The sequence below is a fragment of the Culex pipiens genome, chromosome 1 (assembly GCF_016801865.2).
Source record: "Culex pipiens pallens isolate TS chromosome 1, TS_CPP_V2, whole genome shotgun sequence".
Lineage (NCBI taxonomy): Eukaryota > Metazoa > Arthropoda > Insecta > Diptera > Culicidae > Culex > Culex pipiens.
In genome coordinates this window covers 6628340-6830630 of record NC_068937.1, presented here as the reverse complement: position 1 = coordinate 6830630, position 202291 = coordinate 6628340, and the positions used below count along the sequence as shown (strand labels likewise).

Genomic DNA, 202291 nt, shown 5'->3' with positions numbered 1-202291 from the left:
TCATTGGCCTTAGCAGGCATTAACCTTAGGCGCCATCCACAGATAACGTATTACTTTTTCGTTTATTTTTTCATTTTTTACCATATGTACACAGTAATTTTTTTGTAAAATTTGAAGCTGTAATTTCGGAAGGTTGGATATTACCTCTTTTTTGATGTAATTTTACCTCAATTCAGACTGAAAAGTGACATTAAACCAGAAAAGTGGTGAAATTACACATTTTCAGAGGTAAAATTACACATTTTTTCTGACATAAAAAATTTACCCCTTCCCAGATGTAATAGTACCATAATTTATTTTTTTTTTCTGTGTAATGTTAGGATTGATTTAAAAATATTGAAAATATTTTTTTCTGCAGATGCCGATCCGATTCTCAATTTTACGATAGCTTAATTTTTTTTAAATATTGAAAATCGGATGCATATTTCTAGCAAAACAATGTAATTGGGTCAATTTTGAAGTGTAAACAAATAGCCTATCCTGCTCGCTCCTAAGTTAAACATCAACTGACGGGAGAGGGATAGACTGGCCTAATTACATTGTTTTGCTTGATTTGCTGAGGTATCGTCACTTAAAACGCAATTCATTTTTAGTGGCTCTATCAAGAAAATGGTGCACGATATCCAATTTTATGTGAAGTACTTTTTGATTGAAATATTGATTTTACATCTTAAAAAAAAAACTAAATAAGTTTTTCGACGATTTTTTTTTCACTTTTTTTCACACTTTTTAATATAAATTTCAAAATTATGTTTTTTTTTCGAATAACTGGCATCACTGCTTATGTTTTTCTTCAAAATATGAAATTGATTTTATTTATATTTTTGATTTGGTTCGCACTTTGTGAGGTACTTCCAAAAGAAGCCATTTGGTGTTATAGGCTTATAGGTTTACTCATAAAAGGCTCCATACAATTTTGGAAGCAGTCCATACAAAAACGATAGGTAAATATTCAAAAATCTGTAACTTTTGAAGGAATTCTCTGATCGATTGGGTGTCTAGTATTTTAAAATTTTAGATTTTTTTATACCTGGAGTTTTTTTAAAAGGTCCAATAAACCAAATTTCCAGTTTTGCTTTTTGGGTGTTTTTGGAACCGCCTTGAGTCAGGAGTGTTAAAAAAAGCCCAAAAAGCAAAAAACTGAAAATTTGGTGTATTGGATCTTCTTAACCCTTTCGAGCCTGAATTTTCTAAAAACTATTTTTTAATCTAATGATGGGAAAATGATTCTTAAGACCATACGAAAATTATAGGCTAGTTTTGAAAATTTTCATTTTTGGGTCATATATGACCCATCAGGCTTGAAAGGGTTAAAAAAAACTCCAGATATTTTTAAGGGGCAAAAAACCACACCTTTTGAGTCATAGAGAAGTATGGACAAAAAAAACCTCCTAGCCAAACATTTAATATTAAGCCCATTTAAAATGTTAGTCTTGATTCCAAATTTTTCAAAATATTTTTTAAAATTTCACAAACGTTTAATTTTTCAGCATTGATAATTAGACTGAAAAACATCAATTTTATAATTTCTTTTTCTTGTATTTTTTTATGTCTTTTAAAACAATTTCACGTAAAATTTTCTGAACCTTTCCAAAAAAATATTTTCAGAAATGGACAGTTATGGTCATAATGGACATTCTACAAACAACACAAAGAAACCCGTTTTTTGATTGATACACTCTGAATAAAGATTTGAATGTTTTTTTTTTTTTCTAAAATAAAGATGGCTGCCAAATGGCCGGTTGGGAATGATGCCTTTCAGAGCCTTAAAAACTGAAGTAATTTTTTTACTAAAATGTCTATTTTCTCCTAAAAAAACCATTTTCCAAAAAAACAGAAGTCATATTTGCCATACTTCTCTATGGCTCGAATGTTGCGGCCATTTAAAATTAATATTTGGTGTGGAAAGTCGAATATAAAACGGGTAATTTTTGCTAGAGTGTAGTTACTTTTTCTGAGAAATCCTAACTTTGCCGAAGACACCAAATTGATCAGAAAATCCATTTTAATAGCCTTTTTATATGGACATCTGTCAAAATTGTATGGAGACTTGTATGGACGAACTAATGACTTCTTGAGTCATAGAAAAGGTTTCATCAAAATAAAAAAACACAAAAATTAAATTTTTGCAATTCCGTCGTGAAACTATCTACTTTTCCTGTCATTCTTGAACGACGAAATAGCCTACTTTTCTGTACCAAAAATAAAAGAATCGAATAGCAACACTTTTCAAAATAAATGCTGAAAAGTTCTACTTTTCAGTACTGAAATAGGTGCTGAAAAGTTGAACTTTTCAGCACTTGTTTCGAAAAGTAACACTTTTGAACATTTTTTTGAATCAAAATCAAAATTGATCAAATACAAGAAAATTTGACATAAAATTTCACTCAATGGGTGTTTTTGGGAATTGCAAAAAATGTTGTATGGAACTCGTTGCAAAACTTGATTTTTTCAGCACTCGACGTATTTATCCAACTCGGTGAACCTCGTTGGATAAATGTACGACTCGTGCTGAAAAAATCCTCTTTTTGCAACTTGTTGCATAAACTACTATTTCAGATTTTTTTTTTCTTTTTGAGTAGAATTGCTAATTTTTGGTTTCTATGTTTTTGGAATTGGTATAACTGTTGTTTTTAGTATTTTTGATATTTTCAGTATTTTAAGTTTTTTCAGTATTTTTTATATTTTTGGTATTTTTGTATTTTTGGAATTTTTGGTATTTTTGATTTTTTGGTATTTTTGACATTTTTGGTATTTTTGGTATTATCACTTGTTATCACTGACGCACGAAACAAGCAAAAATGCGAAATCAAACAATCGCGAGTATAAAATAACTGATTCATTGAGATTAATAAACATTTTTGGACCTTTTTTGTAAATATTGTTCGTTTGGATATTATCCAAAGTGACTTAAAAGTCAGATTCATAAAATATTTACATTTCGATAAAAAAAACCCATGAATCAAATAAAAACAAGTAGGCACTCAATACAACCTGCAACTCATATCGCGATTTTCTACTTCTCAAGATATCCCAGCAAATATCGAAGACAGACATTTAATTTGTAAAGTGTGCTGCTCCACAAGTGCTCCCATTCTATTTAGCGAAAAAAAAACCGAGAGGAACATGACACCACCCCGACGACGACGACGGCCGTGATTCAACCCGAAATCTTCAACCAACCAAAGTCCAACACTCCAGCATTAACTTGGTGCGCGCAAACAAACCATATAAACACAAACAGAAACCATTCGAATGTCTGCTCGTCGATGGATGAAAACTCCAAGAACAGACGGGCGCTTTATTCTCTCCACAATATGGTATTATGTTCGCTCTTAGTGTGTTGGGAGGGTGGGAGTGTGGGTGGTGGTGTTCCTCCCCAAGGGAGAAGCCAATATGACGATGGAGAAACGCACATTTGAGACCACTTCGTTTTGTTGAGTTAGGTTTTGAAAATGTCTATAACGAATATTTAAAACAAAATAAATGGAGAATAAAATTTAAAAAAAAAACATAAAAGTTAAAAAAATATCAAAACCACAAGACATTTCAATACATTAAACAAGACAAGTGGAAAATCGTTGCCACTGTCGCAGTGAAGTTTGTGTTTTCCGTTTTCTTGCCTCTGTCCCATCACAAGGGGCCAACCCAAAACCGAGTTCATAGGCCCGATGGCAATGCTGTTGACATTTTCACGGTGGCTCAACTTCTTCTTCGTCGTCGTCATCGTCTTTGTACACACAACCTTAAAAATCGTGTCTTTAGAAGCGGTAATTGTTACCTCATATTCGGTGTACCCTTCATGCTTTGGGGCTTGCAAGAAGAACATGGCGGCGAAGAAGAAGAAGAAGTTAGGGCAAAGTGTACACTTTTAGTCAAGGCGAAACCGTTGTTGTTGTTGGTGGTGGTGGTGTTGTAGGCTATGAGCTGAAAAGTGCAGTAGCTTAATGTTAGTAACTATGCTCAAGTCTGAAGAGCACAGCTGGAATGGTTGCAAAAATGGTTCAAGGTGTATGTGTGTGGAGAATGGGGCAAAATGAGACCTTGTTCTAATTTAGAAGCAATTTTTTTTTGATTTTTTAAAATTAATGGATTTTTTGGAATTTATTTTTTGTAATTTAAAAAATATGTTTTAAGCTCTAATCATTTTTTAAAATTTTAGAAATAAACGAATTTTTATAATTATGTTTAATTTGATATGAATTTCATAACATTCGAAAATTTGTAGAATTTAAAGAAATTTTAAAAAATTAAAGGTAATAATAATAATTTTGAGGACTTTTAATAATTTCAAAATTTTAAGAAATTTAAAAAGTTTGATTTTTTTTATAAATTTTAAAATTTTAAGAATTTTTAGAATTTCAAAATGAAAAAAAAATAAAGGTTTTAGGAATTTAATAAGCTTTATAAATTTTAGTAAAATTAATAACTTTTAAAAAATTTAAGAATTGCAAGAATTTAAAAAATTTAAGAATTTTAAAATTTTTAAGAATTTTAAGAATTTAAAGAATTTTAAAAATTTTAAGAATATTAAAAATTTTAAGAGTTTTAGAAATTTTGAGAATTTTAAAAATTTCAAGAATTTTAAGAATTTAAATTTTTTTAAAATATTTAAGAATTTTAAGAATTTTAAGAATTTTAAGAATTTTAAGAATTTTAAGAATTTTAAGAATTTTAAGAATTTTAAGAATTTTAAGAATTTTAAGAATTTTAAGAATTTTAAGAATTTTAAGAATTTTAAGAATTTTAAGAATTTTAAGAATTTTAAAAATTTTAAGAATTTTAAGAATTTTAAAAATTTTAAGAATTTTAAGAATTTTAGAAATTTAAAGAATTTTAAGAATTTTTAGAATTTTAAGAATTTTCAGAATTTTCAGAATTTTCAGAATTTTCAGAATTTTAAGAATTAAAATTTTTTTAAAATATTTAAGAATTTAAAGAATTTTAAGAATTTTAGAAATTTAAAGAATTTAAAGAATTTAAAGATTTTTTTAAAAAATTTAAAGAATTTTAAGAATTTTAAGAATTTTAAGAATTTTAAGAATTTTAAGAATTTTAAGAATTTTAAGAATTTTAAGAATTTTAAGAATTTTAAGAATTTTAAGAATTTTAAGAATTTTAAGAATTTTAAGAATTTTAAGAATTTTAAGAATTTTAAGAATTTTAAGAATTTTAAAAATTTTAAGAATTTTAAGAATTTTAAGAATTTTAAGAATTTTAAGAATTTTAAGAATTTTAAGAATTTTAAGAATTTTAAGAATTTTAAGAATTTTAAGAATTTTAAGAATTTTAAGAATTTTAAGAATTTTAAGAATTTTAAGAATTTTAAGAATTTTAAGAATTTTAAGAATTTCAAGAATTTTAAGAATTTTAAGAATTTTAAGAATTTTAAGAATTTTAAGAATTTTAAGAATTTTAAGAATTTTAAGAATTAAAAGAATTTTAAGAATTTCAAGGATTTAAAGAATTGAAAGAATTTAAAGAATTTAATGAATTTAAAGGATTTAAAGAATTTAAAGAATTTAATGAATTTAAAGAATTTAAAGAATTTGAAGAATTTAAAGAATTTAAAGAATTTAAAGAATTTAAAGAATTTAAAGAATTTAAAGAATTTAAAGAATTTAAAGAATTTTAAGAATTTAAAGAATTTAAAGAATTTAAAAATTTAAAGAATTTAAAGAATTTGAAGAATTTAAAGAATTCAAAGAATTTAAAGAATTTAAATAATTTAAAGAATTTAAAGAATTTAAAGAATTTAAAGAATTTAAAGAATTCAAAGAATTTAAAGAATTTCAAGAATTTAAAGAATTTAAAGAATTTAAAGAATTTAAAGAATTTAAAGAATTTAAAGAATTTAAAGAATTTAAAGAATTTAAAGAATTTAAAGAATTTAAAGAATTTAAAGAATTTAAAAAATTTAAAGAATTTAAAGAATTTTAAGAATTTTAAGAATTTTAAGAATTTTAAGAATTTTAAGAATTTTAAGAATTTTAAGAATTTTAAGCATTTTAAAAATTTTAAGAATTTTAAGAATTTTAAGAATGTTAAGAATTTTAAGAATGTTAAGAATTTTATAAATTTTATGAATTTTATGAATTTTATGAATTTTATAAATTTTATCAATTTTATTAATTTTATGAATTTTATGAATTTTATAAATTTTATGAATTTTAAGAATTTTATGAATTTTATAAATTTGAAAAATTTGAAGAATTTTAAGAATTTTAAGAATTTAAAAAAATTCTAGTCAATTTTGCCCTTTAACCCCCTTTCCAAGTAATTGCCTACTCCAGGAGTTGCACATTTTCGCAGTTTTCGTTGCCTTTTGCATTCAGACTCACACAATATCGCTTCGCACCCGTAAGAAGTTGTGAAACAACTTTCTATAATACGAACTAAGCCCGGCTGGCAGGCTATTATACTATAGTTACTCGAAGAGGAGACCCAGACACACTGACTGACTGTCTGAATGGCAAAATGGAGATCGTGTGGGCAGCAGCAGCTGAGCAAGAGCATGAGCATGTCGGTCTTGGACTGTTTACTAGGAAGTAAGGCAGTTGCGACGGATTGAGTAATAGTTCAGCACTCTGTTTTTGCTCAGTGTCATGTCGCTTTTTTTCCTCGTACTTGCATGCAAGTTGAAGGGTCGTAGAACCACCAGGAAGCCAATCCTCTTCGATTTTATCAGCCAATCGATCGTAATCCACTTCCGGTAGTAACTTTAAGATAAATATTTACCGCCAACAATCTACAACAAAGTACATAACCACCTCACTAAAGATAGCACCGCAAATCGCTCCACGAGGTGAGACGACCGCCATCGTCGTCATCATCGGCGTTACCGATCCAGAACAAAACAGGCAGAAATCTGTGCTACACGGGAACCGTTACGGGCGTAAGAAGCAACAAAAAAATAGAGGCAGCAAAGGAAGCCATAAAACCATAAAAACCTTTAATAGAGACGGCGATGATCCGAGCTTTACACGCAAAAAGTTGGAAGGGAAGCGTGCTTCTCTCTTTTTTCTACACGAGAAGGTTGGCTGTGCGAAATATGAACAGGTAATTTTTCCTTTAGTTTTTTTTTTGTGGAAAAGCAGATTGAATTATAAGTTTGATGCAAATTTTAAAAATATTCAAAAAAAGTAGAATATTAATTTATTTTCGTGTCAATGATCATCAGATAGGCAAATTGATTTGATTGAGTTTTTTCTTTATCTATTTCCCAGTGGATCTGCTGCGGAAATTCACTGTATGTCTTCCATCGCAGTTGGCACATTCAACGCGCGACCCTTGCTGCTAATCGGCATTTTGATTTTATACGGTTTGAATTTTTGTGATTTTTTGACATTTTTGTAAATTTTGTCTTTTTTGTCAATTTTAGTCATTTTGGTCATTTTGGTCATTTAGGTCATTTAGGTCATTTAGGTCATTTAGGTCATTCAGGTCATTTTTGTCATTTTTGTCATTTTGGTCATTTTAATCATTTTGGTCATTTTGGTCATTTTGGTCATTTTTGTCATTTTGGTCATTTTGGTCATTTTGGTCATTTTGGTCGTTTTGGTCATTTTGATCATTTTGATCATTTTGATCATTTTGGTCATTTTGGTCATTTTGGTCATTTTGATCATTTTGATCATTTTGATCATTTTGGTCATTTTGGTCATTTTGGTCATTTTGGTCATTTTGGTCATTTTGGTCATTTTGATTATTTTGGTCATTTTGGTCATTTTGTTCATTTTGGTCATTTTGTTCATTTTGGTCATTTTGTTCATTTTGGTCATTTGGGTCATTTTGGTCATTTTGGTCATTTTGGTCATTTTGGTCATTTTGGTCATTTTGGTCATTTTGGTCATTTTGGTCAATTTGACCATTTTGATCATTTTGGTCATTTTAGTCATTTTGGTTATTTTGGTCATTTTGGTCATTTTGGTCATTTTGGTCATTTTGGTCATTTTGGTCATTTTGGTCATTTTGGTCAATTTGACCATTTTGATCATTTTGGTCATTTTAGTCATTTTGGTTATTTTGGTCATTTTGATCATTTTGGTTATTTTGGTCATTTTGGTCATTTTGGTCATTTTGATCATTTTGATCATTTAGATCATTTTGGTCATTTTGATCATTTTGATCATTTTGGTCATTTTGGTCATTTTGGTCATTTTGGTCATTTTGGTCATTTTGGTAATTTTGGTAATTTTGGTCATTTTGGTCATTTTGGTCATTTTGAGCATTTTGATCATTTTGATCATTTTGGTCATTTTGATCATTTTGGTCATTTTGATCATTTTGATCATTTTGGTCATTTTGGTCATTTTGGTCATTTTGGTCATTTTGGTCATTTCGGTCATTTTGATCATTTTTTTCATTTTGATCATTTTGGTAATTTTGGTAATTTTGGTCATTTTGGTCATTTTGATCATTTTGGTCATTTTGATCATTTTTTTCATTGTGGTAATTTTGGTAATTTTGGTAATTTTGGTCATTTTGGTCATTTTGGTCATTTTTGTCATTTTTGTCATTTTGATCATTTTGATCATTTTGTCTTTTTTGTAATTTTTGTAATTTTTGTAATTTTTGTAATTTTTGTAATTTTTGTAATTTTTGTAATTTTTGTAATTTTTGTAATTTTTGTAATTTTTGTAATTTTTGTAATTTTTGTAATTTTTGTAATTTTTGTAATTTTTGTAATTTTTGTAATTTTTGTAATTTTTGTAATTTTTGTAATTTTTGTAATTTTTGTAATTTTTGTAATTTTTGTAATTTTTGTAGCTTTTGTAATTTTTGTAATTTTTGTAGTTTTTGTAATTTTTGTAATTTTTGTAATTTTTGTAATTTTTGTAATTTTTGTAATTTTTGTAATTTTTGTAATTTTTGTAATTTTTGTAATTTTTGTAATTTTTGTAATTTTTGTAATTTTTGTAATTTTTGTAATTTTTGTAATTTTTGTAATTTTTGTAATTTTTGTAATTTTTGTAATTTTTGTAATTTTTGTAATTTTTGTATTTTTTGTAATTTTTGTAATTTTTGTAATTTTTGTGAATTTTGTAATTTTTGTAATTTTTGTAATTTTTGTAATTTTTGTAATTTTTGTAATTTTTGTAATTTTTGTAATTTTTTGTTATTTTTGTAATTTTTGTAATTTTTACAATTTTTGTACAAATACAAATACAATGTTTTTTTCAATCTTGTCAATTTTGACAATTTTGACCATTTTGAAAATTTTGACAATTTTGACAATTTTGACAATTTTGACAATTTTGACAATTTTGACAATTTTGACAATTTTGACAATTTTGACAATTTTGACAATTCTCGATAATTTTTCAAAAGGCCCTATCTGCATAGGAAACCCATGAGGGATAGGTTGTTTTGAAAATTTAATCCAGAATTTTGACAATTTTGACAATTACCTTTTTGTATTTTTTGACATTTTACCTTTTTGTATTTTTTGTCATTTTGACATTTTTTTGTCTACATATATTCAAATATTACCCTAAAATATGAAAAAAATATTTTTTTTAAAGAGCCACAAAGAACCAATCCCAACTCTCCCTATTACCTGCCTCTGTCCCAGCAAAGGACCTGCTACAACATAAAAGAAGGTCAACAAAAAAGAGAACCGGGAGTCAGGGTACACCTGTAAAACTCTCATTCTCTTTTATCGCCGTATCCCTCAACACACGGCAGGTCGGTTCTGGACGTTTCCCAGTTAGTTGCACCCTTCCCGGGGGATTCTCCGCCCGACTATAAATAGCAACAACAACAACCAGCAACTCAACTTGAAAAGCAAAGCCGCAATAAATCCATAAGTATGTAACAGTCGGGGTACGGATTTGGTCCGGATCAAGGTCTTGCCATAACGGTAGTCAACCCCCCTGGTGCGATTATCGCGCGCCGTACGGACAGCAAGATTGGAGTTATCTCTAATTGGATACTCGGGTTCTTATCTGATTCCGGAGTCATTTGCGGGTAATTTTTTCGAGCACTCACCTCATCCACCGCTCCTCCGTCCTTCTCCTTGTCCTCGTCCTTGCCCATGACGGCCGCCGTCGTGTTGGCCTCGAACAGCGTCGACGGATCTCCGCCGGCATCGCGGTACTTTTCCACGTCGCCCAGCAGCCGCTCCAGGTACTCCACGTACAGCGTTTCCTGCTCGAGCTCCTTCGTCAGTTCGGTGATCTTTTGCTTGTGGCGGGCCAAACTAGCCCGCACGTCCTGCTCCCACGCGTCCGACAGCGAACTCTGCGGGAACCGCTGGACCCACATCCGCTGGAAATCACTGAACACACTCATCTTGCTTCCTTTTCAGACACAATTTTCCTTCGAAAAAACAGAACGAAAAACCTCTTCCCAACTCTTCGATTTTCGACTATCGAAGCATGTTTTCGTAAACAAATCGCACACACACACTTTCAGCACTTTCACCGACGCGGAACCGTTCCTGTCTGGGCCCCCGCCGTCAAACACAACCAGAACGGAACCGAAAATGCAAATTTCCAAACACCAATCTTCCGCTTCTTCGACTCAGCAATGGTTATTCGCTTGCGTGCGTGGTGTCACTTGCGTTTGAACTGGTCACGCCGCCCGCCAACTGCGATGACGTCGTTGTCGTCTTCGAACAGGAAACGTGTTCCAGGTCTCAAACAAACTTAGCTGCGGTTGCTTCGACTGGATTACTAATCGCGACGTTCACTCGGCGCACTATCTAAGCAATGATATCACTGACGACTGCTTCGATTGCGCTGCCTGGATTCCGAAAACAACTTGGTTCTAGTTTAAGTACGCTCGTTCGCGGTTTTTAAACCTGGAGGGAAGAAGGAGAAAATAGCAACAGTTAAAAAAGATGTAGAAAAATTCTCGGAAGCGAATACCGAAACTCTAGCCGGAAGGCCAATTTGGCCAAACCAGACATATGGAATCGATTTTACTACTCCGAGATACACCGACAAATGAGCTAAGAGGAGTGAAAAATGGGAGACAGAGATTCGTTTATGATGGTATTGGGGGACAAAATAGATTTTTTTTTTTTGCTAAAATATGGTCCAAAACCCTTCATTTAATTTTAAAAACTAGAAAAGTCATGTTAGTTTATTATCGCGTTTTTTTAATTGATAATTTGCCAAAAATATATGAGATTTAACAGCTGGAAATCATGTTTGAAGGTATGAACATTCAAATAAAAATAATACAACTTTTCTAGGTTGGATATTGAAAATTTCTATGAAAATGACTTCCGACTTTTTTCTTGAAAAATTAGTATGGGACCATCCATAAACCACGTGGACACTTTAGGGGGGGGGGGGGTATGGCGATTGTCCACGCTCCATACAAAAAAGTTTTTTTTTGTATGGACAATTGTCCACGAAGGGGGGGGGGGGAGGTTGAGATTTCCAAAAAAGTGTCCACGTGGTTTATGGATGGTCCCTAAAGCCATTCCATCTGAAAAGTCATTCCATCTGAAGTGTGCACAAAAAAATGCAAATTTGAAAAATACCTTCTCCGATCCTGCTCAAATTTGCCAGAGCTATTGATACTGCCAAAATATGTAAGAATCTCGAATTTCATCAAAATCCCTTCCATTTTTATACCTTCCCAAAAAATCGACTTTTTGGCGATTTTTGAGCGTTTCCTTCCCAAGTGACCACGCGTCCGACATCGACCTACACCAAATCTGCTCATATTTGGCATAGGGGTTGTTTTTGCTCCAAAAACAAAGAATCCCAAGCTTATTGACATTTGGTCCACCCCCGCGCACGTTTCACCCCCCCCCCCCCCTCTTTTTTTGAGATTTTTGAAAAACCTCATTTCTAGAATAAAATGCATTTTCCTTAGAGAAAACATAACAAAAAGTTAACTTTCATTTATGCAAATTTGAAGATTTTTTGACGTAAAATCCATTGGCATACCCACAATTTACGTCCCTGCAAATTCATCGATGGATGGAGCAGTATTGACAATCAGAGAGTTGACTGCAGTCAAATTTGAGTGGTTTTTGTCTGTTACATTGAAAAATGCATTTTCTCAAACATTCATTATCGCCATTTTAGCCGCCATCTTGAATTTGAAAATTCAAAATCTACACCCAAACTTAAAGACCGAGGGGATAGTCCTTCCGAAAAGAAACGTGACTATTTTGCGTGAGTAAAGACCTCTCGCGTATTCATTCGTTCATTGAAACAGTTCATCCTATTGAGTGGCTTACTTGGCCACTTAGTCACCGAACCATGGTGGCCCATACGGCAAAGGCACGGTTCAATAAGCCGAAGGTCTTGGGTTCGAGTCTCGGTACCGGTACTTTTTTTTATGGAGGATTTTTTTTGGAAAATGAACCCATGAGTAAAGTACTCTCGTTAATTTCGGGATTTATCCTCTCCGTCCGCACACAGTACCATTTTACTACCGAACCGTGCTTTTTATCCTCTCGTATGTCGATGCCCAGTTCTGGGTGTAGAGTTTTTTTTAAATGTCCTATAAGCTATTGTGTTTCATATGTTTATGGGACCTATTGAAAAAAAAACTAACTTAATCCATCTATGTGGTTGATGCCTAAATCACTTTTTATTATAAATTAACAATGGCTGATATGATGGGTTAGGGACATAAATTTCACCATTTTTTTTTTTTAGATTCGGAATGAAAAGGTACAAAAATATTACTTAAATGGTAATTTCTTTAGTCAGGGTTGCCAGATCTTCAAACTTTTAGACACATTGGAGAGGTTTTTCGATTATTTAACCCGCGATGGGTTGGATGATGAATCCGGACATGGCTTACATACATTTAAGTGAGATCTGGCCTCATAAAAGTACATAAATGTCACTTAAATGGTCATAACTTGAGACAGGGTTGCCAGATCTTCAATGTTTTGGATTTGTTGGGAAGGTTTTTTGATTACCCAACCAACGAAGTATAACATATTGCTATTTGAGTTGTTTATTGGCCACTTTTCTTACATCTGGTTATTTTCGAAAACACATTTTTCTACATAACCTTTGAACTTCTTATCGAAACAATTCAATAGCGCAGTATGGGACCATAAACCAAATCGAATGAGACTGGATTGATCTCAACGGGTTAAGCCAGTGCAGAGAAAACTGAGTAACAATTTTGGTCACACACATACACACACACATACAGACATTTGTTCAGTTTTCGATTCTGAGTCGATATGTTTACATGAATGTGGGTCTCCGAGCTTTTTATAAAAAGTTCATTTGAGTGAGGAAGGCAAAACTCTAGACATAACTTTAGAGCATTTGAGAAGTAACATTTTTCTGAGGTCTTCGAATAATCGAGTGTTGCCTCGTAGAGGTGGACAAAAAAAGAGCAAGATGAGAGATTGACTGCATTACGAAAGTCGCCATCAATACCATTTCACTTGCGCTAACGATTTCAAGCGCTTAAGCTATAAAATTGCTTCCAACTACCGGCAACATGTTCTTTTGCCCATTAGGTAGTCACTCACTTGAAAAATAATCCCGAAACATGTAAACAATTAGCAAGCGCCATCAAAAAAACAAACGCGCCAAGTCTTTTGACGTTTCAATTTTGACAACCCATTCCAATCGGAGGCTGAAGAAAACCGAGCGAGAAGCGAAGGCAAATAAAGAACAAAGGGTGGCCACCAACACCACCAGCAGCGACTGTTGGAGTGAGCAAGTGATGCCAGGAATCTTGCTACTTTTCGTGAGTGTTCGCTTAAAATTTCATCAATTTTGGCAGCACTAAGCAGACCCAAAAGAGCGCTGGAAGAAAAAAAAAACTATGCTGAAAATAGGAAAATGGGCGTGGCCCAATTCACTCGACTGATTAGAATGCATTTGGGAAATATTTTTTTCAAATGCTTGTAAAAGGAATAGCATAACTTTTAATGAAAATAAACAGAAATGTTCACAAAAAGTTGCTCTACTCGTTGGTGTACTTGGTTTTAGTGAATTTCAAGGAACACTCCAGATTATCCAGCATCATTCAATCACGAACGCTTATTAGGCTTAAAATGGGTATATTTCCCCTAAGTCTTTTACAAATACATTTGTTTTATATTTTTTTATATGACATGACTAGAAATGCTTGAAAAAAGAAATTTTAAATAAGTTTTTAATTAAAAAATACAACAGGTACTGAAAAAAACAAGTTTTACATCGAATTGCTTGCACCATTTTTTGCAATCCCAATTTATTTAAAATCCCGGGATTCGGGGATTCCCAGTTTTGGAAAAATCCCAAGGAATTCTTGGGATGAACGCACTAATCAAAATACAATGTAAAAAGTTTGCAGAATATTTTCTAAAAACCATCAGGATTTGTTTATTTTTAGCAAAAATCAAGGCATTTTTTTTAAAGTACAACAATTTTCTTTAAATTCATAGATTTCAGTTTGAGTGCTATCCCCATTTAACCTTCCCTTGGTATTAAAAAAAAATCACACATAAGGTATTGGGGTCCTTTTCGACCCCAAACTTTAAAAAATCGTCAAAAATCCAGTTTTTGACCGATTCCGGTTCTTTTGGTCACAAACGAAAGCTTAGAACGTCCCCTTTCCGAAACCGACCTGGAAAACCGGATTTGGTCAATGTGGCCACCGGGAATCGGCTACAACCGAAAAAGGACCTTTTTGAGACACCAACTTTGACGACCTGTATCTCCGGCAAATTTCAACCAATCAGGATGCTCCGGGTTGCATTCGACAGGTATTTACCTGTACTTTGACCACAAATATTAATATCAGGGCCAGGTGACCTACCGGTTCCGGAAATCCGGAACATCCGAAAAGTTCATGTTTTACTGTTTTTCACATATATGTGATACCAATACTCTCATGATAGTTGAAATTGATCCATTAAACTTACTTAAAACACAATACACGATTGCCAGAACCACTCTGGAGTGTTAGTGGCCACTTCCGGGTAACCTGGAACCGGTTCCCGGGTACCCGATGAACGGCCAACTTGACTTTTTTGGTGAAAACCTATCATGTTGCACATCAAACTCCATGAAATTGAAAGATATGTCCATATTTGGTAATGCCGTTCTTCGCTGAGCCATCCTGGCCAATCTGGAACCGGTTACCGGTGGCCCCTTGGGGACACTTCCGGAATATGAGAGAAACCCTATCATCCGACATATCAAACTTCATAAAATTGAAAGATGTGTCAATTTACGGTCATGCCGTTGTTCGCTGACCCATTCTGGCCAATCTGGAGCCGGTTACCGGTGGCCCCTTGGGGACACTTCCGGAAAATGAGAGAAACCCTATCATCCGACATATCAAACTTCATGAAATTGAAAGATATGTCAATTTACGGTCATGCCGTTGTTCGCTGATCCATTCTGGCCAATCTGGAGCCGGTTACCGGTGGCCCCTTGGGGACACTTCCGGAAAATGAGAGAAACCCTATCATCCGACATATCAAACTTCATGAAATTGAAAGATATGTCAATTTACGGTCATGCCGTTGTTCGCTGACCCATTCTGGCCAATCTGGAGCCGGTTACCGGTGGCCCCCTGGGGACACTTCCGGAATATGAGAGAAACCCTATCATCCGACATATCAAACTTCATGAAATTGAAAGATATGTCAATTTACGGTCATGCCGTTGTTCGCTGATCCATTCTGGCCAATCTGGAGCCGGTTACCGGTGGCCCCTTGGGGACACTTCCGGAAAATGAGAGAAACCCTATCATCCGGCATATCAAACTTCATGAAATTGAAAGATATGTCAATTTACGGTCATGCCGTTGTTCGCTGATCCATTCTGGCCAATCTGGAGCCGGTTACCGGTGGCCCCTTGGGGACACTTCCGGAAAATGAGAGAAACCCTATCATCCGACATATCAAACTTCATGAAATTGAAAGATATGTCAATCTACGCTCATGCTGTTGTTTGCTGACCCATCCTGGCCAATTTGGAACCGGTTACCGGTGGCCCTTTGCCCCTTGGGGACACTCTCGGAATATGAGAGAAACCCATCATCCGACATATCAAACTTCATGAAATTGAAAACTACGTCAATCTACGGTCATGCAATTGTTCGCTGACCTTTGGTTGAAAAAAAGCAAAGCAATCCACTTTAACGACCCCCGGGTCTTTTGTGGGCTCTGTTGCAAGTTTCTGCTCATTTCTAGGCGTCCGAAGGTTATGTGTGGTGAGTCACCCAAAACCTCTTTTACGCAAATGGACCGACGTTTTACTTCCCCATCCGATAGAAGGCCAGGAGGATAAGGCGGGAATCGAACCCGCGCCTCATAGCAACTTAGGGATCGGCAGCCGAAGCCGCTAACCACCGCGCCACGAGGCCCCGAGGTCCTTTGGTTGACATACACGCAGAAAAATAAGGCGTATTTGAATCAACAAAACGTTTTTTTGATTTGAAAATCATATTTTTTGTTGAATCAACGCTAAACGTCAAAGCAGCTTTTTCAAAACAACAAAAGACTTTTGTGGAATCGAAAAAATCATGGTTTGTTTCAACGCAAAATCGGCGTTGATTATATTCAACAAAAATTTTGTTGATTCAAACCTCGTACAGGCTGATTCTACAAAACTTTTTTCTGTGTGTATCCATGAATTTCATGAAGTTTGATTCGTCGAATAATAGGGTTTCTCTCATATTCCGGGAGTGTCCCCAAGGAGCCACCGGAAACCTGTTCCAGAATTGCCAGAATGCATAAGCAAAGAATGGCATGACCGTAACTTGACGAAACGAAAAAAAAACGAAACTATTGGCACTACGCCCCCCGGGGCATGGCCTTCCTCTAACGTGGGATTTCTGCTCCAGCGCCTCTGACGAGACAGGAGAAACCGGGACCGACGTTTTACTTCACCATCCGATAGAAGCTCAGTGGATAAGGCGGGAATCGAACCCGCGTCTCATAGCATCATCGGGATCGGCAGCCGAAGCCGCTACCCCTGCGCCACGAGACCGTAACTTGACATATCTATCAATTTCATAAAGTTTGATATGTCGGATGATTGGGTTTCTCTCATATTCCGGGATTGTCCCCAAGGGGCCACCGGGAACCATTTCCAAGTTTGATATGTCGGATGATAGGGTTTCTCTCATATTCCGAGAGTGTCCCTAAGGGGCCACTGGTAACCGGTTCCAGTTTGGCCAGAATGGGTCAGCGAACAACAGCATGACCGTAAATTGACATATCTTTCAATTTTATGAAGTTTGATATGTCGGATGATAGGGTTTCTCTCATATTCCGGAAGTGTCCCCAAGGGGCCACCGGTAACCGGCTCCAGATTGGCCAGAATGGGTCAGCGAACAACGGCATGACCGTAAATTGACATATCTTTCAATTTCATGAAGTTTGATATGTCGGATGATAGTGTTTCTCTCATATTCCGGAAGTGTCCCCAAGGGGCCACCGGTAACCGGTTCCAAATTGGCCAGGATGGGTCAGCAAACAACAGCATGAGCGTAGATTGACATATCTTTCAATTTCATGAAGTTTGATATGTCGGATGATAGGGTTTCTCTCATATTCCGGAAGTGTCCCCAAGGGGCCACCGGTAACCGGCTCCAGATTGGCCAGAATGGGTCAGCGAACAACGGCATGACCGTAAATTGACATATCTTTCAATTTCATGAAGTTTGATATGTCGGATGATAGGGTTTCTCTCATATTCCGGAAGTGTCCCCAAGGGGCCACCGGTAACCGGTTCCAAATTGGCCAGGATGGGTCAGCAAACAACAGCATGAGCGTAGATTGACATATCTTTCAATTTCATGAAGTTTGATATGTCGGATGATAGGGTTTCTCTCATTTTCCGGAAATGTCCCCAAGGGGCCACCGGTAACCGGCTCCAGATTGGCCAGAATGGGTCAGCGAACAACGGCATGACCGTTAATTGACATATCTTTCAATTTCATGAAGTTTGATATGTCGGATGATAGGGTTTCTCTCATATTCCGGAAGTGTCCCCGAGGGGCCACCGGTAACCGGTTCCAAATTGGCCAGGATGGCTCAGCGAACAACGGCATTACCAAATATGGACATACCTTTCAATTTCATGGAGTTTGATGTGCAACATGATGGGTTTTCACCAAAAAAGTCAAGTTGGCCGTTCATCGGGTACCCGGGAACCGGTTCCAGGTTACCCGGAAGTGGCCACTAACACTCCAGAGTGGTTCTGGCAATCGTGTATTGTGTTTTAAGTAAGTTTTATGGATCAATTTCAACTATCATGAGAGTATTGGTATCACATATATGTGAAAAACAGTAAAACATGAACTTTTCGGATGTTCCGGATTTCCGGAACCGGTAGGTCACCTGGCCCTGATATTAATATTTGTGGTCAAAGTACAGGTAAATACCTGTCGAATGCAACCCAGAGCATCCTGATTGGTTGAAATTTGCCGGAGATACAGATCGTCAAAGTTGATGTCTCAAAAAGGTCCTTTTTCGGTTGTAGCCGATTCCCGGTGGCCACAGTGACCAAATCCGGTTTTCCAGGTCGGTTTCGGAAAGGGGACGTTCTAAGCTTTCGTTTGTGACCAAAAGAACCGGAATCGGTCAAAAACTGGATTTTTGATGATTTTTTAAAGTTTGGGGTCGAAAAGGACCCCAATACCTTTAAAGTAACTTTTTTTATGGACGCTCCCCTAGGGGTCGTCCAAGGTTTGTTTGTTTTGTGAAATGTGTATTTATACTATAAATTTAATGTCAGAAAATTTCAAGGCTTTAGCATGTATATAGCAAAAGTTATGGCAAATTAAATTTTCAAAAAGGCCGAAAAGGACCCCAATACCGTAGGAAGGTTAATTATTCGAACGTTTAGATCAGAATTCTTGACATAGAGACCGCCAAAGCATGTGGTTTTCAAGCAAATTATCTCGTTTTTGTTTTCTTTATATTCTTTATAAAAGTCAAATTAAAAATCCTAAAAAATCATCATCATCATTTTTTCATATTTTTTTTTTAAAAAAAAGAGCAAAAGCACCGTTTGAAGGAGCGAATTTATTTTGATTAACTTTTATGGAACAAAACAAACATTTAACGACACAAAAGCTAATTTTTTTAACATTTGGGCCGGTGTAGCCATTATTTTGCCGACAGTGAAACCACACCGGTTCTGATGTCAATAAGGTAACAAATAAAAAAATATAAATATTGAAATAACAAGCTACAGTTTTAACATTTACATGGAAAAAGTGTTTTAAAATGCATTTTACACTAGTTCAGTTGTTTTGCTATCATTCGTTTTCAAAAAATGTACGATTTGACCAAAACAAAAAATTTTGCTCAGACAAAAACTGCAAATAAAATTTGTACTAGCCTTAAGAAAAAAACAAAAAATCTGGTACTTTGCTTATTTTGGATCATGTTTGAGTTCAAAACCACAAAATAGGATAACAAAAAACTATGTTTTTTTTTTGGGATTCGATTATTCGATTAGAAATTTGGCAGTGCGTTTCAACTAATCGAGTTAGGACTATATTATCAAAATTATTGTTATCTTCACTAATTTCTTATCAGCTCTACTTTGAAGAAAGAGCACTTCAGAATAAGTAGTGCACCATGTGCGATTATTGATTTTCACGATCATAAAAAAAAAACGCAATTGCCACCCTTATCGTTTAATCAAATTCACAAGAAGGGTCTTACAAACTGATAACACAGTCGACAACACTTTTTAATGCAACATTTTTTCCCCAAGAAGAGCTTGAAAAAATAAACTCGACAATCAAAATCGATGTTGCATCTGCAAGCAAGTGTGATAATTCATCTGTTAATGATACCACACACACACACACACACACACACACACACACACACACACACACACAGACCGACTGACTCAATTCACTGCCTGCCTGCCTGGCACCAATTAAATGCAAAGAGTTTACATAAGCTCTAGCGGTGAAAGAAGATCTCGGTCTTCCTCGTCGACGACACCCTGACTCTAGGCTGAGCTTCAGCGCGCTGTGAATAATAGCGAAATGCAAGCTCCGGAGAGCAAGCAAAAGATTCAGCAGCATCCAACATATTATATATAACACAGAGAGAGATGTGCATCATCAGTGCTGCTGCATCAGATTTATGTTTTTTAGCGCGGGGGAGGATTATTGCACAATGGAAACAAATGTGCGATATTGTGGTGTAAAGTTGGAGGAAAACATTTAAAAACCTTGGTCTGAAGAAGTTGATGTTTGATTTCATCCAAGGAGGCCAAACTTTAAAAATCAAACGCTAGAATCAACTTGATTCCTATGTTTTTCCCCTTTTCAGTGTGCTTTGCTCTGAACACAAAACCGGTTTTCTAAAAACGTTCTCATCGAAAGAGCAAGTGATGACGTTCGCCAACCTGAGCCTCATTCATTTTTGTTTCGTTTTTTTAAGTTAAACTTTGTTTAAAACAAAATAGTGATTATTTTTACAACTGAAATCCCAAAAAATCGCCACGTAGCGCACCCCAGTAGGCCTTGCCTTGCCCGCCCCGCACAACCCTCGAAAAAGGGCCGACTCCACCGAGTTCGTGGGGGCTTGTCTGGCCTGCTTCGTTTTGAGAAACCTCGTCGCAGCGGCTGCTGTCTGGATTGAATCGAATTGTTCCACTTACACGGCACACCGCGCGTTCCAGCTCCCCGCAGTGGGACCACTTTCACACCGACGTCGTCGTCGTCGTCGCCTTCATCTTCAGCAACTCCAACTTCTCAGCATCGGCAATCCAAGTTGGCCTTTTTTCCTCTGCCATGTTTTTCCTTCTTCCCTCAACACTCTGACTAATTTCGCTCACTTAGCAACTCGGACTAAAAACACTCGGGACTTGGCCTGCTCGGATTGATTTCCGCGACCTGGTCGGAGATTCGTCGAACGTTTTAGGGAGGCGATTTCTGGCAAATTGCTGACGAGACCAACTCTCGCGTAACTCTTCTTGTTATGGTTTTTGTGTATAATTATGGGAGGTCCCCCGTGCACCTTCTTCTGGTTTGGGGTGGGGGTCTTGTCCACCCCCGCGCACCACACCCACACACAATGGCCCCCGAACAACCCCGCGTCGTCTGACAGGAGCGGTTCGATTCTTCAACAACAAAACAACGCCCGGTCAGAAATAGTAGCACAATCCCCCGCGGTGACAAAGTCTAAAAACGGGAAAATTTGGGTCCAGAAATCGAACCTACTTTGACGGAATGACGGACACGCGCGCGGCGACAGGAGAAAAGTCGCGACCCCTCCTCGAACGGCAGTTGAAGAAGACTGAAGCGAAGTAGGCCTGGCCGTCGTCGCAGCTCGCAGCGGCCAAGACGAAAACAACAACACCTTCGCAAGTGAATGAATCGAGTGAACCGAATGAAGCACGGATGAATTGGGAGAGCGGGCGAAAAACAAAACGAGGGGTGTTTGGAGGTGAACTCAGGATTAGGGTGGAATATTCAATGTTGTTCGGAAAATCTCGAGATTTTTGTAAACGAAATACTGGGGACTTTCGTTCCTACCAAACTCCCTGAGTATGTGTGTGGTCTTATCCAGCGATTCTCAACCTTCTTCTAGGCCGGTACCCCCTGCCATGTAAATCAAGTAGGCCCGGTACCTCCGTTGAGAATCGCTGGTCAAATCTAATAACCGCTGGCCGACAGCGAAATTATGGGAAATTATATTCGGTGGTGGCAGCCCTGTCAAATGACCCCAGTGTTGCGATTTTGAGCGCTCATCCGCTCATGAGCGAGCATTTTTCACTCATTCGTGAGGAGAAGTGCGACGCGAGCTAGCTCACGTTTGCTCGTGCTCGTGTTTGCTCATTTATTTTATGAGCGAAAATGCTCATTGCTCGCGCTCGCGCTCATTTTTGCTCATTGAGCAAAATGAGCGGTATTTTTTTACCTGTAACGGGTAAACGATAATAACTTTTTTTTTTCAGCAGAGCTTCGAGGTTGTTTTTTTAAATGGAGGCTTGAATAGGCTAATCTTAATAATATTGGATGAAGTTATTTGTCATATTTTCTGTTTTGAAACTTGTTTTGGAGTCAGAGTTAAGGGGTTTAGGTGTTACATTAAGATCTGTACACAGTAAAAAACCATACAAATATTACATCTGGGAAGTACGTTTTTTATGTTATAAAAATGCGTAATTTTACTTCTGAAAATGTGTAATTTTACCTGTTTTCTGGTGTAATGCAACTTTTTCAGTCTTAATCGAGGTAAAATTATAACATTCAAGAGGTAATATTCAACCTTACCAAATTACACCATCCAAATGTACACTTTTTTTTACTGTGTAGAAATAATTCGATTAATAAAAAAAAGTTGATGATAGAGTGACACGTGAAAGTGAACTATTTAATAATATGTTTTCTTGGTAATACGTTTAGTAATGTTTTAATTCCTGGGCACCTCATCTTGTTTAGTCAATTATTTGTAAATAATTTAGCATGCAATAAATGTCAAATATGTGTCTTAGATAATTTTCACATCAATTATCTTATTTATACAGGCATGCCAGATTTTGAAGATTTTCGGGCACATCACAAAAACGCAAATGAGTTTAACTTGATGGCAAACAAATATTTTACAAATCTGTTTTTGGCAAAAGAAGCAAAACATTGTTATCTTTTTCGTGAGTAATTTATTTAATTAAAAATCATCGAATAACATGGCAAAACAATACGTTTGAGCATTGAGCCTGTGCTCGAAAATCTTCAAATGTGGCATCCCTGTATTTATATGCTGGAGTCGATCCAAATAAATAAATGAGTGCTCACAAGTAAAAACATGTTTTAATATAAAAAAAATCGATGACCATCCTATTTACAGCTTATTAAAGACCTAAAAATTCCGTTCCTTGACAGTTTACTCTAAATTTGAAAGTGAAATAAGCTAAAAAGAGTGTCTGGGATTCTTAGCAAATTAAGACACCTTAATTGCGAGGCAGCCATTTTTCATTTATCGGGAATTAAATCAAAACTAGTTTTCTAAATTATCAAACTCTGAAAAAAATATAGGCTGACAACATTAAAGTTGCATTACTAATTTGATTTTGGTTAACCGCGGTAAATGTTCTTGAAATATTTTGAATTAACAAAAATCCACCAAAGCATTTACCATTACCACATTGATCACACAAAAAAACTGTGGTAGAAAAGTATCCTCCGCAATCCACCGCGATCAATGTTTGATAGTTCGACGCCAACGTATGATTTCATGAAAATTTACCGCGGTTAACCAAAATTAAATTACCAATGCAACTTTGATGAGTTTGTGTTCCTTTTTCGCGATGAAATTATCTTCAAAAGTGGCAATCCAATTGGCCTGAGCCAGATTCATCAACAATACTAAAAATCTACCTGATTTGCTGATGAGCGCTCATCGAGCGCGAGCGCATGCGATGAGCATGAGCGAGCACGAGCTACCTGTTAAGTCCTCATGCTCATGAATGAGCGAGCACGGATTCTGGCTCGCTCGCTCATTCGCAACCCTGAATGACCCATACCAGAATAGACAAATCCAGCGAAAGCTCAACGCTGCTTTTTGATGGTGAGAGATTTGACAGCTCCCATACTAAATGTCTCGATGTTAATACTTTTTTGTTAATTTTCTTTTGAAATCAAACATTCAATATTACGACAATTTGAAATATTTGTCTTGATTCAAAAAAATTAAAAATATTGTTTACGAAAAGATCGGACAATTTTACGAATGTTTCATGTTTTAACATTGAAAATTGGACCATTGGTTGCTGAGATATCGACATTAGAAAATGGTGGGTTTTGTGAGACTTAGAAAACTTAAATTTTCCCAAAATTTTCCTGTTGCTTTTTCTTAAAGCCGCTGTATCTCAGCAACCAGAGGTCCAATCTTCAATGACTCTTAGACAATTTTATATCAAATTTTCTGAACCTTCAAAAAAAAATATGTTCAGAAATGGTCACTCATCATTACTATTTTTAAAAATCGAAAAACTGCAAATATTTCACTAAAATCAAACATACGGTGGCTATATCTTGAAAACGGAGCCTTTTATCAAAAAATCTGTGAAGTGTCGTGATCGGGGACTTTCTTTTATAATAAAAACAGATATTTTGCAATTAACAAACAAAACATTCTAGTCTTATTCCACACAAATTAACCACAAAACTGATTTGGATTTGACAATCTTCATTCTCTCTTTCGCCGGCCGCGCGCATCTCCTTGTTTTTTCTCGCTTGTTGTTCTCTCTCGCAGCTCGCTAGCGCGCTCTCGCACTCAATCCGCAATCAGCTAACAAGGCAATATTCATGAAGGTGCGCACTTTTTGCTGCGCTCTAAACTTTTATTAAATTTATGAATTATATCAATCTTATAATACATACTGATTTAATAATTTATTACATATTCAATCCTGCAACCCATAATCCCTACATGAAGTAGTTTTCGATTGCAAATTCAATTTTGCATTTAAAAAAATAGGTCAAAATTTGTTTATGAGTAAAATTTCGATTTTTTTTCCAAAAATAACTATTTTTTCAAAAAATCATAACTCGGCGGCTGATTTTTTGACCATACTTCTCTATGGCTCAAAAGTTGCGGGTTTTGGCCCCTAAAACATATAAAACAAATCTCGAAAATTAAAAAATACGTATTTTGAAAATTGAGTTTTAGTGAAAAAAAAGCCAATAAAAAAATCGGCAAAAAATCCGTGTACCTATTTTTTTCCTCAATAGTCCTCAACAATACCTACAACTTTGCCGAAGACACCAAATTGATCAGAAAATTCACTAAAAAGTTACAGCTGTTTGAATATTTACGTACCTTTTTTGTATGGACAGCTGCCAAAATTGTATGGAGACTTGTATGGGTGAACCAATGACACAAAATAACTAGGGAAGGCCCCCACAAATGTTAAACCAAATCAAAAAATACATTTTGCCGATTTTGAAGAGGAGTGAGCAGGGTACACTCTTAGTAAACCAACTCACATGGGTTATTTCTCGATATCGACCAATTGATAATTAGTAGTTAATCTATGGTTGTACGTCGTCGGTTGTACCCTTCTTGAAGGCGCTGAAGGGTTTTTTGTTCTAAATCAAATATGTCTCAAAATTTATAAAATATAGTAAACTCAAACCCCGTTGGTTTGACACCAACTGTTTTCAAACGAAAGGGGTCACTGTTTAGTTTGACACCACAATCACAGTTCGTCACTTTTTAGTTTGACTTTGTCAAACCAACGGGGTACAAACTAAAAAGTGTCACTCACTCTTGATCGGTAATCATTGATAAATGATGATTTTCATAACTTTACAAGAAATAAGATCGAGGTCTATATACATATATGGTACCACCGACATCTGCTGATACATTTAGGTCATGTTGGTGCATATATTTATTAAATTGATGTTAGTACCGAGCATTTTGGAGTCTGGATCAATTTTCCTAGAAATAGATTGATGTCTAGATTGTTGTCTTCCCCTTGAATAAGTTTTTGTATTTCTCCGATATATTCCTCTAAGCTTGAATTAATTATGAAAAGTCGCTCGAGACGTTCACATTGATACAGTCTAAGCAACTTTCTAAAAAACCGTTATATAAGAGCCAGAACGCGGCTTTCTGAGATAATAGAAATTTTTAAAACCTAGATCAAAATGGTTGAAAGCAGCGTTTCTTTAGCAACGCATCAGACTTTCAGGGCATCTTAAAGCTCGTCTTTTTATTTATTCGCTTACTTATTTTTATTGGGTCCAAGTGATTGTGATTGGGTCCTTTGTTACGCAAAGATCAAAATAGAAACTGATAGATCGGATAGAGAACATGAAGGTTTTTTTTTCTTATTTAACTTATTTTTTATTAGGTCACCTTAGGTGCTGGGACCCGGTTAGGACCGAAAATCGGCTTGGTCGAAGCGGAGTTTTGCAGGTCCTAAACCTGCCGATGTATGCGGAGAAAATACCCTACAGCTCAGCAGAACTGTAGAGCACCTCCCCGGCTTCCTCATCCGTGGCTCCACCGTCTCGGGAGGTTCCTTTGTTGCTGCCTACGGATCCTTCAATTTTTCGTCCGGAACTCCGCCCGGCAGCGGAGGGAACTCCGTCGGCGTGACGCCGGAACTGCTGGACGCCTGCTGTCGCCGCCGGATGAAATCTTGGACATTGCACTCGTCCGTCTTGTGGGTACCCTCACAGTTGGTACACCGCTTTGACTCTTTGGCGGTTCTTCAGATTAGTGTATCCCTTGGGAAGACCGCAATGTACGGAGTTTCGTCCACGGTGGACTTTACCTTCCGCTTGATGACATGCACCTTCAGCGCGTCCAGCTTGAGTTCGCTCTTCAGCCTGTCTATCTTTGCCAGAGAAGCAGGTCACCTTGGTTCCAAATCGGGTTAGTTTGTAAATCGGATCGAACTATCGCAGCTTGGTGTTCTTCCGTGGTGCTCTTCACCACCAAAGGAGGTTGCTTTTGTTTACCTGCCGACTGGCCGGATGTTGGAACCACCGGGGCGTCCCCTCCTCCTGCTGGGCTGGCATTGTTGTTGTTTTCCGCTAGCGGGCTGAACTTGTTGAGCAGATTCTGCTCCACCTTTTTTTCTTCTCCGACGGACTTCTTCCGCTTCCGATTCCCGGGGGTGCGATGGAAATCTTCAGCTTCGGAGGACTCCTCCACCTCCATCCGTCAAACACGTCAAGGCACGCAACGATGCCTTCAGACCGTACGCAAACACATCTGCTTCTGCCATTCTAAGGAACGAAACTCGCAAGCTGTTGTTTATTGTCGCCATTAAATTGATCCACTAAAAGTTAGACAAAATAGGACGACTGTTCAAAAATTCCCAAAAAGATTGGGTTTCTATGGCGTCAAACGGGGATCGAGACGCAGAACGAAATGGTTGTGAGGAGCGTTGCTCTATCAAAACATATCGAGAAATTAAACAGAGAGATGTGAGCCGGTAACATGGAGTGAAACTTTCACAGCTGTCATGGAATACTTCACAGCAGCTTGACAGAAAGTTGCACTTTTAATTTCTCGATAGTCGCAGATTTGACAGGTGCAATCCTCGCTGTCGTCTCCATGACTACACTAAACGACTATTTACGCATTATGCATCGAGAACGGAACATTACCTCTCTTTGTTATTTTGTTTGCAGCTCAAGAAAGCTGCATCTGATACCATCGTGTCTGTGTATTTTTTTAATCATAAAAAAATATTTTTATTAAGTCCTTTTCGGTACTGGGACCTGGTTAGGACCGTGTCGGCTTTCGTAATTACATTTGACTTATTAATTACAGAGGATATTGTGTGTAAATGTTAGTGGGAGGGGAGCCGATTACCCGCGGCCTACTCGGGGTTAGTAGGGAAGGGAATGATGCTAAAGACAAGGCGTGGGAAGGGAAGGGGGATTGTGTAGGGGTCTTGGTTGGCTCTGCTGGCCTTTGCGTTTTGTCCTCAGCCGCAACTCGGTGTCCAGCTGCTGGGGCGATCTTGCTTTGCTTCCGGTGCAAACCAGAAACGACGGCTTTGTGTGAAGGCGAGTTATACTAACTGAAGGAAAACTAACTGAGGGAAAACTAATTGGAAGAAAACTAAATGGATATTTTGGAATCTGAGAGGAACTGATGGATCGGATAGAGAACATCAAGGTCAAGTTGAGATAACGCGTCTCGCATCGGGATTTCTGGTGGTCTTCCTCGGGAACAGTGTCTGTAATGTTGCCATATCATCATTTTGACGTTCAAAGAGCTGTACTCTTAAAAAGCGTTTTTTCAACGGAAATCGAGTGATCGACATTACCTGAAAAAAACATTTGTAACTTTGGTGATATTCTATACGGCTTAAATGGAAAAGAAGCTCAAGTTCCAAATAAAACGGAATAAACTAAGCTTAACGTGTACTGTTTTTCAGTGTTTATTTTTTCTCTCTTGCTCTCCGCGCACGCGTTCTTCTCTCTGGAACCGAAAGAATCCTTACACATACAAGATTTTTAAGAGTAAACCCCACGCGCAGCAGCTTACGCCGTCTTCTGCGTCAGCTCGCGCGCCTTCGCCTTCTCGATCTTGGCGATGCGGGCCATACTCTTGGGGCCGAGGAGGCCACCGCCCCAGTGCTTGCGGATCTCCTCGTACCGGTCGTTGAAGTTGGTCTTGATCGTCTCGACCAGCTTGCCGAGGTTGGCGCGGTCCGAGTTGTCGACCTGGGTGAGCGCGACGCACGTGCACGTCTTGCGGTACACCAACGTTCCGAGCCGGGACTTGCCCTTGATGATGCAGTACGGGATGCCCATCTTGCGGCACAGGGCCGGCAGGTAGATGACCAGCTGTGAGAATTGGAAGGCGTTAGAATCGAATCTGGAGCAGGAACGTTTCTTGCGTGTCTTCGTTGGTTCCATCAGACAAATAAAGTCAACGTGAAGGGGGTATCTTCAGGAGCGAGCTAGCTCGCTTCAGTTGAAGAAATTCTTATCATCACTTGGAATCAATACGACAAGAGACTGAAGGACACTCACCTCAATGGGGTCGACGTCGTGCGAGATGACCACGAGCTGGGCCTTCTTCTGCTCGACTAGCTTGACCACGGTGTTGGCACCCTGGCGCAGCTGGTTCGTCTTCTTGGCCGGGGGGGCCTCCTTGCCGGCGGCCTTCGCCTCGGCCTTGGCCTTCAGGCGCTGGATCTTGGCGATCGGGTTCTCCGGGCGGTACTTCTCGAGCAGCTTGAACAGCTGCTGGGCGGTGTGCTTGTCCAGCGCCTGCGAGAACTGGTTGATTGGCGGCGGGATCTTGAGGCGCTTCTGCAGCACCGCCTTGTGGCGCTGGATGCGGATGTACTTGGGCCAGCGCACGAACCGGGACAGGTCGCGCTTGGGCTGCACATTCTGGCCTGGAAGGGGTAGAGAAAAATGAGTTTGTTAGACTCCATTGTTTTAAAACAGCAAGGAAATTTCAATTCTAACGAGAGTTCCATCAGACAAAAAAGTCAACGTGAAGGGATTTTCTTCAAGAGAGCAAGTTGCTCTTCAGTTGAAGAAATTCTTATCATCATTTGGAACTCATATTTTGAAAACTTGAAAAAGTTGTCGACTGTAACGATACACATAGCGGCTAACTTGACGCGGTTGGCCTGCCCGATTCAATGAATGACAAGAAGAACGGGGGCGTTCTTTAATTACGTAACAAAATTTTTGGTATTTTCAGCCTCTTTCGTCGTAAATAATTTGTTTTGAAAGTGTTTTATTGTGAAGCGTAGAATTTTTTCAGGATTTTTTTTTAATTCAAAAACTAAAAATTTGTCGAAGCTTCCGATTGCTTTTAGTATTTTGAAAACGAGAATAGTAGATGTTCAACTTTTTCAACAGGATAAGGGAAAGTCTCCACGGTACCCTCAGGTAAGTTTCGCTTGGAGTTGGTCGTTGTTTTTGAGAAGTTGGATGATCTAAGTCTATATCATCCTTCTAAACTCACAAGCACTAGCTTCAATAATCTAGTTGTAAAACATTTCGCTTACCAATCTAAAGGACGGGGGATCGAACCCCACCGTGTGAGCTCATGCTTTTGTACCATTTCAGAATTCAACGAGTGCAAAACTTTTTTTTTCGGGAGCAGGGTGGAATCTAATCAAGGACACTTTGCTTACGAAGCGAACATCGTAACCATTCGGCCACGTTTGCTCCTCTTCTTTAATCACGTTACGCAAAATTTGAGATGTTTAGGCCCCCTTTTTCTCTCTCTTCGAAAAAAAAAACAAGGTTGTTAGTCGATGATCTTATCGTCGATAATGGACGATAACTCATTTTTTAAATCTTTCTAAAATTTCAACTATATTATGTTGAATTCTCAATCCTTTCAATAAGAATATATTTTTAGAAAATGTTGTAAGTTTTAAAATATAAATTAGTGCTCAAAATTGTTCACAAAATACCGTATTTTTCGAAAATACTCAAATTTTCATAACTCGCAATGTGCGTATCAAACGAAGCGAAATGTTGAATGTTTTTTTCGCTTTATTAAAGTATTTTTTAAAAAATACTTAAATTTTCACAAAATACCGTACACAGTCCAGACTCGATTATCCGAAGGCCTCGGAAAAATTTCACTTCGCATAATCGAAACTTCGGATACCCGAATCACGAAAAAAAAAATGTTTTTACGTTGTCTTATTTTTTATTGTCTAGCTTAGGTATGACCCCTAAACTACGCTAAAATGATTTAGAATTTTCAAATCCAAGATGGCGGCCAAAATGGCGATGGTGCAATGTTGAAAAATGCATTTTTTTAAATAGGCAATAAACAACTCTTTTTTTTAATAAACAACTCTAATTTGACTAAAATGGGGTCGTAGAACTAAAATTTTATATAAAAAAAAAACAAAAAAGTGAAAAAAATGCGAAAACAACTTTTTTTTTTGTTCGGCATTCGATTATCCGAAGTCCCATACAAACCTTCGGATAATCGAACTTCGGATAATCAAAACTTCGGATAATCGAGTATTTTATAATTTGCAATATGGGTATTAAACGAAGCGAAATTTTGTATGCTTTGTTTTTTTATAAGTTTTTTTTTAAATTCCAGAATTTTCACAACAGTATTTTTTCGAAAATACTCAAATTTTCAAAATATGCAATATTTGGATCAAACGAAGCGAAATTGTACATGCTTCATACATACATTCAACTTGTCAAATATTATACAATATGTTGCGTCGTTCGATACCCATATTGCAAATGGAGAATTTACGAAAAAATACGGTTTTTTTGTGAAAATTTAAGTATTTTACAAAAAAAAAATCTGATAATGTGAAAAAGCAAAAAAAAATTCTTTCTCACCGAACAATTTTGAAACTTTGAGTATTTTCGAAAAATACGGTAATTTATGAAATTTATTATATTTTACAAAAAAAAGCTGAAATAAAGTGAAAAGCATTAAAAATTTCGCTTCGTTTGATACCCATATTGCAAATCAAGAAAATTTTAGTATTTTCGAAAAAAAATACGGTAATTTGTGAAAAGGTTAATATTATCCAAAAAAAAAACAAAATTTCGCTTCGTCTAATACCCATACTGCAGATTATGAAAATTTTGGTATTTTCGAAAAAATACGGTATTTTGTGAACAATTTTGAGTACATATTTTAACATGAAACGTACAAGATTTTCAAAAAAAATATTCTTGGTGAAAGCATTGAAAATTTAGCATGATATGGTTAAATTCATCGATTTTAGAAAGATTTTAAAAATGAGTTATCGTCCATTATCGACGATAGATTATCGTTATCGTTATACCCCGAGCCTCGATAATTTTATCGTTAACAACCCTGGCTAAAAAAGTTTTTTTTTCGAATGACGAAAAAAAAACTTCTTCGTTGGTTTTTTTTTATTGTCAAGCTTATATGACCCCTAAACTAAAGTTATTTAGAATTTTCAAATCCAAGATGGCGGCCAATATGGCGGGGACGAAACATTGAAAAAAATACATGTCTTATTTAATGGACATTCAACAATTCAAATTTGAATAAAATGGGGTTGCAGAACCTAAATTTGATGTAAAAACAAGTAAAAAAAATCTGATAAACGAGACTTCGGATAATCGAGTCTGGACTTTATATATTCTTTTTCCTGATTTATGTTTAATAGTTAGCACTTTTCCGAAGACAGCAAATTGATCAGGAAAAGCATTAGTTAGTGTATGAACAATAGGGTGACAATAAAAAAAATCGACATCAGGAATATCCCCTGACTCGATTCCTTAGGCAAAAATAAGTAACTGTGAAAATTTTGTGAGAAATTAGCAAAGGGTTAAGCTTTTTATCGTTGAAGTTGGTGAAAAAATCTTTTCATACAAAAACGTCATCTTTAAATCGTTAATACCTTGTCAGGGTTAACTCGGATCGTTTTGCGGTCTTCGACAAAGACCTTTTGGCGAAATTTCGGAATTTTTGCTTTTCCTCACTCATTTTTTCGAATTTTCCCATACAAACTTCAACGTAAAAAAGCGACTCTTAACGCTTAACCGATTCAGCTCAAAATTGGAACAGTTACTTATTTTTTTCCAATCTCTAAAGAATTTAAGAAAAAATCTTGTCACCCTAATGAAACATTGTTTTTCAAAGATTGCTAAAAAGTTTAAATTGACATAAGTGAATATGGTAAGAGAGTCGAATTAAAGAAAAAAAAATGGAATTGACAAAAGGACGAATGGAAAAAATTGTCGAATAGACAAAAGGTCGAATGGACGAAACTTAAAATGGCCTCATAACAATTTTTTTCAGATTGATCAAGAAACGATAGAAAAAACAGCTTTGTTTACAACTGGAGCTTGTGACCTTTTGAAAACTATCCCGAGAAAATATCCGATAAACAAAAGGTCGAATGTACAAAAGTTAAATATTGAGGTTGAAATAGTAAAAAAGTCGAATGAAAAAAAGGCGGAAATGAAAAAAATGCCTAAAGTTCGAATGTACTAAAGTTCAAATAAGACAAAAGATCGAACGGAAAAAGGTTGAACGGGAAAAATGGTTGAACAGGTCGAATGGACTTAACCTCAAATGAAAAAAAAAGTTGGAATGATGAAATAGAAAAAAAGTTTAAAGGTTAAAAAATTTAAAGGTCGAAATGAAAAAAAATCCTTGCCAAAGGTCGAATGAACCAATGTTTAAATTGACAAAAGCTAAAAAGAAAACGTTACTTAATCCACCCTTAGGTGGTTGGTGCCTTCCTCACATTTAGAGAGTAATGCTATCCAAAATAGATACAAAAGGACGGACCTTTCAGTGTTCTATCAACTTGATTCATACCATCAGATTGGGTAGTAAGATCATCATAATTCAGGGCTCTTATGTGCCTATAACTTTTGATAGGGTTGTCAGATCTGCAATCTATTGAACTCGTTGGAAAGGTCTTTCGATTACCTATCCAACGACAAGTCGCATGGTAGATCCGGACAACGTTTTCATCAAAACATATGAGATCCGGCCTCTAAAAGGTTCATAAATAACACTTAAATGCTTATAACTTTTGATAGGGTTGTCAGATCTTCAATGTCTTGAACGCGTTGGAAAGGTCTTTTAATTACCTATCCAACGATAGGTCGCATGAGAGATCCGGACAACGTTTTTATCAAAATATCTGAGATCCGACGTCCAAAAAGTGCATAAATAACACTTAAGTGCTTATAACTTTTGATAGGGTTGTCAGATCTTAGATGTTTTTGACGCGTTGGAAAGGTCTCTTTATTACCTTTCTAAAAATGTATAGCATGGCGGGTTTTCTTACAAAAACCACCCTTTTTACAATCTTCCAGACTTTTGTCAAAATCGTTTTTTTAGCATAACTTTTGAAGTACTTAACTAAACTTTATAATTTTCAATAGCGACTTATGGGACCCCAAGACGGATTGAATGAGACCAAAACGGTCCAAATCGGTTCAGCCAGCGCCGAGATAATCGAGTGCATATTTTTTGGTGCACAGACCCACATCCCTACACACACACACACACACACACACACACACACACACACACACACACACACACACACACACACACACACACACAGACATTTGCTCAGAATTTGATTCTGAGTCGATATGTATACGTGAAGGTGGGTCTAGGAGGTCAAATTAAGAAGTTCGTTTTTCGAGTGATTTTATAGCCTTTCCTCAGTTTCCAAGTGAGGAAGGCAAAAAGGATTCAAATTATCGAACAAACAAAAGATCGAACTGACGATTGGTCGAATTCACAATAATTGAAATTAGCAAAAGTTTTTATTAAATCGAAGGATCAAAAATGATAAAAGATCGAATTGACAAAAGGGCCAAGGGCCGAATAAGCAAAATAAAAATGGGAATGACAAAAAGTTAAATGGACCAACATTAATTTAACTTGACAAAAGGTCGAAAAAACTACAATTAAAATAAATAAAAAAAAGTTAAAATGAACAAATCATTTAATGATCGAACAAACAAAAGTTCAAATGTACATAAGTTAATTAAGCGGATATTAAGAAAAAAAATCGAACGAATAGTAATAGTAATAGTAATTTTATTTGGCAACGATATCCTGTTAGTTAGACTTTTTATAACGAACAAAACATTAAATTGCCAAAAGTTCGAATGAACAAAAGGTCGAATAGCTAAAAGGTGACACAAATTTTAATAAAAAGACGATGGAATGGAAAAAGGCAAAAAGACAAAAGATTGAATTAAAAGAGGTCGAACGGAAGGATGGTCGACAAAAGTTTGAATGGATCATAGTTTAAATTTACAAAAGACAAAAATCAAATGAACAAAAAGTTGTTGTTAATGATCGAATGAAAAAATATGGAATTTACATAAGTAGGTCGAATGAACAAAAAGATCGAAAGGGTGAAAGGTTTTTTTTTTCTCAAACAAACAACAATGTGGAAGACTCAATGTGAATTTAAAAACAAGCTGTTTTCACTTATTATGTTCATTGTAAACAATTGCTGGCGTGAGCTGGATAGACTGCTTTACAACTTTATGCTAATTTTTCGACCTGTTTCCTTCGACCTGTTGAACATTCGACTATTTGTCTTTAAATCTTTTGTCGCAGATGAACACCAAAAAATCATAATTGTTATCATGTCAATCTTCTGAAAATTTTTTTTTTTTTTTTTTTTTTTTTTTTTTTTTTTGGGAGGGTGGTCCAGCCGCACATCGTTGATGTTGAAACCTCTAAACTGGGCCCTCGTCCTGTCACGTCCGTCAGTAGTCTTGTCGTACATTACAACTAGAATCAGATCTGCCAATGAATTAGTACACTTCGACCAAATAAACACTGACGCTGTATGGATCTGACTCTAGAATAAATGCACAGTTGTGTGTTATTCATAAGTCCAACTTATTCAATTATTCATTTAAGTCCAAATATTCATTTGCTAACTACTTTGGATTGAAAATCTAAATTTTAATCTAAAATCCTCTAAACTTAATGTTCAAAACTAAACGTTCCTTTAACTGTTGTAGTACTACTTCTATCAAAAAACAATAAAAATTTGTTAACTGATATACAAATAGGATAGAAATCGCGATTTTAAAAAGAAATGATCATTTACGTCAAAAGATCCGTAGTTCCTCGATTCGCAACAATGGTCAATACAACCATAATCCGAAAACCGTTAGTTCAACAGATCAACGAATTTTGTCCGATATCATTACATTATTGATTGATCGAGACTCTATGGAAATTTTGACATAAAAGAATGCCTAGTATTCTACAACATCAATCAATGTTTATTGACAGCATTACTTTAACCTAACAATTGCAACTAACTTTAACATCAAATAGATTTGGAAAGGATACAGATTTATTTTAAATGCTAATGCTAAGCAACAAATCAATTGTACTATCCTGAAGTCCCAACCTAAATCCCACATTGTGATAGTGAAAAAGTCACAAGAGCAGCGGTGTCTTGTGCAATTGTGATATTTTCACTATCGGAGAACTACCTAGTTCACGAAGACAGCTTATCGGTCAACGCTTAAGCCCTGGGGCTGCGGCAAAGCGAGTTCTCGTAGCATGAAGTGGTGTCCATAGTGCTTATAAAAAAGAATGTATACCCAAATTTTAACTAATGCACTAGGATCAAATCATGCCCCTTGACTTTACAAGGCCCAGGGAAATCCGGCTGCGGAAGAGCTTAAATTTTAATATTTTATAATGTATTTAAATTGTACAAAAATAAATATATCAATGGCAAGCTTCAGGTGTACCATTAACGAAAACTGAAAAAGAGTCAGAACGAGGTTTATGGTTTTGAAACTGGCTTTGTCTGTGCGAATCGTTTCATAGTCCAGCAAATGATCATATCAAATCAAATTATTCGCTCTACAGCATTGCCTTGGCTATCTCGATTGCGGGATTCCTACTCGAAACTTGGCGTCCGATGGTTTGATTATTGAGGCAATTGCAAACCTCTTTTTACACCTAAGCTTCCATCCTCACCGGGATTTTAACTGACGATCTTTGGATCTTTGTAAGTCAGACTGCCTACCAGCGACTCCATCGAGACGATTCCTACCTAAACTCCTACACCTGGACTGAGCTAAAATCATCTAACTTCAAGGTTAGACCGGGGCCAACATTTACTTCCCCGTCCGACGGAAGGCGTGATCAGACAAATCTCGTCTCGAAATTTGTCACCGGGACCTTCTGCGATCGAACCCAGACCGACTGGTTAAGAGGCAACCACGCTTACCCCTACACCACGGGTTTCGGTCAAAATGATCTTATATCGACTTCAAATTTTAAATTTGGAGATTGCGATATAATTACATTGTGTTGAATATGTTGAAATATATGTAACCTTGTTAATCATTGGAACATTGCCATATATTGTAAAATCAGCCCTTTGATTCAAGTAAAATTTCAATATTCTTGTTATTTCTAATAAACACGAGTTTTTTCTTAAAATTTTATTGATATGGTATCGATGATGGTGATTTTGTTTTTTTTTTCTTGGCACGTGTTCCAGGCCCAGCAGCCGTATCGTGGACACGTTGTCAATGTGGAACCAGGAGCAGACTCCGAATTCGGCGCAGTTCCTCGGTGATTTTCCACTTGTACACGATCACGGGTTTGACGAAGGCTGAGATTTTCTCGCTTTTAAGGTCCTGCAGGCTTTTGTACTGCTTGATGCCGAACTCGACCATGTCCAGGATCTGTCCAGGGCTTTTCGGCCCCGCGGAACAGATCTGAAACCAGCTTTTGGTCATCACCGAGATATTTAGTAAAAGGGTGAGCTGGCTGGCAATACTAGAATTATTCCAGTGAATTAAAACTGGAAATTAATTTAATCTAAGCCAAACCAATAACTCAACACTGACAGGATTGACAAATTTTACAAACAAACATTTTAACACGGTTGCTAAGCTATGTTTTTTTTTATCTTGGCTTCATCGCTCAATCGGGCACCCTCGGGCACGTTTGGGCAATTTTCGGGCACAGCCTACCCGCGGGCAATGAGCAGAGTGGTTTTCCCCTTGGCTTCTTTTAAAAAACAAAAAAAAATGAATGACAGTAGATCCTCGATTCGCAACAATGGTCGATGCAATCATAATCCGACAACCGTTAGTTCAACAGATCAACGAATTTAGTCCGATATCATTTCACTATTGATTGATCGAGACTCTATGGAAATTTTGACAAATCAGAATGGTTTTTATGCTTCTTGAATTAAAATCACCGATTCTGATAGAATTACTAAATTCACTGTTACTAATTTTGTCCCTAAACAACTAAATGCAAAGTATAAAAAGTTGATATTTATAGTTAAAATCCTAAATTCTACAAAAACTAAATTTTTAAAAACCCGCATCCTAACCTGACACCCACATTAAGATAGGGAAAAAGCACATATGTAGCGGTTCATTGTACAAATGTGATATTTCCACTATCGGAGAACCTCCTTGTCTCGATGACAGCTTTCCGGCCATCGATTAAGCCCTGAGACTGCGCCAAAGTGGGTTCTCGCAGCATGAAGTGGTGTCCATGCGTAAAAATGGAAGCTTCAGCAATATACTGAACACTTCGATTTTAATTCCACATCGAATCAAATCATACTCTTTGCCAAACAAGCATCAAACCTATGACACTCATTATGACAAAGCCCAGGGCATGTCAATCTTCTGAAAATTAAAAAATAAATCCAAAGAGATTGTTTAAAAATACGTCAATATTTTTTTTTCTTTTTCTTTAAAAAAATAATCCATATAATAAACAAAAAAACCACTTCACCCCGATTGGCCCTCAACCTCAACCCATCCAAAACAACACAAACGTGACGTTCCCAAAGGGGGCACGGAGAAGCACGTTTGACTTGCAAACAAAACCCTCCTCACAGTTGCACTTCCGGGGCTCATTTCGCCGACCCCTCACACTTTACTCACCGATTCCGTAGTTCTTGGTGCGCTTCTCGAACAGCGGGTTGACCACCTTCTTAACCTCGACCTTCTTGACGGCGAGCGGGGCCGCGGCCACCTTCTTGCCGGCGACCTTCTTCTTGGTTGGCTAAAATTGAAACCAAGAAATGTTCCACATTAGAACTCCTTCTCAACGTCGAAAACATCGGCGCTTCGCCCCATAGCCTTCCGGAACCGGTTCCACCACTATTAAATCCAATTCTAAGGAACACCCCAGTCAAAACATCGTTGTTTGCAACTGTCACCGCCAGCAGCACCACACAGCCTACTGCTGCTGTCAAACACACAACACCCCACAAAATGTTTTTCCGCCGTTTTTGGCCACTTTCCCACAGGAAGCCCCCACAGCTCCCCACACCACCGGTTCCGCCGGGCGCGGGCGCTTCGTTCCGACTCGGTTTCGGCCCCCGCGGACCACTATTTACCTTCTTGTTGACCATTTTCGACGGCTGCCGATGCGGAGTTAGATCTTGTGTTTCGTGAAACCAAGATGGAAAAGAGCCCGTCGTGACGTCACGTCCTCCGAGGCCAGTTTTGCCAACCTGACGGCGTTGAAAAGCTGAAAGAGCGTTTGACAGGTGGCGGGCGAAATGCGACCGGGGGGTTTGCGCACAGGAAAGAAGTTGGAATTGGCCTGAAGGTATGCAATTGGGTACTAAAGCCCTATGTAAATTTTTATGTACAACGCTAAAAAACACGATTAAAAACCATTTCTGATCACTTTTTTTCATTTTAACGCAAAAAAAAAAAAATGACAAGACAACATTTTTTCGATGGATTAACTATGGTCCCCTTGGAACGAGCTGTCAAGTAGGAGCTTTTCTGTCAAGAAGGACCGCGAGGTTAATTTTACAAAATTGATTTAAAAATCCATTTTAAACTCTTTGTGGTCGTACAAAGGGTCAATGTACTCAGAAAATAAGCTTTATCGTTGTAAACAATAATATCAGCAATCTATGCTTCATTTTAGGACCCAATTCAGACACTTACCTTTACCAAAAGATATCTCCTATACAATATATTTACACAATTTAAAACTTAAAATTTCTTTATTTATTTAAATTTCTTTCTGAATATGTTGATAATTTCGAAAAATCCTTTTTTGATTTCTTCAAATTCTTGAAAAACTAAGAAAGTTCGTGGAATTAGAGGAAGTGAAACAATTCTTCAAATTGCTAAATAAATTAAAATCTGCAATTTTTGTAATCTCTTTAGGATTAATCATTGTCAAGACAGACATGACACTTGAAGAACTTGAGAAATAAAAAAAAATTTAAATGAATTTTATAACAGCTTTTACAGGCTTGTACGAGGGGCAAGACACAGTTAATCAATTATCTTTACCCTAATGAATTGGGTCCTAAAATGAAGCTTAGATTGCTGATATTATTATTTACAGCGATAATGCTTATTTTTCTGAGTACAATGACCCTTTGTACGACCACAAAGAGTTTAAAATGGATTTTTAAATCAATTTTGAAAAATTAACCTCGCGGTCCTTCTTGACAGAAAAGCTCCTACTTGACAGCTCGTTCCAAGGGGACCATAGTTGATCCATCGAAAAAATGTTGTCTTTTCAAAAAAAAAAATTGCTTTAAAATGGAAAAAAGTGATCAGAAATGGTTTTTAATCGTGTTTTTTACCGTTGTACATAATAATTGACATAGGACTTTAGTACCCAATTAGCGCTGATTTTTGTCAATTGGGTACTAAAGCCCTATGTCAATTTTTATGTGCAACGGTAAAAAACACGATTAAAAACCATTTCTGACGAGATTTCTGATCACTTTTTTTCATTTTAATGCAAACAATTTTTTTGACTAGACAATATTTTTTCGATGGATCAACTATGGTCCCCTTGGAACGAGCTGTCAAGTAGGAGCTTTTCTGTCAAGAAGGACCGCGAGGTTAATTTTTCAAAATTGATTTAAAAATCCATTTTAAACTCTTTGTGGTCGTGCAAAGGGTCATTGTACTCACAAAAATAAGCTTTATCGCTGTAAATAATAATATCAGCAATCTAAGCTTCATTTTAGGACCCAATTCAGACACTTACCTTTACCAAAAGATATCTCCTATACAATATATGTACACAATTTAAAACTTAAAATTTCTTTATTTATTTAAATTTCTTTCTGAATATGTTGATAATTTCTTCAAACTTCTTGAAAAACTAAGAAAGTTCGTGGAATTAGAGGAAGTGAAACAATTCTTCAAATTGCTAAATAAATTAAAATTTGCAATTTTTGTAATCTCTTTAGGATTAATCATTGTCAAGACAGACATGACACTTGAAGAACTTGAGAAATAAAAAAAAATTAAAAGAATTTTATAACAGCTTTTACAGGCTTGTACGAGGGGCAAGACACAGTTAATCAATTATCTTTACCCTAAATTATTAGCGCTGATTTTTGTCAATTAGCGCTGATTTGATATACCATTCCCATCTTACATTTAGTAATCTTGTCGTTGAGAAAAGTCATTTTGACAGTTTGTAAACCATTGAACCTCGCATTGAACAGTTTATTATTTTAACTCTTTTTAGACAGAAACAAAGAATTTAAATTTTTTTAATAGTTTTGCGAATTAAAAAAAAACAACTTAATTATTATTTTTTAAAACCTTTTTTTTATTTTGGAGAATAAAAAGTAGGATTTTCGGGAATTTTAAGATTTGATAAATTTTAAGAGTTTTAACCTTTTTTTTCTAGAATGTCAGAAATTAAAAAAATAACAATTTTAACATGCTAACAATATTTAAAATATCAGAGTTAAAAAAAAACAAGAACATTAAGTTTTTTTTAAATAAAAACGTCTTCCCCCCCTCCCCCCCCTTCCGACTGACCCGGAAATCAGGGGGCAAAAAATATATTTTTCTAAATATCATTGGAAATTCGAGTGCAATCAGCTGAAAAATGCATTCCTTTGCGTTTAGAACTAGGTTTAGAATCAATTTTAGCATGATTGGTCTTCAAAAATAAAAAATAAATTGAAAATTTTCAATGTTCTGTAACGCAAAAAGATTTATGTTCGCTGATTTTTTTCTGTTTTCGTAAAATCTTACATTTTTCGAAAATTAATGATTGCAACTCAACTAGAGTAAAATGGATGGTTGTTTTTATTCCATCCCCCCCCCCTCCTCCCGGGCCGGGCCGTGGGACAACATCTTTTAAAAATAATTACATAAGCCGAAAAATCAGATTTTTTAAAAGTATTCTCCACAAAATTGAAGAAAAAAATAAAGATAAAAAATCATTTTTAATTTTGTATGTTCCGTAAAATAATATGCTTTGAAATTTTACAAAAATATAATGTTAAAATTTTATTAATTATTTTTTTATGTCTAAAACTAAAATATAATAATAAACTAATCAATAACAGACAAGACAGACATGACATACTGCGCAGTTATTTAATGTTTTACAAACCTGTTAAAGCTGTTATAAAATTATTTTTTTTTATTCTTCAAGTTCTTTAAAAATTCTAAAGAGATTGAAATTTTTATTCGTTTTTTTAATCATACTAGTTTTTTTTTCAAATTCTTAAAATAAATTAACTCTGAAAATTTCATTAATTCTATTTTTATGTCTATAAACTCTAAAAAAATATTTTTTTTTTTTTTTTTTGGAGGGTGATCCAGCCGCACATCGTTGATGTTGAAACCTCTAAACTGGGCCCTCGTCCTGTCACGTCCGTCAGTAGTCTTGTCGTACATTACAACTAGAATCAGATCTGCCAATGAATTAGTACACTTCGACCAAATAAACACTGACGCTGTATGGATCTGACTCTAGAATAAATGCACAGTTGTGTGTTATTCATAAGTCCAAAATGTTCAATTATTCATTTAAGTCCAAATATTCATTTGCTAACTACTTTGGATTGAAAATCTAAACTTTAATCTAAAATCCTCTAAACTTAATGTTCAAAACTAAACATTCCTTTACCTGTTATAGCACTACTTCTATCAAAAAAATAAAAAATTATTAACTGATATACAAATAGGATAGAAACTTTGATTTAAAAAAGAAATGACCATTTACGTCAAAAAATCCGTAGTTCCTCGATTCGCAACAATGGTCGATACAATCATAATCCGAAAACCGTTAGTTCAACAGATCAACGAATTTTGTCCGATATCATTACATTGTTGATTGATCGAGACTCTATGGACAATTTGACATAAAAGAATGCCTAGTATTCTACATCAATCAAAGTTTATTGACAGCATTACTCTAACTTAACAATTGCAACTAAATCTATCATCAAATAGATTTGGAAAGCATACAGATTTATTTTAAATGCTAATGCTAAGCAACAAATCAATTGTACTATCGTAAAGTCCCACCTAAATCCCACATTGTGATAGTGAAAAAGTCACAGAAGCAGCGGTGTCTTGTGCAATTGTGATATTTTCACTATCGGAGAACTACCTAGTTCACGAAGACAGCTTATCGGTCAACGCTTAAGCCCTGGGGCTGCGGCAAAGCGAGTTCTCGTAGCATGAAGTGGTGTCCATAGTGCTTATAAAAAAGAATGTATACCCAAATTTTAACTAATGCACTAGGATCAAATCATGCCCCTTGACTTTACAAGGCCCAGGGAACTCTAAAAAAATAATTAAACATAAAATATTCAAAGTTATACAAACTTTAAACATTTAATGCTGATATAAAATCATATGCTGTATAAAATTCTCCCTTCCATTATATTTTTTAATTCTTCAAATTCTCAAAATTTCGAAATTTTTTGATGTATCGTAATATTGAATAATTTTTTTTATTTTGCTTGCATTGTAATTTTTAATGTTGGTTGAATTATTATTTTTTAATTTAAAATTTAAAAAAAATCAAGATAAAAAAGAATGCATTTCAGAGGCATCAGAGGAGGCATCTTGTTTTTTTCAATTCGAAAACTCTTTAGAAAATTTAAAAGTTTTAAAATTCTTTAGTTTTTGATTTAAATTCTTCAAAATTCTTTCTTCATAACAATTCTTGATTTTTCAAATGTAAATTCTTGATTTTATTAAAATTTGCATAAATTAAATTTTTATAATTGTTGTTGTAATTGGATACTAAAGCCCTGTGTAAATTTGTATGTACAACAGTAAAAAACACGAATTTAAATTTAAATGAAAAAAAAAATAATTTACAAGACAGCATTTTTTCCATGGATCAACTATGGTCCCCTTGGAATGAACTGTCAAGTCGGACTTTTTCTGACAAGAAGGACCGCGAGCTCTAAGCTTCATTTTAGGACCCAATTGATTGTTTATTTGAGACGAGAGCCTGTTCGACGACGCCTGTTAGTTTACAACTTTTTATCAGGTTAACGAAGTAACTTTAAGATAGAAAACGGAGATAAATAAACCTTTTAGATTGTGGTAGAGCTCGTAAAAGTAGAGCTCGTAAAAGTTAACTACTCAGCTCAGTGGTTTGAACAAGAATGATTATTTTATTTTCCGTCATCAATTAAGTCTACTACAATTGGGTCCTCAATCAGGACGCCTACTTGCACCGACAAAACCAACCAAATGATTGAAACTGGTATAGGCAAGTTTGGAGATCGGAAGGAAACAAGCTTAAACTTGGAATACAGTCGACTTTCTCTGTGGTATCGTCGAGAGCAAGAGGTATCTAATTATTTTTATGAACGTATTTTTTTTTTAATTTTCCGGATCATGATTTTTGTTTTTAAAAAGCTTTAGGACCCGATTATCTAAGCCTTTTATTTCGCCCGCTCGATCAAACAACAATTCGCTAAACGCACCCCTCGCAAAAATCGACCAAACACTGTCAGCGTGACAGTTCTCGGTCGACTCTTTTGCCAAAACAGCCAAAACAAGAGAGAAAAAAGTTGTTTACGGTTCTTTTCGTTTACTTCAATCACCGAAAAAAAATCCGCAATTCCTCACAAAATGTCCAACATTTCCGCGAGTTCCACATCTCCGGCGCAAGCCGCGCCCTCAAACAAAATCCCCAACCAGCCAGCCCCTCCCAACTCGATCGTTCTCGAGCAAAACGGCGAAAGGCGGATACTGAAAAAGATCAAACTGCTGAAGGGATCGCCCAAGTTCCGAACGAAACCACCGGAACCGGTGAAAAAAGTGGAACCACCCGCGGCACCTTTGGTAGCCAAGAAGATGTTCGTGTGCACCTTCTGCCAGAGCCGGTTCGACTGCCACGGGAAGCTGCGGGTGCACTTTCTCAAGCACGGCAGCTCGCCGGGCACGGGGAAGAATCCGGATCGGGAGGGAAGTGGGAAGCAACCGGAACGGTCCGCACTCGTGCTGATTGAGTGCGAGTGGTGCCCGGAGACGTTCACGACGATGTCGAAGGCGATCGAGCACAAATACCGGAAGCACAATTACGAGGCGAAAAACTACTTTTGCAAGCTCTGTGGCCGGTTGTTCCCGCTGAGGGTGGCCCTCGAGCAGCACCAGGCGCTGGAGCACAAGGGAGAGACGGTGGAGGAGGTGAGGGGTGGAATTTTGTAGGGATTTCAGTACGACTAACGACACTTCCCCGTTGTTCTTTCCAGGATCCCCGGCAGGACTTTAGCTGTGGCTTCTGCGGCACCGCCTTCAGCGCGCAGGACGCGCTCGAGCTCCACGTCCGAACCGCCCACAACCTGGAGAAGCGCATGATGGCCCATCCGTTCGTGCCGACGCCGTCGAAAAAGGTCCGCCTCAACCAGGCCGGCGAAATAATCTCCATTTACTATTGCCACCTGTGCGGGTCGGAATACATGCTTAAATTCAACCTCCTCAAACACATCGAAGACCACCACCCGTACGAGGAGCGGTGCGCCATCCCGGAAGATCTGCTCAAGTGCTCAACCTGCGACTCCATGTTCTGCACCAAAAAGGCCTTCGACGCGCACAACGTGCACCACAAGCCGGAAGACCTTTACGTCACCAGCGAGGAGCACCGCCTCAACATCGTGGCCCGCGTCGACCAGGACTTTGACTTCCGGCGCGTGCCCACCGCCATGGACAGGGCGCTCGGATCGACGACGGCAACGGCGGGTGGCGGGGCGGACTCGGCGGCGGCGCTGGCCAAAAAACACCGCGCCAAGGCGAAAAAGCGAAAGTCTGCGTCGGCGACGGCGACGGCAACGGCCACGACGGTGCTGGATTTGATGGCCGGAAGTGGCGCGGCCCAGGGCGAACCCAGTCCGGCACTGGAGGCGCTCAAGATGCTGCTCGGAGAGTGAGCCAGGATCGGGTTGTGTGAAGAAATGGACGATTAAAATCAAATAATAAATATTTCTACTCAAAATTTACATGATTTTTTTTTTGTGTTTAAAAAAAGCAATTTTTAAAAACTTCAGAAAAAAAACTGGGGGAAATATGCCCATTTTAAGCCTAATAAGCGGTCGTGTTTGAATGATGCTGGATAATCTAGATTGTTCCTTGAAATTCACTAAAACCAAGTACACCAACGAGTAGAGCAACTTCTTGTGAACATTTCTGTTTATTTTCATTTTTATTAAAAGTTATGCTATTCCTTTTACAAGCATTTAAGAAAAATATTTCAAAAATGCATTCTAATCAGTCGAGTGCATTGGGCCACGCCCATTTTCCTATTTTCAGCTTAATTTTTTTTTCTTCCAGCGCTCTTTTGGATCTGCTTAGGGCTGCCAAAATTGATGAAATTTTAAGCGAACACTCACGAAAAGTAGCATTTATAGCGAAAGTTTCCTGGCAGCACTTGCTCACTCCAACAGGCGCTGCACCAGCATGTTGGTGGTTTTGGTGGCCACCCTTTGTTCTTTATTTGCCTTCGCTCCTCGCTCGGTTTTCTTCAGCCTTCGATTGGAATGGGTCGTCAAAATTGAAACGTCAAAAGACTTAGCAAGTTTTTTTTTTTTTTATGGTGCTTGCTAATTATTTACATTTTTTTGGATTATTTTTCAAGTGAGTGACTAACTAATGTGCAAAAGAACATGTTGCCGGTAGTTGGAAGCAATTTTATATCTTAAGCGCTTTGAAATCATTAGCGCAAGTGAAAAGATATTGATGGCGACTTTCATTAAGCAGTTAACCTCTGATCTTGCGTGTGGATGTGTGTGCCACCAAAATGATGAGAAATGGTCTCGCAAAATAGAAATTATGATGAAAATTGCATTAAATTTGATCTTTTTGGCCAGTAAATGGCATAAATTTGCGTGCTTACACGAGGCGGTGCTGTTGCTGGTAAGTTTATAGCCTAATTAGTATTTTTGGAGCTTTAATCAAGCATCAAACTCTTCATATGACGAAGATAGGTGTTCGATTAGAAAGGGTATATTTCCCCTGGTTCAAAATTTATTTAAAAAAATCTTGGACGAAATTGTTTTAAACTTCACTGGTTTTTTTATGCTTTTTTAGACAATTTCACCTTCAAAAATTGAGATTTTTTAAATTAAAACAAATAATTAAAAATCACAAAAACTTCAACATTTTTAAAAAAGCACAACATTAAAAAAATAATGCATTGGAAATTTAAATAAAATTAGGATATTCTTACAAATTTTCAAAAATCTGCTTTTTAATTCCTGAAAAAAAACTATTAATTAATTTAAAAATTCTAAAGAAAATAACGCTAACGTTTTAGAATTTTGAGGTTCTTTTAAATTTAAGAGTTTTTTTTTTGTTCAATAATTTGAGTTTTTTAAATTTTCTGGTAAGTTCAACAAATTTCTACATTTTTATAACCAAAATGTTTTTTTTTTCGATATTTACAATTTTTTTGAATTTCGAGAATTAAAAAAAACAGAATTTAAAAAAAGAATAAATTTTTTTTACGGATTTCAGAGTTTACAAATAAAAAACATATGATTTACATTCTATTTTAAGAAGCCCTTTTTTACAGAAGTTTAATTTGAATAATTTGATTTGGTTTTGAATTTAAAATTTAAAAAAATACAGTCCAGTACATTTTTGTCAAAAATTGTCACTGTAGTTACAGGGGTGCTCAAAGTTTTTGGATGCCGGGCAAAATTTTATGCTCAAAAGAGCTTGCGGGCCAAACACACAAAAAAGTTTATTTAAAAAAATGAATTACATTATTTATATTTAAAATATAGACAAAAAGTATAAGTATTTTGAAATTTCTGTTATTTTTTTAACATTCTCGTTATTGTACGATCAGTTCCTAGCTGGACTCGGTCACTGGAAACGACCGACGAAATAGGCGGCGGGCCAGATGCGGGCATAAAAATGTCAAAATCTCTTCCCCCCTCACTTCGTCTCACCAACCAGCTGCAGCATTGTTGACAAACAAACGGAGCACGCGGAATTAGGGGTGATCATGTGACTAAAAATGAAAGTTTTTTCAACAAAAATAATATTTTTCCGACCGAATAGAAAAATTGCGAGCATGTTCAAACCTCGGTTCAAACAATTATTCCTGATGTCGGAGAAGTGATAAAAAAAGCAAAATTTTAATCCATAATGTGTCTATAAATTGATTTTTTTCACTCCAACTGGGAACCCCTAGGTCTATCCACGACCGTTTCCAATGACCGTGAGAAGATACCAGAAAATCCAGCTACGAGGTAAATTCACAATAGCAAAACAAATTGAATAAAAAAGTTTAAAATAAAATTTAATTTTGAAAAATAATAACTCACTACAAATAGTCAACGGGCCATTTTACAAAATGGGTCCACGGGCCACAAAAAATCCCGCGGGCCATACTTTGGTCATCCCTGCTGTAGTATGTGATGTTATTTATTCTTCTTTTCATGTTAAAATTAAACTACTTTAACTGATACAGCGGTTAAGAATTTTTTGATTATTTTAAATAAATTAGTTAAAAAAAATATGTTTATTGGTTTTATCTTTTCTAATTTTCAGGAAAGGTTAACAAATTTTTAGAGTTTTGTATATAAATTTGTGACAATTAAACAACTTTTGTATTTCTGGCGATTTTTATACGAGTTTTTGTTTTTTTTTCACTTCAAGAATTTTTAGAATTTTAGATTTTAAATAATTTTGGCTGTTAGAAGATTTACACTCAACCCCCTGTGGTTGGTAACTTTTTCGTTTGAAACTTTTTAGTTTGTATCCCGTAGCAACCATGGTTTGAAAAAGTCAAACTAACACGGGACTCACATTTACTATCAAACAAAACGAGGGTGTCAAACTAACAGTGACCCCGTTCGTTAGACAACAATTGGTGTCATACCAACGGGGTTTCAGTGTATTACTTGATGTATTATAAAGACTAGAAATTTATAAAAATGTGAGTTTTTATTTTTTAAAACCTTATTATTTTATTTTTTTCAGAAATTTTGAGAATTGAAAATTCATAGAATCATTAAGATTTATTTTCATTAAAAAAATAAGATTTAGAATTTTAAAGCATGTTTATAGTTTGTTTTTTTAAATTTTACCATCTTTTAATTAAGGATTTTTTTTTAAATGTTTGTTTGAATTTTTTCAGTTAAGGTAATCACATTTTTAGAGATTTTTATATGGATATAATTTGCAATAAAGAAACTTTTTTTTATTTTTTAGCGATTTTAATACGAGTTTCACATTTTAGCTATTTTAAGAATTTTATTACTTTGAATTTAATTAATTTTTGAAGTTTTTCAGATATATTATAATGTTTAAAATAAATTTAAGAAGTGTTTTTATCAAGGTTTTTATTTTATTTTTAGAAATCTTTTTTTTTCAGAAATTTTAGCATTTTGAGAATTTTTAGAATTTAAAAGATTGATTGTAATTTCTAGACTTATACTTTTATTTATAATTATTAAAACTTATATTTTTTTTAATTTAGCTGTTTTTTTTTTAAATAAACCGGTATATGCACTTCGGAAGGAACCGGTCAAGAAAAAAAATCAAATGGGCAGCAGCGGCAGCTAAAGCAAGCCAGAGAGGGTGAAGAAAAGCCCCAAGAAATCGCTCCCTCTCCTTTGTTCTGCTGTTCGTAAAGCTGTTTCTTGACCCCTTTCCTTCCGATCTGCATACTAGCCTTAAGTCTATCGAGAAATTAAATGTGCGAGTGTGTGCATCATGGAGTTAAACTTTCTGTGCAGTTGCTGTGAAGGTTCCCATGGCACACTCTCACTTTTAATTTATAAGGCTTTCTAGGCCCAGTGAAAAAAATATAATTTAACCCAAAAATGACGAACTTCTCGCCACAGTGTCCTGATGCAAACAATGATCGAGCTCGAGCTGTCACAGCCCTGCGAAGTATGTTGGCTGACATATCGGGCGGTCGGTCAAAAAAACTAGCTAGAAGTCGCATGACAAAATACTTTTGCTAGAAAGAGATAGGAAACCTGATGCAAATCCTTTTTTCAAGTTTACCGGTAGTAACCCTTTGCAAAAGGGTGGAAGTAACCCTCAAAAAGGGTTTTTTTTCTTTGGGATGACAGATAAAGGGTAGATAGAACCCTTTTTGCGGGGTACTTCTGATTTTGAGTGTAATGTAAACATACTTTGAATGTGTTGGTAAATTTCTGACTAGAAAGCCTTATATATAAACATATATAAAACACAATCGTGAACACAATAGTTTATGGGACCTTTTCAAAAACCAAAAAAAAAACTCAAGAAGTGTTCAGAAAGAGTTTTTAATCGTTTTTTTACCATTGTACATACAAAAATTTAGGAATAAAAAGAAGAAGTTTAAAAGATTTCTCATTCTATAATTTTTTTAAATGTTTTGAAATTCATTAAAACGTTCGTTAACCAGTTCGTTTAGCTTAATTTTTTTTATTGTTTTGTTGGAAATACTAGAAATTGAATTCTTCTTAAATTTTTCTTTAATATTTACCGATACATCCAAACCACGAGGTGCCACAGAAGTTGGTTTGTTTGCATGAAAAATTTGCTTTCTCGCAAAAGTTGTTTTTCATGCGGCTCATAGCCGTTTTTTTTTCGTTTTTTTTTAGACTGACTGCATGGACCTACTCTAAATTACGTTTTCCGACAATCGCCAAGTTTGGGTAAATTTCAGGATTTCAACACAAGTTGAACGTTTCTGAAGCGACTTTCCGGACTTTCCGCAGTTCTGACAGTTCTGCGTGTTTGTTTTGATTTCGCATTCGGCTCCGCCGGTCGTGTGCGGTTTTTGCGTAACAAAATCCAACTTCAAATCGCCGCCGATTCCGTGATTCCCGTGCCCTCGTCGAGAATGCTGTCCCTTGCCCGTAGTGGCGGCACGCTTCCGCGGCTATTTCACCATTGCCGTGCGGCGCTTACTTCAAACTTTCGTCCAAAATCAACCGTTCCGTCGCAGCAGCAGGACCAGGATTACGACGGGTCGTCGGATGAAATCCGGATCAACACGAAGCCGCAGCACCAGCGGCTGGAGAAGCGCGGACCGCTGATGAAGAACATGTTCGTGGGGGTGGTGGACACGGATCTGCTGGTGTATCCGGAATCGCTGAACCGGGACGAGCAGGCGCGGTGCGTGGCCGAGCGGGAACCGTTTGAGGACGGGGGGAGGGCGTTGGGAGGTTTGGGCGTGTTTGCGCTGCAGTCGCCGTTGAATTTCGGGGGGAGGGCGCTGATCGAGACGGAGTTGGCGTATTTTAACGAGGTTATTGGGGGGAGGGATTTGGGGTTGGGGTTGGTGGCCGGTCAGCATAATGCGATTGTCCAGCTGGTGACGCGGTTTGGGTCGGAGGGGGTTAAGGAGCGGTTGTTGGGGGAGTTGAGTGGAGGGGAGAGTACGGTTAGTGCGGCGTTGTTTGAGCGGGAAGCGCCGACGGGGGGGACCATGTTTGGGACGGTGGCCACGCTTGGGGCAACGAGTCAGGGTTGGTTGTTGAACGGGGAGAAGTCGTTTGTGCTGGACGGGGACCGGGCCCGGTGGTTGCTGGTGTTGGCCTCGACGAAGCCGGTCGAGCAGATGAACGAACTGGACACGACCATTACGGCGTTCCTGGTGGATGCCAATGCCAACGGGGTTAAGAGGAGCGAGGCGGACGAGACACTTGGATTGAACGGAGTTAAGCAGGTTTCGGTCAGCTTCAAGAACGTGGAGGTCTCGAACGCCAACATCATTGGTACCGAGGGCAACGGAAGCCAGGTGCTGGTCGAACTGCTCAAGTCAACCCGCGTTCAAACGTCCGTGCTGGGAGTTCAGCAGATGAAAAAGTTCCTCAACCAACTGACCAAGTACTGCATCGAAACCAAAACCGGCGGTGGCCACCTGATGGACATTGAAAACATCCGCGAAGAGTTGGCCAAGGCCAGTGCGGCCATTTACGCGGCCGAAAGCATGATCTACATGACGACCGGACTGCTGGACGACTTCGATGGGCAGGACGCCGAAATGGAGGCGGCCATCACGAAGATCTTCACCGGCGAACGACTCCTCCAGTTGGCGCTGCTCCCCCTCAAGTTCGTCGGACCACAAGCGCTCGTGCAAGGGTCAACATTCGAACAACTTCTCCGCGATTCCCTGCAGTTCTTCGGCAACGGAGAAACACTAGATTCCATCAAGTTCTACGTGGCCCTCGCCGGTCTACAGCACGCCGGCTCCTCAACCCACGAAACGATCCGCAAAGATCGCAACCCGGCCATGAACCCGTCCCACGTCATCTCCCGCCTCTTCGAGAAGAACACGATCGACACCCCGAAGCAGTTCTGCAACCTGGAGCACTTCCTCCATCCGTCCCTGGACGCTGCAGCCCACTGGATCGAGTTCTCCGTCGTGCGGCTCAAACTGGCCGTCGAGTGCGCCCTGTCCCGGCACGGCACCGAAATCATCCAGCGCCACATCGAGCTGGTGCGGGTGGCGGACGTGGCCGTCCTGCTGTACGCCATGGTGGCCACCGCCAGCCGGGCCTCGCGCTCGTACTGCATCGGCCTGAAGCACGCCGACCACGAGATTCAGCTGGCGAACACGTTCTGTCGGGAGGCCAGCGAACGCGTGCACCGGCTCGCCAAGGACCTCGAGCAGGGACAGTTTGTGACGAACGATGCGAACTACGACGGGATGGCGCGGTATCTGTTCCGGCAGAAGGGCTACTGCTTCGAGCATCCGATTGCGAAGAACTTTTAAGCTTTGTTGATTAAAAATAAGAACAAGTTGTAAGAATGATTTTGGTGTTTTACTTTAGAAATCCGAAATATTCAATATTGACGGAAAATCACGCTTTATAAACACAAACAGTAAAAATTGTAAAAGAATCTATCTTTATCCACGATAACTGACGATAACTCAAAGTTACTTTATAAAACTAACATATTCCAAAAAATCGGACCCGATTTTGGAAGTTTTTGATTAAAAAAAACTTATATTCGGCCATAAGAAAGTGTATCACAATACACCTAAGTGCTCATAACTTTTGATGGGTCTGTCAGATCTTCAATCTTTTGGGATCATCGGAAAGGTCTTTCAAATACTTTTTCTAAAAATACATAAAAACATGACTGTTTTCTTTCCCAGGGTGACCACTTAATTCCTTTTTTTTTTTAATTCCATGCTTTTTCAGAAACTTAAATAATAGCCATTTCTTATCTTAAAAATGATTTAAAAAAAAACTCTTTATTAAAAAGTAAATATCAACAATCAAAAACAAAAATCTGATTTAATTTAAATAAAGTCTGATGCCATTTTTTGAAAAAATACAGAAACTTAACAACAAATTTCCAAAAAAAAAATACTTCAATTTTGATTCAAAGTAGAAACATAAAAAAATAATCTTTGAAAAATCAAAGAATTCGTTTAATATTAATATTTAATATTTTGATATTGAATTTTTGAATCAATGTTTATTCGTCTTGTTGTCAGTATTTAACTGTTTAATTATTTATTTTTTTCAATGAAAAAATCAGTTTGATTAGGTTCCATTTTTACCACCACTTTACCAGAGACAAATTCTTCAAACATATTTGCAATAACTCAAATCAAAATGCCGATCCCGATGATGCTATGAGACGCGGGTTCGATTCCCGCCTTATCCACTGAGCTTCTATCGGATGGTGAAGTAAAACGTCGGTCCCGGTTTCTCCTGTCTCGTCAGAGGCGCTGGAGCAGAAATCCCACGTTAGAGGAAGGCCATGCCCCGGGGGGCGTAGTGCCAATAGTTTCGTTTTCAAATCAAAATTTCTTGGATTTACCTTACTGAGGAAAGGCTATAAAATCACTCGAAAAATTAACTTATTAATTTGACTTCGTAGACCCACCTTCACGTATACATATCGACTCAGAATCATGTTCTGAGCAAATGTCTGTGTGGATGTGTGTAGGTGGGTGGACAAAAAAAAAAATGTCACTCGATTATCTCCGGACTGGATGAACGGATTTTGACCGTATTAGTCTCATTCGATCCGTCTTGGGGTCCCATAGGTCTCTATTTAAACTCAGAAAGTTTAGTTAAGTACTTTAAAATTTATGCTAAAATAATGATTTTGGCATATGTCCGGAAGATTGCAAAAAGGGTAGTTTTTGTAAGAAAACAAATCATGTTATACATTTTCAGAAAGGTGACAAGACCTTTCCAATGAGCCCAAAACATCTGACAACCCTATCAAAAGTTATTAGCACTTAAGTGTTATTTATACACTTTTTGAAGGCCGGTTCTCAGATATTTTAATAAAAATGATGTCCGGGTCCATCATGCGACCCATCGTTAGTTAGATAATCGAAAGATCTTTCAAATGAGCCTAAAACATCAAGGATCTGACTACCCTATCAAAAGTTATTAGCACTTAAATGTTATTTATTATACACTTTTTGGAGGCCGGATTTCAGATATTGTGATAGAAATATTGTCTGAATCTTCCATGTGAACTATCGTTGGATAGGTTTTTTATCAGACCTTGCCGATAAGCCAGAAATATTGAAGGTCTGCGAATCCTATCAAAAGAAATAAGTAATAAAGTTGATTTTTTCAACAAGTTAAGAGGAAAATTGCTATTTTTACTGAATGTATTGACTTTATGAATATGAGGAAGGCACCAACCACCTAAAGGTGGATTAAGTAACGTTTTGCCTTCCTCACCTTACTGAGGAAAGGCTATAAAACTTGCTATAAAATCACTCGAAAAACGAAATTATTATTTAGACTTCCTAGACCTCAAATCAAATTCTGAGCAAATGTCTGTGTGTGTGGTGGGATGTTGATCAAAAAAATTTGCACTGGATTATCTCGGCACTGGCTGAACCGATTTGGACCGTTTTGGTCTCATTCGATCAGTCTTGGAGTCCAATAAGTCGCTATTGAAAATTATAAAGTTTAGTTAAGTACTTCAAAAGTTATGCTTAAAAAACGATTTTAACAAAAGTCCGGAAGATTTTAAAAAGGGTGGTTTTTGTAAGAAACCCCGTCATGTTATACATTTTTAGAAAGGTATTCGAAACCTTTCCAATGAGTTCAAGAAATTGCAGATCTGACAACCCTATCAAAAGTTATAAGCACTTAAGTGTTATTTATCCGGATCTATCATGCGACCTGTCGTTAGATAGGTAATCAAAAAACCTTTCCAACGAGTTCAAGAGATTGTAAATCTGGCAACCCTATCAAAAGTTATAAGCACCTAAGTGTTATTTATGAACTTTTTAGAGGCCGAATCTCATATATTTCGATGAAAACTTTGTCCGGATCTCTTGTGCGACTTGTCGTTGGATAGGTAATCAAAAGACCTTTCTAACGAGTTCAAGAGACTGCAGATCTGACAATCCTATCAAAAGTTATAAGCACTTAAGTGTTATTTATGAATCTCCGCCGGATCTCAGATAAAAACAAAAACGTTGTCCGGATCTATTTAGAACTTGTCGTTGGATAGGTAATTAAAAGACATTTTCAGCGAGTTCAAAAGATCGAAGATCTGATAACCCTATCAAAAGTTATAAGCACATAAGAGCCCTGAATTATGAAGATCTGACTACCCAATCTGATGGTATGAATAATGAACACTGAAAGGTCCGCCCTTTTGTATCTATTTTGGATAGCATTACGCTCTAAATGTGAGGAAGGCACCAACCACCTATAGGTGGATTAAGCAACGTTTTTTTTATTATTTTTAAGTGCTTAAATTGCCAGGGTTCGGTCCCAGTCGGTCTCGGTTGCATGTTTCGAGACGAGATTTTTTTGATCACGCCTTCCGCCGGATGGGGAAGTAAATGTTGGTCCCGGCCAAACCCTAAAATTAGATTATATTGATTCCAAAATTTTAAACATATTTGTTTTCGAATAGATCGCAAAATTTTACGAATGTTTAATTTTTTTTATATTGAAAATAGGACCACAGGCACTGTGGTACTGCAATCATTAATAATGACAAGAAAGAACTTGAGGCGTAATCTAACCATAAGTTCTTCCTGGATGCTTTCTTCGGACTGGCTGCGCTTGTGTTCGATTGGATTAGTCTAGATAATTGGTGAGAAATACCAGGTATTGGTATTCCGGGGAATGTTCATTCCGGATAACGTCCATTCTGGAAAACGTTCTTTCCGGGGAATGGGATTCCAGAAATTGTCATAGAATCAAGTTTCGGGCTGGGGATCTGGCTGAAATGAATTTACTAATAGGCAGCCTACTCAGAAATGTGTCAATTTTATTTACTCGTTTCTGAGTAGGTCTGCTGTTGACAAAAAAAATGAGTTTGAGTGCACTACACTACAACCATAAAAATGGTTATACACGCAAAACGGACTTTAGGTATAAATTCCTAATTTTTAGGTTTAATCGAACCTGACTGCAATAAGGTATTTTATTACTAATCGGCTATTAGTAATAAAATTACTAATAGCGTTTTAGTACGAGAATTCCTATATTTTAGGTATAATTGAAGAACCAAAATACCTAAATTTTAGGTATTTTCTGGAAAAGTGAGGGAACCAAAATTACTAATATTTAGGTATAATCCAAGATGGAGGACCATGATTATTCCTAATTTTTAGGTCTAAATACCTAAATTTGAGGTATTTTCAGAAAAATTTAGGGATCCAAAATTACTAATATTTAGGTATAATCCAAGATGGCGGACCATGATTATTCCTTATTTCTAGGCATAAATACCTAAATTTGAGGTATTTTCTGGAAAAGTGAGGGATCCAAAATTACTGATATTTAGGTATAATCCAAGATGGAGGACCATGATTATTCCTCATTTTTAGGTATAAATACCTAAATTTGAGGTATTTTCAGAAAAATTTAGGGATCCAAAATTACTGATATTTAGGTATAATCCAAGATGGCGGACCATGATTATTCCTCATTTTTAGGTATAAATACCTAAATTTGAGATATTTTCTAGAAAAGTGAGGGATCCAAAGTTACTGATATTCAGGTATAATCCAAGATGGCGGACCACGATTATTCCTAATTTTTAGGTATAAATACCTAAATTTGAGATATTTTCTGGAAAAGTGAGGGATCCAAAATTACTGATATTCAGGAATAATCCAAGATGGCGGACTACGATTATTCCTAATTTTTAGGTATTAATACCTAAATTTGAGATATTTTCTAGAAAAGTGAGGAATCCAAAATTACTGATATTCAGGTATAATCAAAGATGGCGGACCACGATTATTCCTTATTTCTAGGTATACATACCTAAATTTGAGATATTTTCTGGAAAAGTGAGGGATCCAAAATTACCGATATTCAGGAATAATCCAAGATGGCGGACTACGATTATTCCTAATTTTTAGGTATTAATACCTAAATTTGAGATATTTTCTAGAAAAGTGAGGAATCCAAAATTACTGATATTCAGGTATAATCAAAGATGGCGGACCACGATTATTCCTTATTTCTAGGTATACATACCTAAATTTGAGATATTTTCTGGAAAAGTGAGGGATCCAAAATTACCGATATTCAGGAATAATCCAAGATGGCGGACTACGATTATTCCTAATTTTTAGGCATTAATACCTAAATTTGAGATATTTTCTAGAAAAGTGAGGAATCCAAAATTACTGATATTCAGGTATAATCAAAGATGGCGGACCACGATTATTCCTTATTTCTAGGTATACATACCTAAATTTGAGATATTTTCTGGAAAAGTGAGGGATCCAAAATTACTGATATTCAGGTATAATCAAAGATGGCGGACTACGATTATTCCTAATTTTTAGGTATAAATACCTAAATTTGAGGTATTTTCAGGTTCAAAGATCAAATTAGGTTTTATCCAAGAGATATGCAGGCAGAAGAAAACAATGGTTCAATATCTTTATTTACAAAAAACACAACGATTTCATAAATTTTCTTACTTAAGGGTGCACAGCAACCAAAGAAGTTGTTGTCTTCTTATTCCAAATTTGTCAAACTTACGGACCCAATCCTGAAAGAATCTGATTGTCAAAATGGTCAAACTTTATTGTAAATAACTTTGAAGACTGTAATTTAGGGGATGAATAAAAAATCATATCGATAGTTCCCGTATTTTTGAAGATACTAAAATGTCTGTAACAGAAATCTGGGTGTAAAAGCGATGGTTGATGTGTACCGTTAAAAATAAATAGTTATATTTTCTTTCCTATGCAAATGCTTATTTTAATTTTTAGTGTTTTAATATATCTGATATTATTTTTTTTTTTTTAATTTTAGTTTTTTTTTATGTTTTAATTTGTTTATAGTTTTATATTTTAATATTTTAATATTTTAATATTTTAATATTTTAATATTTTAATATTTTAATATTTTTATATTTTTATATTTTTATATTTAAATATTTAAATATTTTAATATTTTAATATTTTAATATTTTAATATTTTAATATTTTAATATTTTAATATTTTATTATTTTAATATTTTAATATTTGAACTCTCTCTCCCTATCTCTCTCTTCTCTCCCCCTATATCTCTCTCTTCTCCCCCTCTCTCTCTCCTGCTTTATTTCTCTTCATCTCCCACTTTCTCTCTCCATCTCCTACTTTCTCTCTCCCTCTCCCACTTTCTCTATCTTCTCTTCTCTTCTCTCTTTCTCTCTCTCTCTCTTACACCTTCTCTCTACCTTTCCCACTTTCTCTCTCCCTCTCCCCCTTCCCTCCCTTTCCTACTTTCTTTCTCCCTCTCTCCCCCTCTCTATCCCACTTTCTCTCTTCACTCTCTCTTTCTCTCCCTCTACCCTCACTCTCTCACTCTCAGTCTCTCATACACACACGAGCACACACACACACACACGCACAGGCGCACACCCGCAAAGCCCAACCAAATCACAAAAACTCCAACTGGATACAATTTTTCATTCGCCTCCAGCATCTTTCCCGCAGGGTCGCACAACCCCTCCGGTGGGTCCGTTTATACTTACGAGCACTTCCGCAAACATCCGTCCTCCAGAGCACGAGAGGGAAGAGGCGGCCTTTTTAATCGCGCCGGGAGTTTGCCGGGAGTTGAAAGTTCCGTCCTCCTCCTCCTCTTCCTCAAGCACACGAGCCACACTTACTATAATTTAGAAGCTCCGGGTTCCGTTCACCTTGGCACGCAAAATCAGCTCCCGGCCGGTTCCCGGCACAAAACTTACCTTGCCACTTGCCACAATTCCGAAATTAACAGCAGCACCACGGAACACGACCTCACAACCGCGAAATTATTTTGACATTGACATTTCCAAACGCGAAACACAATTTTTGAACTAAAAAATTACTAAAATTTAGGAATTTTAAAGAAGTACTTCAGTGTTCTAAAAAAATACTAAATTTTAGGAAGAAAAAAATACTAATTTTTAGGTATAATTTGACAAGCTAGAACATAAGTTCAAAAAATACTAAAAATTAGGAATTTATACCTAATGTCCGTTTTGCGTGTATGGGTTGAACTGAAAAATTCGTATGAAAAGTGGGATTTGGAACTCAAAAAATCATGATTTTTGGTAAGGGTGTGTGCGTGAAAACCTGAAAATTTTCGAAACTTCAAACTTGACGAAAGTAATCGAAGCAATCGGTTCGATTGTGTGAGCTCCGTTCAACACGTGTTTTTATTTGCATAAATGTAAATTATTATAGAAAATCAGGAAAAAAAAACTTCCTAAACATAATTCGAAACAGAATCATATATTTTTTTACATTCCAGACGATTCCACATCAAAATGGAGGAAACCTTGTGCCGAACGATTGTCAAAACAAAAGACTACTACAACACGTGGATCATTGAGGATTTCCGTCGAGTTAAAAACGAGAAAATTCAATCATCCGAATTTTCCGGCACGACTGAAATTTCTGGCAAGCGGCTGACTTGGAGCTACGAGTACGCACCAGCATACGAGTCTGGCAATATATACTTGCTATCGAAGGAGCAAGGCATCAAGCAGAATTGTCAGATAATTATTGAGAATTTTCCAAGGCTTACGAGGGGAGCTGAATCCGGATTGCTTGGACAACCAAACAAATTGTTTGTTTGGGCGTTGCATTTCTGCGATATTGCTAAATCGCTATCGTCGGATGGCTCCCTCATGCTACGCTTCAAAGTGACATTTCTCACTCCTGTTTCGACACATTGTCTTGCCATGAAGCACACTCCACTGCCAGAACTTCCGCTGTCCAGTCTGGCGGATAACTTTGCCAAAATGCTTGTGACCAAACAGTTCACCGACCTGACCATCACCGTTGGTCAGCAACGCTTCCGTGCCCACAAGGCCATCCTGGTGGCCCGTAGCACGGTGTTCGCGGCCATGTTCCAGCACGACATGAAGGAGTCCCAGCGGAACGAGATCACCATTACGGATGTGGAGCCGAAGGTGTTCGAGGAGGTCCTGCGCTTCATCTACACGGACAAGGTCCAGGGACTGCCGCAGATGGCCCACGAACTGCTTGCGGCCGCCGACAAGTACGACCTGGCCAGGTTGAAGGTCATGTGCGAGATCCAGCTGTTTGAGGGCATCACGGCGGCAACAGCTACGAAGACGCTGCTCTTTGCTGACTTGCACCGAGCCAAGGAACTTAAGGCTAGGACGATCGAATTTCTTGCCCGCAATTTGAAGGCGGTTTCCAACTGGGAGGAGTTTCGCCGCGAAAACCCGGATTTGGTCGCGGAAATTATGAAGAAGGTGGCGAGCTGCAATTGACGGAATTCGTTCAACGTTGATTTATTTCTTCTTTTTCTGAATAAAAACAAAACTGTAATAAGCACTTCAGCAAAGCCATAAATAAATATAAATCTGTACACACACGCACGCACTTGTCAGTTCACTCCTAATCCACCAGTTCCCGCGTGCTCACGGTACTCTCGCGGCTGGTGCTCGGCTGGGGTTCGCCGGCGTCCGCCAGGGCGGAAGCCAACGCGACCGGAGCCGCCACGGTCGAGCCGGCCGCTCCGGACGCCTGCGCAACGGCCAACGCAATCGACAGCGTCTCGCCGGACTTGACGTACTTGGGATCCTGCGAGGGGCACTCGAAGTGGACGCAGTGGAAGATCTGTTGGGAGGAAGAGTTTTAGGGTTTGGATTTGTAAAAGTTCTAGAGTTGGGTCGTACCTCGTTGGCGGTGTTGTGCGTGCCGACGATCTTGATGTACACGACGACCTTCGGGTCGAAGGTAAAGTGCTGCCAGGACTTGAGCAGGTCGTTCCGCTTGTCCACGACCATGTCCCACTGTTTGAGGTTGGTCGACGTCTCGATGTAGAAGCTGTACGAGCGGTCGTCGCAGTCCCACAGCAGCAGCCGCAGCGAGTTGATCCAGTAGGGTTGGCCGAGCTGCACCAGGATGACTCCGCTGCCGAGCTGGTGGCACGTGTAGCCCGAGTCCCAGTCGTAGTTCTTGACGTCGCCGTTGAGCAGGACGTTCCGTGTGCGGCTGACGCCCTCGACGACGGTCGCGCTCTTGTCGACCGTGGCCACGTTGAAGTTGGGAGCCACGATTCCGTTGACGACGGGAACTACCTTTTCGGTGAACATGGCCTCGAGGGCGACCACGTGGAACACCTTGTTGACGGTGTTGTGCGTTCCGACCAGGCGAATGTAGCGAACGGCCCGCGAAGGGAAGTACAGATATTGCCACGACCGGCAGTAGTAATCCGAATGATCAACGACGCGTTCCCAGCTGGTTTGGTTGACGGAGACCTCCACGTAGTACGAGTAGGAACGCGTATCGCGGTCCCACAGCAACACCCGAACGTGGTTGATGATGAACATCTTGCCCAGCTCGACGATGATCCCTTGCGAGTCGCCGTTGTCGCTGATCGAGTGTCGCGTGTAGCCCTTCTCCATGTCGTAGGACAGCGTATCGCCGTCGAGCAAGGCCGACCGAAGTTCGCCCTGGATCGTCTTCGAGCTGAACTTGTTGCACGCGACGTTCTCCTCGGGCCACAGCGCTCCACGGTAGGGCAGCTGCGTCGAGGCCGTCTTTTCCGCGATCGCGTCCAGCAGATGGTCCGGATCGAGGATTCCCGACGGTCGAACCACGCCCAGCAGCTGCTCCAGTGTCATCAGCGAAAAGCGAACCTTGGATACGACGTTGTCGACGCTCCTCCCGTCTGCGTTGCACTTGCACCAGTCGTACACGGCCTGGAAGATCTGCACCTCAGGCGCGAAGAAGGAATCACGCAGCAGAAGGCTGCAGATCGAGTCCTCGGACAGCGTTCGGAACGTCTCGTGTTGCAGGATTTCACCAGCGTTACGGTCGAGAAACGAGTGACAAACGTTGGTCAGGCCTTCCAGTCCAAACAGCTTGGCCGCGTCCAAAATCGCACATACATTGTTCAGCGACAAAACCTGTCGCAGGTAGTCGGAAATGGCCATCTCCAGATCCGTAAACCCGTACTGGTTGGCCAACCCGAGCGTGTCCAAAATGTTCTCCTCCTTCATCTGCGAGAGCGACATGCTGCCGGAGTAGATGTACTTTAGCAAGGCTTTGAACGCCTTCAGCGGAATCTTCAGGTGAATCTCGTGCTGGGTCGACTCCGACAGGCCACCGTACAGCAGCGCCCGGAAGTACTCGCTGCGCGCGGCCAGAATAACCCGGTGCGCCGGCAGCTTCTCGTCCTCGACGATGAACGTCACGTCCGAGTAGTCGTACGACATGCACAGCTGGGCCATTTGCTCGCTGAACCGTCCGGTCAGTTCAATCTCCTCGCAGCCGGCGATTCCGGCCTTCGTCACCGATGATGCGTTACAGGCGGCGGTCAGGGCTGACAGGGGATGCGGTCCGGCCATCTTGTGACTCTGACTGCTCATGGTCGTCCTTCGGCCCCTCGTCGTCCTGCAGCACAGCGAACAGCACAACGCATCCAGCGGACGGTGCGACGAGGCAATCGCGGCGCCGGTCCTGGAACTTCACAGCTTTCTTTCCGGTTATGTCTACGGCAAAACTACTTTGACTTGTTTCCCCACCCTTGCTTTGTTGTTCTTCAGCTTCCCGATTTCCCTCTCCCAAAAATCTAGATTTCACGGAAAATTCCGTGTTCCAAATCTAAACAAATCGAGCTGTCACTTTACGCCCAAAACTCCCATCCAGAAACTACGCAACGCGTCCGTTCCAACCTAATCGAACAACACGCGTCACGCAACATCCGAACGCACCCCAAAGCGTCGTCATCTCCTTTCTCTTTTCGCAACCATCTGTGTGTGTGTATTTGTGTTTGTTTGCGAAAAGGTGGTGAAAAATCTCCCTTTCACCCGCACCTTTCTCCTCAAACTACCTCCCACACACACACACACAATGGCAGCAGGCGAAAAAGACGATGAGTCACTTTGGGGAGGAAGCGGTTTGGTCCGAAAGTGGCCACCTCCAACTTACCGAGCAGCGGGAACGGGACCTCGTGTGCCACCCGGAAGGCCGCTCTGGTTTTACGCGGTTTTCACCCCACGGTGCGGAAAAAGTTTGCGAAAAATAACCTGGCGGCCGCGGAGAAATTTTCGCAAACTGCGCGTTTCAAAACAAAAACGCAATTCTGAAGGGGCGAGCCCGCGGTGTGGTTTGACGTTTGTGGGCGCGCACTTGTTGTGAACGTGGATTGTTTTGATAATTTAATGTCGGAAGAACGGATTTAGGGGAAATATACCCATTCTAATCACTCTAAGCCGTTCGACCAATTCTCATCACTTTTCCGTTTTCCGCTTTTAAATCAACATTTTCAGATGTTTCAACAATGGAGAGTTGCTTGCTCACTTTTATTTGAGCTATATATTACTTTGGAACAGTCAAAAACACTTTATGAAAGCTGTAATTCATGATCAAAGTGCTGATAGGCCGATAATAGAAATGCAGGGTTGTTACGGACGGCGCGGATCGCGCGGATGGCGCGGATGGCGCGTATCGCGCGGATCTGGCGCGGATTTGCTGGCTAATTTTGTTCAGGCGCGGATTTCGCGCGGATAGCAATTTTCAGAAATAAAATAATTGAGAACGATAGAATTTCTTCAAGTTACAAAGGAAAATATTATAAGCAATTAAATAAATTCAATCTTTTTCTTTGAGTGCAAAAACATCAATTTCTATGAAGTTGTTAATGAAGAAAATTTTCTTCTGAAAATTATTCATTGTTTTTTTCTTAATACGAATCTTCAAAATAATCTTCAAGGAGCGTTAATTTTTCAAAATGTATTGAGATTTCTTATATAAATTTACATAACATTACAACTCATAATTTTTGTTAACATTTGCTTACCAGGTTTAAATATTTTTCTACAATTATTCACATGATACATTTAAATTTTATCTTCTGACTCATATTTTAAACTTTTTCCAAAGATTTAGACATAAGGATGTACTTAAATGATTCTTAGGGTATGTTCCGGATGGGATTTAACCCTTAGATTTTTTTTTTGATCGGTACAGGGTTCCAAAGTTTCCAAGGAATTTTTTAATATAGCATACAATAAATATTGAGTGAGCATATTAATTACAATTTCAAAATTACAAAATTCGAAAAATTACAGAATTTCAAAAAGCTTTAGATCTTTTTAGATTTTTTAAGTTTTTTCAATCTTAAATTTAAATTTTGAAATTTGTGGTATTAAAAATTGAAAGATTCTGTTGCCACTCTGATTTGGGTAGAATTGGTTCTACTCCCCCCGGGTGGCAGTGCGTGGCCGAATGGTTACGCTGTCCGCTTTGTAAGCGGATGATTCTGGGTTTGATTCCCATCTGCTGCAACCTTCCATCGGATGAGGAAGTAAAATGTCGGTTCCGGCCTTGGTTGTTAGGCCGTTAAGTCATTCCAGGTGTAGGAGTTGTCTCCATGCCATAAGTACAAACAACACACCAAACCAAGCCTACTCCGGTGGAATCACTGGCGGCGGTTGGACTCGCAATCCAAAGGTCGTCAGTTCAAACACTGGGGTGGAAGGTACCTTGGAGTAGAAAGAGGTTTGGGTGCTCTCCCCATTCAAGCCTTCGGAATCCTAGATTCGAGCAGAAACTTGCAATAGAGACCACAAAAGACCCGGGGTCGTTTTTTTGGTTCTACTCCCAATTATCAAAACATGACGAAATCCACTTAGCAATCTGCTAAAATCTCCGTCTAACATTGAAAATTTCAGAATTTACATATTCAATTAAACAAAAAAATAGAATTCATAAATTTAAATTGCCAAATCTTGCAGACTCAAAAACGCAAAAAGAAATATGAATTCTCACATTGAAAAATTACAAACATTAACATGGATTTTTTAAGTTCTTAATTTTTTAATTTTTTAAGAAAGTTCTTAAGTTATTAATTTATAAAATTATTTAATTATTTATTTATTTAAAAATTAAATTATTTAGTTATTAAATTAAAAAAATTATTAAATTATTAAATTATTAAATTATTAAATTATTAAATTATTAAATTATTAAATTATTAAATTATTAAATTATTAAATTATTAAATTATTAAATTATTAAATTATTAAATTATTAAATTATTAAATTATTAAATTATTAAATTATTAAATTATTAAATTATTAAATTATTAAATTATTAAATTATTAAATTATTAAATTATTAAATTATTAAATTATTAAATTATTAAATTATTAAATTATTAAATTATTAAATTATTAAATTATTAAATTATTAAATTATTAAATTATTAAATTATTAAATTATTAAATTATTAAATTATTAAATTATTAAATTATTAAATTATTAAATTATTAAATTATTAAATTATTAAATTATTAAATTATTAAATTATTAAATTATTAAATTATTAAATTATTAAATTATTAAATGATTAAATTATTAAATTATTAAATTATTAAATTATTAAATTATTAAATTATTAAATTATTAAATTATTAAATTATTAAATTATTAAATTATTAAATTATTAAATTATTAAATTATTAAATTATTAAATTATTTAATTATTAAATTATTAAATTATTAAATTATTAAATTATTAAATTATTAAATTATTAAATTATTAAATTATTAAATTATTAAATTATTAAATTATTAAATTATTAAATTATTAAATTATTAAATTATTAAATTAATAAATTATTAAATTATTAAATTATTAAATTATTAAATTATTAAATTATTAAATTATTAAATTATAAAATTATTAAATTATTAAATTATTAAATTATTAAATTATTAAATTATTAAATTATTAAATTATTAAATTATTAAATTATTAAATTATTAAATTATTTAATTATTAAATTATTAAATTATTAAATTATTAAATTATTAAATTATTAAATTATTAAATTATTAAATAATTAAATTATTAAATTATTAAATTATTAAATTATTAAATTATTAAATTATTAAATTATTAAATTATTAAATTATTAAATTATTAAATTATTAAATTATTAAATTATTAAATTATTAAATTATTAAATTATTAAATTATTAAATTATTAAATTATTAAATTATTAAATTATTAAATTATTAAATTATTTAATTATTAAATTATTTAATTATTTAATTATTAAATTATTAAATTATTAAATTATTGAATTATTAAATTATTAAATTATTAAATTATTAAATTATTAAATTATTAAATTATTAAATTATTAAATTATTAAATTATTAAATTATTTAATTATTTAGTTATTTAGTTATTAAATTATTAAGTTATTTTATTATTTGATTATTAAATTATTAAATTATTAAATAATTGTTTTTTTGCCATTTTCTTAGTTCGAATCATTTTCGGAGTCATATTTTAGTTCAGAGAAAGTTTAAGAAGAAAATTTGGTGAAAATTATCAAGTCCCTATATTTTATTATTTGGTAATTTATTTTAGGGTTTTAATTTTTTTTAATTTTTGTATTTAATTTTTTTCCTAAATTTGTTTTTAAAGCAACGATATTTAAAGTGTTACAAAAAATTGCTAATATTGTTTCAGAAATGGCAGAAAAGATTCCACTTGGTGCAGGTGGGATATGAATCCACAACTGATCAACGGATCAGTAATGCTTTCTGTATTATTCTTTTTTCGTTTAAAATTTTATTCATTATGTTACTCTCTTCTATGTTTGTCGCGATTTTTTTATATGGCGCGGATTTCGCGCGGATTGGGTTTTGGGGTCGGCGCGGATCTGGCGCGGATTTTTCTTTGACTTTTTCGTAACAACCCTGAATAGGCTGAGAAAGGGTGTAGTTCCCCTATGTGATTTAATTTTTGTTAGAAATGACTGCCCCATTTTTTCATTTTCTTGAATTGTCTGCTTACAGTGCTGCTTTTGTTTATTTTGGATACAAGCTTGTAAAAATATTCTTGAGTGGTAAGATTTAAGATAATATGCGATATTATGTCTATTCCGGTACTTGCAGAATCATTGTAGGATATCTGCAGCCTTTGTCTTAAAGTTCTTTCTGCGGTGTCATTCCAATATTTCCGTATGCCTTGGCGTGGCATCTTAGGTACTTGAATCTTTCGTCCCAAGCAGAGATGATGTCTGCAACGCAACAGTTTTCAGTTGCGTGGAAGCAGCAACATGCCGTGCAAAACTACCTAAGCTTACCGATAGCCCCTGGAGGATTTAGTGTCGATTAGACTTTTAGTCGATTAGTCGATTCCGTTGATAATTTTATTGCTAACTGAAGGAGTTCTTTCCTTGTGCAAATTGCCAGGACCAAGGCCAGGACGCTATCCGGAATACCGAAATGATTTGGGGCACTGGGGTTGGGACTAGGGTTGGGATCAATTTGGTAGGATATTGTAAATCTAGAGTTTTGCCTTCCTCACTGAGGTAAGGCTATAATCTTGCTCAAAAAATGAACTTTGTATAAAAACGTCGTAGACCCACTTTCATGTAAATATACATATCGACTCAGAATCGAAAATTGAACAAATGTCTGTGTGTATGTGTGACCAACAAACTAGCTCATGTTTCTCGGCACTGGCTGAACAGATTTGACCCGAACCTGTTGCATTCGACTTGGTTTAGGGTCCCATAGATCGAGTTTTATACACATTGAAGTTTCGCTAAGTAGTTCAAAAGTTATGTATAAAAATGTGTTTCCACATATATCCGGATCTCACTTTAATGTATGTAAACTATGTCCGGGTCCATCATCCGACCCATCGTTGGTTAGGTTATCAAAAGACCTTTCCAACGAGTCCAAAACATTGTCGATCTGGCAACCCTGTCTCGAGATATGGCTACTTAAGTGATATTGATGTACTTTTTCGAAGCCGGATCTCACATAAATGTATGTAAACTAAGTCTGGGTCCATCATCCGACCCATCGTTGGTTAGATTATCAAAAGACCTTTCCAACGAGTCCAAAACATCGCAGATCTGGCAACCCTTTCTCGAGATATGAACACTTAAGTGATATTGATGTACTTTTTGGAAGCCGGATCTCACTTAAATGTATGTAAACTATGTCCGGATCCATCATCCAACCCATCGTTGGTTAGGTTATCAAAAGACCTTTCCAACGAGTCCAAAACATCGCAGATCTGGCAACCCTTTCTCGAGATATGAACACTTAAGTGATATTGATGTACTTTTTGGAAGCCGGATCTCACTTAAATGTATGTAAACTATGTCCGGATCCATCATCCAACCCATCGTTGGTTGGATTATCAAAAGACCTTTCCAACGAGTCTATAACATTGATGATCTGATATTTATGTACTTTAATTATTCCGGATCTAAAAAATAGATGAAATTTGTGTACAACCCAATCATATCAGCCATTGTTGATAATGAGTGAGGAAGGCTCCAACCCCATAGGTGGATTAAGTTAGTTTTTTTTTAAAGGTCCTATAAGCTGTTGTCTAATGTTTATAGGACCTATTAAAAAAAAAATCTGGAAACGTCAACCCAAGGTTCTCCTGGGGGACATTTACCGAACCATACGATTTGGGGCAATATGGGTATCAATATTCATGGTTTTTGATACTGGTAATAAAAATGGCTGTTTTGACAGTATTGACCATAGACTGGACTAGTTGTATTGTTGAAATGATTTTTTTTTTGTCAAAAATCATTCGCGGTAAATACTTTTTTACCACAGCTTTTTGGGTGACCAAATGCTGAATTGGTAGATTTTTGACCAACGACGATGCCAACGAATTATTTCAAGAAAATCTATCACGGATCTACTACAATTAGTTTAAAGTCTGTGTCTTAGCCTTTAGTTCTGGATAACATTGTTTTTTTTTTTTTTTCAGATGAACAAACTTGCCGTACCGTTCAAAAATCAAAAACATACACAAATACATGGACAATCAGAAAATTTGACACAATTAGGGATAGCAGTTTGAAATCGGTTGTATTTTCCGGAACAACCTGCGATGGTGAATATGTGGCATGGAGTTACATGCTGAATCCGGGCTATAACAATGGACATTGGGCATCAATTAAAATACAATGCGAGTCTGAAAATAAAGCCCAAGACGTTGAGATTACGATTGACGGAAAAACAGAAAAGTTTTTCGGTGCCATCTCGAAGGGAACATTCCAGTTTCCACGCTCTAAACTTTTGGAGCTCTGTTCTTACTGGACCGGTTCACTGACGCTCCGTTTCAAGGTCACGTTTACCAAGAATGTTCTCGAAGGATGCTCGTACGAGAAGTCGATCTCCTTCAAGGAACCTCCACAGTCCACTTTGGCCAAGGACTACGCCGATCTACTGTCGAGCAACCAGTGCACTGACATCACGATAATTGTTGGCCAGCGCACATTCCACGCCCACAAAGTCGTGTTCATTGCCCGCAGCAAGGTGTTTGCGGCCATGTTCCAGCACGACATGCAGGAGGCCCAGCAGAACCAGATAACCATTCCCGACATGGACGCGGACGTGTTTGAAGAGGTGCTTCGCTACATTTACACGGACAGTGTTGAACGTCTGCCCGGGATGGCGTACGAGCTGCTGGAGGCCGCCGAAAAGTACGATCTGACCCGGTTGAAGGTCCTCTGCGAGATCGAACTGCTCGCCGGAATTACGGCGAAATCCGCCACCAAAACGTTGGAGTTTGCCGATTTGTACCGGGCGGACGAGCTGAAGGCGCGGACGCTTCAATTTATCGCTAGGAATCTGAGCGAGATTCCCAACTGGAAAGAGTTTTGCAGCGCCAAGCCGGACTTAGTGGCTGAAGTATTGGACGAAATTGCCAGAGGGAACCACCCTAAGGCACTTAAAGTGAACATAAAGGAAATTGACTGATGCACGAAGGAATTGGCGTTACTTTTCTACGAATAAAAGATAATTTCATTGCAATTTGAACCGAACAAATTAAAAAAATAGAAAGAAATCCGAGCTTGCAGCTCTATTTTTTGTTATTAAGTTTGGTTTGGTATCCCCTCTTGGTTGCCCAAACGAATGCGGCAACTGCACGAACGAACTATTTTGCAAATTCCACTATTTAACAAAACCCGCAGTGTTAAAAGGTAGCTGAGAAGGCCAGCTATTATTTTACATTTCGATTTTTGTGAAAAAGTAACGGAATTTGCCAAATAGTTTCAGCTGTCAAAATGCTTATCCACCCTTTTCTTGTGTTGCTCTACACGTACTTCAAAATCACTCAGTTCTAGTTAGAACCGAACCGAACCGAAAATCCAGCGAAAGCTCAACGCTGCTTTTTGATGGTGAGAGATTTGACAGCTCCCATACTAAATGTCTCGATTATCATACTTTTTGTTAATTTTCTTTTAAAATAAAATATTCAACTATGAAAGCTATATATTTTTGGTGCCCAAAATTCCTGCTGAATCGAATGGTGTATTTATCTCGACATTTTGTCAATCAATCAATACTTTTATCGTAAATTATCATTTTATTGCGTAAAAATTGAGTTTTCCTGAGCTCCATATTCAAATACATGGAAGCTGTCATTTCTAACACCATTGGCCACCTAGCGGCCATTTCAAACTGGATTCGTCTATACTCGGAATGACGTTTACGTATTCCGTTTCAAACGCAACAACCGGTACTTACACTGAATCGGTTGTTGGGTTTGAAAAAGAATACGATTCGAATTGAATTGGGTCCTAAAATGAAGCTTAGATTGCTGATATTATTGTTTACAGCGCTAAAGCTTATTTTTCTGAGTACAATGACCCTTTGTATGACTACATAGAGTTTAAAATGGATTTTTAAATCAATTTTGAAAAATTAACCTCGTGGTCCTTCTTGACAGAAAAGCTGCTACTTGACAGCTCATTCCAAGGGGACCATAGTTGATCCATCGAAAAAATGTTGTCTTGTCAAAAAAAAAATTGCATTAAAATGAAAAAAAGTGATAAGAAATGGTTTTTAATCGTGTTTTTTACCGTTGTACATAAAAATTGACTTAGGGCTTTAGTACCCAATTTGAAAAAAAAAAATCACCTATATTTTCATGCAACTTTGTGGTGAAAACTATTTTGAGTGTAAATCAAACGACGAAATGATTCTGAAGGGCGATGTTTCGATACGTGCACGTGTGTGGGTTTGTGTCTTTTTGGAGGTAGAATTTTGTGCGTTACGTTATTCATGCACGAATCCTGTTCTAGCTAACCTCGTTGAAACCGTTTAATCTTATACGTTGCACTTGTTATTGCTTTATTTTATTCGCGTAATACCAATGGGAAATTCTTACGGTTATGGTTATTCTACAAGATTGATGCTACCGTGGGAGCGACCAATCGTACATCCGTTAGTAAGCTCAAATGGATTCAGTTCATTTCGTACAATAAAGTGGACAGGTGGAGTGGCTTGCTGTGCCGGGATTTTGTTTATTTGCTACAAAATCATACGTCCAAGGTTCCTAAAGGGTAAGGTTGAAAGGATCAGTTCTAGGGGATGTATCCAGGTTTTTAAGCGAAGATGGCGTTCGAATGTTGAACGTCCGAAATGTCAAAATCGCGCAGTAGCACCAACATTAGAAAAAAAATGTGGCTTTCATGCCATGGCACACTTTTTTCGTAATTTTGGTACCACTGCGTGATTTTGACATTTCGGGCGTTCACAATTCGAACGCCATTTTCGCTTAAAAAGCTGGATAAATCCGAAAAACAATGATAATTTTGTAAAACATTATTTTGTTTCAATTCCTCATCACACTCTAGGTACTAACAATATTTTTTCTGAAATATTTTTTTCAGCTGAACCTGAGCAAGCTTGTCGCACCATTCAAAAATCGAAAACCTACATAAACAAATGGACAATCGAAAAATTCGTCACTATTCAAGATGCAAGCATTAAATCGATCGTATTTTCCGGCACAAACTGCGATGGCGACCTCGTGACTTGGAGCTACTTTGTAGAACCGGATAAGGAAAATTATGTTAAGGTGTGGTATCAAATCGAGACTGGAGAACGGGATATCGTTGCTGGAATTGAACTTATCGGGCCGATGATAGCTTTTAGATGGTGCATTAATGGTCAAGCCATATTCACGTTCGATCACTCCACCGTTTTCCAAAACCTTTCCAATGATGGATCGCTAGCTCTAGCATTCAAAGTTTCATTCAGCAAAAATGTCTTGAAAGGTGATTCGTCTTACAATGTCATCCACGCACCAAAAGTGCCTCCATCCGAATTGGCGGAAAGCTTTGGAAAGTTGCTGTCGAGCAGCCAGCTGTCCGACATCACGGTAAAAGTTGGCCGGCGCACATTCCATGCTCACAAAGCCATTCTGGTGGCCCGAAGTACGGTGTTTGCGGCCATGTTCCAGCACGACATGCGGGAGGCCCAACGGAACGAGATCGTCATCCCCAACATGGACCCGCAGGTCTTTGAGGAGGTGCTTCGCTTTATTTACACGGACAAGGTCGAAGGATTGCCGCAGATGGCGTACGAGCTGCTAGAGGTCGCCGACAAGTACGACCTGGCCAGGTTGAAGGTGATCTGTGAGAACGAGCTGCTCACCGGAATTACGGTGAATGCCGCCACCAAAACGTTGGAGTTTGCCGATTTGTACCGGGCCGAGAAGCTGAAGGCGAAGACGCTTCACTTTCTCAACCGCAATTTGAGGCAGATTCCAAACTGGGAGGAATTTTGCAGCGCCAGACCGGATTTGGTGGCCGAAATCTTGGCCACACCCGAATGAAGCTCGATTTTATTCCGCCGTTTACGCTCTAGAATCAGTTAATTTCTGATGCATTTTCGAATGCTGATATTTGATTTGTCTTTTAAAGCTTGATTTGATCAATGATAATAACGTTTTGAACTGAATAAAAATAAAACATGGAATCGTTCGTTTTTGTTATGACGTAAGGGAAATCTACCCATTTTAAGCCTAATAAGCGCCGTGTTTGAATGATGCTGGATAATCTGGAGTGTTCCTTGAAATTTACCAAAACCAAGTACACCAACGAGTAGAGTAACTTTTTGTGAACATTTCTGTTTATTTTCACTTTTATTAAAAGGTATGCTATTTTTTTTCACAAGCATTTAAAAAAATATATTTCCCAATTGCATTCTAATCAGTCGAGTGCATTGGGCCATGCCCATTTTCCTATTTTCAGCACGCAGAAAAATAAGGCATATTTGAATCAACAAAACGTTTTGATGATTTGAAAATCATGATTTTTGTTGAAGCAACGCTAAACGTCAAAGCAGCTTTTTCAAAACAACAAAAGACTTTTGTGGAATTGAGAAAATCAAGGTTTGTTTCAACGCAAAATCGGCGTTGATTATATTCAACAAACATTTTGTTGATTCAAACCTCGTACAGGTTGATTCTACAAAACATTTTTCTGCGTGAGCTTAATTCTTTTTTCTTCCAGCGCTCTTTTGTATCTGCTTAGTGCTGCCAAAATTGATGACATTTTAGGCGAACACCCACGAAAAGTAGCATTTATAGAGAAAATTTCCTGGCATCACTGGCTCACTCCAACAGGCGCTGCTGGTGGTGTTGGTGGCCACCCTTTGTTCTTTATTTGCCTTCGCTTCTCGCTCGGTTTTCTTCAGCCTTCGATTGGAATTGGTCGTCAAAATTCAAACGTCAAAAGATTTGGCGCGTTTGTTTTTTTGATGGCGCTTGCTAATTATTTACATGTTTCGGGATTATTTTTCAAGTGCATGAGTAACTAACTAATGTGCAAAAGAACATGTTGCCGGTGGTTGGAAGCAATTTCATATCTTAGCACTTTGAAAACGTTAGCGCAAGTGAAAAGATATTGACAAAATGATGAGAAATGGTCTCGCAAAATAGAAATTATGATCAATTCAGCTGGATTAAAAGTGCATTCAATTTGGTCTTTTTGGCCAGTAAGTGGCATACTTGGTGGCATACATTTGCGTGCTTACTCGAGGCGGTGCTGTTGCTGGTAAGTTTATAGCCTTATTAGTATTTTTGGAGCTTTAATCAAGCATCAAACTCTTCATATGACGAAGATAGGTGTTCGATTAGAAAGGGTATATTTCCCCTACAAAATTTCATGTTTTGTCCAAAAACCTCACCCAAAATAATACAGTTTGAGATTGAGTCCCCATTAGACGAAAACTGAGTGATTTTGAAATCATGATTTTCTGAGTTCAATATCACTTTTTCATATGATTTGTTGAGTTCAGTTGATACAACCATAAAAATGGTTACATGGGTTGAACTGAAAAATTCGTATGAAAAGTGGGATATTGAACTCTGCAGAGTTTTCATCAAAATCATGAGTACTTTTGTTTATTTGATTTGGTTAACCGCGGTGGATTTTCTTGAAATAATTCGAACTGTCAAAAATCCACCAAAGAATCTACACTCAAAATCAGAAGTACCCTTCAAAAAGGGTTTTATCTACCCTTTATCTGTCATCCCAAAGAAAAAAAAACCCTTTTTGAGGGTTACTTCCACCCTTTTTTCAAGTTTACCGGTAGTAACCCTTTGCAAAAGGGTGACGACGGGTGAACTTGAAAAAAAGGGTGAAAGTAACCCTCAAAAAGGGTTTTTTTTCTTTGGGATGACAGATAAAGGGTAGATAAAACCCTTTTTGAAGGGTACTTCTGATTTTGAGTGTACCGGTGGTTACTTTTCTACCACAGTTTTTTGTGTGATCAATGTGGTAGATGCTTTGGTGGATTTTTGACAGTTCGAATTATTTTAAGAAAATCCACCGCGGTTAACCGCAATCAAATTAACAATAGTACTATGATTTTTGGTTACGGTGATTTCGACAAAACCAAACATTTTCAGGACCGCGGAATAACATTGCAAGAAAATTGTGTTAACATTACCCAGTTCATGCCTGACGTTTTTCGATTTCGACAAATATGGATGGTTTTGGTTGCGCGTGTAACCATTCTCCACCGCAAACAACCCCTCGTTCACGCCAAATTTTTGCTTCACGCGCATTTGACGTTCCGTCCCCGTCACATAAATCTTCTCACTGTCGGCCCGATTTTCACCACCTATCAGCCCGATGTTGGCCACTCTTCCGCCGTCAGGGTAAATCTGCGCGCTAACCTTCCTCGCTGCACCCACCTTGACACTCGCCTTTCTCAAAAGTCGTTTTTGCTGGGCTGTCATGCACAGGTCTGCTGACAGCAGAGCCCCCAGTTGCGATCGCAGCAAGCTGGTCGACCTGTGTGTGCGAGCGATTTTTCCTTTTCATTCGTTTTTTCAAAAATGGCCGAGTAGGACGTAGTTTTTAACCCCTCAGTGCAGTGCTCTCTTCGTCTTCATGCTCTGTGTGTGCGCTGGTTTTTCCCCCTGAAGATCCCAGAAGAAGCAAATTCGAAGGCCAAGAACCTCCCAGAGCGTGTGCGTGTCCGCTGGAACCCGAAAAGATCCGTCACCGTCGTCGTCGCGTTCCGTCGCGCAAGGCCTACTTTGCTGCGGAAGAAGCAAGGGGGGGTTAGCAAGGAAGCGAAGGAAAAGGGGAGGAACGTGTCCGGGTGGCCGCGGAACGGGAATTCCGGGGTCTGATTCCACGGGGTGTCCACGGTGGATTTTTGGTGCCTTGCCCGGAAGTGGGGCCCGTAATCCGTGTGCGTGCGTGTGTTGGAGTGTGGTGCGCGACAACACCGCGCGACTCCCGTCACAGAGATCGAAGCAACCCGGTCCTGCCTGCGTCCAGTCTGAAGAAAGGAAAAGTCAAAAGTTCGGGGAAGAAAAAAGGTTTAAAGTTTTAAACAAGGCGAAAATCAATTCCGTTCTGCTGCGAAGTTGCGGGCCGAGGCTAATTTTTGCTTCATTTGGCAGAAAGCAAAAAGAGTGTGTGCTGTGCTGCCTTTGCCACTGCTGCTGTGTGCGCGTGTGTGTGTGAGAGAGAGATAGTGTGCGCGATATTTTCCTCAAAGGGGAAAAATAGCAGCAAATCCAACAACAACAACAAAAAGAGGTTCCCCCGAAATTGTTCCGGAAGTTGCCTTAAAAGTTCCTCAGCAGCGCGAGAACCAGTTCCGGAGAGGTGAGTGTCGTGTCCCTCATTGCCCCCAAAACACACACACTAGAGCTTCAGGAGATTCATCATGATTCAGACGGTCAAAATTTTGGGAAATTCCCTGGGAAGTTCCGTTTTCGGTCCGAGACACTGTGGGTGCGCGCTAGGGATCGGTCCGAAATTACGCCACTTGTGAAAAAGAAGGGAAAATTCGAGATCTTAAACGTGCCGCGCGCGCGACACGGAGCACAAAGTCGTCTCCGACTAGCGCGATCGGAATTTGGAGATTTTTCCTTCCCTTTTTTGACGTGTTTTTCTCTCTTTGTTGAGCGTGAGTGTGTGTGTGCGTTCGTCTGTCTATCAGTTCCTCCTCCGCTGGAACGAGCGGCAACGTGCCCCCGCGAGTACCGTTTTGTCTGCGAGGAAGAGGGGCGATTTATTGGGAAATTGATGCGATTCTAAATTGCCTTAAAATTTTATTGAACTGTCAAAGTAGTTATGCCGTGACTTAACCGGGATGGCGTTGAATAACGTAGTTCATGTCAGTTTAGTTTGGTAAACGATAGTGTTCCTTCAAAATTGTATACATTCTATGTACTTGAAGTTCACGTCCGTGTTTGGGAAGCGCAATATCTGAGGAAAACTTCATGCTGCAGCAAACTAACAAAGGTACTTGAAGTTTACGTCCGTGTTTGGGAAGCGCAATATCTATGGTCAACTTCAAGCTGCAGCACACTAACAAAGGTACTTGAAGTTCACGTCCGTGTTTGAGAAGCGCTTATTTTGGTGGCCAATTCTATACATTAATGGAGCTCAAAAGACCACCCATGATTGCCCTTCTCATGCTGAACAGGACCATAATTCGTCTAGTTACCTGATCATAATGTTTACATTTTTTGACAGTAGGGGTGGTGCCGCAACTGTCAAAAATTAATATGATCGGATAAATCAAAACAAAACGAGCAAAACGATAAAAAGTTTCTCAGGAAAATAAAGCGTTTGACGTTCAGGATGCGAGCAAGTCGTGGAACGGTTCTCATCTACGCTGGAAGCACCCGCAATCTTTCTAACGAACTGCGGTCTCGACGTCGTGGCGCAGTGTCGAGGAGGTGCGCTGAAAGGGGAAGGATCACCGTAATTACACACTGAAGCTGGGGACACCGTTTACCGTGTTGGTGGCCAGAATGTGCCGGTAGAGAATCGTTGAAAAGGACGCTTTCTACGAGCTTCTTGACCGCGAGTACAGGTAAGGACTTCAAGATCGAAATCGGCGACTTAAATGCTCAAATTGGCCGGGAGGAGGCTTTGGAGCCCAACTTGGACCGCATGCTGCTGATCAACAGTTCCCGGTATCTGGATCTGGAGACAGTGAAGAAGGAGATCAGGCAGGGCCGCCGGTAAAGATCGGTTACCCGGTGAACTCTTCAAATATGGAGGAGAGAAACTGGCGAGGGCGCTTCACTGTGTGATCTCCAAGATCTGGGAGGAGGAGAAGCTACCAGATGAATGGATGGATGGTGTCGTGTGCCCCACCTACAAAAAGGGCGATAAGCTGGACTGCGGCAACTACCGTGGCATCACGCCTATCAACGCGGCCTACAAAATCCTTTCCCAGATCCTCTGCCGTCAGCTGTCACCCCATGCAAGGAGGTTCGTGGGGCCCTACCTAGCGGGCTTCACCGGCGCGCGCTTCGCCACGGACCAGATATTTTGTCTCCGACAGATCCTCGAGAAATGCCGTGAGTACAACGTGCCCACACATCACATCTTCATCGATTTCAAGGCAGCGTACGATAAAGTCGACCGCGAGCAGCTATGGCAAGCTATGCACGAGAGCGGATTCCCGGATAATCTGACTCGGCTGATCAAGGCTACCTTGGATCGTGTGATGTGTCACGTGCGAGTAGAAGGGGAGCTAACGGACCCCTTCCAATCGTACCAAGGGTTACGACAAGCTGTGACGGCTTATCCAATGCCCTGTTTAACACTCAAACGCTCGGGTAGTCATTTGACCCCTATTTTTTTCTTAAAAATCTCATAACTTTTGGTAGAATTGACCAAATTGGATGCTTCCGGTTGCAAAAGATCCAGATTTGTCTATATTTTGAACTGTCAGATGGGGGACAAATATGGTCCACTTTTACCGGAGATATTCCGGATTCCGTTGGGGTACCTCGACCCTCCTATTTGGAGTTTTGGTCAATAGAACAAAAACCATTGCACAGAAAAATGCCGGAAATGATGCAAAACTTCAAGGCATCCTTCTAATACATCATCCAGCAAAAATAATTGACATGGTTAAGTCATACGGGGCACTGGAACCGGTTCCATCTGGGCACCAATCGACATCAGCTCAGTGAACCGTTTTCGGTTGGAACCTGTTTCGGTGCCCGAAGGTCTTGGCCATGCCATGTGTCTATGCAGGATGATGTATTAGAATGATGCCTTGAAGTTTTGCATCATTTCCGGCATTTTTCTGTGCAATGGTTTTTGTTCTATTGACCAAAACTCCAAATAGGAGGGTCGAGGTACCCCAACGGAATCCGGAATATCTCCGGTAAAAGTGGACCATATTTGTCCCCCATCTGACAGTTCAAAATATAGACAAATCTGGATCTTTTGCAACCGGAAGCATCCAATTTGGTCAATTCTACCAAAAGTTATGAGATTTTTAAGAAAAAAATAGGGGTCAAATGACTACCCGAGCGTTTGAGTGTTAACGTCGGACTTGAGGGAGTTGTGCGAGGAGTGGATCTTCAAGCAGGCACGATATGCAACAGGACAGTCCGACTTTTTGCTTATGCGGACGACATTGATATTATCAGGGCTGCGGAGTCGGGTAATATTTCAAACGACTCCGACTCCGGCTTTCTCAGATTAGCTGACTCCGACTCCGACTCCGGCTCCGGCTTTGAACAAATGGTTGGCTCCGACTCCGACTCCGGCCTACCAACTCTAGCCGACTCCGACTCCGACTCCAGCTTTCAACAAATGGTTGGCTCCGACTCCGACTCCACATATTTTTAAATGTTTCAAAAGTTAGATAACTATTATTAGTTAATTATTTTTTAAACATTGATAAATAGGATTATTTAAAAACTCTCTAAGCGTCATGTTTTTTCTCATAAGTTAAGTAAAAGTAAAGTAAATAAACGAATAAAAAGTTTCTAGGTTACAAGTTTTATACGTTATGGAAACAGAAATCAAAAAATATCTTCAGTTTTAGAGGCATTTCGAGAAGAATAGTTTTGTAAGTAAATTTGGATTTATTTGCTTCACCTCAAATTTGAAAATATTTTTTTCAAAGCTAATAAATTTAAATATTAATCTGTTATTTTTGAATGAATAACTAAAAGAAACCTGGCCTTAATGATCTATTGAACATTAAAATTCAATTTGCTCACTTTCAGGCTGACATTTGTAAGAAGCACAGTGACAGGCACCTTGTTTTCTAAATGACAATTTTAAACGAAACATGTATCTGAACAATTTCTTCGTGGAAAGGACGCTTAAAATGTCCTTTTCAAATATCTGTGACATGGAAAATATTTTAACCTGAAAATTTTTAATTTATTTTAATTTTAAAATTTTATTTACTTTTAAAAGGAGGCGCACGATACTTCGTGAATCTTCACCTAAAACGAAGCTTTATGGATGATCTTGCGCCTCCATCAAAATATATGAAAAAAATTAAAAGATAATAAAAAACTAATATCCACAAGTAAAATATTATCTAGGTCACAAATATTTCACATCAATTCGTAACAGTTGATAATATTTTGATTCTGTTTTTTATCTATAATATTTGAAAAATAAATTAAAATCTATATTTTGTTCGATACATTTTTTATTAGTTCATTTTGGTACTGAATTCTTGAGATTTGTTCAACGATAATTTGCAACGATATCAAAATAGTTTACCTAAAATCAACATCAACAATCAATGGTTATTTCAAATTTGTTGCAACTTCTTTTGACATTTTTTGTTAGTTTCAATTACTTAAAATTCGGCACTTTGATTTTCTTGTACTCAGTTATGAACAAAATGCGCATGTTGAGTTCCAAGTAAGAGATTGTTATTATCGTTGATTATTTGTTACAAAAGTTAAACTGTCAGTGACTCTTTTTCGATCTGCAAAAACAGTGATTACTATTTATAACCATTTTATGCACCTCGTATTTTTTTCCTAAAAAATGATTTAACTGAAAACCTCTAAGACATTCGCTATTGGGGTAAAAAATGACTTTGTGTGTACTTTTGTCAGAAATAACTGGATGAAATTTGGTCAACTTTGAATTGAAAGGGCACATAAATATAGTCTGAGTAAATAACCAATTTTTTATTTATTATTTTTTTAATTTCGATATTACATACATGGGTAAGAGGTTATCATTCAGTGATTATAGTGTAATAATACAATTAGAGCTTTTCAATCACAATGAAAAACTTCAAAAACATAATGGCATCTGGTAAATCAATTAAAAATATAAGTTGATTTGTAAATTAAACTGTTAAATAGGAAATACTGAATAATAAAAAAAAACATATTTTTTGTTGAATTAAAGATAACTCCGACTCCGACTCCGGGTTATCATAAATCTTCGGCTCCGACTCCGACTCCGACTCCAGCTCTTAAAATTTAGCCGACTCCGGCTCCGACTCCGACTCCAGCTATTCGAGTTTTGACGACTCCGACTCCAAGCTTCCCAAAAAGACCCGACTCCACCGACTCCGGCTCCGACTCCGACTCCGACTCCACAGCCCTGGATATTATAAACCTAGAGACGGTGAAAATGGTTTACACCGCCTTGAAGACGCAAGCAAGACGAATTGGATTGGTCATGAATACGACGAAGACGAAATACATGAAAGGAAGAAGCTTAAAGGACGTTGGCCCCCCAAGTCTCACCCCTTTAGCTGTGGATGGCGATGCGCTGGAGGGGGTGAGCGAATTCGTGTACTTAGGATCGCTGGTAACGTCCGACAACGACACCAGCTTAGAGATCCGGACTCGTATCCACTCTGCAAATCGCACCTACTTTGGATTACGGAAAACCTTGACATCTGATCGAGTGCATCGCGCCACGAAGCTGACTCAGACTGGACGCTGTGGTCAGAGGACGAACAAGCCCTTGGAGATTTGCGAACCATCTACGGTAGAGTACGTACAGCTCAGAATGAGTGGCGAAGGCGCATGAACCACGAACTGCACGCGCTGCTGGGAGAACCGACCATCGTCACCCTAGCGAGAATCGGGAGGCTTAGGTGGACCCCGGATGCCGGCACAGGCCGCAGAGCAGGAGCGTGCACGATGGAGAAATCAAATCGAGACGGACCTAATAAAGATCTGCAACCTAGGAGACTGGGGAGCTGCAGCCCAGAACCGAGAAACATGGAACAACCTTCTAGATACAGCACGGACAACGCGTATGGTGACGCGTAAGCTGATTCATCGATTTCGCTACCTCCCGAAACATGGCCATACGTAGTACCTTCTTCCAGCACAGCCAGTAAACCTGAAGATCACCAAACGATACGCAAATCGACCATGTTAGACCGTGGCGCGGACATCGACTCGGACCTGTCCGAAGTCAACAAGATCCGGAATCGCCGCCCCCCGCAGCGCTAAAATCTGCAGCGACGCAAGAACCACGAGGTCGCTACCCAGTACGCGCGGGAATTTGAAGCTGCGTTGACGAGGGTGAGCTCGCCGAAACCCCTCTGGAGGGAAACTGGAGCCATATGGAAGCATCCATCAGCAAAGCGACATCAAGCGCCCAGTTCGAAGAGGAATGTCAGGCGATTTGGGACGAGAAGACAGCAGCGTGCGGGACAAGTGCCTGCTGCATAACACCCCCTTGGAAACAAGGAGTCGTACAAACAGTTGCGAAGACAGCAAACCCATCTCTTCCGGGATAAGAAGTGTCGCTTGGAAGCGTTAGCGTGCCAGGAACAGCTGTATTGCTTCAACGGAACGCGTGAGTTCTACAAGAAACTTAGTCAATCCCGGAACGGCTTCATGCCGCGGGCCGAAATGTGCCGGGATATGGACGGAGGCATCTTGACGGACGAGCACATGAACGGTCTGCACCAGCTGATAGTCGAGATCTGGGACACAGAGGAGTGGAAAGAGGGAGTAATATGACCGATCTACAAGAAGGGGGACAATTTTGAATGTGAGAATTAGTGCTGTCCCTGATCATCTTCTGTGGTCTGTCGGAGCGAGCAAAAGATTTCGCTGGGACGTACCAAGCCGGTTTTGTGGAGGAGAATTCGAAGACAGTACCAGATCCCGATCGATCGCCTAGAGCTATGGAAGATCATGTACAAGAACGACCCTTCCGGGAAGCTGATCAAAATGGTGAAATCCATCCATCGGGGCACGGTGCAGCGTGAAGATCTTGGGTGCGATGTTTGACCCGATCGAATCGCGTAAGGACAAGGTGAAAGTATCTCCGGCCTCTGTTACAACAATGGGCTTGGAGGTGTTATGGAGTGAATCATCACCGGTAATCGTGCCTACTATGGATTCCACAATACCTTAAGGTTTGGTAATTGGTATCCTTTCCTGGCGGATGGACGGGCAATCCCTTGAGAACAACATATGGAGAAGGACGAACCACAAGCTCACGCAACTCTACGGCAAGCCAAGTAATCGAAAAGATCAATCCGGTGAGGTTAGTGTGTAAAACGGAACAGAACCGAGAATTTTGACAACGCAACGTTGGATATTCCGAATTGCAACAGCTTTCGTCACTCAGACTGCACGGCAAAGCCAAATTAGGCAAAGCGCGGATGATTCACCAAGGACCTTGTCCCATTGCAACGGTCTTGCTGCGACCCCGCATCCAGTAGGGCACCACACCACATCTCACCGCGACGTCCCCCGAAAAACTGGGCCATTTAAATTAATCATTCTCGCACGCACAAACACTCGTGTGTGGAAACTAACGCGTGCGTACAAACTACACCAGCACCTACAGCTGATGTGTACGGGAGAGAATGTGTGTGTGCACGGTGGTTGTGCGGCTTAATCCCAACGCAACAGCGAACGTCCGCTGGGAAAAACAGACCACCAACAACAACAACAACAACAACTCGCACTCGGAAGGGAAAGAGAGAACAGTGAGAGAGCCGTTTTTCCAATCAAAAGAGCAGCAAAAGTAGTTGAGAGAGCAGTTTCGGTGTGTTGTAATAAAATAAAAGTGAAATACAGTTAATTACAGGAACGTAGGACGCGCGGAGATCGCGAGAAGAGGCACTGCTTCTTTTTTTTGTCGATTCTCAGAGCCGGTCGTGCACACCGCACTCAACCAGCAGCGCCATCTTTGGGATTTAGGTGTCAGGGCTGTCCAGTGTCCGCATTCAGCTATGCATCGCCGGCGACCGTCATCGATCTTCCGGACCTGCCAGTGAGTCACTGCCGTCGGAGATCATGAAGCGGTTCCAGAGTTGCTCGGATTTTCACATTTCAAGTTTCAACCCCGCGCAGTACTGGTACCACACGTTCTCCGAATCTCAACAAAAAATGGGAGTAGAGTAGGAGGATGACAAAAATCCAACAACAGTTGGTGGTGCAGTGGCGCCCCGAGGTCGTCGAAGCTATTTTTGACCGGTAGCTCGGCCGCAGCGCAGAATGAGCAGAGAGGTCTTTGTTGTCCAAAAAAGCAAAACCCGAACCTGTGTGACCCGATTCTGGACTTGAACGAACGAAAGCAGCTGCTGCATCGAAGTCGTCGTGATTGGAACCTACGCTGATAACTCAATTAGAATGAGAGAGAGAGAGTTGAACGTGCGCGAACTCCCGCGCGAAGGTCAGCCCCCGTCCGAGAGCAGATCTCGTCGCGTCATGTGTCCGTTGACGTCTTACGTCATTGGAAGACTCCGCGTCATAGCGCCATAGTTTTGGGGTGTCGTCGCCGTCGTCACGATTGTGTGATAAGTCAAGTAGCTGGAGCAGCGCACTTGGTGTGTTTGCACTTGGCCACACCTTGAGGGGGTTGTAGACGCGGAGTTGGTTGGTCGTTCGATTGGGGATCGTGGGAATTTGGAGAACTTTATCGGTATTTGGATGGAGCAGATGTAGCGTGTTTTTCAAAAGAACCTCTCAGAGGTTGGTCAAGAGACAAGACTATTTTTAATATCGCGAGCGCTGCTGTGAAATATTAGTACAATTATCACCCTTTTCTGAACTACGTCGTGTCCGTCGTTGACTGCGCAAGGAGCAAGGTCGACTTTGAAGCGAGCGCGACTAAACTTGTCGTGATCAAAACGAAGTTTGTCGACATGCTTGTGAAGAATTCATCTTGTTAAAAGTGGAGTTTACAATTAAAAAGTAAAAAAATCTCAAAAAAATTAGTTTCCAGACTTCACAGCAAATAAAGTAGTAATTCAGCTGCGTTTAAAAGGCCTGGGTGTAAAATAATTTTTGCATTATTTTATGAAATTCTGTGTAATATTACACCCTGAAATATGTAGTCCATCAGTATGGGAAACCTACTTGACCGAAATTCCAAGCTCACATATACGTTTATCCTTTCGATGTTTCATCGGTCTGATGTCCGAGCGGGCTAAGGCGCCAGTCCTTACTGTAGGTGCTGGGTTTGAGTCCCGTTGGTTGCAACTTTTTTTTTTGTGTTAACAAAAATTGTACATGCAGCGTGTAATATTAAGTGTCTTTTTTGACGAAGGTGATGTGCATGCTTTTGCATGCGATTTTACCATCGGATTTTTTGCTGTGTTGATCATTCGAAATATCTAGAAAATCGTCAATTAGCATTTCTCTATTTTTACCAATTCACCTCCCTTAGGAAAGCTTATACAAAATCTCGAAAAATAAACGTATTTAATAAGCTTCAAAGACTCACCTTCACGTATACTTATCGACCTATAATTAAATATGGACCAAATTTATGTAATTTTTTTTTCACTCGGTTTTTCCCGAGCTGACTTGATCGATTTTGTCCGGATCAGTGCCATTAGATCCGTGTTGTAGTCCCAAAAGACTATTTAGAGAATCAATAAGTTTGGTAAAGTCCTTCAACACAGCAGCGGGTAAAAGAACTGCATGTAAGATACATTTTGCATTATTTTATGAAATTCTGTGTAATATTACACCCTGAAATATGTAGGCCATCAATATGGGAAACCTACTTGACCGAAATGTCACGCTCGTATATGCGTTTATCCTTTCGATTCTTCATCGGTCCGATGGCCGAGCGGGCTAAGGCGCCTATCGGTACTGTTGGTGCTGGGTTTGAATCCCGTCGGTTGCAACTTTAATTTTTGTCTTTTTTGACGGAGGTGATGTGCATGCTATTTTACCATCGGATTTTTTGCTGTGAAAAGTTGCGCTAACAAACATTGCAACATTGTTTGTAGATGCATAAAAGGGTTGACATTTTCGAGGTTAAAATTCGTAACACTAGCATTTACAAACCATTTTAATCTTATTTTAAATTGTGAGTGAGCCAACAATCACTAGGGTGGTTTAAATTGGTTATTTAATAAAATAAACTTATTCTATACACTTCCCATGTTGAGCGAAATTAGTTCCCTAAACAAATTAAGATGGTTTAAGTTTTTTATGGACACATGCAATATATTTAGAAGAAAATTTCAGCTGTTTTGGCAAGCCTTTTGATTTGAATTCCAGTAAATCTTCTGTCAATGTAAAAATATCAATTAAATGAGAACTCAGTAAAGTTTTTGTTGATAAAAATTTAGAAATACTATACTTAGGCCGTTGCAAATATTTTTTGAAGTTTATGTCCCTCGACTCTGACCAAAGTCGAAGGGAGGGCAAAAAAATAAAAAAGTATAAAAATTTAAATTACGAGCCATGGTTTTAACATTTTAATGAAAAAAGTGTTTTAAAATGCACTATACACCTGTCCAGTTGTTTTACCATCATTAGTTTCCAAAATATCTAAGTATTGACCTAAATTTAATTTTTTTGCGAAAATTATTTTTTTTTGCGGTGCCTGTACATTGGAATTTCATAAAAATTCAAGACATTTTTAAACAAGCCCAAACATGCTAAATATGATTATCAATGCAGAAAAATGCATTTTAGATTGTTTTCAGTTGATTAGACTTCTATTTTCATGGAAATTTTGAAGTTTATGGAAAAAAAAAATTTTGCCCGCTGATTTTTCTAAGCAATTTTGAAGGGGGGGGGGGGGGGGGCGATATTAACTTTGAAAAATATTTGCAACGGCCTTGCTTAATTTCAGCAAAATAAAAAAAGACTGCCCTATGGGTATGCAAAATATTTTTTTTTCGGTTTAAACAGTTTTGAGCATGATTTTTGAAAAATATTAAACACGGGTGTGCGATAAAAGGTCGAATGATATAAGATCGGAAAAAATGAATCAAATTATAATTATCACAAACTTCTTGTTTTTTTATTTTCTTACAAACAAATCTTATTTTTTCTTGTGGGTTTATTCATTCTTTTAATAACGAGCAATTCTTTCAAATAAATAAACAAACTTCCAAACTGTTTTTTGGGAGTTTTGCTATTCCCATTTTTTGTTTAAATAATATAGTTTATTTGAAAAATTAGTAGTTCTTAAAAAAAAAATTTTTTTTTGTTTTTTCATTCTTTCAAACATGAGTAGTTGTTCTATAAAAAAAGTCTAACTGCTTTGTCTGATTATTTTTTGTAAAAAAAATGGAAAAAAAAAACTTTTGACCTTTAAGCGGTGTATGCACTTCGGAAGGAATCGGTCAAGAAAAATTTCAAATTAGTAGCAGCGGCAGCGAAAGCAAGCCAAGAGGGTAACGAAAAGCCCCAAGAAAACGCTCCCTCTCCCTTGTTCTACTGTTCGTAAAGCTATTTCTTGACCCCTTTCCTTCTGATCTCCATACTAGCCTTTAGACTTTTCGACGTTTTTTTCATTCGACCTTTTGTCCACCTTCGACCTTTTATCCATTCGACCTTATAGCCACTTTCGACCTTGTTAATTAAACGTACGGCTCGCGATAAAAAAAATCTTAATTTTCTTTTGTGAATTTTTCATAAAATATGTATTTTGAAGGATAAGTAATTTCTTGCAGAGAATCGTCAAGTTTCTTCCTCCCCTGAAAATTTAAAAATGTAGTTCTGTTTGAACATTTGCGCTCAAACTCAATCAACTTCAACGAATCATCTTTGCGGTTATCTTTACGCAGTAGGCCTGGCCGCTGGAAGTAAGCGCCCCAACATTCTCGTGGATACTTCCGAAAGGATGGATGCGCTAGGGTTAGATTTGCTTAGAGAAATCGATTTGTTGCCCTGAGATAAAAATTATTCTTTAAACTTTCTACGACAATGATCGTAACTCATGCTTAGGGCGTATCCCGGACTTTTTTCGCTATACAAAGTTGAACTTCACCTTTAAATTTAAAAAAAAAACGTAACTTAATCCACCTTTAGGTGGTTGGTGCCTTCCTCTCATTTATAGAGTGATTAAAGTGTCCACATAGTTTATGGATCTCCCCTAACGTGATCGCAGCACCTAAGAGGTCCTAATAAAAATAAGTGACGAGTAAAAAAACAAACTTCCTACAGATTTTTTGTCAAGATTATACAGACACCGCCTTTCAGGAAAATGGCATCCCTCTACAAGGCTTTTTTCGTGGCGATCAGACGGGACCATTTGAGGTTATGTAAATTCAGACCATTTTTTAAACTGCTTGTAATTTTAGATAGGTAAGTCAGATCTTAAAAATTCTTAATCCACAAGAAAGGTCTTCTCATATGCTTTCTAAAAATATATAACATGTGAGGGTTTCATGAAAAAACCACCCTTTTTACCATAATTTTAATTTAATATGAAACAGTTTTTTTAACATAACTTTTTAAATACATGATAAAACTGCATGAATTTAAATAGCAACTTAGGGGACGTTAAGACGGATCGATTAAAACCATTCCGGCCAAAATTGGTTGAGCCTGTGATGAGATTTTCCAGTGACATTGATTTGGTACACATGTCTACATACAGCCAAACACACATACATTTGCTCAGCTGGTGATTCTGAGTCGATATGTACAAATGAAGGTAGGTCTAGGAGGTCTTACTAAAAAGTTCGTTTTCCGAGTGATTTTATAGCCTTTCCTCAGTAAAGTGAGGAAGGCAAAAATAAAGCTCATTGTTCTACTGAATAATCTTCACAAAAATCCGATAACCGATGAAAAATATATAGAATAATTTGTGAGTAACTTTTTTAGTTATCAAATTAAAAAAAAATTGAGCACTGATTGAGAAAAAATCGCGCTAAATAAAAAAACTTTTGAGCCTTTCGGTACTCAAAAAATTTAATTAAATTGATTTTAACAAGTAAAAATTCACGTCATTTCAAGGATTTTTAAGGTAGAAAGAAAGTTTCGATGCTCCACCTTTTTATGGGGATAAGGGAATCTTTCCACGATAACCCCAACCAAGCTTCTCCTGGAACTAGTCTTTGTTTTTACTTTCTTTTTTTTTAAGGAAAATGGTCTGGGTTACGTCCTGAGCAAATTTCGAGAAATCATCCTAAGGAATGAGATTTGGAAGACAGAAAGTGGTGATGCTCCACCTTTTTAAGGGGATAAGGAAAAATTTCCACGGTATCTCCAACTGAGCTTCAGTCTGGTTACGCCCCAAGCTAATGTTGAGAAAGAAAAACAAAGTGCACGTGATTACTTTATCATAAATTGGAAATGCGTTTAAAAATGTTATTTTGTGTAGTCGAGTTTGCACTAGCAGCTCTTTCGGCTGAAAATTTCCACCTCCTCTAGTATCGTCAATTAGTAATCATCAGCTTTTATGTGCCTGGTAGAACGTTCCATAACGATGCGTGTCGTCCAATTTACATCCCAGATATTCGGATAAATCTGGAACACGGCGCATAATGAAGCTGCGCACTGTTTTTGAATGCACGAAATTTTCTCAACTGTTCTCGCCCGCATTCTCTGATTCTCTCTCTCTCTCGTACCGATGAAAAGGTGTTGTGGATGTGTTGGTTCAATTCATGCAAATATCGTCCGAAAATGAGAGTAAGTTCTGATCCATAATAGGTGGAGATAGCAGGCAAATTTATTATACCATCATCAACATGCTGAAAGCTGAAACCAGCAGCAAGTACGGTCTCGATTTTTTTTATGAACGGAAGTTGAAACACACGACGACGGAGTGTTTTGTTTCACTTCACAGCTCTCCAGCGAGCTGCTCTCCCTCTTCTGCTCTCCTTTGTCATATTGTATTTTGTGTGGTGTGTGGTATACATTATGGCACATTTTGCTTGACTGGCGGCGCGGCGACCGGCAATTTTGTATCACTTGTGTGTGATTGTTGTGCTTGTAACACACAGGATAGAGCGAATATGTATAAATATGTAGGGTAACGAGGCCAACTGTGGAACTCCACCGGAAGTGGCAATTGTGGGCTTCGGAACTGGAGATCTCAATTAAACTCAAATCTTGAAATCGTAGATTTTACCCTAGCAAAACGACCATCATTTTTGAGCGAAAAAGGACAACCGGACCAAATTATGCCGCAGTTGGAAATTGGAGCTTTCAATTGTAACCAGCAGCGGCATGAAATCATCACCATTTCCAGCATAGATCATCAACATTCAAGTGCGGAATCCGATATCCCGCGAGCTCTGGATGACTGAACGTTCTGGGAATGGACGGCGCGACGTTGATTCACACCTCGCTTTCGTTAAAAAAACGACATTTTTGATTGCGCAAAAGTCTGCAAAAATCGTGTTATTTTTTGTGTGTTTCCACTCGCAAGAGACTTGATGTCATTGAATGACATTTCGTCGTGATGGTGCTATCTTGTGACAAGTCGTTCTTTGACGTTTCGAGAGGAGCGCGTTTTGTTTTGATTTTGATCTAAGCAGCTGATTTTGCAGTTTCAGTTCGAATACCCCCATCTGGACTGTGATTGGCTGAAATTCAAGCAGGTGGAATGACTGCCGGTCCAAATTTGTAAACAATCCAACACGCTCTCGCGCGTGGATACTTCGAATATCGTCTACACAGCAAAAAATAATGTAAATTTGGAAGCTTTAATTTTGGAAGGTTGAATATTACCTCTTTTATGATGTAATTTTACCTCAATTTAGACTGAAAAAGTGACATTACACCAGAAAAGTGGTAAAATTACACATTTCCAGATGTAAAATTACACCTTTTTTCTGACATAAAAGATGTACCCCTTCCCAGATGTAATATTACCGTAAACTGGGGTCAATCGGGACACATGGGGCGAATTGGGACAGCAGTTTTAACCATGTTGGAGCACAATATTTTGATTTTTCTGGTTGGTTTCGGTTAGAACAGACTCAGGCCAACAAAATGTGTACATCCATTTCCAAATTTAAAAGCTTTAAGTGCTCTAAAAACTGCTGTCCCTATTCAGACTGTAGTCCCAATTCACCCCAGATTACGGTACCATGATTTTTTTTCTGTGTAGTAACCCGATCATAATATTTACCATTTTTGACAATAGTGGCGGTGTAGCAATCCATTTGCCCACACGCACGTTCAAAATCACACAGTTTCCGTCAAACCGAACCTACTCAGAAATGAGTAAATCTAGCAAAACAATGTAATTGTGCTAATGTCAAAGTGTCTATCCTGATCGTACCTAATGTAAACATCAACTGACGTGAGCAGGATAGAAAGAAATAAATTGTTTAGCTTGAAATGAGACATCTGTCAGGTTTGAATTAAAGTCACTAAAATCCGACAGAAACCCTTTTTACTCATTTCTAAGTAGGTTCGGTTTCGACACAAACTGAGTGATTTTGAACGTGCGTGCACGACAAAATATTGTGTCGAATGCAAGCGATGCAAACAATAACAAATAAGATTCGTTGAATTGGGTTTTATCCCTTATTCCCGAATCCCACTTTCCCGAATCCCATATCCCCGAAAATCATTTCCCTGAAAATTCCACATTCCCGAAAACCATTTCCCCGAAAGTGCCTTTTTTCCGAAAATCATTTTCCCGAAATTTCCACATCCCCGAAAATCATTTTCCCGAAAATTCCATATCCCCGAATGTCATTTACCTGAATGGCCATTTTACCGAACTGTCGTTTTCCCGAATTTACATATACCCGAATGGTTATTTCCCCGAAAGTTCCATTTTCCTGAATGATATTAACTTAGATGTAAACTAAATTGTTTTTTAGGGATATTTTTACAAAAGTATGACCTTAATATTAAATTCTCCTACGTGAGTTTTTAAATATTAAAAAAAAGATTAAACAAATAACCGTAGAAGGCCATTCATAAACCACGCGGAAACTTCAAGAAAGCGGGGTTTTGAGATCATTCACGTTAAAAAAAGTTTTTTTTTTGTATGGGCAATTTTCAGCAAAGTAAAGTGTTTGAACCGAATAAACGAAAAATAGAGCACGCTATGTAAAAAATAACAATCACGTTTTATTTTGTTGACCATTCTGTGCATTGTCCTGAAATTTGTTTGAATTTGGTTGCTGAGGTCCCGAGTTATAATAACAATCGTTCACGGTAGTCGGGCATGTACGTGTGTCAAACGCATTCTGATCTTGAACCTCTTTGGCCAGTTGTCTCACTTACAGCAATTTTCAGAGTTTGCACGAGACAAAAAATTTCGGTTTTTATTGAATATCTCAGAATTGAAATCGAGTTTTGGGCATTGTGAGCTGCATAAAATGGCTTTCTTAATTCAATTTGGCCCAAAATCGACGTATGACAAGTTAGCTCGACTGCGACGAAATGAGAAAAATAGGCAAATGAATTAAGCGGCACGCAGCTATTTAGATTTGTTCATTAGAAACATGTACTCTGCTCAAGATGTTCTCCTTCTCTACATCATTTGTCATAGTCGGAGTTTTTTTTTTGGATTCGGCGTAGTCAGTTCTTTTTGAAAAGCAGTTGGAGTAACTAAATCACAGAATCCGGAATTCGAATCCTTTAATTCCACAGACTTGGAAAATATTCAAAATTTAAGTGAAGCTGGAATAAAACGCTTGTAAAAATCTCAGAATTTTTTGAACGTTCAATTGTGGACATGATACTTCATTGATCGCTACTTCCCCGAACCCGGTCAGGCGGGTATTCCCGTTGTCCAGAACCGCGCGCGCATACTCGCCTGACCGGGTTTGGGGAAGTGGCGTTCGGGGAAACGGCCGTTCGGGGATATGGTCATTCGGGAAAATGATTTTCGGGGATGTGGAAAATTAGGGGAAGTGGCCATTCGGGAAAATGGTTTTTAGAGGAAGTCGCCATTCGGGGATGTGGCCATTCGGGGTAATGGATTGTTCGGGGAAATGATTTTCGGGTAAATGACGTTTCGGGAAAGTGTCTTTTCGGAGATGTGGCATTCGGGGAAATGTCTTTTCGGGAATGTGGGATTCGGGGAAATGTCATAGATTCGTTGAATTGACTTTTGGCACCAACCTAGCTTTTGCGGTATTTATATCTAGCAATATTTGAAATTGTCAAAATGTCAAAGAGTGGTTCTCTGATTCTCTGTTTTTTCTCGTAATACAATACCACTTTCATCGACGAGAGTGAGGCGTATAGTGAATAATGCTGATGGAACTCATCAGTTTTGAACAATTCCGCTTTTATATCACCTTATTTTAAACATCTTTTGACAACCGCAGTTCTGAGCGATGTCGTAGCGGAAGTCGCACGTGCAATCACAACAAGTATGTACATGCGGTGTACATACAAATGACGTAAAACTTCCAGAACTTCCAATTATGTATTACGTGAGAGGTCGGGCTGACGTGAATCTGTGTCAACCGCTTACAGGCAGAAGTGCGAATTGCTGAGAGTTTAGCCTCTCGCAGCCGGGAGATCGCGGGGAAGTTGCTGCTATAAATTTAAATAAAACCGCGCTCTATTATCTGCGTCATTTGGAATCTACGGAAAAGGTGGATCAATATTTGGTTGCTATTCTTGAGGAAATTATCTCTCAATCAAGCGTGGTGAAGATTCCCCCGAATTGAACCGTTAAAACCTGAACTCGGGCGAAATCCAATCTCAGTTTAATTAGTCACACTCTCGACTCCCCTTTTAAGCTCTTACGCGGGGTCCTGGCCACACGACACGAGGCTAATCGCAATCCGCTTACACAAGCCCGCTCGACCGTTTAAAACTCATTCTCGCGGGCACGCGGCCGCTCTAGAATCAAGAGTTCGTCCATTGACCTTTTTTTCCCATTTTTCGACGAGCGCGCACTTCCTAACGCTCTCCAGCAATCATTACCTTCTTCATACCTTCAATAACTCATACCCACAATAAGCCACCCGGGTGTGTGAAAAGTGAGGTTAGCTTTTCTTCTTCGTCTAGCTTTCCAATAAAATGCGAATCAATGAAAGAGAGAGAGAGAGAGAATACACAACGTTCTCCTCGAAGAATTTGAAGGTGGTCGCGAGCCAGTTCCCACACACCTTTCCCTGATGGGACGAGGAATCCCTTAAAAACTGTTGAGTCAACAGCTGACCTTTGGAGCGCAACTACCGGAAGCAGCCACCGACTTTGAACCCTTTGCGTTGAATACGAAGCAGTCGGGACGGTGTTGGTTTGCATCGGACATTGTTGTGCTTAATCATTCCAGGTTCGTACGCGCGGCGGCGGTTCAGGTTCAGAACGATTAGTTCGAGCGACCACTGAGTTGCGAAGGGAGGATGTGAATGGGGTTTAAACTTTCGTCGGGGCGCTTCCGATTCCGAACCCTTGGGCGTCAAATGTTCGATATCAAGCAATCAAATGACGAAATTCGAGATCTATAATCTGACTAGGAAGGCGCCGTTATTGGTCAAGATGAATTATTTTTACATTCCAAGAGGAATCAGCTACTAGTCTCTTCAAGGGTTAGGAGGAGTTCCCGGCTCGGCTCGTTTCAAGAATTCCGCGCACGTTTGCCGATCATCGGTGGACGATCGATCAAAGAGCACCAGCCAACCAACACAGGAAGCCAACTTCCAAAAATGGACGACGCGGGGTGAGCCCATCAACTTTTTGATGGGTTGTGGTAGGTGGGGAGGGATGGTTTTAATTGTTTTCTGTTGTTATGATTATTGTTATTGTGGCAGTGTGCCGGTAAGGTGCGGCTTTTGTTTTGCGCAGAAAACGGGACTTGGCTTGGAGATTTTTGCCGTTCTGACAGAGGAAAGGCTATGCATCTTCTGAGATTTTATTTCAAATGAAAGGTTTGTATACCTACCTTCACGTACACCTTTTTACAAGCTTATTCAGTTCGAGTTGATTTCTGCAAAATTTAAGGTATTTGTCTAGTTATCCGATCATAATATTGCCCTGTCAACAGAGGCACCGACGCTGGGGGGGGGGGGGGGAGCACAGTGCTGTTTTCCAGTCTAAAAAGTGTGCATTGTGCCCCCCCCCAGAAAAAAAATCTTAAATTCTTAAATTCTTAAATTCTTAAATTCTTAAATTCTTAAATTCTTAAATTCTTAAATTCTTAAATTCTTAAATTCTTAAATTCTTAAATTCTTAAATTCTTAAATTCCAGGGTTGTTACGGACGGCGCGGGTCGCGCGGATGGCGCGTTTCGCGCGGATAGCGCGGATTTGGCGCGGATTTGCTGACTAATTTTGCTCAGGCGCGGATTTCGCGCGGATGGCAATTTTAATAAATAAATAGATAAAATTACTTTCAAGTTTGTTTTTTTTTCATTGAGTTGCAATTTCAATTTCTTATTAATAGATTTTTTTTTTGAAAATGATTGTTTGTATTTTCTTAGTACGAACCGTCGAAAAATTAAGATGAAGATTATGTAGAGATTATTTTTCAAATGTATGGTTGAGAATTTCTTAAATTTAATTATTACTACACTTAACTCATTTCTTAGTATATCCGGCTCTAAATATGTAATTTCTTTTGAGTTTTGAGTAATGTTTTTTTTAACCCTTATTTATTTTCAATTTTTTAGTGGATTTATTCAATTTGCCTTTGAATTGTAGATGGGATTTACCCGTAGAAATATTTTTCTAAATTTAAACATTCTTGGTGAAAAATAAAAAGATCAGAACATTCCAAAATTATTGCTCTATCATTCAAAATTCAAATTTCAAAAATTCGAATTTTTTTTTATATTTAATAGTTTTTTTGAATCAAAATTTTTAAAATTCAGATTCAACCAATTTTGAATTTCTAAAATCGTAATTTAAAAAATCCTAAATTTCTAAATTCAGAATTTTAAAAATCTGAAATTCAAAACTCCAAAAAACTAAAAAATCCAAAATTCAAAATTTAGAGAAAAAATCAAAATTAAAAAAAATTAAAATTAAAAAAAATCTAATTTTGAAAATAAAAAATATTAAATTTAAAAAAAAAATGGAAATCTAAAAAAATCTCCAATAAAATTTAAATTCTTAAATTCTTAAATTCTTAAATTCTTAAATTCTTAGATTCTTAGATTCTTAAATTCTTAAATTCTTAAATTCTTAAATTCTTAAATTCTTAAATTCTTAAATTCTTAAATTCTTAAATTCTTAAATTCTTAAATTCTTAAATTCTTAAATTCTTAAATTCTTAAATTCTTAAATTCTTAAATTCTTAAATTCTTAAATTCTTAAATTCTTAAATTCTTAAATTCTTAAATTCTTAAATTCTTAAATTCTTAAATTCTTAAATTCTTAAATTCTTAAATTCTTAAATTCTTAAATTCTTAAATTCTTAAATTCTTAAATTCTTAAATTCTTAAATTTTTAATTTCTTAAATTCTAAAAATCCTTAAATTCTTGAATTCTTAATTTTTAAGAAGAAAATATTTCAAATATTGGAAATGCAAATTATTTTGGAATGAAATTTTAGTGAGAAATTTGTAATACAATCTGTATTAAAATACATAGATTTTGAATTTATAGAATTTCGAAATCTAAAATTTAATCATAATAAAATTTTAGATTTTGGTTTTTTTAGCCAACATTTTTGAAGTTAAATATTGAATAAATAAATTAGATTTTTAAATTTTGTTTATATTGGTTGATAATTTTCTATTTTGTTTATATTGGTCAAAATTATTGTAGTGTCCTTCTGATTTGCAAATAGTTTTTTTTTTTTGGTGACACTTTTCTTGACGTTTCTTGAGGTATTTTTAAAAGGATTTTTTGCTTTCATTCCTTCAAACATAAAACGAGTTTAATTTTTTTATCAAATGCTTTCTGTATTAGTTTTTTTCTTTGGAAATAACATTTCTTGAATATTGGTCGCGATTTTTTTTATATGGCGCGGATTTCGCGCGGATATAGGTTTCGGTCGGCGCGGATTTGGCGCGGATTTTTTTCGACTTTCCCGTAACAACCCTGAAATTCTTAAATTCTTAAATTCTTAAATTCTTAAATTCTTAAATTCTTAAATTCTTAAATTTTTAATTTCTTAAATTCTAAAAATCCTTAAATTCTTGAATTCTTAATTTTTAAGAAGAAAATATTTCAAATATTGGAAATGCAAATTATTTTGGAATGAAATTTTAGTGAGAAATTTGTAATACAATCTGTATTAAAATACATAGATTTTGAATTTATAGAATTTCGAAATCTAAAATTTAATCATAATAAAATTTTAGATTTTGGTTTTTTTAGCCAACATTTTTGAAGTTAAATATTGAATAAATAAATTAGATTTTTAAATTTTGTTTATATTGGTTGATAATTTTCTATTTTGTTTATATTGGTCAAAATTATTGTAGTGTCCTTCTGATTTGCAAATAGTTTTTTTTTTTTGGTGACACTTTTCTTGACGTTTCTTGAGGTATTTTTAAAAGGATTTTTTGCTTTCATTCCTTCAAACATAAAACGAGTTTAATTTTTTTATCAAATGCTTTCTGTATTAGTTTTTTTCTTTGGAAATAACATTTCTTGAATATTGGTCGCGATTTTTTTTATATGGCGCGGATTTCGCGCGGATATAGGTTTCGGTCGGCGCGGATTTGGCGCGGATTTTTTTTCGACTTTCCCGTAACAACCCTGAAATTCTTAAATTCTTAAATTCTTAAATTCTTAAATTCTTAAATTCTTAAATTCTTAAATTCTTAAATTCTTAAATTCTTAAATTCTTAAATTCTTGAATTCTTTAATTCTTAAATTTTTAAATTCTTAAATTCTTAAATTCTTAAATTCTTAAATTCTCAAATTCTTAAATTCTTAAATTCTCAAATTCTCAAATTCTCAAATTCTTAAATTCTTGAATTCTTAAATTCTTATATTCTTATATTCTCAAATTCTCAAATTCTTAAATTCTTGAATTCTTAAATTCTTATATTCTTGTTTTCTTAAATTCTTAAATTCTTATATTCTTAAATTCCTAAATTCCTAAATTCCTAAATTCTTAAATTCTTGAATTCTTTAATTCATTAATTCTTAAATTTTTAAATTCTTAAATTCTTAAATTCTTAAATTCTTAAATTCTTAAATTCTTAAATTCTTAAATTCTTAAATTCTTAAATTCTTGAATTCTTAAATTATTATTTTTTTAATTTTTAAATTTTGAAATTCTTAAGTTCTTAAATTCTTAAAAAATAAATTAATGTATGATAATTTTTTAATTTTCGATTTTTTTAAACATTGAATTCCATTGTTAATTCTAAATTTCTGATTGTTTAAATTTCTGAATTTCTACTTTTACTTTCTTAAAAATTTCAAGCCATCGGTTTTTTTAGACCTATTATTATTTAATGCTATTATATTTTATTTTTATTTTGGAATATTGAATTTTGTGTATCTGTTATTTTTTTCTAAATTGCAGATTTGAAAAATTGTTGATTTTTTTCTGAATGTGTATTTGTATTTTTTAATTTCTGAAGCTCTAAATTTGGGCTTTTTACTTTTGTTTTAATTTTTATAATATTTGTATTGTTGAACTTTTAAATATCTGATTATATTTACTATTTACTGTTACTTCTGGAAAATAAGTGAGAATATGCCAGTTAGAAGGAATTCGCCTTCTAAACAAACAGCAGTTCCATATGAAAGTTAAAGAAAAAAATAAAAGTGCTTCGATGTGGCTCAAAATTTTTCTGGGGGTTCCTTGGCCCGTATTTTTTTTTTTTTTTTTGTTTGGCCATTAGCGTGACCTACGCCATGTTAGGGTGGTCCAAAAAATGGCCATTTTCGTCGATTTTCACAAAAACTACTTTTTCAAAAAATCATAACTTCGCTCCATTTCAACCGATTTCAGCTGTCTTGGGTGCAAAAGAAAGATGATGAATCTTCGTAATTAAAATACGCAATTTTTGGTACCCTAACATGTATAGGTCATTGCTGAAATTTCCGAGTTATCGCAGTTTTAGTGAAAAAAGTTGATTTTTTGCCGATTTCGTCAATTTCTCGTTTTCGCGCACGGCGCGTCGAAAACCCGGATTTTATTTTCAAAAAATCATAGCTCTGAATCCTGTTAAGGCCGATGCAAATATTTAAAAAAGTTTTTGTCCCTCGGCCCTGGCCGAGGTCAAGGGGGGGGGGGGGGGCAAAAAAATAAAAAAATATAAAAATTTAAATAACAAGCCATAGTCTTCACATTTAAATGAAAAAAGTGTTTTAAAATGCATTTTACACTAGTTCAGTTGTTTTGCAATCATTAGGTTTCAAAAAATCTAAGATCTGACAAAAACAAAAATTGTATCGAAAAAAAAGATTTTGCATCGAAAATTTTCAAAAAATATTAAGATTTTTTAATAAACCCAAACATGCTAAAAATGACTTTAAACGCAGGAGAATGTATTTTAATTTGATTTCAGTTGGTTGCACTTGAATGTTCATTGAAATTTTGAAGTTTTTTGTAAAAATATTTTTTTTGCCCCCTGATTTTTCGGGCCAATTTTGAAGGGGGGGGGGGTGACAAAAACTTTTAAAAATATTTGTACCAGCCTAATGAACCTCGCCCAATTTTTGATATGTTATGTAAAATTGTCTGAGGAATCCGTTAAAAATACTTTCAGATATAGGCTCTTTGGTCAAAACGACATTTGATGTTTTCATAAGACTTTTTTAAATGTTAGGCTAGATTTCTGAAACTCCACATTATTTTTTCTTGGAAGTCAAACTTATCATCTTTCTTTTGCACCCAAGACAGCTAAAATCGGTTGAAATGGAGCGAAGTTATGATTTTTTGAAAAAAGTGGTTTTTGAGAAAATCGACGAAAATAGCAATTTTTCGGACCACCCTAACACGGCGTAGGTCACCCTAATGGCCAAACAAAAAAATACGGGTCTAATTATTTTGGCCAAGGAACCCCCAGAAAATTTTTGAGCCAAATCGAAGCCACAGCTAAAAAAGTAGTAATCCACCTGCGTGTAAAAGGCCTGGGTGTAATATAAATATTGCTTTATTTTATGCAATTTTATGTGATTTTACACCCTGAAATATGTAGCCCATCAGTATGGGAAACCTACTTGACCGCGAAATGTCAAGCTCATATATGCGTTTATCCATACACCTTTCATCGGTCTGATGGCCGAGTGGGCTAAGGCGCCAGTCCTTACTGTTGGTGCTGGGTTTGAATCCCGTCGGTTGCTACTTTTTTTGTGTTTGCAAAAATTGTACATGCAGTGTGTAATATTAAGTGTTTATTTTGACGAAGGTGATGTGCATGCTTTTGCATGCGATTTTACCATCGGATTTTTTGCTGTGCACTTTTATTTTTTTTTCTTTAATTTTCATATCGAACTGCTGCATATATACATCGTAATATTCAAATAAGTTAAATTCGTGATAGACAAGAAACTTAAACATCTAATCGCCACTCTTACCTATCGATTTCGGAAAACAACCGTGTCCCTCCCAACATTTAGAATTAGTCGGATTTTTCATGCAAAAGATAATAATACTGATAAGTATTCAAATCAAACAATTCAAAAGGACGTAATCTAGCAGAAATTTACATTGAGCAGATTAAGGTGCTTATTTACCTCCAAGGTTACTTCCCTTTTGCTTTTTTCCATAAATTTTATGTGGAATATGTAAAATTACAGATTTTCTACACAAAATCAGTCAACGTTCCCTGAGGTAATAATACCATGATTTTTTTAATCGTGTAAGATGTAGCGACGCTTTGGCTTTTTGTTGGCTCGAACCTTGATTCAATTCACCTCAATTTAATTAAGGGAGTTGGAGCAGTTTGACATAACGTCATGATTCGAAATCCGGACACTTAGTAGCATAACATTTTTGTTATAGCTGGCAATAAATCATGTAATAAGTTGGAAATGTAGAAATATCATCAGGATGTAGTATGAACAGTCAGTTTCAAGAAAATGCATGCAAAATATGTCTTTTCTAACAGTTTTTCATCAGAATTTTAAAATTAAAATGACTTGTTGTGCTTCGAATCCCGGACACTGATAAAAGCTGATTCGAAATCCGGACACTTTTGCTTCGAATTCCGGACACTCGATTTTACGAATGAATCGCACAAAATTGGACTGAAATGTTAGTGAATGGCATTCTTTAGGTCTCAAATAAGCTGTTAACAGCAAAACAATCGATAGTTTATATAAAAATTTGCCAGAATTTAAGGAAATCGAAACCATAAATTTCTGCTTTGCCTTTCCGGTGCTTCGAACGCCTATGAAATATTTCAAGTGAAATGTTTCGCATTTTTTGGTAAACTTATAATTTTATTGTATTTATTTGTTTTGGCACCAACTACAGCGTTCAAACAAACTTGAAATGAAAGTTGATGTTGGAATTCATCAAATAACACAGTTTTGACATTCATAATGCGAACTTATATCCAAATAATTGATAAAACAAGATGAAGTGTCCGGGTTTCGAAGCGTCCGGGAATTCGAATCATGACGTTAGCTCGACTTGCATTAAAGAAGTTAGTCGAATTTGGTCGCCTTTTTGTTTGCAAGTGCTCAAAACAAAGACTCAAGGACACCTGGCGTTCCGGTTTCGACCGACCAAATCGCACCGACGACACACACACACACACACATGGTGGGGTCAGTAATTACTCGTGACTCGTCCTCTTGTAGTAGAAGCACCTTGCCCCGTCCGTTGGTTTTGTTATTGTCTGTTATCGTTTGATGTCCTCTCTGTTGGCCTGAGTCTGCTTTGTTAAAAAAATCGAAACACACTTCGTCCTCGTCGTGTCTTCTTCCTCGTACTGCCATGTGCGCGCATGATGAAGATTCAAAAAAGGAGTCACAGCTGCTCCCCGGTTCGTCCGACAACTCAGATGCGTCTCAGATCTTTTGGGATACCTTCGATTCGTTTCTTCTTTTTTTTTGTGTGATTTTCTCTCTTCCTGTCCCAGACCAGACTGTGTCGATGTTGAAGATTTCGTTTTTTTTCGATTTATTTTGTTCGAAGAATACCGACCAAAGAACAGCTATGTGTATGCGTTGGGTGCTTCGCGGTTGTTGATCCTTCCGCCAAAGATCCTGTGTGCTACCCTCCCTGGCAGGCAGGCAGGTCAACAAACACAACACACGCGTGTCGTCAGACGACGACAACGACCGCCGATTCTTGCCAGACGGTCCCAATCTTAGAACTTTTAACCAACACACACACACACGTAGAACAATCTCTCTCAGCGAAACGAAAGAGGGTCTGGATTTTCGCTTCTCGCGTTCCATTTTCATCGAACGGCGAAGAACGACGACCTAAAAATGAATCACATGGCGCTGTGTCGAACACCGACGTCGTCAACTTACACCCAAATCAAAGCTCTGTGACAATCACCATCACCAAACACGCTGAGTGACAGCTGTTGCTGTGCTGATGCATTCTCTCACTAATACACGTTTGTGATTTGTCTCTCTTCTCTTTTTACAAGCTTTCGGTTCTAAGGTAACGTAATTGTCTTTCAACTGAAGAGCTCTGGTTCGAATCCAGGTCTTGTCGCAAAATGTGATGACGTCCCAAGTTTGGGTGCAGCTCGGTTGTGATGGTGTGTTTTTGTTATTATGAACCTCTTCGGAACAGAACAGAACGAACACCTACATCATTTTACTCATTCTCTTCTCACACGCAGATATATCGATGAGTGACGACGGTGGTGCAAGTAATCATTCTGTGTTTCTTGGGTGATTCGTTTCTTGTGGATGTTTTTGTCTGATTTTGTGTGCGATTATCGCTCTCTAAAAAGTGTGTTGTTGTTGTTGGCGGCTAGGCTTTGGATGCAGTTTGCAGAAGAAACGTCAATCTTGAAGCGATCAGCTCAACTCGGCTCAGCTAAATTAATTTCTCATTAGGGTTTTCAGACTGGAGGCATCGCATCAGTGTTGATTGAGTTGTCTTGGTTTTAGCTTTTTGTTTGTTAGGGGCGCTGAATGAATTTTATTTCTTGATCAAGTACAGAATGAAGATTTATTATGAAAATTATCTTGAATTCCTTTTTAAAATAAGGCTTTCTAGTGAGACATTTACCAACACATTCAAAGTATGTGGGTTTGTTTGCATCAGATCTGCTTTCTCTTTCTAGCATTGTTTTGTCGTGCGACATCTAGCTAGTTTATATGACTGTCTGCCCGATATGTCAGTCAACATATTTCGCAGGGACTGTGACAGCTCGAGCTCGATCATTGTTTACATCAGGACACTGTGACGAGGAGTTCTTCATTTTTTTTAGTTAAATTATATTTGGTTGGTCCAACTAATTTTCGGGCTATTTTAACAGTTTTATTTCAAGTAAAATATTTCTGCAAAACATATCTAGAGTTTTTTTAAAGCTCCTATAAGCAATTGCCTTTCATATGTTTATAGGACCTTAAAAAAAAAAAAACTAGATATACTGCTCACACCAGTTCAGGAACAACTAGGTATGACTGTTTGTTTACCCTTGATCATTGAACTGTTTTCGGAGTGGCCAAAAATGATCCAATTGACTGTTGACTAGTTTTAGAGAGCACGGACTTCCAGTGTACTTAATATCGTTTTTAGATTTTCCGATGTGGTCCAATCCTGTAGTTTTTTTTTTTATAAAAAGAGTCAAACCCCATTTTTCATTATTTTCGCAGGGTGACCACTCAAGTCGGGAATTCGCTAAAATCCGCCAAAATCGGAATAAAAGTCAGGAATTCGTGATTTTTTGTCAGAAAGTCGGGAATCCCAAGCATACCTGCTTGAAAGAAAAAATATAATTCTTGAATAATTTTTTTAAATTTCGTACAATTTTCAAATTAAATTCGAGGTACGGTATGTCCACGCATCCTTCCTCCCCTGTAGATTCTGTGGAATGTGATCCGTTCACAGAATCCTCTTTGCGGTAAACACAACGCAGGAGGGCTGGCCGCTTTAATTTTTGTATTACATTTTCGGGTGATCTCGGATGTATTGCAATTATTAATATTGACAAGAAAAGTGCTTGGGGCGTAATCTAATCACAAGACTTTCCAGCATGCTTTCATCGGCCTGGCTGTGTTTGTGTTAGATTAGATTTGATTAGATTAGATTAGATAATTTTCAAATTAAATTCACTCAATTCTTCTTTAGTAACTTAATGGAAATATACCAATTTTAATCACTCTAAGCCATTCGACCAATTCTCATCACTTTTTCCCTTTTCCCGCTATTAAATCAACATTTTCAGATGTATCAACAATGGAGAGTTGCTTGCTCACTTTTATTTGAAAAAAAAAAATACTTTTTTTACATTTTAAAAACATGAAAAAATAATGAATTTGCAAAAAAAAAAAAAAACAATCCAACCAATTTTGGGTTAAGTTCTTGCAAATATGTTTAAAGAATTTCTTCTTTCAAAACATTTTATAAATAAGTGTTAAAACCTAGAATCCTGTCAAACTGTTTTTGTTTTCATTGAAAAACAAATGTAAAGCAGTTAAATACTGACAACTAGATAAATCAACATTAATTCAAGAATTCAATAACACAATTTAAAAGTAAACTTAATTAAAACATTTTTACAAATTCTTTGTTATTTTCTAAATTTATTAAAAGAATAATAACAGCAATCATGTTTTAGAATTAAGAATCAAATTTTAAATTCAGTTATCTTTAACATTTTGTCATTTCCAGTTGAAACGAAGTATCAAAAACTATACTTTTGGCCATTTTAAAAATAAATATTAAAATTATAAATGTTTTTAAGCTTTCGGTTATTTTTCAAAGACTAATAGTTTATGTTTCTAATTTGAATCAAAATAATGAGTGCTTCCATTTTTAAGCTTTTATAAAGCAATTTGCTGTTAAATTTTTTTATCACGAAAATTGTAAATGCTTTTACTTTTTTAATTCATTTAGATTTTTTGATGGTTGAACTTGACTTTTTACAAAGAGTTTTTTTTTTGTCTAAAATCATTCTTTAGATAAGAAATGCCCATTATTTGAGGTTCTGGAAAAGTCGGGAATTTCAAAATGGGATTTGAGTGGTCACCCTGTTTTTGGCTTGTTGAGTGTTTTTGAATACCCCTGACGCAAGACAGTTTTAAAACACCCAGATAGCAAAAAAATGGTTTTTGGTCCTTTTTCAAAAAATAATTCAGAATTTCATGGAGTTGTTTGACATGCCGTATACCAATATTTTAATTTGACCTCCTTCAGTAACCTGAATATCTAAACTGATAAAACCTACACAGCAAAAAAGTAGTAATCCAGCTGCGTGTAAAAGGCCTGGAAGTAAAATAAATTTTGACTTATTTTATGAAATTTTATATAATAGTACACCCTGAATAAACCAACTTGACCGAAATATTACGCTCATATATGCGTTTATCCTTACAGCATTTCATCGGTCTGATGGCCGAACGGGCTAAGGCGCCAGTCCTTACTGTTGGTGCTGGGTTTTTATCCCGTCGGTTGCAATTTTTTTGTGTTTATAAAAGGTTTACATGGGTCATTCCAGGTCAACTTGGTACAGTTTTGGACTCGACTTTCACCGATTTGGACCAAACTTGGAGAGAACGTTCATCGATCGATAGTTATCAGAAATCCCAAGTTTGGAGCTGATTGGACCATTCCTCTATATTTTGCATCGTTTTATAGAAAATTTTCCAAGGAATTCGATAAAAAAATAAAATTTCAACCCTTGAATGCCCCCTAATATTATATTTTAACGTCTTAAGTTTAAAAATTCACTTTTGTTAAATTGCTTATTTATTTTTTTTTTATTTCGTCACCATTGTGTTATCCGGACAATTTTACATTATAATCAATGTACACCTCAAACTAAAATGAACCTTTGGCGAGAAACAGCGATTTTACTGAATAGAGGGATGGTCCAATCAGCTCCAAACTTGGGATTTCTTCTAATCCCGCAGTGGAATACCACCTTCATCGGGAAAATAATTTTAAAAGATACCGAGCCCTTCTTCTCTTTCGCGAGATTATCGGTACATTGAAAGCTTAATAAGTCATTTGGAAGATTTTTAGAAGGCATTTAGATCTCACTAATACATTTTATGATAAAACGTCAGACGCTCTGCTAAACGTGCTGTCAATCTTTGTAGACTAAAATATATAATTTTCGTAGGGAAGAATGTCTTCTGGAGTCTGTCTAATTCATTAAGTTCAACAAACCCACTGACCAAAACGAAACCTAAACGAGAGTCCATTCCAGCTGATATCACTCCAAAGTCATCACCCGAAAAACTCTGCTCCGAATCCACCAGGTCCAGGGCGAAAAAGAAAGAAAGAAAACAAACTTTTTGTTACCCCCTTATTGCAAATTTCCACCCTCTTCCGCGCTCTCGGTACGGAACAGGACCAGCTGGTTTGGTTCTTTGTGTCTACACTCTTTCATTTTTTCTGGTCCTTCTTCCTTGCCTCGTTTTCTTGCACCGACGACGAGAGTTTTTTAATTTCTTTTTTTTTACGACGAACAAATTTCTCCAAAACCTACCAGAGCGATGGCGGCTGGCGTGGTCTGCTCTTTCTCAATATATTATTTATTTTCGTTGCTTCCCACCGTTGAATCGCAAGACTGTGCATATTAGAAGGTTGAACCAGTCGTCGTCTTCTTCTTTGCTCCTCTCCTCCTACGACCAGCAGCAGCAGCTGACTAGACTGTCATCGCTTGCTCTGATTAGAGAAAGAGACTTTTCTCCCCGACCTCGTCTCGAACCCAAACCTGCCTCAACTGTGCACACAAAAAAATGCGAGTAGAGTCTGGTCTACCCACTTCGAGGGGGGTTGTATTCCGCAGACGAGTTGACGTTGCCGCCCTTTCTCCTTTGTACACCACCTTTTGGATTTTGCGAAAATAATAATATTAACAAGGAGACGACTCCCACCGGCACGAGACCTCCAACCTCCAAGAAAGTATCTCAGGGGCAGATTTTGGGTTCTTTCGTACGCTAAAGCGGGTATTTTGGCAGTTGTTGGACGTTGCGTGAGCTTTTTTTAGTGTGTGACTTGACAGATAACTAACCTTGGTTATTGCTCTCCTTGATTCCTTGATTATTTTAGGTTGTTTTGGTTTGAGCAACCTGAGGGTGGATTCTCACTAAAGCAGGTATTAGACCATGACAAAAAAAAAAACAAACAAACTTTTCCGCGTTTGACACTTTTCCAAACTCGATAACAACTCAAGGACGTATTAGACTATGACAAACTAACAAACAAAGTCGCAAACAAAGCAAAATGTGTGCAGGATGACGTTTCTCAGGGTGACCACTCAATTCCCATTTTCAAATTCCCGACGTTTTCCCTACTTTTCCAGACCTCGAAAAATATGTATTTCTTATCTGAAGAATGATTTCAAATCAAAAGTCTTTATAAAAAGTCAATATATATCGGACAAAATTTAAAAAAAAACATTGACAGTTTTAGTAAAAAAACTAGAATTTCAATTATAAATTCTTTAAAACTTCACTTCAAAAATGGAACCATCATTTTGATTCAGGGTTAAAACATAAAAAATCAGTCTTTGAAAAATAGACGAAAGCACAACGATTAGTTCAATGTTTAATTTTAAATTATAAAACATGAAGCTTCGTTTCAACTGGCAATGAAAATGATGATGACAATAAAATTAAAGACAACTAAATTTTAAATTTTATTATTTTGATAATATTTATTATCAAATCTTTACACTTGATTACTGTTATTATTCTTTCAAAAAAATGAAAAATATCTATGAATTCGTTTAAAAGATATTTTTACCAAGTATCCTTTAAAATTTTGTAAATTTTGATACTTAATTGTTTGACTCAATGTCGATTTATCGAAGAGTCAGTATTCAAATGTTTAAACTTTTTGCCAATGAAATATTTTACCACTTATTTTATACGAATGTTTTAAGAAAGGTTCTTTAAACTTATTTGTAATAACTGAAGCAAATTCTTTTTAATTTATTCAAGCCAAAACAAATTTTAATTTAATTTGTAGTCTTTTAAATGCTATTTAGAAAACATTGCATAACGTTTTTCAATAAAAATTTTATGAAATGAAGGCTTTTAAAACTTTTTACAAATTTTGAATTTTGGGAATACAAAACGGAAAAAGACGTAAAACTTCAGCAAAACAATATATTTGTAAATTCATTGATAAACTGAACACATTCTGAGGGTAAAAAACTTTGATTAAAATTTTTACCAGCCTTGTTTGTAATTTAAAGATGACGGAGGGGTTGTACGACCCCTTTCATTTTTGACCATGCGAAAAAAGAGGTGTTTTTCAATAATTTCCAGCCTAAAACGGTGATGAGATAGAAATTTGGTGTCAAAGGGGCTTTTAGACGCCCGATAAACGTATTTTTCATCGAAAAAAGCCCTTAATAATTTTTAAAAACTCTGCCATTTTCCGTTACTCGACTGTATTTTTTTTTGAACATGTCATTTTAAGGGACGGGCCATTTTTTCATTTAGAACAAAATTTTTCTTTTTAAAATTTCGTGTTTTTTTTTAACTTTGCTGGGTTATTTTTTAGAGTGTAACAATATTCTACAAAGTTGTAGAGCAGACAATCACAAAAAAAATATATATAAACATAGTGGGTTTGCATGTAAACATCACGAACTTTTTCAAAACTTTTTTTTCGTAAAAATTGCGATAAATCGTGATGTTTATGAGCAAACCCCTTATGTATGTATATCAAAATTTTTGTAATTGTCTGCTCTACAACTTTGTAGAACATTGTTACACTCTAAAAAATAACCCTGCATAGTTAAATAAAACACGAAATTTTAGAATGAAAAATTTTGTTCTAAATGAAAAAATGACCCTTCTGGGTCACTGTAGATTTGTAAAGTACATTAAATTTCCCTTAAAATGACATGTTCAAAAAAATATATAATCCAGTAACGGAAAATGGCAGATTTTTAAAACTTTTTTAAGTATTTTTTCGATTTCAACACCGTTTTAGTCTGCAAATTATTGAAAAACACCTCTTTTTTCGCATACTCAAAAATGAAAGGGGTCGTACAGCCCCTCCATCACGAGATATCAAAAAACGGACCTCGAATTCGTGATCAGGGACAAAAGTTACCCCTTAGGACAAAGTTTCACTCTATTTGAAATGACTAGGGTAGGGTAGTCATCAAGTCAGACACTTTTGGTTTTCAACTTTCAAAGATTTTTCTCATTTTTTCATCAGCATGTTTTAATGAGCTTTTTGTTGCATTTTCTTTCTTTTAATGTGTTCTAACATTGATCAAAATATGAGATCGATCCGACATCTACAGCCAGAGTTATTCAACTGTCTCATTGTAGACGCACTTAGCAGGAACAATGAGACAGCTGGGGAACAATGAGACACTCTACAAAAATCTATACTTTTCTAGTAAAACATCATATTTTGCATTGTTCCATTGCAGGTGACTTGCTTTGAACATTTTAGAGCAATTTTGCCAACATGAAACTTTAATTAACAAAGATATACTAAAAAGTATTTAAATTTTGTAAAATCCATATATTTATACTAAATAACTTTGTATTTTTGGTTAAATGAAGTTAAAACTCTATAAATATGCCAAAAATCACTTTTAATACATGTTTTGAAAGATTTCCATAGATTTTGACAAGTTTAATCAAGAAAAATCAAAGTTTCTCATTGTTACCCATGAGCTGAAATGAGTGGGGAACAATGAGACAGTCCTGGATTCTGGGTATATTCTAAATTTTGGCCAAACCTAATGAAAGGACATTGTAGCCCAACTCAATCCCTATAGAACGTCGAAAAATTTTTGAAGAAATATTAGTTTTGGTGTTAATGGCTGCCTACGAGCGAAATAGTAGTTTATGCAACAAGTTGCAAAAAGAGGATTTTTTCAGCACGAGTCGTACATTTATCCAACGAGGTTCACCGAGTTGGATAAATACGAAGAGTGCTGAAAAAATCTAGTTTTGCAACGAGTTCCATACAACATTTTTTGCAATTCCAAAAAACACACACTGAGTGAAATTTTATGTCAAATTTTCATGTATTGTGTCAATAAATCGTTTAAATCAAAAAAATGTTGAAAAGTGTTACTTTTCGAAACAAGTGCTGAAAAGTTCAACTTTTCAGCACCCATTTGAGTGCTGAAAAGTAGAACTTTTCAGCATTTATTTTGAAAAGTGTTGCTATTCGATTCTGTTATTTTTGGTACAGAAAAGTAGGCTATTTCGTCGTTCAAGAATGACAGGAAAAGTAAGTACTTTCACGACGGAATTGCAAAAATGAATTTACTTTCACATTTAAAAATATTTACTTGAAATATAAACTATAGCCAATCTGTAGTTGGATTTGTTTTTTTTTTCAATATTCAAGCAATGTGGCAAAATGAAACATAACTTTACGCTGATAACTCTTTTTCATATTGGCTTGTTGTTGTTTACAGCTAGATGTAACATTTTGTTTGATAAACATAGTCTAAAACAAATAAAAAAAATTGATTCATAAGAAAATATTATAAAAATTGGGTCAAATGTATCCCAAAATAATCATTCAATATTTATTAAGATTTTCATTGTCTTAAGTCTTGAATAGTCATTTCATTCTCATATAGATTGAAACAGTGAAAGGAACCCGAAATTTTCTGAAGACGAATTGAATGAAATAAATTTCAAAGGTGTACAAAATATTTCAAAATTATTCAAGAGTTAGAAAATATTTTTTAAACAAGGATGCTTCCAAGGAGGATTCCCGACTTGAAATATATCTGGATTTTTTTTTTTTTTTTTTGAAAAGGTCCAATAAACCAAATTTCCAGTTTTTACTTTTTGGGTGTTTTTGAAACCGCCTTGAGTCAGGGGTATTAAAAAACACCCAAAAATCAAAAACTGAAAATTTGGTTTATTGGACCTTTTCAAAAAAAAAAAAAACTCCATAACAAAAAATCACAGATTCTCTACTTTTTCCCGATTTTTTGTGGATTTTGGCGAATTCCCGACTTTTCCGACTTGAGTGGCCACCCTGCGTTTCTGCAAACAAAACAGGCAAACTGACGTTTCTGCAAACAAATGTTGGCGAACAAACAACGCAGACAAACTGTCAAAATGTGCGAGTTTGTTTGTTTGTCATAGTGTAATACCTGCTTAGGATTGACAACTATCAAATTCAGTTAAGGTGGTATTACACTGCGGCAAACTTATACTCAAGGGGTTTTTTTGAAAGGTTCAATAAACAAAATTGTGGCAATTGTGGTACCCAAACAACTGGCAAATGGGTACCACAATTGCCAACGTGACCCTTCCCACGACCACCCATGTCGTGTGTTGTCTGCGTTGCGAAGGGTTTCGTTTTCTTCGGCAAACTTGGCTGCGGGGGATCCTTTCTTTGTGGGTTGTACTCCAACAAAAAGAAAAAAAAACAGTGCCCTACTTTCGTCGACAAATCTCGCGTGTTCTGTATCCCATTCTGATTTTTGATTTTTGTCAAAAAATGGAGAATTGAATCGCTCCACAACCAGCGGCGAACCAACCAAAAAGTGGGACAATCCAAGTTTAAAAAGTGCATCCCTCTCTCTCTCCCCCCTTCCCCCAAAATGCCTTTTTGATAAGGGCTTGAGCAAAAGCTCCTGTGGCGACGGCTTGGGCAAGGTCGATTTCGTCGTTAGATTACGTTTGGTGTGATAACAAGAAGAGGAGTCGTCACATGGTGGCGGGACGGACCTTGAGAGGTGGGACAACTTTGTTGAAATAACTCCTTTGTTGTCGTTTTGACCTTAAACTTTTAGAACTTTTTAAACCTTTTGATTTGAGGACCACTTATGTATCCCGGAAGAGCAATCACTAGCGTCAAGTGTTGTCTTTGTTTACATTTTGAGCGTACTGCTACTACTGCCGGTTTGTTGTCGCCTGGTTCTATTGTTTACTTTTCGAAAGATGCAACTGATTGTTCGCAAACTAGAAATATTTCAATAGCTGAGTTGTGTTTATTTGTACTAATGTTTTCCTTCTTTTTCTTCCGTTCTTTTTCAGAGTGTGTACTTGCTAGTGCTAGTCTGGCCAGCCGAAGATAGTAACCAGATGAGACCAATCTAAACAGAGCCCCCCAAGTGTGTGTGTGTGACTTAGTGACCAACCAACCAACCAACCAACAAGAAGGGAACAAGAAGAACTCTGACCAAGTGGCTAGCGTGTGTTGTGAGTGAGAACGTAACGAACGCAATTTATGTATTGCAGTAACCAGAGTAGTATGGCTACTCTGTTACAGCAGAAGAGTTTTATGAAAAATCTGACCAATGGAGCAAACAACGTGGTGGTCGTGAATGGCACCGACGACAGCGCAACGACAAATCCGGCGGTCGCGACCGTGGCATCCGGCGGTTCGGTGGCCTCCCGGATGTTGCTGCCCCACGAAACGATGACGATGCTGAGCCCGGCCGGCAGCACCACGCTCATCCACCAGCAGCCGCTGATCCACCAGCAAACCGTGCCGGTCACCACGGCGGCCAGCTTCAACAGCCAGTTCATCAACCATCTCCAGAGCAATCACCATTTGGCGTTTGGTGGCAGCGGCACGACCGTCGCGAACCCGACCACGTCCATCCAGAGTCAGTTCCACAATGCCTACGTCGACGTGAACTCAATCTTCAACCGCTCGACGTCGGCGGCCACCACCATCAGCAATAGCAGCTCGTCCTTTGCGATGGCCTCACCTCATCACCACCACCTGCCACATCTAGTAAGTAACGCTAGTTCCTTAGTGTACGCCAACGGGACCACCCATCCGGCAGCGGCGGCGGCGTCCAAACACCACCACCACCATCACCAACAACAGACTGTTCCCGAGAGCCAGACTGCCAACAGTGCGACCTCCGGCGGCGACGCCGTCAAGTCGGAACCCTCCGACGGCGGCTGCCTCGCGGACTCGCGTCTGGCGAATCAACAAACACCCGCCACTGCCACTGCCACCGAGGACGACGACAAGACCGCCGTCGAGCCGGTCGAGTGCAAGGACGAGGAGCCCGAGCCGGAGATTGACATCGTCATCAACAACGTGGTGTGCTCGTTCAGCGTCCGCTGCCATCTGAACCTGCGCGACATCGCCCAGAAGGGCTTCAACGTGGAGTTTCGGCGCGAGAACGGCATGGTCACGATGAAGCTGCGCCGCCCGTACACGACCGCGTCGATCTGGTCGTCGGGGAAAATCACCTGCACCGGGGCCACGTCCGAGGATTCGGTAAGACTCAATCCCCCCAAAAGCGTCCCAAAAACACTCAAGTCATTTTTTTGTTTCTATTTTAGGCGAAGGTGGCGGCCCGGCGCTACTCGCGGTGCCTTCAGAAGCTCGGCTTCAACGTGCGGTTTCGAAACTTCCGGATCGTGAACGTGCTCGGTACGTGCAGCATGCCGTGGGGCATCATGATCGTCAACTTTAGCGAAAAGTACAAGAAGGACGCCAGTTACGAGCCGGAGCTGCACCCGGGCGTCACGTACAAGCTGTACAACCCGAAGGCCACGCTGAAGATCTTCTCGACCGGGAGCATCACGGTGACGGGTGAGTAGACCGCTAGCTACCAAAGTGGGAAACCCTTTTTCATTCGCCCAGGTCCTTTGCCACTTCTCTAAGAGTCGTTTTGGTTGGCTACTAACATAAAATTTGGTAACCTTCATGACCTTTTCAACCTTAATGGTTATTTTAGACAGTTTCAAGCATGGTTTTTGATTGTTTAAGTGTTTTAGTGACCTTTATTGGTCCGCTACCAAATTCAAACCAAGTGATCGTCCGGATCATGTTTTCCTCTTAGTTTGTTACCAATTTCAAAGCTGGTAGCCATTTGGATTATTAAGTTAATTGTTCATTAAAAAACCATTGATTTAAGTGGGGTGTGATGGTGACCATTGTGAATTCATCTGTTATTGCTACCAATAAAAACCTGATAATGTTCTGGAATTAGTTTTCCTTCTTCCATGACTCTCATCTAATAATCATTGCGTTGTTTGCTACCGAATTGAAGCCTGATCGCCAATTCCTGTTTTTTTTGTACAGCGTTTGAAAAAAAATGGTAGCAGATTTGTTCTACCTATTTTGACAAGAGTCGCTACCAAATTTCAAACTACGTGTTTTAAAATTAATAATCATCTCTTTTCAAGCAGCTTTCTTAGTTAGATGATCTTTTTGTCATTATTTCGCTAGATTTAGTGAAAAGTAGAGTTTGGTAACCGCTGTTATACAACTTCTTTAGTACTGTTTTTATATGCTTTGCTCCTGATTACAAGCTCAATGGTTACTGGATTTTTTTCTTCATTGCTCTAGTCTCCATATCGTGATTCGTGGTCCATTACCAAATTCAAATTAGGCGTTCTGTTACTAATTTCAAAAATGGTAGCCATGAATTTATTCCATGGTTTGCTACCAATTTAAATTCGGATGGTTTTCCGCGTCATGGCGCCACCAATAAATTCCCAGTGCTCTTTTTCAGTTTTTTTTCCTATGGTTTAAATGCGTTGTATTGGTAACCATTACGGGTTTTTTCTTCCTGTTACAAACTTGGTAGCACTAGATCCGCTATCAAATTTCAGACTCAGATACTTTTGTAAAGTTAGCAGCCAGCTCTTTTAATGCAGCTTTCCTAGTTGGCTATTAACTTCTACCAAAACTTGATATTTCGGTTTCTTGTTCCTTCACTGATAAAATTATGTATCTGTGCTACCATTTTTGTTTCGCATTCATTATTTGAATGGTCATGGCTAGCTACCAACAAAAATTTAGGTTACCATTATGGATTGAATTTTTATTGAAGATTCACGATTCCTAGGCTAGTTTTGCAGGCTACCAAAATAAATCTAGTTTACAAACCCACAAAAAAAAATGATTTGAGCACATTGCATTGATTTCAGTGCATGATTTTTCTAGTTGCTACCAATGCTTATCTTGGTTACCATGCAGGATTTTCTTTTTATTAATATATTATTATAGTAAAGATAGTTTTGTTGGCTACCAACGGTAATCTATGTTATATATTCACTACACTTTGCAATGTTTTTGTGGATGATTTTTCTAAAAGCTACCAAGGCAAAAATAGGTTTCAAATCCACTACACTTTTTCCTGATTGCTACCAATTCAATACAAATCTATGCTATAAATCATTTTACTTTGCATTTTTTTGTGGATGAGCATCCTGATTGCTACCAATGAAAATCCCGGTTACCATGCAGGTTTTTATTTTTTATTTTTTTTATTATTGTAAAGCTTGTTTTGCTGGCTACCAAAGGTAATCTAGGTTATAAATCCACTTCACTTTGCAATGTTTTTGTGGATGATTTTTCTAATGGCTACCAATTCAAAAATAGGTTTAAATCCACTACACTTTTTCACGAATTCGAATGCTGGTTACCATTCTGGAGATTGTATTTTTATTAGTTTGCTTTATTCTAAGGTTCGTTTTATTGGCTACCAATACAAATTTATGTTATAAATCATTTCACTTTGTATTGTTTTTTTTTGTGGATGAGTATCCTGATTGCTACCAATGCAATTCCTAGTTACCATTCTGAATTGTTTTTTGATTGAAATTTCCTTATTTAAAGTTTAGTTTTGCATTGATTGCTGAGAATGTATTGATGGCTACTAATGCAAATCCTGGTTATCATTCTGGATTGTCTTTTTGGATCAGGATACTCCTGATAGCTACCTATACGAATCCTAGTTACCACTTTGGATTTTTGCTGGCTACCAAATACAAATTCACTTTGCATTGTTTGCTGTGAATGTATTGATGGCTACCAATGCAAATCTTGGTTACCATGCTGGATTGTCTTATTTTTTAGTTTATATTTTAAGAGTAGTTTTGCTGGCTGCCAACTCAAATCTAGGCAAATCCACTACGCATTGTATTGTTTTGCTACCTATACAAATCTTGGTTACCATTGTAGATAAAATTTAGTCATCAATGCTTCTAATATAAGGCAGTTTTTTTTCTGGTTACCAATACAAATGTAGTAAATAAATCCGTTACACTTTGCATTCTTTGTTGTGAATAATTATCCAGATTGCTACCAATACAAATCCTGGTTACCATTCTAGAATGTATTTTTACTTCCAATACAAATCTAGGTTATTAATTCAATAAATTTCGCATTGATTGCTATGGATGCTTGATCCTGTCCTTGATTGATGCAGTGGTAGTCCAGAGATGCTACCAATATCTGCACTGGGTACTACATAATACGTGGTTTCCGATTGCTACCAATCACAAACCGAGCATTCTATCAGCATTTCTGACCACCTTTTTCCCTATCCCATTTCCAGCGGCCAGCGTCGCGTTCGTGCAGAGCGCCATCGAGCACATCTTCCCGCTGGTGTACGAGTTCCGGAAGAAGCGCACCCCGGCGGAGAAGATCGAGCTGCTGAAGCCGCCGGAGTTTGACCCGGAGGCGCTGATCGAGGAGGAATGTGATATCACCGATGCCACGTCGGCCGCGTCGTTCGTCGGCGCCACGGTAGCAGGAGGAGAGGTAGGAGACGACGAGGACTGTTTTGACGGCAGCACCGGCACCGACACCAAAGCAATAAACCACCACGCCCGGCGAAGCAACCGGAAGTGCGCGTCCCGGTACAGCAGCACCCGCGTTGGCCGGAGACGCCCCGCCGGCAAGGCGGACAACGATCCCACCGAGGACGCGATGTACGTGTCCGACGACGATGACGACGACGAGGACGATGACATGATCGAGAGCGATTAGAGCGGGGTTATAAATGTAGAAAGAGAGAATGAGACGGCCTGTGCCTCTAGCGGAAGTGAAGGGAGGTTCTTTACTAATAGTTTCGTTCCGTTTTACTGCTTTACGATCCTTCTTCCATGCGATTCTATTCCGGAGATTTTTTTTCCGGAGTTCTCAACTCCAAAGCTCGAGAACTCGATTGGGAACCTAGAAATGTGTTTTGTTTATTTTTTTTCCTGAAAATATAACCAATAAAATGATTCCATTTACTCGACGAAGCTCCGGTGTCTGACTTGAGTGGTTCTCAATTTGATTCCGATCAACGGGGGAAAAAAGGTGGAAAGAAACGATGGAAGGACCGATTTCCTTGCCGCGTTCCCAAAACCGAACGCATTCCGGTGGGCATTATTCACACTGTGTAGATACATATTTTGTTTAGGGCAATCTTGTTTTCACTGTACAACAAATTTGTGTTTTTTCTTTTCGTTTGTTTTTATTTCCGTCGCATTCTTTTTAAAAGAGATCAAATTTCGAATTGCTTCTCAATTTTGAGAATTTATGTTTCGCGCAGAGTCCTGCTTTTCGTGTATGTTTTTGAGTTTTTTTGTTCTTCATCGTTACGTATATTTTTTTGCGAAAGAGCTGTTTTTCGGTCCAATGAGAGTTGTTCACTCGCTCAGTGTCGATTGAATCGCCTCCGCTCTCTTTTTTCGTTGCGATTGTTGTGAAGAGAAAGAGAGAAGAGAGCGAATGCGCTCTGGCACGGCTTGTGAGCGACGTTCGGAGCAAATCAAACACTGCAAAATGATTCCACTGTTTTGTCACAAGCAAAGTTATCACGGTACAGTTTAAAATACTTATGATATTGTTTATTTCGTAGTAGTGTCCTGTTAAATTTGAACGCTTTTTTTTCTTTTCTTTCTGTTTGTTTGCTTTATTTGTTGTCAGTTATTATCATTTAGAGAAAAAACTAAAATTATCAAAAAACTGCTCCCCAGTTTAAAATTAGTAAAACGAAGAAAGAAAAAAAAAACGAGTGTCGATGGAACTCAAACATGCAAAGATTTCAAAAACGACTCGAAAAATATATTTTTTTCTCGACACTCGGAGCCGTTTACGAATGCGTGTGCCAACCAACCATATCGCTTGCGAGCGCGTCAATATCAGAGAAGAGAAACTTTTTTTTCTTCAAAATATCATGTTTTTTTTTAAATAAATAAAGATGGGATCAACGTGAAGGTCTTTTTGCTAGTATTATTTTCGGTATCCCGGAACCTCTGATGCGGCACCTTTGAATTTTGCATTTTCTTTTTTTTATAGAAATTTGTTGATCAATAAAGATCATTTTTGAAAAATTGCAATAAAAAAAGGCCAGGTGGTCTTAAATATGCAGTTTAAAGCATTTTAATTCAAAAACTCAACTTTTAAGCTCTTAAACTAAAAAAACAATCAGAAAAAACATAAAGTTCATAAATTCCTGAAATCAAAAATTTCCAATTTATATATTTTGGTTTAAGTTTCTTCAATTTAATTCTAAAATTCCAACATTTTTAAATGATTAAAATCCCATAATGTCACATTATTGAAATCTTAAATTCCTAAATTCTGTTTTTTTTTCAATTTCCATTTTTCTGTCTTTCTTTGCTCTTGAGTTATTAAATTTATTGATTCTTAAATTTTTGAAAACTGGAATTTGTTTTCAAAAAGGTCCGATAAACCAAATTTCCATTTTTTGCTTTTTGGGTTTTTTTAAACCACCTTGAATCAGGGGTATTAAAAAACACCCAAAAAGCAAAAACTGAAAATATGGTTTATTGGCCCTTTTCAAAAAAAAGAACTCCAAAATTCTTCAATTTTGAAATTCATAAATTCTCAATTTTTTTTAAAACTTCATTTCTAAAATTTCTCAAAAACCTTAAATTCCTAGATTCTGAAATTCATTTAATGCATCTTTTGAAAAATATTTGCAACGGCCTAAACAATTCTAAAAAAATGAACCATTCAAAAATAAAACAATAAAATTTTAAAACAATCAAACTTGTAAATGCTAAAATTTTAAAATTCCGTAGCAAGAAGCTAATACTGAGATTTTTTAATTCATAGATTTCATTTTTTTTAATTATTCATGAACTCAATTTTTATAACATGCTGGAAACAAATTTTTAAATTCCTAAATTTTTAAATTCTTAAATTCTTCAAATCTTTAATTCTCAAATTGCTCAAAAACCTTAAATTCATTAAATACATCTATGTTTGAAAAATATTTGCAACGGCCTAAACAATTTAAAAAAAATTAAGTTTAAAATCATTCAAAAATAGAACAATAAAATTTGTAAATGCTAAAATTTTAAAATTCCGGAGCAAGAAGCATATACTGAGATTTTTTAATTCCTAGATTTCATTTTTTTAAATAACTTATTCATGAACTTAAATTTTTTAACATGCTGGAAACAAATTTTGAATTTCTTCAATTTTGGATTCCTTAAATTCATAAATTTTTAAAAATTTAATTCTCAAATTTCTCAGAAACCTTAAATTGCAAAATTCTTAAATTCATTATATACATCAAAAAATAATAAATTCCAAAATTCTAAATTACTCTTATTTTTTTTATTCCATGGTTTAAAAAAATTAAAGATGAACAATTCTTTTATAAAAATCAATAAAAACTAAAAAAAATAAAACAATACAATTTTAAAACTATAAAATATTAAATTCCGGATCAAGAAAAATCAGCAAATACTGTGTTTTTTTATTTCCTAGATTTAAATTTTTTCAAAGATAACATATTTATGAACTTAATTTTTTTAATATGCTGGAAACAAATTTTTAAATTCGTCAATTTTGATTTTTTTACATTTTCAATAATTTTATTTTTGAATTCTCAAATTTCTCAAAAACCTTAAATGCCTAAATTCCAAAATTCAAGTCATATTTTTTATTTCATAATTTGAGGGCAAACAGTTCTAAAAATGTAAAATTAAAAACAATTTTAAAATATAAAAATTAAAACAATCCAGATTTTTAATCGAAAATGGCGTTCGAATGGTGAACGCCCGAAATGTCAAAATCACGCAGTGTTAGCAACATTAAGGGTGTAATGGCATGATCGCCACATTTTTTTTTCTAATGTTGGTGCTACTGCGTGGTTTTGACATTTTGGACGTTCACCATTCGAACGCCATCTTCACTTAAAAACCTGGATAAAATTTTCAAGTGCTAAAATTTTTAAATTCTGGAGCAAGAAAAATCAGCAAATACTGAGAGTTTTTAATTCCCAGATTACAATTTTTTTTAAAGAACTTCAATTTTTTTAACATGCTGGAAACGAAAAATTGGAAATTTATGAAATTCAAAATTTAAAAAAATAATTCATAAATTTCATCATTGATATCTTTCATTTTTTTTCTCTCAAGGTGAGAGCTCAGTGAAAATCGCTCTCTTTTTTTAATTTCAACATGTTGCAAAAATTCAAAGTTTCGCAAAAGAGGCCGGATTGTGAAACAAATATATCCAAAACGAAGCCAAGTCAATATCACTAGTTTTTATTGAAAACTCAAAACACCGAATATAGTTTAGGAAATTTAAAAAATCAACAACAAATCACACACACTCACTCTAAAGATAGAAATGCGATTTGAGGAAATTGCATTAAAAATTCAATAAAACATGTCAATTCTTGATTATGGTTGAGAGATATTCTCTTAATTTTGTTTCTGTTTCTAAACAGCGCGCTTTATTTTTTCGTTTTACGTTGCAGCTTTTGCATATTGAGAAGAAAGTCAATCCGAGAGAGAGGGAGAGAGTTGGTGGGGAGAATATTATTGAAAAAAATATTACATTAAATGAAACCACAAACACATACAATCAAAAAAAGATTGATAAAACTACTTGCAGCAGCATGCTGGGCGTGGAAACGTGCGCGAAGGAATTTGAACTAAAGGTGAGGGCAGCAAAAAGCAGTAGTGAAACATATGAAACAAGAAAACAAAAGTGCTTTTTTGTAAATTATATGATAATATATATACGCAAATAACTCGTAATAAGAATGGAGGAAACAATTTAAGAGTAAAACAAAAAAAAAACTAAAATCCAACAACGGGTTACGTCAGTTGAAGGATTCGATAGAAATAGCAGCAACAGCAGAGCGAGCGAGCGAGCGAACACACGCAAGAGAGAGAACAAGATAAAAATAACTCATAGGAACGATAAGCAACACAGTAACGAGCCTTTCCCCCCCTGTTTGAAACAATGAAAACAAAACAAAAAACTACTCACCTTTACTCATACTAAACAATGACAAAATACACGAGAAATTTAGTCCCAAAAGTCACTTACCACAGTAACCTATGAGGTTCCTTCCCCCTCCAACCGTCATATTTGTCCTAATCTTCTGTCAGTTTCATCCACTGTGCTGAAAACAATAACGTTAAGAAAGTAAACAAAAAAAAGATGTTAAGTAAACAAAAAATAACGTAAAGCATGGAACAAGTGGTAGAGTTTAAACAAAAAATCATTCAAAGTAATAAATAAAAGAAAATTGAAAGTAACGAAAACAAAAAAAACACAAGAAAAGAAAATTGTAAGAGTGTAAGTGACAAACCAAAGACTTATAAGTAATTTATAATAAAGAAAAAGAAACATGCAGAAACAAGAGTAAAGGAAAACACTCCCAAACACACACACATACAATACATACACATGTGAAAATCCTACTATAGTGACAGTGGAAAAGAATAAAAAGCATAAACAAAACAACTCTTGTGGTGAAACAGAAGAGAAAAACCTAAAAAATAATCAATTATTACTGCAAATACAACAAAAAGAAAAACACACAAACACTCTTAAAAAAATAGCTGTTAGCAAAAGGTGTATTCGAAAAGAAACAAAATTTGAAACGAAAGGCCAACCACTCATATTCTCACACACTCAAACACAATCACACACAAACACACACATCCAAACCAATGAACCCAAAACACTATCGGAAATCTCAGCCAACATACCTTTTTTGTTTGTTTGTTCAACGGTCGAAACTTTGGTGAAAAGAAAAGAATTAATAAGAATAAACACAATGAAACACGAAAAAACAATGAGAACGGAGCAGAGCACAATTGGTCGTGGTCGCGCGGGAAAGTGATAGATATCGTTATATATTCAATTAACATATTTATTAAAAAGAAAAAACAAGCAGCTGTGCAAAAAGCTGCACTTTAAAACAAAGAAAACGAAACGTAAAAAAAAGTTACAACAAATTGTCTTTTCTAAAGTGCCCATATCACTTTCCCTGTGGTTTGCAGAAAAAAAACGGAATAAAGAATAATTAAATGGAAGAAAATTTGATTACTACACGACTCTTCCCCCTTCTAAAAATATTGTGTACCATATTTAGTTTCCAGCCCCTTTCTTCTCTTATTTAAAATATAAAGAAATAAAAAAGAAAAACAAACGAGATGACGCATAATGTGTATTTTTTAATTGTTTTGAGCATCGTCTCTCATTTTTACCGAGAGATGGAGCTGGCACAGCTGGTTAGCGAGAGCGGAGCGGAGAACAATGGGAGAAAAGTGATTGAAGAAATTCGGTGTCTTTTTTGTGTAGGAAGTGGTTCAAGAGAGGGAACGACGCAGAGAGCGAGATACACTCACAGAGAGAAACTCTCTCACTCACTCACCATCTTCGTACACAACTGCATACAGCAACACTATTATAAACAAACACAACTTACACATATAAACACACACACACACACCCGCAAGTGAAGCAAAGAAAGCAAGAGTAACAAATTTTGTTGTAAGTAGGAAAAAAAAACTAATAATTTTATATATATTGTGTTTGTAATAGGAGAACAAAAACTAAATAAAAATGCCTAAGACTAGAGCGAAGACGAAAGGAAAGAAAAGAAAAGAAGAAAAAAAAACATGAAGTGAAAAATAATAACACAAGCAAAACAAAGCAAAAAAACAAGAAATAAAAACGTGGAAAATGCAAAACGAAAAAAAAACTCGTGGTGTAGCGAAAATAAATTGAAAGCGATTGAAGGATCAATAAAATAATGAAAAATGTTCAGTGAATATAAATTTCATTGCCGATATAAAACAGTGAACGATGCGTTTTACCATGAGCTTCTGTCCTCCGGATCCGAAATTCCTTTAGTTTACAAGGTCTCAATGTTATTTTTATTAAAGGAGGCATTAGATTATGCCAAACAAACAAACTCGCACTTTTTTGTGGTTGATAGTTTGCGGCAAACTCGCAAACAAGGCAAATCTTATGATTGGATTACAAAACGAACAGTTCAAATCCTAACAAGTTATGGCTTTTTCAATATTTTGTATTTTTTTTTTTAATTTAATCGCAAGCGAACTCAGTGTGATTTTTGACGATTTTTTATGTCAACTTTAAATTACTTTTATAATCGATTTTTTTTTTGCATTTTTCAAACACTTGCATTGACCTCTCGCGAGTTCAGTGCGATTTTTGAATTTCGTGTATTGTTTTCGAACGAGCTCAGTTCAAATTCTTGTTATTTTTTTTTTAATCCCGACAAAATCAGCATTTTTTGTACATTTTTTATGATAATGCGAGCTCATCGCGGTTTTTTGAATTCCACTCAAACTATTTTTTTTTATTACCTCGAATGAGCTCGGCGCTATTTTTTTTAACAATTTTTTCAACATTTTCAAAGATCTAATTTTTTCGATTTTTGGCATTTTTTTTTTTAATTTAAGGCGATTTCAGTGCAATTTTTAATTCGAGTTAAATGAGGTTTTAATATGTATTTTTTGCTAAATCGCAATGTTGGCCTTTTTTGAATTTCATGCCTTGTCTTTTGAGCGACCTACCTTACCTTTTTACCTTTCTGATTTCTGTAGATTTTTTGACATTTTGATTTTCGACATCTTTAAATTTTGTCGTATCGCTATTTTGGCCTTTTTCGTAATTTTTAAATATTTGAACTTCTAGCAATTTTCATCGTCTAAGACTAAGGCTCCAGTTTTAAGATTTTTTTTGTTAGTCCATTTTTTTGGTTGTCCATTTTTTAAAAACGCCTTATCGACATTTTTGGCATTTTATTAAGTTTGTGTTCCGTCCTCGAGTCACTCGAGTCACACTCGAGTCGAGTGAGCCGAGCAAGATTTTAGTATTTTTTTATCACTTTTTGGATTCCAGTAAATTTGCCTTTTTTATTTTGAAAAGTTCCAATAAACCAAATTTTCAGTTTTTGTTTTTTGAGTGTTTTTGAAACCGCCTTGAGTCAGGGGTATTAAAGACACTCAAAAAGCAAAAACTAAAAATTTGGTTTATTGGACCTTTTTTTTTTAAAAAAAAACTCCAGATATAGAAATGTGTTTATTTGTCACTTTTTTTAATTTCAGTCTGAATTGATGTAAAATTACATCATAATAGAGGTAATATTCACTCTTCCAATATTTACACCTTCCAAATTAATATTTTTTTAACCATCCTGTTTCGATAGATTCGTTCGTTCGTTCTATAATCTAATATCTCCCTTTCTCGACGTTCCCTTTGATATCGACCCAGAGAAGGTCAACCATTTGTTTTACTGTTTATCGAGTTTCTAATGTTTCAAACAAACCTTTAAATTTGCTCATTGAACCTTATCTAAAAAGTCTTGAAATTCACAAAAAAATCACGTGTCTTCCTCGGCAAACAGAACGAATAAATGTTCATGCCATGAATCACACGAGTTCACGCGTGAGCTTACAAATTCACCCTCTCTCGCGCTCGCAACAACTTTCGCTCAGTTCACCGGCTCTTTCTCCCCGATTTTTGTTGTTCGCTCTCTCTCCCTGCCTCCAGTCTGTCATCGACTTTTGGCGAGTGTGGTTGCAAAATAACAACAAAACAACCCGAGAAAAAATCGCAGTGTGCTTTGCGATTTTTTTTTCTTTTTTCCTCCCTCACGTGAAATTTACAACGAAAAAGGTGTAACGTTACCGTGCACGGTGCAGCTTGGGCCATCTTCTCGGTCGGTGCTGCCCACTTCCGGCCGCCCGGAAGCGCTCCAATCGGAAATTACGCTGTAGATATTTTCGGACCGTGCACCACACCGTGTGTCTTGGATATCAACACAGTTGCAGCGCTCGAGTCGGTGGTGGCATGAAATGTTAATCGATAAATCCGCGACGACGGGATCCGGATACTTCCGGTTTTAGATTGCTGTGTTTTTGTTGTTGCGAATCCGGATTGGGAGTGAAAGTTGTGGCCCGTTTCGAGGTGGCGCCGTCGCCACCCCAATTTTTTTTCCTTCTCCCAAGTGTTTGTTGTTGTTGTGAGCTGCAGTGGTGTGGAGCAAAAAACGCACACCATCGTACCAAGTTGGACGTCCGTCCCACCCAGCAAAAGACGAGCTTTGGTTCACGGTTTTTTTTTTCGAAAAGATCCAAGGACATTGGCTTCGATCGAAGTAGGCGAGTTGTGCTGTAGTAAAGGATTAACGACCCTTCGTTTCTGATATCGGTTGGACGAGTATTAAAACCGAAACAACACGGAACAGGTGAATTCGGGAAAGCATCTGCCGTCAGGTCGGAAAGGTGTAAACAAAGCAGAGGCTTTTTTATTGTGGTGTGTATTGGGCGTTTGTACTCATCCCACCGAAAAAAAACCAACAAATTTGTAGCAGACAATTTGGAGAACGGGGGTAAGTTGTAAAATCTATTAATGATTCATTCAGAATGTATGATTTCAAAATGATACTACCTACCTGATTATTGCGTCGCTAAACAACAAAAAAGAAAAGAGGAAAATTTTGGTGTGGCCTTGAAAAAATCGATGCTGGATGGTTCCATCTATCTCCGTTTGTTAGCATGAGGGCAGCATCGTCGAAAGGTCCTTGACCCGCCACCACCGGCGAGACTGTTGTTGTAAATGTTAATTACACAAAAATACCACAGCTAAGCTAGTTTGAATGGGTGAAATATCACAGTAAGCCACGCCTTGTCGATTTTGACTCCACCCCCTTTCGATTGTGTGAGGTACTAGAGTATCTGTCATACATTGGAAATGTAACAATCTTTCGTGGTATTTTTTAAAATTATATAAATCTCGGATTAGTTTTCAAAAAGCCGTAAGAGCCATTGGTAAACAAAGTCCTTTTTGCATCGGTTTTCGACCTTCTTACGAAAAACCAATATCAAAAATGCTCGAGATTGTTCATCTACACGTCCTTCAAGTGCCCCATACTTGAAATAAATGAAATTTTGTTTCATTTTCGAGAAAAACGAAAATTAGTGTCAGAGGTCACAGTGGCTCTTACGGCTTTTTGAAAACTCACCCGAGAAATCTATGTCAATGCATCTGAGTAATTTTACATTTTTTTTTGTACACCCAAAACTGGGCAGCAATTGTCCGAGTAAATCATGGCCTCGAGCCGAGAGAAAAATGGTACCGGACACAGAGAACAAAGTTCATTTCTCGAAAAAAGTTCACTCGTCTTTAACAAAGAAACAAAAAAACTAAAATGTTAACCAAATAACTGGTTCACAAAATGAACAAAATCTTCCGAATCAGCAAATGTCCTTTAAGAACAAAATGAACAAACTTTGCAATATTTACAAGATTACGAAAAAAATCCAAATCTTCACAGTAACTTGAATAAAAATTTAAAAAATCAACAAGTTGAACATACATTGTTATTTTTACACAAAAGTAAATGATTTTCAATACAAAAAAAACAACATAATTAAGGGCAGGCCAAGGATTGATACCTAAGAGCATGCAATGGCACTGACCTTGTTGCGTGCTCTTCGGTTGACCTCCACGTAAGGAACATCCTGGAAGGAGCGTAACTAACTACATCCGTAGTTCTGTTAGATCATCCGAATTATCTTGATCAGAACAGTATAGCTCTGGTTCTTTGCGAGTGTCCTATTTTCTTACCTCCACGTTGGCTTGGTTTTCATGATGACCTAGCTGGTGGCCTGTGGAAACGGATCGTAAACCTTTGACCACCGCGGGTCAGAGTCGAGACGGCTAAAAGAAAGGGGCGCGACAATGTGGGAAAGGGAAGTAATTTGTGATTGTAGACGGTATTGTTTTGATTCGCAGTATGTTCAGTCAACTGCTGTGGATGTACCTGAAACATCGCACAACGGGGTTTCTCTTCTCTTCATTCTCAGCTACCACCTATCTCCTATTTTTATTTTGCTCTTCTGATTCCCAATTCTTCACTGATTCTTCTATTTAATATCCAACATTTGATTTTAATTTTACTAACTTTTGATTCTCTTATCTCTCAAAGCTTTTCCACTCTTTTCTATCAATTGATACTGCTGTAACAAACTTTGTTTTGTTTTTTTTTTCCTTAAAAATATACTTTTCCTTAATGTACTAGTAATATCAAGTCTATTTATCATTCGCCTAATCTTTTTTGATTTTATTGCGAATTTATTTATTTGAATAATTCTTTATCTGTCCTATAAATGATCAATACTATAATCTAAGCTTGTTTTGTATCTCTATTTATTAACTATTGTCTAATTTTACATCTAGTACATCTAGCTTCTCATTTTTATTCTTCAAAATACGCTCATCATTCTCTTACTATTGATACTTGATTTTTATAAAATAAATTCTCTTTACTGTCTATTGTTTTCAATCTTCACCCTTTTTTCAAACAAGTGAGGTTTGAGCCCTTACTCAATTTATGGAATGGTTAAAGGATTAACACAAATATTACTATTGTATTTTTGGTAAACTTTTATAACATGCTTAGGACCAAAAATTGTAACAAAACACCGCGACAAAAGAAATAGCAACATATAAACACGACTCAACACTAGGAAAGATTTCAGGAGAAAACAAAACAAGGTAAAATAACAATTAGTTTTTGAATTCAAACTAAAATAAAACAGTTTTTGCTTAAATGAAAATTCATAGGCACACTATAAATGATTAGGCGCTTATACTTACATCAAACCCTACTTAATGTACCACCCCCGGCCGAGTTAAAATGCGTAACCGGAAAAGAAGGTGTGCATGCCTGGCACGAACACTCAAAGCGTGTTCTAGCGTGCTGCTCGTACTGACTCAGAGCAAGGGTGAGATGTAGGTGTAAGGGCAGTGCGTGTTCGTCGGGAACCTAGTGCATAAGATCGGTCAAGGCCCGTTCTTACACTGAAAATTGCGAATTGCGAATTGCGAAAAAAAAACAACATAATTAAGGGGTTACATACATGTAAATCGGCAAAAATGTCAGAGGTTGGTTTGAGCACAAACTTAAACTTTTTTTGAATCTGTTTTCAGAATATTGAAATATACATTTTCAACTATTTACAAAATAAATTTGAAGACATTTGGTTGTATCGTTGCCGAGATACAGCTATTTGAAATTAGCATTTTCAAAGTATGGGTGCCACGATATCTCAACTCTGCCTTGACCAAATCGGCTTAAAATTTTGGTGAAATCAGTCCTGTGTGCATGACGAAGGTCGATTTTCCATGAAGTTTATTTTTAAAAAAGATAAAAATATTTTATTTTTTTTATATAAAAATCGAAAGTTTTTGACTCTTGCATTTAAAAAAAATGCAAAATTTCAATATCGGGCTTCGTCATGCACACGGGATATGTCTTGTGAATCTTCACCCAAAATTTCAGCCAATTTGGTCTATCCCATCTCGAGATATCGTGGCACGCGTAAATCAACTCGGTGTTCAGAGAAAAACGCTCGCAAAGTTTGACAGTTCGCTTTGTGCATTGCAAAATTTTCAGCTTAAATCGTCTGTAACTTACTTTAATCATAAAATATCTTCCTGAAACTTTCAGGAGTGATTGGAAATCATTTTTAAAGCTGGTTTAATAAATTTTCTGTAATATGAAATTTTGCGATGTTCTACATTTATGTAACCCCTTAAGATAACTTAAAATCACCTACATAAACGAAAACTAAGCAAAATTTATAAAATTTTGCAAAAATTTACAAATTAAACAAACTCAACCAAAATTAATAAAAAAAAACTCAATGTACATAAACTAAAATACAGGCTCGATTATCCGAAGACCTTTGCAAAATTTCACTTTGGATAATCGAATCACAAAAAAAAATGATTTATGTTGTAATATTTTTGGTTGTCATGCTTACACACTTAGATTTTTTCACCGAATTCGGTAAATTTTATCTAAACAGCTCGGTAAACTGAAAATTACCGAATTCGGTAAAAACTTACCGAAATTTGTAACATTTTGTTCATTTTGACAAATATGGTTTACCGACCTAAACTTTACCGATTTTCAAACTATCGAATTCGGTAAAAAAAATAAGTGTGTAAGTATGACCCCTAAACTACTCTAAAGTTATTTAGAACTTTTAATTCAAGATGGCGGCCAAAATGGCGGGAAAAACGAGAAAATCTGAAATATACTAAAAACAAATGATTGAAAACAACAAAATTGATAAAATAATTTAGTTTTATTAACAAATTGTGCACAATCCTTAGAATTCGATTCACTATAAATTATGTAGTAACTTTTCAAAAAGTTTGAACTTGCCCGATTTCGAAGCCATAAATTGAACTAGAAACAAAACACATTTTTCATTTTTTTTTTAATTTTATGCTTGAACTACTCGACATTGACGACAACAGTGAACTGGTAAAAAATTATCGTTACCAAGGTTGTTAACGATAAAATTATCGAGGTTCGATAACGATAGTTCTATCGTTATCTTCGAGACAAAAACGATAATCTATCTTTATCGTTATTCCAATAATTCTATCTTGTTTAATATTTCTAAAATTGACTAAAACTAATCAAATTATGTTGAATGTTCAAGCTTCCTCTTAGTATTTTTTTTGATAATATGGTAAGTTTCAAAGATTAAATACAAAAAAAAACAAAGTACCGTATTTTTTTAAAGTACTCAAATTTTTATAATTTGCAATATGGGTATCAAACGATTCAAAATTTTGCATGCATTTTCACTGTTTTAGAGTTTTTTGAATGAAATACTTAAATTTTCACAAAATACCGTATTTTCTCGAAAATACTCAAATTTTTATAATTCGTAATATGGGTATCAAACGATTCGAAATTTTGCATGTATTTTAACTGTTTTAGAGTTTTTGAATGAAATACCTAAATTTTCACAAAATACCGTATTTTCTCGAAAATACTAAAATTTTTATGATTCGCAATATGGGTATCAAACGATTCAAAATTTTGCATGTATTTTAACTGTTTTAGAGTTTTTTGAATGAAATACTCAAATTTTCACAAAATACCGTATTTTCTCGAAAATACTCAAATTTTTCTAATTCACAATATGGGTATCAAACGATTCAAAATTTTGCACTAAAATTTTCACATAATACCGTATTTTCTCTAAAATACTGAAATTTTTATAATTCGCAATATCGGTATTAAACGATTTGAAATTTTGCATGTATTTTAACTGTTTTAGAGTTTTTTGAATGAAAAAGCAGGTAAAATTTCACTTCGTTTGATACCCATATTACAAATCATAAAAAATTTAGTTCTTTCAAAAAAACGGCATTTTGTGAAAATTTGAGTGCAGTCCAGACTCGATTATTCGAAGCATCGATTATCCGAAAATTTTGTTCTCGTATTTTTTCATTTTCTTGTTTTTAACATAAAATTTGAGTTCTACGAACCCATTTTAGTCAAATTTGAGTTGCTGATTGCCTGTTAAAAATAAAATGATTTTTTTCAACATTGCATCACCGCCAGTTTGGCCGCCATCTTGGACTTAAAATTAAAAAAATCTTTATGGGTAGTTTAGGGGTAACTAAGCTCGACAATCAAAAATTAGACAACGATTTTTTTCCGTGTTTCGATTATCCGAAGTTTTGATTATCCGAAGTGAAATTTTTCCGATGCCTTCGGATAATCGAGTCTGGACTGTATTTCATAGAAAAAACACTCTAAAACAGTTAAAATACATGCAAAATTTTGAATCGGTTGATACCTATAATACGAATTATAAAAAAAATTACTGACAAAAAAATACGGTTTTTTAGTATTTATACTTTGAAAATTTACCACATTATCAAAAAAATATTTACTAAGAGGAAGCTTGAAAATTCAACAGAATTTAGTTGGTTTTAGTCAATTTTAGAAATAAATTAAATATAAGTTATCGTCTTTTATCGACGATAATTATCGGAATAACGATGACGATAGATAATCGTTTTCGTCCCGACGATCGTTATCGTTAGACGATAATATATACTTATACCTTGATCGTTACATTTATTTCGAACTTTTATCACCTCTAGTCAATTGTGTAACCCAAATTTATTTAAAAAATAAAATATATTTCAAGTGTTAAGATATTCTCATTTGATGTAGATGAATAACTCAAAGAAAGATTTTTTGATAAGTAAACATAATTTTAAAGGTTTTGTTAATATAGTTCATTTTGTATTTTGTTGATCTTTTTAAGGAAACTTGCTTGCTTACTGCCTTACTAAGCTATTTATTGTTCGATTTCAGGTTAAAATGTCTTTAAGATATTGTAATTGATTGTTTTATTGCTGATATGCCAACAGAAGGTGCACGATGGAGTTACATGCAGTTTCCTTATTTAAAACATTACCGAAACAACCGAGTCTGCTAAATAAATAAATTATTTTCAATTTGATGATTCCTTCACCTTTCAAAAGCCTTTTATTTCCCGAGCAGTCACGCTGAGTTGAATCTTCGGAGCATATTTCCAACCATTTGAACCCACGATTTGGCCAACGCCAGCGAGGCCAACAAATTAGAGATATAGCAATAACAAAGCTCAGAAACCACAACAACAACAACACAAAAAAAACTTGCTCACCCTGCTGGAGCTCGTCTTCCGGTATCCACTATTGATATAAATTATACAGCGAATGTTAAATCGCGCGAGACAATGCGCGAAGCTTGAAAAATAAGTATCCAATTCGGACTAGATATCAACCCATCCATAAGTACTACATCCAAATCTAGCAGGCTGCGACGCAGAATAATCCAGTTTGTTTTTTCGGTGGGGCCCCCTTCTCTCGTCTAACCTTCTAGCTTTTAAAAATTCTCGCACCGTTCTAAACTTCCAGGCACTGGCAGGTTCCACTCATTCATGGTCATCCTTCACCTAACCGACTAACTCAAACTCGCAAATCATACTCTCAAGAGTTTGCACGTTTCGTGGCACGGTGTAGTGTGCGCTCGGTTGTGCACTATTTGCGATACACTGAACCTCACTTCGCGACCGGGGTTTAGGGGAGGGTCGGCTTTCCAACAGCTCGCTCGAAATTAAGTCATTTCAAGGAATCGTCTTAACGGTTAACTTGACGCAGTGGGGCTGGCCAATAAGATTAGGTTTGAAATTAAGATTTGATTCAAACCGCAACACGTTTTATAGCGGGTCTTTCTTGTGGTATAAAATTGAGTTTTTTTTTTCAACCTCAAAACTAGCCGCCCTCCCCTATCGCTAAATAGCTTTAAATAAGCTTCTACTGCCACCGCAGAGTCACACGCCGGTACACCAGAGTGCCAGAACCAGACGACGACGACGAAGTATCGCACCATGTGCGCTATACCTTACTCTTCTCTCGGAGAGGTTAAATTTGCCTCACTTTTGAGCGTTTCTGCGCCGGAGTCAGCTGCCGCTCCGCCGAGGATGGTTTAGTTTATCGTAATTCGCGAACCCGGTCAGCTGAGCTGAACAGAACATTTTGAGTGATTTTTTTTTTTGTCGAGTTTGAGGTTAGATTGTGATTTTTATAGCAAGTTTGTTAAAAAAAGTCCACAAGATTGCTCAGGTTAGTTCCCCAACTTGCATCTCGATCTGCTATAAACAAACCCCAAAGTGACGTTTCATTTTCGCTTTGTTGCCATAATGGCGGGTTTCACTTTTGCGTTTCTTCCCCAACCGGCGTAGTGGCGCGATGGCGTCATGGTGTGGTGTGTTTGAACTGTAATTACTCAGGTGGAGCACCCCCCGCTTGCTTTGTTTTGCCACATTGAAAGCTCTTGAAAGTAAACAACAAGGACTAATTTTTGCAGTGCACAAATTTGTTTTGACTTTTTTTAAAGTTTGACAGTTAGTGATTTCCAGTTTACCATACCTCAATGTTGATACACCTTGAATGGATCAAGGCCGTTCAATGTCAATCGACTTAAAGGTACTAAACTGTCAAAGCGATAAGTAAATTATAGCAACATTCTAAGAGGAAGAGATGCCGACTCGCTAACTGTTTTGAAACCAGCTCAGGAACCAGCGAAATTTGACAGATGCTCAGTCGACACCGTAGACAAAAAACTACAACAGGGCATCATCCATCGCGTTTGGCAGTGTTGTCAGAATGGGTAGAATTTTATGTTTCAAATAATTAAATGAAAGTTTTATTTCAAGTAATGTTTTATTTCATGTTTAATCAGTAGCAAAAACCGTTTAAAATAAAAAAGTGATAACAACAAAATCAGTCAACTCAAACGAAGATCAAACATACATACTCCTGCTGTCAAACTTCATTTGTCTCGATTTTCGTGGATGATATGTCTTCAATCGTAGGCGGATGAATCTTCCCACTAGGGTTTTTTTGAATTTACCGCAGTGGAAGATGTTCGGAAGTACCTCTGCTTCACGTTCGATTTTATTCTGGATATCAGATTCATTACCGAAAGGCAATTGCAATTTTCATGTTCAGTATCAAAAACCATGAATTTTGATACCAATATTGCCATAACTCGTCCACACAAAGAAAAACTACTGTTGGGCCAAAAGCTTCGTGGGTTGAGATAAAACTACGTATTGGAGAATTTCAGTAGAAAGTATAAAATGTTTGGATCAAACGTACACCTACTTTTAATGCCACAGTACTTTTTCGTTGGAAAACTACTGTTACAGTAAAAGTATCGACTTTTGAGTAAAAAGTAAACCTTTTTTATGAAGAGTAATGAACATTTGGTACTAAAGTTAAATAAAGAAAAAAGCTTGGGGTTTTTCAGTTTTAAATTATTATTATTTTAAGCAATCAGCTCATGGTCGGATGCACCCGAGTATGCACCAGCTCGTCTAGGATCTGCTAGCAGTCTCCTTTTTCGGGATTATCTTCTTGGCCCTCAGCTGCCGGAAGATGTAATAGTTTAACTCCTGATCGACGACCGGTTTGATCACTTCCAACTTGGAAGTTCCAAAGCGCATCCTCCTTTGGAAATGCCGCGCGTGTTTCCACGCAGTCTTCCTGTGCGACCATCGCTAGAAAAAAACAAAATCAAAAAACAAAATCTTCAGCAAAATTCAGAACCCGGAACGGTTTTCGTCACCCACGCACTTACCATTCTGGAAACTGGCGAAGATCCGATGATTTTTGGCTGGCGCTCTCGCCGGAACTGCTTTCACAGCTGACCAGCCCTTGTGTCCTCCCACACCCAACAACCATACACTTCATGTTAAAAATACAAAAAAACTGAAAATCAAAACCACACACTCAAAACAAACGCGTGCGCTACAAGCAGTAGGATGCAACAGAATGACACTTTCTGGCAACTCGGTATCCCTCTTCGCACTACCCCGTCGAAATGTTTGATAGGGCACAATGTTGTCAAAAAAAAAGAGGTGGAAAAGAAAAACAAGAAGCTCATTGGCACCTCTTCCTCTTAGGCAACATTAAACGGTTAGCGAAACTTTCCACCTCACTTTGCACTATTTCGGTTCAGTTCAGAGTGGAGGTGAATCTCGTGGGACGAATCTAATTACAGCTGGGGAAAGGGAGGTCGCGCCACTGTCTCTCGGTGAAGGTAGAGCTGGCCGGCTGGCAATTTCACTTTCATCGTGAAAATAATGTGTAGTTTGTAGTAATCACACCGTCTCGGTGTCTGTCCTGTCTGCCCGGTGCTGGTGGTGGTGATCTAATCGTGATTGCACCCATTTGCCATCGGATGATGTAACGGGAATCGTTTTTGTTGAGATTAGCGACTAGAAGGTTTACAATTATAGCGACGAAGCAAGCTGGTTTGGCGGCGGTTTGTTGTCGTTATGTAAACAGTGATTCTTTCAGCAAATTTGAACGTTTGATCGGACCATTTGATTCGTTTGACAGATGGTGAGGCGAGTTTACGTTACCTCAATGTTGATTGACCTTGAACAGCCTTGGTAACAACAAAGGTCCACGTAAACTGTCAAATTTAGCGTTGAAAAATTTATAGCATTCGCCATTATGGCATTTCCTTTATTTATACTCGCAAAATTCTAAAAATGCAAATGTCAAGCTCGATAAGTGGCATTTCCGTGTTTCGTCAACGCCGACTTGGACGCTCTCTTAGTGACATTTCAACGAAATCCAATTGTCCCTACACGCTGAGCTAGAAAACGACATCTTTTGCATTGCCGGTATGATCATCATCCAAGCAAGCACTCCTGCCACGTTTTTCAATTTATTTTCATTCACAACCTCGACGGGGAGGCACGTGAGATTGATTCTCGCGCGCATCCGGTCGTGGCCGATCTAAATTTAGGCCTTTTTCTGCATTTTTGCCGTCCCCCCTTTTTCCGTCAGTCAGTCTTAAAATAAGTTGTCCTGGCGCGCGAGATTTATTTCAGTGACGGCAGATGGAAGCGGCTTTGACATTATTGAGAGAAAGTGGATTAATTAATAATTTTATAAACAGAAAAAAACGTAAACAAGTAAAGCATTCCTCACTGGGACCCCCCAATAGGACACGAAAGTGACGCGCGTCAATTGTTGTCGCGTTTGCAGCAAGACAACCGAGAAGGTTCGACGACACTCGTTTTCCTGTTTTTGAGGCCATTTGAAAATAATTCTTAGTCATTCCCCGTACAACGTGCAAGTCTCGGGTAGCGCATCAGAGCAGAGCAAAGACGACATCTGCGAAATGCAGAGCAAAATTTAGTGCGTCGTTACTTTGTACCTACTATAATTTAGTGGGATTTGGGCCACGGGCCAGCTGGCAATTGGTGTGTTTACTTTTACCTGATCGATTTAGTTTTTGAAAACGAAATCAGTTGCAAAATTGTGATTGTGGAAATCCTAAAAACTATTTTTTTAATTTTTATTAAGTAGGTTTGCACTAGAATTCTCCTATTTCCTGCCGTTTTTTTTAGTTAACTGAACTAATTTTTCCTTAAAATCAACCATAATTTATGCAAAATTTTCGAAGAATTTCGTTATTGCTCTGTTAATATTTTATATCGCAATAGGCTGCGTAAAGTCATGATATCACTGCAAAAAAAAAAACTTTATAATACCTAATATACTTCAAATACATTAATACTCAGCTGACCATGTTCGCATAAATGTCCCATATGCGAATTTGCAAGCTAAAAAAATAACGCGAGGCAGATTTTTTTCCATCCGTAATACATAATAGTAACCCAAAAATGAAAAAAAAAATATTTTCTATAGGGCATTTAGGCTGTTGCAAATATTTTTCAAAGTTTATGTCGCCCCCCCCTTCAAAATTGGTCCGAAAAATCAGGGGGCAAAAAAAAAATTTTTCAAAAAAATTTCAAAATTTCAATGGAATTAGAAGTCTAATCAACTGAAAACAATCGAAAATGCATTTTTCTGCATTGATAATCATATTTAACATGCTTGGACTCGTTTAAAAATATTTTGAACTTTTATGAAAAGACAATGTACAGCTCCGCAAAAACTTTTTTTCTCGCAAAAATAAAATTTTCGTCAGTACTTAGAAATTTTGGAAATCGATGATTGCAAAAGATCTGGACAGGTGTATGATGCATTTTAAAACACTTTTTTCATTCAAATGTTGACATCGTGGCCTGTAATTTCAATTTTAAACTTTTTTTATTTTTTTGCCCCCCCCCCCCTCGATTTCAGTGTCGAGGGACATAAACTTCAAAAAATATTTGCAACGGCCTTATACAAAAATGGACAGTACATTAACTTAACATTCTTAAAAAAAAACAATCTTAATAAGCTTAATATTTTTTATTGTTACAAAAAATAGTGATTTTCTATTTTTTAGTTCTTAACAGTTTCTTAACACTTCAAATCCCTTCAAATCTATTAAAAATTAAATTCTTTAATTTTAAAATAGCTTGAAAACTTAAATTCTATATATATTTCAAATTCGGCTAATTACAATTACAAAAAATATATTTTTTTTTGAATTCTGAACAAATAAATTCCATAACCAAGTATAAAAATTCTTAAATTTTAAAAACTATTTATAATTTTAATTTTTTTAATTCCATGTTTTTTTTTTTTAAATTCAGCTGTTATAAAATCTAATTTATACAACTTATTTTTAATTTCTAGTAAGCCGTTGCAAATAATTTTTGAAGTTTATGTCCCTCGACTCTGAAAAAATAAAAATAAAAGTTTAAAATTGAAATTACAGGCCACGGTGTCAACATTTGAATGAAAAAAGTGTTTAAAAATGCATCATACACCTGACCAGCTGTTCTGCAATCATTGATTTCTAAAATTTCTAAGTACTGATGAAAATTTTATTTTTTGCGAGAAAAAAATGTTTGAATAATGTAATTTCATAAAAGTTCAAAATATTTTTAAACTAGTCCAAACATGTTAAATATGATGATCAATGCAGAAAAAGGCATTTTAGATTGTTCTCAGTTGATTAGACTTCTATTTTCATTGAAATTTTGATATTTTTTTGAAAAAATATTTTTTTGCCCCCTGATTTTTCGGACCAGTTTTGAAGGGGGGCGAAATAAACTTTGAAAAATATTTGCAACGGCCTAAATTGCCTTTAGCTCTGAATTCTACAATTTTTTTAAGTTCTTCAAATTGTATTTTTTAATTGTAAAAGTAAAAAAAAACTAAATCCCTTCTTTAAATGTTATATGTTCGAAAGAAAATCCATCATTTTTTAAATTGATTATTAAATTTTTAAAATTCTTAAAACAATAAATTTATTAAATTTGCTAAATTATTCGAATTTTAAATTCTTTATAAGTGCTTACAAAAATAAATCCAGTTTTTTTAAGTATTGTACAATTCTGTAATTATAATTTATTTTTTTAGATATTTCTAAAAACACTGTTAATTTATTTCTTTAAATTGGTGATTTTTTAATTTTATCACGCAATTAGTTTTTTTTACCGAATTCGGTAGTTTAAAAATCGGTAAAGTCAAAATGAACTAAATTTCACCGAAAATCGGTTGAACGATTAACAATAATGAACTTCATTACCGAGTTTCGGTAAGTTTTTACCGAATTCGGTAATTTTCAGTTTACCCGAACTGTTCAGCAGTTGAAAATTCGGTAAACTTTATCGAATTCGGAAAAAAAATCTAAGTGTGTATTTTTTTAACCACTTAAATTATGTTATTGTGTTGTTAAAATTGTTTAAATTCTTAATTTTGTTTCATATATTTAAGCTCTCAATAAAATTATGAGTTTTTTTTTAATTTTTAAAATGTTGTGGTCGATTAAATCTTAATTTTTTTTTATTCAAGGTTGCTATAAACATATGAGACACAATAGCTTGTAGGACTTCTTAAAAGAACTCTTGAATTCTTTGAATTCATTAAATTCTTTAAATACTGTCTTTGAATTCTTTTAGTTCGTCACGTTAAAAATATTCTTTTTTAATAATTTTTTTGTAAATTCATTGATTTTTCTTAAAGTTTTTTTTTATTTTGTTGAAATATTGTTTTAATTCTTTAAATCGTTTAATTTTGTGTTTTTCCATTATTTAAATTCTATATATTTTTTTAAAGTTTTTAATTTTTTTTAGTTATTCAATTTCAAGAAAAAACTATTTCTTAAAATCTGTATTTAATTATGTTTACATTTTTTAAAGGGGTCATCCATAATCCAAGTGATTTTTTTTTTAATTTCAGACACTCCTTCCAATTTTTATAATTGTCCATGCAAATCTTTATATTCCTTGAGGATTTTTTTTAAATCTGTTTTTATTTTAGTACAATTCTGTTGATTTTTGGTTATTTTTTATATTTTAATTTTTTGTTGTTCATCAATACTTTACTATTGTTAAATTCTTTGATTATTATATTTTTTCAAGTTTTTCAAATTCTTTCTGCTTTTAATTTTTTAGAAAATCCTCAAAATCATTTTTTAATCAAAAAGAAATTTAGTATTATTATTTAGAATTCTTCAAATAATACAAATTATTTTTATTCTTAAAATGTCTTTAAAACCCGTTATCATATAGTTTTTTTAAATTCCTTAAATTCTTCAAATTCTATGAAATTATTAAAATGTTCAAATTCTCCTAGTTCTTAAAATTGTTCAATTTTGTAACAATCTTCGAATCATGAGAATTTTTAAATTCCCTAAGTTTTTTTTTTCAATTTTTTACAGGTTATCAAAAAAAATCTTGAAATTCTTAAAATGTCACCGAAACGTAGATTTAAGGGAGCGTTCTTTTATAACGTAACCCAATTAGGGGTGGGGGGGGGGGGGGGGTCGAAGGCCGTGTTACAATCCATACAATTTTTTTAAAGTTTGTATGGAAATTTTGTTACGATGGGGGGGAGGGGGTCAAAAATTCCAAATTTTTGCGTTACGTAATAAAATAATGCTCCCTCACCTGTTTAAATTTCGTCCGTGTTTAAATTAGTAAGACGTAAATTTGGATGAAATCTGATCTAAATTATCTCAGAAATTATTTGTTTTTATTAGCGTGTAAAATATCCTGTTTGGAACAAAAAAAAAGGTTATTTTTGTAACATTTGCTCGATTTTTGTTTTGTTTTCGTGAGTCTCAAGCTGCCCTTTTTTGTTTTGGCAAGCCGCATCATGTATGCTTCAATACTCTGCTTTTACTCGAAAAGCATTGCTCTGTCTCGATACACTGAAAAAAGATGAATGTATTTTTCATTCAATTATAAGCAACGAATAAAAAAGAGTTTACCCTTTTAAGCTTATTATATTGTGAATGTTGAAGGAACATTTGCCAGTTAAACCAATGTTTAAACTGTGTACCCAAACAAAGGGGCCGGTTTTCAAAAAAAAAAAAAAAAAAAACAGCGTCACATCTTCGAGAAGTTCAAGAAGTTGTTTATGTACACTGTACATCCAACTGTCTCTCTAACCGTCACAGCAGGCTATGCCCAGAGGACGAGCGCTGCGCTGTAGTAGGAAGCGATTTGCGCGCAACAAATTTTCTAAATTTAAACGCCCGCGCAGTTTGTTTGCGTGGAGATGAGTACGCGAAAATTTCAAAATTGACTTTTTGGCCCAAATCCATCACCCATTTGCGGTGACGACGATAGCTGGAAGTGATCAATGTTTTAAACCGCAATTTGTTCCGTTTTTTTGTTGATTATCCTCGAAGTAATTGAGTTCATTGCAAACGCTGAAACCTTAACCGAATTCATCCAGAGAAAGAGAGTTAAAAATATGGGGGGCAAAAAACAAACATTTCGAAATTAATCCAATACCGGAGCGCAATAATTGGCTCGTCCATGACCGGGAAATGTCGAGTGCCCCGTCGTTGTTGTCCCGTTTTTTGATGGGCAAAATTGCCGGAGACGTGACCCTGCACGTGCTTTTTATTATCCTGTCTGCGGTGGTTCCGAGTTGAAACCGTAAAAATTCCCTGCACTTTAATTTTATTCGCGGTGCAGCGAAATTGCTCATGACAAATGCATTGGCCTGAATATTTTGGAATATTTGATGCAGATTTTATTCGGTGTCATTTTGTATCAGTGTGGATGTAACTGTCAAAGTGTTGCACGCTTGAGTGGAACTGCTGATTTTTTTTAAATAAAGAACTCATTTCTTTCGAAATCGACCTAATTTTGGGAGATTTTTGGCCCAACTCAAAACTCACCGACGCAAAAGCATTCCCCGCCGGTGTAGCGCATGACTTAAGCCAAACACACATAATCCACGTCCCACGCATTGCGCGTTAGACGACTCAACGGTCGTCGGAGAAAAACAAGAAAAACGTAAAAACCCTGCTCCCGCAAAGACGTCTTCATCTCGCCCCGTGTCACACCACAATTTTCCCTAATTGCGTACCAACGTGGCGTCGGAACGTTCCAATTTTCCCATTTTCCTGGGAAAAAACTAGAACACTACCTTGCCGAAGCGAACAACAAAAACAAACCCCCTCGAGTTAACCCTTGCCACCCGCTTGTGCCGCTCTTTTTGTTTAAATTGAAAAAATATTTCATTCTCATTTTTAACGTGTTTTTTTTTCCTTCACGTTCACAGGAGGCGACGACTAGATAACGAGAGAGCGCGCGTACCCCGCGCGAGAGGGAGAGAACAGCAGCGCCGCCACGCGGCGTCAATCGCCACCAGCTGGCCAAACAAACAACCGACTCGGACCGACTCAAAACGAAAGTGAATGTGAACGTGGTCGGGTCGCGAAAAAAAGCGGTTCCGCGCGGGAATCTGAACAAGACAGAAAAAAATCGAGTGATTTCAAAACAAAACAAAAAACGCTCCACCTTAAACCCTTGCTAGTGCTAGTTTGATTGATATTTTAAGGTGCAAAGTGTTTGACGACCGGCCGCCATATTGGAGCGGGTACGCGAGGCCATGTTTAAAGTGACCAAAGCGACCGGGGCGTACGCCGCCCTGGTTTCCGTCGTGTCCGGAACAATAATGTGGTACGTGGTGAAGTTGCGGTGCATGTGGGGTGTCGATTTGTTTCAGTGCAAACGCGCGCTGTCAAATTTTATAGCAAAAGATGTGCGTTTCGTTCAAGTTTTGTTATTTTCGCGCAGGTTCAACTTCCGGCCGCTGGGGCTTTTCTTCTGCTCGGCGCTGGCCGTGTTCTGGGCCCGCCAGTACGCCCACCTCCGGCTGCAGATTTCGCCCCTGTTTGAGGAAAAGCTGCGCAACGGGGCCCGCCGCGCCCTGGAGCTGCGAGCTGCCCGGCCGGGTCTGTTCTGTGCGCTCATTTCCGGCCTGCTGGTGCTGGTGGCCGTCATCGGGCACGTGGTTTCCGCGCCGTACATCGTCGTGACCCTGCTCGTGCTGTCCATCGTGATCTCGACCAAGTACGACATCAAGATCGTTGCCGATCGTGAACCAGGTAAGAGCGGCGGAGTTTCTGTGTCAGTGACAACCGCCGCCGCCATTATGGCAAAGTTGGTTGGCTGCTTCCAGTTTCGATTGCGATTTCCATAAATTTGCCAAACGAGCTCGCGCGCGCCGTAGTGCCGTAAGCACGTCGACTTAAGTGGCGCGACCTTCGACGGGCCCTCGCTCAGCTGAGCTGACATAAATTATATCGACGGGTGACGATGGATTGATTGGACAAGTATTGAATTGAACTATAAAGTTGCTATAAACTTTTTTTATTCCATTTGATCAGATCTATTTAGAAACAAAAATGTACAAAAATATAAGACTTAATATAAAAAAATCTCTTTAAAATTTTAGAATTTTGAAAATGGTTAAAATTATTTAATTTTTTTGCAGTTCTTTTTTTTTCATTTAAATTCTTTAAATTTTTATAAATCTCAACCCCCAGACCCAATGTCACCCCTAATGACATTCTTAAATTTTTAAAATTCTCAAAAATTTTATGATTGATACAAATTTTAAAAACTCTTTAATTCTTTTTTTTTAATATAATTTAAAAAATCTTCATATATTTTTTTTATTTTTAAGTTCTTAAACTTCTTAAAATTTTAAAAAATAATAAATAATTTTGAACACCCTGCCAAACCACAATTTTTAAAATCCCTTAAAACTCCTTAAAATTCTTATAAATTCCTCAAAATTCCCTAAATTTATTAAAATTCTTATTTTTTATATTCCTAAAAATTTTAATACTCTTAAACCATTAAAATTCTTGATTTTTTTTAATTTAATTAATATTAATTTTGTTAATTTAATATTAATATGTTAATTTTAAAATGTTGAAAAAATTTAAATTAAAAAAAAAAGATCTGAGAATTCTAAGAATCTTCTTTAAAATTTTAAACTTTTTCAAAATAAAAAAAAGTTTATTTTTAAATTTTATCAAGAAATTTGAAAAAATAAGCATTTTAGGATATTCAAAAAATTTAAGCATTTTATGATATTTTAAAAAATTAAGCATTTTAAGATATTAAAAAATTAGGAATTTAAAAATTTTCAAGAAATATTCAATTTAAGAGTTTTAAGAATACAAACAACTCTAAAGATTTCATTTTTTTGAGAATTTATAAAATTTTAAGAATTTTTAAATTGTCGACAATTAAAAAAAAATATTATTAAGAACTTTAAGAATTTAATTTTTTTAAGAATTTTAAGAATTTTAAGAATTTTAATAATTTTAATAATTTTAAGAATTTTAAGAATTTTAAAAATTTTAAGAATTTTAAGAATTTTAAGAATTTTAAGAATTTCAAAAATTTTAAGAATTTTAAAAATTTTAAGAATTTTAAGAATTTTAAGAATTTTAAGAATTTTAAGAATTTTAAGAATTTTAAGAATTTTAAGAATTTTAAGAATTTTAAGAATTTTAAGAATTTTAAAATTTTTAAGAATTTTAAAAATTTTAAGAATTTTAAGAATTTTAAGAATTTTAAGAATTTTAAGAATTTTAAGAATTTTAAGAATTTTAAGAATTTTAAGAATTTTAAGAATTTTAAGAATTTTAAGAATTTTAAGAATTTTAAGAATTTAAGAATTTTAAGAATTTTAAGAATTTTAAGAATTTTAAGAATTTTAAGAATTTTAAGAATTTTAAGAATTTTAAGAATTTTAAGAATTTAAAGAATTTTAAGAATTTTAAGAATTTTAAGAATTTTAAGAATTTTAAGAATTTTAAGAATTTTAAGAATTTTAAAAATTTTAAGAATTTTAAGAATTTTAAAAATTTTAAGAATTTTAAGAATTTTAAGAATTTTAAGAATTTTAAGAATTTTAAGAATTTTAAGAATTTTAAAAATTTTAAGAATTTTAAGAATTTTAAGAATTTTTAGAGTTTTAAGAGTTTTAAGAATTTTAAGAATTTTAAGAATTTTAAAAATTTTAGGAATTTTAAGAATTTTAAGAATTTCAAGAATTTTAAGAATTTTAAGAATTTTAAGAAATTTAAGAATTTTAAGAATTTTAAGAATTTTAAGAATTTTAAGAATTTTAAGAATTTTAAGAATTTTAAGAATTTTAAAAATTTTAAGAATTTTAAGAATTTTAAGAATTTTAAGAATTTTAAGAATTTTAAGAATTTTAAGAATTTTAAGAATTTTAAGAATTTTAAGAATTTTAAGTATTTTAAGAATTTTAAGAATTTTAAGAATTTTAAGAATTTTAAGAATTTTAAGAATTTTAAGAATTTTAAGAATTTTAAGAATTTTAAGAATTTTAAGAATTTTAAGAATTTTAAGAATTTTAAGAATTTTAAGAATTTTAAGAATTTTAAGAATTTTAAGAATTAGAATTTTAAGAATTTTAAGAATTTTAAGAATTTTAAGAATTTTAAGAATTTTAAGAATTTTAAGAATTTTAAGAATTTTAAGAATTTTAAAAATTTTAAGAATTTTAAGAATTTTAAAAATTTTAAGAATTTTAAGAATTTTAAGAATTTTAAGAATTTTAAGAATTTTAAGAATTTTAAGAATTTTAAGAATTTTAACAATTTAAAGAATTTTAAGAATTTTAAAAAATTTAAGAATTTTAAGAATTTTAATAATTTTAAAAAAATTAAGAATTTTAAGAATTTTAAGAATTTTGAGAATTTTGAGAATTTTGAGAATTTTAAGAATTTTAAGAATCTCTGTATTGAAAAGTTTTGAATAATTTTGGATGTGCGTGTTTGCCATAAAATCGTGACAGTTACACGTTAAAGATATTAGGTACTTAACGGATGTCCTTAGCATTTTGACAGTTCACAATGTTATGCCAAAAATCAAAACAAAATATGTCTTCTTAGTTGAATTACTCCTCAACTTCCGCCGTGTCTTGAACTTATCGCGCCACCAATGTTTGGAACGAAGAAAAAAAAATAGACACTTGCTCACATGTTCCGCTGACAACGCACGACTCGACGTCAATGGCCACCGCAACCCCTTGCGGAGTTGTTTACTAACTTGAGCGCGTGTTTTTTTTTTTCTCTCTCTTTTTTTTGCATTTTATACGGGGTGGTCTCATGTTTATGTACGCCGAGCGCCCGCGAAAACGAAGGGGGCTCGACTACCGACCGTGACTTGACACAAGTGTGCCATAATGGCGACTTTGAGGTTAGGGTAAAGTCGCGCGCTCTGTTGACAGCTAGATAAGCCGATCAAGGTCAGCCGGTCCTTGGCGTTCTAACGCGGGGTAGTTCGCAGTACTAGGGCTAGCTTGTTTGCTGCAAATAGTTGCACTAGAAGTGCGAAGAGAAAGCAAAACAGGTCGTCCTCGAGATTTACGGTCGCTAACGTTTTTTTTCTCCCCTTTTTTTTCTCGAAGATGATGATGCCATACTGTTTGTTAGAGAAGGGGGCTGTTTACTTTCGCTGTGTTTGCAAATCGCAGCAAGCGCAAACCGGTTGAGCCGCGCGCACTAAGAAAGAGCTCGATAAATAAGCTAATAACTCATTCTTTTGAAGGTTTTGCCTCCCCCTTGAATGATACAAAACAAACGGCAAACGCTTCCGCGCGGGGGCTTAACAAAGTGCGATTGTTGTTGTTGATTTGATGTCAGAAAACCACGTGGTTCTCGTCAAGACTGCGGCACGGGGTAACAAAGACCGACCGTGCCATTAAGTGGTGGGATTTTTGTGCGAATTCATGGTCGGAATAGTTTGAAAAAGTGCTTCCTGTTTTGGATTAATACTTGAAGAAATTTACCTTATTTGAGTAACATTTCTTAAGCGTGCACCTTTGACTGTCAAAATTGTGCACGCATATTGTAAATTAGTTTCTTGCATTCACGCCTCACCGATTGAAAAACTAGCAAATACAATGTTTCTTTTTATAGCAAGCTCTTATCATCACGCCACTCAGCGATGTAAACAATTTCAATTACTTGAGCAGCGTTTCTTATCGCGCCGTACGTACGTTCCCACCACAGACGCGGTCGGCGAGCCTCCCATTGAAACATCCGCCCGTAACCTCACTCGCGTCCGCGCTTGACCCCATCCATTCTGAGCTTCCAAAACCGCTCGCGGCCAAGGTCGTTTCTATCAAGTTTATTTTTATTGCCATCGTTTGCGTCTTTTTTTTATAGCGCATTTGTTTACTATTTGGATTCGCAATTAGGTTTTACGCCGACTCGATTTTTAGGTTAGAAATTTGACAGTTCGGCTGCACTGTTTACATTTTTTGCACGTGTGTCTAAGTAAAAATGTGTGTGCATGTGCGCTCGTGACGTCACGCTGTAAAACCTAATTATGACTCTTAAATAAGTTCTGCGCAGTTCTAAATTTAAGCCGAATTTTTGACAGATTTGCGATAATGGCGACTTTTGTGACAGATACACGTTAAATCTGTCCTAATAGCTCAAATATGAGTTGACCACGTGCAAGCGCGCCCTAGTAGGCGTTGGAAAGCGATGATGACGCATGCGGGCGTTGTTTGTTGTTTACAAGTCTGCGCTCATTTTCGCGGAATGCCTCTTTATCGCGTGTGTGTGCAGTAATCCGATGCCGTCCGTTTGCGTCGTCGTCGTCGTCGTGATGGGAACGCGCGGATTTTCCGACAACGCGCAGAATGCGCAGCTCCATTTGTTTTGCTGCATTGTTGTTGTTGTTGTTTGCTTAGAACGTGTGGCGTGACATATCGGCTTGCTGCGCTGCGCGTTTTGTTGTGAAATTCGCAGCGTGACCCACATTTGGCGGATTGATGGTCAGCTTTATCTTATCGCAGCAAGCGGTGGACTAATTTTGCTCGTTTATCTGGACAGGAAGGGATGCAATTACGAAATCGTAAACAAATGTTTGCGTAATCGTGTTTTTGATCATGCAAAATTCTGGAATCTTCTATTGAATTGAAACAGTGACATAACCTTGTTGAAATAAATCAAATTGTCAATCTCTGTGTAGGGTCAAAATCAAAGCAAAAATGGCTAATCCCATCTTAACAGTGTAGCAAAGACGTAGCAAAATTGTTTTATGTCAAAATAGCATGGAAGAAAATCCTACTTTTACTTTTGAAATTATTCAGTTCACTTGATAATCAATAATCACCTTCAGCTAACGTCAAATCATACAAAAATATGTGGTTTGATGTTTGTTGAGGGTGACTTATTTGACAGCTTGTCAGATGACAGATTGGCTGGTTGACAGATGAAAAATTGACAGTTTGACATCTTGGTTGAAAATTGACAGATTAACAGAAAACACCAAAATCTTTATTAATACAACTTTTATTCCACTCAAAATGACCACTTCGACACCAGGAAGCCCCACCGAGCTGTCAGCTTTGTGGTGGTGGTGGTTACAAACTTCTGACAGCTTTACGTAACGCCAGAGTAACACACAAAGCAAAACGTCACGCGATTCTACAAGACCGCGGGGGATGATTCACCACCAAGTCAAGTAGATCGCACTAATGACGAGCGTCCGTCCGTCCTGAAAACGTGCTGCTTTGATAGAGTGAGACAGAAAAAAGCCCGAACGAAACTTGGCTTCTGCCTAACTAAGCAAGCGCTTGTTGTCCTTGAACTTTCACTAGCGCGCGAGTCCGCGGGGGTTTTGTTTGTATACAAACAACAAGCGCGCCAGCGACGGCGGTTTTGGGGTGGTGTGAATGGATTGGACCTTTTTGGGGAACTCGAGTTTAGAGTGTATTTGTGATAGGACGCGCGATCAGGTGTCTTTGATTAATGCCATTCACTTAATTTAGTATTCACTGCTTTTAGTGGATGAATCTGATTGAGGAAAAAATAAAAATCAAATTGTTTTGAGTAACCTCATTTAATCGTGCAACAAACTGTCAAAGTGTTGCACACTTGTTGGCAGTTGATTATTTTTGAATATTTTAGACCAGTTTTAACAATTTTCAAACTTTTATTCGCAGTTCCATCGGCATGTCTGCTGGACCAGGAGGTGGAGGAGTTTCTGCCGGAGATCACGGAAGCGAACGCCAGCCTGCTGAAGCAGGTCGGCGAGGACGCGGACGTCAGTGCGGTGTACAAACCGGACAGTGCCACGGTTAGCGAGCGCCCGGGTGTGGAAGAGGATGACGACGACGACACCTACTCGGACCTGCTGATGCCCCAGAACAGTATTAAGGAGCTGGAGGAAGCGGAAGAGGACCGCTCCTCGTCCAGCAGTGACGAGCTGTTGCTGGGCAGTGAGCCGCAGCAGGGCAAGGCCATGGTTCCGGTTGCGCCGGAAGCTTCCGGCGAGATTAGGTTTAAGAGTAGCCACTTTAACGCGAACACTTCCTCCGACTCGGACGACAGCATCTCGCGGGGGTTGAGCTTCGACGACGTCCCGGACAGGGGCGTGGTCAAGCGGAAGTCCCACCACCACCAGCACGAGCAGGTTCGTCCTCAGCAGCAGGACCAGCTTGCGACGTTGGCCGGAAACCTGCTGACCAGCGGGAACCTGCTGAGCTACCTCACGACGGCCGTGTCGGCGGCGGCCAGTGCTTCCGCGATGAGCCAATCCCAGCCGGGTCCCGCTTCTAGTCACGGCTACGGCACGAGGCAACAGCCGCCGAACCGCATGACGGTTTCGTCCTTGGCCGGCGGAAGTCGGCGGTCGTACGCGGCCGGGGACGATTCCACGGACGAGGACGGCGACAGTGACTTTGAGATGCTGAACCCGGACGAGCTGAACAACGTGTAAGACGCCCAGAGAGCAAGGTATTTCTGAACACACTGCTTTCAGATACAATTATGTTTTTAAAAAACTTCGTTTGAAACCAGCGAATCAGGCTATTCGGATGGTCCGCTGAAAATATCTCTGACAAATAATGCAAATTTATAAAATTTCCATAACCTTAAAAAAATCACTCAACCCTTTATTCAATCTGTGATTTTCGAAAATTTAAATTTTCTGGCAGAAACTGCCCAGCGATACCAGCTCACCACCACATTGAAAATGCTTCTTGTAAATAAGTGTGTATATTAAAAAAATCCGACGCTCGCCCCACCCCGAAAGGTCCTTCCAACCGAGAATGTTAGCAAATGTGTTAGATTTAGTCGCTTTCCCCACCCCTGTTTCAAACCGTAGACGTCAAAATTTACACCTTAAAATGCTTAGATCTAAAATTTCGGTCCTACAGATTAAGCGTGCAACGAACTGTCAAATTGAGGTTTGCAAATTTCACCGCGAGGTGGCTCCGACGAAACCAAGCATGCATGAAGCAAACTAAAAATTCTGAATCACTCGTGTGAACAAAAGTGGCTCTAGTTCTAGTCCCCAAACAGTCCTTTTGCAAGGGGTCGTTAACTTTTGCGAATCGCCGCTAAAATTTTGAATTTTTAATTGTGCAAAAAAAACACATTTAAAACAATTAAAGTTGATTGTTCGGAGGGTGCTCGAACAAAGAGAAAAGTTGGTAGTTGGTAAGGAAAATGTTCGACCAGTGCGTGTGCGTGATGGATCAACTTAACAAAAATATTTATTGATAAACTATGTGTGATACGTTTTATTATACTCTGTATACCCGTAACGATTATTGTGACGTAAACAAACAAAAAATGAAGAGTAAAATCACTAATAATGAAACTTAGTAAAAATGGTAATCCCGTGTAGGGGGTCGTCTCGTTACTCGTCGTAGAACCGAAAAGAAATTCCTTTGTTTGGCTATAACTTCCCGAAAAACGGGTATTTTCGCTTTAGCGTGTACCGTCGACAACTGACAGCTCTGTTTGTTTTCATCAAGCGTACACGCTGACGCGAAAGGACTTGCATTTCAGTTGGGTTTGCGTTCGCTCATAGCTCTAGCAGTGGGTATGGAGTTCGAATCGAAACAAAATAAATTAATAAGAAATGGTAGAAAATCTTTATTGCCGCTGCAAATCATGAAAACTCAACCGATAGTCATTGCGCCCAAAATGGCCGCCACCAGGTCCGGATGGGCTTGATGATCGCCATTGCTTGCTCTCTGCTATGTTAAATGGTTGAATTTTCCACAGATTGTGAAAAACTGTCGATTTAGGATTTTTTTTTGTATTTTTTCAACACCACAAATGGCGCGTATATTAATGGTACGTTCGATTGAGGGCCAGTTTCGCACTGACTGCCACACTCAGAGCTGCCAAAGTGTTGTTTTTAGGAAATCCGCCCGAGTGCCGCACGAGTTGAAACTCCAGTGCCGAACTAGATTTTTTCAGTGCAGGGTTGTTACGGAGAAGTCGAAAAAAAATCCGCGCCAAATCCGCGCCATATTAACAAAAATAATATCGCGCCAAACATACAAGAGAGTTTCATGTTCCATTTTTTATGAAATAAAAAAAAGTGTTCGGGAACAAAAATCAAGAGTTCCATCAGAAAGAACATGGAAATCACAAACGATTAAAAAAGTTGTATTCAATAAATACAATTTTTAATCCAGAATAGCCGCAAGAGGCCGAATCTTGAAACGCCGAAAGTTGGAATAAGAAGAAGTAAACCAGAGGGAAATGCCATAACAATTATTTTGGCAATAAACAAAATCCAACATATTACAACATTTAGAAGTTTGGATATGAAAAAATAAATAAAATTTTAATTAAAAAATGTATACAATGAAAACAAAACAAAAAAATTATAAATTTGAAAATCTTAAAGAATTTAGGAATATAAGAATTTAAGAATTTAAGAATTTAAGAATTTAAGAATTTAAGAATTTAAGAATTTAAGAATTTAAGAATTTAAGAATTTAAGAATTTAAGAATTTAAGAATTTAAGAATTTAAGAATTTAAGAATTTAAGAATTTAAGAATTTAAGAATTTAAGAATTTAAGAATTTAAGAATTTAAGAATTTAAGAATTTAAGAATTTAAGAATTTAAGAATTTAAGAATTTAAGAATTTAAGAATTTAAGAATTTAAGAATTTAAGAATTTAAGAATTTAAGAATTTAAGAATTTAAGAATTTAAGAATTTAAGAATTTAAGAATTTAAGAATTTAAGAATTTAAGAATTTAAGAATTTAAGAATTTAGGAATTTAAGAATTTAAGAATTTAAGAATTTAAGAATTTAAGAATTTAAGAATTTAAGAATTTAAGAATTTAAGAATTTAAGAATTTAAGAATTTAAGAATTTAAGAATTTAAGAATTTAAGAATTTAATTATTTAAGAATTTAAGAATTTAAGAATTTAAGAATTTAAGAATTTAAGACTTTAAGAATTTAAGAATTAAGGAATTTAAAAATTTAAGAATTTAAGAATTTAAGACTTTAAGAATTTAAGAATTAAGGAATTTAAAAATTTAAGAATTTAAGAATTTAAGAAATTTGGGAATTCAAGAATTCTTTAATTTTTTTAATTCTTTAAATTTACTTGATTATTTTTTATTTTTGAATTCCTTTTTCAAGTTTAGATTTTTAGATTTTTCAAATTATAAATTTTCATATATTTGAATTTTTAATATTTCAATATTTGAATTTTCTATATTTAAATATTTGAACTTTAAAATTTTTAGGTTAAAAACTATAAATTTCAAAAATTTAAGTTTTGAATTTTTGAAGCTTTGAATTTTGAAAATTGGAATGTTTATTTTTGATTGTTTTGATCTTTTATCTTTTTTTCCCCCAAGAATGCTGATATTTAGAAAAAAAATCTTTCTACGGGATTTTACTAAAATTCAAAGGCGAAGAGCCATTGTCAGTTACGGCCAATCAAGCTCATATTTGTGATTTGAGCACAGTACGGCCACCGAAACAAGCCCCAACGAATCTATGACATTTCCCCGAAACCCACATTCCCGAAGAGACATTTCCCCGAATGCCACATCTCCGAAAAGACACTTTCCCGAAATGTCATTTACCCGAAAATCATTTCCCCGAACAATCCATTTCCCCGAACGGCCACATCCCCGAATGGCGACTTCCCCTAAAAACCATTTTCCCGAATGACCACTTCCCCTAATTTTCCACATCCCTGAAAATCATTTTCCCGAATGACCATATCCCCGAACGGCCATTTCCCCGAACGCCACTTCCCCGAACCTGGTCAGGCGGGTATGGCCGTTGCCCTGAACCGCGCGCGCGGTTCTGGGCAACGGCCATACCCGCCTGACCAGGTTCGGGGAAGTAGCGATCAATAAAGTATCATGTCCACAATGGAACGTTCAAAAAATTCCGAGCTTCACTTGAATTTTGAATATTCAAATTGATGTAAGTGCGACAACTGGCCAAAGGGATTTAAGGTCAGAACGTGTTTGACACACGTTCAGGCCCGACTACCGCAAAAATTTGTAATTGTTACTCGGGACCTTGGCAACTAAAATCAACCAAACTTCGGGACAATGCACAGAATGGTCAACCAAACAAAACGTGTTTGGCTCTATTTTTCGTTTATTCAAGGCCAAACATTAAAACGCGTTTTTCTCGGAACGTCAAAAAGCGACAAACGACAAGACAACACAACAACGTCGATTTGATACATTGATCATTTCGCAAAAAATGCTTTTAGTTGAAAATCAAAATACAGTCCAGACTCGATTATCCGAAGGCCTTGTCAAAAGTTCACTTCGGATAATCAAATAATACAAAAAAAATAAGTCGTCTTTTTTTTGGCTGTCGAGCTTAAGTATAGCCCCTAAACTACTTTAAAGTGATCAAGTAATTTTAAATCTAAAATGGCGGTGATGAAATATTCAAAAAATGCATTTTGTAATTCAATAATCAACTATTTAGATTTGATTGAAAGGGTTGGTCGCGGAACTCGAATTGGACGTAAAAAAATTAAAAAAAAATGTTCATAGCCATATGCCAAAATTGATTAAGACAAATCAGTTCAGTTAAACAAAATCTAGAACAAACTGAATCCTGCGCATCGAGTCGTCGCATAAAGCCGTTGCTATTTAATCCTTACCACGTAGATACCGTTTTGGAAAATTGTCCTTTGCTGAAAATTGCCGCTACAAAAAAAAATCTTTATTTTATGGAACGTGGATGATCTCAATAACCCGCACTCTTGAAGCGTCCGCGTGTTTTATGGATGGCCTTCTACGGTTATTTGTTTTTTTTAATCTAAAAAAAACACGTAGGAGAATTTAATATTAACGTCATACTTTAAAAAAAAATCCCTGAATAACAACACAGTTTATATCAAGGTTATCATTCGGGAAAATTGATTTTCGGTGAAGTAACCATTCGGGTATATGTAAATTCGGGAAAACGACAGTTCGGTAAAATGGCCATTCAGGTAAATGACATTCGGGGATATGGAATTTTCGGGAAAATGATTTTCGGGGATGTGGAATTTTCGGGAAAATGATTTTCGGGGATGTGGAATTTTCGGGAAAATGATTTTCGGGGAAGTGGCACTTTCGGGGAAATGATTTTCGGGGATGTGGAATTTTCGGGGAAATGATTTTCGGGGATATGGGATTCGGGAAAGTGGGATTCGGGGATAAGGGATAAAACCCCACCGAAACAAGCCCCAACAATCATTTTTGTTACATCCTAATGTATAACTTCGAGAAAAGCTTGAAATGTGATTCACAAGAGTAAAATTTTAATGGATCCTTTATAAATTAAACAATAAATAAGGCTTAAAAGATTATTTCTTCGTTTCTGATTAAGACAATACAAACATACATTTTCGGAGGAAAATTCAATTTTGTTTCGGAGAAAAATTCAATTTTGTTTCAGTAACATTTTCTAAGAAATCGAATCGAAAAAAATAAATTACCCTGATTCCTGATAATACTCTTCTTTATAGCTTGAAAGTAATTCAATATCTCTCAATTATATTATTAATCAAATTTCCCATCCGCGCAAAATCCGCGCCTAAGCAAAATTAGCCAGCTAATCCGCGCCAAATCCGCGCGAAACGCGCCATCTGTAACAACCCTGTCAGTGTCATGCGAGTTCCACGCACACTAACAAATTTAATGATGTTCAATTGAACCAAATTTGGCACCAATGAGTGCGGTACCGGCTCTTCAATCGAACGTACCATAAATTTTATGTGTACACTCGAAATCAGAATTATTCTTAAAGGGCTCGTGCATAACCATGCGTGGCCTTCAAGTTTTTAATTTTTTTTTGGGTCTACCACGTCACGAAATATTCTAACAGAGCTGTTTCTGCCATAATCCTGCTAGAATGATGTAAGAATATTCAGCTATGTGAGAATTCTGCTAGAACGACGTGACTGGGTAGAACGTGTTGACGTTGCTGAAGGGCGCAGAACAATAGAAGAGAAAAGTTTTCACCCACAACACGCTTTCTTGTTATCTACCTTCTATATATATAATAAAATTCAACGGTTTTGTTCGAACGCGAATCAATTCAACACGGTACGTCGGATCGACGTGATCTTTGTTGCGTTGGGTTTGTATAAGTCCAAGGACGGTTCTTACGCCAAAAAGTTACAACTTTGGCCACTCTGGAACCGATTCCGGAAAATCTGCAGGTTGTATGGAAAAAGTTACGTAAAATCAAATTTTGATCACAGGAGGCTGAATAAGCAGAAAAGTTAAAAACGTCAACAAACGAAAAAAAGGCAGAACGAAGTTTGTCGGGTAAGGATTGTTTAGAATAAAACTATACGCTGAAGTAAACAACGCGTTTTCGCTATTCATCCGGATTCCGGTCCTCAAACGTTGTAATTCCACACAAGAGGGGTTTGGCCATTGCCAATTCCTACAGAACGATGGCTTTATCTGCATTCTCTCATCTCAAAAAGGTCAACTAAAATGATTTTCCGTTAAGTTAAATAAACAAATTTATTTATTCCATACTAGCTATTTTTTTCCTCCTCATCTTTACCATTTTTCTCTTCAACAACTCCACTTTCCGCATCCTCACTTTTGGCCTCGTCCATCGCACTCTCTTGATCGGACCCAGCTCCACCCTCGTCCGATGGTTCCCTTGCCTTGGCACCCTTCCGCATGGGAAGCACCTCCAGCAGCGTTTCCTGCCACTTCTTGCCCAGCTGGACCTTCATCAGAATTTCAAAGACTGGAATTTAAATTAGATTTATTAATCGTTTGATAAACATTCAAGCCAGGACAAAGAAACCTTGATTGATCGTCAGGATGGTCCTGGTCTTGATGACCACGTGCTCACTCAGCGGCAACCGGGCGTGCCGAATTCCAAGCCGATCCGCCAGCGTATGGCAGTGTCCCTTGTACTGGTTGTGGTCCACCAGGCCCCCAATCACGTACACGTGATCCTTCTCCAGCACGTCCAGCACATTGTCCGATTCGCTCGTCAGATAGACCAACCGCTCCCGGTCGAACAGGTCCACGAACGCGCCCGCACTGAACTGCACGTCCCAGTGCTGGTAGCCGTCGTTCCGCTTCAGGTGCCGCTCCACCGCCCCGCCCTCGCGGATGCCGGTAAAGTGCAGCGGAATCGGTCGCTCCGACCGCCGGTTCATCGTGTAGATCCGCAGCAGCTGCTTGACGCACTTGGCCACGTCCTTGTCGATCATCATCTCGTCGAAGCTGAGATCGACCACGACGGAAATGTCCGCCCGGCTGTAGTCGACCTTGTTGCGCTTGAGTTCCTTCCGGCTGGGGCCGGTGCGGGTGGGCAGGCCGGCCTTGATCGCTTCCAGCTTTCGGGCGCGCATCTTTTCCCTCTCCTTGGCCCGTTTCAGCTTTTTGGTTTCCTCCCACTTTTGCATTTTAAGCTGCTTCTTGAGCTGCCGCTTGGACATGGGCGGGTTTTCGCTGGACGTTACCGGATCTGGCGTGGACGGTTCCGTCGCGGTGGCTGGGACCGGTTCTTCTGCACTCATTTTTTTGGGTGCTGGGTCTACTAAATCTAAAATAATGAAAATAAATTAATTTCGCTGAGAAGAACCAATCTCACACGTGTGAGTATTTAAAAAAAATGTAAACAAAAACAAACCGATTTTACCGAACTGCTTTGATTGCAAATTGACAGATCAGATTCATACCGCCTACACTGTCAATGGGATCTGCTTAGAAATGTATCAAAATTACCGCATGAAAAGTTAGCCAGCTTGATCACGAACGTGCAATTTCGTTAAACGGCACACCGTACACACTCATGTTTGTTTGCTCAAATTAGGCTTAATTTAGTTAGTTCGGATCGTCATTCCTGTTTTTGTTTTTGAAGAAGGTTTATCAACTTTCTTTTCCCGTTTCGGCGCATATGATCTTGTTTTGATTGATCCTTTTCGTTGAAATCGAGAACTAGTCAGCTTCCAAGGATGGAGCTAATCTGCAAGACGGACTGCACGTCGACGGTGTTTCACAACCGGTGGGAAATCGCACCGTTTGACTGTGAGCAGGGCGAGCAGCTGCCGTCGGATGTGTTTCACGGATATTCCGCGCACGGCAGCGATTACGAGGTGGCTTGGCACTACATTCTGGAGGTGACGGAATCCGACCAAGTGCTGCACCACAACCGGTTCGTCAAGAGACATGCCGTTAAGATAACAACGGTGATCGATGCCTGCAATGCTCAGTTGGAGGCTTGCGTAGAGTTGGAGCCGGGTGTGTACCACGACAACGGTGGAAAATATAAAACTTTTGGTAAAACAAAATCCGGTTTGCAGTTTGGACCGATCGTTGTGAGCAGAGAAAATTATTTTCAGTTTTATAGTCTCGAAAAGGTCACATTTCGGTTGAAGTTCTCAATAATTGAGTATTCTGTGCCAAAGATTTCCGAGGTGTTGGAGAACTACGCAAGTCTGCTCTCAAACGAGCAGCTCAGCGATGTAACGATCCACGTTGACCAGAAGAAGTTCTACGCCCAAAGAGCGATTCTCTCGGTTCGAAGCCCCGTGTTTGCGGCCATGTTCCAGAGTGGAATGCAAGAGTCGGCGCTGAATCGCATCGTGATCGAGGACATCGAACCGGATGTGTTTGAGGAAGTGCTTCGCTTCATCTACGTCGGCAAAGTGAAAGGACTGGAGCGGATGGCCCACGAGCTACTGGCCGCCGCCGACAAGTACGTGCTGGACAGGCTGAGGAAGATGTGCGAGGGACATCTCGGTCGCCATATCACGCAGGAAACGGTTCTCAAAACACTGGCGCTGGCCGGATTGTACCACGCGGATGAGCTGAAGGACCAGGCGGTTCGATTCATTTGTAGAAATATCAAGACGATGCAATCGACGGAATGGAAATCGTTCGCCCACGCCCATCCGGATCTGGTGGCGGACATTTTGAGTGCTATGTCCAGCAAGTGAAATCGATTCAGGAATCATCCGCTTTGATTTGAACAAAAAACTCCGAACCCACTGCAAAAACTACGAGCGAGAGCAACTCAGCTACTAAACGGGTAAAACATTTTAAGCGTACACTGACAAGTCAGTGTTTGACAGCATTGCACGCCTAAAAAGTTTAAACTTCTTGTTTATCGAATTTGATTAAACAATAAATACGTGTTTTTTTCTTCATATCAATCATATTTTATTGAATTCGACAAGCATACGAAAAAAGAGTGTTTTGTTGACATATTGAAATTTCCTCTTAAAACTTACATGCACTTGTGTTTTGAGTAAGTGTTTATTGCACGGTAATATTTTATACGTTGTTTAACGTAGCTCTTAGTGACAATCCGAATCTAGAGTTTAAAAAAAAATCAATACAATCTATTTCTGCGAGTTCAATGAGCAAAAAGTGTGCTGATTAGTTTTACTATGATTACTGGTTAAGTTAATTGTTTTGCTTATCATTATTATAAAATACTGTAGTAATGTCACCGTTCGATTTCGTTAGTAATTTTGAATTTTGCTACTCAAATTCAATTTTTAATTTAACTAAGCTGTTAACATTTTTTTTTCTGGTGCCTAAAGTTGCTTGAAATAAATATTTGTTAATTTAAATTCGCTTCAAATTTATGCCATTTATGAAATGGTGCTTCTTCTCGATGTTTTTGCTTTCCTTTACTTTTTTTGTGTGTGTCTTATCACAGCTTTATTGCCACTGTATTTCTAGTTGTTTTCCTTGTTGAGCCAAAAAAACATTGTTAGTGCCAAACTTGCTTATCTAATGTGTCATAGTTTAAAAAGTACGCTTTATCTTAATAAGATAATTAAAAATATTAGTGCTTGTTTTCACATTTCTTAAAATCTGTTTAGTACGTTGTGTGATTGCAATCGAGTTGAGAAAATTATCACATTCATAAAATAATAGTTAACTTTTGGGAAACGGTGCGAAACTTTGCGCCGCAAAGGAACAAACCGAAAAAAAATAATCTAAATGCATTTAGTGAGAGGAGTGAAGGACGTATTAGACTACGACAAACAAACAAACTTTTTGACAGTTTAGTCTGCTCTGTTTGTTTGCCTGCAATTGTTTGCAGAAACGTGTTTGCCATAGTCTAATAGCTCCTTGAGCTTTAAACCTGCTCGGTGCCGCCGCCGCCGCCACCGCCGGTTCCGTTCGGACCGAGGTGCGTTTCGCTCTTCCACGAGGTCACCGGGATGTGCGGCGCCGGGAGACAACTGCGCAGCGACTGCACCAGCTGAACCGTGTCGAACAGGGCTGAAAAGAGAAAAAAAAACCCCATAAGAAATGGGCACGTCGTGTCGGTCCGACACCGAAAGTGACAGCTGTTTGTTTACACTCACTTTTCTGCAGACTTTCGGACTGCTTGCCGTACGGTTTGCACATGCTCGGCCGGACGAACGTCTTCATGCGGGCAATGTTGCGCATCAGCTCGCTGAACGCCCGGATGATCTTGTCCTGGCTGATGGCGAGCCCGTCGCCGCGGTCCTGCGCCCAGGCCCCGTTGTGCAGCGCCAGCAGCTCCTTGCTGCAGTTGTTGGAGGCGTTCTCCATGGGGTCGACGGCGCCGCGCATGTAGTCGGACAGCTTGTAGCCGGTGTCCATGTTGATGGCCTGGAGCGGGGGTTGATTGAGGTGGGCCAGCTGTTGTTGTTGTTGCTGGATTGACTGTTGGTTGATGTGAGGAGAGGGAGTCTGCTGTTGGGCGCGGCTGACGTCGATGATCTGCGGTTGCTGGGGTTGGACCTGGGCGTTGACGACCACGTTGCTCTGGGAGGAACTACCCGAGGGGACCAGTTGTGGGGGCAAGCTGGTCGCACTTTGAGCGACCTCGTAGTGCTTTTTGTCGAGTTGTTGGAGGACACGTTGCTTCTCGAGGTTTGAGAGGGTACCGAACTTTTCCAGCGATTGTTGGGCCATTGCACGGTTCTGCTGTTGGATGATGGCAGCCGTAATTTGCTGCTGAGCAGCGGTCGTCTTGGACGACATCTTGACCTGGGACTTGTCTACGGCGCCAATGTCCAACCCTGACTGACCAAGCTGCTGTAGGTGGGCCAGGTAGTCCGGATTGATATGACCAGTAGGGTTGAAGGATTGATCAATAAAAGGTCCTACGCCGATTTGTCCCTTGTAGTACCGACAGGCCGGACTAGGACAAGACTGAACAACTTCCACGATAAACTCCTTCTCCATGCCCAGGTTCTCCCGTCCAATGGTGTACGAGTCCATTACCGCCCGACATGTAGCGTCCACGCTCAAATGAAGACCATGTGGTCCACTCATGTGCTTCAGCATGACCGCGTTGGCAAAGTGCTCGTAAGGTAGAATAATCTTGCCGGAATCTCGCAGGACCAACCTCCCCTGGGCATCCAACGCCACCCGACTGGCCAGAACCTGCAGGTAGGCCGCACTCGGCAAAACCGGAGTGTCCTTCAGCTCGGCGAAACACTGCAGCAGCTCCACCGAAGGACTCCAGCCCTTGTTCTGGAGGTACAACTGCAGCAGCATGTACAACTTTTCCGTAACATACCCGGCGCCCGCCGACGGGTCACTTGTGCCACCTCCAGCGCCCGAGGCACTTGCCCCGTTTGCAGCCTGCGCCGAATGGCTCTTGGCCAGCGCGATTTTCATTGCCTCCGAAAGATCCATCCCCCTTAGAACATACTAGCCAAGCTGGAACGAACCGGAAAAGCGCAGGTGAAAAATTCCATTTAAATCATCAAATATGGCGCTAATGCGGTTCCGCGATATTGATTGACGGGCGTGGAAATTTTCAAGATTTTTCCTCAATGAAAAATTATGCAAATCAAGTCAACTTCACCAAATTTCACCAATTCTAAAGCAATAAAGGGCCACTGAACTGAAATTTCCACAAAATTCAACTTACTTTCACCTTAAAACAAAATAATCGACACAACGCAGCAACCTTTGCCTTGTGCACCACAACCCTTTTGGACGATGAAAAGTAAACACATCTGCAAAGGAATAGAGCTTTATGACGTTTCGCGTACACACACTAGCGCACCATTTGATTTTGCTGGCCGGACAAAATTTAACCTCAATCTTTTTCGTGTACGTACACGCAATACATGCGCACGTAGATAACTCTATGAAGAAAACCGATGCAAATTTTTGTGGGGGGGCCGCCGCACACCAGTGCAAAACGCCTACTGCGAGTGTGCGTGAAGGAATGCACGCACGCACACACTCTCACTCGGCCGTGTGTTGACATTTTACCGCCTTCGCGAACGAGGGGTTGCGTTGGGCGGTTTTAAGTTAGTTTGTCCTACGCGTGGTGTTTTTCAAGCGATTCATGTTATTCATTTTCATCTTTGTGTTTTACGTTCTTAATCAATGATGCACGTTTATGTTTTGTGGTGATTCCACTGTAATTTAGGTGACACTTGTTCAAATTGTAGCTGGACACGCTAGCGATGCACAACCTTCGGGAGCGCAACGAGTTGGTTGACGTTTCCGAAGGGCTGTCAAGCATTCCAGTTTGACAGCTCGCCCAGAGCAGACGTGTGTCCTTTGATTGGAGCTTAGCGCGTTTTTGACGGTGTTTTTTCTAACTTTCGCCGATGGCCATGGCGGCGGCCGCGACGGCGGAGAGTGAGTGGACGGAGCACAGGACCGAGGATGGAAGGCCGTTCTACTGGAACGCGGCCATGAAGAAAAGTGTGTGGGAGAAACCGGACGGGTTCCAACCCAAAACGCAGGCGGCGACGGGCATGGAGGTGGAAGACTCCGAAGGAGGAGGAGAGGACGGGGGCGAATTTCGTCCCGTGATCAAGGTTCGGCGCAGGAAGGCTAAGGAGGAGATCAACGACGGCAATGGCCAGGAAGTGGAGAAACTGCTCAGCAACAACAAGTTCAGCCCGCTAGCGGAGAAGAGCAACAACAACAACAATGCGAACCCAGCAGCAGAAAAAACCACCCCCGTGGTACCAGCACCCGGCAAGTCGGCTGGGGAGAAGAAGCAGCCGCCGCTGGTGGTGAAAGAAACGCCTTGCGAAGGTGATGTCGACATGTGATGTCCAGCCGGAACACAAACTGACGCGGTACGGCACCAAAATTACGTGCTTCTCGAGCGACGACTTCGACACGGTGCAAGCTCACCTGAAGAAGAACAAGGTGCAGTTCTATACGCACGGAAAGCGCAGTGCGAGACCGCACCGGGTAGTAATGCGAGGTCTCCCGAACGCGGAACCGGATCACGTCAAGGAGCTGCTCAAGACGGAACATCAGCTGGACGTCTTGGCAGTACACGCCATCAGGCGGAAGCAGCAGCTTCCCGCCATCGATGAGACGCCTTTCATCGTGCTCTTCCCCAAGGGTCACACCAGTCTGAAGGAGTTGAGTAGCAAGGTAAAGAAAGTGGGACCAGTCGTCGTCCGGTGGGTGGCCTACCGGAGCAAAGAACCGCACGTGACCCAGTGCAAGAACTGCTTGCAGTTCGGTCACGGAACCAGTAACTGCCATCTCAAGCCTAGGTGCAGCAGCTGTGGGGGTGCCCACAGCACGGAAAAGTGCAAAGCAGAAGAAACGGAAGCCAAGAAGTGTGTCAACTGCTCTGGATCTCACGAGGGTCTGGACCGCAGCTGTCCCAAACGTGCGCAGTTCATCCAGTCGAGACAGCAGGCGTCCAAGCCGAAGCCGCCAGCATGGAAGAAGGACAAACAGACTCCGGCAGGAGCCACGTTGACCGCGGCGGATTTTCCTCCGCTACCTGGAGCGGTGCCGTCCGTCGGGACGGAAGAAAAACATCCTCGTCCCGCAGGGAGATGTCCAGATAATACTGGCGCCGGCGCCGGTGCATCCCCGAAGGCGGATCAAGGCGAACCGAAGCTGTACAGCGAGTCGGAGCTGTGGTCCATTTACAGAGAATACAGAGGTCGCTTGAGGCAGTGCAAGACACCCGAGGAACAGATTGACGTGATCGCACACTTGCTGACACATGGCACGAGAAAATGATCAGTTCCGGTTTTTTTTTATTTTTCTTTTATTATTTTTTGTACTTTTCTAGAGGTTTTTTTGATTAGGTCCTATAAACATATGAAAGACAATAGTTTGTTGGTCCTTTTCAAAAAAAACTCTGGTTTTGATCCTCGGTCCTAACCTGGTCACAGCACCTAAAAGGACCTAATAAAAATAAGTTATGAACAAAAAAAAAAAAAAAAAGGGCTGTCAAGTGTCAGCTGTTCGGTGAAATGCCAGAATCAAAACATAAACAAGACTTTTGCAAGAGTTTCACGATTTTTGCACTGAAAATTAGTTTAAACTTATTAGGCTTATTAAGAAAATGTTTCAAAGAAACATTAAAGTGTTGCAAAATGTAAATTATCTTCTTTCAAAAAATGGTTCTTTCCTGCGACATTCGTCCACGGCTTCCACCGAAAAGGTGACACAAAATTACTGTCTAAATCTTGTTAGGTAAGTGCCATTAATGTACACTTTTATGAATTAAAACTTCAACTTCCCCCCACCAAACACCTTCAGACAGTACGACAAGGAAAACTTCCTGTGCACGCTGCTCCTCAAAAATCCGGAACGTCGCCACGCGCTCGCCATCCGCGCGTTCAACGTCGAAATCGCCCGCATCACCGGAACCGTGTCCGACGACAAGATCGGCCAGCTGCGGCTCAAGTTCTGGGAGGACACAATCGGGCGCCTCCACCGGAGCGACAACCCGGACCACGTGCCCGAGCAGCCCGTAGTTCAGGAGCTCAAGGTCGCCATCGACGCCGCCAAGCTCACGAAGCGGTACTTCCAGCGGCTCATTTCGTCCCGCCTAAACGCGAACCTGCGCTTTGTGACCACCAAGCAGCTGGAAGAGTACGCGGAACACTCGGTTTCGAGTGTGCTGTACCTGCTGCTGGAGGTTCACGGGGTGCGGAACGTGCACGCGGACCACGCCGCGTCTCACCTGGGGAAGGCGCAGGGAATTGTGAATTTGCTGAGGTCGATTCCGCGCCAGGAGCGACGGAACGTGGTCCCGGTGCCGCAGGAACTGCTGATCGCCCACGGGGTCAGTCAGGAGCGGGTTCTGAGGAATAAGCGCGACGATAAGGGCGTGGAGGAGGTGGTCTTCCAGCTGGCTGGGTTGGCCAACCAGCACCTGGAGAAGGCGAGGGCACTGTGGGGGTCGGTGCCGAAGGAGGCGAGGCCGGTGTTTCTGCCGGCGGTGACGACCGGGAGGTTTCTGGAACGGCTGAGGAGGGTGAATTTCCACTTGACTGATTCTAGTCTGCTGCAGAGTGATGCCATGCTGCCGTTGGCCATTTACTGGGGGAACTTCCGGGGGAAGATTTAAGGACCGTGCGGGGGGAATAGTTTGTTGAGTAATATTGTTTGAAAGTTCGAAAAACTGTTGTTTATAATTTTATTGAAAGAACTTTCCATTAAACTCAAATTCAAGCTAATACAACATTTCTGGAGTTGGTCTAATCAATTACAATTTTTGTTTTGAATATTTTTATTCGATTTAAAGTCGAAAGGCAAAAACATTTAAAAAATGTGCCTGAAAAAACGTAAACTTGACGAATATATTGCCAGTTAAAAAATAAATGATTGCTCCATCTTCCCTTACCTCATCCCAAATTTCCTTTTTTATACTTCCCCCTAAAAATGTAATTATGTGAACAATTTACTTCTTCAGGCGAGACCACAACTGATTCGAAGCGTTTGATACGGTATGTCCACGCATCCAGCCTTTCGATTGTCGACTCTGTGAAATGAGATCCGTTCACAGAATCCGTCTCTGCGCTCAGTGCAACGCAGTAGGCCTGGCAGCTTTAACTTTTGATTACACTTTTCAAACTGAGATCAGGAATCGAGACAGCGTAAACTTGTCATGTGGCGTTCATAAACCACGTGGACACTTTTTTTTAAATTTCATCAAATAAAGCCTTTATTTTTTAAACATCGAAAGCCGATTTAAATAAAACAAACCAGGGTTGCGAATGAGCTTATCAGGTAGCTCGTGCTCGCTAATGCTCATCGCATGCGCTCGCGCTCCATGAGCGCTCATCAGCAAAGTAGGTATATTTTTAGTATTGTTGATGAATTTCGCACAGGCCAATTGGATTGCCACTTTTGAAGATCATTTCATATTTCTGAGATAATTTCATCGCAAAAAAAGGGGCATGTACTAATCCAATGTTGTCAGCCTGGTATTTTTTTTTCAGAGTTTTATGATTAAATATTCTTTTTTTTATTATATTCTCGATCAAAAATTGCTGATTTGCAATCAAGACACATTTGCTTAGAATTCCAGACACTCTTATTATTATTTTAACTTTCATATTTAGACTAAACTTTCAAGGAACGGAATTTCAGGTCTTAAATAAGCAGACAGGAAGGCAATCGATTTTTTTATATTGAAACATAATTTTACTTGTGGGCAGGCTCATTTCTCTTTTATTTATGTATTTATTTGGAATGGACTTCTATAAGACACAGATTTGACATTTATTATGCCAAATTATTTACAAATAATTTTTTGAACGAGATGAGGTGCCCAGACTTCAAAATGACGACGATTTAAGAAAAAAAAATGACGTAACGTATTACCAAGAAAACTTGTTGTTTTCCTTAAAAATACTTTTCAGTTTGAATAAAAAGTTGTCCTTCACGTGTTACTCTTTATCAACTTTAGTTTTATAAATATGATTATTAATTCAAATAACGATGATAATCCTAATTTCTCATCTAAACTCTGACTCCTAATCAAGCTTCAAAACAAAATCTATAAAAAAATATCTTCACCCAATATCATTGAGATTAGCCTCCCAAGCAACAATTTGTTTCAGGAGATCTACAGGAGCTCTTCAATATAGCTACAGCATAGCAGTTTGGCCCGTGGCAGGATAAAATTCTATTCATACCTTCTTCAGGAGTTTGGAAGAGATAGTTGCTATGCTGTAGCTATCTTGAAGAGCTCTTGTAGAACTCCTGAAACAATTTGTTACTTGGGCTATTTCAGCCTCCATTTAAAAAACATCAACAAAAAAACAGTTATTATTGTGTACCCGTAACAGGTAAAAAAGACCGCTCAATGAGCAAAAAATGAGCGCGAGCGATGAGCATTTTCGCTCATAAAATTTATGAGCAAACATGAGCAGGAGCAAACGTGAGCCAGCTCGCGTAGCGCTCCTACTCACGAATGAGCGAAAAATGCTCGCTCATGAGCGCTCAAAATCGCAACACTAAAACAAACAAACATTTATAAAATTTTATTTTTTTTTTTAAAATGACAATATTGACCAAATTTCCACACAATTAACACCACCTTTCGGAAAAAATCGAAAAAAAAACATTTTTCAATAATTTCAATTTTTAAAAGTGACCTGAACCGATTTGGCACAAAATTGGCACAGAATTGAACCAAGGGGCGTTACCTAAGATTTTCCAAAATTTTCCTTTATTCTTGTCTTGGACATCTTTTTTGAAAAATAAATTTTTAACGTAAATTAAGCTTAAAATGGCTATACAGTCCAGACACAATTATCCGAAGGCCTCAGAAAAATTTCACATCGGATAATCGAATCACGAAAAATTGTTTTTTTTTTCGTTGTCTAATTTTTGATTGTCGAGCATAGGTATGATCCCTACACCCAAAGGAAAAATATATCTCAAAATCTGCAACAGTGGATTTGTTGCAGAAAATGTCACATTTTGTAACATTTTTTGCAGCAAGCCCGTAGATCATTTTTGCCCGCGTGTAAACATTTCAGCGATCTGCAGGTCTCACCAACACATATAATGCTGGCCCGTCTCCTAGCAACACTCCAAAGAGAAGCATATGTTGGTGCTCTTTCACTCACTATTCATCAAGCGTCCATGGCGCGGTGATAGCGTGTCGGATCAATAACCAAGAAGTTGGTGGTTCAACCCTCGTTCTATTAAGGTTTTTTTTTGTGAAATACAACCAAAATTCTGATATACTTTCATGCCGCCATGCATCACAATCATGCGACCGCCGTTTGGGTGTAAACTACGCTAAAATTATTTAGAATTTTTAAATCCAAGATGGCGGTTAAAATGGCGGTGATGCAATATTGAAAAAATGCATTTTGCATGGCAATCAACAACTCAAATTAGACTAAAATGAGGTCGTAGGAATAAATTTTTTTGTTGAAAACAAGAAAATAAAAAAAAACACGAAAAAAAAATTCGTGATAAGATTATTCGAAGACCCATACAAACCTTCGGATAATCGAGGCTTCGGATAATCGAGTCAGGACTGTAACTCGAAAATGATGCATTTCATAATTTTATTCAAAGTGTTTTTTCCAGTCTTTTTTTAACAATTAAAATATAACTCAGCAGTGCAGCATTTTAAAATTTGACTTTCTGTTTAAATTTATGGAAAATTGGTCTCCTTTTAAAATATCAACGGTGGCGAATTCGGCCAAAGCTGAGGGACCTAAAATACCAAATCGATCAGATTATCCCAATCATCTCAAGATTCGATTTTTGAATATTCACATACCCATCAGCCATATAAGGCCAGCTCAAGCGAAATAATGCGATATTCAAAGTTTAATCCAAATAAATAAGGCCGTTCCAAATATTTTTCAAAGTTTATGTCCCCCTCCCCTTCCAAATTGGTCCAAAAAATCAGGGGGCAAAAACTATATTTTTGCAATTCCGTCGTGAAACTGTTTACTTTTCCTGTCATTCTTGAGCGACGAAACAGCCTACTTTTCTGTACCAAAAATGACAGAATCGAATAGTAACCCTTTTCAAAACAAATGCTGAAATGTTCTACTTTCCAGCATTGAAATGGATGCTGAAAAGTTGCACTTTTCAGCACTTGTTAGGAAAAGTTATACTTTTCAACATTTTTTTGATTTAAACGATTCATTGACTCAATGCATGGTCATTTGTCCTATAATTCTGTTCAAAGGGTGTTTTTCGGAATTGCAAAAAACGTTGTATGGAACTCGTTGCAAAACTTGATTTTTTCATCACTCGTCGTATTTATCCAACTCGGTGAACCTCGTTGGATAAATGTACCACTCGTGCTGAAAAAGTCTTCTTTTTGCAACTTGTTGCATAAACTACTATTTTTCAAAAAACTTCGAAATTTTAATGAAAATAAAAGTCAAATCAACTGAAAACAATCTAAAACGCATTTTCTGCATTGATAATCATATTTAGCATGTTTGGACTGGATTTAAAATATTTTGAATTTTCATGAAGTTCCAATGTACAGCACAGCAAAAACTTTATTTTCGGCAAAAAAAATAATTTTCGTCAATACTTAGGTATTTTGGAAACTAATCATTGCAAAACAACTGGACAGTTCTAAAATGCATTTTTATACACTTTTTTCATTCAAATGTTGAAACCGTGGCACGTAACTTAATTTTGTTTGCCCCCCTCCTCGACTTTGGTCAGAGTCGAGGGACATAAACTTCATAAAATATTTGCAACGGCCTAAAAAAAATACAAAGAAACGTCGCCTTGCAAAACTAGGAATACGGACGGTTCGTCGTCTCAAGCTCGTTCAAGTCTCTCCCGCGTCGTGATCGCGAAAAATGGCCAAGCATAAAAAAAAAAATGACAATCGGCCTTTGCAACGGATCGAGACTTCATGGCAAGCTTTGTGAGTGGGGGAGTGAGAAAGAGAGCTTTTGAGAGCGATGATGGTGGTGCTCGGCTCTCTCGTTCGTGACAAAGTACTTGGCGTCTGCACTGTTTTGAAGGTTGGACTGTCAAAAAATCGTAAAACAGAAAATGACATCAATTTTTATAGAGTTATTTGTGTTTTCATCCTTTCTGCTATGAATTTCCTTTGCAATCATTATTTGAAGGAGGTTTTATTTACAGTTTTTCTAGGAAACAGTTTGGCCAATGTTTGACAGATCCAAACGCGCTGGACACCAACCGCCCTTTACGCCCAGCAAAACTGGCAGTGTTGCAAGCACAACACATACGTTGCCAGTGCCTATTTATTTTGCATCGGCCAGTCTGTTTCCCCTAGACAGTCTGTAGTTTTAATGTGTTGAAATGTTAGAAGTGAATCACGGTGTTAGACTTTCAGTAAAGATTCTGTGCAGTTTACCATGACAGCTCACATATTCCCAATTTCTTGGTTCAGGTCACGAAGTTTTTAAGGGACATCACTGATTCTCCGCGACGTTCAGCCCCTGCTTGCAGCAGAGAATGCCAACACGCTCAGGCTTCGGCGGGGCCGATTTCGTGTTGCTTTCATCCGTGTTGACGACGATCCAGTCCATGAGGCGCGACACGTTGGCGTACACCGGCAGTCCCCGCTCACAGCCAATCATCACCCCAAACTGTACGAACCGGACGCCGCGGTGCCGAACGGGGTAACCCACTGGGGACCCTTCGTGGGCTTCGACACATGATGTCGTGGATTCGAGCGTGGCCTGCCGCAGGGTTCCGGCGGACGAGCCCCAACCGGTGACGATGAACTGGTCCAGCTGGAGCGCACGCAGTTCCGGGGTCACCGCAAGGCAGATGGGTTGGATGTGGTCTGTGTGGGATTAGATTTTTTTAGGGTTAAGGTGTGGCATCGACATTTTTAAGGTGTACCTTCGAACGTGACATCTTGGTTGAGTCGAACCAAGGCGATGCTGTCGCCCATGTGTTCGTTCTGATGCGTTACGATAAATTGTATTGGATAATCTCTAACAGGAGGAGCACAGTCGGTGTCGTCGTTTGCGTTGCAATCGATGTCCTGACCCATGGTGTGTTCTCCCAGTCGAACAAGTTCACTGCAAGAAGGTTAAAAAATTATAAAACTCTGATGGTCGTTGGTTTTAAAGAAGGTTCTTACGGTGGTTCCTTCACAGCAGTGCATCGAGAGTTCGTTAGTACGTAACGGTTGCTGATCAGCGATCCGTCACAAACACGTTCGATTGCATCCCTCGACAGAAGGTCTCGACGAGCCAGCAGGGCCATCCACGGATACGCAAAAAGTGGAGCGGTTTGACCATTGATAACTCCATCCCAGATGAAACTCCCACACTGGCGAGGCAAAAGATTTTGATATTGTTGCGTTGGATCCACCTGCGTGCCATTTACGATGGGGGTTTCATTCGCTAGGCCTGTTAGATTGGTAGTACTACTGATCCACTTAAGGAAGCTGAAAATCTTGGTTACACCTGCGTAACCATCCGTTCGACATTGATCCGTCGTTTCTGCTTGAGGAATGTGAGATATCATTCCCGTTACGTACCAAACTCCTCTTATCTGTACGAAAATGCCATTTCCTTCGTCACCTTTACACACATCAGTTCCGTTTGGTGATCCTACGCAGAATAGTGAAATATTTCTGATTGCGTTGTAGGGTCCGCCGAGCTTCAAGCAATCGTCGTCATGTACGCTGAGCTGGCGGCTTATCTGCACCGCTTCATGATCGTTCTTGGTCGGACCCCATCCGACAACCGTTCCAGACTTGATTCGAGAAGATACCTGATTGTAAAAAATGCAAACTGGCTGAACCAGATCATTAAACTGTACTTCGCGACGTAATTCCACCAGGTTTATCATAACTGCCTTCATTTTGTTCCAATGATAGGGATAATGAAACCGTTCAACTCTTCGATACTGGCCAGTGCCCAAGCTCAGAACGTTTAGATTATGTATTCCAACGCGGATGTAGTGCGCTGAAGGAGACATGTAGTGACGATCATCCTCGGACAAACCGCAGACACCGGCGGTCAGCACAAACTTCGAGCTGATAAGCGTACCTCCTGCCTTGTACGCTAGGAATGATTGGTTTTTACGCCTCTGGTAAATGGCCACGTGCCACGGCCACTGCCCGGGATAGGTTCCCCCTTCCTCGTTGGAGCTCAGCTCGGAAGAGTTAATTTTCGGAACGCCACAAACCGTTGCCTCACCGTAAAACACCATCAACAGAAATATACACTAGGGTGGGTCATTTTTTTCGAAAGTGTTCGGATCCGGCTGAAATAAAGACCATCTTGTAGAGGGGACCCATAGGGACTCTCATACCAAATTTGAGCTCATTTGGTTGAAAACTGGCTTGTCGCTCGGGGGTTAAAGTTTACATGGAAATTACTATGGGAAATGCGTGATTTTACTTCAAACGCTCCTACAAGCTAAGCGACAAACTTTAACCCACACTTACACTAGGTAGCCGTGTCGGGGGTGGTCCAAGGAACATTTTTCTCTAAGGGGTCATGGTCATCCGTTCAACCCTGAGCTTGCGCAAAGCCGAAACATCCGGCGACGCCGGAATCCTTCTAAATCCGGGTTTTAACGGCCAACGCATGCTACGAAACTTTGATTGAAGCATCATATGAATGAACAAGAAACACGACGCCAAACGTCAACTTGCTAAAATTTAAGCTCAAAACAACGGTTCGCCGTCGATTCCGCTGGCCCGTCAGCAAATACAACGCAAGTTGGTGTCCGGAAGTGCGCTGCAAAAGAGACATGACGAACTGGCCACACCATAGCGGCAGAATTTCAGTGCGTACCCGCGGATGCCAGTAGCAGCGTCAACCGAAAAAAGTTTCAAGTTGGGGGAGAAAAAGCACCAGCTGCAAGGTTCTAAAAAAAAAGTCTCAAATGGGTAAGTTCAATCAATTGAGTCTAGAACTTGAAAACCTTTGAATAACCGTCACTTTCAATTTCAGAATCAACATTGACCGTTCGCTGCCCAACATTGTGAAAAAATGGCAGCAGAATCATCCAGCATCCTGGAAACTCCCGCAAAACCGACAAATGTTGGGGAGCTGTTGCCACAGAAGGGGGAGGTAGGCGGCCAATCCAACGCGGAAAGCATCACCGGCAAAGCAGGAATCTGGTCCATCGATGTTCAGTCCGTTGCAAAGGGCGTTTCAGGGACGCAAACCGGCTGTAGCCAGAACTAACGTGTGCCGTGATGTACACGATGGCCACCAAAATATCTGTGCGGGATGTGGATCGACAAGAGTCACATCAAGAACGAAGATCGTGAGCCGGTGATGGAAGTGATTGTATGGCCGATCAATTTTATCGCGTTACACACGTCACACACGAAATAGAAGTTACGAATGTATTTATTATTTTGTGGTTGAAATAAATTCATAAGCAGTTTGTTCTTGAGTACTTCCGTTAGAAGCAATTTATTTAATTGTCTATCGAGCGGATCAGCTTCTAAGCATCTTCCTCGAGCATCTGATCTCGCTTGGCCTTCTGGGTGGCGGCACACGGCACAATTGCCCCCAATTCTCGCAACCATTCTGCCGGAAGTGCATCGACGTGTTGTTCGCAAAGGATGTCAATTGTACCGCCGTCGGGTTGAACATGGCACGTCGGAGTGCATTCCGACGTCACCAAAACGCTGTACAGTAGGTTCCTCATCCCCCCATTGGTGGATCTTGTCCAATCGCCATGATCCACTTCTGATCTTGCACAGACATTTGCCGCAACAAACACTTCCCGTGCCATTAGCCTCAGTCCAAATTGTTCCGGAACGTAACCACTTCATCCCGCTATCTACCGGAAGTCGATGCACGCAATGATGCGAACTGTTCTCGGTCAACACCGCCACTAACCAATGACCAAGCTGCAACGCGCGGTTCGTTAATGTTGGCGAGCAAGTGTGTTGACGTTTGGCGTCGTGTTTCTAGTTCATTCATATGATGCTTCAATCAAAGTTTCGTAGCATGCGTTGGCCGTTAAAACCCGGATTTAGAAGGATTCCGGCGTCGCCGGATGTTTCGGCTTTGCGCAAGCTCAGGGTTGAACGGATGACCATGACCCCTTAGAGAAAAATGTTCCTTGGACCACCCCCGACACGGCTACCTAGTGTAAGTGTGGGTTAAAGTTTGTCGCTTAGCTTGTAGGAGCGTTTGAAGTAAAATCACGCATTTCCCATAGTAATTTCCATGTAAACTTTAACCCCCGAGCGACAAGCCAGTTTTCAACCAAATGAGCTCAAATTTGGTATGAGAGTCCCTATGGGTCCCCTCTACAAGATGGTCTTTATTTCAGCCGGATCCGAACACTTTCGAAAAAAATGACCCACCCTAATATACACACTTCCAAAATAAAAACCACCATCTTTCGACCTGCTCCCGTCGAATCACCAAACTTGATTAATCCGTTATCAGCCCGCGTTGATAACCCCCTTTTCAAACCCAACGCAAGACAGTTTCGGTTGAGCGCTCCATCCGCGATGAGCGTAAAATTTTGGCTGATCGCGTCCGCGATCTTCTCAGCTCAGCAGGTCATCCTGGCCGACGAGGGCAGCTTCAGTGCCGCCACGAACGCGCTGTTCCGGTGCGGCATCCGGAAGCGATTCGGGGCCCAGCTAATCCACAATGGACGCACCGCCGAGCTTGGCCAGTGGCCGTGGCACGTGGCGCTGTACCACGGGGAGAAGTACAAGTGTGGCGGCACGTTGATCGACCAGCGCCACGTGCTGACCGCGGCCCACTGTGTCGTGAGGGGCAAGAATAGACCGAACAAGTCGAAGAACAAGAGTATAACAATTGAAGTGGAGCGGATTAGGATTCACCTGGGGCAGCGCCACCTAGATGAGCTCCCGGAACCGGAACTGGTCAAGAACGTGAGCGAAATCGTCGTACATCCGGAGTTTAGCCCGAATCGGAACGACATCGCCCTGCTCGTACTGTCCAGTGTGGTACAGTTCTCGGAGTTGGTCATTCCGATATGCCTGGTGGGATCGCGAGCGGCTCAGGAGGAAGATTTGGTAGACCGGCGAGGTTGGGTCGCCGGTTGGGGCATCACGGAGACGGGACACCTGTCGACGGTGCTGAAAACGGTCCAGATGCCGGTGGTCAACAATACGGAGTGCGTCCAGAACGATCCTCTTTTGTTTGAAAGGTTCATATCGCCGAAGATGTTCTGCGCCAGCGATCGGAACGGGACGAGCGTCTGCCAGGGTGACAGCGGCGGAGGAATGTACCTGCTGGCCGGAGATCGCTGGGAACTTCGCGGGATAACTTCGTTCGCCGGGGTGACGGATAGCGGGGGATGTGACACCCAGAGATACGTGGTGTTCAGCAAGGTGTCCAGCTACTACGAGTGGATCAAAGGATTGACGGGGGACGCTGTCAAAAAGGAAGACATCGTTCCGAAGCGGATCAGTGAGTTGAGTGAGTACTGTCACATATATGCCTGTCATCCAAGGTATGTAGATTAGATAAGGTAAGGCGGCATTTCCCAGCTGTCAAAATAGTTAGCACGAAACCCGGATTTTAATTGGAAAATTTTCAGAAAATGGAAATTTTGACCATTTTCCGGGCAAATTTCACCGGATTGTTGCCTTCTTCACCTTACTGAGGAAAGGCTATAAAATCACTCGAAAAACGAAATTCTTAATTTGAACTCCTAGACCCACCTTTATGTATACATATCGACTAAGAATCAAATTCTGATCAAATGTCTGTGTGTGTGGTGGGATGTTGATCAAAAAAATTTGCACTGGATTATCTCGGCACTGGCTGAACCGATTTGGACCGTTTTGGTCTCATTCGATCCGTCTTGGGGTCCCATAACACGGACGAACGGACATGACACCAGGAACAAATTTTCTTTAAATTTCTGAAGCAAACTATCACTTGCGCCATCTACATTCAAGTTGTCGAAGTAGCATCGCGCGATTACGCATGATTTCTCAAAATGTCTTTATGATTCTATGTAATTTATCATGGATGCTAAAATTGCCGAAAAACTTATATAAATGGTATTTTTAATATAAATTCATACGACCATATCAAAAAATGCCCGTGACTTTGCATCATCAGCTGGCTTTGTTTACGTTTTAAACCACGTGGTGCGAAGATTTTGACGTAAGCGATCTCGCTTGCGCAGGTTTTCGCCAAGAAGAAGTAAAAGAAAACCTGCTTCACTTTTTGAAACCCCGTGTCATGTCCGTTTGTCCGTGGTCCCATAAGTCGCTATTGAAAATTATAAAGTTTAGTTAAGTACTTCAAAAGTTATGCTAAAAAACGATTTTAACAAAAGTACGGAAGATTGTAAAAAGGGTGGTTTTTGTAAGAAATCCCGTCATGTTATACATTCTTAGAAAGGTATTTAAAAAAACTTTTCAACGCGCCCAAAAGGTTGAAGATCTGACAACCCTATCAAAAGTTATAAGCACTTAAGTGTTATTAATGCACTTTTTAGAGGCCGGATGAAAACGATGTCCGGATGTATCATGCGACTTGTCGTTGGATAAGTAATCGAAAGACCTTTCCAACGAGTTCAAAAGATTGAAGATCTGACAAACCTATCAAAAGTTATAAGCACATAAGTGCCCTGAATTATGAAGATCTGACTACTGACTACCCAATCTGATGGTATGAACAATGAATCAAGTTGATAGAACAATGAAAGCCCCGCCCTTTTGTATCTATTTTGGATAGTATTACCCTCTTAATGTGAGGAAGGCACCAACCACCTAAGGGTGGATTAAGTAACGTTTTTTCTGTAGGGTTCACGGTGTGTTTCCTAGAACAAATTTAACATAAAAAAATTTGGCAAGTCTGATATTTGGCACCATGAAAGAAGGGCTCTTTTCCGAAATTTTTCGATGGAAATCGATGGGTTCATGTTCTGTCCATCAAATTTCTTATGAATGTGCCTTAATCTAATCTAATCTAATCGAACACATGCGCAGCCAGTCTGAAGAAAGCATCCTGGAAGAACTTGTGATTAGATTACGCCCAAGTTCTTTCTTGTCAATATTTTCTACAATTTTCCGAAAAAATCCATAAAAAAGTATCAATTTGGTTTATTTCGTAAAATAAAAAGTGACTTTCTCCTAAATTTCTGGATTTAATTCCTATTTAAAAGATGAACACTGCCTACTGTGATATTTTTAAGCATGAAAACATTTTGCTGAAACATAAAACTTATATAAAATTTTAATGAAATTAATGAAAATTATGAAAATTATTTAATTAGAATATTTAAAAAAAACTCAGTGCTTATATTAAACCAAAATTGATATTTTTTTATGGAAATTTTTCAGAAAATTGTTCTCTACAATGTGATTGATTCGAAAATATTTTGAAATATTAATATTATAGCGTTTTATGGCAGAGGATTGAAAAAATAATGTTGGGAACCTTTTAGGTAATAAATAGCTTTTAAATGAAATACTCTACACCCAAAACTGGCAGCGCTAGTCCGAGAGAATGATGGTCTCGAGTCGAGAGAATAGTGGTACCATTCACGGACGCAGAGAACACAGCTCGAGATGGGCGATAGAACTATTCTCTCGAGGTTCATTTGCAAAAAAAGTTCATCCGTCAAACAAAAAACCAAAAGTGTCGACAACGGGAATCGAACCAGAGACCTTTGACAAACCAATCCAATGACTTAGCTGCCTCGGCCACCACAGCTTGGTGACCAAGGAGAAGTCAGAAGTCGATGTATGACACTTGTTGGAGATTTATTGATTCAACTAACGAATGAACTCATTTGTTATGATGGTGTGAGTTGGTACCATTATTCTATCGATTTTGGCACTGAGCCCTCAATAAATTTTGAGAGAACGATTATCTCGACTCTGAATTTTGGGTGTATGTTTCGCAATGTTTTATGCTCGATTTTGTATCCGGGCAATCTGTTGCTGTATTTTCATAACAAAGTGTACAAAGAGAAGATTTTTATTCGATCGTTTTGAGCTGTTTTGAGGTTTCAAGCTTGGATTTTGGGGTTATTTCAAAGAAAGCTAGAAAACTGGTAAATTTGGGTTGGAAACTTTTTATCCGAGGTCAAATATGTAATTTAGAGTCTCTTGAGGCACATTCATAAGAAATTTGACGGAAATGAACATGAACCCATCGATTTCCATCGAATTTTCTGAAGGAAAATCATATAATATCGAAAAAAAAGTTGATCAAGACCCCCCGACAAAATATTGTCGCTCTGGCACTTAACCGAATCGAGCGATTTCCACTCTCGCCGCACTTTTTCTCTCCGCCTTTTTCTGTCAAGCTTAATTTGGTATTTCTCGATCAGTGTGTAAGCCAACTTTATTGTGATTCCTCAATATTGTTTTGATTGACGAAAATTTATGTCGGTGGATGAACCAACTTTTTTTGTTGGTTTTATAAAAAAAAACAAAATAAAATATGCACTATTTACCTGCAGAAATGGTCAACATAATCATCCAAATTTCCAAAGGCATCACGCAAGCGCTAATGCTATTAAGCTTGACAGAAAAATGCGGAGAGAAAAAGTGCGGCGAGAGTGGAAATCGCTCGTTTTGATTTGGTGCCGGAGTGACAAAATATTTTTTCAGTGACGTTTACCCTCACGTTCAACACAACTTGTTACACTCAGAATTAGAGTTGATAAGTTTGCGAAGCGTAGTGTCAGATAAGTCGCCGCGAAAATTCGATTTATTTCCGAAACCACATTATTTTGCCGGACCCCGCAAAATTTCGGGAAAGAGCCCTTTTTTCATGGTGCCAAATATCAGACTTGCCGAATTTTTTATCATAGTGTTCTCGGAAAAATACACCGTGGGTTGTTACCAAACTGAACCGAAAAACGCGTTTTGTTGAATGTAATGTTTTGAAAAAATATTTTTGTTTAAAAGGCGTATTTCTGATCAGTTTGGAATGCTTAACAAACCTACAGAAAAAAAAAACCGGTAAAATTTGCCCGGAAAATGGTCAAAATTTCACTTTTCTGAAAATCTCCATATAAAATCCGGTTTTCATTCTAACTATTTTGACAGCTTGAAAACCCGCCTTACCTTATCTAATCTACATACCTTGGCCTGTCATCGACCTTTTCAACCAACTGTCAAACCACACGCTTATGTTGGCATACTCATAATAGCAAACATTTATGAGCTTTTGTACATTTTTTTTTTCTCAGAATGCCTGCAGTACAGCAAATTTGCGCGGAAGCGCAACAACGGAGTGTGCTCCAACGCGAGATCTCCCCACACGGTGGCCATAATCGACCGGCTGCAGCAGCACATTTCGAGCGGCAGTATCATCAGCGAAAAGTTTGTGCTGACCAAAGCGCCAAGCCTGTTTGAGTGAGTATTTTTCACTGTCACCGTTCTCCCCCCAGCATTGATTCGAAACCTTTCCTTCAGGATGTACGAGATGGACGTCGAGTGGGATGCACTGTGGGTACGCATTGGCAACCAGCCGGACCGGAAGGTGCTTCGCGAAATTCACAGCCCTGGCTATGACGCGAAGACGCTCCGGCACCACATCATGCTGCTCGAGTTGGAAAAGCAGCTTTTTTCACGAGTGGGCTGCTGCCGGCATGTTTGGCCAACGAGGCCACCGAAAATCTGTTCGACACCCTGCTCCTGAACGGGTACACCGGTTCGAACTACTATTTTTTTAAAGGCAAGCCACACCCTGTTTATGCCGACAATGATTTTTACGAGAACCTGGACAACAAAGTAATTTCGAACGAACAGTGCAGCCGGAGGATCCGCGACTCGCTTCGGGGGTACACTGCGGCCAACCCGGAAGATCTGTGCACTAGCTTCCAAACAGAAGCGCCCTTTACCTGGGCTGGCATCGTCGGGGGTCCGCTGCAGACGGTCAACACTCGCAGTTGCATGTACACGCTGGTAGGGGTCATGCGGCTTATCTATCCAGCGCGGTTTGAAACTGCTGAGCCGTATACGAACGTGTACTCTCGCGTTACGGCCTACCTGGACTGGATTGAGCACGTGGTTTGGGGTAACGAGACGGTTCCGGAACACGTTGCTGTGGATGGTACGGGAGAGGCACCAACAGAAGAGGTCTTTGAGCCCAAGATGAGACCTGTGCATTTCGATGTTTTCCGAAACCTTGGAGCAGGGCTGCGGAGTCAAGTCATAATTCAAGCGACTCCGACGCCGGCTGTCTGAGATTAGCCGACTCCGACTTCGACTCCACATATTTTTTAAATGTTTTAAACGTTAGTTAACTATTATTTCGAAAATATTAATAAATAGGATTACAGTGGACTCTATGGCTGTCGATCTTCTCGACATCAATATTGCTTCAGCTGTCAATAAATTTTTCAGTCCCTTCAAATAGATTGCTTTGATTTTTCGTTCTATAATTTCATAACTCCCGCTCTCGACGGTTCCTTCAATATCGACAACGAGAGAGTCTCCAGTTTTGAATACATTTTCAGAAGAACAGTTTGGTAAGTACAATTGGATTTATTTAATTAACCTTAAACTTTCATTAAATTAAATTCATAAAATTTATTAAAAGCTAAAATATTCAATTGTTGCGGAAAGTCAAAACTCGGGAAAATTGGACGCCCTAGCCAAAATGACCAAAATTACCAAAATGGACAATATTACAAAAACGATAAAAACTACCAAATTGGCCAAAATGGCAAAAATGACCAAACTTACGAAAATAACAAAAATGACCAAAATGACAAAAATTACCAAAATGGCCAAAATTACCAAAATGGACAAAATGACCAAAATTACCGAAATGACCAAAATGACCAAAATGATCAAAACATCCAAATTGGCCAAAATGGCCAAAATAGCAAAAATGATCGAAATGATTAAAATGATCGAAATGGCAAAAATGACCAAAATAACAAAAATGACCAAAATGACAAAAATGATCAAAATGATCAAAATGGACGAAATGACAAAAATGACCGAAATGAAAACAAAAGAAAAAAATGACCAAAATAACCAAAATGGCTAAAATGACCAAATCGGCCAAAATGGGAAAAATGGCCAAAATTACGAAAATGATCAAAACGACCAAATTGGCTAAAATTACCAAAATGACCAAAATTTCCAAAATTACCGAAATGACCAAAATTATCAAATTTACCAAAATTACCGAAATGACCAAAATAACTAAAATGACAAAAATGACCATAATGACCAAAATGGTCAAAATAACCAGAATTACTCAAATGACCAAAATGACAAAAATGGCAAAATAATCAAAATGGACGAAATGACAAAAATGACCGAATTGGCTAAAATTACCAAAATGACCAAAATTACCAAAATTACCGAAATGACCAAAATTATCAAATTTATCAAAATTACCGAAATGACCAAAATAACTAAAATGACAAAAATGACCAAAATGATCAAAATAACTAGAATGGCTCAAATGACCAAAATGACCAAAATGACAAAAATGGCAAAAATGACCAAAATGACCGAAATTACCAAAATGACCAAAATGACCGAAATTACCAAAATGATTGAATTGGCCAAAATAACCAAAAGACCAAATTGGCCAAAATGACCAAAATTACCAAAATAACAAAAATGACCAAAATTACCAAAATGACCAAAATGGCTAAAATGACAAAAATGACCGAAATGACCAAAATTACTAAAATGACTAAAATAACAAAAATGCCAATAATTACCAAAATAACCAAAATGATTGAAATGGCCAAAATGAACAAATGACTAAAATTGCAAAAATGATCAAAACGACCAAAATGGCAAAAATTACCAACATTACGAAAATTAACAAAATGACCAAAATTGTGAAAATGACTAAAATAAAAAAAATGCCAATAATTACCAAAATAACCAAAATGATTGAAATGACCAAAACGACCAAAATTACCAAAATTGCGAAAATAATCAAAAAGACCAAATTGGCCAAAATGCCAAAATTGACCAAAATGACAAAAATGGCAAAAATGACCAAAATGATCGAAATGACCAAAATGACCGAAATTACCAAAATGACCAAAATGACCGAAATGGCCAAAATGGTCAAAATGGACAAAATGGCCAAAATGGTCAAAATGGACAAAATGACCAAAATTACCAAAATTATCAAAATTACCGAAATGACCAAAATGACCAAAATGACCGAAATTACTAAAATGATTGAATTGGCCAAAATAACCAGAATGACTCAAATGACCAAAATGACAAAAATGACAAAAATGGCTAAAATAACCAAAATGACCAAATAACCTAAATTACGAAATTGATCAAAACAACCAAATTGGCCAAAATGACACAAATGAACAAAATGATCGAAATGACCAAAATGACCAAAATGACCGAAATTACCAAAATGATTGAATTGGCCAAAATAACCAAAAAACCAAATTGGCCAAAATGACCAAAATGGCTAAAATGACAAAAATGACCGAAATGACCAAACTGACAAAAGTGACAAAAATGACCGAAATGGTCAAAATTACCAAAATGACCAAAATTATCAAAATAACGAAAATGACCAAAATAACAAAAATTACAAAAATGGCTAAAATGACTAAAATGACCGAAATGACCAAAATTACTAAAATGACTAAAATAACAAAAATGCCAATAATTACCAAAATAACCAAAATGATTGAAATGGCCAAAACGACCAAAATGACCAAAATTGCGAAAATAATCAAAAAGACCAAAATGGCAAAAATTACCAACATTACGAAAATTACCAAATGACCAAAATTGTGAAAATGACTAAAATAACAAAAATGCCAATAATTGCCAAAATAACCAAAATGATTGAAATGACCAAAACGACCAAAATGACCAAAATTGCGAAAATAATCAAAAAGACCAAATTGGCCAAAATGCCAAAATTGACCAAAATGACAAAAATGGCAAAAATGACAGAATTTTACAAAAAATGGCCATTATTAACAAAATAACCATGATGACCAAAAATACGAATTTGACCAAATTGACGAAGTGACGATAATGACAAAAAAGACCAAAATCACAACAAAAAATCTTTTTTTGCGTTGCGTAATAAAGGAACGCTTTAGTATATCTGAGAATGGAGTACTAAAAACTAGAAATTATGTTTCAAATTGTACCAACATAATTTTATTTCCAGGTTGACCTTTTTTGGGCAGTGATACTTATCATTTATCAACAGATTGATTTGCATTTGTAGTGGTGTATATTGGTATATTTATTTTTTAAAAAAATATATATTTCAGATAAAGTTATGATTAATGAACAGTATAAAAAATGTAAAATTTGCCTGAGAGAGAGAGCGAAGATAAAAGTGTTGCGTCAAAAAATGAGAGAGAAAAAAAAACACACAATCAAGAACCTCAGTCCATCTGGTCCATCTCGGCCAGCAGCCCGTTCTGGCGCTCCTCCAGCTCGCCCTGGTCCACCTTGTAGTGCTTCTCGCAGAACTCGGCCAAACGCCGGCACGCCTCGGCCATCATGTCCTCCGGCACGGTCAGCACGATGCGCATGTAGTTCGGATACTCGAAGCAGGCCCCCGGCAGACAGAACACGCTCTGCTCGGCCACGAGCGCCTGCACAAACTCGAGGTCCGTCTCGTACTCCGGGAAGCGGCCGATGTCGATGCCGATCATCATGTACATGGCCCCGCCGGGCATGACCGGACGCAGCCCGCGGATGTGCTTGACCGATTTGAAGGCCAGCTCGGCGTGGCGCTGGAATTGGAATTGGCGCGGTTAAGGGGGGTGGTGTGGGAAGTGGAGAGGTCTTTTTGGGGGAATACTTACGTGCAGCGTTGCAACCAGTTCGTCGTAGAAGCTCTGCGGAGTGTTTCTCAGTATTTCCGGCAGGGCGCCCTGGACCAGCGTGTTGGCGCCCAGGATTCTGGACGACAGGTTGGCCAACCCCTTGCGAACTCCCTGCAGCACGTTATCCCGATCGTGGATGACGATCCATCCCATGCGCCATCCCGGCACCAGGAAGCGCTTGGTCAGTCCACCGCAGGACAGCACCGGAACCTTGCGCGACAGCGAACTAACCGAGTGGAACTCCTGGCCGGGGAAGACAAAGTGCTCGTAGATTTCGTCCGCGATGATCGGAACAAAGTGCCGCTCGGCAATGTCCAGAATCGCCTCCAAATGTTCCCGGCTGAAGACGGAACCGCACGGGTTGCTCGGATTCGTCACCACGATCGTGGCCGTGTTGGCATCGATCAGCGATTCCAGCTGGTCCAGGTCCACCTCCCAGTTGCGTTCCGGGATCAGATCATAGTACCGGCACTCGACGCCGAAGCCCTCCGCGAGCGTCTTGTAGATCGAGAAGCCCGGCTTGGGGATCAGAATGTTCTGGCCGGGACCGGCCAGCACCGAAATGCACAGGTCTAGCGCACAGCTGCAGCCGCTGCACAGGATGACATCGTTGGCCGAAACTGGGCCCTGGTGCGCGACGTACTCGGCTACCGCCTGGCGCGCCTCCGGAAATCCGTTGCTCGGGCCGTATCCGTTCTTGGAGCCCTCCTTGACCACCTTGCGGATCGCGTCGATGACCTGCGGGGCGGGCTTGAGGTTGCCGAACGTGGTTGGGTCACCTGGGGAAGATGGAAAGAAATGGAAAACAAATCAAAATCATTAATTCTGTGGTAATTTTCCGCAAGTCACTATCGCCTCAGAACTGTTTACCATCCATTACCATTGCTGAGTTGAGGTCCTGCTCGAAAACCAGTTTCAATCGACTCAGTCATGATTGGAATGCAAATTCTGAGCCAACCTAATAACTTCTCATTGAGTGTAAACAATTGCGCGCACAAAAGTCTCGAAACGGTTGAAAAAACAATAACAAAATTCTTGAGGCAAAAAAATTCAGGGAAAAATTAAATAATATTAAACATATTGTCATTATTACAAAGAGGTTCGTCGCTGCACTCTCTCCCTCAAGCTCTCAGCAATCAAAAGTCATGGAGACGCCGCATACTTTACTCCCCCCCAACAAACAAAACGAGAGAGTGAGCAAATCGGCAAAAAAAAGCTCCCTCTCACCGAAAGCAACCGGTTGCTTCCCTAGCAACACTGTCAACAGGAGACTCCATCGAGCCTTTTGGCGACGAACCCGCTTTTTCGCTCTCTCAAAACGAGTTTAATTTTCGTCGCTGAATTTTTGTTTTGTTTTGCAATCGTTTTGCGGAGCGCGGGGCTCGTCCGATGGTTGTCGCATGCGTGATTGGTTCGCGAGTGGCGGCTCGTCCACCCGGTCGGCCAATCAGCGCGTGCTGCGATAAGTTTGTGACGCGACAGGCGCTGACGACATGTTTGAACGCGCGCACTAGATTAGGGCGGTTTCCAAGGAGACAGCGTCAACAACAGTAATAAAAGCAACAACAAAAATAAACGAGGTTGGTTAGTGACGGAGTGTAGAATGCAAATTAAGTTTGGAAAGCGGCGAACAATAACAGTTATTTTACTGTTTTAATCGGTTTTATTACGATTTAGTTCTAAAACCATATTTGATTTGAATGTATAATTTTTCAAATATTGCGTTCGTCATCGTCGTTAATTAAACAAACTTTTTTAAATTAAATAAAAAAACAATTCCATCCTACAAATCAAATAAACCGAGTAAAATATAAATAAACGAACATCAATTTTATTTTCGACTGGCTGTTAGCAGACTAACAATTTATTTGTCCATTTGATTGAAACCAGTTTGTAACTTCTCGGACTTGATTGGATTGCCAAAATACCGGTTCCATCTAAGCATCGTTCAATTGGGTACTAAAGCCCTATGTCAATTTTTATGTGCAACGGTAAAAACACGATCAAAAACAATTTCTGATCACTTTTTTCATTTTAATGCAAAAAAAAAATATAATGACAAGACCACATTTTTTCGATGGATCAACTATGGTCCCCTTGGAACGAGCCAGGGCCTCGCCTCGAAACGTCATACAGGAACAAAAGCGGCGAACCGAAGATTCGCGTGACGTTTTGGAATTTTGACAATCTGGAACGCATGAATTACCCCATTATCGGTTTCCCGCACGGGTGACATGGAAATTGTTGCACAAGGCTGAAGTTGGGAAATTTGCAACTAATCTTAATTTATGCTCATTTTCCAAATTTCAACAGCAATCTAAAGCAACCCGGTTTAGAAACTAAAGATAAACTAAAGGCACGATGATTTGTTGCGTAATCTTGCTTAGAATCGCGATGGAAGCGGTTTAAATTCAAGAAATTTAATATATTTTTTTCTGTTCTAGAATTTTACGATTTTTTCTTATTTTGTATGACTTCAAAAGTAGTACACAACGGTTATAGAAAATTTTACAAAAAAATATTTTTTCTGGTTCGTCCACAAATAATCTTATGTTGGTAAACAAACGACGCCATATTGCCAATGTTGTTCGGTAGCTTATAACAGGCCATCTCCGGGGCCCTGGAACGAGCTGTCAAGTAGGAACTTTCCTGTCAAGAAGGACCGTGAGGCTAATTTTTCAAAATTGATTTAAAAATCCATTTTAAATTCTTTGTAGTCGTACTTTAAAAGTAAATATTGATTGCAAACTTTAAAAGTAAATATTGATTGCAAACGAATTTCGCAAACCGTGGCTTTTGCAAGTGATTTTTTTTTTGCTTAAATTCACAAAAAAGTCACTGCGCTTGTCTGTTTACACGCTTATTTCGAAAATGTCACTCAAATCTGTCACTGTCCAACAAAAAATACTGCAAGCTTGCTGCGATCACGTTTCCAAAAGGGGAATAAATTGCCAGGGCAACCATAATCAGCCGGTCAAAAAAGTTTCGTTCGTTGGGAAAGCTTAGCTGTTTTGTTTAAAGAAGAACCGGTTTGTCAGCGATCAGATTTGTGTGGTGGACAGCGACCTTAGCAACGCCCGGCGCGTAGCAGGTCAATCATATGTTCTCTAAATAGTTTTCTGGAATGTTCATATGATTTTAAAGAAAAGTTGCCTCGTTTTTACACTGCAGTCACAAACCTCAGGGTTAATAAATTCGTACACCTTTTTCTATTTAGCGTGCTGATGACGCAGCTGACAAGATTTACTTTATTTCGAGATAGACGTATCCAGTTTGAAATGGCCGCTAGGTGGCCAATGGTGTTAGAAATGACAGCTTCCATGTATTTGAATATGCGAGCTCAGGAAAACTCAATTTTTAAGCAATAAATTGATTATGTATGATAAAAGTATTGATTGATTAGGTGCACAAAATGTGTCTAGAATATTATTAAAATAAAAACTGTTCGAAAAATTTGCAATTGAGATAAGTACACCATTCGATTCAGCAGGAATTTTGGGCACCAAAAATATATAGTTTTCATATGTTAAGTATTTTATTTTAATAGAAAATTAACAAAAAGTATGAAAATCGAGACATTTAGTATGGGAGCTGTCAAATATCTCACCATCAAAAAGCAGCGTTGAGCTTTCGCTGGATTTGTCTATTATGCGCAACATCCTTAACTGCAGGGATTGGTTGGAGTCTTGGGTTTGTGTTTGGATTCTAGTTAGATAAATTGCTTCGTATTTCGGACATATAATCGGTGTTCCTATTGGACTTTTCCGGTGAACCAGAATCCTTGTCCATATTGAGGATGGAAGAAGGTCTGTGGTGGCAACAAGTTTGTTGTGAATTGTGCTCCGAATTTTTAATTGAATTGGTGGTGAATTTTGCTTTGGATTGCGGAAAAAATTGCAGGATCTGTTGAAGAAGAAGTTTTGCTAGCAAGGAAAAGTCACATTCAAGTAGAAATTAAGTGATATGCGTAGAAAATTGCGAAAATAATGTTGGCTTGTGATGAATGTTTTGGTTGCCATGACAGGAAAAGCAAGCCAGTTTGTTGATAGCGGTACGCAGAGCCATAGATTGATCACAGCGGTACGCGAGTGCTACGTTTCTTCAGGGCTGAATTGTCAAACGAGTGATCGTGATTTTTACATTTGTTTTACACGTTTTATATTGGTGTTTCGTGGCGTCAAAGTTAAAAAGTCGCTGCGCGTGTGTATATTTTTTTTATTTTGTTTCAAAAATCATAAGGAACATTAAGCATTACGGGCACATTGGTGAACGACGAACTCTGCCAATTTATGCCTCTAAATGCTCATTGAATTTGTGGTTTTGATAAGATAGAGGAAAAAAGAAAATGTGGAGGATTTGTTGATTGTTTTCTTTTTTGCTTAATTTGATAATATAATTTTGAAAATGTAGTTTTATTATGTACCAACGAGAAGTTCTGAGGGACATCGGGCCGGTGGGGCACTGGGTTGAAACGGTGCGGTAGCTAGATCAGATCTGGTGACCGTGGCGTTAAACGCCCGGGAGAAGTCGAGAAGTTGAAGAATCGGAAGATTTTTTGGGGCTCAAGAAGAAAAGAAGAAAGTGATGAAAACGCGCCAAGAAGAGGAACACGAGGAATGAGAAGAACTGTTTTCTGGTGACAAATTCTGCGTTGTTTTTTTTTTTATACACGAGCTAGTTAAGAAGAAACTTCACTGTAACACTTTGAAACAGACTTTCGTGGTGTTTCCTCCATTGCTGTGTGAAATCTGGTTTTTTATATGATTTCCATCAAACGACAAAGAGGAAGGGTAGGAGGAGCTGGTTATGTTGGGGAACTACATCTTTAGAGGAAGTCAGCTGAAATTTGGTGAGATCCATCCAAAAAACATAAACTAAAAAATCTGCTTACTAAATACGTGCTGGGTTTTTGTCCATTTGACAAAGATCCGGAAGTTCTAAATAACGTTTGAATCCGATTGATGCAAACGTTCTTCAGGGCGGGGCTTGTCGATAAAAGCTGAGGTACCTCGCGCTCGGCTAGCCAGCGTAGAAATGGGTCACCGAAGCTCGGCAGAGCTAACACTTTCCAAATGCCTATGCGAGTTATTTGCATGTATAGAATATAAATTTAAAATACATGGAAACAACTCAATTTGTAAGAAGCGGCCGCGTGGCCCCGTTTAGTTGGTTGCACACACACTCACACACACACATACGCAACATCCTTAACTGCATTTAATCATCCAAGTAAACAATTTGAATTCCGAATTCGTCTCTCTCAATCAATACTATGTATATATGCTGGGGAATCCCATCTCGCGTTATCTCTAAATTTAAATATAAACCGAACTCGACGAGTCCCATGTTGATAACCCGATTCCCCAAGCCAGTTTCGGTTGAGCGCTCCATCCGCGATGAGCGTAAAATTTTGGCTGATCGCGTCCGCGATCTTCTCAGCCCAGCAGGTCATCCTGGCCGACGAGGGCAGCTTCAGTGCCGCCACGAACGCGCTGTTCCGGTGCGGCATCCGGAAGCGGTTCGGGTCCCAGCTGATCCACCATGGACGCACCGCCGAGCTTGGCCAGTGGCCGTGGCACGTGGCCATGTACCACGGGGAGAAGTACGCGTGCGGCGGATCGTTGATCGACCAGCGCCACGTCCTGACCGCGGCCCACTGTGTCGTGAGGGGCAAGGACAGGCCGAGGAAATCGAAGAATAAGAATATAACAATTGAAGTGGAGCGGATTAGGATTCACCTGGGGCAGCATAGTCTGGATGATTTGCCGGAACAGGTACAGGTCAAGAACGTGAGCGAAATAGTCGTACATCCGGAGTTTAGCACGAATCGGAACGACATCGCCCTGCTCGTACTGTCCAGTGTGGTTCAGTTCTCGGAGTTGGTCATTCCGATATGCCTGGTGGGGTCGCGTGTGGCTCAGGGGGAAGATTTGATAGATCGACGGGGTTGGGTCGCCGGTTGGGGCATCACGGAGACGGGACACCTGTCGACGGTGCTGAAAACGACTCAAATGCCGGTGGTCAACAATACGGTGTGCGTCCAGGACGATCCGGAACTGTTTGGAAAGTTCGTCGCGCCGACGATGTTCTGCGCCAGTGACCGGAACGGGACGAGCGTCTGCCAGGGTGACAGCGGCGGAGGAATGTACCTGCTGGCCGGTGATCGCTGGGAACTTCGCGGGATAACTTCGTTTGCCGGAGCAAAGGATTCTAAAGAATGCGATACCCAGAGATTCGTGGTGTTCAGCAAGGTGTCCAGCTACTTCGAGTGGATCAAAGGCTTGACAGGGGAAGCCGTCAAAAAGGAAGATATCGTTCCGAAGCGGATCAGTGAGTTGAGTGAGTACGAATTTTTGCCATCGGTTCGCTCACCTGTCATTCCCATCCAAGATGGCCTGTCGAGCTACACGCTCATTTCAGAACAATCGGATTTTGCTTACATTTTAGTTATTTTTTTCTGTTTACGTTTCCTAGAATGCCAGGAGTACAGTAAAATCGCGCGTAAGCGCAACAACGGCGTGTGCCTGAACGCGAGATCTCCCCACACGGTGGCCATCATCGACCGGAACCAGCGGCACATCTCGAGCGGAACCATCATCAGCGAGAAGTTTGTGCTGACCAGGGCGCCAAGCTTATACGAGTGAGTGCCAGAAGGTAACCGGTAACCGAACTAATTTTGAACACTATCTTTCGTGTCCATCCAGCATGTACGAGTTGCGGGTGGACTGGGACGAGCTGAGGGTACGCGTTGGCAATCAACCGGACCGGCGGGTGCTCCAGGAGATCACCAACCCAAACTACGACTCCAGAACGCTCCGCCATCATGTGATGTTGCTCGAGCTGGAAGCACCGCTCGTGTTCAGCAGTGGGCTGCTGCCGGCATGCTTGGCCAACGAGGCTACCGAGAATCTGTACGACACGCTACTCCTGAACGGGTACACCGGAGCGAGCGTAGAGGACGGTCGTATTGTTGCTCCGAACGATTTCTTCGAAAGCGTCGATAGCAAGGTGATGTCGAACGGCAAGTGCAACCGAACCATCCGATCCCCTTTCCGAGCGTACAAAGAGATCCACCCGGAAGATCTGTGCACCAACTTTGAGACGGAATCGAGCTTCACCTGGGCCGGTATCGTCGGCGGTCCGCTGCAGACGGTCAACACGCGCAGTTGCATGTTTACGCAGGTTGGGGTGACGCGGCTGATTTACCCACCGCTGGACTCGGTTCTTCAGTATACCATCGTCTACTCCCGCGTAACGGCCTACCTGGACTGGATCGAGGGCGTGGTGTGGAGTAACGAGAAGCGGCCGGAGGACACGGCCGATAGTGCACCGGGAGAGGCGCCCACACAGGAAGAGGAGGAGGAGGAGGTTGAGGAGGGCGTCGGGCAGACTACCACGGCGAGACCTCTTAGTTTGGGGGATTTCCGGCCAATTCCAACCGGATGGGAGTAACTAGCAACAAGAAAAACTAGATTGATGAAATCAATTGATTTAAAAAAAAATCTGAATCTGAAATCTGATCTGAATTTGATCGAAATCTGATTTTTTTTTAGATTTAGAAAAGTGATTTTAAAATAAAAGTCATTTCTGTACAGAAAATCTCTTTTCTTTACCAGTTAATTCCAAGAGGAAAATTGATCCAATGCCGAATAATGCTTTCTAGGCCCATTGAATAATTAAACTCAAAAATGACGAACTTCTCGTCACAGTGTCCTGAGGCAAACAAGGAGGCCCCGGGGATGTTCCGATAAGGGGACATTTGCGGAACCATAAGAGTTGGGGCAATATGGGTATCAAGCTCTAAGGTTTGTGTGTTGTGTCGTTAACACATGGTTGAGAATGACTCTTTGTAATAAATTTTATTGTTTGCAAAATATTTCTGGAAAATTGTTCAATGCCGAAAAGCCGAAACAGAAGCTGAAGAAGCGTTTGAAAGTTTTAAACGTTATCAAACGTTAAAATACCATGAGACCATCTTTGAGCAAAAATAAATAGATCTTACGAAATAACTATTTCGTGATTGATTTTGTGGCCAAGAAACGCAAATATTAAAAACTATAAAAATTTCATTTACTTTTGTGTCCGAAGTTCTTCGTCATGATTAGGCTTAGTGATTTTTCACGCTCGAATTTAGCAAATTTCACGGGGACCTCAATTTCAAAACACAAAATTTCACGCAAATTTCGCGGAACATGAAAAATGTTAAAATAACTCTGAAAATCTTATGTTAAAATCACAGAAACTACTTTTTAAGCCTAATTATATATTTTTCTTCAATAAACTAAAAAAAAAACTTCACTTAATTTGAAGGTGACGCATATATTTTGAAACAAAATAAAGGGCATGCGTATTCTCATTTATTGAACTGTTTTTTTTAATATTCGCTAAAAAGTTGTTTGTGTTTTATCAGTTTACATTTATATTTTCATATAAAAGCAAAATTTAACAATTTTGTCCAGCAAAAATGAGTAAAATAGATTGAATTTTCTGCAGCATTTAGCCCATTCAACATATTTTTTATGGCTTTCTTCTATCCTTTTCTCTCTTTTCAAAAACCAAATTTAAAATCAATAGACAAAAATAAAATATTTTGTAACGAAATCGAAATTTTTATTCAAAATTAGAATAGAAAACATAAAAGGCGGTATTTTTTTACTTTCACGAGTATCATCAACCCAAATAATCAAATATCGATAAAATTAAACAGGACTCAGAAAAAAATGTGAAATTAAATGTTTATAAGAGGTGATTTGAATGATAAAAATTATCTTCATTTTATTTTGAATAAAACAAAGCTTGATTCTTTTAATTTCTTTTGAAAGTATACCTTCCAAATAAAAAAGTAATAAAAATTTCACTACAGCGAATGAAAATATTACTAAATTTAGTTATTTTCTAAAAAAAACTGAAAAATTTGAAAATTCTTCAAATGGTTCATAAAAAGCTTTCCAATTGAAAACTAATAAAATTTACTTAGAAAGTCTTAATGGTTGAAATGTTACATATGATTTTATTTAAAAAAAATTATATGTGTGGAAATTGATAAATTACAAGAATTTCACGAAACAGTCAAAATTCACTAACCCCATATTAGTAATTGAACAAGGGTATTCACTCGTTTAATTCTACAGTAGTTCTCAAGATTATTGTAATTCCTATTTAAGGTAGATAAAATACTTTGAGAAAAATCGTTACAGTTTCACAAAAACATAAAATTTCACGGGATTTCGCGGAAAAAGCCAAATTTCGCGGATTTCACGCTGTCCGCGAAATCGTGAAATTTCACTAACCCTAGTCATGATGGTTATGCCTGTAGGATTACCACTGCACCTTTTTATAATACAATTTTTTGGTTGAGATATTAGCCTGGCTGTAAAACTGGCGTTAGTTAACTTTTTTTTTGTCTGGTTAAAATATTAACACTAAAAAAATCGCTATATCATTTACATTCATGAACTAAGCCTGAAAACGTTCTCAATAAAAACAGACATTAAAAAAACTACCCCAAAAAATCATTAATTCAAAATATACAAACGTCCCTTCAAAAAGACTACTTCAATTGGGTCCTAAAATGAAGCTTAGATTGCTGATATTATTGTTTACAGCGATAAAGCTTATTTTTCTGTGTACAATGACCCATTGTACGACCATAAAGGATTTAAAATGGATTTTTAAATCAATTTTGAAGAATTAACCTCGCGGTCCTTCTTGACAGAAAAGCTCCTGCTTGACAGCTCGTTCCAAGGGGACTATAGTTGATCCATCGAAAAAATGTTGTCTTGTCAAAAAAAATTGCATTAAAATGAAAAAAACTGATCAGAAATGGTTTTTAATCGTGTTTTTTACCGTTGTATATAAAAATTGACATAGGGCTTTAGTACCCAATTTAGTAATAACAAAACATAAAATTTATTGCAACTAATAATAAAATGCTTGATTTCACCCAACTTGCAAATTTTATGTAAGCGTGTACTCAACATCCATCACACCAAATTGCAGTAACTTTTCAACATGAAAGAGAAGAGAGAGCTTGCAGAAAAGTACGGGAACGGTTTTGCTGCAACTTCTACCTCTCTCACTGCAGAAGTTCTGCCTGAGAGAAAAGTTACTTTTGTTGCAGAAAAGTACGGGAACGCTCTGCTGCCGTTCTTGGTGCAGAATTGCAGAATTCTGCAGTACGGGAATATACCTAATGATCGAGCTCGGGCTGTCATAACAGTCCCTGCGCAATATTGGCTGATGCACGAAGCGATTTGTTTACTTTTTTTCGGCACCCTCAGCAAACGTCAAATCATACAAAAAAGAGCTTTATGACGTTTCGCGTACACACACTAGCGCACCATTTGATTTTGCTGGCCGGACAAAATTTAACCTCACTTTATTTTCGTGTACGTACACGCAATATATACGCACGTAGATTGCTCTATTGCTGCCGGATCCTTTGCTGTCATACAAAGGGTCATTGCACTCAGAAAAATCACCTTTATCGGTGTGAACAATATTATCACAAATTTGAGCCTTATTTTAGGACCCAACTTCGATTTACTCTGGGACGGGACGGCTGGATAGAGTCTTCTTTTTGAGTGTTTACGTTTGTATTCTTCTTCTGTTTTTTGCAAGAAAATTCGTGTTCAAAAACAAATATCAAGCAATCTGTGATTCAGATAGCTTGACAATTCAAATTTTCTTGATGATGTTTTTCAACTCAGTGCTCAAGCATGCGGATGACTTTTTCTTTGGTTGAAATATTGTTTAGTTTTTCCTCGCAGATTTTACGGATACAAATTACTTGAAATGGTTGGCAAATCAAAGATGAGTCAAAAACAGTTCACTTCTTCAATTTTTAATGTGTTTTTTATATGAAAGATTTTTAATTTTCATTTGGATGTGAAAAATGCAATACGATTTAAATCCGTTTTCTTACTTCAATCTAAAAAAATCCTAAAATGCCTGCAAGTCATTAAATGAGAGGGGAGATTTTTTCTTAGATCTGCTCCTGTCGTTGTCCCGTTACGCAAAGAAAGTAAATAAATCTTTCCCAGTTCCCCAAAGAGGAGCACGTCGAATTCAACGGCAAATTTTACTCAACTTTGAAGAAAGTTTACATTCCATAGGTCGCACGCAATAAGGTGTTGTCGCAGATAAGGCGTGTACATAATAATGTTTCGTAGAGACAGCTTAGAATATCAGAATTAGTGCGCAATATTTTAGAGAAGTCATTTAGGACCATTTGTATTATTAGTGTCGAGTTTCGAACGAGCGACGACGCTCACGAAGCAAGAGCAACATCGGTGTGCTTTGAAATAGACAAGCAATGCGTGTGCGACTGTATTAGTGCGTCGCGAGCGTTGAGTGTAGTCGACGCAACACGCGAAGCGTTGGTGTTGAAAAGAGAGAATGCGAAACACACGAAGGCGGCGCGGGAGATAGAAATTAGAGTGTTTTGTATGTGTCTGTGCACATCGGATCGTTGGTAGCGGGAGAGTAGCTTTGGTGCATCGCAAATCAGAGAGAGGTCTTTAGTCTGGTTTTCAGTGTTGAAGCGAGCAGTTTAGTTTCAAGTGGTGGGTGGTGGGATCTTGAAATAAAGAAAAGACTCTCGCTCGGTTTAGGCCAAAAACTACGACAGGTGTCAGAATCGAAAGAAATGGCTGGCAAAAATTCAAATTTGTTCTAATTCATTCACTTCAAAGAGCAAAAAAGTTTGTTTTTCAATTTGTGGCACGCCACATTTTAATTTCATGGGAAGCACAGGTTCAATCTAGATGACATTTCTATGTAACGCGCAAAAAAAAATAGTTTTAAATGGGCAAAAGAATAGTCAGTTCATGAAATGTATTGTTTTTTAAAATGAAAATGCTGATAAGTCAACATTCGGTGTACGATAGAAATAAATGCTTTTCAATTGAAAATATTTTAATCAATCTATCAATGCAATTTACAATTATTTCTGAAATTGATTTAATTTTTTTTTCAACTCAAATTACAATACTTCTCATTTTCTCCTCATAAGAAAGGACTGGTTTAGGTTGACAGAAGCGGCCATGTTGAAAGTGGTTTAGTTTGACAATAGGTTTTTTTCTCTTTGTTTATCCCATCCCAGGATTTACTGAATGCGGATGGGTATTTTTTTTAGTGCAAAGCTCAAACAGATCCCACAAGGCGATGTTGTCGGAAGTTGGTAGCAGTTTTATTTTGAAATTTTGCTGATTTGCATGGTTCCAACTGCTTGATCCTGTTGGCCAGTTGATGGTACCAGGTTAAACTTATAGAGCTGTTTGAGAGTTCCAGCTCGTTTGATTACTAGACACGACTGAGCGTGACATTGTCGCAGCTGTGTACGTTTTACAATTGGGCATTTCAATGACATGTTTCAGACTGGTCTAATCAACTGAGGAAGATAAGCCGGCCAACGTTGTTAGCTCGAATGGCTTTAGTCGAGTGAAAACATCTGTCGCGATCGGTTCCATTTTATGTCGAAATGATCATCTTAGTTCTACTTGTTCCAATTCTGGTGCTATCAGCCATACATCGTGGCGAGTCATACGAATGTAACGTCCGGAAAGTAAACTCCTCTCAGGAGATCTCCAGCGAAAACGGTGCCACTTATCCCGGCCAGTGGCCGTGGCACGCGGCCATCTATCAGCGCAGGCCCCGCTCAACATTCGTGTTCGTCTGCGGTGGGACACTTGTTAGTGCAAAGTTTGTTCTGACCGCTGGTCTGTGCATTTTGGACGGGGATGGAAATCTACCAGAGAGCACAAACCTGTTCATCCGATTGGGAGTCTTCAATTTGAACGCGCCAAGCCTGAACACCGGCCAGCATCGCTGGGTCAGCCGGATTCATCAAGTGTACCGCAAGCATGCGGACGGTCGGTTCCTGGTAACACTGCTGGAGTTAAGCTCCAGGGTGGTGTTCACTGACTACGTCCAACCCGCGTGCATCTACCAGTTGGAGGGCATCGATAATCGAATGACATTCACGTGGCCTTTTGGAACGACCGTCGGATGGGGTCAAACCTGGGATGACCGTGAAGCTGTGTTGAAGAGCTCCACACTGAGAATTCCACTATTGTTGGATTGTTTCGATCATGATCGTGTGTTTAGAGGGAATTCATTGTTTTGCGCTGGATCTGCCAACGGGACCGACCTTTGCCAGAAAGACAGTGGGAACGGATTGTACGTGGAGTTACGAGGAGTTTGGCACGTTGCCGCTGTTGTGTCCTTCACGCCACAATCGACCAATAATCACTGTCGAACGGACAGCTTCGTAGGGCTAACGATCTTGTACGACTCCATGATGTGGATCAGTAGTGTTACAAAATTGCCGTATTTGATAGAAGAAATCATCGTGAAAGACGGACGCGAGTTTGACCCAACCAAAAGCTATCGGAACTTGCTGCCTCGGCACTGTGGAAGTTTCCTCCAGAACCGAATCACCAATGGGAAAACGGCACCTTTGTTTGCGTATCCGTGGATGGCGTTCTTGGCGAATCGATTGAAGGACGTCGATAAGGTCAAATTTATCTGCGCCGGTTCGCTCATCAACAAGCGTTACGTGCTAACGGCGCGAAGGTGCACCTCGTTCAACGACCTACCGTAAGAAAAAATAAATAACTATGAATTTAGAAAATCGGGAAATGATCCCGTGAAATAATCAGTATTGGCCTATCTACAATCACTTTAATTAGAAAATTGCACTTAGCTTAGGAATTTGAATCAATGGAAAAGAATCTGTTCGTCTACAATGGAAAAGTAATCAAATTAGAAACTTTACGTATGGTTCGGAAATTTCAAAATCTACGATAAGTTGACGTTTCCATATCAAAGGTAAACAAACAACTGCGTAGCAACGTATATCAGTCCAGCAAGTTTTCTAAGTTGATTGTGTATTTTACTTTACTTAATTATTCTAAGCTAAGTGATTGTAGATAGGCCATAAGCTTTGAGAGCATTTTCCACTCGGTTCGGTTTGTGTCACCTCCAGAGTGCGACAAAACATAACACCACTTTAAAGTGACAGATCACATCTATGCGCTGACACCAGGCCCGTGATACTGACGTAGCTTGCTGAAGCCGCCACCAAATGTTTGGTGGCGCTGTTTCGGGAATAACATTTCAGAGGGTCACAAATCAAAATATAATAAGTCTTATTTAATTTTTTTGGAAAATAATCCTGTAGCTGCTCAGAATGATTCTTTTCATTAAAATAAACAAAAAATGCCGCCAACAACAATATATGTTTAGCATCAGGTCTCAGGCAAAGCTTCCCAGCAGGTGTCTTTTTTAAATCCTCTGAAATGTCTTTCGCAAATTCTTATTTGGCCAATGAACTTACAGATCTTCATAATGTTAATTTAAATCTACAATTTGAGGCGGTTAAACCAATATGTGAGCTCAACCATGTTGTTGAGAAACCTTAAGAGCGAGTCCACGAACAGGGCAAAGCCCATTGTTAGGGACGTTGTGGAGGAGCTCACCAATCTGCCTGAAATTCAGGGGTTGTTTGAACTTATATAACTAACATCTGGGCTAAATATGAGCACTATGAAGCATCCCAATTGTTCAAATCTAACGGAAGTTATAAGCATTTCAGTTAAAAAAATTGCTATTTTCGACATTTCGACCTGGAGCTCATTGTAAGAACTAAAAAGTTGATTTTCATCCATTTATGCCTACTCTTTAAAAATTAAAGTAAAAAAAATAAGAATCTGCTCTTGTCGGTTGACATTTCGTATTGTTTGTATGAACCTAGTTTCCAATAAATGTGAATCGGTTATTTCTTTAAATTTTAGTTTAGTAAAGAGTGTAAATAAATATAAACATTTTAATACATGTTATTCTGAAATTGGCTAAGGAACTCGAATTTGATAAATCCATCTCCAAAAAATGGGATATCCGAGCAAAAGTTTCCACCTGAAACAATTCATTGTAAAATTAAGTTTAAAGCTAGATAATACTCAAATCATCATGCACTGAAAGCCCAATCATGGTTTTTGCTACCATATTGTGGAATTGAATTTAGGCACACACCGATGTATTTTGCTAAAAACAAACCGTACAAACTTGATTTGAATAAATTACGTTGCCAATTTTACGATGTGCAGTAGTGCATAGTAATTTTAACCCTCCAATAAAGAAAAGGTTAACATGATTTAGTATTCACTACCATACAGTTTCGAGGAAGCATGGTACATTTTACCACATTTGCGTTTACAAGAAAGCATGTTTTTGAGTCAAACAAACCAACTTCTATGGTACCCCGTGGTTTGAATGTGTTGGTAAATTTTCGACAAGAAACAGCTGTTTTTAGACATAAAAGTTCAAATTTAGAAACTAATTTTGTTGTTTTGTGTCTATTCTAACTGTAACCAATATAAAATATTCAAATATTGTGCAAAAACATTGCTAAAATCACTTCTCAATCCACCCCATGTGTCTCGATTTGCCCCGGATAATAGTACACATTTAATTTCATTTTAACTAACGAAACAAAAATAAAGAAAAAAAATATTTTCGTCCTTTCGATTTTGCGCCCTTTTCGTCATGTTACTCCCCATAATTTTGACACTAGACACCAAAACTTTGGTACTTTTTAGGCTTCAGTGACATTGTATGCAGATGACAGCCGAAGCATCCCCGTGGCTGACACACTGAAAGAAAGGCACACAGTAATGTCACATGTTTTACACATGAATTGGGTCCTAAAATGAAGCTTAGATTGCTGATATTATTGTTTAAAGCAATAAATCTTACCCTTTGTACGACCACAAAGAGTTTAAAAGGCGTCATCCATAAAGTACGTCACGCTCTAGGGGGGGAGGGGGGGTTGTCGCAAGCGTGACAAAGTGTGACAAGGGGGGGAGGGGGGGTTCGTGAGACTGTGACGTCACGCAAGACTATTTTTTTTTGAATAATGAAAATTTAGTCTTAAAATATATTTAAAAAGAAGTTTAATGTTTGATAAAGTTTACTCATAAATGAAACAAAAAACAAGGCTTTAAGATGAAGCCGTTGAACATTTTTGTAGAAAATTAGTCATCACTATAAAATATTGTGTATTAAATTCAATTTAACGAATTTCAGCACCAAAAGGAATCAGCATGTGCCGGTTGATGTCTTCTTGAAGCCACTGAAGGATTTTTTGATCTAAATCAATTGTACTTCAAAATTTATATAATTTTGTGGCACAGTCATTGACGTCCTAGTTGGCAATCATTGATTAATGACGATTTCCATAACTTAACAAGGAATGGGATAATCGTTACCAAAAGGAATCAGCATGTGTAGGGCACTATTCTGAACAACTTGTTGAAGGAATTTTGTCAAAATATTGAAAGCGACGCAAAATTTATATCTTTGATGGAAAAATCATGACAATGATGGAAGTCTTCACGTTAAGAAAAAGAGTTTTTGATAATAGATTTAATTTGCTTAAATCATCATATTTAAAAATCAAATTGAAAAAAATCCAAACACAACCTTTAAAAATAAAAAAACTTCCTCGATTGAACTCCGAATTAAATAATAATTCTACAATTATAAATCGTCAAATTTTCAAAACAACCTATGAGTAATGGGTTTCCTAGAACCTTTTTAAAATTTAATAAAGATTGAACAAAAAGTAAAGATGCGAAGGGGGGGGGGGGGGTCCAACAAATCGTGACGTACTTTTCAAGGGGGGGGGGGTCGGAACCAGCGTGACAAAGTGTGACATAGGGGGGAGGGGGGGTTAATTTTGGCCGATTTTAGCGTGACATACTTTATGGATGACGCCAAATGGATTTTTAAATTAATTTTGAAAAATTAACCTCGCGGTCCTTCTTGACAGCTCGTTCCAAGGGGACCATCCATCGAAAAAATGTTGTCTTGTCAAAAACAAAAATTTGCATTAAAATGAAAAAAAATGATCAGAAATGGTTTTTAATCGTGTTTTTTTTTTTGCGTTGTACATAAAAATTGACATAGGGCTTTAGTACCCAATTTACCCCATTCGACTTCCCATGTGAATGTCATGTGTAAATCACATAGAAATATTTCATTCCGAGAACCGGTAAATTCTTGTGAAATTCTCATAGAAATGAAATGAAAACCCACGTGAGATTCACATGTCACCACACATGATTAGCACGTGAAATTCTTTTGAATATGAAATGGATAGCACGCAAAAAAAAAATCCCGCAGGTAAAATATCGAACAAAACCAACAATCATTTTCGAAAAATATATTTCTTTATCACATTTAATTTAATTTAAAATAACTGAAACAAAATAAGCACATCTCGGCAAATCCGGCCAGGTCGCAATTACACAAAAAAAAACCACCAAGAAATCTACCAAGAATTCTCTTACATTGCCACATCGATTGATCGATCGCCGGATTTTTCTTTGAGGGCTCTTTGGACACTGAGCGCACTCGAAGTTTAATACAAATTCGGTCCACTGCACACCACTTTTTACTCGGTTTCCTAAGAAAATAAAAATAGAACAACTTTTCAGCTTAGCAATATTTTATAATAATCAAAGTGCTTACCGTGACCAAAAACGATTCCTCATGATAAAATCCTAATTTTAACCAATTAAAACTTGTGAGCCTCGGGACGAGCTCCGAACGTGCCTTTCTCCTTCTCGCCATCTTGCTTAATGAATTTCCGAAAAAAATCGACACTTGACTTTCAAATTCAAAACATACAATTTTAACGTGGTTTCCACTTCACTACACGGAGAAAAAAGAGTTCCCAAAATCGTGAACAAGCGTTCATGAAAATGGGAACCACGAACAAAGTGTTCAAATCCCATGGTACGTTTTTGGAAATCGTACCATGGGATTTGAACACTTTGTTCGTGGTTCCCATTTTTATGAACGCTTGTTCACGATTTTGGGAACTCTTTTTTCTCCGTGTATCTAGGGAAAAGACTGGTGGGGCCAATCCAAGAGAAATTCACTTGAATCTAACGTGAACACCATGCGATAAAAGAATGAAAGTATTTTTGCTAGCAATCAGCTGGTTTCAAATGATTATAACATCCATGTGGCATGTAAATCATGTTAGGGTCAAAGGAAAAGCATGCTGAATTATCTTGTTCATTTTTCGAGAAGCTCACGTGAAAAAACATGTGAATTTGCTATGTCAGATTTTTTCAGTGGCACGGCATCATCGGGTGTACCCCATTTGGCATAATCGAGAAATTAAAAAGAGAGATGTGAGCCGGTAACATGGAGTTAAACTTTCGCAACTGTCATGGTAAACTTCACAGAAGCTTGACAGAAAGTTTAACTCCATGTTGCACTTTTAATTTCTCGATGGACATTTGGCATAACGGGTTTTCAAGAAGGACGTTTGGCATAATTGGTCAAAGAAATCAGGGACGTTTGGCATAATGGACGTTTGGTATAATTATTGCTAGCTTTTTTTGTTTTGTTAAATTAGTATTTATTTTTTGTAAAGAATAATAATTTATAGCTTTTTTCTATTTTCTAAACAGATAATTTTACATTAAAAGATGATTTTTATTTTCAAGAAATCAAGTATCTATTTTCTTTCAATAGATGTAATTTTTCCCCTTTTTGGAATATTTCTTAATAAAGCTTTAAATACATTTTTTCATGAATCTATTAAAATTTTTTTTAGAAATGTCTATATAATATTAAGATTATTCTCCTTTTGAAAGACTTTGCAGCTAATTTTTTGTATTAAATTTTTCCTTCTTTTATTTTAAATTCAACTAACAAAGAGATGTAAGTTTTGCCAGTCTTTAAATATTTTGCAATAAAGATTTTATACTATTTTCCCTTTTCCCTCCTTTTTTGAATTCAACCTGAAGAATGTATGTACATTTTGCTCTTCTTTAAAGAAATGCAATTAATATTTTTAAAGCAATTTTCTCTTCTTTTATTTTAAAACTAAAAGAAGGTAAAATCTCTCAAAAGATGTGCAGTTTTTGTTTTTTTTTTTCAATATTTTGCAATTATTGTTTTTTATGCAATAGGGTCCTAAAGCCCTATGTAAATTTTTATGTACAACGGTAAAATTTTTTTTTTCAATGGATCAACCCTTGGAAAGAGCTGTCAAGTAGGAACTTTTCTGTCAAAAAGTACCGCGAGGTAAATTTTTACAAAATTGCTTAAAAATCCATTTTAAATCCTTTGCGGTCGTACAAAAGGTCATTGTACTCTGAAAAATAAGCTTTATCGTTGTGAACAATAATATCACAAATTTAAGCTTCATTTTAGGACCCAATTTTTCCTTCTTTAATATTCAACCTTCATAAGGGATGTACATTTTTCTTTCTTTAAATATTTGGCAAATGAGTTGTTATGAAGTTTTCCCTTCTTTTATTTTAAATATTGAAATCCAACTTTTAGAAGGAAAAATCTCTAAAAACAAACACTACTGAAAAAATCAATTTAGTTAGCAATTAATATTTTTTTAAACAATTGTCCCTTCTTTAAGATTAGTTTTAAATAAATACAAGAAGGGAAAATTGCATAAACAACTTTATTGCAAAAAATAAAGCAACAGAGAAAAAATGTGCAAAAATGATAGAAATGTTTAAAGAGAACATCTATAAGAGAATTTCCCTTCTTAAGTTGTATATAAAAAATATGGGAAAATTTCATAAAAAACTAAATTGCAAAATATTTAAAGAAAAGTAAAATCGAAATATGCAAAACAATTAATTTCATTTATTAATTAAAACAGTAAATATTCAACATGGGTCATACATCGATATCTGACTACTCTTGTGTCACCAAGCTGTTGTGGCCAAGGCAGTTTAGTTATTGAGTTGTTCTATTAAAGGTCCCTGGTTCAATTCCCGTAGACAACACTTTTTATTTTGAAGGATAAACTTTTTCTTGAAATGGACTCGAGGGCATAATTCTCTCAGTCATCTAAAACTGTGTCCATTATGCCAAACGTCCTTCTTGAAAACCCGTTATGCCAAATGTCCATTCTGCCAAATGGGGTATACCCGTTCTAATTTTGAATAGAATGTTGGCTATGAAATGATCAAAACAAACTCTTGTTGGAAAATAAGATTTTTTTTATTAAATCAATCAATAGTGAATTTGTGCGACTGGGAGATCACACCATTGGCCAGGACGTGGATTGCAACGTAAACGACGAATCCGATTGTGCTCCTCCGTTTCGGGATTACTACGTTAAATTCATTGTACACAATAAGGATGATAGCAATATTTGTTACAGAAACAATATTGCCTTGATAAGACTCAAAACCGATGTTATCTACGAAGGTAAGTTTAAGATAAAACCATAATAAAAGAAAACCATTAAACAGCATCCCCCTCCTTTTCAGAACACATTCAACCCATCTGTCTGCCGGTGACCCCGGAACTTCGACGGCAAAAGCTCGACCAGTACGTCATCACCGGCTGGGGTGGGTACAACTACTTGTTTGCTTTTCACAAGTCCCGTACGCTGCAGGTGGCCACCATCGGGGCTGCCAGCGTGGCGGAATCCTGCCACGGGAAGAAGATGGAGTGATCCGTCACCGAGCGCCGTCCACACCTGCGTCGGAGACGACGGCGGCCCGCTCGGCTATCCGGTTGCGCTCCGCGGCACGGTCCGGTTCGTGCAGTTTGGCGTGATCGCGTACGGACTTCCGGGCTGCTCCGGGGGACCGTCGGTGTACGTCAATGTGTCACGGCAGATGGACTGGATTGTTGCCAACATGGAGGAGTGACGGAAGCTTGTAAAATTGATAAATTTTGTTTGGAAATAATTGTCAATCTTTTAATTTGAAATTCCGAAAAAAAAACAAAACCTTTAAGAACCCCATTAAAGTTCACGACCAACATGGAAACGCACGATACGTCAAAACGAAAACAAAACAAACAGCGAGAGTGGGCAAGAGAATCCATCATCTCTCAAAAAGCTCACTCTCTCGCGAAAAAACAATCCCGTTTTGACAACCTTCCGTCTCCATCCCTTTCAAGTAGCGAAAAAGAGAGAGAGAGAGGGACTTCAACGAGCCTTTTTCCTCAGCCGACGAACCTATTTTTTGAACTGTTCGCACCAGCCTACTTTGTGACAGTTTTTTTCCGGGGGGTTTGACTATTTTGAGGTTAGCTTGGGCAAAAGGGCTCGTCAAACAAGCGACCAATCAACGGCGTTGTGTTGCCAGGGTGACGACATCTTGTGGTCACACGCGCGGCGCGTCAAAGTTGAGCCTCCAAAAGGAGGTGGCGGTTTCCAAGGAGACGGACGGAGTGGTGTGGCTGAAAGCTGGTCAACAACAAGCAAGATTTGTGATGACGGAGACGCGGACGATCGAGAGAAGGATGTTGAGAGTTCAGCAGACGCGGGTCATAAATGCAAATTAGCTTAGCGATTTGGTGGAGTAAACATGTTTTCACCGTGTTTTGACGTCGCGATAGATTTGCAGAAAAAAAAAGCGATCTTTTTTCGTATTATGGTATGCAGAACATATTATTTTTATTGACGCAAATGTGTTACGAATTTGCATTCTTTTTTCTACACTCAAATAAATGTTAATTATTATGATTTCTGATGCACAACACTTTTTAATCAAATCATCTGGAAATATCGTCTCATTCTTGTGAATAAATCTTTGAGCTCTATTTAAGTTCGCTGAACTCGAATTTAACCTTAAAGGTGCACATCAACCAGAGCTTTTGCACCCAGATTTTTGTTACAGACATTTCAGTATCTTCAAAACTACAGGGACTATCGAAATATTTTTTTATTCATCCCCTAAAGTACTGTCCACAAAGTAATTATCAACAAAGTTTGATTAATTTTACATTCCCGTTATTGCAGGATTGGATCCGTAAGTTTGACCATTTTGGAATAAGAAGACAACAACTTCCTTCGTTGCTGTGCACCCTTAAAAAGAATAAGATAATACAAAATTGAAAAACTAATCTTTTCAAAGTTTTCAAAATTTCAAATTATTCATTCTTAAAATATTTGCTTAGCCGCAAAAAAAAACAAAGTTGGCAAACTTCAAAACGCAAACGAAGACGTTCCAGCAGGTTCGTCTCCGAAAATGCGCCCCATCATCGAAATCCCACTTGAAAACTCGTTTGAACCTTCGGGACCAGTCAGCCTGTGGCCCGTCAGCTATGGTCGGAATACCGGTTCGTTCTGCGCCGCAGCCACCTAACCCTTGGCGCAGACGATGGAATTTTGAAAAGTTAGCTAAAGATTTTTTTTCAAAATT

At 38.0% G+C, this 202291-nt stretch overlaps 17 protein-coding genes across 25 annotated transcripts in view; 11 read left to right on the top strand and 6 right to left on the bottom strand.

Annotated features, from left to right (window-relative positions):
• LOC120429940 (active breakpoint cluster region-related protein) overlaps nt 1-21184 on the bottom strand; it is a 98345-nt gene extending 77161 nt beyond the window's left edge. The window contains exons 1-2 of one of the 2 annotated variants that reach the window (XM_052706661.1): nt 20571-21184; nt 9991-10804 (exon numbers count right to left, since the gene is read on the bottom strand). In XM_052706661.1, the coding sequence (XP_052562621.1) occupies nt 9991-10293 (303 nt within the window). In that variant the 5' untranslated portion in view covers nt 10294-10804; nt 20571-21184. The remainder of the gene's footprint in view (nt 1-9990; nt 10805-20570) is intronic. The other variant, XM_052706660.1, reaches the window with a different exon arrangement.
• A 6611-nt stretch (nt 21185-27795) lies between these two features.
• On the bottom strand, nt 27796-38422 carry LOC120422082 (60S ribosomal protein L7a). Its single transcript, XM_039585428.2, has 4 exons — nt 38271-38422; nt 37813-37933; nt 28423-28793; nt 27796-28233 (listed from the first exon to the last, which is right to left on the bottom strand). The coding sequence occupies exons 1-4, from the start codon at nt 38283-38285 to the stop codon at nt 27928-27930; spliced, it is 813 nt and encodes a 270-aa protein (XP_039441362.1). The 5' UTR covers nt 38286-38422; the 3' UTR covers nt 27796-27927.
• Nucleotides 38423-43680: 5258 nt separating this feature from the next.
• Nucleotides 43681-45128, top strand: LOC120422054 (zinc finger protein 575-like). Its single transcript, XM_039585386.2, has 2 exons — nt 43681-44319; nt 44385-45128. Exons 1-2 carry the CDS (start codon nt 43762-43764, stop codon nt 45057-45059), a joined length of 1233 nt encoding a protein of 410 aa, XP_039441320.1. The 5' UTR covers nt 43681-43761; the 3' UTR covers nt 45060-45128.
• A 4743-nt stretch (nt 45129-49871) lies between these two features.
• Nucleotides 49872-51895, top strand: LOC120422083 (complex I assembly factor ACAD9, mitochondrial). The gene has a single exon (XM_039585429.1). The coding sequence runs from the start codon at nt 49979-49981 to the stop codon at nt 51854-51856; it is 1878 nt and encodes a 625-aa protein (XP_039441363.1). The 5' UTR covers nt 49872-49978; the 3' UTR covers nt 51857-51895.
• Nucleotides 51896-58643: 6748 nt separating this feature from the next.
• On the top strand, nt 58644-59925 carry LOC120422051 (speckle-type POZ protein-like). The gene is made up of 2 exons (XM_039585383.2): nt 58644-58749; nt 58831-59925. The coding sequence occupies exon 2, from the start codon at nt 58847-58849 to the stop codon at nt 59819-59821; it is 975 nt and encodes a 324-aa protein (XP_039441317.1). The 5' UTR covers nt 58644-58749; nt 58831-58846; the 3' UTR covers nt 59822-59925.
• On the bottom strand, nt 59815-62626 carry LOC120422049 (BTB/POZ domain-containing protein 9). 6 transcript variants are annotated; one of them, XM_039585378.2, is made up of 3 exons: nt 62490-62626; nt 60230-62050; nt 59815-60170 (listed from the first exon to the last, which is right to left on the bottom strand). In XM_039585378.2, the coding sequence occupies exons 2-3, from the start codon at nt 61925-61927 to the stop codon at nt 59949-59951; spliced, it is 1920 nt and encodes a 639-aa protein (XP_039441312.1). In that variant the 5' UTR covers nt 61928-62050; nt 62490-62626; the 3' UTR covers nt 59815-59948. The 6 variants fall into 6 exon arrangements, with proteins under 6 accessions (XP_039441312.1, XP_039441310.1, XP_039441313.1 ...); XM_039585376.2 differs by having other exon boundaries at nt 60230-62162; nt 62490-62625; XM_039585379.2 differs by having other exon boundaries at nt 60230-62032; nt 62490-62621.
• Nucleotides 62627-62717: 91 nt separating this feature from the next.
• Nucleotides 62718-69382, top strand: LOC128092266 (protein roadkill-like). Its single transcript, XM_039585382.2, has 3 exons — nt 62718-62742; nt 66311-66426; nt 68328-69382. Exons 2-3 carry the CDS (start codon nt 66333-66335, stop codon nt 69320-69322), a joined length of 1089 nt encoding a protein of 362 aa, XP_039441316.1. The 5' UTR covers nt 62718-62742; nt 66311-66332; the 3' UTR covers nt 69323-69382.
• A 1253-nt stretch (nt 69383-70635) lies between these two features.
• Nucleotides 70636-72337, top strand: LOC120422050 (speckle-type POZ protein-like). The gene is made up of 2 exons (XM_039585381.2): nt 70636-70911; nt 71242-72337. Exons 1-2 carry the CDS (start codon nt 70722-70724, stop codon nt 72186-72188), a joined length of 1137 nt encoding a protein of 378 aa, XP_039441315.1. The 5' UTR covers nt 70636-70721; the 3' UTR covers nt 72189-72337.
• A 2284-nt stretch (nt 72338-74621) lies between these two features.
• On the top strand, nt 74622-120789 carry LOC120422052 (TATA-box-binding protein-like). Its single transcript, XM_039585385.2, has 4 exons — nt 74622-75483; nt 110762-111965; nt 112031-112283; nt 115039-120789. The coding sequence occupies exons 2-4, from the start codon at nt 110955-110957 to the stop codon at nt 115470-115472; spliced, it is 1698 nt and encodes a 565-aa protein (XP_039441319.1). The 5' UTR covers nt 74622-75483; nt 110762-110954; the 3' UTR covers nt 115473-120789.
• A 2480-nt stretch (nt 120790-123269) lies between these two features.
• Nucleotides 123270-148007, top strand: LOC120422055 (uncharacterized). 2 transcript variants are annotated; one of them, XM_039585387.2, is made up of 4 exons: nt 123270-124116; nt 139596-139996; nt 140114-140424; nt 146325-148007. In XM_039585387.2, exons 2-4 carry the CDS (start codon nt 139926-139928, stop codon nt 147098-147100), a joined length of 1158 nt encoding a protein of 385 aa, XP_039441321.1. In that variant the 5' UTR covers nt 123270-124116; nt 139596-139925; the 3' UTR covers nt 147101-148007. The 2 variants fall into 2 exon arrangements, with proteins under 2 accessions (XP_039441321.1, XP_052562631.1); XM_052706671.1 differs by lacking the exon at nt 123270-124116 and adding an exon at nt 131199-131219.
• A 5114-nt stretch (nt 148008-153121) lies between these two features.
• LOC120422074 (tRNA methyltransferase 10 homolog A) lies at nt 153122-154264 on the bottom strand. Its single transcript, XM_039585417.2, has 2 exons — nt 153436-154264; nt 153122-153375 (listed from the first exon to the last, which is right to left on the bottom strand). Exons 1-2 carry the CDS (start codon nt 154157-154159, stop codon nt 153155-153157), a joined length of 945 nt encoding a protein of 314 aa, XP_039441351.1. The 5' UTR covers nt 154160-154264; the 3' UTR covers nt 153122-153154.
• Nucleotides 154265-154573: 309 nt separating this feature from the next.
• On the top strand, nt 154574-155797 carry LOC120422086 (speckle-type POZ protein-like). The gene has a single exon (XM_039585432.2). It carries the CDS (start codon nt 154598-154600, stop codon nt 155579-155581), a length of 984 nt encoding a protein of 327 aa, XP_039441366.1. The 5' UTR covers nt 154574-154597; the 3' UTR covers nt 155582-155797.
• Nucleotides 155798-156231: 434 nt separating this feature from the next.
• LOC120422085 (uncharacterized) lies at nt 156232-158665 on the bottom strand. Of its 2 annotated transcripts, none has more exons than XM_039585430.2 (3): nt 158512-158665; nt 156968-158297; nt 156232-156881 (listed from the first exon to the last, which is right to left on the bottom strand). In XM_039585430.2, the coding sequence occupies exons 2-3, from the start codon at nt 158271-158273 to the stop codon at nt 156736-156738; spliced, it is 1452 nt and encodes a 483-aa protein (XP_039441364.1). In that variant the 5' UTR covers nt 158274-158297; nt 158512-158665; the 3' UTR covers nt 156232-156735. The 2 variants fall into 2 exon arrangements, with proteins under 2 accessions (XP_039441364.1, XP_039441365.1); XM_039585431.2 differs by having other exon boundaries at nt 158518-158611.
• A 2153-nt stretch (nt 158666-160818) lies between these two features.
• Nucleotides 160819-162009, top strand: LOC120422075 (NADH dehydrogenase (ubiquinone) complex I, assembly factor 6 homolog). The gene is made up of 2 exons (XM_039585418.2): nt 160819-161057; nt 161124-162009. Exons 1-2 carry the CDS (start codon nt 160927-160929, stop codon nt 161935-161937), a joined length of 945 nt encoding a protein of 314 aa, XP_039441352.1. The 5' UTR covers nt 160819-160926; the 3' UTR covers nt 161938-162009.
• A 4214-nt stretch (nt 162010-166223) lies between these two features.
• LOC120422089 (polyserase-2-like) lies at nt 166224-169079 on the bottom strand. The gene is made up of 4 exons (XM_039585437.2): nt 169068-169079; nt 167434-168527; nt 167190-167371; nt 166224-167130 (listed from the first exon to the last, which is right to left on the bottom strand). The coding sequence occupies exons 1-4, from the start codon at nt 169077-169079 to the stop codon at nt 166754-166756; spliced, it is 1665 nt and encodes a 554-aa protein (XP_039441371.1). The 3' UTR covers nt 166224-166753.
• Nucleotides 169080-170646: 1567 nt separating this feature from the next.
• LOC120422077 (uncharacterized) lies at nt 170647-187729 on the top strand. The gene is given in 8 exon segments (XM_039585421.2): nt 170647-171730; nt 175473-175638; nt 175699-175847; nt 175850-176469; nt 179713-179772; nt 179823-180587; nt 185450-186726; nt 186791-187729. Coding segments are annotated over 8 exon segments (4728 nt in total). The 5' UTR covers nt 170647-170787; the 3' UTR covers nt 187539-187729.
• Nucleotides 187730-190639: 2910 nt separating this feature from the next.
• LOC128092570 (transmembrane protease serine 4-like) lies at nt 190640-200808 on the top strand. Its single transcript, XM_052706676.1, is given in 5 exon segments — nt 190640-191215; nt 191716-193685; nt 200152-200342; nt 200405-200553; nt 200555-200808. Coding segments are annotated over 4 exon segments (1695 nt in total). The 5' UTR covers nt 190640-191215; nt 191716-192567; the 3' UTR covers nt 200792-200808.
• The last annotated feature ends 1483 nt before the right edge of the window (nt 200809-202291 follow it).

What these genes read in the sequence shown, in the direction of transcription:
- LOC120422075 (XM_039585418.2), top strand. Translation starts at nt 160,927, where the DNA reads ATGTTTCAAAGAAACATTAAAGTGTTGCAAAATGTAAATTATCTTCTT. An exon ending in TACTGTCTAAATCTTGTTAG is followed by an intron (nt 161,058 to 161,123) that starts GTAAGTGCCATT and finishes AAACACCTTCAG; the next exon opens with ACAGTACGACAAGGAAAACT.
- LOC120422074 (XM_039585417.2), bottom strand. Translation starts at nt 154,159, where the DNA reads ATGAGTGCAGAAGAACCGGTCCCAGCCACCGCGACGGAACCGTCCACG. An exon ending in CATCCTGACGATCAATCAAG is followed by an intron (nt 153,376 to 153,435) that starts GTTTCTTTGTCC and finishes TTTAAATTCCAG; the next exon opens with TCTTTGAAATTCTGATGAAG.
- LOC128092266 (XM_039585382.2), top strand. Translation starts at nt 66,333, where the DNA reads ATGACTGCCCCATTTTTTCATTTTCTTGAATTGTCTGCTTACAGTGCT. An exon ending in TGTAAAAATATTCTTGAGTG is followed by an intron (nt 66,427 to 68,327) that starts GTAAGATTTAAG and finishes TTTTTTTTTCAG; the next exon opens with ATGAACAAACTTGCCGTACC.
- LOC120422051 (XM_039585383.2), top strand. Translation starts at nt 58,847, where the DNA reads ATGGAGGAAACCTTGTGCCGAACGATTGTCAAAACAAAAGACTACTAC.
- LOC120422085 (XM_039585430.2), bottom strand. Translation starts at nt 158,273, where the DNA reads ATGGATCTTTCGGAGGCAATGAAAATCGCGCTGGCCAAGAGCCATTCG. An exon ending in GTCCGAAAGTCTGCAGAAAA is followed by an intron (nt 156,882 to 156,967) that starts GTGAGTGTAAAC and finishes TTCTCTTTTCAG; the next exon opens with CCCTGTTCGACACGGTTCAG.
- LOC120422050 (XM_039585381.2), top strand. Translation starts at nt 70,722, where the DNA reads ATGGGAAATTCTTACGGTTATGGTTATTCTACAAGATTGATGCTACCG. An exon ending in ACGTCCAAGGTTCCTAAAGG is followed by an intron (nt 70,912 to 71,241) that starts GTAAGGTTGAAA and finishes TATTTTTTTCAG; the next exon opens with CTGAACCTGAGCAAGCTTGT.
- LOC120422083 (XM_039585429.1), top strand. Translation starts at nt 49,979, where the DNA reads ATGCTGTCCCTTGCCCGTAGTGGCGGCACGCTTCCGCGGCTATTTCAC.
- LOC120422086 (XM_039585432.2), top strand. Translation starts at nt 154,598, where the DNA reads ATGGAGCTAATCTGCAAGACGGACTGCACGTCGACGGTGTTTCACAAC.
- LOC120422089 (XM_039585437.2), bottom strand. An exon ending in ACTGCTGTGAAGGAACCACC is followed by an intron (nt 167,372 to 167,433) that starts GTAAGAACCTTC and finishes ACCTTCTTGCAG; the next exon opens with TGAACTTGTTCGACTGGGAG. An exon ending in CCAAGATGTCACGTTCGAAG is followed by an intron (nt 167,131 to 167,189) that starts GTACACCTTAAA and finishes AATCCCACACAG; the next exon opens with ACCACATCCAACCCATCTGC.
- LOC120422054 (XM_039585386.2), top strand. Translation starts at nt 43,762, where the DNA reads ATGTCCAACATTTCCGCGAGTTCCACATCTCCGGCGCAAGCCGCGCCC. An exon ending in AGGGAGAGACGGTGGAGGAG is followed by an intron (nt 44,320 to 44,384) that starts GTGAGGGGTGGA and finishes TGTTCTTTCCAG; the next exon opens with GATCCCCGGCAGGACTTTAG.
- LOC120422052 (XM_039585385.2), top strand. Translation starts at nt 110,955, where the DNA reads ATGTATTGCAGTAACCAGAGTAGTATGGCTACTCTGTTACAGCAGAAG. An exon ending in GGGCCACGTCCGAGGATTCG is followed by an intron (nt 111,966 to 112,030) that starts GTAAGACTCAAT and finishes TTTCTATTTTAG; the next exon opens with GCGAAGGTGGCGGCCCGGCG. An exon ending in CGGGAGCATCACGGTGACGG is followed by an intron (nt 112,284 to 115,038) that starts GTGAGTAGACCG and finishes TCCCATTTCCAG; the next exon opens with CGGCCAGCGTCGCGTTCGTG.
- LOC120422049 (XM_039585378.2), bottom strand. Translation starts at nt 61,927, where the DNA reads ATGAGCAGTCAGAGTCACAAGATGGCCGGACCGCATCCCCTGTCAGCC. An exon ending in CGCACAACACCGCCAACGAG is followed by an intron (nt 60,171 to 60,229) that starts GTACGACCCAAC and finishes TCCTCCCAACAG; the next exon opens with ATCTTCCACTGCGTCCACTT.
- LOC120422055 (XM_039585387.2), top strand. Translation starts at nt 139,926, where the DNA reads ATGTTTAAAGTGACCAAAGCGACCGGGGCGTACGCCGCCCTGGTTTCC. An exon ending in GTGTCCGGAACAATAATGTG is followed by an intron (nt 139,997 to 140,113) that starts GTACGTGGTGAA and finishes ATTTTCGCGCAG; the next exon opens with GTTCAACTTCCGGCCGCTGG. An exon ending in CGTTGCCGATCGTGAACCAG is followed by an intron (nt 140,425 to 146,324) that starts GTAAGAGCGGCG and finishes TTTTATTCGCAG; the next exon opens with TTCCATCGGCATGTCTGCTG.
- LOC120422082 (XM_039585428.2), bottom strand. An exon ending in CACCAAGAACTACGGAATCG is followed by an intron (nt 28,794 to 37,812) that starts GTGAGTAAAGTG and finishes TACCCCTTCCAG; the next exon opens with GCCAGAATGTGCAGCCCAAG. An exon ending in ACGACGTCGACCCCATTGAG is followed by an intron (nt 28,234 to 28,422) that starts GTGAGTGTCCTT and finishes CAATTCTCACAG; the next exon opens with CTGGTCATCTACCTGCCGGC.